Genomic DNA, 288,358 nt, shown 5'->3' with positions numbered 1-288,358 from the left:
CATTTTGAAGGATAACCCCACAGCACTGTTCAAGAAAGAGTTGCTGGGCATTCTGAGTGATGCAAAGAGCAGATCTCTGATCAGTGCTAGCGAGTTTGGGTTCCTGTTTCCACAATTTCCCATCATGGCATGTTTTTATAGCCTGCCCAAAATCCACAAAGGGTATCCCCCCTTACGTGGCAGACCTATTGTTTCAGGCATTAATAATCGAACTCAAAATGTGAGTACATATGTTGATCAGGTGTTGCGCCCTTTTGTTTTGAGTCTCACATCATATGTACGTGACACTATGGATGTTCTGAAACAGATTGATGGTATTTCTTTGGAGAGAGGCACACTGTTGGCTAGCCTGGATGTTGAGGCGTTGTATTCATCCATACCTCACAAATTGGGTTACAAGGCGATCGAGTACTTCCTTGGATCAAGGGGCACTCAGTTTGCAGCCCATAACCAATTTGTTTTGCAGTTATTACAATTCGTTCTTGAAAAAAATATATTTATTTTTGAAGACAAGATCTTTCATCAGCAATGTGGCACTGCAATGGGGAGTCCTGCCGCTCCCACCTATGCAAATTTATTTCTTGGCTGGTGGGAGGAGACGATTGTCTTTGGGGACAATTTTACAAAATGGACTTCGTCCATTGGACTATGGATTAGATATATTGATGACGTGCTGCTTCTTTGGAACTCTACAGCAGAGGAGTTCCATAGCTTTGTAGCAGCCCTCAACACAAATGATATAGGGCTTAGGTTCACGTGTGAGATCAGTGAAAAAGAATTGTCTTTTCTGGATTTGAAAATTATAAAAACAGGAGAAGGTACAATTCGTACAAAGGTACACCGGAAAGAAACAGCAACCAATAGTTTCTTGCAATGGAGCAGCTGTCATCCCTATCCCCTCAAACGTGGCATTCCAAAAGGCCAATTTATGAGAGTACGCAGGAATTGTAGCTCCATGGGTGATTTTGAGTTCCAGGCTCAGGAACTCAAGATAAGATTGAAGGATAGAGGTTTCCCCAAGGGTGTAATCAGAAAGGCCTATGAGGGAGCAAGGGACGCAGATAGGCAATGTCTTCTAGTTCCTAAAAAACGTAAACAAGAACAAGTTACGAGACTCATAGGCACATATGATTCTAAACAAAATGATATCATGCAAATCCTGAAAAGGTATTGGCGTATTCTCAGCTCTGACACAGATTTGGTTGATCAGATCACACAGTGGCCCTCTGTTACGTATCGGAGAGGGAAAAACATCAGGGACAGAGTCATGCATAGCTGTTTTGACCCCATTTTATCTAGGGGTACGTGGCTGGATAGACAAATACCAGGCACTTTCAGATGTGGTAGCTGTAAAGCTTGTGACTTCATTCTCAAAGGGAATAGCTTTACCAGTGTTGCAACACAGGAGAAATACAACATTCGGGATTTTGTCAATTGCAAAACAGCGGGGGTGGTTTACCTCATTACATGCCCATGCCCCCTTAATTATGTGGGAAAAACGGCGCGACAATTTCGGCGCCGGATAAGGGAGCATGTTGGAGATATTATCCATGCTAGGGACACCCCAATATCTAAGCATGTGCATGCCAAACACCAAGGCCTAGCAGCATGTTTAAAGTTTCAAGCAATTGAACTTATTAGACCCCCCAAAAGAGGAGGTGACTGGGACAACCTTATTCTACGCAAAGAAGCCCAATGGATCCATAGATTGGCATGCATACAACCAGCGGGTTTAAACGAGCAGACTAATTATACTTGTTTTATTTAATATGTTATACCATTCCTCCACCTTAGACGGCCAATATTCACCTTGGGTGGCCTTTTGGTTGGGTGGTATTTTGCATAGTTCACTATGTTTGATATGGCCATACTGGCCCCCTAACATATTCAGAGATCTTGTGTTTAAATATTTCAAATGGGAGGGATTCCGCTATCTCGTCCACCCAATATGTGTTTTTAAACTAAAGAGTTGCTTATTTGAGGCAGTCCACTTGCGGTGGGTAACTGTCCCGCAAGACATACTCACAAACAAATTATCGGCTTGCTCTTACCTTCCTCTTACTTGGCAGTCCGGGCGATACGTCCCTGGCTCCCACTGCGCCTGCGCGTTCGGATTGATGCGGCCGATGATGACCCCTGGCTGTCAGCTGACGGCGGGGGGTCACATGGGCAGGTGTCACGAATCGAGGGGGTGTTGTGATTGGTCAGTTTATGTATCGCCGCCAAAATGAGGGGTGGAGTTTGGGGCTTATAGTAACCTAGCGCCTGTAATGAAGTATGCCGTTGACATCGATACGAGCATCTTCCCGTGACGCACAGCAGAATATCTGCTGTTGAATACCATTATCGCTGGTGATGAGGCCAGAGTGACCAAGATACGGACCCCTGAGGATGAGTATCTGAAACGCGTAGGGTCTTTCATTGTATACTGAATATCTGCATAGGGGACAGTAGCATTGTTTACACCCAGCGCTAGGAGTTCCGGTGTTTTGTTCACGGACACTGGTGCACTTTGGGGATTGTACTACTGTTGTGCCCAGGTTAAATGCTGTTGTCAGTGAAACATTGTTACAAACACTGAGATATATCTATCATAATGACTCAGTGTTTTTTGTTTAATACGTTTTTAAACTATCACGGTGGGGCTTATTTCACAGTGGTGTGTTACCCTTGTTTTTTTAAAATGAGTTACTAATAAAAGGTATATTTTACTCAATTGTCATTTCAGTGAACCTTCTAATTTTCTCATATTGTGGGAGCACAATTATATTTATATCAATTTATCCAGTGAATTTATACCCCTAGATAAATTCATTGACTGGTCTAGTTTCCAAAATGGGGTCACCTTTGGGGGGTTTTCACTGTTTTGGCACCACAAGACCTCTTCAAACCCGACATGGTGCCTAAAATATAATCTAAAAATAAGCAGGCCCCAAAATCCTGTAGGTGCTCTTTTGCTTATGAGGCCGGTGTTTCGGTCCATGGGATATTCCTAAAAACTGCAGGACCTGGGCAACAAATATTGAGTTGCGTTTCTCTAGTAAAACCTTCTGAGTTACAGAATTATTTTTATTACAAATTAATTTCGGCAAAAAAAAATGAAATTTGTAAATTTCCCCTCTACATTGCTTTATTTCCTGTGAATCACCTAAAGGGTTAAGAAACTTTCTGAATGCTGTTTTGAATACTTTGAGGGGTGCAGTTTTTAAAATGGGATGATTTATTGGGGGATTCTACTGTATAAGGCCCTCAAAACCACTTCACAACTAAATTGGTACCTGTAAAAATAACCTTTTGAAATTTTCTTGAAAATGTGAGAAATTGCTGCTAAAGTTCTAAGCCTTGTAATGTCCTAGAAAAATAAAAGGACGTTCAAAAAACAATGCAAACATAAAGTAGACATATGGGAAATGTTAACTACTGACTATTTTGTGTGGTATTAATATCTGTTTTACAAGCACATACATTTAAATTTAGAAAAATGCTAATTTCTGCAAATTTTCTCTAAATTTTGGTGTTTTTCATGAATAAATATTACATTTATCGACCAAATTTTTCCACTATCATAAAGTACAATATGTCACGAGAAAACAGTCTCAGAATCGCTTGGATAGGTAAAAGTATTCCCAAGTTATTACCACATATAGTGACACATGTCAGATTAGAAAAAATCGACTGTGCCACAAGGCCAAAACAGGCTGCGTCCTAAAGGGGTTAATTTCAAAGTGTAATCTAGGAGCATTATGTTTTTCCACCAATATAGTTGAATGCTCCTCAAGATCTGCGACACGGTTCCCCAGAATAGATAGGTCTTTTTTTTATGTCTGAGGCCATCTTTCTGCGGTCCTGCTGGAATGAAGTGTGGAAACGTTCAAACATTTTCTCCATTATTGATTCTTTGACTGCTGTTCCTAGTGGTTGGATAGTTTGCTCTGCTTGTGAATCTCCTAATTCACTGCTATGTGAACTTCCTTCCTAGACAAAATAGTCTGTCATTTTTGCAGTTTTTGTTGTTCTCTTTTTTACTCGTTTCTTATTATTTCTTGGCATTTAGTATATAATAGAATCAACCTTTCAGCAAGGTTTTTATATTTAAAAGCTAAGTTTAATGGCAAATAGTTACTCAACCTGATTGAGATTTCCAACAGTCTGTGAGCCTAATTGGTACAGATGCCCTGCAAATAAATCTTCCAGCACTATAATAAGTTATACTTATAACTTAGTATAACGCTGTACTCGCCTATCTCTAGCGCTCCCATAGAGAATGAATGGAGCGACCTGCCACTCGGTTCAAACGAGATGTACCAATGCATAATTGGTATTGCTGCAACCATAACGGCCTGAACTATAAAAATATAATGTCATTTATCCCACACGGTGACCACTATAAAAAAAATAATAAAAAAAACAATACCAGAATTTCTATTTTTAGTCACTTCAGCTCCCAAAAAATTGAATAAATAAGGATCAAAAAGTCGCATGTACCCAAAAATGGTACCAATAGTTCCGCAAAAAAAAAAGCCCTCACACAACTTTCTTGATGGAAAAATAAAAAAGTTCTGGCTCTTAGAATATGGCGACACAAAAACTATTTTTTTTTTTTTTTTTAAAACAGTGATTTTATCGTGCAAACACCGTAAAACATAAAAACCTATATACATATGGTATCGCCATAATCGTCGAAAAAACTAAATATGTCATTTATAATGCATGGTGAACGCCGTAAAAAAAGAATAAAAAACAATAGAAGTTTTCAAGGCCTAATTACATTAAATTGAGCAAAAAACCTATGGGATCAAAATGCTCACTATACCCCTAGATAAATTATTTTTAGGGCTGTAGTTTCCCAAATGTGATCACTTCTGGGGGGTGTCCACTGATTTGGTCCCGCAGGGGCTTTGTAAATGCGGCATGACACCTGAAAACCAATCCAGCAAACTTGAGCTTCAAAAGCCAAATAGCGCTCTTTCGCTTCTGAGCCCTCCTGTGTGTCCAAACAGTCGTTTATTACCACATATGGGGTGTTTCCGTAATCAGGAGAAATTGCTTTACAAATCTTGGGGTCCTTTTTCTTCTTTATTCCTTGTAAAAATTCATAATTTCTACGTTTTATTGAAAAAAATTTGATTTTCATTTTTACAGACGTATTCCACTAAATTCAGCAAAAAAACTGTGGGGTTAAAATGCTCTTGATAAATTCCTTGAGGGTGTATTTTGTATTTTTGGTGGTGTTTCCACTGTTTTGGCCCCACAAGACCTCTTCAAATCTGACATGTTGCCTAAAATCTATTCTAATAAAAAGGAGGCCCCAAAATCCTCTAGGTGCTCCTTTGCTTCTGAGGCCTGTGCTTGAGTCCATTAGAACACTAGGGCCACATGTGGGATATTTCTAAAAACGGCAGTATCTGGGCAATAAATATTGAGTGCATTTCTCTGGTAAAACCCTTTGTGTTACAGAAAAATATGGATTGAAATAGATTTTCTGAGTTAATTCCTGTGAAACACCTAAAGGGTTAAGAAACTTTCTAAATGCTGTTTTGAAAACTTTGAGGGGTGCAGTTTTTAAAATTGGGTGACTTATGGGGGTTTCTAATATATATAAGGCCCTCAAAGCCACTTCAGAACTGAACTGGTACATATAAAAATAGGGTTTTGAAATTTTCTTGAAAATATGAGAAATTGCTCCTAAAGTTCTAAGCCCTGTAACGTCCTAGAAAAAAAAAAGATGTTCGAAAAATGATGCTTACATAAAGTAGACACATGAGAAATGTTAATTAGTAACTATTGTGTGTGGTATTGCTATCTGTTTTACAAGCAGATACATTTAAATTTAGAAAAATGCAAATTTTTGCAACTTTTCTCTAAAGTTTGGTGTTTTTCATTAACAAATACTGAGTTTATTGATCACATTTTTCCACTAACATACAGTACAATATGTCACGAGAAAACAATCTCAGAATCGCTTGGATAGGTAAAAGCATTCCCAAGTTATTACCACATAAAGTGACACATGTCAGATTTGAAAAAATCGGCTGCGTCCACATGGCCAAAACAGGCTCAGTCCTGAAGGGGTTAATAGTAATTAACCCCATCATGTACCTCACACATTTACCCAATGTTGTCCATTATGACCGAGAAACACGACGGGGTTAATTACTATTAATGTGAGGTTCAAAATTACAGTTTTGAAATCGGCGTCTTTTAAACCATTTACGGATTTCTGTAGTTTAGGGGAGTTTTCAGACGTGACAGAGTCTCCTTAACTGGTTGCCGACACAGGACGATAATGCTCGTCCTAAGCGGCGAGTACTTGGCGCATTCGGACGAGCATTCTTGTCCTGTGGGACAGCCGTCTGTGCGCGCGATCGAGAGCGGGGAAATGGCTGTAATACACAGCCACGGCCCCGCTCTGACAGCGGCGAAGAGAGAAACATCCTCTTTCCGCCGTTAACCCTTTGAATGCCGCGATGAAAGCTGATCACGGCGTTCAAGGAGAAGGGACTGCACTTTGATCGCGTCACAGAAGTTAACTGTGATGCGATCAAAGCCCATAACTTTTATGGCCAGACAGCCTAGGGTCCATTGAAGGACCCCAGGGCTGTCTGAACATATTTCCTGTTGTTAGGGCATACTGAGGTATGCCCTAACAACTGCCTGTGTACAATCAGTACACAGGCTAACGTACTAGCATATAGATCTATGCCAGTACATTGCAGTTACAAAATAAAATTCAAAATGATAAATCCCTTTATGGGATTAAGAAAAAAGGTAAATGAATGTAAAAAAAATTAATGATAAGTAAATAAATAAAAAGGAAAAAATACACAGAAACACACATTTTTTTATTATAAATAAACTGTTTAAAATATAAGTCCCAAAACATGAAATAATATAGACATATTTTGTATCGCCACGACCATAACAACCTGTACAACAAATGTATAACATTATTTATGATTATCGGTGTATGGTGTAAAAAAAATTAAAACTGCTGCGGAACTGCTTTTTTTCTGCTTTTTTGCCAAAATAAAAATTTATATAAATGAAACGATAATGTATTTGTACCAAAAATTGGTACCTACATAAATTACAACTCGTCCCGCAAAAAACAAAGTCTCATACAACTACGTCGTACAAAAAATAAAAGAGTTATGAGTGTCGGGATGCAAAGAGGGAAATATAAAAAAAAATGTCTGTCCTCAAGGCCAAAATTGGCCATGTCCTTAAGGGGTTAAACTACAAAACAAAAACCGACTGCAGTAATCATTGTAATTAATAAAAAGGAATATACTGTATCGGGGGAAGTGGATAGTTACAGTACACAAGGTGACAAAATGCTAGGAGTAAAGGTTTGCAGCACTGGCGTAGCTATAGGGGTCGCAGCGGTCGCAATTGCGACCGGGCCCCGAAGCCAGGGGGCCCACGGCCCCCCGCACCACATCAATAAAAAGTTACTATAGTAACTCGGGCCGCGGGCCCCTGTTACTATAGTAACATACTTTACTTACCTTCCTGGTTCCGGATTGCAGCGGAGGTGTCGGCGATTCACAGTGTGGGCGAGTAGTGAAATGAAGGGGAAGCAGCTCTCGTACGAGTGCTGCGGCCCCTTCAAAACAGCTGATTTGCGGGTCCCGAGAGACACATCAGCTATTGATGGCCTATCCTGAGGATAGGCCATCAATGTTTAGGGACTGCACAACCCCTAAGCCTACGATGTAGCAGGCTTAGGGGGCCCATGAGACAGGATCACAGATTGTGTGATCCTGTCTGTTGGGCCCTGTATCTAAGCCAATCACATGGTAGGCTTAGATACATGGCCCATGCGTGATCCTGTCTGCTGGGCCCTGTATCTAAGCCAATCACATGGTAGGCTTAGATACATGGCCCATGCGTGATCCTGTCTGCTGGGCCCTGTATCTAAGCCAATCACATGGTAGGCTTAGATACATGGCCCATGTGTGATCCTGTCTGATGGGCCCTGTATATAAGCCTACCACACTGTAGGTTTAGATACAGGGCCCCAGCACACAGTAATCTTATATTGTATAAGATTACTGTCTGCTGGACCCTGTATCTACGCCTACCTTGTGGTAGGCTTAGATACAGGGTCCCACAGACAGTATCACACATGGGCCCTGTATCTAAGCCTAACACATGTGTTACTAATCATTTTTTGTGTGTTTTCTTACAGGTTCGGTCGTTGGACTACGTCGGATTCCAGGACTACTTCGATGACAGCTTTTTTCATTATCAATAAAATGGTTAATGAGGGTTGTGTGTTTTTTTTTTTTATTTCAATAAAATATTTTTTCTATGTCTTTGTGTTTTTTTTTAAACTATATTACTACCGCCTTAGTAATGGCCGCCGGCTGATTGACAGCATCCATTGCTAAGGCGGGGCTTAGTGTTAGCCGATGCAGAGGCTAACACTAACCCCCTTTATTACCCCGGTACCCACCGCCACCAGGGGTGCTGGGAAGAGCCAGGTACCATCCAGTACTTGACCATCTGTAGTGATGGTCGGCCACTGGGGTGGCCGCAGGCTGGTATTATCAGGAGGGGAAAGGCCAAAAACAGTGGCCCTTCCTACCCTGGTGATGCTAGGCTGCTGCTGCTTTATTGTATCTGGCTGGTTATGAAAAATGGGGGGACCCCACGTAATTTAAAAAAAAAAAAAAAAAAAAAAAATAATTGGAAAGAACGATGTGGGGTCCCCCCAATTTTCATAACCAGCAAGATACAACACAGCAGCAGCAGGCAGCATTACAAGGGTGGGAAGGACCACTGTTTTTCCCCAGCCTAATACTACCAGCCTGTGGCCACCCCGGTGCCTGCCCGTCACTACAGATGGTCGGGTACTGGTTCGTACCCGGCTCTTCCCAATACTCCTGGTGGCGGTGGGTACCGGGGTAATAATGGGGGTTAGTGTTAGCCTCTGCACCGGCTAACATTAAGCCTCGCCTTAGTAATCGAGGTTGTCAATCAGCCAGCGGCCATTACTAAGGCGGTGATGATAAAGTTTAAAAAGATACAAGCACATAGAAAAAATATTTTATTGAAATAAAAAAACACAACCCTCATTAACCATTTTATTGAGAATAAAAAAAACGCCGTCATTGAAGTCCTCGAATCTGAAGTCCAACAACCGAACCTGTAAAAAAAAAACACAAACACACAAAAATAATCAGTAACACATAAAGAAGCAAAAAGACGCAATGTCAGCGAGCTGAGTTCTGTATCTAATCCAATCATGTGTGATACTGTCTGCTGAGCTGTGTATCTAATCCAATCCTGTGTGATACTGTCTGCTGAGCCACTTTATCTAATCCTATCCATAGTTTATAGGGTCGTAGTGCTATAGATATGCTATGCTGTCTCATATACACACTTTTTTTTTGGGCGGACACATATGTATTGGGGCTATTTCCCTGACATTTTAAGCCCTGAGGGTCTGTTCACACGGCAGCGTCTGTTACGGCTGAAATTACGGTGCTGGTTTCAGGAGAAAACAGCACCGTAATTTCAGCCGTAATGGCATGCGCAGGCGTCTTTCGCTGCGTCCATTACGGACGTAATTGGAGATGTTATGCTATGGAGTCCATGGAAAACGGCTCCATTTACGTCTGAAGAAGTGACAGGCACTTCTTTGACGCGGGCGTCTTTTTTACGCGCTGCCTTTTGACAGCGGCGCGTAAAAAAATGACCGCCGGCACAGAACATCGTAAGACCCATTCAAATGAATGGGCAGATGTTTGCCAACGCTTTTGAGACGCATTTTCGGACGTAATTCAATTCTAATACGCCCGAATTACGTCCGTAAATAGGGTGTGTGAACCCAGCCTTAGTGACGCCCCGGCCGCTAGTGCTGCATTGTTGGGTCACTTAGGAGACCCAGCGATGCAGCTGAAAGCTGCGGACCGTCGGCCATGAGAAGTTTGCGGGGAGGGGGGGGGGCCCAGTAAGAATTTTTGCATCGGGGCCCATGAGCCTTTAGCTACGCCCCTGGTTTGCAGCATTAGCTTCTACAATAGTAATCTGTGACGATGTATGCAATCCTCCTAAATCAGTTGCAGGGAATTTGGAATAGAGATTTGATTTAAAAATCTAGTAAGTTTTCCTTAAAAAAAAATACAAATAAATACAAATAAATAGAAATATTATAGATATAGATTTTAGTTACATTTTCAGAGTTTCAATCCCCTCTTTCTTATCTCTTAGCAACACGAAATCCTTTAACAAGAAATAATAAAATTAGCTTTTACAGGTTCTTGGAAAATTGTTTTTTCAAGACTATTATAACTAATATTCAAGCAATATTTTATACTTGCAGTATATCCTTCATTTTAAGCAGCATGCTGCACATCACACGATAGGATTGTCTGTGTTGGTAATATAAAAAGTAGGTGAAAAATGATTTTTAGAACTCTCTAAAGAAGGGGCAAAAACACAGGTGAATGAAACGCAGCAAGTTTCTAATTCACATAAGAAATACACAGAAATAATACATAAGTCATGTACAACCGAAATGCCTAACCCAGAAAATACAGGAATGCTTTTGAAATAGAACTTACATGGAATTACCAAATATTATTAAAATTTGTAGCACACATTCAAACAAACACAGCTTTTCCAAAAAAGCCAAAGTTATTGATAAATGTAATTTGCTTGACGGTTGCTACAACAGGACGGTGCCTGCTTACCTGATCTTCATACCTGACATCCTGCTCTCCTCTCTGCTGTTGGGCTTCAGTTGCTGCACGGCAAAGAGGCGTCCCTTACTATTTAAGCCTGCTTGTGACTTTTCCCTGCGCTTGAGCGCCTTTTTGTCCCAGTATTCTGAAAAGGTGTTTTTCTGCAACCTCTCTCTGGTTTTGTTTGCATTGATTTCTGACCTCGCTTATTTACACTGCCTGCACTACACTTACGGTGTCTGGTTGCTCCTTTATGTACTCAGTCCATGCTGATCTCGTCTAATGCAATACAATTTTGTTTCTCATTTTGGAACTCTGCTAGAAGTCTCCAGCCTTTCTACACATTAATTGTTGCTAACGGTGACTATTTTGTGTTATGAACCTGGGGGTTACATCCAAGAAAGTCTCTACCTCCGTATGGCCAAATCTGTTATAGTAGCCTAGTGGCCGTTTGTTGGCCTTGTGACAGTTCTCTTAACAAGATTGGGACTATACTATGTTTACAAGTCCCGTGTGGGTATTGTGCTAACTATAATCACAATGTGATATCTATTTTTCCATATGGGGAAACATTTCTGTGACCTTTTGTGCATCACAAAATTTCAAAATGCCTTATAGTTGTGATAGAGTAATTTTTCTTAATTCATCTGTTTGGGTTGATAGGCAACGGCTATCGGGCCTGTCCTCGTACAAAGTCCTAATTATCAAGAGCTCTTGAGAGAATCAGAGAACACACATACACAAGTGTATGTATGTAAATGAAGCTGGTTCTGCTTTATTGTCACTGCATTCAGGGTTTGTAAAGCCTTAGAACAAGGAAGTAAATGGCATATACCTTATATCATTACATCTGCTCTCTCATCCAATAACAGGAGTACAACTCATCTTTAATAGAGATGAGCGAACTTATCAAAAGTTCGGTTCGGCTAGTTCGCCGAATTTCACAAAAAAGTTCGGTTCGGACCGAACTAGTTCTGACCGAACCTGTCACTTACGTGCACCGAGCATAGTACTGTCCAGGGTGCTGATAGAGTTAATGGGCTGCACTAACTCTTTCAGCAACCTTCACAGTACATGCTCGGCGCGCGGAAAATACCATTTAAATGTAATAAAAAAATAAAAATTATACGTTCGTACTTACTTTCCTCCTGTCCGGCCTCCAGCGATGACGTTTCATCCCTTTCGCCGCTGCAGCCAATCACAGGCTGTAGTGGCGGTCACGCACGTCAGGATGACGCTTCATCCCACGTGACCGCCTCTGCAGCCAATCACAGGCTGCAGCGGCGACATGAATGAAACGTCATCGCTGGAGGCCGGACAGGAGGAAAGTAAGTATGAACGTATTATTATTATTTTTTGGCATGTATGTATGTTGGCATGTATGTATGTATGTATATCTGTGCATGTATGTTTGCATGTATGTTGGCATGTATGTATATATGTGCATGTTTGTATGTATATTTGCATGTATGTTTGCATGTATGTATTTTTGCATGTATGTTGTCATGTATGTATGTATGTTGTCATGTATGTATATATGTGCATGTGTGTATGTATATTTGTATGTATGTATGTTTGCATGTATGTTTGCATGTTTGTATGTATATTTGCATGTGTGTATATATATATATATGTATGTATGTTGTCATGTATGTATGTATGTATGTTGTCATGTATGTATATATGTGCATGTATGTTGGCATGTATGTATATATGTGCATGTGTGTATGTATGTATATTTGCATGTATGTATGTTGTCATGTATGTATGTATATATGTGCATGTATGTTTGCATGTATGTTGGCATGTATGTATACATGTGCATGTTTGTATGTATATTTGCATGTATATATGTTTGCATGTGTGTATGTATGTTTGCATGTATGTATGTTTGCATGTATGTATGTTGTCATGTATGTTTGTATGTATGTTGTCATGTATGTATGTATGTTTGCATGTTTTTATTTTTGCATGTATGTTTGCATGTATGTTTATATATATATGTGCATGTTTGTAATTATGTTTGCATGTATTTATGTTTGCATTTATATTTGTGCATGCTTGTATATATGTATGTATGTATCTTTGCATGTTTGTTTGTATGTATGTATGTTTTCATGTGTGTGTGTATGCATGTATGTATGATAGTTTGCACGTATATATGTGTGTATGTTTGCATGTATGTATATTTGCATGTATATATGTGCATGCTTGTATATATGTATGTATGTTTGTATATATGTATGTATATTTGTATATATGTATGTATGGCCATGTATGATACTGTCTGCTGGCGCCCTGTATCTAAGTCAACTTCACGGCAGGCTTCTATACATGGTATAACAGTCAGTATCACACATTAAACTGAATCTAAGCCTACGACATGTTTTATTTCATTATTTTTTTTTTTTACAGGTTTGGTGTTTGGACTACGTCGGTTTCGAGGACTACTTAGATGACGTTTTTTTTCTACAATAAAATGGTTAATGAGGGTTGTGTTGGGGGTGCTTTATTTCAATAAAATATTTTATCTATATCTTTGTCTTTTTCTTTTCAAATTTTATTACTACCACTTTAGTAATGGCCGCTGTCTGAGTGACAACATCCATTACTAATGCGGGGCTTAGTGTTAGCCGGTGCAGAGGCTAACACTAACCACCATTATTACCCCGGTACCCAAAACCACCAGGGGTGCCGGGAAGAGCCAGGTACGATCCAGTACCCGACCATCTGTTGTGATGGTCGGGCCCTGGGGCGGCCGCAGGCTGGTATTATGAGGCTGGGAAGGGCCAAAAACAGTGGACCTTCCCACCCTTGTAATGCTAGGCTGCTGCTGCTGTGTTGTATCTGGCTGGTTATAAAAGTGGGGGGGACCCCACGTCATTTTTTTAAATTATTTATTTATTTACATTTTTTTTTTTAAAAAGACATGGGGTTCCACCCAATTTATCATAACCAGCCACATACAACACAGTGTTATTAGCCTGGGAATGGACAAAACCAGTGGCCCTTCCCACCCATGTAATGCCAGACTGCTGCGGCCTTGTATATGGCTGGTTATTAAAAATGTGGGGGACCCGTCTATTGCTAAATTTGTTAAATTCCAAAAAAAAAACGACGTGGGGGTCCCCCCCATTTTTATAACCAGCCCGATACAACACAGCAGCAGCAGCCTAGCATTACAAGGGTGGGAAGGTCCACTGATTTTGGCCCTTCCCAGCCTCATAATACCAGCCTACGGCCGCCCCAGTACCCGACCATCACAACAGATGGTCGGGTACTGGATCGTACCAAGCTCTTCCCGGCACCCCTGGTGGTGGTGGGTACCGGGGTAATAATGGGTGGTTAGTGCTAGCCTCTGCACCGGCTAACACTAAGTACCGCCTTAATAATGGACGCTGTCAATCAGCCAACTACCATTATCTAGGCACTAATAAAGTTTGAAAAAAAAACACAAAGACAATTCTTTTTTATTGAAATAAGAAATCCCCAACAAAACCCTCGTTAACCATTTTATTAAAATTTGAAAAAACGCAGATCTACGCAGTAGTCCAACGAATCGTAGATGTAGTCCAATCGGTACATCAAAATCTGCAACAACATAAAAAAACAGTTATCAATGTGAACAATACCAATACTTCTACTCACCTACACACATATATACACGCACACACAAACAAACAACCATACACAGACACACACATATATACACAAACACAACAAGATATACACACACACATAAACAGACAAACACACACATATACACGAACTCACACATATACAAACAAAAACACACATATCCAAACACACACACACACAGTTATACACACATACACGAACACATATACACAAACACATATACAAACAAAAACACACATACCCAAACACACATATACACAAACACATATACACAAACACACCCATATATACACACAAACACACACCCATATACACACATATACACATATACAAAAACACACACAAACATCTACACACAAACATATACACAAATACACCCATATATACACAAACATATACACAAAACACATATACACAAACACACCCATATATACACACACATATAAAAACAAAAACAGACAAAGTCACATACCCAAACACACATATATACACAAACACACACATACACAAACACGGTTTCTTTTAAATGCTGCTGGGGAACCCGCTCGATCCACTATATAAGGCTGCGCTACAGTGCAGCATTTAAAAGAAACAGGATCCTGACCTGTCCATAGAGTTTAAGGCAGCACAGAGTATTTCAGGAGATGAGCGTGCAGATTCAGTGCTGCTGCGAACTCTGCTCTTACCATTACGTAGCTCTCAGTCTGTTACCTCTCCTCCACTCCTGTCCTCCAGAACACCTTCACATGATTGGCAAGTCACCACGTAATGGTAAGAGCAGAGTTCACAGCAGCACAGAGTATTTCAGGAGATGAGCGTGCGGATCTTGTGCGGGGTGGTGACTTGCCAATCATGTGAAGGTGTTATTGAGGACAGGAGTGGAGGAGAGGTAACAGACTGAGCTACGTAATGGTAAGAGCAGAGTTCACAGCAGCACTGAATCTGCACGCTCCTCTCCTGAAATACTCTGTGCTGCTGTGAACTCTGTTCTTACCATTACGTAGCTCAGTCTGTTACATCTCCTCCACTCCTGTCCTCTATAACACGTTCACATGATTGGCAAGTCACCACCACGCACAAGATCCGCACGCTCATCTCCTGAAATACTCTGTGCTGCTGTGAACTCTGCTCTTACCATTACGTGGTGACTTGCCAATCATGTGAAGGTGTTCTTGAGGACAGGAGTGGAGGAGAGATAACAGACTGAGAGCTACGTAATGGTAAGAGCAGAGTTCACAACAGCACTGAATCTGCACGCTCATCTCCTGAAATACTCTGTGCTGCCTTAAACTCTGTGGACAGGTCAGGATTCTGTTTCTTTTAAATGCTGCACTGTAGCGTAGCCTTATATAGTGGATCGAGCAGGTTCCCTAGCAGCATTTAAAAGAAACAGGATCCTGACCTGTCCACAGAGTTTAAGGCAGCACAGATTATTTCAGGAGATGAGCACGGGCAGCCGTTCGTTTTTCCGAGCCGTGCTCCCATCATGCACACGACCGTAAAAACACCCGTTATTGCGGGTCGTAATTACGACCCGCAATAACGGGCTCATAGACTTCTGTTACCCACGGGTACCTTTCCGTTTTCTCACGGGAAGGTGCCCGTGCCGTTAAAAAAATAGAACATGTTCTATTTTTCTATTTTACGGGCCGTGCTGCTATAATTATAATGACAGCACGGTTCGCAAAAGCGGCCGGCTGCCCGTGGCCGGCCGGCCGTGCTCGTAGTTACGAGTCGTAATTACGAGCACGGCCCGTAAAATAAAAAAATAGAACATGTTCTATCTTTTTAACGGCACGGGCACCTTCCCGTGAGAAAACGGGAAGGTACCCGTGGCTAACAGAAGTCTATGGGCCCGCTATTTCGGGTCGTAATTACGACCCGTGATAACGGGTGTTTTTATGGTCGTGTGCATGAGGCCCCGTAATGACGGGTGGCTACATGTGTGCACCCGTCATTACGGCAGCGTTGCTAGGCGACGTCAGTAAGGGTATGTGCACACACACTAATTACGTCCGTAATTGACGGACGTATTTCGGCCGCAAGTACCGGACCGAACACCCTGCAGGGAGCCGGGCTCCTAGCATCATATTTATATACGATGCTAGGAGTCCCTGCCTCTCCGTGGAACTACTGTCCCGTACTGAAAACATGATTACAGTACGGGACAGTTGTCCTGCAGAGAGGCAGGGACTCCTAGCATCGTACATAAGTATGATGCTAGGAGCCCGGCTCCCTGCACTGTGTTCGGTCCGGTACTTGCGGCCGAAATACGTCCGTCATTTACGGACGTAATTAGTGTGTGTGCACATACACTAAATAGTCACTGTTCAGGGTGCTGAAAGAGTTAACTGATCGGCAGTAACTGTTTCAGTACCCTGGACAGTGACTACCGATCACAGTACCTGTAAAAAAAAAGACGTTCATACTTACTGAGAACTTTCTGCTTCCTCCAGTCCGGTCTCCTGGCCGTTGCCTTGGTGACGCGTCCCTCTCGACATCCGGCCCGACATTCCTTGATGACGATGCAGCCTTGTGAGCGCTGCAGCCAATCACAGGCTGCCGCGGCCTCTGCAGCCAATCACAGGCTGCAGAGGCCTCTGCAGCCAATCACAGGCTGCCGCGTCAGAAAAGGTCGGACTGGAGGAAGAAGAGGGACTCGTCAACAAGACAACGACCGGGTACGTATGAAATGCTTTTTATTTTATTTTTAATCAGCAGCCTCTTTTCTCTATCAGTGATTGATAGAGATAAGTGGCTGCCGATTTGTATAATGTTTTTGACCGGGTTCGGTCAAAACGGGTTCGGCCGAACCCGGTGAAGTTCGGATTCGCTGCGAACCGAACTTTACCGGAAGTTCGGACCGAAACCGGGTTCGGTTGTCCCGGTTCGCTCATCTCTAATCTTTAACAAATAGACAAAGGCTGGCTCTCTGCTAAGGGTGTGGGTACTTGTTTACTGATTAATCTAGGCCACATAAACAGGATTTTATATTCACCTACATGGGTGTGACAATTGGTAAAGAGAAATGTAACCATTTACAAGAAACAGAAATATTCTTCTTTGTTCGTTTGTCCTGATCTTTCAATTCCCTCCTTTTATTAATCAAAATACACCTCCAAGGTACTTCCACCGAAGTGGGGAGACTTCTACCTAGAAAAAGAGGCTAGCCCTCTCTTCATCTTCACTCCATTCCCTGGTTTGGTGGGCTCTGATAACTCATTGGGTAATTTGAGTCAAACTTTACTTTTTGTTTTAGTTTAACCACCCGGAAAACAGCTTCTGTCTGTTTCTGGTTTTTTTTCTGTTTTTTTTCCCAAAATTGTCCTCTTGTTCATACAACAATACAACAATATGTCTGCCATCTGTCTAACTTTCCTATCAGACATACTAGTCATAAATCTAATTCTAAGAGATTCTAACATTAGGAATCTCATACAAATCTCCAGCTTCATTCTTATCTTCAATCAACTTCCGAAACCTATAGTGGTATTCTCTAACTGTTTAATTTGCCTCTTGATGGTGTGTATAGTACTCTACTCTACATGTTACTATCTCCTGCCGCTATGTGTAACACAGAGAATTAAAACTAGATAGGGGACCTTTTATGGGATTCAGAGACTTTTACCATCCCTCATTGCATGCCGACAGTTCAGGAGTAACCCTTCACTTGCCTCATACACCTTTCAAAGGTCCTTGGTCTATTGGATATAGCGGGGGAGGTGCTGAAGATACAGCGTCTTTGTCTTTATTTATGTCGTCAGTAATTTATCCATCTAGTTTCACACCACTATACATGAACATACCCTTTCTTTCTATTTCCATAAATCCTTTGTCGCTAACTTATTGTGAGACCACACACCACGTGGTTCTAGTCTATTATCTCTTATCCACCCTGCACACTCTGTCTTAAACTTACACCACTTTTCACAATTCAGGCACCCTGTCTTTGGCATACCTGCCTTTTTAAACACTTTCTGTATGTCTTTTTTCCTTTACCGCATAGTTCTGTTCTATTTCTACAGCAGTCCTCTCAGGATCATCAGACACATGACTGTTTACTCCCCATTATGACCAATAATAGGAATACCCGTATAACTCCACAAACCTGCGGACTCCACTTATATTCTAATCCCAAATACAAGAACGTCTCTCACAGTTGGCTATCCTGCGGACTCCACTTATATTCTAATCCTGAACACAAGAACGTCACTCACGGTTAGCTAATGCTCTGCTCTATAATGGTACCAACCATTCTCAGGGACTTTGAATAATGGTCTAAACTCTTGAAATGGTCACAGCTTAGCATTAACAAATATTTTTTTGTGATTTTTTATTTCTGCCAGAAAAAAAGACATCAGGCAGTTTCATGAGTTCCTCTAACATGGGATTATTCCATAGTAATGTGTTTTCAATAGATGTGTCAATACCATTTATCTCTCTAAGAGCAAACTAAATCCTTTGCATTATTTTATATATACAATTGTTCTTATCCAAGTGTAAACCAAATTAGACTTCAATATTTCATATATGTCCTTCCATTTATTATTACCCTCTATTGTAAGGAAACATTTATTTACTACCCTGTGCTCCCAACTCTTGAAGTATTGTGACTGTGCATATATATATATATATATATATATATATATATATATATATATATAAAAATAGGTAGGGCAAATCCTCCGTCGTCCAGTGACCTGGACATTATTTATTGTTTGACCCATACCCTCACCCCCTGTCATATGAGGTTGTTAATAATTGAGTCGAAGGTTTTAAAGTTTTTTTTTTAGGTAACCCATTTGAGAGGAAATGGAGTATCTTAACTAGAGCTATCCTAGATGCTCTCGATAATAGCAGTGAACTCCACAAATTCACCTTTTTTTTAGTTATTATAGTAATTGGATTATGTTTAGATTTCTATAATTCTTTAATGTTTTCAAAATGTTTATACCCAGATAGTCAAATTCCTGAACGAGTTTTAGTTGTAAATACATAGGGGGAGCGGAGGTCAGGTCAAATGTTATCAGGCTGGATTTGCTCCAGTTCATCCTGCCTCCAGCATGGGCTCCAATATCCTCATATATTCGGATGACATGCTCCACAGAGTCCATGTGTCCAAGGAACAGGAGCATGTCATTAGCATACATCGTTATCTTGTCCACATAGGATCCAAAATTGAATCCCCTAACCTAAATCTGATCTGAGTTTGATTGCTAGCACGTTGATTACGATTTTAAATAATAGTGGGGATATCCTTATCTCATACATCTTTCCAGGGTAAAAAAAGGAGACGTCATCCCATTAATACCCACTCTTATACGTGGTTCAAAATATTGTATTTTACACCATGTTATAAAACCATCTCCAAGGCCGAACCTGCTCAAAGTCTCCCAAAGGAAAGGCCACTCCACCGTATCAAATGCCTTCATGACAGCAGATGTTCAGATGCAAATTGCAAACTTTCAAAGGTTCTTCTGAGGTTACTTATGATAGATCTCCCTTTTATAAACCCTGATTGGTCCGGATGTATAATTACCGGCATAATTTCAGTAAATGGTTTGCGAGCACTTTTGCAAGAATTTTAACATCTGTATGTATAAGGGAAATTAGTCTATAAGACTCAACAATGAGGGAATCTTTCACTTTTTCAATATGATGATGATCTCCGCTTCATTCAATGAGGGCGGTAACTTCCCTTTCTCATAAGCATAGCTATAGGTATTGAGCATCTGTTGGAGGAAAATCTTAGAATATTTCTTATACACCTCAAAAGATATGCCATCAAGGCCTGTGTTTTATGATTGGCCATTTCGCTTAGGGCCTTCACTGTTTCCTGCAATGTAATAAGACCTCCAAGTTTGACACTCTGCACGGAGTTCAGATTGGAGAAAATTGACTGGTCTACATTTTGTTTAATCTTATTACTGTCATTTTCCATATTAGAATTATATAATTTTTTTCAAATACCTGTGCTATTGTCTCTAGCTCTGTAACCAGGAGTCCATCTTCCCCTTTAACTACTATTATACAGTTAGGTGGATCCTGGTTTCTTGTGATTCTCGCCAGTAGTTTACTTTATATATTTGCCTCCAAAAAATATGATTTGGAGCTGTCAAACATTTGTTGGCTTGCTTGATCTTTTGTATGGGATTCATATCCCAATAGCACATCCTTCCAGCTTTTCCCAGATTCAGGAGAGGGGTCCTCTATGTACCTTTTTTTCTGTGATGCTGAGTTGCTCTTTCAGATATTCTATTTATTTTGTCTCTGCACTTTTAAAATGTATCTTTATTTTTAAGTCCCCTTAAATATGCCTTAGTGGACTCCCAGATTACCTCTGGAGATGCCATATTTAAATTTACTTTCATAAATGTTCTCCACCTTATCCTTCCTGGCTATGAGCGAATGGTTTATCCTATACTGTTTACAATCTCCTGGTCTGGATTGATTGATCTCAACTAGTAACGGTGAGTGGTCAGAAATTTCATGCAACTTATAAGAGGCTTTCCGTATAAAGGCAACTATTCAGTCATTATTGAATGCAACGTCTATACATGACATGGTGCAACTGGTTTTGGAATAAAAGGAAAAGCAACTCTTATTTGGATTCAATTTTCTCCAAATAACAATGCATCCTAATTTCAGTATTAGATTTTTCATAATGTAGTTTAATTTTAATAGAAGGGTAGGGGTTTTCCTAAATCTTTCAGTGTCCTAGTAATAAAATCTCCTACTAGTAATACTGGACACTCTGGTTTAGTATAGATGTATACACTTAATTCTTTCAGAACCCAAGCTAAAAAGGGCTTAGGTATCCCCTCAATGGACCAATACAAAAAGATATAGCACTTTAACCCCTTTGCATACCACGACATGCCATTACGTTCTGATGCAGGGCGTGATGTTTGGAGCACACTCACGCGATAAGCACGCTCCATATGCAGCGGGTGTCAGCTGTGTTTTACAGCGATCGCACTGTTCCCGGTCATTTAACCCCTCAAACGCTGCGGTAAATCAGGACTGAAGCATCTGAGACTCTAAAAAGAGGTGGGGCGGCCCACTCTGACAGTTCATCAGCGCTCCCACAATGCGATCAGGGGGTTACGATGGTTGACATGTCAGCCCAGGGGCGTGATTAAGGCCCCCAGGTCTGCCTTCACTCTGCATCTGTTAAGCAGAAGCCTGTACAAATTACTATACACTGCAGTACATTAGTGTACATAGTTTAAAATGTGCGCTAAGAACCTCACTATTGTAATATTTTTCAGCCATGCAAATTTATTTGTCTATAGTGCTTAGATGGCATTAGTGTTCACAGAGTGCTGTCGCCAATTTTGTATATTGTATTCCCTTGCAGTCTTAGGCTTTCTTTCACCTGTATACATGTTTAGTTTCATTTTGGTGGAATGTGCTGATCAAACTTTTAGGATTTTTTGTATATATGTGAAGTTGGTGACTTCCCTCATTTTTGATCTCCTCCCATTCTGCCCTGGGTGATTTTAATCAGTTTAATTCTGGTTCCTACCATCCCCAGGTATATGTAGGCTTAGCTCCAGTTCTGGGGGTATGAGCAGCGTAGTGACCCACCTTTAGAGGACGTCTTGTTTTGGCAGGTGGCCTCACACATTTTGATTGAAATGTGTGCTAAGAACCTCACTATTGTAAGAAGATTTAGCAGTCATTCATATTTATTTATCTATAGTGCTTAGGTGGCATTCGTATTTGCAGAGTGCTGTCACCATTTTTGTATATTGTATTGCCTTGCAGTCTTAGGCTTCTTTGCACCTGTATACATGTTTTGTTTCATTTTGCTAGAATGTGCTGATCACACTTTTTGGATTCTTTGTATATGGGTGGAGTTGGTGACTTCCTCCATTTTTGATCCTGCACCCCTTCAATTCTACCCTGGGTATTTTTTTTATTAGTTTAATGCTGGTTCCTACCATCCCCAGGTATATGTAGGCTTAGCTCCAGTTCTGGGGTATGAACAGTGTAGGGACCCACCTATAGAGGACTCCTTGTTGTGGCAGGTGGGCTCACACAATTTGATCAAAATCTGCGCTAAGAACCTCACTATTGTGTATAAGTAGATTTATCAGTCATGCATATTTATTTATCTATAGTGCTTAGGTGGCATTAGTGATCGCAGAGTGCTATCACCATCTTTGTATAATATATACACATCTGATAATTCCTATTTTCTTTCATATCATGTGGAAGGCTGGGTGCATGTGCATCGCTTACCTGGGGAAGAGATGACACCAGGAAGCATTATGGGAAGAAGATAAGCTGGTGGAGACAGTGTGTTGCACTGGACAATGTTTTCCTGGGAAACCCTGGGTCCTGGAATTCATGTGGATTTTACTTTGACACGTACCACCTACCTAAACATTATTGCAAACCAAGTATTCCCTTTATGGCAACAGTATTCCTTAATCTCCATGGCCTCTTTCAACTCTAAAGTCCGCCCTGCCACACTGCTAAAGCTGTACAGAAATAGTTTGTGGAATATGGCAAAGAATTCAAAATGTAGATTTCCCATTTCCCAATCTTATCAACCATGAGTGGGATGTTCTGGAAAGACAAGTCTGATCCATGGAGGTCCCACCTTACAACTTACAGGACTTAAAGGATCTGCTGCTAACAGCTTTGTGGTAGATACCGCAGGACACCTTCAGAGGTTTATATATATAAATATATATTTATTTAATTAGTTTACGTTTTATAGGGAGGGGAGACTAATTTAGTTAAAGGGGTAAAACCATCTCGGACATTTATGGCATATCCACAGGACATTTATGGCATATCCAGTTATCCACCCCCGCCTTACATTCTGAGCTTCGACCACTGATTTATGAGGTGGCCATGTTTTTGTTCACAAAACTCCCATAGAAGAGAATAGGAGTTACGGAGACAGCATAGCACAGTGGCCGAAGCACAGTGACAATGGAAGAAAGTAGGACGGGGGTAAGGGGGCCTCTGTCTTACTTTGTATAATAATATGGTTGTGTACATGAGCCCTAAGGCCTCAATAAGACACCTTGAATATGGCTACATATGGCTAATGCCTTTAGCAGGATTTTTTAAAATTACAATAACGTAATTAGTGTAAGACAAAGATAAGGAAAAAGCAGAATTTTAAATGGGCGCTAAGACCGCACTAGTAAAAAAGTATACAAATATTTTCAGTCTCTACAGAAGGTACATCACTGTCTAACATTGTTTGGTGATCTTGTGGCCAGAGATCTGTAGGCTGGTGCAGCTTAAGCTTCACTGGATGACTATTTACCTTGCAAGCCCTTACAGAGTTGTGCCTGGAGGTTGCACAACCTCTTCTAGTAATCCTTGCATTATCAATTTCATCTACGGTATCACCTTGGATGTACGACACTATGGAGTGCTTTTCTGTTTTTGTTAATAACGTAATCAGGGAAAAGAGAAAGGGAGGAGAAAGCAAATAAATATTTTCCAATGTTTTTTTAATTGTTTTTTATGACTTTTCTGGCTTTGTCTTGATGAAATTCAAATCTTGATCTTGGCACTAAATACTGTATAAAGCCATACTACAGACATCTAAAAGCAACCAAACTTTGTTATTGCATTGTTTGATATCAAGTAACACGTCACACAAACCCACTATTATATAGACGTCCAGGCGCCATTAACTTTTTTGTCTTATTTTGGCCTAGATGCTATTTATGACATGAAATACAATTATGGCATTAAAATATTTTTGCTTTTTTAATATCACAACAAATCAGTTGACACAACTGACATTAAAAAGAAGGTGATGGATATTTAGTGCTAGCGCATCGTTCATTTTAGCAAATATATTTTAAAGGAACACTAATCATAATAAGTTCAGAAAAAAACAACATATCCCAGCAATTCTTCCCTTATCTTCTGCTCTTCTTTGATCCTATTTTGACTCAAATTGCAATTAAAACGGTAAATATAGAGAAATATATTGATAATTATTCTAAATGTGTCTCATGAGATCAGTAATGTCCCCTTTCTCGTCCTTCTCACTGACCTGTATCTGATTGTAAGACAACTGGCTGCTGCACAAGCTCTGCCCTGTCTGCAGTAGGACACAAGGATTACTAACACCCTGATTAGCCTAGCCCCCTCAGCCATTTACCAGACAAAACTGAAAGAGATCAGCAGGAAATTAACCAGTGTGGCCTTTGTAGGATTTCTACAAGACTGTTTGTTTCAGGAACATGCAAAAGTCTCTGTAGACTTGCAAACAGTGTGAGCAAGTTTTTCTCCTATTTACTTTTATTATTCATTTCTAGGTTTAGTGTACCTTTAATTCTATGCTAGATGAGAGAGATAAATAAAAATCTAGAAATTTGCCCTGTGACTTAAACAACAAATCAAATCCAAAAAAGTTGTCATGCCAAACACAATCATGACAAACACAAATCACTCACAGTGCTCCACTCAGCTCCCCAACTTCAGCAGCGTGCACTATAAAGTCATTCCCGCTGTATTCTCACTTTGCAATTATGTTGATTCTCTCATTCATAATAGATAGATTGTTTACTTTAACATTACATCTTAGTATAGACCTTTTTAAAACAATATAAGGTACCAGTAGCAGTCCAAATGTTCTCACTTTTGCTAATATTTAGGCTAACCTTTTATCATGTAGTTATAAATTACCCTTGGTTGTAAAGATATTGCACATTCTGTTAATTCTTTATAAATGAAATACATTCCCTGTATCATAATACCGACATGAAACATGTTTTTATTATCTGATAAACATCAGGAGAGGTATTATTTCTTGGATGTGTTGCTAGCGGTAAAACCTTCATAAATAAATTGTCAGCATAAATTCTTGTAAAATTCCATAATAATGTGACAGATAGTAACTGTCTAAAATGAGTTCTATAATTGTTTTACTAAATAGCTATAGGGAAGTGTTTTAAAATGCTGAAGTTTACAGTAATTGGATAAATACATACTCAGCACTCTGTTAGTGTCTGTGATCTGTGCCCACTGAGGAAAAAAAAGAAAGTAAGGAAAAAATATACAACAATATTATCTCCTATGTTTATGCTAATGACTGCAGAAATAGAGAAGAAAAAAACATTCTAAACAAAATTGCACTGAATGGTACTATATTTTCAATGTTCCCTACTGTTTTAAAAGTCTTGAGTTTAGCTCACCACGACTAGCTCAGCAAATGACTGTGTTAACTTTATGTTAAATCTTTCTCAGGTTTAATTTGAATCTTTTGTAAGAAAGTCATAACATTTTAGTTTTCCAAAAACTTTAGCATAGTTTTAAGTGTATCCTTTTATTTGTGAATTCTCTATACTGTTATTTGTGAATTTTGAAATGTGTTGAATTTGTTTTTAGAAAATTAATTATAGATGTTACATTACAAAAGTACAATATTTTACAATGTATAAATTATGAGTTTGAGACAACGACTACATATTTTAATGTTCTGCTATAATATAAATAGTGGAAAGTATTTGGGTGCATTTCCTATCACACAATTTTAGAGAAGAACAAACCAATATACAGAGTTTGACAGCAAATTTCAGCAAATCAGAATTCTCCAGCTTGGTTTTCATCATGGTAAGTTGTGTGATAAGACTGAAAACGTTAAAAAACAGTACACATATTTGGTATTGCCACTTTCATAACGACCCAAACTATAAAACTATAATGTTATTTTTCCCACACGGTGAACACCACAAAAACAATAAACAAAAAACAATGCCAGAAACACTATTTTTTGGTCACCAGTCCTCCCAAAATATAGACTAAAATGTGATCAAAAAGTTGCATGTACCACAAAATAGTACCAATGAAAACTACAACCCGTCCCGCAAAAAACAAGCCCTTACACAACTTTTTTGACTGAAAAATAAAAAAGTTATGGTTCTCAGAATATGGTGACACAAAAAAATTATTATTTTATAATCAATTGATTTTATTGTGCACCCTTATTCTGTGGGTCAGTACGATTACGAAGATACCGCATATAAAGAGATAATTTTTTATGTTTTACCGCTTTTGCACAATAAAAACACTTTTGGACTAAAATTATTTATTTTTGCATCGTAGCATTCCAAGAGCTGTAATATTTTTATTTTTCCATTAATGTAGTGATATGAGGGCTTGTTTTTTGTGGGACGAGAGGTATTTGGTGATTGGTACTGTTTTGGGGTACGTGTGACTTATTAATTAACTTTTATTATGACGTTTTGGGGGGCAATGGAAAAAAAAATTCAATTTTGCCATTGTTTTTTGCATTTTCTTTTTACAGGGTTTACCTTGCAGTTTAAATTACATATTAGCTATATTGTTTAGGTCATTACGGTCGCGGTGATACCATATATGTGTAGTTTTATTTATTTTTTACACTTTTACTAAATAAAACCACTTTTTATGGGAAAAAATTGTTTTATTGATTTTTTTACTTTAATTTTTGTTAATACATTTTATTTCACATTTATTACTTATTTTTTTAGTCCCACTAGGGGACTTTACTATGCGATCTTCAGATCGCTGCTATAATGCTTTGGTATACTTAGTATACCAGAGCATTATTGCCTGTCAGTGTAAACCTGACAGGCAATCTATTAGGACCTGCCTCTGGCGTGTCCAAATAGGCATATACCCAGGGTAGACCTGGGGGCTTTTATCAGGCCCCCGGCTGCCATTACACCCCATCGGCGGCCCAAAATTGCATTTGGAGGCTGCCGATGGATGGGAGAGGGAGCTCACTCCCTCTGCAAATGATTAAACGGGTGAAATGGCCACGATCTAAGTAAACTTCAATCTTCGCCTTTGGAGCAGGAGCCCGGCTGTCAGCGGACAGCCGAGCCCCGGCTCCAGCCTGCATGGGACACCCGTGCAGGACTTAGACTGGGCCACAGTGAAAAGGTGGCGGCCTAGCCTAAGGCCCCTTAGTGACCACCGTGAAAAGGCGTATTGGTGGTCACTAAGGGGTTAAAAGGGGTTTCAATATCTTTCATAAAAGGGCTGACCCAAAAAAATAATATATACATATATATATATATATATATATATATATATATATACATACACACAGTATATATATATATATATATATATATATATATATATATACTGTATATATATATATATATCTATACTTGGAAAACTTTAGGTATTAAACTTAATTTTTAAGATGTATATTTGGCTATGCACTGCTGCACCCATTCCAGTTTTTTTTTGTTTTGTTTTTTTAATGTACAGCATCTAAATTTAAAAATATTAACTGCTAATAAATTTTCACCTGGCAAAGAACCAGCCTGAATGAAAGCACAGTATAAAATATTTGCTAAATAATTGAAAAGCACTCTTAAATCCTCTAAATAAATCTTGTTTACTTGCTGGAGGGTTAAAGGGGTTTGCAACTAAATTGTGCATATTGAAAGTAAAATTGACATATCAGTCATTTTGACAAAAAACATCAAAGTGTAAATAGTACAGGAATAAAAATAAGTACAGGAAAGCAGAGCAGATATCATGAGGGAAATAACCAGCAGGATGCTTATGACAAATATGGGACAGTCTGGAAAATGTAATGCAATTTCTTGTAGCAGATATTATTACAACTGGGCTGCTGTAAAGTATTTCCTTTATCTTAAAATAAAGATCAGGACATTCCTATCATTAGGGTATTCTTAGAAATACAGATTTTTGCCTAAAGTTAGTGGATACCTAAACATAACATTCATATAAGTATTAGTTTTAGGCAGCATAGTAGCTCAGTGGTTTGTACTGTTTTTTTTCAGCACTGGGCTTCAATTTTTCTGAGGACATTAGAATAAAGTTTGTATAAACTCCATGCATTTGTATGGATGCCTTCTGGGTACTCTGGTTTACTCCCATGTTCCAAAAGCTTCCTATTATGTTATAATAAAAATCTTCCTATTATTTTAGGCCTTAATGACCAAGCTATTTTTTACGTTTTTCCATCGTCTCATTCAGAGCTTTAATTTTTTTATTTTTGCATCGACATCGCTGTATAAGGTCTTGTTTTTTGCGGGACAAGTATTTTTCAATAGCACCATTTTGGGGTACATATAATTTATTTATCAACTGTTATGAACTTTTTTTGGGGGGGGATAGAAAAAAACAGAATTTTGCCACTTTTTTTCCGTCCTAAATTTACGCCGTTTACAGTGTGGTATAAATAACACAATAACTTAATTCAGTGGGTTGTTACGATTGCAACGGTACCAAATTAATATTGTTTTCTTATGTTTTACTACTTTTACACAGCAAAAACACGTCTTTTTCAAAATTCTTTGTTTTTGTGTCTCCATATTTGAAGAGCCATAACTTGTTTATTTTTCCGCCAATGCAGCGGTATGAGGGCTTGTTTGTTGCTGGAAGACTTGTCGTTTTTACTGGTACCATTTACATGGGAATTTGTGATAACTTTGTATCAATTCTTGCATTGTTTTTTATTTTATTTTTTATGCCATTCGCCGAGCAGGTTAAATATTGTAATAGCTTTATAGTTGGGGTCATTACAGATTCGGCGATACCAAATATGTGTAACTTTTTTACATTTTTTTTTTCATAACAAAGCATTTTGTAAGAGGAAAAAGTGGATTTTTATTTTTTTTTTACTTTGGATTTTTATTTATTTATTATAAACTTTTATTAAACTTTTTTTTTACTTTTTTATTAGTCCCACTAGGACTTCATTATGCGATAATCCAATTACTTTTATAGTACACCGCAATACTTCTGTATTGCAGTGTATTACTGCCTGTCTGTGTAAAATGGACAGGCATCTGCTAGGCTATTCCTCTGGCATGGCCTAGCAAGCATTAATTAGAGGCAGACCTGGGGGCCTTTATTAGGCCCCTGGATGCCATAGAAGACACCGGCAGCCTACGATCGTATAGCAGGGTGCTGGTGGGGTAAGAGAGGGAGCCGCCTCCCTTCAAAACCACTAAGATGTGGCGCTCGCTATTGAGTTAGTATTTGTTTATATTGAATAGTGTTTGTTTATATTTTCTAGCTGTGTTTTACTGTTATGATATCACAAAATAAGGCTGGGTTCACACAGAGCTTTTTGCAGGAGGAAAATCTGCCTCAAAATTCCAATTGGAATTTTGAGGCAGATTTTCTTCTGCCTGAACGCCGATTTTTGCAGCATTTTTCGCCCGCGGCCATTGAGCGCTGCAGGCATAATACACCGCGAAATACGCTTTCTCTGCATATAACAAATAGGAGGTCAGAGGAGTAAACGCCCAAAGGTAGGGCATGTCCCTTCTCTTTCCTGTACGTGATGGAGATGAAGATGGCTCAGGAGCTGAGCCAGCGACATCACCGCCGGGTGACAGCTGTATGTTACAGCTATCACCCTGAGGTATCGGCCAGGACCGGAACTAGCATCCGATCCAGCTGATTAACCCCTCACATGCTGCGTTCAATAGAGATCGCAGCATGTGAGGAGTTTATAGCCCCGGCACCCCAGCAACGTGATCGCTGGCTTGCCGGTGGCTGCAAAAGCGATCGCAGGGCTTATACTTACCTCCCGGTCCGCCAGTAACGGAATCCTCCTATGCCCCGTCGTCGGCGGGGCCCAGGAGGCTTCCGGTACCATCGGCAAGATGGTGCCGGCTCAGCTTCCGGCTCAGAAGCTGAGCCGGCGTCATCAGCAGTGGGTGTCCGCTGTATGTTACAGCGGACACCCCGATCTATCGCCAGGAACCGGAGATAGCTCCGATTCCTGGCATTAACCCCTTCGATGCAGTGATCCATTGTGATTGCTGCATCCTAGAGGTTTGTAGCAAATCGGCAGCCTTGGCACGCGCTGGCAAGGCTGGCAACTGCTACTATGGCAACAGGAGCACTAACAATGGACTCCTGTCTGCCATTACGTAAGCTGATTAGGCCCCGCCCAGAGGCGGAGCCTGATCGGCTTGCTGTCAGTGAACAACTGACAGTTCCAATACATTGCACTACATAGGTAGTGCAATGTATTAGAACATCAAACAAACAGTTGGACCTTCAAGTCCCCTAGTGGGACTAAAAAAAAGTATAAAAAAAGTAAAAATAAAAGTTGTAAAACATACAATAAAAGTTTCAAGTAATAAAATAAAACACAATCGCCCTTTTTCCCTTATCAAGTCATTTATTATTGAAAAAAATAATAAAGCTATACATATTTGGTATCGCTGCGACCGTAACGACCTAAACTATAAAAATATAATGTTATTTATCCAGCGCAGTGAACGCCGTAAAACAAAAACACTGCCATAATTATTGTTTTTTTGGTCACCGTCTTCCAAAAATTTAAATAAAAAGTGATCAAAAAGTTGCATGTATCCAAAAATGGTACCTATAAAATCTATACCTCGTCTCGCAAAAAACAAACCCTCACACAACTCCATCGACAAAAAAATTTAAAAGTTATGGCTCTCACAACATCGCGACAGAAGAAATACATTCTCTTTCCAAAAGTAATTTTATTGTGCAAAAAGTTATAAAAAAGTTCTATAAATTTGGTATTGACGGAATCGTACTGACCCGCAGAATAAAGGTAACATGTAGTTTATAACGCATGGTGAACGCTGTATATATATAAAAAAAAAAACTATGGCAGAATTGATGTTTTTTTTGTCACCTTGCCTCCCAAAAAAAGGATAACAAGTGAACAAAAAGTCGCATGTACCCCAATATTGTACCAATAAAAGCTACAGCTCGTCCCGTAAAAAAGGAGCTCTCATACCACTACGTCTATGAAAAAATAAAATAAGTTAAGGCTCCAATAAGTCAGGAAAGAAAAATATCCGGTTGTGCCGGCCCGAGGGAAACATTTCTTCTGTTTCAAAAGGCGATGTATCAAGGCACTAAAATTAGGGAACCAGGAAGGGGAGGGCCCAAACATATGCGCTGGAAGCGAGGGCGTCCGTATTATACCAGGACAACACTTTCCCGGCAAAATTCCCCAAACTGCAAAGGTGCGGAGTGTGGACCAAAAGGGGGATAAGGAAGAAAGCCAGTTATCAGTGCGACACCAGCCTGTGCAGAAAGAATCGATCACAGCGTAACACACATCTATGGATCATTTTATTATTTTTTTTACCCCATTATTATACCACCTGACTATGCCCCTGATGTACTCTGCCGAGCTTACATATGCCCCACATTATAAACGGAAACAACAGTGATACTCCAAACAAAACTATTACCAAGCAAATTCCACTCTCCAAAAGCCAAATGGCGCTCCCACCCACCTGAGCCCTACAACATGCCCAAACAGCTGTTTACGTCCACATATATGGCATCGCCATACCCGGGAGAACCCTTTTAACAATTTTTGAGGTGTGTGTCCCCAGTGGCACAAGCTGGGCACGACATATTTGACAATGAATTGGCATATCTAGGGCAAAATTTTAATTTGTACCTTCGGCAGCGCAATCATTTATGGAAAAGACACGTGGGGTGAAAATGCTCACTACACCCCTTAGTAAATGCCTTGAGGGGTGTAGTTTCCAAAATGGGGTCACTTCTCAGGGGTTTCTTTTATTTCACATCATAGCCTCTGTAATTGTGAACCAATACTTTATATGTCGCCAAATTAGGTCTCAATTTTACATGGTACTCTTTCACTTCTGAGCCCTGTCGAATGTCCAGGCAAAAGATTAGGGCCACACGTAGGGTGCTTCTAAAACCGGGAAACACCGCATAAAAATTGAGAGCTGTCTTGTTATGGTGGCACAAGCCGGGCACCACATATTGGCGTATCTAAGGAAAAATCCCCATTTTCACTCTCCCACATCGTGTGCACACGAATTTCTGCAAAACACCTGTGGGGTTAACATGCTCACTACACCCATAGATGAATACCTTGAGGGTGTTGTTTCCAAAATGGGGTCACTTCTGGGGGGATCCACTGTTTTGGTTCCACAGGGACTTTGCAAATGCAACATAGCGACCAGAAACCAAATGCAGCAAAATCTGTACACCAAAAGCAAATGACGCTCCTTCCCTTCTGAGCCCTGCCGTGTGTCTAAACAGCAGTTTATGACCACGTGTGGGGTATTGCCGTACTCCAGAGAAGTTGCTTTACAAATGTTGGGGTTCTTTTTTTCCTTTATTTGTTGAGATAATTAAAAATTTTGAGCTAAAGCTACGTCTTATTGAAGAAAAAGGATTTTTTTTTTATTTTCACTGCCCAATTCTAATAAAATCTATGAAACACCTGTGGGGTCAAAATGCTCACTGCACCCCTAGATGTATTCCTCAAGGGGTGTAGTTTTCTCAATGGAGTCACTTTTTTGCCGTTTTCACTATTTTGGTCCCTTAGGGGCTTTGCAAATCGACAGGGGCTCCGCAAACCATTCCTGCTAAATTTGAGCTCCAAAAGCCAAATGGCGCTCTTTTCCTTTTAAGCCCTGCCGTGGGTCCAAACAGCTGTTTATTACCATATGTGGGGTATTGTTTTACTCGGGAGAAATTGCTTTACAAATGTTGCTTTTTCTCCTTTAGTCCTTGTGGAAATTAGAAAAAATTAGCTAAACCTACATTTTCTTTGAAAGAATGTAGATTTTAATTTTCACGGCCTACTTCCAATAATTTCTGCAAAAAACCTGCGGGGTCAAAATGCTCACTATACCCCTAGATAATTTCCTCAAGGGGTGTAGTTTCCCAAATGGTCAATAGGAGGAATGCCTGCAGGCAAACAAAACCCTTTTTCCTGACCACCCAATAATAGCAAAGAGCAAATTCAAATTTTTATTAAGCTACGTGTAGCAAAAGACAGACCACATATATATCGATTTAAAACTGTCACTGCCTAAAGCTAAAGTGGAGGTAATTCACTGGATAAACCAGCAGAGCATTGAACCATACGGAAGTAAGTGCTGGCCGACATACAAGGAGTCAGTTGCAGCCAGTAATCACCATGTGGCTTGTGGAAAAGTAAATTCAGCTAAGGCAGGAGATTAAAACAAACAGAGCCCCGTGTACCCCTGAGGACGCTACTAGCTAGCGAAACATGTCGGGGTGGCTCTGTTTGTTTTAATCTCCTGCTTAGCTGAATTTACTTTTCCACAAGCCACATGGTGATTACTGGCTGCAACTGACTCCTTGTATGTCGGCCAGCACTTACTTCCGTATGGTTCAATGCTCTGCTGGTTTCTCCAGTGAATTACCTCCACTTTAGCTTTAGGCAGTGACAGTTTTAAATCGATATATATGTGGTCTGTCTTTTGCTACACGTAGCTTAATAAAAATTTGAATTTGTTCTTTGCTATTATTGGGTGGTCAGGAAAAAGGGTTTTGTTTGCCTGCAGGCATTCCTCCTATTGACCATATATATTGTACCTGCTGACTACCCAGGGTCACAATTGTTTTCTATCTAGTTTCCCAAATGGGGTCACTTTTGGTGGATTTCCACTGTTTTGGCACCGAAAGAGCCCTTCAAACCTGACATGGTGCCTAAAATATTTTCTAATAAAAAGGAGGCCCAAAATCCACTGGGTGCTCCTTTGCTTCTGAGGCCTGTGCTTCAGTCCATTACCACAGTAGGGCCACATGTGGGATATTTCTAAAAACTGCAGAATCTGGACAACAGATATTGAGTTGCGTTTCTCTGGTAAAAACTTCTGTGTTACAGAAAAAAATAGATTAAAAATGAATTTCTGCAAAAAAAAAATGAAATTTGAAAATGTTATCTCTACATTGATTTAATTTCTGTGAAACATTTAAAGCGTTAAGAAACTTTCTAAATGCTGTTTTGAATACTTTGAGGGGTGAAGATTTTAAAATGGGGTGACTTTTTGGCGGTTTCTAATATATAAGGCCCTAAAAGCCGCTTCACAACTGAACTGGCCCCTGTAAAAATAGCCTTTTGAAATTTTCTTGAAAATGTGAGAAATTGCTGCTAAAGTTCTAAGCCTTGTGATGTCATAGAAAAATAAAAGGACGTTCAAAAAACGATGCCAATCTAAAGTAGACATATGGGGGATGTTAATTAGCAAAAATTTTGTGTGGTATAACTGCCTGTCTTACAAGCAGATACATTTACATTTAGAAAAATGCTAACTTTTGCAATTTTTCACAAAATTTTGGTATTTTTCACTGATAAATATTGAATTTATCGACCAAATTTTTCCACTATCATAATGTCCAATGTCTCATGAGAAAACAATCTCAGAATCGCTTTGATAGGTAAAAGCATACCGGAGTTATTACCACATAAAGTGAAATATGTCAGATTTGAAAAAATTGGTCTGGTCCTGAAGGCCAAAATGAGCTTGGTCCTGAAGGGGTTAAGAAAGAAAAAACACAAAGACTTTTTTAACATCATAACAATAGTAAACAGCCAAAGGGAAAACAAGGCAAACACTATAGTAACATCATCACAATTGAACACAGCCAAGTAATAAAGACGAGCACTATTGTGTTTGCAATACAGACTATCGCTATGTGATATCACCAAAATTGAATTAACTGTCAGAGAATAAACACTACTAGAATTTTGAGATCATCATAATGGAATAGGGCAATGGATTTAAAAATGATGATGATGATGATGATGATGATAATAATAATAATAACAGCAGCAGCAATTGAACAATGCCAAGGAATAAGGACACTATTGTGACCTCATCACAATGGTCTACAGCCAAGGATTAAAGACAAATATTATTGTGACATCATCACATTTGAACTCTTCCAGGAAATAAAGACTACCACTATTATGACATCATCAAGATGGAAATCTTCATAGAAATAAGGACAAACACTACTGTGACGCCATCAAAGTAGTACTCTGTCCAATGTAGACAGACACAATTACAAACGAACAAAGCCAAGAAATAAGGACATTAAACAACTGGGTATGTGTTCACTCGGTGTGGCATATATTTAACCCCCTCCCCATTTTCAGATTTTCATTTTCGTTTTTTCCTCTCTACCTTCCAAAAGCCATAACTTCTTTATTTTCCGTCAATATAGTCCTATGAGGGCTTGATTTTTGTGGGACAAGTTTTAGTTTTTCATAGCACCATTTATTTTGCCATATAATAAAATTATTTGTGGGATAGAAAATGAAAAAAACAGCGATTCCTCCATGGTTTTTTGCACGCCGTTTTTACGGAGTTCACTGTGAAATTAAAACAACATGTTAACTTTATTCTGTAGGTCAATACAATTACGGTGATACCAAATATATATAGTTTTTTCTATATTTTACTACTTTTACAGTGTAAAAAAGAACATTTATTTTGTGTCACCAAATTCCGAGAGCCATAACTTTTTTATTTTTCCGTCGATTAAGTGGTATGAGGGCTTATTTTTTTAATAATAGCATTTTATTGTACATGCGACGGTTTGATCACTTTTTATTTCATTTTTTGTGGGAGATTAGGTGACCAAAAAATAGACATTCTGGCGTTTACAATTTTTTTTTTTTACGGCGTTCACCGTACAGGTTAAATAATGATATATTGTAATAGTTCAGACTTTTACGGACGTAGTGATACCAATTATGTTTATTTATTTATTTATTTTTTTACTATGCTCTAGGGGGAAAATGGTAAAAGTTTTTTTTTTAACTTTTAATTTTAAATTATTTTTTTTTTACATAAAAAAAACCCTTTATTTAACTCATTTTAACTTTTTTTTATTAATCCCCCTAGGGGACTTCAACCAGCGATCGTTAGATCGCTTGCACGATAAACTGCAATAGTAATGTATTGCAGTATATTTTGATTCTGATAAGTATCTATTTACCCCTTAACAGGTTCCCGACGGCTGGCCGTATTTATACGGCCAGCGGTCAGGGTCTCTGAAGTCCGCCGTATAGACTATTTACGGCGGCACTTCAGAGACTGTGCACGCGCGATCGCGTGCACACAGCTCTATGCCCTGGCTGTTGCTAACAGCCATGGGCACTGGGCAGAATGTCAGGGGCCAATCTTTTGGCCCCTGAACATGTGATCGCTGTGACAACCAATCACAGCGATCACATGCATTTCTGCATATAAAACAGTGTGCACGCGATCGCGTGCACACAGCCCTGTGCCCACGCTGTTACCAACAGCTCTGGGCACTGGGTAGTGTATCAGGGACCAATCTGATGGTCCCTGAACATGTGGTCGCTGTGAAAACCTATCACAGCGACCACATTTGTTTTATTTTGACTTTTCTGGCAGTAAATCTCCTGCCTCTTTTCTTCTCCTCAAACATTGTTTCAGTTTGAGGAGAAGAGACTCGGGAGAATTGCTGCCAGAAGATTACAGTTACAGTTACAAAAAAATACAGTTACACTCTAAAACATTCTCTGTATAGATAGATTTCTATCTATCTATACAATCTATCTATCCATCTATCTTTTTTTCTATCTATCTACCTTTCTTTCTTTTATTCTATTAGAATAGGCAGGTAGGGAGTATATAATTATATATATATCCACATATATATAATATATATAGCAATAGCGGTTTATTTTTTTGTTAGCGGTAGTGTAAATCTATATACCAGTTAGTTTGTGTGTTTTATAAAAAAAAAAAAAAAAAAAAATTTGTTTAGTTAGTGTTAGTGTTAGTGACGTTATGGCGAGGAAGTTGTTTAGCGCCGAGGAGGCATACGCCATGCTGTGGTCTGAGTCGGAGACCGCATCAGAGATGGCGTCCGAGATGGTACCTGTTTTAGGTAGTGACGATGATAGCGTCACTTCAGGTTCATCTTCAGGGGACGTTATCCCTGACGCAGTTGAAACTGCAGAACATGAAAGCGCAGGGCCAAGTAGCGCTGTAGCACGGGAAAGCCTGGTCCCTCCAGTCCAGGCTCTTGTATGGGCACCTGCCCCATCTTTTGGGCCTAGAATGCATGGATTTACTGCCACTCCTGTCATAACCGTGGACAATACAAATTTTGTCCAAATGGATTACTTCCATTTATTTATAACGGACAACATCCTAAATCAGATTGTCCACGAAACAAATTTATATGCCACTCAATATATAAGGCAGAAACCTTCATCCACCCATGCCAGAGATTGGACGCCCACCAATTTGCAGGAATTAAAAAAAAATTTGGGGCTCACCCTAAATATGGGTATTGTCAAAAAACCCTCCATTAGGTCTTACTGGTCAACAAGACCCGCCCAAGCCACCCCAGTATAATCTGCAGTAATGCCCAGGTCTCGTTATGAGACAATAATGAGGTTCCTCCACTTCAATAACAACGCACAGGCCCCTCCAAGTACCGATGCAAACCGGGATCGGTTGTTCAAAATAAGACCGCTAATAAATTCCCTGAATAATTTATTTCTGCAACTTTACACCCCTGAGCAGAATGTAAGTGTGGACGAATCCCTCCTCAACTTTCATGGCAGACTTAGCTTTCGCCAATATCTACCTTCCAAAAGGGCAAGATATGGCGTTAAGCTCTACAAATTGTGTGAAAGCGGGTCAGGATATACCACCGCCTTCAGGATTTATGAAGGGCGGGACTGCACAATAAATGTTCCTGGATGCCCCCCTGATCTTTCCACCAGCAGTAAGATCGTGTGGGAGATAATGCAGCCTCTGCTTCACAAGGGGTGCCACCTGTACTGTGATAATTTTTATTCCAGTGTGCCCCTGTTTAGGCATTTGCATGCTGCAAGGACTGGGGCATGTGGTACCATGCGCAAAAATAGAATTGGTTTTCCACAGCAATTAGTGGGGAAGCGCATGGTAAAGGGGGACTCCTGTGCTTATGCATCTGAAGAATTGCTGGCGGTCAAGTTCAGGGATCGCAAATATGTGTATGTGCTAAGCACGATTCATACCGCAGGAACAGTGGCAGTGAGGGAAAGAGGGGCAACATCGGACAAGCACAAACCAGTGAGCGTGTCCGAATATAACAAGTACATGGGGGGGTGGATTTAAGCGACCAGGTTTTACAGCCCTATTTAGTAAAACGCAAAACTAAAACCTGGTACAAAAAAGTGGCCATTTATCTGTTACAGGTGGCCATCCACAACTCATTTGTGCTCTACAAAAAAAACAGAGGCAGAGACACATACCTGGATTTCCAGGAGAAAATTATTGAAGGCCTCATTTTTGATGTTCAGGACACCCGAGAATGCCCCCAGTCTGAGGATGTCACGCGACTGACTGAAAGACACTTCATCAGTCGGATTCCCCCAACACCAACCAGAAGCAACCCCCAGAAAAAGTGCCGCGTCTGCAGAAAAGACGGGCACCGCAAAGATTCCCGATATTTCTGTCCCTCATGTCCCTCGCAACCAGGCCTGTGCATTGAGCCATGTTTTAAAAAATACCACACTGTTCTGAATTATTAGATTTTAGTTAATTCGTTTACTCCAAGGGTTAGGGAGGGAATGGGTGGGGGGTGGATGTCATGTTTGCATATTCTCTAAAGTTCATCTGCTGGAGAGCTCCATTTGCATAAACCTGCAATTTCTTATTTTAGAAAACCCAAAAAAATAAATTCCCATTATACCCCTAGATGAATATTTTGGGATCTCGGCTTCAAGAGCAGATATTTTGGAAGTGTTATAGAAACTCTGTTGAGTTTTGTAAAACCAACTTTGAAAAAAAGCGATTTGTGAAATAAGCTTCTTCTATCGTCCACCCTCCTACTTCTCTATGTGATAAATAAGGCACACATATTTGGTATCCCCATGCACCGGAGAAGTGGCAGAATGTGAAAGGAGATTAATTTTGGCCGTGGTCTATGCCGTGTGTGAAAAATGCTGGTATAAACTGACGCATTTGCTAAAAAATTGCTAATTTTATTTTGATCCATCTTATTCAAGAAACTTTCAGAAGAAAATTGGACTGTCTAAAAATATGATAAACCCCTTGAAGAAAACCTTGTGGGGTCTACTTGCGTGAATGAAGTATTTTATGGGGTGATTCTAATCTTTCAGCAGCATTAGGCCCCCCAGAAAACAGTATGCGGCTATAAAGTCAAGTGCAGAATTCCTGGACCGAAAAGGCCAAAAAGCCTCCTTTTATGCCAAGCCCTGGCACATGCCCGTTAATAAAGCACACATATTTGGTATCCCCATGCACAGGAGAAGTGGAAGAATGTGAAATGCGATGAATTTTGTCCGTGGTCCATTTTGTGTGTGAAAAAACTAGCATAAACTGACGCATTTGTTAAAAAAAAAAGCTAATTTTATTTTGTTCCATCTTATTCAAGAAACTTTCAGAAGAAAACTGGACTGTCTAAAAATATGATAAACCCCTTGAAGGAAACCTTGTGGGGTCTACTTGTGTGAATGAAGTCATTTATGGGGTGATTCTAATGTTTCAGCAGCATTACGCCCACCAGAAAACAGTATGCTGCTATAAAATCAAATGCAAAATTCCTGGACCGAAAAGGCCAAAAAGCCTCCCTTTATGCCAAGCCCTGGCACATGCCCGCACAGTGAATAAGGCACATATTTGGTATCCCCATGCACGGGAGAAGTGGAAGAATGTAAAAGGAGATTAATTTTGTCCGTGGTCTATGCCGTGTGTGAAAAATGCTATCATAAACTGACGCATTTGCTTAAAAAGCGCTGATTTTATTTTGTTCCATCTTATTCAAGAAACATTCAGAAGAAAACTGGACTTGCTAAAAATATGATAAACCCCTTGAAGGAAACCTTGTGGGGTCTACTTGTGTGAATGAAGTCATTTATGGGGTGTTTCTAATGTTTCAGCTGCATTACGCCCCCCAGAAAACAGTATGCGGCTATAAAATCAAATGCAAAATTCCTGGACCGAAAAGGCCAAAAAGCCTCCCTTTATGCCAAGCCCTGGCACATGCCCGCACAGTGAATAAGGCACACATATTTGGTATCCCCATGCACGGGAGAAGTGGAAGAATGTGAAAGGAGATGAATTTTGTCCGTGGTCTATACCGTGTGTGAAAAATACTAGCCTAAACTGACGCATTTGCTAAAATAGCGCTGATTTTATTTTGTTCCATCTTATTCAAGAAACTTTCAGAAGAAAACTGGACTTGCTAAAAATATGATAAACCCTCTTGAAGGAAACCTTGTGGGGTCTACTTGTGTGAATGAAGTCATTTATGGGGTGTTTCTAATGTTTCAGCAGCATTACGCCCCCCAGAAAACAGTATGCTGCTATAAAATCAAATGCAAAATTCCTGGACCGAAAATGCCAAAAAACCTCCTTTTATGCCAAGCCCTGGCACATGCCCGCACAGTGAATAAGGCACACATATTTGGTATCCCCATGAATGGGAGAAGTGGAAGAATGTGAAAGGAGATTAATTTTGTCCGTGGTCCATACCGTGTGTGAAAAATGCTATCATAAACTGACGCAATTGCTAAATTCTTGCATTTTTTTCCAATTTTGCCCACTTTAGAGAAAAAAATAAAAATGATATATACTGACAAATGCCACTAAAACAAAGCCCTATCTGTCCTTTAAAAATAGTGTAAAATTCAAAGATTAACTTTATTCACCTGCAGAGTTATAGTCATCTAAAGAAGCGCATAGCAAAATTGTCAAATTTGCTCTGGTCATTTAGCTGTAAAACAGCCTAGTCCTTAACCGGTTAATGACCAGCCTATTTTAGACCTTAATGACCAAGCAATTTTTTAAGTTTTTCCATCGTCTCATTCAAAGAGCTATAACCTTTTTATTTTTGTGTCGACATACAGTGAAGGAAATAAGTATTTGATCCCTTGCTGATTTTGTAAGTTTACCCACTGTCAAAGACTTGAACAGTCTAGAATTTTTAGGCTAGGTTAATTTTACCAGTGAGAGATAAATTATATTTAAAAAAAACTGAAAATCACATAGTCAAAATTATATATATTTATTTGCATTGTGCACAGAGAAATAAGTATTTGATCCCCTACCAACCAATAAGAGTTCAGACTCCCCCAGACCAGTTACACGCTCCAAATCAACTTGGTGCCTGCATTAAAGACAGCTGTCTTAAATGGTCACCTGTATAAAAGACTCCTGTCCACAGACTCAATTAATCAGTCTGACTCTACCTCTACAACATGAGCAAGACCAAAGAGCTTTCTAAGGATGTCAGGGACAAGATCATAGACCTGCACAAGGCTGGAATGGGCTACAAAACCATAAGTAAGACGCTGGGTGAGAAGGAGACAACTGTTGGTGCAATAGTAAGAAAATGGAAGACATACAAAATGACTGTCAATCGACATCGATCTGGGGCTCCATGCAAAATCTCACCTCGTGGGGTATCCTTGATCCTGAGGAAGGTGAGAGCTCAGCCGAAAACTACACGGGGGGAACTTGTTAATGATCTCAAGGCAGCTGGGACCACAGTCACCAAGAAAACCATTCGTAACACATTACGCCGTAATGGATTAAAATCCTGCAGTGCCCGCAAGGTCCCCCTGCTCAAGAAGGCACATGTACAGGCCCGTCTGAAGTTTGCAAATGAACATCTGGATGATTCTGAGAGTGATTGGGAGAAGGTGCTGTGGTCAGATGAGACTAAAATTGAGCTCTTTGGCATTAACTCAACTCGCCGTGTTTGGAGGAAGAGAAATGCTGCCTATGACCCAAAGAACACCGTCCCCACTGTCAAGCATGAAGGTGGAAACATTATGTTTTGGGGGTGTTTCTCTGCTAAGGGCACAGGACTACTTCACTGCATCAATGGGAGAATGGATGGAGCCATGTACCGTCAAATCCTGAGTGACAACCTCCTTCCCTCCACCAGGACATTAAAAATGGCTCGTGGCTGGGTCTTCCAGCATGACAATGACCCGAAATATACAGCCAAGGCAACAAAGGAGTGGCTCAAAAAGAAGCACATTAAGGTCATGGAGTGGCCTAGCCAGTCTCCGGACCTTAATCCCATCGAAAACTTATGGAAGGAGCTGAAGATCCGAGTTGCCAAGCGACAGCATCGAAATCTTAATGATTTACAGATGATCCGCAAAGAGGAGTGGGCCAAAATTCCATCTAACATGTGTGCAAACTTCATCATCAACTACAAAAAACATCTGACTGCTGTGCTTACCAACAAGGGCTTTGCCACCAAGTATTAAGTCTTGTTTGCCAAAGGGATCAAATACTTATTTCTCTGTGCACAATGCAAATAAATATATATAATTTTGACAATGTGATTTATTTATTTTTTTTTATATATAATCTATCTCTCACTGGTAAAATTAACCTAGCCTAAAAATTCTAGACTGTTCATGTCTTTGACAGTGGGCAAACTTACAAAATCAGCAAGGGATCAAATACTTATTTCCCTCACTGTAGCTGTATAAGGTCTTTTTTTTTTGCGGGACAAGTTATAATTTTTAACAGTACCATTTTGGGGTACATATAATTTATTTATTAACCTTTATTAACTTTTTTTTTCGGGGGGAATAGAAAAAAAACCAGCAATATCGCCACACTTTTTTGCGTCCTAAATTTACGCCGTTTACCGTGTGGTGTAAATAACACAATCACTTTATTCAGTGATTTGTTGTGATTTTAACGATACCAAATTTGTATTGTTTTTTGTATTTTTTACTAGTTTTACACAGTGAAAACGCTTTTTTTTCAAAATTATTTGTTTTTGTGTCTCCATATTTGAAGAGCCGTAACGTTTTTATTTTTTCGCCGATGCAACTGTAGGAGGGCTTTTTTTTTATTGCGGGACGACTTGTAGTTTTTATCGGTACCATTTTGGAGTAGATGTGACTTTTTGATCACTTTTTAGCAAATTTTTTTTAAGGCAGGATTCAAAGAAAACAGCAATTTTTGCATGATTTTTTATTTTATTTTTTACGACATTCACCGTGCGGGTTAAATGATGTAATAAGTTTATAGTTGGGGTCGTTATGGACACGGCAATACCAAATATGTGTAACTTTTTTACTTAAGCAGTTTGTAAGGGGGAAAAGTGGGTTTTTCATTTATTTTTTTTCACTTTTTTTTTTCACTTTTTATTAAACTTTTTTTTCACTTTTTTACTAGTCCCACTAGGGGACTTCACTATGAGATTATCCAATCACATTTATAATACACTGCAATACTTCTGTCAGAGGCATGATCTAGCAGGCATTCATTACAGGCAGACCTGGGGGCCTTTATTAGGCCCCCTGCTCCCATTGGAGACACAGACACTCTGCGATTTTATCGCCGGGTGTCAGTGGGATGAGAGAGAGCTCCCTCCGTCTCTCCAAAACCACTTAGATACGGTGCATGCTATTGAGCACCGCATCTGAAGGGTTAAACGGGTGAGATCGATACTAATATCGATCTTACCCGTTCGAGCAGGGACGCCCCCAGCTCTCAGCTACCTCTGGCAGCTGAGAGCAGGGAGATTTGACAGCTCCATGCTCTGTTTATTTATTCTGAGGCAGCAACGTAAAAAGTCTATTGCATTGGAATAAGGGCATGACCAGACGTGGCATATTTTTTCCGCCTCTGTCCGCATCAATGCCGTACATAATCTGCCTAAAATGGGCATTAAATTGATGCGGACTAGCCGTTGCATATTGAGGTGAAAGTACTTTCCCTTCTCTCTATCAGTGCAGGATAGAGAGAAGGGACAGCCCTTTCCCTAGTAAAAGTACAATAAATTCATACTTACCCAGCCGTTGCCTTGGTGACGCGTCCCTCTCTTGACATCCAGCCTGACCTCCCTGGATGACGCGGCAGTCCATGTGACCGCTGCAGCCTGTGATTGGCTGCAGCCGTCACTTGGACCGAAACGTCATCCCGGGAGGCCGGACTGGAGGAAGAAGCATGGAGTTCTCGGTAAGTATGAACTTCTATTTTTTTTACAGGTTGATGTATATTGTGATCGGAAGTCACTGTCCAAGGTGCTGAAACAGTTACTGCCGATCGTTTAACTCTTTCAGCACCCTGGAAAGTGACTATTTACTGACGTCGCCTAGCAACGCTCCCGTAATTACGGGTGCACACACGTAGTCACCCGTAATTACGGGAGCCCCATTGACTTCTATGGGCCTGCCCAATGCCGTAATAACGGCCCGTGATTACGGGCGTTTTTACCTTAGTGTGCATGGGGCTTCAGTCTGGCTGTAGACCTAGAAATACATAGGTCCAGCCAGAATGAAGAAAGATCATGTTTGTAAAACAAATACGCTATGCAGCACACATAACATCTGCGGACTTCATTGTGGAATTTTGACTCTCCAATGAAGTCAATGGAGAAATTCCGCAATGAGTCTGCAACAAGTCCGCTACACGTCCGCAATAACCAGTGTATGCTGCGGACACCAAATTCCGCACCGCAGCCTATGCTCCGCAGCGGAATTGTTCGCAACGTGTAAACGAACCTCACTAAAAAAGTGTGGTAAGCTATGGAGAAACGTGTACGCTGCGGACAGTCCGCAGCGGAATTCCAGAGCATTTCCACCACGTCTGGTCATGCCCTAAAGCCCGTTAGTGACCGACGTAAAAACACTATGGGGCGGTCACTGATGGGTTAAGTCCTGCCGCAGGCAGGGCTTAATAGGCACACAATAGGCCCCCAGGCAGCCATAGCAACCATCACCCCCCCATTATTGCATTGCGGGGGGCGCGATGAGCTGTTAGAGGGGGTCGCCCCCTCTTTCTAATGATTTAAATGCTGCGGTCGCTATTGACCACAGCATTTAACGAGTTAAACGAGCGGGATCGCGTTCGAACGTGATGCCTCTCGTTACTCTGAAGTGTCGGCTGTAACAAAAGAGCCGACACCGGCATCGTATGGAGCGGTTTCACGCCGTGAGCCCTTTCCATACTTACCCTACCCGACTTTGGCGTATGGATAAGTCAAATGTCGGGAAGCGGTTAAATTAAATGGCATCTAAAAATGCATCACTTAGAGATGTCGATGAAATGTCATTAAATATTTATCCTTAGATACAGTAATATGATTCAAGCGCAAAAAGAAAAATAATAATGCAAAAATAAAAAAAGTTACAAACATAGATACAATATTACTCATTAATTGCCTACGGTGCAACTTAAATCAAGCAAACATAATTTTACATAACGCATATAAAACACAAAATATGTTAAAAAAAAGAAATGCTGTTACGTAATAAATGCTTTTCTTGAATGAGTAGCCACTAAGGGTACAAATGCTAATTTGCATGTCATTTCTATGGATAGTGCTAGTCATATGGCGGTGATCTTTTTGATCATGTTAGATATATTTGAAAAAATTATTTGGTCAGACCTTTGGATAATCCACAATACAATCAAATAAAGTGGTCATGGCCTCTTTCAATATTCCTCCTTTATTGGATGACACCAAGGAGAATAGTACTACATAAAAGACTGGTTTGCGGAAGATCTCAACCCATTTGGGAGTGTAAAATTATTTAATGGCATGCATTTCTACAATTTTATATTAAAACTACACGATATAGTGCTTATCTTTTTAGCCGTGAGAGTAAAGCTTTTCATTTTTATTCGAAACACATTTTGAAGCAAACTGGCTTATTGGCTTATTCCTAAGTGGTTTATTTACCTTAATGTTTGAGCTCTTTATTAAAGTCTAAAAGGTTAAGTCCCAAGTACAGTACATACCAAACTAGAGGAAGTAAATGGCATACTGTAATATAAACTTGTCCATGGATCAAAATAAACTATCATACTTAAAGAGAACATGTCTGTTCTCCTGACATGTCTGGTTTTTTTTTTTGTTTTTTTTTGTGTCCCTGGCTAAATTATACAACATATAGCTTTATGTAGGTGGGTTTTTGATAAAGAATGGGTGTGAGAGTGAGGTGGTAGTCGTTTTCTAGGAAAGGAGTTTGAGAAAAATATAATATTTTTTATAAATCAATATATTTTGTTTAAAAAATGTTTTCAAATGTCTACCATTTGTCATGGTCCGTGGGTATGTGGACCCACTAGGGAGCACCATCGTAGCAGGGAGGCTGATGGCCAAACAACAGAGCACCCAATCAATACAAAGTCCAGCACAAGGGTACCTGAATAGTCCTGACAGTGGCAGAGGCTTTAGCACAGATGGGGCTGGATGTGGCAGGTTGCACCAGACGTAGCGGATGACAGCAAGTGCAGCAGGTTGCGCCAGAAGAGGCAGACGACAGTAGGTGCGGCAGGTTGCGCTAGACGTGGTGGATGGCAGTAGGTGCAGCAGGACCCAACTCCAACACTAGACAGGCTCAGGAGCAACGCATGGCATGGGATACAGGATACAGGTAGCAGGGCACGGGAACACTGGGAACAGGATAACACTGAGGGACCATTTGCAAAGACTAACATGGGAATTGCTAACAATGTTCAGGCAGGGAGTGAAGGGGGCAGGGCCCCTTAAATAGTCCAGAGTGATTGGAACTAATGTAAAATATAATTCATGTGAGTGCAGGCCCTTTAAGGCCTGGAACAAGCGTGTGCGCGCACCCTATGGGACAGTGCCGAGCGGAGCGGAAGTGAGTGCTGGCGTCTCCTGGGAAGGAGATGCCGGCCAGCACTCACAGATCCATGGGCGCGGACACCGAGGGGTGAGTATGGACGCTACACCATTGAAGTGGTTTTCAAGGAATTGATGTCCTATGTAATAATGATCATCAAAATAAAACTTGCCCAGGAATAAAGACAAACAATATTTTCACATCAGCACAATAGAACACAGCTATAAAATATAAATGAACACTATTGTGACGTAAAAAGAGTAATGAACATCTAAAGAAAAAAGACAAACACTCTTGCGCCGTAATCCAAATTGCAGTCTGCCCAGTAATAAAGACATACAATTTTGTGAAATCATATAGAACACATCTATGGAAGAAAAAAAACACACTACTTTGACAACAATATAATATAACCCTAGGAATAAAGACAAATACATTATGACATAAACACAATGGAACACAGTCAAGGAATATGTACAAATACTACTTTGACATTATGACAATGGAATACAGGCAAGAAATAATAACAAACACTCTTGTGACATCATTAGAAATGATCTCTGCAAGTGTATTAAGAGTAGGGCATGGCCACACGTAGCGGAATTGCTCTGGAATTCCGCTGCGGACACTCCGCAGCGGAAATCCGCAGCGGACCCGTTTCTCCATTGCCTTCCACAGCTTTGTGGTTGGGTTCGTTTGCACGTTGCGGACAATTCCGCTGCGGATCATAGGCTGCGGTGCGGAATTTGGTGTCCGCAGCATACAATGGTTGTTGCGGAGGTGTGGCGGACTGTTTGCGGACTCATTGCGGAATCTCTCCATTGACTTCAATGGAGATTCTAAGTTCCGCAATGAAGTCCGCAGATGTAATGTAGATGTTATGTGTGCTGCGGAGCGTATTGGTTTTTTAACTTAACATTTCTTCATTCTGGCTGGACCTATGTATTTCTAGGTCTACAGCCAGATTGAGGAAGTCAATGGGGCTCCTGTAATTACGGGTGACTACGTGTGTGCACCCATAATTACGGGTGACTACATGTGTGCACCCATAATTACGGGTGACTACGTGTGTGCACCCGTAATTACGGGAGCGTTGCTAGGCGACGTCAGTAAATAGTCACTGTCCAGCGTGCTGAAAGAGTTAAGCGATCGGCAGTAACTGTTTCAGCACCCTGGACAGTGACTACCGATCACAATATACATCAACCTGTAAAAAAAATAGAAGTTCATACTTACCGAGAACTCCCTGCTTCTTCCTCCAGTCCGGCTTCCCAGGATGACGTTTCAGTCTAAGTGACGGCTGCAGCCAATCACAGGCTGCAGCGGTCACATGGACTGCCGCGTCATCCAGGGAGGTCGGGCTGGATGCTGAAAGAGGGACGCGTCACCAAGACAACGGCCGGTAAGTATGAAATTATTTTACTTTCACTAGGGAAAGGGCTGTCCCTTCTCTCTATCTTGCACTGATAGAGAGAAGGGAAGTACTTTTACCTCAATACACAGCGGCTAGTCCGCATCAATTTATTGCCCATTTTGGGCAGATCCGCAACAAAATCTGCAACGCAGATTCTGTGCGGCATTGATGCGGACAGTTGCGGAAGAATTCCGCCACGTGTGGCCATTCCCTTAGGGCTCATTTACACAGGCAGATTTCTGCCGATAAACGAGTGCGAGTAACAATATAGCACGTTGATTGGAATTTCCCATTTTATCGGCTTGTAGAAAAGGGCCTTGCAGGCCCACTTCTTTCCTGTTGATACTTTCCTAATAATCCAATTTTTAAAATTAGATTCCTAGCACAAAACAATGGCTTAGTTATTGACATTTTAACTGTCTTTAAAATATTAATTCTAGAAGTATCTCCCACAAATACACAAGCTAGTTTCGTTATCTGACTTTATCTTAACCCCTTTAGGACGCAGCCTGTTTTGGCCTTGTGGAAATCTGACATGTGTCGCTTTATGCGGTAATAACTTTGGAATACTTTAATCTATCCAAGCGATTCTGAGATTGTTTACTCGTGACATATTGTACTTTATGTTAGTGAAAAAACTTGGTCGATAAATTCAATATTTTTTTGTGAAAAACTTCAAATTTTAAAGAAAATTTGCAAAAATGTGCATTTTTCTAAATTTGAATGTATCTACTTGTAAAACAGATAGTAATAGCACACAAAATATTTAATAGTTAACATTTCTTATATGTCAACTTTATGTTCGCATCGTTTTTTGAAAATTCTTTTATTTTTCTAGGACGTTACAAGGGTTAGAACTTTAGCAGCAATTTCTCACATTTTCAAGAATATTTTAAAAGGCAACTCTTTCAGGGACCAGTTCAGTTCTGAAGTGGCTTTGAGGGCCTTATGTATTAGAAAGTCCCCATAAATCACCCCATTTTGCAAACTGCACCCGTCAAAGTATTCAAAACAGCATTCAGAAATTATTTTAACCCTTCAGGCGTTTCACTGGAATTAAAGCTAAGTAGAGGTGAAATTTACAAATGACATTTTTTTTGCTGAAATTCATTTGTAATACATTTTTTTCTGTAACACAGAAGGATTTACCAGAGAAACACAACTCCATATTTATTGCCCAGATTCCGCAGTTTTTAGAAATTTCCCACATGTGGCCCTAGTGTGGTAATGGACTGAAGCACAGGCCTCATAAGCAAAGGAGCCCTTGGTGGATTTTGGGTCCTCCCTTTTTTAGGAATATGTTTTAGGCACCATGTCAGGTTTGAAGAGGTCTTGTTGTGCTTAAACAATTGAAACCCCCCAAAGGAGACCCAATTTTGGAAACTACACCCCTCAAAACGTTTTTCTAGGGGTATAGTTAGCATTTTGACCGCACATTTTGTTTTGCAGAATTTAGTGGGATTAGTCTGTGAAGATGAAAATCTACTTTTTTTCTGTTAAAACATAGATTTTTTTCATTTTTACAAGGAATAAAGGAGTAAAAGCACCCTAACGTTTGTAAAGCAATTTCTCCCGATAACGGCAATACCCCATATGTGGTAATAAACTGCTGTTTGACCCACAGCAGGGCTCAAAAGGGAAGGATCGCCATTTGCATTTTGGAGCACAGATTTTGCTGGAATGGTTTTCAATGCCATGTAGCATTTGCAATGCCCTGGAGGGACCAGAACAGTGGAAATACCCCAAAAGTGACCCCATTTTGGAAACTACACCCCTCAAGGAATTTTTCTAGGGGTATAGTTAGTATTTTGACCTCACAGGTTTTTTGTAGAATTTTGTGGAATTAGGCCGTGAAAATTAATATCAACATTTTTGTCCACTAAAATGTTGAATTTTATTATTTTCACAATTGATAAAAGAGAAAAACCACACTAACATTTGGAAAGCAATTTCTGCCGAGTACGGCAATGCCCCATATGTGGTCATAAAAGTTTTTTTTATTATAAATTAACCCCTTAACCCCTTAAGGACGCAGCCTTGTTTTGGCCTTAAGGCTCAGAGCCCATTTTTCAAATCTGACATATTTCACTTTATGTGGTAATAACGTCGGAATGCTTAAACCTATCCAAGCGATTCTGAGATTGTTTTCTCGTGAGACATTGGGCTTCATGTTAGTGATAAAATTTGGTCTATATATTCAGTGTATATTTGTGAAAAATTGCAAAATGTAGAGACATTTTTGAAAAAATAGAATTTTTCTGAATTTAAATGCATCTGCTTCTAAAACAGACAGTTATACCCCCCAAAATAGTTACTAGTTCACATTTCCCATATGTCTAATTTAGATTCGCATCGTTTTTTTGAACATTTTTCTATTTTTCTTGGACATTACAAGGCTTAGAACATAAACAGCAATTTCTCATATTTTTAAGAAAATTTCAAAAGCCTTTTTTTTAAGGTACCTGTTCAGTTCCGAAGTGGCTTTGAGGGGCCTATGTATTAGAAATCCCCATAAAACACCCCATTTTAAAAACTAGACCCCTCCAAGTATTCAAAACAGCATTTGGAAAGTTTTTTAACCCTTTAGGAATTTCACAGGAATTAAAGCAAAGTGGAGGTGAAATTTGCAAATTTCATTTTTCTTGCTGAATTTCAATTTTATTCCATTTTTTATGTAACACAGAAGGTTTTACCAGAGAAACACTACTAAATATGTATTGTCCAGATTCTGCAGTTTTTAGAAATGTCCCACATGTGACTCTAGTGCACTCATGGACTAAAACACAAGCCCTAGAAGCAAAGAAGCACCTAGTGCATTTTGCGGCCTCTTTTTTATTAGAATATATTTTAGGCAGCATGCCAGGTTTGAAGAGGTGTTGAGGTGCCAAAACAGTAGGAATCCCCCAAAAGTGACCCCATTTTGGAAACTACACCCCTCAAGGAATTAATTTATGGTTGTTGTTACCATTTTGACCACACAGTTTTTTCACAGCACGTATTTGGATTGGGATGTGAAATTAAAAAAATTACATTTTTTCCAATAAGATGTCATTTTTGATCAAAATTTCTTACTTTCACAGGGAACAAAATACCCCATTTTGTTGCCCAATTTGTCCTGAGTGCGGCAATACCCCATTTGTGGTGATAAACTCCTTCTGAGCCCTCCCATAGGCCCAAACGGCAAAGTAGCGCCATGTGTTTGTTGGAGTCCAGATTTTGCTGGATTGGTTTTCGAGTGCCATGTCGCATTTGCAGACCCCCAAAGGTATCAAAGCAATGGAAACCCTCCAGAAGTGACCCCATTTTGGAAACTACACCCCTGAAGGAATTAATTTATTGTTGTGGTTACCATTTTGACCGCACAGTTTTTTCACAGCACGTATTTGGATTGGGCTGTGAAAAAAAAATAAAAAAATTCCAATAAGATGTAGTTTTTGATCAAAATTTCTTATTTTTACAGGGAACAAAATACCCCATTTTGTTGCCCAATTTGTCCTGAGTGCGGCAATACCCTATTTATGGTGATAAACTGACGTTTGGGCCCATGGGAGGGCTCAGAAGGAAAGGAGCGCTATGTGTTTGTTGGAGTCCAGATTTTGCTGGATTGTTTTTCAGGTGCCATGTCGCATTTGCAGAGCCCCAGAGGTATCAAAGCAATGGAAACCCACCAGAAGTGACCCCATTTTGGAAACTACACCCCTCAAGGAATTAATTTATGGTTGCTGTGACCATTTTGACGGCACAGTTTTTTCACAGCACGTATTTGAATTGGGCTGTGAAATTAAAAAAAAATATTTTTTTTCCAGTAAGATTTCATTTTTGATCAAAATCACTTATTTTCACAGGGAACAAAATACCCCATTTTATTGCCCAATTTCTCCTGAGTGCAGCAATACCCCATTTGTGGTGATAAACTGCAGTTTGGGCCCATGGGAGGGCTCAGAAGGAAAACACCACCATTTGGCCTACTGGAGCTTTTCTGGTGCTATGTCATGTATGCAGAAACCCCTGAGGTACCAGTGCAGTTGAAACCCCCGAGAAGTGACCCCATTTTGAAAACTACACCCCTTAAGACATTCATCTAGAGGTGTAGTGTGCATTTTGACCCCACAGGTATTGTGTAAAAGATAATGCGCAGCAGATGGTGCAGTGTGAGATTTCCAATTTTCTATATATATATATATGCCATTTCAGTGTCCGATATAGTGTGCCCAGCATGTGCCACCGGAGATATACACCCCATAAACTGTAATGTGGGTTCTCCCAGGTACGGCAATACCCTTCATGTGGCTGTTATCAGCTGCCTGGGCACACAGCAGGGCTCAGAAGGGAAAGATGAGGGGGATAAGCTGTGCGGAGTGCATCAGGGTAGATGAAAAATCTAAGGGATCTATGATAAATTTTAAAACACTTTCATACAGAACCCTGGTTTTTCGGGACACATGTCACATTGATATATTGTGTCCTCCCTTATCCCCCTCTTATAGCAGACTTTGCACCTCTTTTGACTTTTTCCCTTCTTGCCAGTTTGGGGAACTTCTTCTGGAAAGTGTTGCCCTGGTACGATGCCTATGGCCTCGCTTCCAGAAGTACTGGGTGCCCCATTCTTGTTCCCTAAAGATTAGGTTCTTGATAATGATGTGCACGGCCAGCTTCTTATACCACACCACATGGCTCTGTAGGGCTTCAGGGCTTGATCTGACAAGTCCACCCCTCCCATGTACCTATTGTAGTCCAGGATGCAGTCTGGTTTCAGGGTCTCTCTACTGGTACCTCGTACAGTTACATGGGTACTGGTGTGGCCATGTATTGTTGTCAATACAAGAACATGTCTCTTGTCCTTGTACTTGACACACAATATGTTGCTGCTAGATTGTGCCCTGCTCTCACCCCTTCTTGTTTGCCCAAGCAGAGTCTTAGGGAGGCCTCTCAGATTTCTTCTAGCAGTGCCGCATGCCGCAGGACTTCTGGAAGCGAGGCAGTTGAAGAGTGGGACGTTGGTATAAAAATTATCCAGGTAGAGGTGGTAACCCTGGTCCAGCAGTGGGTGCACCAAATCCCACACAATATTTGCATTAACTCCCAGTAAGGGGGGGGGGGTCATTCTGGGAGCTGAATACTAGTGTCCTTCCCTTCATATATCCTAAATTTGTAGGCATACCCTGATGCACTCTCACACAGCTTATACATCTTCACGCCATACCTTGCCCTCTTACCGGTCAGGTACTCGCGGAATTGAACCCTCCCTTTAAAATCTACCAAGGACTCATCAATAGAAATACACTTCTCAGGGTGTATGATTGGGAAAACCGGGTACTGAAACGGTCTAATAGGGGTCTCCGTTTATACAAACGGTCAAAACTGGGATCATCTCGGGGTGGGCACTGCTCATTATCAGTATAATGTAGGAAGCAAAGTATTGCCTCATTTATTTATTTTTAGGTTCCAGTTCAGTTCTGAAGTTGCTTTGAGGGGCCTATATATTAGAAATCCCTATGAAACACCCCATTTTAGAAACTAGACCCCTCAAAGTATTTACAACAGCATTTAGAAAGTTTATGAACCCTTTAGGTGTTTCACAGGAATTTAGAGCAAAGTAGAGGTGAAATTTACATATTTATTTATTTTTGTCAGAAAATCCTGTTTATACCATTTTTTTTTATAACACAAAAGGATTTATCAGAGAAACGCAACTCAATACTTATTTCCCAGACTCTGCAGTTTTGAGAAATATCCCACATGTGGACCTAGTGCGGTAATGGACTGAAACACCGGCCTCAGAAGCAAAGGAGCACCTAGGGGATTATGAGACCTCTTTTTTATTAGGCACCATGTCCGGTTTGAAGAGGTCTTGTGGTGCCAAAACAGTGGAAAACCACCAACAGTGACCCCATTTTGGAAACTAGACCCCTTGAGGAATTAATTGTACATTTCATGGGGTGCATGCTGCTTTTTGATCTGGTTTTTATTCTATTTTTAAGTGGCGTGGTGACTAAAAAAACAGCAATTCTACTATTGTTTTTTTATTCTATTTTTTTTACAGCGTTCACCGTGCGCTATAAATGACACATTCATTTTATTCTGCGGGGCGATACGATTACGGCGATACCAGATGTTTATAGTTTTTTTTATGTCTTATTGCGTTTGCACAATAAAATACATTTAGTAAAAAATCATTTACTTTTTGTTACCTTATTCTAAGTGCCATAACTTTTTTATTTTTCCATCAATAAAGCCGTGCGAGTACTTATTTTTTGCGTAACGAACTGTAGTTTCGATCAGTATTTTTATGTACATGCGACTTTTTGATCTCTTTTTATTCCATTTTTTGGGAGGTGAAGTGACCAAACAATTGTGATTCTGGTACGGTTTATTATTATTTTCTTTTACGGCGTTCACCGCGCGGGATAAATAACAAAATAATTTTGTCGATCAGGCCGTTACGGACGTGGCGATACCAATTATGTATAGCTTATTTGTTTGTTTATATAATTTTATTAATAATAAAGGACTGATAAGGGAAAAGGGGGGATTTTTACTTTTAATACTTTCAAAACTTTTATTTTCTTATTTTTACACAACTTTTTTTAACATTTTTTTTACTTTATTACTTTGTCCCACTAGGGGACATGAGGGCAGGAGGCCCTGATCGCTATTCTAATACACTGCACTACATGGGTAGTGCAGTGTATTAGAGCTGTCAGCTACTCACTGACAGCAAGTATAGTGGGTCCTGACTTCGTCAGGACCCACTAGGCTTCCGTCGATGGCATAGCCGGACGCCATTGTTTGGTGTCTGGTTGCCATAGTTACAATCGCCGGCCGCTATCTTGTAGACCTGTGGACCGGAAGTCGCGGCCGGACAGTAATATTACTACTTCCGGTCGCGGCTTCCGGATTTGTGCACTTGGACCAGCGGCAGCAAACGGAGCGGACGGGCCGGAGGGAGCCGCGGCGGCAGGAGCAGGTAAGAGATTTCAATGTATGTTAGTGTTTGTGTGTGTTTACTACTGTATGTAAACCTACTACACTGTGGGTTACCTCAAAAAATGGCGACACACAGTGTAGGAGGTTAAACCTTTCAAACCCCTCGTTTATCCCGGCACTAGCCAGGATAAAGGAGGGGGGGATGCTGAGAGCTCACTAGAGCGAGGGCTTTTAACCCAATGTTGCAATGCTGCAATTTTGGGAACTAGCTCCATCTAGTGACCAAAAATGGGTAGTATTATAAATTAGAATTAATTTATAATATTTCCTGACTATTTCCTGACTCGTGAAAAAAATAAAAAAAATTTGAACCATGTTTAATCACCCACACACTAAATGTTTAATTTTTAAAAAAAAAACATGTTTTTCTGGCAACACATTCCCTTTAACCCCTAAAAAGCCGTGATCGCTATTGAACACGGCTTTTCAGGGGTTAATCAGCGGGGACACAGCGATTGGTCCCCGCTGTAGGAGCTGTGACAGCTGCTGTACGAGACAGCAGCTGTCACAGCTCCTGCATGTGTCGGGAGGACGGCCGAAATGGCCGTTACTCCCGTGACGTACTACTCCGTCATGGAGCGTGAACAGGGCGCTTTCCATGACGGAATAGTACGTCACTGAGCGTTAAGGGGTTAAGGACACAGCCTGTTTTGGCCTTCAGGACACAGACGATTTTTTCAAATCTGACATGTGTTACTTTATGTGGTAATAACTTGGGAATGCTTTCACCTATCCAAGCGATTCTGAGATTGTTTTTTCGTGACAGTTTTCTAAATTTAAACGTATCTGCTTGTAAAACAGATAGTAATAACACACAAAATAGTTACTAGTTAACATTTCCCATATGTCTACTTTATGTTTGCATCGTTTTTTGAACATCCTTTTATTTTTCTAGGATGTTACAAGGCTTAGAACTATAGCAGCAATTTCTCACATTTGCAAGAAAATTTCAAAAGGCGATTTTTACATGGGCCAGTTCAGTTTTGAAGTGGCTTTGAGGGCCTTATATATTAGAAAGTCCCCATAAATTACCCCATTTTAAAAAATGCCCCCTCAAAGTATTCAAAACAGCATTCAAAAAGTTTCTTAACACTTTAGGCGTTTCACAGGAATTAAAGCAAAATAGATGTGAAATTTACTAATTTCATTTTTTTTTGCCTAAATTAATTTGTAATAAAAAAATTTTGTACCACAGAAGGTTTTAGCCAAGAATTACAACTCCATATTTATTACCCTGATTCTACAGTTTTTAGAAATATCCCACATGTGGCCCACGTGTCCTCTTGGACTGAAACACGGACCTCAGAAGCAAAGGAGCACCCAGTTGATTTTGGGGCCTCCTTTTTTAAGAATATGTTTTAGGCACCATGTCAGGTTTTAAGAGGTCTTGTGGCGCCTAAAATTACACCCCTCAGGGAAATTATCGAGGGGTATAGTTAGCATTTTAACCCCACAGGTTTTTTGCTACATTTATTGGAAATAGTCTGTAAAATTGAAAATCCCCATTTTTTTCTGAAAAAAATGTGAATTTTTTAATTTTTACAAGGAATAAAGGAGAAAAAGAACCACAACATTTGTAAAGCAATTTCTCCCGATTACGGCAATACTCCATATGTGGTAATAAACTGCTATTTGGACCCACGGCAGGGCTCAGAAGGGAAACAGCGCCATTTGGATTTGGGAGACCAGAGTTTGCTGGAATGATTTTTGGTGCCAAGTCGCGTTTACAACGTCCTGGAGGGACCAAAACAGTGGAAACCCCAAAAAAGTTACCCCATTTTGGAAACTACACCCCTCAAGGAATTTTCCTAGGGGTATAGTTAGCATTTTGACCACACAGTTTTTTTGCAGAATTTAGTGGAATTCGGCCATGAATATGAAAATCCACCTTTTTTCTGAAAAAACATAGAAATTTTTACTAGGAATAAATGAAAAAAAGAACCCCAAAATTTGTAAAGCAACTTATGGGAATACCTCATATGTGGTAATAAACTGCTGTATGGACCCACGGCAGAGCTCAGAAGGGAAACAACGCCATTTGGATTTTGGAGCACAGATTTTGCTGGAATGATTTTCGGTGCCATGTTGCGTTTGCAACGTCCTGGAGGTACCAAAATAGTGGAAACCACTGAAAAATTACCCCATTTTTGAAACTACACCCCTTAAGAAATATATCGAGGGGTATAGTGAGCAATTTGACCCCACAGGTTTTTTTCTGACTTTAGTGGAATTAGGTCATGAAAATTAAAATCTACATTTTGCATAAAGGAGAAAAAGCACCCCAACAATTTTTCCCGATTACGGCAATACCCCATATGTGGTCATAAACTGCTGCTTGGACACACGGCAGGGGTCAAAAGGGAAGGAGAACCATTTGGAGCTCAAATTTAGCTGGAATGGTTTTCGGGTGCCAATGCAAAGTGCCTGCGGGACCAAAACAGTAGGAACCCCCCAAAAGTGACCCAATTTTGGAAACTACACCCCTTAAGTAATCTATCTAGGGGTATAGTAAGCATTTATACCCCACTGGTCTTTTGCTAAATTTATTGTAATTAGGCCGTAAAAATGAATATCAGCGTTTTTTTCCACTAAAAAGTTGAATTTTTTCATTTTCACAAGGGATAAAGAGGAAAAAGCACCCCAACATTTATAAAGCAATTTCTCCAGAGTACGGAAATACCCTGTATGTGGTAATAAACTGCTGTTTGGACACACGGCAGGGCTCAGAAAGGCAGGAGCGCTATTTGGCATGCAGATTTTGCTGGCTTGATTTTTGGGTGCCATGTCGCATTTGCAAAAACCTAAAGTACCAGAGTACAGTAGAAGCCCGTAATAGATAGAGGATCACCTATCGCACAAATATTGTGTGACAGATAGACCACAATGGTGTGCACCACCTAAATAAGTAGAAAATTGAGGATAGGAAAGGGGGATGGGAACAGGTATGTGGTCTATTAATAAATAACTTTTATTAGTTTATTAAAATAAAACAAATTAGATTAAGATGCCTGAAGTGCAAAAGGGTATGTGTGAGTGACCCCCAACCTCACATAGCCTAGGGCCAGTTGGATGGTGTGCCAATTTATGTTGAACTGCCAAATAGGTTGAGCTCCTATCTGTATGAATAAGCTGCCTGTCATATGTGGGAACCTGAATGGTTGTTCCTATATTCTAATACACTGCGATGGGTTATAACAAAATATAAATAATCATACAGGGCTGATGTGTTTGATGCCTAGAGCCTGGTGTCTACTATAGCAATGCCCCATTCAATTGACTGGGACAGTGCTGTGGAGCAATCGTGCAGTGTAAACTGTATAGTGAACAATGTAGTTATGACTACAGGCTCTGACTGAGTCAGCAAAGTGTGAGCGCGGCTGGCTCTACCTAGCTCGTGGTAGAGAGCGAAGCAACCCTGCGGGAAATCCCAGAGGGTTGTCTCCTAACCAGGTGAGCCACTGCAGAAATGTCCCTGATTGTGAGCAGAAAGACGAGACAGAGAAGGAACGTCCCGTCAGGGAAACAGGTAGCCGTGCGCTTGGTGAGCGCTGAATCTCTAGAAGAAGCCAGAATGCTGGCGAAACGCGCGTCGGGTGCATAGTCTCCTTTTAAATTACCTGTGGCCTCTATAGTATATCTATATTTTGCAGCGTATGCTTACCCGTTGTTGAATCTGCCCTCTGATCGGAGCTGTCAGCCGCTCTGTTAGCACACTAGCGAGTTCCCACAAGAACTGTATGACAACTCGCGGTGCTCTGCTCTGACAGCTGAGCGAGATTCAGCGCTCACCAAGCGCACGGCTGCCTGTTTCCCTGTTTTCCCTGCCTCCAGTTGCCATAGCAGCGATCGGATTCATCACGATAACATTGTGTCGATGTGGATCACTACAAACCACTAAGATGACGCGATCGCTAGCTCTGTTGCCTGCCGTTACAGCACTGTGTCAGCTGTTACATACAGCTGACACCAACGGCTGATGTCGCAGACTCAGCTTCTGAGCCTGCGCCATGTTGAAGCTGCGGCTGGACGCCTTTTAGTCCCCGCCTCTGGGCGGGACCTAGCAGGCTTCCGTACTTGGTAGACGGGAGGCCATTGTTAGGCTTCCGATCTGCCGGAGCAGTCATTGGAACCCCGCGATTTCCTTGCAGGGTTCCGAGCCGGCTGTAAACACCATAGATGCAGCTCTCGGTTTTGAGGGCTGCATCTAAGGGGTTAATCGGCCGGATCGGAGGCTAGCTCCGGTGCTGGCCTTGAAGCAGTGATAGCGTTAAGCTAGCATTGCTTTAAAACTGTGCCTGCAGACGCGTCTGCCGACACAGTGCCCTGTTAATGCTGTGACGTAATAGTACGTCAGTTTGCGTTAACAGGACATGTCCTGTGACGGACTATCACATAACATAGCGGGAAGGGGTTAATTAACCCTTACAGGACTGATCCTTTTTTGCTTTTTCATTTTCGTTTTTCACTTCCCGCCTTCCAAGAGCCATATGTTTTTAATTTTTCTGTCAATAGAGTGGTGTGAGGGCTTATATTTTGCAGGAGGAGTTGTAGTTTCTATTGACACCATTTGAAGTACCATATAATGTACTGGGAAACTGAATAAAAATTATTTGCGTTATTTTGTTTTTACGTTATTCACCATGCGGTAAAATTGATTACTTAATTTTATTCTGTGCCTCAACACGATTACGGCGATACCAAATTTATATAGGTTTTTTTTAAATTTTACTACTTTTGCAAAGAAAAGACTATTTGTTAAAAAAAATATTTGTTTTCTATCATCACATTCTGAGAGGCATAACTTTTGTATTTTTTGGTCGATTGAGTGGTGTGAGGGCTTATTTTTGGTGGGACAAGCTGTAGCTTTTATTGGTACTATTTTATGGTACATATAACTTCTTGAACACATTTTATTACATTTTATTTAGAGCTAAGGTGACCAAAAAAGAGCAATTTAAATTCTTTATTTCTTATGGGGTTCTTCGTGCGCAATAAATTACGTTGTACTTTATTCTGCAAGTCGATCCGATTACAGTGATACCATATGTATATAGTTTTTTTAATTATTTATTTTTTCTGTTGCCATATTCTGAGAGCCATAACTTTTTTATTTTTCAGTCAAAAAAGCTGTGTAAGGGCTTGATTTTTGTGGGACGGGTTGTAGTTTTTATTTGTACTATTTTGTGCTACAAGCGACTTTTGATCACTTTTTATTCTATATCTCGGGAGGGGTGGTGACCAAAAAATAGTGATGCTGGCATAGATTTCCATTTGTTTTTTTGCGGTGTTCACCGTGCGGGAAAAATAACATTATAGTTTTATAGTTTGGGTCGTGACGACGAAATGTTAAAAAATACTTTTTTTTTTACTTTTTCATTTTTTTCTATAATAAAAGTGTTATTATAGAAAAAAAACCTTTTATTTTTACACTTTTATAAAACATTTTTATTAACTTATTTTTACTTTTTCTTTTACTTTTTGCACTTTCTTTTTTGACCTGCAGCACTGATCGCTGCTATTATACATTACACTACCTAGGTAGTGTAATATATTCCAACTGTCACTGTGACGTCACAGCCACTTTGACATTAAGCCTATGAGGACCAGATCCAGAGGCCGTATGGCCTCCAGTTGTCTGGCCTGCGGTTGCCATGGCAACCCCACATTTGCATGGGCTGCCGATGTGCTACAAACCCCCTAAATGCGGCGATCGCAATCGATGACCGCATTTAAGGGGTTAATTGCCTTAATCAGCGGAGATGAGCCGCTGATCGGCAACACTGGTGTGTTCCCGGTTCCAGATGCACACTGTCGCCGACAGTTTGCATCGGGAATGACACAGTTACTTCTTGTCACTCTGACAGGTAGCCTATCAGGACCAGCCAGAGGCTAGTCTTGATAGGCTACCATTCATGGCAGACACGAAGACCATTGTTTGTCCTCCGTTTGGTATGCTAACTATCAGAAAACCCTGAGATTTCAGACTGGGGTCTGCCGATGTGCTAGAAACCTCTAAAATGCAGTGATCACAACTGATCGCCGCATTTAAGGGGTTTATTGCCAAAATCAGCGGCAAAGGACCGCTGGCCAGCAAGAGTGGAGTGTCAGCTGTCATAGATAGTTGACCTCCCGGTTCCTGGCGCACACTGTCGCCGACAGTGTGCACCAGGATTGACTCAGTAACTATACGTCCTCGTACGGGAAGTCACCTCCCGCGACGACATATCGTTACTGATTCGTGCGGGTAGGGGTTAATAAAAATTTCCAATGTTGTTAGAACTTTCTCCTAATACCTAAATAGAGAAAACGCAGGGGGAGAGGAAGGAAAATCCCTGGAAAACAAGGCACTTTTTGACTCTTAGGTTATAAAACTATCTATAATTAGTGGTCAATAATAAAAAGATAAATATATCAGAAACAGCATCAAAGGTGATCGTAAGTCACAGTGAACACATCACAAAACCCGGCCGAGTGGAAACCAATTAATCCGAAATTACAAAGATTGCATGTAAATGCAATGTCAATATGGCAATGTACTGACAGAGTAAGTAAACCTCATCAGATATTTCATACAAATATAGTATAGGCATGAATATTAATATACTATTAAAAGTTCTGAAACATGCACTATTTTAAATATAATGCCATATGAATGAGTAAATTATAAACATGCAAAAAAGATTATATTGCCGAGCTTATTGATCATGGACAATTTATACACGACATATACTTCAAGCTTAAAACAATATGCCCAAGACGTATATTAATGAAAGCCTGCAAGTGAATAAAAATAATAAATCGAGGAGGGGATACTCACCAGCGAGTAATGCACCTTAGCCAAGGTAAGTATGCTGGACAGACCATATGGTGCAGGCTTGTCAGACTTGGCAGAGTCGATTAGATTGTAGAGTAGATCACAGTCCCTCCAATATGCAGGTATCCTCAATTGTTTTACCACTGTGGCAGGCAGTGTAGCGGGGTAACCGTCCAGTTATATAGGGCAATGCAGAGGCAGAGAGGTAGATGAGACGAGGTGCGCAAAATGCTGCCTTCGTTGTCACCACTAAATTCTCCATAGTGATGTGAATTGAGAGCTTTTAATTAATTTGATCTTTTTATTTGTATTTCTCACAGACCCTAAGGATCCTTACACATGTAAATAAATACCTGTTAGGAAGGACTACTCTTTCTATTACACCTTCTAAAATTGTCAGCAAACCTCCCTTAAAAACAACCATGCCTGCTTCCTTTACCGGCCTTCTGAAATATCTTTGTTTGAATCATGGGTTTTTATATTATCAAATTATTATATATTGCTTGCAACAGTTGGAATATTTTATTTTCTATCCATACTGGACTACTCAATAAAAAAAATACAACACCTGCGGTAAAATCACCATCTTTATCAGACTTGTTCTAGCTACAATAGACAGAAAGGACAATTTACACCTTGTTTTTTACCTTATTTCTTTTACCTCTAATTATTTTACTAACAAAGGAATGTTTAGTGATGCATTTTGTTTCACGTTCACAAATTAATTCCCAAATACTTAAGACTCTCTTCCGGTTTTAATACTATTAAACCTTCTAAACTATACTCCTCGGATGTGTTTGAGGGCAATAGTGAGGATTAAGTCCAATTAACCCCTTCCCTCTTTGGTCACTTTTGACCTTCCTGACAGGGCCTCATTTTTCAAATCTGACATGTTTCACTTTATGTGGTAATAACTTCGGAATGCTTTTACCTATCCAAGCGATTCTGAGAATATTTTCTTGTGACACATTGTACTTTATGATACTGGAAAAATGTACTCTATACATTAGGTATTTAATTGTGAAAAACACCAAAATTTTTCAAAATTTAAATGTATCTCCTTGTAAGACAGGCAGTTATACCACACAAAATTGTTGCTAATTAACATCCCCCATATGTCTACTTTAGATCAGCATCATTTTTTGAACATCCTTTTATTTTTCTAGGACGTTGCAAGGCTTAGAAGTTTAGCAGCAATTTCTCACATTTTCAAGAAAATTTCAAAAGGCTATTTTTACAGGGGCCAGTTGAGTTGTGAAGTGGCTTTGAGGGCATTATATATTAGAAACTCAGAATAAGTCACCCAATTTTAAAAACTTTACCCCTCAAAGTATTCAAAACAGCATTTAGAAAGTTTCTTAACACTTTAGACGTTTCACAGCAATTAAAGCAAAGTAGAGGTGAAATTGACAAATTGTATTTTTTTTTGTAGAAATTCAGATTTAATCCATTTTTTTTTGTAACACAGAAAGTTTTACCAGAGAAATGCAACTCAATATTTATTACCCAGATTCTGAAGTTTTTAGAAATATCCCACATGTGGCCCTAGTGGGGTAATGGACTTAAGCACAGGCCTCAGAAGGAAAGCAGCACCTAGAGGATTTTGGGGCCTTCTTTTTATTAGAATATATTTTAGGCACCATGTCAGGTTTGAAGGGCTCTTGCGGTGCCATAACAGTGGAAATCCCCCAAAAGTGACCCCATTTAGGAAACTACACACTTCAAGAAAATTATCTAGGGGTATAGTAGGCATTTTGACCCCACATGTTTATTGCAGAAATTATTGGATGTAGGCCATAAAAATTAAAATCAACATTTTTTTTAAAGAAAATGTAGGTTTAGCTAATTTTCTAATTTCCACAAGGACTAAAGAAGAAAGACCACAACAAAATTTGTAAAAAAATTTCTTCAGAGTAAAAGAATACCGCACATGTGGTCATAAATGGCTTAGAAGGGAAAGAGCGCCATTTGGCTTTTGGAGATCACATTTAGCAGGAATGGTTTGCTGAGGCCATGTCGCAATTGCAAAGCCCCTGAGGTGACAAAACAATGAAAACGCTTAAAAAGTGTCTCCATTTATGAAACTACAACCCTTGAAGAATTAATCTACGGGTGCAGTGAGCATTTTGACCCCACAGGTGTTTCATAGAATTTATTAGAATTGTGCAGTGAAAATAAAAACTATTTCATTTTCATTTTCTCAACAAATAAAGGAAAAAAAGAACCCCGGCATTTGTAAAGCAATATCTCCCGAGTATGGCATTGCCCCATATGTGGTAATAAACTGCTGTTTGGGCACACGGCAAGGATCAGAAGAGAAGGAGCGGCATTTGGCTTTTGGAGTGCAGATTTTGCTGGATTGGTTTCTGGTCGCTATGTAGTATTTGCAAAGCCCCTGTGGGAACAAAACAGTTGAAACCCCCCAGAAGTGACCACATTTTGGAAACTACACCCCTCAAGGTATTCACCTTGGGGTGTAGTGGGCATGTTAACCCTGCAGGTGTTTTGCAGAAATCAGTGTGCACTCGATGTTGCAGAGTGAAAATGGGATTTTTTTTTCCATAGATATGCCAATATGTGGTACCAAGCTTGTGCCACCATAACAATACAGCTCTCTAATTGTTATGCGGTGTTTCCCAGTTTTAGAAACACCCTTGCATGTGGCCCCAGTCTTTTGCCTGGATATTTGACTCAGGAGTGAAAGAGTACCATGTAATATTGAGGGCTAATTTGGGGAATTACAAGTATTGGTTCACAATTGCAGGACTCTGATGTGAAATAATAAAATAAACCCCTGAGACGTGACCCCATTTTGGAAACTACACCCCTCAAGGCATTTATTAAGGGGTGTAGTGAGCATTTTCACCCTACAGGACTTTCCATAAATGATTGCGCTGTGGATGGTGCAAAGTAAAAATTTTAATTTTTCCCTAGATATGCTATTTCAGTGGCATATATGTAGTGCCCAGCTTGTGCCACTTGAGGCACACACCTCAAAAATTGTTAAAATGGTTCTCCCAGGTATGTCGATGCCATACATGTGGAAGTAAACTGCTGTTTGGGCACGCTGTGGGGTTCAGATTGGAGGGAGCAACATTTGGCTTTTGGAGCATGGATCTGTTTGGTAGTAGTTTTGTTTGAGTATTGCTGGTGTTTCCGTTTATAATGTGGGGGTACAGTATAACTGGGCAGAGTACATCAGGGGCAAAGTCAGGTGGTTTAATAATTTGGTTAAAAAAACAGTAAAATATTCCATATATGTGTGTTATGCTGTGAAGCAATCCTTTCTGCACAGGCCAGTGTCGCACTGATAAATGTCCTTCCTTATCCTTATCCCATTGCTGGGATTCCGGTGAGCTGCAAACTACTTAAATACAGCGATCACTTTTGAGCGCTTCATTTAAGGGGTTAATGGCGGGGATCAAAGCTAATTTTGGTCCCCGCCATTAAAGTCGGAAATTAGCTGTAAAAAAACGGTGACATCAGGCGATGATGGCACTGGCTCAGAAGCTGAGCCAGTGTCACATTTGTCGTATGGTTACGGCAAAATGCGGGAAGCACTAGCTTTCCTTGACATGTCCATACGGCAAATGTCGGGAAGGGGTTAATACTAAATCCAGAATATATTTCAAAGTCTTCTATGATCTTTATACTCTTACTTCTAAATTGTTGTGTGTCTTAAAGAAATAATAAAATATTATCCACATATAGCAATTTTTTTTTTACCTTCAAATTACTTTAATTCTTATCCTTTCTAATCCATTCTGATAACTGTTCTGGTGAGATGGCAAACATAAGGGGAGAAAGCAGACAACCCTGCCTTCTCCTGCTGGTCTGATAAAAAGTTTCTGATAATTTTCCATTTATATTTATGCGAGCCACTGCGTTTTTATGCAGCAGCTAAGTCCACTGAATATTATTCTCCCCAAACCCCATCCTCCTCATTACCGCCCACATGTATCTCCATTCTTTTCTATCGAACGCCTTTATGGCATTCAATTAAAGGATATACTTACCATCTGGTTGTTTTCATCCCTCCTGGATGATTCGGAAAGCTCTTCTTGCAGTATCTTATGCTTAGTTTCTCTTACAGGTATAAATTCTGATTGATCACTTTTAATCAGTGGGTGAATAATAACATGTCAGTCAAAACTTTGGCAACCAGCTTGGTGTCTGAATTCAACAATAAAATTGGCCTGTAAGACTCCGAGCTCTGAAGGTCCTTCCCATCTTTGGGTATAATTATAACTGCCTCCATCATAGATTTAGGGAGTTGGTCCATTTGAATTGAATCATTTGACATTTGTAAGGACTCCCTCTTATTTTATATATATTTCTATAGGAAACCCATTACAGCGCGGGGTCCTTGCTATTACTCTCGCTAGTGGTTTGCCCGGTCTCTCCCCCTCAGTTTTGCATCTATTTCCTTCAAATAGTGCCCAGTTTTCTGCCTTGATTAAAAAAAGATCTTCATATCTCTATTTTCCTGAACTCACTCATCCCACTTTTTAATAGATGGCACCTATCAATACCTAGCCTCCTTTTATTTAATCTTTACATTATATTGTTACTCTATTTTTCTATGCTCCCTTTTTTGTCCTGTAATTGTCTTTGAAATTGTCCAGGTTGTCCAGATTACTTGTTTTCAGGCATAACTATTAATTGAAGAAAAATCCTTGATATCCTGTGTTAAATCATCTTTTACCAATTTAAAGAGGTTCTATCACCACATTATAAGTGGCCTATCTTCTACATGATGTGATGGTCGCTGTAATGTAGATTGTTTTTTTATTTAGAAAAACTATCAATTTTGACGGAGTTATGACCTATATTAGTTTTTTGCTAATAACTTTCTTAATGGACAACTGGGCGTATTTAAATTTTTGACCAAGTGGGCATCGTGGAGAGAAGTGTATGACGCTGACCAATCAGCGTCATACACTTCTCTCCATTCGTTTACACAGCACATAGTAATCTTACTAGATCACTATGTGCAGCCACGTACACACACATTAATGTTACTCAAGTGTCCTGACAATGAATAGGCATCACTACCACCAGGACGTGATGTCTATTCAGAATCCTGCATTTCGGTAATGTTTGTGTGAGATTTACAGCAAGGCAAACCTCTCCTCCAGTCATTTTTTAACAAAGTCCAAGCAGTTGTTTCCCTCAGACCCCTCAGGAATTCCCACAGCCTAAATAAGCCCACCAGGATCAATCCTCCAGGTCAAACTATTTATTTGTATTATCTTTTTTTAGCTGTAATTTAACAATAGGATTTAAGGGAGTATAAGAAGAGAGATAAAAACCTGTGATTCAAATGTAATATTATATAAATCCCTTTTAAGGCTACATCTTGAATATGGAATTCAGTTTTCGGCTTAAAATTGCACAAAGGAAACAGCGGAGCTGGTGGGGATTCAAAGGTGTGCGACTACATTATTAAAAAGTATGGGAGTTGTCGCTTACAATGAAAGGCTAGAAAAAGTGTGCTTGTTTAGCTTGAATAAAAGACGACTTAAAGGTGATCTAAGATCTTATACATCTTATTAACATGTATAAGTATTTGTGTGGTCAATACAAAGAGTTGGCACATAATATGTTCTTTCGAAGGTCTTTACAAGGGACCAGGGGACATTCATTGCGTGTGAAAGAAAGACGTTTAAAACAGCTATATAGGAAAGGGTTCTTTACAGTTACGGTAGTCAAAATATGAGATACTATAATATAACAATACTATAAGAGGTAATAATGGCAGACACTAAGTCAGCATTAAAAAGGCTAGAAGTTTATTTACTAACGAAAGGGTTACAACTAATCTAGCAATGAATGATGTGTAATTAAGTGAGAAAGGTTGAACTTGATGAGACTGTGTCTTCTTTCAAGCTATGTAATTATGTAACCTCCTGCTTTAAGTTTGCTACTGCATCTTTTAATTTAGAGATTCCTTCTTCCACCTCCTCCAGCCTTTCTCTGATCTTACTTTATTAGACGAGTAACTGATTTAATACCTTTCCTTGCATAGTGAGATTCTATTGATCTATCCAGCTTTTTTTTTTACCAATCTTAAGATTTTTATCAGTGCAGGCAAGCTTTCCTCCTTATTTGCTTCATTTCCCCCTCCCCTTCTATGCCTCTTTTTCCATATCTGCTAGTTTGTTACTACAATCCTCTTGTGGACTATTACTTATTTTTGCTGGCAGTTTAGGGGAGTTTAGATATTTATCAATCTTGGTTAAAATATTTGTGGTTTTTACCCTATCTAGCCCATCTATTTTGTGGTGCCGTTTCTTCCCTCTTTTATAGGGGGACCATTGTAGATTTTTTTATAACGACTGCAGAGATGTTACCAGTGTTTAATGGTGATCAATATATGAGCACAGTCTGTTTATTTTCTCAGTATCAAAATTTCAATACCTCTCAAGAGATTAATATACTAGTCAATTCTAGGCAATATAACAGCAAACTTCCATTAACCATAAAACAAGTAGTGTAGAATTAGATTGGTCTCACCCAATATGCCTAAAGCTTACGTTACTTTTTAGGTGACTTTTAGTTGGGGTTTTACACGGACAGGCACTAATACACTGCAATACAAAAGTATTGCAGTGTATTATAAAAGTGATCGGAGGATCGCATAGTGAAGTCCTCTAGTGGGACAAGTAAAAAAGTAAAAAAAAAGTTTAATAAAGTTACATTTTTCCCCTTACAAAATGCATTATTATTATTTTTAAAAAAAAGTTAAATAGTTACATATATTTGGTATTGCCACATCCGTAACGACCCAAACTATAAAGTTATTATTTAACCTGCATAGTGTACGCCGTAAAAATGTTTAAAAAAATAACAATGATAAAATTACTGTTTTCTGTGAATCTTGCCATAAAACTTGCATCTACTCCAAAATGGTACCAATAAAAACTACAAGTCGTCCCGCAAAAAAACCAAAGACAAACACTATCATGACATTATCTAAATATATTTCTGCTCTGGAATAAACAAAATCACTGTTGTGGCATAATTACTGTCATGCCTTTGTGGTATGTGGACTCACTAGGCCGCCCCGCCATAGCGGAGTAGCAGCTGGCCAAACAACAGTCAATAACAGTCTTTGGGGTAAGAGTACCTGGAAAGATGATCTGGCAGATACAGATGTAGCCATCTTTAACTTGATTCTGATAACTTGCTGCAGCGTGATTTCATAACAAAAGGCATTGAAGAGTCATTGAAAAAATCAAGATAGGAGATCTAGCCATTGTTTATTTAATGTGTTAAAAGTCAAGGTAAAGACGGCTACATCTGTACTCGGAGAAGCAGGCGCATGGTGTAGCAGACACTTGGCACGGATGATGCTTGGCATGGTAAATGACACTGGACGTGGCAGATGACACTAAACGTGGCAGATGACACTGAATGTGGCAGGTGACACGGGACGTGGCAGATGGAACAACACTACTTCAACACTAGATACAGCTTAGGAACAAAAACAGTTACGGGATACAGGAAGCAGGATAAGGGAACACTGGGAGCAGGATACAACTAAGGGACCATTTGATTAGACTAACATGGAAATACAACAACAATGCTCAGGCAAGGAGTGGAAGGGCAGAGCCCTTTATATAGTCCAGTATGTAAAGGGATAGGTTAGGGAACACTTTTCTGGCACGTGCACTGGCCCTTTCAGGTTGGGAACGCGCACCCTAGAGGCAGGAGAGTGCAGCCGAGTGACAAGCCTTCAGTGTCCAGTAGTCGCGCCTGCCGGTGAGTACACTGTGCCGGCGGTCAGCGACTGCGGACACAACAATTACAATGGAAATCTCTCTACAAATAAAGACAAACCCTATTCTTACATCATTACAATGGAACTAAGCAAAGAAAAAGTCAAATAATTTTGTAAAGTAATCCAAATAGAGCTCTTCTTAGGGATAAATGCAAACATAATAAAATACAACCATTAAATGAAGACAAACATTATTGTGACATCATCACAATGAAATACATCCAAGGCAAAAAGACAACAACTTTTGTGTCATTATTGCAAAAGAGCACTATTATGACATCATTAAAATGGAACATGGAAGACAAACATAATTGCTATATACTGTGTTCTATTGTGATAGATTCACAATAGTGAAGGTTGAAACATTCCTTGACTTAATGAGCTGAATATATTTAAGGTGAAATACTCTTAAGAATAAATACTTAGTTTTAAATGAATTGCCATTTGGCAAGCTAATAGAAAATCTGTTTTAAATTAGGACATTTAGTTAACTAAGCAAAATTTTGGACAGCTATTTAAAAGTAAATGTATATAAGATTTAAGGCTTAAAAGGTTAAATTAAAATGAACATACAGTTACTTGACCCCATACATAGAAGATATTTTAGATGTTCAGAACATTTACTTTTTTAAGAGATCAATTCAATTAACCCCATACACTATGGCTCAATATGAATACAAATTATACCACTAAACCAAAATCACACACAGTAGGAAACATGCAAATGTAAAATTGAGTTAAATGCTTTAGTAAAGATCAAGAAATATAATGGCACTATTATTGGTTTACAAGAAAGGTTGGGATGTAGAGGATTAAATGGAAAGGCTACGGTTTAAATTTTTAGCGAAGTACTTTGCAGAAATACAAAAGTGGATGAGAAATGTAAATACTTTCTCCATTTCCATACAGGGGCAAATGTCCTATGTAATATATAAAAATATGAAATCCTAGGAAATAGTAATTGGGCTTTCTGATATTTTTAAAAATCAGGAATGAAGAATGCTTTAATTTAGCCAAGAGATACTATATTTGTTAAGTTTATAAAGTACTAAAACAATAAATCTGAAAATATAAAAAAACATATAGCCACATACACCTATATACATTAGTCACTGGTACAAATCAACTGTAAGGGGTTGTCATGTGAGACATGATAGTGTAGGAATTGCATACATTGCACAAATAAGCTATAAAAATAAAATGGGAGCTCACTCTATGTAGTGCAAATACATTAAGAATCTAATATTAATTAATGCAAGAAAGATCTGATTAGTAATATGGTAATAAATTTAGTTTTTGTCCTGATATGCCTGGTTATTGCACTTGGCAAATTCTGTTGGAAAATATTCCAGCAATGTTTTCAACTGTGATAGATATTCACAGTAAATTGTATATTAACTTGGTCTATTCGCTGTAGAATTAAAGTTGAGAAATTCACAATAAAATTCCACAACGAAGTACAATGTTAGTATAGCAGCACAATTTAAGTGAATCGGGTTTGGACCTAATTTAAAACAGCATAAAAAAATCACAGTAAGGCCGGATTCACACGAGCGCGTGCAAAAGGTCCATAAAAGCTGCGTGTGTCATCACCATATGATTCGTGGCTGCGTGATTTTCGCGCAGCCGCAATCATTATGACACTCTGTTGGTATGTTTGTAAACAGAAAAGCACATGGTGCTTTTCTGTTTTCATTCATAGTTTTGACTACTGTAGCGCGCATCACGCGCAGCACACGGAAGTGCGTCCTTGTGTCGTGCGCGGTTTTCACGCACCCATTGACTTCAATGGGTGCGTGATGCGCGAAAAACGGGCAAATATAGGACATGTCGTGAGTTTTACGCAGCGGACATACGCTGTGTGAAAATCACGGAGAGTCTGAACAGGCCCATTGACTAACATTGGTGAAAATCACGCGCGTAGCACGGACGTATTATACGTTCGTCTGAATAAGCCCTAAATTAAAGGCATGCTTCAGATTTCTAATTCACAGCATTCCCTCCCTGTTGCAGATGTTTGCCTCAGATCTCACACATGACAACACATGCACATTTTAATGAGAATTTTCAGGCTTATTCTGCAACATATTTTTTTGCAGACATAAAAACAAAATAAAGTTAATATTTTGTTATTAATGAAACACTATGGGATATTTTTTTAAATAATTCAAAATTACATGTTAATTATATCTCATTAATGAATGCCATATTAATAGAGATTAAATTAAAAAAAAAATCAGCTCTACTCTTGTTCATTGTCTGTGTCTGTTGGATTGCATGTGTTCTTGGTTTCAAGTGTTGGTAAGGAAAGATTATCCAATTTGGGGTTATTGAATTTGGAAAAAAAGACAGTTTAGGGTGATCTTTTTACTATGGACAAAGATCAATGGAAGGTGCAGAAATCTGTATAATGATCTATTTATAACAGGTTCTGCAACCATGACAAGGTGGTATCCTCTACGTCTAGAGGAAAGAAGGTTTCTACATCACAATAGATAGGTTTTTTTTGTTTTTCTTTTACTATTAGAGCAGTTAGATTGTGGAACTCTCCGCCACAGGATGTTATAATTGTTAATTCATTGAAAGAGTTCAGGATGGGTCTGGATGCCTTTCTTGAAAGATATCACTTGGTAAGGTATAGGTACTAGATTGCTGGAGATCGGTTTTTAATCCAGGGATTAATTCTGAGTGCCATATTTGGAGTGAATAAGGTTTTTTTTCCCCCTATAAGAGGCACTTGGAAACTGCCTTATAAGCGTTTTTTGCTATCCTCTTAATCCATTCTGTAGGATTATAGGTTGGTCTCAGGGGCGTAAGACGCCATGCACACAAACATATTTTTGCGGCCGCAATTCCACCGCAAATCTGTGGGTGAATTGTGGCCCCATTCATTTCAATGGGCCCATGCACACGACCGTGGTTTCCACGGTCCGTGCATTGCCCAGGAGCCTGGACCGCAAAAAGAACGGACATGTCTTATTATGGCCGTGTTTTGCGGTCCAGGCTCATAGAAATTAATGACACTCTGCGGCCGTCTTAGCCGCAAGTCACGGCCCGTTCACACCACTACGGTCGCGTGCATGAGGTCTAACTAGGAAAGACTGGGCTTCATAGCAAACTTTTGACTGGGTCCCTCCTCCCCCACAACCAACACCCCCCCCCCACACACCGACACAACCCCCATCCTCTTGACAATGAACATTTATCAGTTTTGTGTGCAATGTAAAAATACAGCTTGGCCGCCAAGTATACTCTTAAAAATTGTAACAAACAGTTAAGCACTGATATTTTAATTTTTTCATCACTTAATTATGTTATTTCATAGTCATTATAGTTAATTTAGAAAAAAACTGACCTAAAACTCAAAGTATCAGGACAGGAAGGACTTGCTTCATCTGCTCTTGCTAACTTTTAAAGTGTAAAGGGTACGTGTACCCTCTTTTATTATGTTAAAACTATCCCTGCATGCATCCCCTACCCTCTCTTCCTCCCTATTTTATAAAATTCCAATAACCGATTCCCGACCACCGGCTGTGTATATACGTCCGGCGGTCGGTGTCCTTATAACCCGCGCCATAGACTATTTACAGCACGAGTTTTAGCTTGCTGCCTGAGGGATCGGGCAGCTGACTCCCAGGGGACACTAGGCAGAAGATAGAAGCTGATTCTATCTTCTCTGATGTCTTCTGCACAGAACTCAATGAACGCTGTGTATATGAATAGAGGCATCGGCAGCCCAGCACAGCCCTAATAGACCCAGCACAGCCCTATTAGTGACAATAGTCACTATAAGAGGGATGATTTCTCCTGTAACTGGGGCTGCTGTGCAGCCCCAGTTACAATGTAAAAACATGGTGTAAAAGAAGAAAAAAAAAAAAACAAAGTCCCACAAAGGTATTTTCTAACCTTTGAGGGAGAGACGATAATAATAAAAAAGTAAGACTAATATAATGTGATATTTATTTTTTACCTAGATTTTCAGGGTTATTTGGAATCCAGCCATCAATCGGTTGATGAATTTGCTTTCCATTGATCATTGATAAATTGTGATTATCTCAACGATTTACACAATTTTATGAGCAAAAATTTTCAACTTGAATGTTTCATTCACTAAGAGTTGATATGGGATTTAAGTGTTCCCATCATTTATTTGAGCAGTGTATATATATCGATATATTTATAGGAGACAAAAAAAGAGACAGCACTCCAAAGTAGTGGATGAAAACGGTGATGTGTTTTAATCACCCCACAGGCAGGCAACATTTTGATCCTGCTTTGGATCTTTGTCAAAGTGCTGTCACTTTTTTTGAGTGTTGTATTACCAAGGGCTCGTAGCCTGAGCCTAGGAGAATTTGCACCCACCACTGGAGCTGTGCTGCTTTTCTATTTTCTCTCTCTCTATCTGTATATATATATATATATATATATATATATATATATATATATATATATATATATATGTATATATATACAGTGAAGGAAATAAGTACTTGATCCCTTGCTGATTTTGTAAGTTTGCCCACTGACAAAGACATGAACAGTCTAGAATTTTTAGGCTAGGTTAATTTTACCAGTGAGAGATAGATTATATTTAAAAAAAAAACAGAAAATCACATTGTCAAAATTATATATATTTATTTGCATTGTGCACAGAGAAATAAGTATTTGATCCCCTTCCAACCATTAAGAGTTCAGCCTCTTCCAGACCAGTTACACGCTCCAAATCAACTTGGGGCCTGCATTAAAGACAGCTGTCTTAAATGGTCACCTGTATAAAAGACTCCTGTCCACAGACTCAATTAATCAGTCTGACTCTAACCTCTACAACATGGGCAAGACCAAAGAGCTTTCTAAGGATGTCAGGGACAAGATCATAGACCTGCACAAGGCTGGAATGGGCTACAAAACCATAAGTAAGACGCTGGGTGAGAAGGAGACAACTGTTGGTGCAATAGTAAGAAAATGGAAGACATACAAAATGACTGTCAATCGACATCGATCTGGGGCTCCATGCAAAATCTTACCTCGAGTGGTATCCTTTATCCTGAGGAAGGTGAGAGCTCAGCCGAAAACTACACGGGGAGAACTTGTTAATGAGCTCAAGGCAGCTGGGACCACAGTCACCAAGAAAACCATTGGTAACACATTACGTCATAATGGATTAAAATCCTGCAGTGCCCGTAAGGTCCCCCTGATCAAGAAAGCACATGTACAGGCCCATCTGAAGTTTGCAAATGAACATCTGGATGATTCTGAGAGTGATTGGGAGAAGGTGCTGTGGTCAGATGAGACTAAAATTGAGCTCTGTGGCATTAACTCAACTCGCCGTGTTTGGAGGAAGAGAAATGCTGCCTATGACCCAAAGAACACCATCCCCACTGTCAAGCATGGAGATGGACACATTATGTTTTGGGGGTGTTTCTCTGCTAACGGCATAGGACTACTTCACCGCATCAATGGGAGAACGGATGGAGCCATGTACCGTCAAATCCTGAGTGACAACCTCCTTCCCTCCACCAGGACATTAAAATGGCTCGTGGCTGGGTCTTCCAGCACGACAATGACCCAAAACATACAGCCAAGGCAACAAAGGAGTGGCTCAAAAAGAAGCACATTAAGGTCATGGAGTGGCCTAGCCAGTCTCCAGACCTTAATCCCATCGAAAACTTATGGAGGGAGCTGAAGATCCGAGTTGTCAAGCAACAGCCTTGATATCTTAATGATTTACAGATGATTTGCAAAGAGTAGTGGGCCAAAATTCCATCTAACATGTGTGCAAACCTCATCATCAACTACAAAAAACATCTGACTGCTGTGCTTGCCAACAAGGGTTTTGCCACCAAGTATTAAGTCTTGTTTGCCAAAGGGATCAAATACTTATTTCTCTGTGCACAATGCAAATACATATATATAATTTTGACAATGTGATTTTCTGTTTTTTTTTTATATAATCTATCTCTCACTGGTAAAATTAACCTATCCTAAAAATTCTAGACTGTTCATGTCTTTGACAGTGGGCAAACTTACAAAATCAGCAAGGGATCAAGTACTTATTTCCTTCACTGTATACATACAAAAAAGAAAGCAGCACTCACAATGAAAGAATGTGCGGGTGCCAAGCAAATAGTTACGACCCTGGACTAAATCATGTATACAAACAAAGATCTTGCAGCACTCCAGTAGAAGGTAAAAAACAGTAGTTTATTCAGACAACATCAGTGCAACGTTTCCATACTGCAATAGGACCTTTCTCAAGAATAGTGATACACAAGTTCATAGTGATTAAATAATCAATATCTTATTAACATAATCCATCTCATTTAAATGTATATAAAAGTGTAAAGTGCAAAACAATAGTGATAAAATCCAGATGTAAGGTATCAAAAACATATCAACTTGATACAAATAGTGAATGTGGATACATAGTACATAATGAATAAAATTTCATATATAAAACTGTTGTATAAAGTGCATAATTAGTACATCATCAAAAATTCTACAGCTGTGTCAGAGGTTGGAGCTGCAGGACCACTCACCAATCAAAAACTGCAAGTCTTCTTACATACTTAAATTCAGTTTGATGTACAGGGTGGCCCATTTATATGGATACACCTAAATAAAATGGGAATGGTTGGTGATATTAACTTCCTGTTTGTGGCACATTTGTATATGGGAGGGGGGAAACTTTTCAAGCTGGGTGTTGACCATGGCGGCCATTTTGAAGTCGGACATTTTGTATCCAACTTTAGTTTTTTCAATGGGAAGAGGGTCATGTGACACATCAAACTTATCGAGAATTTCACAAGAAAAACAATGGTGTGCTTGGTTTTAACGTTACTTTATTCTTTCATGAGTTATTTACAAGTTTCTGACCACTTATAAAATGTGTTCAAAGTGCTGCCCATTGTGTTGGATTGTCAATGCAACCCTCTTCTCCCACTCTTCACACACTGATAGCAACACCGCAGAAGAAATGCTAGCACAGGCTTCCAGTATCCGTAGTTTCAGTTGCTGCACATCTTGTATCTTCACAGCATAGACAATTGCCTTCAGATGACCCCAAAGATAAAAGTCTAAGGGGGTCAAATCGGGAGACCTAGGGGGCCATTCAACTGGCCCACGATGACCAATCCACTTTCCAGGAAACTGTTCATCTAGGAATGCTCGGACCTGACACCCATAATGTGGTGGTGCACCATCTTGCTGGAAAAACTCAGGGAACGTGCCAGCTTCAGTGCATAAAAAGGGAAACACATCATCATGTAGCAATTTCAGATATCCCGTGGCCTTGAGGTTTCCATTGATGAAGAATGGCCCCACTATCTTTGTACCCCATATACCACACCATTCCATCAATTTTTGTGTTCCAACAGTCTTGGAGGGATCTATCCAATGTGGGTTAGTGTCAGACCAATAGCGGTGGTTTTGTTTGCTAACTTCACCATTCACATAAAAGTTTGCCTCATCATTGAACAAAATGTTCTGTGTAAACTGAGGGTCCTGTTCCAATTTTTGTTTTGCCCATTCTGCAAATTCAGTGCGCCGATCTGGGTCATCCTCGTTGAGATGCTGCAGCAGCTGGAGTTTGTAAGGGTGCCATTTGTGAGTAGCTAATATCCGCCAAAGGGATGTTCGACTGATGCCACTCTCCAGTGACATGCGGCGAGTGCTACGCTGTGGGCTCTTGCTGAATGAAGCTAGGACAGCCACTGATGTTTCTTCATTAGTGACAGTTTTCATGCGTCCACATTTGGGCAAATCCAACACTGAACCAGTTTCACGAAACTTGACAAGCAGTTTGCAAACTGTAGCATGGGAGATGGGTGGTCTCGTAGGGTGTCTTGCATTGAAATCTGCTGCAATGACCCGGGTACTGCATTCACCAGACATCAACACAATTTCTATCCGCTCCTCACGCGTTAACCTCTGTGACATGTCAATGGCTGTAAACAAAGAGAAGCTTGTAAATAACTCATGAAAGAATAAAGTAACTTTAAAACCAAGCACACCATTGTTTTTCTTGTAAAATTCTTGATAAGTTTGATGTGTCACATGACCCTCTTCCCATTGAAAAAACTAAAGTTGGATACAAAATGTCCGACTTCAAAATGGCCGCCATGGTCAACACCCAGCTTGAAAAGTTTCCCCCCTCCCATATACTAATGTGCCACAAACAGGAAGTTAATATCACCAACCATTCCCATTTTATTTAGGTGTATCCATATAAATGGCCCACCCTGTAGATTTGTTGGAGTGATCATCACATGCTCCATTCGGTGTTTACTCTTTTCTATTGCGCATGCGTAAGACATTGAGACCGGAAGTATTGTGCTGCTAAGCAACAGGAGGACCCAGAAGCATGATGTCGCCGCCACAATCTCGAATACCCATGTCAAAGTCTAAAAAGCATCTAGTAAGCAAGCATATAGTAAGTAAGCATCTAGCAACCAGTCCAGATAACAAACGGTCCTGTCTTTATGTCCCATATGAACCACGCAAGACATCACATGATGGAATGATGTGTTTAAAACATTGTAACCAGGTCCGTTTGCTTGGGAAAGGTCCTATTGCAGGATGGAAACGTTGCACTGATGCTTTTTAAATAAACCCCAGTTTTTACCTTGTATATATATATATATATATATATATATATATATATATATATATACATATATATATATATAATCCAAAAATCAGGCAGCACTCCAAGGTATATGCAAAGTAGAAAAAGGTGCTTTATTGGTCCATATACACACGACGTTTCAGCTCAACACAGGAGCCTTTTTCACTTGAAAAAGGCTCCTGTGTTGAGCTGAAACGTCGTGTGTATATGGACCAATAAAGCACCTTTTTCTACTTTGCTTATACCTTGGAGTGCTGCCTGAGTTTTGGATTCTACTACAGCAGGTCTGTTAGCACCACCTACGATTTATAAGGCTGTGCGGCTGACATTGTATTTGGACTTTTTATATATATATATATATATATATATATATATATATATATATATATAGACATATGTACGTATATATATATTGTTAATTGATCTATTTATGTTTTTAATATCTATTTTTATTTATGAGGAACTTGCAAATTGCATATTACACTATATTTATTTGTAGTAAGAGCAGCATTAGCTGTAATTGTAGCCTGAATTAATTCATATAATGACAGCAGCACATAGCTACATATGATGGAATCAAGTGGATCAAGGTTTACAACATCCAACAAAGTCAAATAATTTTGTACCAATTTAGCCATCTTTAACTTGACTCTGATCTGATAACTGGCTGCAGCGTGATATGTGGTAAATTAATTTGTACAGCTTTCAATGGCCTCAATGTCGCTTGAGAAAGGTGGCAGGTCCCCCAAAATGTTGTTACTGTTATCTGATGCTGTTTGAATTTTATACTTGTGGAAATTATCCCTTACGAAGATAAGTTTAAAAAAGATTTTTCAAGTCATTGAAAGGTGTCTTTATTCCTTTCCTTCTGTGCTGAAAATAGTTGAAAAACGAATGCATGCAGGAATTCAGGGCCACAACCATGGAATGTATAAGGCATCCCTTAGTCCTACTCATTCTTTCAGTCAACAAAAATATAGATAAATGGATTCCATTAGCTAAAAGAGTGAGAACGGCTGAGGTCACTCTTTTGCTGCTTACAATTTGAGATTTATCTTTAAGAAACTACTTTGCTCAGTTCATTTTTCATAGTGGATGAGAAGTATTTGTTGCAAAACCTCAAATTGAGAAAATAAATTTATTCATCTCTACTTAAGACTAATAACCCAGACTTTTTTTTGTCAGTGGAATTGCACTTCCAATGCACAAAGTGATAACTTCTTTATTATCTGGATGCCATCATTATCTTAGAGTAATATAAAATTCCTAAACAGAAAACTAAATCAGAAATGTCATGGAAACTATAGAAACATAGTAGTAACCAAGTTGATAGCGTTGACATAGGTCCATCAAGACCACCCAGTGACGTAGCTATATGGGTCACAACTGCGATTGGCCCCATTAGAGGGCCAACAGGCCCACTGCCACATCAATTTAATACTTTCTGTGTCCTCCTTCACATCTCGTGCTGTGCACCTGTCGGCACGCAAGGCAGCGGAGATAAGACTGCACATTTGGACACTGCCTCACAAGTTAACGTTTAAGTGCAAAGACTGTACTTTAACTATTGATGACATATGTAGGTGATAGTGGAGTGGATTGTGATTCACCCCATGGTCTTTACCAAGCGGCAGACTTTCTCCATGTGTCGGCCATGCAGTGACTGACCTCACTGCAGAGAGCAATTATAAACTGTAGCGTTCGGCCACGGCAGATTGTCAGTACATGTCCCACCATGGCGAAACTGCTACTATAGCAGTCATAGCAACTGCTATGGGACCCACAACATGAGGGGCCCATGCCGCCCGGCACATAAAATGTAAGTGCCCGGCAGGACAACACAGGCCCCCTCATGCCGGTGGCGTCGCTAGATGCAATTGAATACTATGGCGGAGCAGGGAGCTAGCTTCCTGCAAGTTAGTTTGTTGCAAGTTAGTTAGTGAAATTTCTTCTCTCCTAGATATTCCACGATCAACTGTGGAATATCTAGGAGGGATATATAGGAGGGTTAAGCCATACATCACCAAGCACAATGCCAAGCGTTGGATGGAGTGGTGTAAAGCACGTGGCCACTGGAGAAGTGGAAATGTGTTCTGGGAGCTATGATTCTCCCTTCCCTATCTGGAAGACTGATAGACGAGTCTGGGTTTGGCCAATGCCAGGAGAACGTTAGCTGCCTGACTGCATTGTGCCAATGGTAAAGTTTGGTAGAGGAGGGATAATGCTATGGAGTTGTTTTTCAGGGTTTGACCTAGGCCCCTTAGTTCCAATGAAGTAAAATCTTAATGCTTTAGCATACCAAGACATTTTGGACAATTGTATGCATCCAATTTTGTGGGAACAGTTTGGGGAAGGCCCTTTTCTGTTCCAGCATGACTGTGCCTCAAAGTGCACAAAGCAAGGTCCAAAAAGGCATGGTTGGTTAAGTTTGGTGTAGAAGAACTTGACTGGCCCGCTGACCTCAACCCCATCGAACACCTTTGCGATTAACTAGAACAGATATCGCGATCCAGGCCCTCTCGTCCAATGTTGGTGTATGACTTCACAAATGCTCTTCTGGATGAATGTGCAAAAATTCACACACACACAGTTCAAAATCTTGTATAAAGCCTTGCCAGAAGAGTTTTAGCTGTAAAGAAGATCCAACTCCATAATAATGTCTATTGATTTATAATGAAATGTCATGAAAACTCCTGTTGGTGTATTGTGTATGTGTCCCAATACATTTGTCCATATAGTGTATGTGGAGAGGTGTTAATTCCATTATAAACTACACATATGTCTTGTTCATTATGTCTAGCAAGCACAGGAAAATTAGTAGGTATCCGCTTATATGGAATATATGTTCATTCAACTGTAAACCACACATATTTTCCATTCATTCCTTTGCTAAGAAACACAGGAAGTATAATACATACTTGTTTATATGGAATATTGTTACCTCCAGAATAAACTACACATATAGCTTGTTTATTGCATGTTTAGAAAGCACAGGGAAATTCTTATGTATCTACTTATATGAAATTCTTTTTATTTCCACTATAAACTGCAAATATATCCTGTTAATTCCCTCTCTAGCGATCAGAGGAAATTGTATAGACATCTACTTATAGGGAATGTTTTTAGTACAATATCAACTACACATATAACCTGTGCATTCCATATATAACAAGCACATGGAATTGTATAAGTATCTGTTTATATGGAATATATGCTCATTCAACTATAAACTACACATAAACTACACATAAAACTAGACATGTATGTTCATTCCACTATAAACTACACATAAACTACACATAAAACTACACATTCCATGTCTAGCAAACACAGAAAACTCATTATACCTTTCTATATTTTCAACAACTGGTAATTAGAGATGAGCGAACTTTTCAAAAGTTCGGTTCGGCTAGTTCGCCGAATTTCACAAAAAAGTTCAATTCGGACCGAACTAGTTCGGACCGAACCTGTCACTTCCGTGCGCCGAGCATGCTACTGTCCAGGGTGCTGATAGAGTTAATGTGCTGCACTAACTCTTTCAGCAACCTTGACAGTACATGCTCGGCGCGCGGAAAATACAATTTAAATGTAATAAAAAAATAAAAATTATACGTTCGTACTTACATTCCTCCTGTCCGGCCTCCAGCGATGACGTTTCATCCCTTTCGCCGCTGCAGCCAATCACAGGCTGTAGTGGCGGTCACGCACGTCAGGATGACGCTTCATCCCACGTGACCGCCTCTGCAGCCAATCACAGGCTGCAGCGGCGACATGGATGAAACGTCATCGCTGGAGGCCGGACAGGAGGAAAGTAAGTATGAACGTATTATTATTTTTTTTTGGCATGTATGTATGTTGTCATGTATGTATGTATGTATATATGTGCATGTATGTATGTTGTCATGTATGTATGTATGTATGTATATATGTGCATGTATGTTTGCATGTATGTTGGCATGTATGTATATATGTGCATGTGTGTATGTATATTTGCATGTATATATTTGCATGTATGTATGTATGTTTGCATGAATGTATGTATGTATGTTTGCATGTATGTATGTTTGCATGAATGTATGTTTGCATGTATGTATGTATGTATGTATGTTGGCATGTATGTATGTATGTATATATGTGCATGTTTGTATGTATATTTGCATGTATATATTTGCATGTATGTATGTATGTATGTTTGCATGTGTGTATGTATGTATGTATGTATGTTGGCATGTATGTATATATGTGCATGTATATTTGCATGTATATATTTGCATGTATGTTTGCATGAATGTTTGTATGTATGTATGTATGTTTGCATTTTATGTATGTTTGCATGTATGTATGTATGTATGTTTTCATGTATGTATGTATGTTGTCATGTATGTATGTATGTATGTATGTATGTTGTCATGTGCATGTATGTTTGCATGTATGTATATATGTGCATGTTTGTATGTATATTTGCATGTATATATTTGCATGTATGTATGTTTGCATTTATGTATGTTTGCATGAATGTATATTTGCATGTATGTATGGTGTCATGTATGTATGTTGTCATGTACGTATGTATATATGTGCATGCATGTTTGCATGTATGTTGGCATGTATGTATATATGTGCATGTTTGTATGTATATTTGCATGTATATATTTGCATGTATGTATGTATGTTTGAATGTTTTTATTTTTGCATGTATGTTTGCATGTATGTTTATATATATGTGCATGTATGTAATTATGTTTGCATGTATTTATGTTTGCATGTATATTTGTGCATGCTTGTATATATGTATGTATGTATCTTTGCATGTTTGTATGTATGTATGTTTTCATGTGTGTGTGTGTGTGTGTATGCATGTATGTATGATAGTTTGCATGTATGTATGTATATATGTGTGTATGTTTGCATGTATATATGTGCATGCTTGTATATATGTATGTATGTTTGTATATATGTATGTATGTATGTTTGCATGTATGTATGTTTGCATGTATGTTTGTTTGTATATATGTCTGTATGGCCATGTATGATACTGTCGCCCTGTATCTAAGTCAACTTCACGGCATGCTTCTATACATGGTATAACAGTCAGTATCACACATTAAACTGAATCTAAGCCTACGACATGTTTTATTTCATTTTTATTTTTTTACAGGTTTGGTGCTTGGACTACGTCGGTTTCGAGGACTACTTCGATGACAGTTTTTTTTTCTACAATAAAATGGTTAATGAGGGTTGTGTTGGGGGTGCTTTATTTCAATAAAATATTTTATCTATATGTTTTTTTCTTTTCAAATTTTATTACTACCACTTTAGTAATGGCCGCTGTCTGAGTGACAACATCCATTACTAAGGCGAGGCTTAGTGTTAGCCGGTGCAGAGGATAACACTAACCACCATTATTACCCCGGTACCCACCACCACCAGGGGTGCCGGGAAGAGCCAGGTACGATCCAGTACCCGACCATCTGTTGTGATGGTCGGGCTCTGGGGCGGCCGCAGGCTGGTATTATGAGGCTGGGAAGGGCCAAAAACAGTGGACCTTCCCACCCTTGTAATGCTAGGCTGCTGCTGCTGTCTTGTATCTGGCTGGTTATAAAAGTGGGGGGGACCCCACGTCATTTTTTTAAATTATTTATTTATTTTTCTTTTTTTTTTAAAAAGACATGGGGTTCCACCCAATTTATCATAACCAGCCACATACAACACAGTGTTATTAGCCTGGGAATGGACAAAACCAGTGGCCCTTCCCACCCATGTAATGCCAGACTGCTGCGGCCTTGAATATGGCTGGTTATTAAAAATGTGGGGGACCCAACGTCTATTGTTAAATTAAAAAAAAAAAAAGAACACCTTCACATGATTGGCAAGTCACCACGTAATGGTAAGAGCAGAGTTCACAGCAGCACAGATTATTTCAGGAGATGAGCGTGCGGATCTTGTGCGGGGTGGTGACTTGCCAATCATGTGAAGGTGTTATTGAGGACAGGAGTGGAGGAGAGGTAACAGACTGAGCTACGTAATGGTAAGAGCAGAGTTCACAACAGCACAGAATCTGCACGCTCCTCTCCTGAAATATTCTGTGCTGCTGTGAACTCTGCTCTTACCATTACATAGCTCTCAGTCTGTTACCTCTCCTCCACTCCAGTCCTCAAGAACACCTTCACATGATTGGCAAGTCACCACCGCGCACAAGATCCGCACGCTCATCTCCTGAAATACTCTGTACTGCTGTGAACTCTGCTCTTACCGTTACGTGGTGACTTGCCAATCATGAAGGTGTTATTGAGGACAGTAGTGGAGGAGAGGTAACAGACTGAGAGCTACGTAATGGTAAGAGCAGAGTTCACAGCAGCACTGAATCTGCATGCTCATCTCCTGAAATACTCTGTGCTGCCTTAAACTCTGTGGACAGGTCAGGATCCTGTTTCTTTTAAATGCTGCACTGTAGCGCAGCCTTAGGGGGGATTCACACGAGCGTGATTTGGCAGCGTGTAGGGCGCGTGGTTTTCGCGCGGCACGCAATGCCCTATAGAAGTCTATGGGGCAGTACACACAGTCCATGTATTTTGCGCAGCGTTTGTTCGTATTTCACGTATTTCACGCATCACGCACCCATTGAAGTCAATGGGTGCGTGAAAACCACGCATGTCGCACGGAAGCACTTCCGTGCGAACTGCGTGTTTGCGCAACAGCTGTCAAAAGGATGAATGGAAACAGAAAAGCACCACGTGCTTTTCTGTTTCCAAGCATCCAAACGGAGTGTCTTTGCGAGGAGCGAACCCCGACAACCGAAGCTAACTTCACCGGGTTCGGCCAAACTCGTTTTGGCCGAACCCGGCCAAAAAATTTCCGGTCCGCGACGTCGGGAGACATTCACTGTGCATGGTGCTGAAAGAGTTAAAGTGTTTCAGCACCATGGACAGTGACTTGTGATCCCAAAATACATGAACCTGTAAAAAAAAGTTCTAACTTACCGATTACTCCTGTCTCCTTCCTGCAGTTCGACCTCCCGGGATGACACTTCAGTTCAAGTGACAGCTCCAGCCAATCACAGGCCAAGCACAGGCTGCAGCCAATCACAGGCTGCAGCGGTCACTTGGACTGCCGCGTCATCCAGGGAGGTGGGGCCCGATGTCAAGAGAGGCGCGTCACCATGGACGCGTCACCAAGGACGCGTCACCAAGGCAACGGCCGGGAAGTTCTCGGTAAGTAGGAACTTTATCTTTTTTTTTTACATGTTTTTCGCTGTTGTGTTCGGCATTCACTGTCGAGGGTGCTGAAAGATTTAGCTCTTTCAGCACCTTGGACAGTGACGGGCATCGACAAGCCTCATCTCTATGATGCCGGCTGCGCGAAAATCACGCAGCCGCGCATCAGACACGCATGACACACGCAGCTGTCAAATTGTTTTTGCGCTCGCAAAACGCTGCGTTGTTTGCGTGCGCAAAAACGCAACGTTCGTGTGAATCTGCCCTTATATAGTGGATCGAGCGGGTTCCCTAGCAGCATTTAAAAGAAACAGGATCCTGACCTGTCCACAGAGTTTAAGGCAGCACAGAGTATTTCAGGAGATGAGCCACAGGCAGCCGGTCGTTTTTCCAAGCCGTGCTCCCATTATGCACACGACCGTAAAAACACCCGTTATTGCGGGTCGTAATTACGACCCGCAATAATGGGCTCATAGACTTCTGTTACCCACGGGTACCTTCCCGTTTTCTCACGGGAAGGTGCCCGTGCCATTAAAAAAATAGAACATGTTCTATTTTTCTATTTTACGGGCCGTGCTGCTATAATTAGAGTATGTTCACACGACAGCGTCCGTAACTGCTGAAATTACGGGGATGTTTCCGCCTGAAAACATCCCCGTAATTTCAGCCGTAACGGCATGTACAGGCGCTTGAACGCCGCGTCCATTACGGACGTAATTGGCGCTGCTATTCATTGGAGTCAATGAATAACGGCTCCAATTACGGCCAAAGAAGTGACCGGTCACTTCTTTGACGCGGGCGTCTATTTACGCGCCGTCATTTGACAGCGGCACGTAAATACACGCCTCGTGTGAACAGACAAACGTCTGCCCATTGCTTTCAACGGGCAGATGTTTGTCAGCGCTATCGAGGCGCTATTTTCGGGCGTAATTCGGGGCAAAAATAACGTCCGAAAATAGCGCTGTAATTACGAGCACGGCCCGTAAAATAAAAATATAGAACATGTTCTATCTTTTTAACGGCACGGGCACCTTCCCGTGAGAAAACGGGAAGGTACCCGTGGCTAACAGAAGTCTATGGGCCCACTATTTCGGGTCGTAATTACAACCCGTAATAACGGGTGTTTTTACGGTCGTGTGCATGAGGCCCCGTAATGACGGGTGGCTACATGTGTGCACTCGTCATTACGGCAGCGTTGCTAGGCGACGTCAGTAAATAGTCACTCTCCAGGGTGCTGAAAGAGTTAACTGATCGGCAGTAACTGTTTCAGCACCCTGGACAGTGACTACCGATCACAATATAGAGTACCTGTAAAAAAAAAAAAGACGTTCATACTTACCGGGAACTCCCTGCTTCCTCCAGTCCGGTCTCCTGGCCGTTGCCTTGGTGACGCGTCCCTCGCGACATCCGGCCCGACATTCCTTGATGACGATGCAGCCCATGTGAGCGCTGCAGCCAATCACGGGCTGCAGAGGCCTCTGCAGCCAATCACAGGCTGCAGAGGCCTCTGCAGCCAATCACAGGCTGCCGCGTCAGAAAAGAAGGTCGGACTGAAGGAAGAAGAGGGACTCGTCCGCAAGACAACGACCAGGTACGTATAAAATGCTTTTTATTTTATTTTTAATCAGCAGCCTCTTTTCTCTATCAGTGATTGATAGAGATAAGTGGCTGCCGATTTGTATAATATTTTTGACCGAGTTCGGTCAAAACGGGTTCGGCCGAACCCGGTGAAGTTCGGATTCGCTGCGAACTGAACTTTTCCGGAAGTTCGGACCGAAACCGGGTTCGGTTGTCCCGGTTCGCTCATCTCTACTGGTAATAATTTTAATTCCTTTTGTTCATTCTTTTTAGTATGTCCCAACAAATCTTTTTAACCACAACTTAGGCAATTCTAGAACAATAAAATAAAGAAATATATATCTAATCAGTGGAAATAAGAAAAATATGTCTGTAGTTTTACAGTAAATAAAAAGGTAGATGGGGAGAAAGGGTTGCAGCTGCAGGAAACATTTGAACACTCGGAAAGCATGCAATGAAAGGTAAGTTATTTACAAGAGCCACGCCAAAGAATGGAAAAATACCCAAAATGCGAAGGTTAACACAACTTTTCTGGCTACACTACTTCTAATATATATTTTCTGTTTTTAAAAAGGTGTGTGCCATAATTTGTGTCTGTTTTATGCCACAATACTGGCATATAGCAATTGATAAATCCCCCTATAGTTTTTGCTGATAAAATAACAACTTGCTGCATAATCTGTGCTTTCGTGCAGTTGCAGATCTGTAGTAATTTGATGATGGACTTTTAAGTAATTTTAATAAAAAAATTCTATATGTGGCAAAGTTGCATAAAGGTGATCATGATTATTAACCACAAGGTATGACTTTTATACTCCTCAAATTTTCTGCTTTCAGTAAAATGTATCGGATGTGTGGGGCACACCAACTTTCTAATTTGTTTAATGCCTGTGCTTTTCTAAGGTGTTTCCTCCAAATTTCCAACTTCGAGTTTCCAATTTAATATACAATTTTCTTGTATCTTCAGTTATAGTGATTTTATAAAGATATTTACAGTTATAAAAGATATGGTGGTATGTATGCATTTAGCAAATCTTGAATTTTTAGTCACACACATGAACTTTCATGCATTTTCTTATAGAAATTATTGTTTGATGACTTAGGTTTAATATGATTTTTTTCTATAATTCAGGCTTATAATTCTGGTTTTCTTTTACACATCACAAGTGTGAAACTTATCCAGGCTAATGGAGGTGCAAAATGTCCATGTACCTCTGGCAACCTAAGGTTAAAAAGCTTCCGCTGATGGAGTACATGTAGTCGATTTTAACAAAAAATAATGAATGAGTTATTAATGTTGGATTTCTGTGAATATTATATTTTATTGCCATATTCTGCATAAGGAAAAGTCTCCACTAGCTTGGAGCAATGGATATGATTATAATTAGGGTCACCTTGGATATAATGTCTGTTTATACCAAATGGGAGGAGTAAGTGAGCTAGCTGTAAATTATATTGGAAATTATTCCGTTATTTTCTGGCATGAGGGATATTGTATTGTGGATGCTGTATAGAAATATATGATAATATGACGTACTTTCTAAATGTCATAGTCACCAAAAGAAAGGCTTATTTTCACAGTGTATCAACAGTAAAAAACTATAAGGGGACCTAATAAATAATTTTTATAAGGTATTTCTTATTTAACTATCACAATGTTTATAGCATTTTACTATTTAAAACTAAAACTGTAACTGTGGAACATATTATTATTTTCTATTGCTGAAAGTGCATTATATTATCCTCATGTGCATAATATGGTTAATGGTGTACAGTATCAAACCACAAGCTGAATTGCTGTTGTTATATATGTTATAAGGAAAGAACTTCACATTGATTTTAAATTAATGAGATACATTTACTGTAAGAACAAAGTTAATTTGTTAATCTCTTAGTGAACAAAATCCATCAGCTATGAAGAATATGTCATTCACCCACCAGTATATTGCAATACATTTGAATTATAAATCATGTACTTGTTGAAAATCTCAATGGCAGAGCAAGTAATTATTGTACTGTAATTAACATTTTCCCAATAGATTTTATGGAACAAATATACACTTTCTTGACAGGAAAACTCTGCATTGTTATATATCTTCTTTGTAGGAACTGAGAAGAGAAGTATAGCTGTTATATAGATATTAAAAGTCAGAAAACACTGTTTTAATAAGATAAATTATTTAGAAATGGGATATATTGATACAGAGAAGAACAAAGCAACATTCTAAAAGTGCTATCTGTTAATTTGAGAGTATTTCAACTGCGCACATTAATCTTCTAACCTGTGTTAGATTAGTAGGAGTTAATATCTCCCATAGAGTTGTATAAAGTACAGTACAGTAAGAAAAACATATGATAGTCCAGCACTCCATACGACTGCTCCACTCCGCTTGCATGCTTGTGGGGAGGGACTGGGTCCCCTATTCTACTGATCATTGAGGATCCCAATGGTGGCTGAGCAATTAGCACTGTTGCCTTGAAGCATTAAGGATGTGGGTTTGTATTCATTGATGGACAACATCTGAATGGAGTTGTTGTTTTTTTATATTTTATTTAGCATTCATATGGAGTTTGAATGCTCCCATTGTGCTTCTATGCATTTCCTTCAGACACTTCAGTTTGTTTTCATAATTCATAACCACAGTTAGGTTAATTGGCATCCTATGAAATTGGCCCTAGTATGTCTGTGTGTGTTTTTGAGATAGGGAAATTAGATTGCGGTCCCCATTTTGGACAATGACTAAAGTGAGTGTTGATGACCACTATATAAAGCTGCAAAATATGTTGGCTCTGCAAAAACCAATGCAAAATAAATAAATAACTCACCAAGAATTATATTCTAAGTATATATATATATATATATATATATATATATATATATATATATATATTGCTGTGAAAAGGTATTAGGTAATTGTAGAGAAATGCTACGAAGTAAGAATGCTTTGAAATATAGAAATGTCAATATTTTTTTTATCAATTAGCAAAATACAAAGTGAATGAACAGTAGACAAATCTAAAATAAATCAATATTTGGTGAGAACACCCGTTGTCCTTCGAAACAGCATCAAATCTTCTAGGTACACTTGCACAAAGTCATGGATTTTGTAGGATTATAGTCATGTGTATGATTAACCAGATATACCAAACAGGTGATGATGATCATCATTTTCATATGTAGGTTGAAACATAGTCATTAACTGTAACAGAAACAGCTGTGTAGGAGGCTTAAAACTGGATGAGGAACAGCCAAACTCTGCTACAAAGGTGAGGTTGTGGACGACAGTTTCATGTCACAGGTCCACCATTGCAAGACTGAGCACAGCAATAAGGCTCAAAGTAATTATACTGCACCATCAAAGTCTCTCCCAGGCAAAGATTTCAAAGCAGACTGGGGTTTCAAGATGTGCTATTCAAGCTCTTTTGAAGAAGCACAAAGAAACAGGCAATAAATAAGGACCATAGATGCCATGGTTGACCAAGGAAACTTAGTGCAACAGATCAAAGCTACATTATGCTTACTTCCCTTTGAAATTGGAAGATGTCTAGCAATGACATCAGCTCAGAACTGGCTGAAACAAGAGGGACACAGGTACACCCATCTACTGTTGAGAAAAGTCTGACCAGAAGTGGTCTACAGAGAAAAATTGTGTCCAAAAATCCATACCTTCAACATGTAAACAAGGCCAAGCGACTCAACTATGCACAAAAACATAGGAACACAGGTGCAGTAAAATGGCAGCAGGTGCTCTGGACTGATGAGTTAAAATTTTAAATATTTAACTGTAACAGAAGGCAGTTGTTTCCCCAAAGGGCTGGAGATCGGTACAATAATGAGTGTCCGTAGGCAACAGTGAAGCATGGTGGAGGTTCCTTGCAAGTATGAGGCTGCATTTTATCAAATGAACTCAAGGATTGGTCAGGATTAATGGTGTTCTCAGTGCTGAGAAATGCAGCCATACACTTATCCATCATGCAATACCATCAGGGAGGTAAGAACTATCTGCAGCGTACAAAATAACAAAGAGACCTGGAAGTGATGATATGGCCCCCACATAGCCCTGATCTTAACATCATCGAGTCGGTCTGGGATTACATAAAGAGACAGAAATATATGAGGAAGCCTACATCCACAGATGATCTGTGGTTAGTTCTCCAAGATATTTGAAACAACCTCCCTGCTGAGTTCCATCAAAAACTGTGTGCAAGTGTACCTAGAAGAATTTATGCTGTTTTGAAGGCAAATGGTGGTAATGCAAAATATTGATTTGATTTAGATTTCTCTTCTGTTCATTCACTTGTGCATTTTGTGAATTGATTAAAAAAAAACTATTAACACTTCGATTTTTGAAAGCATTCTCTTTGCAGCATTTTTTCACAACTGCCTAAAACATTTACACAGTACTACATATATAGATATATAGATAGATAGATAGATAGATAGATAGATAGATAGATAGATAGATAGATAGATAGATAGAATCCAGCAGCACAGGCTTAAATGAAAGGGGGTGCAAGCCTTAGGGAACTGACCACTGTCCCTCTAGACAAAAAGCAGTAAATAGGCAGCACTCACAAAGGCTTATGGTAAAAAAAAAGTGGGTGCTTTATTGACCCCGAAAGTGCAACGTTTCGGCTCTCACAACCTGAGCCCTTCTCAAGCCTTTACTTTTTTTTTTAGATAGATAGATAGATAGATATAGATAGATAGATAGATAGATAGATAGATAGATAGATAGATAGATAGATAGATAGATAGATAGATAGATAGATAGACATATATTTTTTTTTATCAAATATCACACAGTTTTATATTTGTCCATTTCACTTTGTATTTTTTGTTGCGTGCACCATGTATTTTCGTGGGGTCTTCCTACTTTTATGTTTTATTACTTCCCCACATGTGTTTTATTTAGGTTTTATTCAGCTCCCTCCCTCTCTCCAAAACAACTCAGATTCGGCGCTCGCTATTCAGCACCCCATCTGAGGGGTTAAACGGGTGAAATTGATACTTATATTGATCTCACACATTCGAGCAGGGATGCCTCCAGGCCTCATCTATCTCTGGCAGCTGAGAGCAGGGAGATTTAATGGCTCCCTGCTCTGTTTATTTATTCTTATGCAGTGCCGTAAAAAGGCTTATGCATCAGAATAAAGCCCAATAGTGTCCGCCGTGAAAAGGCGTATTGGCGGTCACTAGTGGGTTAAGAACCTAGCTGGGCAATGTTTCTTGTGGAAAATGAGGGGGGCATGTAAGACAATGGATAGGTCAGACTCCTTTATCAATTCTGATGTATTAGGTGTCACAATCACAGGGTATGTTGACCCACTAGGCCTCTACGTCGTAGCGGAGAGGCAGCTGACCAGGTCTCAGACTTTATAAAAGTCTACAGCAGTTCATAACACTCGGGTACCTGAACTAGTCCAGACAGTGGCTGTGGCTTCAGCACGGATGGAGGTCGGTGCAGCAGGTTGCGCCAGACGTGGCGGGCAGTACAAGATGTGGCAGAAGACACTGGACGTGGCAGAAGACACTAGATGTGGCAAAAGACACTGGACGTGGCAGAAGACACTGAACGTGGCAAACGACAGCAGGTGCAGTAGGACACGACTCCAACACTAGTAGGCACAGGAACAAGAACACAGCATGGGATACAGGAACAGGTAACAGGGCACTGGTAACAACTGGAACGGGAAACACTAAGGCACCATTTGCAAGACAGACTTGGGATAAGCTAACAATGCACAGGCAAGGATCAGAAAGGCGGGGGCCTTCTTATAGACCAGGAAGTCATGTGGGTCAATGATGATGATTATTTTCATGTGCGCACACTGGCCCTTTAAGAGCGGGCAGGAGGGTGCGCGCGCAAACTATGGGACACAGCGGACCGGAGCGGAAGTGAGTGCTGGCGTCTCCTAGGAAGGCCATTTGGACCAGCACTCACAGATCCATGGCTGTGGGCATCGGGAGGTGAGTGAACCCGACGGCCCACGGCCATTTACGCTACATTAGGGAATACAAAATAGTGCACTTCATCAACAGCAACATTAGGAATGTGGTCTACTATGCATACTGCCTGTGTGGAAAAATCTAAATTGGTATAGCCTCAAGGGAGTTGAAAGTGTGCATAATGGAACATATTCATGACATTAAAGGGACATTAAAGTGCATTGAAGAAAAGTTCAGGTATCATGATAGGAGAATTGTGCATCACATAAAGCATCTTTGGCAGCACCAGTATTTCAAAATTACACTTCTTGCAGCTAGAGATATTTTCATATACCTCCATATCTTTATCTTGTTATTTATATTTTGTATCATTGGCCATACAATTAAATTTGGATATTGGTTTACATCTCTCAATACGTTTACCCTTAAATATTTGAATGACGTAACCATCATTAGCTGATCTGAGAGCTCGCCTAGAAGTTCTTCATGGTCCAGTAGTAGACAGGAAAATTTGCGCAAATTCATTTTAATGTCTTTTCACGAATGTTCAGCCTCTCCTAGTAAAAGGTTCATGTCATTCTCAAACAGCTGAATCCTGTACTTTCCTTTACCAAATCTGAAACCATAAATTTCTCTACTTTCATGAATAACCCAAACCAAAGGTTTATTAGCAATAGCGAACAATAATTGAAATAGTGGACATCCTTGTCTTGTTCCTCTACATAAGTCAATTATTGAGGAGGCCCTACCATTGACGATTACCCTTGCTCTCGCTCCCCTATATGGCAGTTTAACTAGTCAATAAAGGCACTTCCAAAGCCCATTTTCTCCAATAAAGCCTTTATGTAGTCATACTTGACCATGTCAAATAAGACCACCACCCTTGTGCTCTCATCTTCTGCGGGGTTTTATATGTTTCAGAATAGGTGCTGTATATTGCAGGCAGTTGTTTTGCCAGACATGAATCCCCATTGTTTTCATGTATTATGTGTGGCATAACCTTGGAAGCTTACCGGCCAATACCTTTGCCAAAACCTCTCTCGGAATTCAGCAGAGATATTGGCTAGCAGGATAAAGTCTCCAAGGAATCACTTCCTTCCTTCAAGAGTACCACAATTATTGCTTCCTTCATCGAATCTGGGAGTTTTCTTTTAGCATATGCTATGTTAAGGCCCTTTAAAAAAAAAGTGGAAACAGCGTCTCACTACATAGACTGTATATTATATGTATTCCCAGGTAATCCATTCATTCCCAGGGCTTTAGTCCCAGGGAGGGACCTGGCTGGGGTCATTGGTGCATCTAACTTCTTGGTTTATCCAGTCCTGCCGTCTGTTCTTTTGTTAGTCTGGGTAGAGCTATTGTTCCCCATATTTTCAATATTTCCTCTTTACTGCTTAAAAACTCTGAGTTATGAAGGGAGCTATAGTATTGCCTACACTCCACACTGATTTCTAAATTATTAGTTAGCATCTTCCCATTTTTCCCTCTTACTGAAATGATGCCTTCATTAATTTTGCCCAATCATATTGTTGAGGCATCAACCCCCCCCCCCCCCATGATTGACCTATAGCTGTTAAACTGCATTAACCCTTATTTCCAAATTCTTTAATTTTGCTCTAAGGGATTCTTTAAATATACTTATTTTACCACGAACATTCTCCCCTTGGTGTCTACAAAATAACATTTAGATTCCATCCTAAAGATATCTGCTTACAAAAAGCCTCTGAGATAAGCTTTTAATGTATCCAACACTTCTCTTATATCAGTATGAAGTATATTGACTTTCAGGAAGGCATCAAACTTGCTCTTAATATCTACATGCCTTTTAATCAATTTAAGCCAAAGGGGGTTAATCTTATAGGACCAAATTCCCTCTACTTCTCATTTTTTATATCAATAATTGATGGGGAGTGATCTGATAAACTTCTAGGACCATATTGTATCCCTGTAATCAGTATGCAGGAAAGGTTGTTTCCTAGCACAATTTCTATGTGGGACATTGTGCTAGGAAACACAATGCACACCTGTTCGATCTCCAGTGGCTCCAGCACCAAAGGCCCCGTTGTTTCTGCCTTTATTTATATGGAAGCAATAATACCAGTAAGTATGGCACCATCTCACTGCAACAATGTAAGCAGAACATTGTCAGTGGGGCGGCGAGGTTGTAACAGGTAAGAATTGTGTTGTTTTGTTTTTTTTACATGCTGCTGTCATGATCTATCCACTAATGAAAGGTGGTAGGCATTTGATGTAGAGAGAATTCTGGGTTATGGAATAGGTTTTATAATGAGGAAGGTTTAGACATTAATTTAAAATGATGTCTGTGAGTATGCTAGAGATGTAGGGAGTGTGCGACCACTTTATTATAAACCAAGTTCAGATTTATGCCAAGCTGAGGGGACCACATCAGGGCTCGAGGGAACACATAAGTCATTGAGAGGAATTCAAACAAGGCCCACCTCGTTTGATATGGATTATCATTCCATACTGAAATTTGTGAGATTTGCGCAGCTACAAAGTATAACCTTAGGTTTAGCCATCCCAATCCCCCAGATTGCTATAAGGTCTGCCTGCTGACCCTTTGAAAAAGTGAACCTATTGTTAGGGATCTGCCAGGTACTACGTCTAGTTATACTCCTGGGATTAATCAATCTACACCTGAGGCCAGACCTGTTCGACTGACACCATCTCCCACCAACGAGGGTGGCAGGCTCAGGAGTGGGAGTGCCTATCGCGGCCTGGTCAGTCGGAGTTAGCTCCGCCCCCTGTCCTTTATTACCTGCCGTGTTCTCTTCCTCAGTGCTTGGAATTCTTCTGGATTCCTGGCCTCACTGCTGCTTGCTCCAGCCTGCTTCTGCCGTGCTTTTGCCTTGCTGCAGTTCCGCTTAACCTGCTTTGCTTTGCCCCTGGCTTGCTTCCTTCTCCGTGCTCACTTTGGTATACTCCACTTCATCCTGGTCCTGACTACGCATTCACCGCTCCGTTTCCTCGCGGCGTTCCGTGGCTACTGCCCCTTCCCTTGCGTGTTCCCTGTTTGTTCTCCCGTGCACTTAGACAGCGTAGGGACCGCCGCCCAGTTGTACCCCGTCGCCTAGGGCAGGTCGTTGCAAGTAGGCAGGGACAGGGCGGTGGGTAGATTAGGGCTCACTTTCCCTTCACCTCCTTCCTGCCATTACATAATTACAAGCCCCTACCTAGTCTACCATTTCTCCTACGCTGACGCTATCATGGACCCCCTTGAGACCCTGACCCAGCAGATGCAGGGCCTCTCCCTACAGGTCCAGGCCCTGGCCCAGAGGGTCAACCAGGGTGACGCTGCCTTAGTAGTACCCCTCACCTCACCTCTAGAACCCGACCTCAAGTTACCTGACCGGTTCTCAGGGGACCGTAAGACGTTTCTCTCCTTCCGGGAGAGTTGCAGACTGTATTTCCGCCTAAAACCCCACTCCTCAGGTTCCGAGAACCAGCGGGTGGGTATCATCATATCCCGACTCCAGGAAGGGCCCCAAGAGTGGGCCTTCTCCTTGGCTCCTGACGCCCCTGAACTTTCCTCTGTTGATCGTTTTTTCTCTGCCCTCGGACTCATTTACGACGAGACTGACAGGACTGCTTTAGCCGAGAGTCAGCTGGTGACCTTACGTCAGGGTAGGAGACCGGTTGAGGAATACTGTTCTGATTTTAGAAAGTGGTGCGTAGCTTCTCGGTGGAACGATCCGGCCCTAAGGTGCCAGTTTAGGTTAGGATTATCTGACGCCCTGAAGGATCTGCTGGTTAGCTATCCCTCTTCTGACTCCCTTGACCAGGTTATGGCCCTAGCAGTACGACTTGACCGACGTCTCAGGGAACGTCAGCTTGAACGCTTCAATGTGCTCCCCTCTGACTTTTCTGCAATCCCCCCCGAGGTCCCGTCTCCTCGCCCCTCCACGGAGGACTCGGAGGTACCTATGCAACTCGGGGCCTCCATGTCCCCTCGACAACGTAGGGAGATTCGCAGAATGAATGGTCTCTTCTTCTACTGTGGGGACGACAAGCATCTACTGAACACCTGTCCCAGGCGCAAGAATAAGAAGCCGGAAAACTTCCGCGCCTAAGTGATCATCGGGGAGGTCACTTGGGCACACAGGTATTTCCCGTTAATGTGAAACGCAATAAAATTTTGCTTCCCTTTCAGGTCTCGTTTGCTGGCCGGTCTGCCACGGGCAGTGCTTTCGTGGATACTGGCTCATCTGCTAATATCATGTCTGTGGAATTTGCTATGTCTCTAAAGATGCCTTTTATTGATTTACCTTATCCTATCCCTGTAGTAGGTATCGACTCAACTCCCCTTGCTAATGGTTATTTTACTCAGCATACTCCTGTTTTTGAACTCCTGGTTGGCTCCATGAATTTGGAGCAGTGCTCTGTACTGGTGATGCAGGGATTATCGTCTGATCTGGTATTAGGTCTTCCCTGGTTGCAGTTGCATAATCCCACGTTTGATTGGAATACTGGGGATCTCACCAAATGGGGTAGTGAATGTCTTATGTCATGTCTTTCTGTTAACTCTATTTCTCCTCGGGAGGAGGTAAACACGCTTCCTGAGTTTGTTCAGGACTTCGCCGATGTGTTTTCTAAGGAGGCCTCCAAGGTGTTGCCCCCCATAGAGATTACGATTGCGCCATCAATTTGGTGCCTGGTGCCAAGCTTCCTAAGGGTAGGATATTTAATCTTTCATGTCCTGAACGTGAAGCTATCAGGGTGTATATCCAAGAATGCCTGGCCAAGGGTTTCATTCGACCCTCGACTTCTCCTGTAGGTGCTGGCTTCTTCTTCGAGGGGAAGAAGGATGGTGGTCTTAGGCCGTGCATTGATTATCGTAACCTGAATAAGGTCACCGTAAGGAACCAGTACCCACTTCCTTTGATTCCGGATCTTTTTAATCAGGTTCAGGGAGCCCAATGGTTTTCTAAGTTCGATCTACGGGGGGCATATAACCTTATCCGCATCAAAGAGGGGGATGAGTGGAAAACTGCGTTCAACACACCCAAGGGTCATTTTGAATACCTGGTCATGCCCTTTGGGTTGTGTAATGCCCCTGCTGTCTTCCAGAATTTTATTAATGAAATCCTGAGAGATTACCTGGGTAATTTTCTTGTTGTGTACCTTGATGACATACTGGTGTTTTCCAAGGACTGGTCCTCCCACGTGGAGCATGTCAGGAAGGTGCTCCAGGTCCTTCGGGAGAATAATCTGTTTGCTAAGACTGAAAAATGTGTATTTGGGGTACAGGAGATACCATTTTTAGGGCAAATCCTCACTCCTCATGAATTCCGCATGGACCCTGCCAAGGTTCAGGCTGTGGCGGAATGGGTCCAACCTGCCTCCCTTAAGGCGTTACAGTGTTTTTTAGGGTTCGCCAACTATTACAGGAGATTTATTGCCAACTTCTCGGTCGTCGCTAAGCCTCTTACGGACCTTACTCGCAAGGGTGCTGATGTCCTCCATTGGCCCCCTGAGGCCGTCCAGGCCTTTGAGACCCTCAAGAAGTGCTTTATCTCGGCCCCCGTGCTGATTCAGCCCAACCAAGAGGAGCCATTTATTGTGGAGGTTGACGCATCCGAGGTGGGAGTGGGGGCCGTCTTGTCCCAGGGTACCAGCTCCCTCACCCATCTCCGCCCCTGTGCTTACTTCTCTAGGAAGTTTTCGCCCACGGAGAGTAACTATGATATTGGCAACCGCGAACTTCTAGCCATTAAATGGGCTTTTGAAGAGTGGCGACACTTCCTGGAGGGGGCCAGACACCAGGTAACGGTCCTTACGGATCACAAGAATCTGGTTTTCCTAGAATCGGCACGGAGGCTTAATCCTAGACAAGCTCGGTGGGCACTATTCTTTACCAGATTTAATTTCTTGGTTACCTATAGGGCTGGGTCCAAGAATATTAAGGCTGATGCTCTGTCACGTAGTTTCATGGCCAATCCTCCTTCCGAGAAGGATCCTGCTTGTATTTTACCCCCTGGTATAATCGTTTCTGCCACGGATTCTGATTTAGTTTCTGATATCGCGGCTGATCAGGGTGCAGCTACCGGGAACGTCCCTGGGGACAAACTGTTTGTTCCCCTGCAATACCGGCTAAGGGTACTCAGGGAAAACCATGACTCCGCTCTATCTGGTCATCCTGGCATCTTGGGCACCAAACACCTCATTACCAGAAACTATTGGTGGCCTGGGTTGCCTAAAGACGTTAGGGCTTACATCGCCGCTTGTGAGGTTTGCGCTAGGTCCAAAACCCCTAGTTCCCGACCTGCGGGCCTACTACGTTCCTTGCCCATTCCCCAGAGACCTTGGACCCATATCTCCATGGATTTTATCACCGATTTGCCTCCATCTCAGGGCAAGTCGGTGGTGTGGGTGGTAGCAGACCGCTTCAGCAAGATGTGCCACTTTGTGCCCCTTAAGAAGCTACCTAACGCCAAGACGTTAGCTTCTTTGTTTGTGAAACACATCCTGCGTCTCCATGGAGCCCCAGTCAATATCGTTTCTGACAGGGGGGTACAATTTGTTTCCTTATTTTGGAGAGCTTTTTGTAAAAAGTTGGAGATTGATCTGTCCTTCTCCTCCGCCTTCCATCCCGAAACTAATGGCCAAACGGAAAGGACTAACCAATCCCTGGAACAATATTTAAGGTGTTTCATCTCTGACTGTCAATTCGATTGGGTCTCATTCCTTCCCCTTGCTGAATTTTCCCTGAATAACCGGGTCAGTAACTCGGCAGGGGGCTCCCCGTTTTTCTGTAATTTCGGGTTTAACCCAAGGTTCTCCTCCATTTCCCCTGGTTGTTCCAATAATCCTGAGGTAGAGGATGTTCTTCGGGAACTGTGCACTGTCTGGGCCCAGGTTCAGAAGAACCTAGAGGCGTCCCAGAGCGCACAAAAGATTCAGGCGGATAGTAGACGTTCTGCTAACCCCCGGTTTGTCGTCGGGGATTTGGTCTGGTTGTCGTCCAGGAACTTGCGCCTTAAGGTCCCGTCCAGGAAGTTTGCTCCCCGATTTATTGGACCTTATAAGATCATTGAAGTACTCAACCCTGTATCCTTCCGTCTGGAGCTGCCCCCATCCTTTCGCATACATGACGTCTTCCATGCCTCCCTCCTTAAACGCTGCTCCCCGTCCTGGTCCCCCTCGAGGAAACCTCCTGTTCCCGTTCTCACCCCTGAGGGGGTGGAATTCGAGGTGGCCAAGATTATGGACAGTAGGATGGTCCAGGGCTCCCTCCAGTACCTGGTCCATTGGAGAGGATACGGGCCGGAGGAGAGGACTTGGGTACCTGCCCGTGATGTTCACGCTGGGGTATTGATCAGGAGGTTCCACCTTCTCTTCCCTACTAAACCGGGTCCTCTTAGTAAGGGTCCGTTGGCCCCTCATAAAAGGGGGAGTACTGTTAGGGATCTGCCAGGTACTACGTCTAGTTATACTCCTGGGATTAATCAATCCACACCTGAGGCCAGACCTGTTCGACTGACACCATCTCCCACCAACCAGGGTGGCAGGCTCAGGAGTGGGAGAGCCTATCGCGGCCTGGTCAGTCGGAGTTAGCTCCGCCCCCTGTCCTTTATTACCTGCCGTGTTCTCTTCCTCAGTGCTTGGAATTCTTCTGGATTCCTGGCCTCACTGCTGCTTGCTCCAGCCTGCTTCTGCCGTGCTTCTGCCTTGCTGCAGTTCCGCTTAACCTGCTTTGCTTTGCCCCTGGCTTGCTTCCTTCTCCGTGCTCACTTTGGTATACTCCACTTCATCCTGGTCCTGACTACGCATTCACCGCTCCGTTTCCTCGTGGCGTTCCGTGGCTACTGCCCCTTCCCTTGCGTGTTCCCTGTTTGTTCTCCCGTGCACTTAGACAGCGTAGAGACCGCCGCCCAGTTGTACCCCGTCGCCTAGGGCAGGTCGTTGCAAGTAGGCAGGGACAGGGCGGTGGGTAGATTAGGGCTCACTTTCCCTTCACCTCCTTCCTGCCATTACACCTATTTAATATCATATACCGTATATTAGATTTTTGCACACTTAAAATATATGATGGCCCAGACTGTTTTGAGGCATGTAGGTCAACAATTTAAGACTTCTTACGTCCTTTATCAGTTTTCAGGGGATAGGAGGAATGGTCTAAGATCTTTTAAGGTATAATAAATCTGGAGTGCTGTTCTCTTGCTTGTTATACATGTGAAGACTTTTTTAGACAGTAGGAACCTGAGCATAACTGCACAAAGGGTCCTATGACATCCAATCTTCACGTATCAAAAACGGCATTAAAACTGCATTAAAAACTGAACTATATAAACCCAATGAGAGGAGAAGGGAGAGTGGAGAGAGGAGAGAGAGGGAGAGATTTTCTTTATAAATCCCATCTGGGAAATTAAGAAGTTACAGCAACATCCATAGAGACAATAAATAAAACAACAATAAGAAGACAATAAAATGAAAAAATACCCATGATTGCCAATACACAATAAATACATCACAAGTTAAAAGTATACTTACCAATTTCTTCCTTTGACTCTTATTACTTTTCCATGTCTACTGCATTGTGTTCTATAGCATACACTTTTGGACACATCAGGACCCATCAATATTTAGCCTTCTTTAAAATTGCTGCCAGGTAGACAAGATACATTACAAAGATGCAAGACTTTGAAAATGAAGACTACATAGAGAATGTGAACAAGTGTGGAGCTTTGCTGCAAGCCAAGTTCACTCTGTTCCTGTTAATTTGGCTATTATACCTAAAAAATTACAAATTTTCTACTCTCTTTGCCTCTTACGGCTTTGGGCGTACATGATTTTGCAATATAATATTAAAACTGCATAAATTATATGATTAGTGGTGTTTACTTTTTGTTTATTTCTTTAGATAAATATTGTATACCACTATAATACTGCATAGCTATCTATTAAATTTTTTATAACTATTTTCTTTTGAAATAATTTCTTTCATATTTTCTTGAACTTGATGGTGAAGTAATAATGTCAAGGTTAATGAGAAATAAAATTGCATATATGAGATAACCTAAACAGACTAGCCTTACAGTCTTGTATATTAGTAAGTAATTACCAGTCTCATTATGATGTATCATTTTCATTAGCATGTTAAAATGTGAATTAATAACACTGGGTAAATTAACTTTCATTTGTAGTAAATTGTAAAAGCAACAGTTTTCTAAAAAAGAGTCTAAAAAATGGTCAAAGGGCATAATGTTCATAAAGAAAATATTTCAAGTGAAGTAGCATGATTACTCTCTTTAGGGGTTCTCTTTACTCAAAAGCAATGTTTATTTCTTTGTTTGTATTTACATGTAACCTTGACAGATCTCGAAATGTTTAGAGATCTTTACATTCATGTTATTTTTTTGGAAAACTCAAATAAAAATGTATTGAAATAAAAAAAGAGAAATTATTCCCAATAATCAAATTGCTAATGTTTCTGCTGACTACAGTAAACTTATCTCCTACTTTATTTTTCTCACCACTTAACAGACCATTGCACAGGCAAATCTTCTTTTGACTTCTCAGGTCTAATGACACCTCTCCTTACATGATAAATGAAAGTGTTAAGTTAATTTTCATCCCCATGGTATCCATATTTCTTGCCTTCTTTCCCAATAACCCACCTCTTCTCAATAAAGTACGAAGAACTTCACAATGAGTACCTACCTGGAAATCCCACCTGTGGACCCCACCCCTAATCATACCACTTTTCTTTTCTTTTTGTTGTAATGTGCAAATATATATATATATATATATATATATATATATATATATATATATATATATATATATATATACATATATACAGTGAAGGAAATAAGTATTTCATCCCTTGCTGATTTTGTAAGTTTGCCCACTGTCAAAGACATGAACAGTCTAGAATTTTTAGGCTAGGTTAATTTTACCAGTGAGAGATAGATTATACAAAAAAAACAAACTGAAAATCACATAGTCAAAATTATATATATTTATTTGCATTGTGCACAGAGAAATAAGTATTTGATCCCTTTGGCAAACAAGACTTAATACTTGGTGGCAAAACCCTTGTTGGCAAGCACAGCAGTCAGACATTTTTTGTCAACATACTAAACAAGCATGGAGTTAACTACAGTGATAGCTGCTGCTATAGGTCCCAAAACCACATTTATGCCTTATTCTCAAGTTTTTCATTAGTCCTACACTTTTCTCTTTTCTTTGTTATACACATTGGGGCATATTTACTATAGACAGTAAACTCGATAATCTCTCGTTTGGATCATCCTAATGCATCTTCTCTGGCTGCTTCCGCTGTTCCACTACCTGTTACCCCTCCTGCCCGCCCTTGGGTCTACATTTTCACTGCCTCTTTCTCCCCGCTACGATGGGGATTCTAAGGCCTGCATAGGTTTTATCAACCAATGCCAGATTCACTTCAGATTGCACGCACATCTGTTCCTCTCTGATGTAACCAAGGTCGCTTTCATCGTCTCCCTCTTTTCTGAACGTGAGGTTCCAGAATCCTTAAATTACAGTTGTTCCTAGAGACGTTCCGCACTGTTTTTGAGGACTCAGGTCGGACATCTTCCGCAGCCTCCTCTCTTCTGACCCTCCGTCAAGGGGAGGTGAGAGTTTGAGAATAGGCTATCCAGTTCCGTACCCTGGCAGAGGAACTTGCCTATAACAATGAGGCCTTAGCAGCTACTTTCTGGCAAGGAGTGTCTCCACACATCAAGGATGAGCTTGCAGCTCGTGACCTCCCATCCACCCTGGATGCCCTTATCCTGTTGGCAACCCGGATTGACATTAGAATCCAGGAATGTGCTCAGGAGGTTCGCCGGGAGAGAAGTTCCAGAGAGCCCTTCTACCTTCTTCAGTTGTTCCACCTGAAGAGCCCATGAAGGTGGACAGACTCAATGTGTCCGATCAGGAGAAACAGCGCAAACTCTCTTCGGGACAATGTCTGTATTGTGGCCACAAAGGCCATTTTGTGTGTCTATGTCCACAAAAGCCAGGAAACCCAAGCACCTAGGGTTGGTAGGAGAGACAACCCTAGGTGGAACAACGCCAAATGCCAAATCCTCTCCCAAATTATCCATTTCAGTAATTATTGTCTCTGGTGAGAGATCACACACCATCTCTGCTTATCTGGACTCCAGAGTGGCTGCAAATTTTATTCATCAGGAGTAGATCTTCTCCATCTGGCCACGGTTTCTCTGGAGAGACCCCTGGCAGTCGCTTCTGTGAATGGGCAACCACTGCCTGATCCTATTCTGTCCATTTCTAAACCACTGACACTACAGAATCCCCCACTCGGAACAGATTGCCTTCTTCGTCTTGCCAAAAGCTATCAACTCTGTTCTGCTGGGCCTGCCTTGGCTTTATCTACAGGCTCCGGTTCACAACTGGAGTACCGGAAAGGTCCTCCAATGGTAATCCTAGTGTATTCACCGCTGCCTGCCACAGGTTCGTCCTGTTCTGCCTCTACTGCCTCAGTCACTCTCCGGACATCCCACACATTATGCCAGCTTTGCAGACGTCTTTAGCAAAAAGGAGGCAGATGTTCTTCCTCCCCACCGTTCCTATGATAGTCCTATTGAGCTGCTCCCTGACATCTCACCCCCTCGTGGATGGGTCTATCCTCTCTCCTTGCCAGAGACCCAAGCCATGTCGGCTTACGCCAAGGAGAACCTTGAGATAGGTTCATCGGGAGATCTTCTTCTCCGGCCGGAGCCGGATTCTTCTTCGTTAAGAAAAAAGATAGATCACTTCGACCATATATCAATTACTGTGGTTTAAACCAAATCACGGTCAAAAACAAGTACCCCTTGCCGCTAATCTCAGAGCTCTTCCATCAAATTCGTGGAGCCAAGATTTTTACAAAGCTGGATCTACGTGGGGCTTATAACCTGATCTGGATCTGTCAAGGTGACGAATGGAAGACCACATTCTTCAACTGAGACAGTCACTAGGAGTATCTTGTGATGCCCTTTGGTTTGTGTAACGCTCCAGCTATATTTCAGGAATTTGTGAATGACATCTTCTGTATGCCTGCATGGTGGTATATTTGGATGGCATCCTAATCTGCTCACAAGATCTGATGATGCATCGGAAGCATGTCAGCCAAGGCTTGTCGTGATTAAGGGGGAATCGCCTATATGCAAAACTAGAAAAGTGCATGTTCAAGAGGCACTCTCTGCACTTCTTGGGTTAGATTGTCTCCGATCGTGGACTCAAGATGGATCCAGAGAAGGTGAAAGCCGTCTTAGTGTGGCCAAGTCCACAGGGCCTTCGGGCTATTCAGCGTTTTCTGGGGTTCGCTATTTTTTACCGGCAGTTTATCCCAAATTTCTCGTGTCTGACTGCTCCAATCTCTGCTCTTAGTAAGAAGAGGGTGAACAGCAAGGCTTGGACTACGGAGTCAGAGTCACCATGTGCCAGTGTCAAGAACATCTTCACTTGTTCACCAACCTGACGTGTCTCGACAGTTCTCATTAGAGGTTTATGCTTCTTCCGTTGATGCTGAAGCACTCTCCTGCAGAGTGCAACTACTCCCTTGGGAATCGGGAGTTAATGGCTGTCAAGTTGGCCTTGGAGGAATGGAGAAATCTGCTGGAAGGCGCCATTCACCCCATCATCATCTTTATGGATGACTAGAATCTCACGTACCTTTCAGTCTGCGCAACAATTAAATCCTTGCCAAGCCAGATGGTCGCTGTTTTTCGCCCGATTCCAGTTTCTGCCCCACTTCCGCCCTTCAGACAAAAATGTGAGGGCCGATGCTCTATCTTGGTCATTTGATATGGATGACTCTGAGGAGGTTCCCCAATATGTCATAGATCCTTCCAGGATTATTGCCGTGGAACCTCTGCAAATTAGAGACATTCCCCCTGGAAAGAGTTTTGTTCGTCGTGCAGACAGAAAGAGGATTCTCCTCTGGGGACACAATTCCAAACTGGCTGGGTACTGTGGTGTCCATAAGACATGGGATTTCATATCTCGTCATTACTGGTGGCCCACGCTGCCTCGAGATGTTGTGTCTACCCATGTTCATTTAGATAATGGTCGCTTAGTTGTATCCTGTTCCCAGTGTTCCCGTATCCTGCTTCCTGTATCCCGTATCTAGTAATTGTGTTTGTTCCTGAGCGAAGTCTAATGTTAGACTTGAGTTCATACTCTGTGCCATGTGTCATCTGCCACAGCAAGTGTCATCTGCCACCCCAAGAAGTCTGCTATGCCAAAGTGTCTGCTACGCCAAAGTGCCTGTCAGAACTTCTATACAAGTACTCTAGTTCTAAAGACTTTCATTGACTCTAGTTTTAACCAGCTGCTACTCCACTAAGGCAGAGCGGCCTAGTGGGTCCACATACCCCAGAATCAGGATAAATTAGAACAGGAGGTTGGAACATGTGACAAATTGATCACAGTGTCGCACTCTGTATGGGAAATTTGGCGCATCTTGTTAGACACTTTTCTTTTCCTCATACCACCTCTCAGTTGGTATGGTTTATAACAATAGTCTAGTGTCTAGTGAGGCACAAACATCTGTTCTTTTTGGCACATTTGCTTTATAAATATGTCTAAATTTTGATGAAACATTATTAGTAAGAAATGCACCACATTTTGGTGCAGTTTATGAGAAGGTCCAAGCACAATCACATTAGTAAATCGGTCACAATGTTCTTGTAGCATTTAATGACATCCATTTTATATACTAAAAAAGATAGATAGATAGATAGATAGATAGATAGATAGATAGATAGATAGATAGATAGATAGATAGATAGATAGATAGATAGATAGATAGACTGCATCCACCCCAGTGCCTGACCATCACTTCAGATGCTCTGGAAACAGGATCATTCCTGGCTCTTCCCGATACCCCTGGTAATGGTGGATACAGGTAAAAATGGGATTTAGCGCTTGCCTTTTCACCGGCTAACACTAATCCACACCTTAGTAATGAACACTATCTATCAGAGAGCAGCCATTACTAAGGCAGTAGTAATAAAGTTAAAAAAACAGACACACGGAAAAACTATTTTATTGAAATAAAAAAACACACAACCCTCGTTAACCATTTTATTGAAAATAAAAAATGACGTCATTGAAGTAGTCCTCAAATCCGAAGTAGTCCAATAACCGAACCTGTAAAACAACAAAAACCAACACAAAAAAAAACATTCGTAACACATATAAAAGAAAAACACTGATTATACTTACCTTTCCTGGGTGCAGCGCTGGAGCCACAATGTCAGTGTGCTGTGTTGTTTCCGTAACTTCAGCAGCTATGAGGGCGTCAGCACTAAAAGTGCCTAGGGCAGCATCAACTCTAAATACGGCCCTGGATATTACTATGTCATGCGGATTGAATTATAAGATCAGACTACTTGCTTTAAAAGGGGAATTGTGCCTGAAATCATTGTCTTCTTCTGTTAGCCATGGTTACCTCCAATGAAACACGTGCAATTAGCTATGGGATCAGTTCAACACCAGTGCAAAGCTAACTCAGGATTGGCATCAGACTGGTGTAAGTGCATCTGCACGAACAGTGAGACAGAGGCTTTTGGAGACTGGTCTGGTGTCAAGAAGGTCAACAAAGAAGCCACTTCTCTCCACGTAAAACCTGAAGGACTGACATTCTTCAGGGATTGGAGGTCTGGGGTAAAGTTATTTTCTCTGATAAAGCCCCCTTCAGACTGTTTGGGACATCTGGAAGAATGATTGCCTGAAGTCCTGTGTCATGTCAACAGTAAAGCATCCTGGGACTATTCATGTGTGGGGTTGCTTTTCATCCAAGGGAGTGGGCACACTCACAATTTAGCCTATGAACACTTCCATGAATAAAAAATGGTATCTAAAAATCATCCAAGAGCAACTTCTTCCAATGATCCAGGAGCAATTTGGTGATGAACAATGCTTTTCCAGGATAATGAAGCACCATGTCACAAGGCAAAAGTGATAACTTAGGGGCTCAGTGAATAGAACTGAAATTTTGGGTCCATGGCCAGGAAACTACCCAGATCTCAATCCCATTGAGAACCTGTGGTCAATCGTCAAAAAGCGACTGGACAAACAAAAACACAGAAATTGTGATTTACTCCAAGCACTGATTAGCCATCAGTCAGGTTTTGGCCCAGAAGCTGATATTCAGCATGCCAGGGCAAATTGCAGAAGTCCTTAAAAAGACGGGTTAACACTGTAAATATTGAGTCTTTGCATAAATTTGATGTATGAGTCAATAAAAGTTTTAAAAAGTATGAGATGCTTAGAATTGTACTTCAGTATACCATAGAAACATCTGTGTAAGGGCTTATTCACACCAACGTTGTATACGTCAGTGTGATGGCCGTTAAAACATGTATCTCAATGGGGCCGTTCACACGGCGGTTGCTTTAACGGACCGTGTGAAGGGTCCGTTGAATAATAGAACATGTCTTATTTTCTTCCGTCTTCCCCTATAGACTCAAGTTTATGAGGGATCCGTGAAAACGGGTCCCGCACGGGTGCAACTCGGATGTAAAAAATGGCCGTTATTCACGTCTGAGTGTGCACTCGTTTGTGTGAATCTAGTCTAAAAGATCTAAAAACACTGAAGCAGCAAACTTTTTAAAAAACAAAATTTGTGTCCGTCTCAAAACTTTTGGCCAGGACTGTACATATCATGCTGTTGATGCTGTGCTCATGTCAACAGGAATTTATTGTATACATTTTGTGACTAAACTCTCCAGTTTCTTCTGCAGATAAATACTTTAGTTATGAGTTTTTGTTGAAGGATAATCACAGACGAACAATCAAAGTAAGTAATAATATTGAATATATAACCTGTCTTCAACAATATGGGTTGCAGAAAAAATTCTATTAAACAGATGTTTAGGAAAAATTAGATTTTCAAATGAGCACAGCTGCTTTAGAAATGCTATATCTAGTGGAAGCAGGACAAAAAGTGTCCATATATGGGAAATAATTACAGACACTTATCCATGTTTGATTATTGCCAGAATGTCATTCCTGAACAAAGAAGTGAACAGCCTACAATTTTATAGGATTGTGTTTTTCAGTTACACACACCTGCTTTTTACCTAATTTTATTGCTCATAAAAAAGAAATTCAACCTAGTTCAATAAAGTACTTAGTTATATACTTAAAGTACTTATGTTATTTCGCTTTTTTACCAGAAAAGTCTTTGCCGAGTAACTGGGAATTGCTTGGTGCGTGGAAATGTAGTTTTATATATGATGTTGCAATGAAAAATGCTTATATCTATTCTTTCTGTTTCTGTTTGACCCTTTTACAACCGAGGGTATTTTGAGCATTCTTGCCCAGAGCAAAATATAACATTTTGGAATGCTGCATTCTAAGGCTATGTTCACACAGGGCAAAAAGCACACAACATATCCGCTCTGTGTGCCGCCGGGAATTCCGGCCGAAAAACCGCACCAAATTGTGGAGCAGTTTTACGGCTGGAATGTCCGTTGCGGAAAACTGCCCAGAAAAAAAAAAACAATGAATACTTACCATGGCGACATGTCCCTCTGATGTCATGACGCTCTGCAGCCCTGGTATGACGTTTCAGCCCATGTGATCGCTGCAGCCTGTGATTGGCACATGGAATGAAACATCATCTTTGGAGGCCGGACTGGAGGAAGAAACACTGATTTCTGGATAAGTTTAATATATTCTGCATAAAAAAAGCACAACATCTGCTATTTGTTTTTGGATTTACCTCCCCATTGAATTCAATGGGGAAATCCCACAACAAATAATCAGCTTTTCCGCAAATATAATTGGCATGCATAAATGAAAGAAGGAAGGGGCTGGCACTGTTGAACCAGTAATTGTTTGAATGGAGTATTTCAATGGCCTTTAGTAATGGATCACGGCAGTCAAAATTGCCCCGGAGGTGCTCATCGACAAGTACAGCACAAAACAACTTGATATCAACAGATTGAAAGTATCGAGGCACTCACCGACTTTGCAACAAATTACTTTATTCAGGATATTGGTCAGGATGTGGATTTGGGGCTTATGTGTCGGAGCGAACACTGACTTTTACTACCATCATTATGGGTAAGCTGCTGTCATCTGTTTCTGACTACTAACCGCACTTTGCACCTTACTATGAATTTTCTCCTGATTACCTAATGTTCACTTATAACATGGAGTGCTTGAGCTATATAGCATCTCTATTTTTGGCTCACTTAATTATAATCTAAAAGGGGTATTTTCTGTACTGATCGGAACTAGTGGACAGCATCTCTATTTTCCCATGTTCTCACTAGATATACCAGTAATCGCTCCCAATCCTTTTTACTAGGGTCTTGTCCTTCTGTTATACTTTTTAACCTTGTATTAATATGTGTTAATAAAAATATTCATTATTTATACATATGTTTGGCTATAAACTCTTTTTTGTGTTGTTGGTATATATCTTGGAGTTGCCTATTTAGTAAATTTATGGGGGGACCTTTCTCTTCGTGTGAAACGTACCTAGCCCACAGCACTAATGCTACTGGAGCATATATATTGATTACTATATTATGCTGTGAATTTTCAACAAAATCCATTGTGGATGAAACAGAGTATGAATAAGAAAATAAATATGAATTTTAAAAAAAAATGTCCATTTCCAAATCACAATCAGGAAGCATTGTGTGTTAATAGGGCATCCTTAAGATCAGCAAATCTATGTGGAGTAAATAAGGTAAGCGCAAATCGCACCAGGGAACCCAGACCTTAGTAAATTTCTCTAAGCATCCACTATTCCTATGTACCAATCTAGCATACAGTAACATGGAGTTGACCAGATATCTCTATTGAGAAAGCGTGGGAGGAGTCGGGCCCATCCATCGGATAACCACAAACTTACGAGCCATTAATAGCACTGCCCTCAGAAATATTCTAGTGTGGTTAGACCATAGGTCCTCTGAAATAATCCCGAATAAGCATAGTAAAGGTGTGGTAGGTATTGGAAACTGAAGAATATCATTATGCAGCGCTACTACATCAGTCCAGAACGATTGATTCCATGGACACATCCAAATCTTATGCCAAAAGTCTGACCCAGGAGCTCTACATCTGTGGCACTCAGTGGTAGGGTACCTACCCATTTTACTGGAGTGTATCATCCTATTATTGGCGGCTGGGGATACTAATAAATGAGAGTGTAACACATTCTTCCAAGTCTCAGAGTCTATTTCGGGTATGAGATTTTTCCATTTATCCTCCACAACCAACGGAGCTTCCACCAGTTTCAATTGAATAAGGAGGGAGTATATAGCAGAGATCAGTCCCCTAGGCCATTGGTATTTGAAAATCCAAATAAAAGGAAAATTAGTAAAAAAAAAAGGATTAAGTCCAGTTGATATGTAGACCAGAAAAGCTTCTAAATCTATCTATTAGGGCTATCGCAGCTGGCAAGGAGTACCCTAGGTCTTGATATGAAAAGAATCATATCATCAGCATAGAGGTCAATTCTGTCTTCCCTACCACCAAATTGTATCCTATGATATGTCGTATGTTGTCTAATGAATAAAGCTAGTGGTTCAATGGCTACTGCAAATTATAACGGAGACAAAGGACACCCCTGTCTTGTGCCTCTTGCCAACTGAAACTATGGGGAAAGTAGTCCATTAACCAAAAATGTGGGTCTTTGTGGACTTATATAACGTAGAGATCCAGCAAATAAACTGGGGACCAAAGCCAAATCGGTTCAAGACTGCTGCTAGATAAGGCCATACGATGGAATCGAACACATTAGCTGCATCTAGCTAGGCCATAGCCAAATAAGTTTGTAAGGCTAATCCAACTTGCATTACTATTTGGGCCTTACGTTTATTGTCTGATGTAGACTTCCCAGGCATAAATTCCGATTGATCATGGTGTATAAGCTTTAGTAAAACAGCGTTCAATCTATTCGCCACAATTTTAGTAAGTATTTTATAGTCACTGTTTAAAGTGAAATTTGCCTATATGAGCCGCAGTCTAATAGATTTTTATCTGCCTTCAGCAAAATTGCAATAGTGGCATCATTCAGTGATTCAGGTAAAGATCCCTGAGTGTGTGTCTAAAGAAACATTGTATGTAAAATGGGAGTCAGTAGTTCTGCATATTTACAATAAACCTCAGCTGGTATCCCATTTGGGCCAGGCAATTTGCCCTTTGCTAAATCTTTTAGTGCTTGCGCAACTTCATCTGGTGCAATGTCGGCCTCCAGATATACTCTATCAAACTCAGACAGAGTGGGAAAAGTAACCTCATCCAGGTAGGAATGAAGTTCTGATGCGTCATATTGCACCCTTGAAGTGTATAGATCTCTATAGTACTGGGCAAATCGTTCAGCAATTCCCACATTATCCATGATAAAACCCCCATCAACTTCCCCAATTTTGAGAATGGAAGGAGACAGAGTTTTGATGGACAATATAAGCTAATAGTTTACTTGATTGATTACCCAATTCAAACTGAGTTTGTTTAACAAAGAAAAGTTTACGGTTAGCCCTTTCCTGCAAGAGTAGCAAATATTGTTTCCCAGACTCCAACCATTTTTGCGTATTAGAATCAGAAGTATCTGAAACAAACACCGCCACCAATTCTGTACATTTTTCTGCTAAATCTTCCTCCATTCTAGAAGCAGGGCATATTAAATATTAAACAGGGGATTTAAGGCAGCCCCTCAAATATGCTTTAGTAGTGTCCAAAATAACACCTGTATTATCAAAGGCATGTGTCTAAATATGCTGTAAGACATAAGATATCTTCATGGTTTATATCTTGCTCTAAGGTATAAACCATGAACCTCAAACCTTTCTGAGGCAAAAAAACAAAACAAATGTACCAAAAAACATAATAGTATAATTGTCAGCTAAGTGAAGATTCCACTTACCATAGTGGCCAAACATGTACGGAGGAAGAACCCATGTGTCTAAATATGAAAATATCACCTATTATCTAGTAACAGCAGAGAGGAAAGTAACAATAAATGTATAATGGTCAAATTATTATCAGAACCAAGACAGACAGGCAGATTATAAAAGGTGTACAGTATGTGCAAAGCAGCATAGCGTCCATCTTGTGAAGGAACAATACGATCTCTGGGACATAGAAAGTGAACGGGTTTTTGGAGCAAACATCCCATCAGTAACATGACAGCCCAGGTAAGAGCGGCATAAAATCTACAGTAAATGACTCAGTTCCGAGGCTCTAGGCGCTGGCTGCTTACCCAATCGTCGGCGTCCTTCAGGGTTACAAAGAATAATGAGCGATTTCCGTCCACAATACGAAGCCTTGCAGGATAGGCCATAGAGTACGGAATTTGTAGATCTCTAAGCCGTCTCTTCACCGACATAAAAGTAGCCCGTCTTTTCTGTAATTCATCGCTAAAGTCAGGAAATATAGCTTCACCATTAAATTTTATGTCCTGTAATTTGCGGGCCAAGCGTAGAATAAAATCCCAGTCATTGCATATCTAGTAGGCGTGCCAGCATAGGCCTGGGAGGTGCGCCTGGTGGCAAAGGACGGGCATGTACTCTAAGAGCCCTTTCTACTGCGAATGCAGCCGAGGAACCGCTTCTGGAAACAGCTCATGCAGCCATTTAACCATGAAGTCTACAGGATTCTGGCCTTTAGCCTTTTCAGGCAGCCCCAGAATCCTGATGTTATTTCGGCGCACCCAATTATCTAAGTTGTCAGAATTCTGCTTACATAGTTCAGCAGCGGATTCTAAAGCAGTCAGGGCCCCAAGCATTGGGTCAATCCGATCTTTCAGTCCCGATATGCTTTCTTAAGCATGGGACAAGTGTTCTCTCATTGTGTGCATATCCTATATCTTATTAGACCTATGGCAATTTTAACCTCCTCCAGCTTACCTGTGAGCGAGGTTTTACAGGATGATGCAAAAGGTAAGAAAATAAATGGTTGGCACTACCTTCACTTGTGGCTCACAGGTTCATATGCTTGCTGGGACTTGTGGTTCGATAGCCTTTAGTCAATGGTGCTCAGTGCACGTAAAAGGAAGGCATAAGCATATACAAAGCATACAGAAGAATAGACTGCATGGCACTCACCGCTTTCAAAGGTGCTTTTATTCTATGCAGAGGCAGGCATAACACGGGAAATTAGACAGTTGACCTACGACCGTTTCACATCCTCCAGACGCTTTTTCAAGGCATACTGGGATCAGGTGCCCCCACACACTTAAATACCCTCACCTTGCCTCAATAGCTACTTACGTTCCTTGTAACAATGTAACAGAGTACAAGTATGAACAATATATCATGCATATTGATAACATCAAGTATATAAACTTATAACCAACTTGGAGACAAACATAATTTGAAATATATTTTAAGAAAGCCGATAGATCATTCCTATCGTTCAAGCCCAGGGGTCCTAGCGCCTCCGTTTTAATTGTCCAATTGGCTTCACAACAAAGCAATTTTACATGTCGATCACTACCATCCAGTGGAGCAAACACGCACTGTACCCCCGCAAAAGACATGCACTTGGGGTCACCCACATGTACTTCTCGTATATGGTTTATCAATTTTTGGAGATCCCTTTCCTGTACCAATGTAATATATGTGTTCACGAAACCGTTTGAATACTGGTCGTTTTGTTTTGCCTATGTAAAAAAAATTTACATGGGCAAAAAATCACGTAGACCAGAAAATTAGATTTACACATAATGAGATATCTGACATTGTGTTTTATTGCACCCATTCTAACTATTTTGCCTGTACTCATGTGTCCACAAAATTAAAATTTGCCATATGTATGATTACCTACTGGGGCTATATCTTGCAGCCAATTGATTTTTTTATTATTAGCCGAAACACATCTATGATATTTTTTTGGAACAATCTATGGAATTAATGGAGAGATTGAAAGCCAGAGGGTACCATGATGTTATATTATCAGAATCCATTCCTAGAGCACTTCAATGTGATCGAAATACACTTCTCTTTAAAAAGAGGCAAAAATATAGAAGTATAGGATATGTGTTTTCTTTTCAATATAGTCCAGTAGCAGATTGTATTAATAGTGCCATTAGGAAACATTGGCACATTATAGAGGCGGATGTGGATTTGGCGGAGAAAGCATGCTACCCCCCCCCCCCCCCCCCTGTGGTCTTGTTCAGACGATGCAAACATTTGCGGGACAAATTAGTTAAAGGCCGTTTTTCGGCTAATAATAAAAAAAATACAGTAGGTAATCATAAATATGGCAACTGGTGACTTGGTGACGAATGTAGCAGCCTCTACATAGTTTACCATCCATAGCAGTTGTGTCTGGGATTGCAGCTTAGTCTCATTCACTTTAATGCCTAGTCGGATCCCCCCACTGATCTGATATTGATGACCCATCCTAAGAATACGTTATCAATATGAAAGTACCAGAAAAAGCCCTTTAGGAAGTAAAAGATAAGCTCTGATTGGTTGCTGAAGGCAACAAGGCCTGTTTTAATGTTGAACAGTTTTGATAAATGTGGCCCATTATCTGTGTGTTCCCTGCTTCCACTATGTACGGATCACTCATAACAGTGCTCTAATACAAAAATGATCTAATGGTAACAACCTATTAGATCACTGTTACCAGTGATCTGTAAGCACAGACAACTCTGCAGATTACATCTTCTCTGCATGCCTCCAAGACCCCTCTGCTCAGGGAAACCTTGTGACATCACTATTCATGTTCCAGGTCCTGTAATCTGGAACTCAGCACTCAATGTCAAGGGTTGTTTGTGACAAAGAACTGCTTATATCAGTTTCCTGCCACATTACGGGATCGAACATTCAGTGTGACAGTCCGATCCTGCTAATGGCACTGCCTGTAAAAGTGTGCAATGCCATGGAAGACAACATTTAAATTAACAGACTTCTGCCATAGGTACCATGCCATTAGCCTGTTCATTTACGTGGGGCGGGCAGAAAGAATTTAATCTTGTTTAAATAATGTTGTAAAAAAAATTATTATATCTAAAGACATATTTATTTTTATTGTTTGTGCTTGCTATTAAAATAAATATAAGCTTTGCTCAGGTAGTTATTTTTTTATGTTATTACTAGAATATTTTCTTAATCCACTAAAAATCTAATTTAGTTAAAAGGTTTGTATGAAATTAGAAAAAAATATACTTTGTTAGCCCCCAGAAATAGAGCCACCTTTGTCCATGGGCTTTGTTGGATTTTGCATCTCAGCGCAGGTGCCTTGAATGGAGCTGAGCTGCAATGCCAGAAACAATCCATGCGCAACAATGGCACTATATCTGGGACTAAAAGAAAAAACGGAACTTTGATTCTAATCTCAGGCTGCCTCTTCAAGATAAAACAACCTCCATCCAATTTCAGTCACACTATTTTTTTGCCCTAGTTTATTTCTGTTTTCATACAAAGTGATATTTTCTTACTCAATGATCACATAAAAGTTGCATGGTTATATATGGGATTTCCATGCTACAAATCTCAGGATAATTCTGTCTAACGTTATGTTGACATTTTCACACCATTTTGTGATTCTTTTGAAAATGATTTTCCTGTCTTTTGATAACAAAAAACAAACAAAACTTGTGGCTCAATTTTTCAATTTAGATTGCTAGGGTTAGGAAATAAAACCTGTACTCCATAGGATCTGGGCTTATGGAATGTCAGCAGAGATCCTACTGTATATTATATCTGTATTGCTGACCCGTAGGCACTCCATGTGCTGCCATATGAAAGATCCTCACAAGACTGTAAAATTATATAGTCCATTACTAAACCTCTTAAATGTATTCGCAACTCACATGGTTACAAGTTGCGCATATTTGTTAGTAGTCAGGAAAATGTTGCATTTTTTTTTCGATACAAATAATAAAAGCACCAATGTGTGTTTAGTTAACAACCAAGGGATAATCCATTTTTTAAAGTCTGCATGCAGTGTTTCCTATTAGTATATATAAATGTAGCAGAGCTGAGATTCTGAGATATAGAAAAGCTAAATTATTGTATGATACCCCAAGGAACCCAATGCCAAAAATTCAAAGCACATAAAAATGCTGCCCCAAGGAATTCAATGTCACATTCAGCTCTGCCACACTTTTACTTGAACCTCATTCTGTAATGCTGTATGTAATAATGTAATAATGTATTGATATTAAGAAAAGAAAAATAAGTTATGTAACTAGTCTTATGATTTTTGCACACAAGTGTCGAGCTGTAATTAAGAAAAAACAAGGTATTTGTCAATTCTTTCTTCATGGATGATTCCAAATTTGTTTATACCAAATGCTATTTACACTTCATTTTTCATATACAATGCTGTGTTATGATCTCTGCAAATAAATGTACAAATGTTACTTGTAGATAAATTCATTTTGTTTCAGAATAAGCAATATTTTTTTTGTACTTTGCCTTCTGTGTTAATAATTCAATCCTTATTTCATTTTCATATATTATAAAATAAATGTAAATAAAATAGATTTACTGTACATTATGTTCAGGATTAGACTTTTTTGTTTTACCAGGACTGTGTTGTTGTCATTCTCACTGTCACTTTATTCAATTATTGTACATAATTCCTTAGATTGAATTATATATCAACATCCTTTATACGCGAATGTCTCAGAGAAATGATAGATTGTATTTTTAATAAGTTGTTAAATGATTTCTTAGTAGTTACAATAAACATATCAAGTTGTCAACATATTGTAACTAAATATAACTGAAGAAACATTAGCTTCTGACATCCATTACATTTTGAGAGAGAAAAGCGACTTCTGGAAATGTACTAACTCAGAAATTGGTTACCGTGGATGTTTAACCTCTTAATGGCCAAGGCTGAAAAGTCCATAATGACCAGCTATATTTTTTTGTTTTTGCTTTCAGCAACCATAACTTTTTTCTTATTTTATTGACGTGTCTATAAGAGACCTTGTTTTATGTGGAAGAATTTGTATGTTTTCCTATGCAGTTTGAGAAAATGACTGTGTAAGTTATGCAATTTATTTTTGCAACTTTAATATAGAAAAAAGGTTATTTTCAACATTGTTTTTTTTTTTATCTTCTTCATGATTCACACTACATAACCTGTTAAATTAATTCTTTAGGTTTTTACAGTCGGGGGAATACCTAATGTGTAGGTTTTTTTTTGTTTTTATAAAATCTATGGGCAATAAAATCTATTTTATGCTAAATAATGACTATTTTATGGCCATTTCTTTATTATTTGTTTATTTTTATTTTTAGTCCCTTGAAGGGATAACATTTTAACAACTTTATTTTTTACTTATAATACATAAGCATACTTCTGTATGCAAATACATTATACTGTGTCACTATGACACAGTCGGCTGTTAGGGCAACGCAAAGTGTGCAAAAAAAAGCAGGAATACTGAACAGACATCCCTGGGGTCCTTTCTAGGTCCCCACGGCTGACTGCAGACTGTTCCCTCAGTCTCAGATCGCTTTTCTCGGTTTCTGGTGGTGTGAACAAGGAGGGGAGTCCCCTATGATCGTGCCACCATCACGGACCCCTGAGATCAAGGGGTTAAACAGTAGGGGTCAGAGTTTCCTCCGATCCCAGCTGTATTCAGAAGATTTCTCTAAGTACAGAAGCTGTTAGTAACAGCTCTTGTTTAAAGAACGATCACTCACTGTAAGGCTGGGTTCACACGACCTATTTTCAGGTGTAATGGAGGCGTTTTACGCCTCAAATTACGCCTGAAAACACGGCTCCAATACGTCGGCAAACATCTGCCCATTCATTTCAATGAGTTTGCCAATGTACTGTGCCGACGACCTGTCATTTTACGCATCGCTGTCAAAAGACACTTCTTGGTACGTAATTGGAGCCGTTTTTCATTGAATCCAATGAAGAACAGCTCCAAATTACGTCCGTAATGGACGCCCCGCAAAACGCGTGTACGAGCAATTACGTCTGAAATTCAGGAGCTGTTTTCTCCTGAAAACAGCTCCGTAATTTCACACGTAAATGCAGTTATCATGTGCACATACCCAAACACTCATAAACCTTTTCTACAGCGACACCAAGAGATGTCGCTGTAGATTCTGGATCTTCACCACCTGCCGTCAAAGACTGTGGGAGGTTGGGAAGGGGTTAAAAATATTAAAGAATAGAAATATAACAAAAAATATTGCAGCTCTCTAACATCATTTTATTTTCACAGTCACATCCTCTATTTTTGCATCTATTCAGGATTACAAAAAATGTCCAATATTTCCAATGTTGACCTGCAAGAGTTTCAAAGTAAAGGTGCTGTTTATGAAATTTTGTAATGAACATTATTGGTTTTAGAACTGAAAAGAAATAGCTACATATGTCTTTATTTCTGATGCTTATTATGTATAATTGTCAGACATAAACTATTATCTATTATATGCCTTAACTGGTGTCAAGCTCAGTTGTTGGATCAGGGCTGTGGGCCACTATATCACTATTCTAACCTGCTAGGCTAAACTGGACACATTATAATGCCTCTCATAAGGGTATGGACTTTGTGCAAGGAATCCCGAGGTCGTTCGCTCAGAGTAGTCTCCAAAAGTAACTGCTGATAGCTTGCAGATAGTATTGCCAAGGTGAGGTATTAGAAACAATAAACAGAATGGTGGGAAGAACATAGTCCATGACGAACAACACGATAAGACAGGTTTAGGGTAAGGCGCAAACCAAATGCAGAATGAGGAATCAGTTCAGGTCAAATCTAAAATAGCAAAAACTTGCCTTCACAAATGAACAGGAACCAAGGAACCTTGTTGCTCAGACAAGGTGTGGCAGTTCTGAGCAGGTTTATCAATGGTGATCAACCAACGCCCGAGCACTGACCAGCTGTCATAGACCTGTTCCTCAAAGGCTGGGTTCACACAACCTATTTTCAGGTGTAATGGAGGCGTTTTACGCCTCAAATTATGCCTGAAAACACGGCTCCACCTGTCATTTTACGTGTTGCTGTCAAAAGACGGCACGTAAAATAACAGCCTCATCAAATAAGTGCAGGACACTTCTTCGGACGTAATTGGAGCTGTTTTTCATTGAATCCAATGAAGAACAGCTCCAAATTACGTCCGTAATGGACGACCCCGCAAAACGCGAATACGAGCAATTACGTCTGAAATTCAGGAACTGTTTTCTCCTGAAAACAGCTCCGTAATTTCAGACATAAATCCAGTTATCGTGTGCACATATCCTACGGGTATGTGCACACAACCTCCTTTCAGACGCAATGGAGGCATTTTACGCCTCAAATTACGCCTGAAAAAACGCCCCTAATACGCCTACAAACATCTGCCCGTTGCTTTCAATGGAAATTACTATGTTCTGTTCCCACGAGCCTTTATTTTATGCTTTGCTGTAAAAAAACGGAGCTGAAAAAGACGCTCCGTAAAAAGAAGTAGCATGTCACTTCTTGAGGCTTTTTTTGAAGCTGATTTTGCATTGAACACTATGAAAAACGCCTCAAAAAACGCCTCAAAAAACATCTGAAAAGAAGCCTCAAAAGAAGCTCCAAATTTCATTCTCAGCTTCAAAAACGCCTGAAAATCAAAGGCTGTTTTCTCTGAAATCAGCTCCGTATTGTTCAGACGTTTTTTGTTAAGCGTGTGAACATACCCTGAGGGTATGTGCACACGATGAGAGGCTTTTACGGCTGAAATGACAGACTGTTTTCAGGAGAAAACAGCTGCCTCGTTTCAGCCGTAATTCCTCCTCCTCGCATTTTGCGAGGCTTCTCTGACAGCTGTAAATTTTGAGCTGTGCTTTATTGAGTTCAATGAAGTACGGCTCAAATTACGTCTGAAAGAAGTGCCCTGCACTTCTTTTGACGAGGCTGTATTTTTTCCGCGTCGTCGTTTGACAACTGTCTGCACAGTACGTCGGCAAACCCATTCAAATGAATGGGCAGATGTTTGCCGACGTATTGTAGCCCTATTTTCAGACGTAAAACGAGACATAATACGCCTCGTTTTGGTCTGAAAATAGGTCGTGTGAACCCAGCCTTAGGGCTTGTCCACACATAACGAATTTGCTGCAAAAAAATTCTGCAGCAATTGCGCAGAAACTAGCAGGATTTATACTGTGGAAAACCCGCACCATTTCGTGCGTTTTTTACTGCTGAAAAAGGTGCGGATTTGGCTGCATTTTTCTCAGTGTTGGGAGATGTTGACATCTCCTTTAAAAAACGTAGCAATTCAATCCACTTTCCGTAGCAAGAATTGACATGCTGCAGTACGAAAAATATGCACCACAGGTCAATTTCTGGTCGGAGATTTTACGCAGCGTGTAAAGGAGATTTGTTAAGGGTATGTTCACACGGCCAAATTTCAGACGTATACGAGGCGTATTATGCCTCGTTTTACGTCTGAAAATAGGGCTGCAATACGTCGGCAAACATCTGCCCATTCATTTGAATGGGTTTGCCGACGTACTGTGCAGACGACCTGTTATTTACGAGTCGTCGTTTGACAGCTGTCAAACGACGACCCGTAAATTTACTGCCTCGGCAAAGAAGTGCAGGGCACTTCTTTGCCACGTAATTTGAGCCGTTCTTCATTGAAATCAATGAAGCACGGCTCAAGGTTTACGAGCGTCTCAGACGCCTCGTAAATTACGAGGAGGAGCATTTACGTGTGAAACGAGGCAGCTGTTAACAGTCTGTCTTTTCACACGTAACTGCCTCTCAGCGTGTGAACATACCCTAAATCTCACCCACTTTGCTTTTACTGTATTCTGCTGCGTATTTTCTGTCCGCAATCCTAAGGGGAAAATATGCCGCAATTCCGTTACGTGTGGACAAGCCCTAAGATGTAGCAGAATACACTATAGAAAGTCTTGTAAAGGTATAACATTACAGTGGAGAGTAAGATGATTAAGGCCACGTTCAGATGTGGCAGAATTTTTCCGCTGCAAATATTGGTGCAGTTTCGTGGCAATTACGCATCGTATCTGCACCAACATTTGCATATTTGACAGGTAATTCAGACCTTGCGGATATCAAAGCGGACTTGCCACAGATTTCAGTTTTTGCATTGCAGTGAAATTCCACTTCTTCTCCGCAACGTAATGAGCATGCTGCGGAGGGAAAATTCTGCCCTGCAGCCTAATTTCCGCACAGTTATTTTCCACAACGTCTGAACTAAGTTTCCTAAAAATGTATAGAAATAAATGTAAAAAACAGCTGCTGCAGAATTCCACTGCGGACTGTCCACAGCGGAATTCAACAGCAATTCTGCCACGTCTGAATGTGCCCTTATTAACCACTAACATGTATCAATACATAAAAAAATCTAGGTGGATGAAAAAAGCAACCCACCAAGCAATTAACATTAAAGTAACTGATCTAAGTCAAGAGAGAATTAGTCTACCATATGTTTTTTTTTTATTGCTGGCAATCATTGTTTTAATTTGCAAGCAGTAAATCAATATAATAGCCTGCATTTTAAATGTGTTAGTTCTAAAAGCCATTTCAGCATCAGAAAAGCATAATCAATAGAATGGAGTAGGCAAACACATATAATTTTTTTTTATAAAGCACTTACAAGTTTTATATATATATATATATATATATATATATATATATATATATATATATATACCTGAATTCAAGTAACATGTCTGTTTCCTAATAATATTCCCAGTGGATCCAGAGGGATCCCATTGACTTGCAGATATTCTATTCCTGATGTCATAAACACTAGAACCCAAGGGAATGAGAAAAAGTGCCATGCAAACAGAGCCTTAGAAAAACTATGTATTCTATTTTCAGAACTGAAAAAATTAGTAACCGAAAGGTATGCTTTATCACAGATAAATGAATGATGGCATAGGTTTCAGAAGATATTGAAAACCAATTTATTAATGAGTCTAAGGGTATGTTCACACACTAGACTAAAAATGTCTGAAAATACTAATTTACAGACTTTTTTAAGCCACTTGCGATTTTCGCTGCGTTTTTCGCTGCATTTTTTCTATAGAGTCTATGAAAAACAGCTCCAAAAATGTCCCAAGAAGTGGCCTGCACTTCTTTATAGCTGCTCTTTTGGTTACGCGGCCGTTTTTCAAAATGGCTGCGTAAAAAAACGGCCCATCGGAGCAGAACGCAGTTTTTCCCATTGAAATCAATGGGCAGATGTTTGGAGGTGTGCTGCTTCAGATTTTTCGGCTCTTTTTCGGGCGTTTACGGCCCGAAAAATGGCCGAAAATAGGCCGTGTGAACATACCCTTAGCATGAAGGGAGTTAGGTATTTGTTATGACACATAACATCTGTTCAATAATTCTATGTAGACTCATCTTCAAGAATGTGAAGATGTCTAGTAACAGAGGCAATAGCTGTACTAAAAGATAGAGGAGTTGGAACTACTTTCAAATAATTCCACAACCATAAGAATGCTTTACCCAGGCACACTTTTATGTTTTTGTTTTTTTTACTAATGCCACCGAGGGATGGTGGGGCCTGGCAACACATTCTAGTTTGCCACAGGCTTGAAGGCTTGCCTCTTTTATAGTATCTATGTAGTAGTTATCGTTTTATATACTCTAGGCTTGAATCGAGTGCCATAGCTATGCAAACTAAATTGGGGATAAGTTAGGAACTCACTTATCAAAGTATTATAAACTCCACCTATCAATCAGAAACATTACTGGCAAAAATTAGTTGTAATATAAAACATAACCCTTATTAATTAATCTAAAATTTTACAAAAAATGTACCCCCTTTTAAAGGCTATGTACATCTTCGGAAGTGATTAAACAAAAAAAAAAAAATATCAGTCAGTATGTTTGGTGCAACTTTTAAATTACTTTAAATTAAAAATATTTGTTACTTTTTCATATACAGCTGCACTGTATCCTGTATACACAGCAGCTGTGTCACGGCTCTGGGGGTATGTGGACCCACGAGGCCGCTCTGCCGTAGCGGAGTAGCAGCTGGCCGAACTACAGTCAATAAAGGTCTTTAGAACCAGAGCACCTGTATAACATTTCTGACAGACACATGGCATAGCCTTCTCCTTGGCACAGATGACTCTTGGCGTGGCAGATGACACTTGGAGTGGCAGATGACACTTGGCACAGAGGATGAAATTGACTCCAACACTAGACTTCGCTAAGGAACAAACACAATTACTGGATAAGGATACAGGAAGCAGGATACGGGAAAAGGATACAGCTGAGAGACCATTTGCTAAACGAACATGGTTACACAGAACAACGCACAGGCAAGGAGTGGAAGGGCAGAGCCTTTTTTATAGTCCAGGGTGTAAGGGATTGGCTGGTGAACTAAACACAGGTGCTGGACACAGAGGGGAGCTGCAGCCATGTATATTGTGAGGAAAGTGTCCTGTGGTCGTGGCTGGCGGTAAGTAGGACATGCTGGTGGTCAGTGACTGCGGGCACAACAGTACCCCCCTATTACGCCCCCTCTTCATGGGTCCAGAGCGTAAGAGAAACTTCTTGATGAGAGCTGGGGCATTGATGTTCTCTTCTGGCTCCCAAGACCTCTCCTCAGGACCAAACTCTTTCCAGTCCACAAGATAAAAAGTTTTTCCTACTACCCTTTTGTAGTCCAGGATTTCCTTCATCTCAAAGACATCAGAAGATGTCACTGGGAGCCATTATAGAACCGAGGAACTTGCTGTAGCGGTTCAGGACCACAGGTTTAACAGGGACACATGGAACGAGTTTGGGATTTGGAGAGTAGGAGGCAGCCTAAGCTTATAGGACACAGGGTTTATTTGTTGTAACACTTCGAAGGGTCCGAGGAACCTGAGAGCAAATATGTGGGAAGGGATCTTCAGAGGAATGTTCCTCGAAGAGAGACAGACCTTTACTCCGAGGAGAAAATGAGGAGGAACCCTTCTCTACTTATCGGCTTTCATGCTATCAACTACCTGAAGTATCGTGGACTTGGTTTGCTGCCAGATGTGAAGAAAAGTCCCAAATGAAGAATTGGCTGCAGGCACTTGATGCATAGTTGGCACTGGAAGAGGAACACGTGGGTGCTGACTGTATACAATATAGAACGGAGAGGAAGCAGTAGACTCACTTGTATGGTTATTGTAAAATAACTCCACCCAAGGCAGAAGTACCCAATTGTCATGTTGGACAGAGACATAATAACGGAAATAATTTTCTAGTATTTGGTTGATCCGTTCCAGTTGACTGTTAGACTGTGAGCAGAAGAAAAGTTCAGCTTCACATTCAAAAGATTACACAGGACTCTCCAGAATTTGGACCTAAACTGTACACCCTGGTCAAAAACAATATGAAGTGGTAGTCCATGTAGACGAAAGATGTGTTGGATGTACAGATCTGCCAGATGAGGAGCTGAGGGAAGGAATAAAATGTTCCATTTTGGAGAAATGATCCACTGCTACCCAGATCGTTAGGGAGAAGGGGGAAGGTCAGTGATAAAATCTATAACAATGTGTTGCCAGGGGGCATCAGGCACCGGCAGAGGTGGCAGAGGTTGGAGCAGACCAGCAGGTTTAGAATGAGAGGACTTGTTTAGGGCACAATTAGCACAGGATGAAACAAAGTCCAAGACATTTCTAGGTAGTGAGGGCCACCAATAGTGACGAGCAATAAAGTCCCGAGTCTTGCGGGCACCAGAATGCCCGGCCAGTTTGGAATTATGCCCCCGCGGAGAATTATTTTCCTGTCAACAGGGCAGACAAAAATATTTCCAGGAGGAATGTCAGCAATAATCCTAGAAGGATCAATAACACCATATAAATACTACGATAACATATGAGTACACCATAGGTACCATGCAAAAAGATTTTTATTATATTTAATCACAAATAGTAAAAACAATGGCCAGCACTATAGATGAGCGAACCGGGACAACCGAACCCGGTTTCGGTCCGAACATCGGGAAAAGTTCGGTTCGCAGTGAATCCGAACTTCACCGGGTTTGGCCGAACCCGTTTTGACCGAACCCGGCTACATTTTGGCGCCTGCCACATGTTAGATGTAAAATGGAGGATTTCACAATATCACCTGACATCAGGCTACCCCATAATGCCTTGCAAACGGCTCTCCCAGCCAATCGGGAGGCAGCATAGGGGCGGGCTCAAGCCTGGAATAAATGTCTATGCACGGAGCTCAGCGGACATTTTAGAGACAGGAGCTGTAGGGATAGCATCTCTGTGCAGTAAGGGAAAGCTTTAGGAATCTAAAAGCCAGGAATCCAGCAATCGAAGGGGCTCATCCACTACTCACTACTCAGCCAGTGTGTGAATACGCTTTTATAAGGGGCTCATCCCCGTTGCAACCAACTTGCAATACAGGCAGCCTTTGTAGTACTACAACGCCCAGCATTCCCTGAGTCAGTGCACAGTGGCTGATAGAAATTCTCATTCATTGCCATTTGCCAAGCCAGTGTGTGAATACACTTTTATAAGGGGCTCATCCCCGGGCCGTTGCATCCAACTTACAATACAGGCAGCCTTTGTAGTACTACAACGCCCAGCATTCCCTGAGTCAGTGCACAGTGGCTGATAGAAATTCTCATTCATTGCCATTTGCCAAGCCAGTGTGTGAATACGCTTTTAGAAGGGGCTCATCCCCGTTGCATCCAACTTACAATACAGGCAGCCTTTGTAGTACTACAACGCCCAGCATTCCCTGAGTCAGTGCACAGTGGCTGATAGAAATTCTCATTCATTGCCATTTGCCAAGCCAGTGTGTGAATACGCTCTTAGAAGGGGCTCATCCCCGTTGCATCCAACTTGCAATACAGGCGGCCTTTGTAGTACTACAACGCCCAGCATTCCCTGAGTCAGTGCACAGTGGCTGATAGAAATTCTCATTCATTGCCATTTGCCAAGCCAGTGTGTGAATACGCTTTTATAAGGGGCTCATCCCCGTTGCATCCAACTTGCAATACAGGCAGCCTTTGTAGTACTACAACGCCCAGGGCCAGCATTCCCTGAGTCAGTGCACAGTGGCTGATAGAAATTCTCATTCATTGCCATTTGCCAAGCCAGTGTGTGAATACACTTTTAGAAGGGGCTCATTCCCGGGCCGTTGCATCCAACTTGCAATACAGGCAGCCTTTGTAGTACTACAACACCCAGCATTCCCTGAGTCAGTGCACAGTGGCTGATAGAAATTCTCATTCATTGCCATTTGCCAAGCCAGTGTGTGAATACACTTTTATAAGGGGCTCATCCCCGGGCCGTTGCATCCAACTTACAATACAGGCAGCCTTTGTAGTAATACAACGCCCAGCATTCCCTGAGTCAGTGCACAGTGGCTGATAGAAATTCTCATTCATTGCCATTTGCCAAGCCAGTGTGTGAATACGCTTTTAGAAGGGGCTCATCCCCGTTGCATCCAACTTGCAATACAGGCGGCCTTTGTAGTACTACAACGCCCAGCATTCCCTGAGTCAGTGCACAGTGGCTGATAGAAATTCTCATTCATTGCCATTTGCCAAGCCAGTGTGTGAATACGCTTTTATAAGGGGCTCATCCCCGTTGCATCCAACTTGCAATACAGGCAGCCTTTGTAGTACTACAACGCCCAGGGCCAGCATTCCCTGAGTCAGTGCACAGTGGCTGATAGAAATTCTCATTCATTGCCATTTGCCAAGCCAGTGTGTGAATACACTTTTAGAAGGGGCTCATTCCCGGGCCGTTGCATCCAACTTGCAATACAGGCAGCCTTTGTAGTACTACAACACCCAGCATTCCCTGAGTCAGTGCACAGTGGCTGATAGAAATTCTCATTCATTGCCATTTGCCAAGCCAGTGTGTGAATACACTTTTATAAGGGGCTCATCCCCGGGCCGTTGCATCCAACTTACAATACAGGCAGCCTTTGTAGTAATACAACGCCCAGCATTCCCTGAGTCAGTGCACAGTGGCTGATAGAAATTCTCATTCATTGCCATTTGCCAAGCCAGTGTGTGAATACACTTTTATAAGGGGCTCATCCCCGTTGCATCCAACTTGCAATACAGGCGGCCTTTGTAGTACTACAACGCCCAGCATTCCCTGAGTCAGTGCACAGTGGCTGATAGAAATTCTCATTCATTGCCATTTGCCAAGCCAGTGTGTGAATACGCTTTTAGAAGGGGCTCATCCCCGGGCCGTTGCATCCAACTTGCAATACAGGCAGCCTTTGTAGTACTACAACACCCAGGGCCAGCATTCCCTGAGTCAGTGCACAGTGGCTGATACAAAATTCTCATTCATTGCCATTTGCCAAGCTAGTGTGTGAATACGCTTTTAGAAGGGGCTCATCCCCGGGCCGTTGCATCCAACTTGCAATACAGGCAGCCTTTGTAGTACTACAACGCCCAGCTTTCCCTGAGTCAGTGCACAGTGGCTGATAGAAATTCTCATTCATTGCAATTTGCCAAGCCAGTGTGTGAATACGCTTTTATAAGGGGCTCATCCCCGTTGCATCCAACTTGCAATACAGGCAGCCTTTGTAGTACTACAACGCCCAGGGCCAGCATTCCCTGAGTCAGTGCACAGTGGCTGATAGAAATTCTCATTCATTGCCATTTGCCAAGCCAGTGTGTGAATACGCTTTTAGAAGGGGCTCATCCCCGGGCCGTTGCATCCAACTTGCAATACAGGCAGCCTTTGTAGTACTACAACGCCCAGCATTCCCTGAGTCAGTGCACAGTGGCTGATAGAAATTCTCATTCATTGCCATTTGCCAAGCCAGTGTGTGAATACACTTTTATAAGGAGATCATCCCCGTTGCATCCAACTTGCAATACAGGCAGCCTTTGTAGTACTACAACGCCCTGGGCCAGCATTCCCTGAGTCAGTGCACAGTGGCTGATAGAAATTCTCATTCATTGCCATTTGCCAAGCCAGTGTGTGAATACGCTTTTAGAAGGGGCTCATCCCCGGGCCGTTGCATCCAACTTGCAATACAGGCAGCCTTTGTAGTACTACAACGCCCAGCATTCCCTGAGTCAGTGCACAGTGGCTGATAGAAATTCTCATTCATTGCAATTTGCCAAGCCAGTGTGTGAATACGCTTTTATAAGGGGCTCATCCCCGTTGCATCCAACTTGCAATACAGGCAGCCTTTGTAGTACTACAACGCCCAGCATTCCCTGAGTCAGTGCACAGTGGCTGATAGAAATTCTCATTCATTGCCATTTGCCAAGCCAGTGTGTGAATACGCTTTTAGAAGGGGCTCATCCCCGTTGCATCCAACTTGCAATACAGGCAGCTGAGGCAGCCTTTGTAGTACTACAACGCCCAGGGCCAGCATTCCCTGAGTCAGTGCACAGTGGCTGATAGAAATTCTCATTCATTGCCATTTGCCAAGCCAGTGTGTGAATACGCTTTTAGAAGAGGCTCATCCCCGGGGTTTTGATTCAACTTGCTGCACTCCAGCAGTGAAATGTCTGGTAAAAAAAAGGTTGTGAATGGACGGGGTAGAGGAAAAAACACCCATGCCATGTCCTCTTCCAGTCCAAATGCTGGATCTGTTGGTGCCAGACCCAGTACCAGCATTTGTGGCACAAGACATGTGCCCAGTTCCACTAGTAGCAGCAGCCATGTGCCTGCTGGTAGTAGTAGCAGTATCAGCAAGCCAGACTTGTCCATCTCCTCCGGTGGGCGGGTTACTTTAGACAATACGGCCATTGTGGACGGGTTGGCTGGCTCGCGATCATCTCAGCAGGAAGACTCTCACGATCTGGCTTCAAGCCAGGTTTCGTTGGATTCCAAATCCTCTACAGTTCCTTGGCACAGTGACAGTAGTAATATGGGTATATCTAACGTTTCCATTCAATCATCTATGTCTTCACTTCCCCTTCCTAGCGGGAAGCCATCTTTCCTGAGAGTCCTAAGAGACATCTCCTCGGGTGCGAAGGAAGATATTACTGAACAACATAGTGATGATGATTTGTTTTCCACGAGTCAGCCAACGGAGTGTGTTGCGGCGGTGGTGGAGGTTGAAGCGGTGTCCGAGACGCATAGCTGTGGTAGTGGGGGTGTTGGTGATAGCCATGGTGGCAGACGCAGTAATGAGGGGGGGCATGGAGTCTGCCATGATGTCACATCACATTCACAACACAGTGACAGAAGTGGCGGGGATGATGAGGAGGGCTATGATGATATTGTTTTAGACAGGACGTGGGAACCAGGTGACGAGGTGATGACGGCGTCAGAGGAGGAGGGTAGTAGTGGCGGCACTGGCAGTGATAAACAGCCAAGCCGAGGTAGGGGCAGAAGTCAATCTGCAAAACGTTGCAGCGGTAGGGTCAGCTCAGGAGCCGGTGGCGGCGACACTGCTGCTACTGGTGTAGGCTCCCGAAAAAAGCCTGCCAGTCAAGGGGCAAGCTCGGGTGGTGGTGGTGGTGGTGGTGGATGAGGTACTACCTCTTTACGGTACTCTGCCGTGTGGCAATTTTTCTGTACCTTCCCGGAGGACGAAGACATGGCACAGTGCCGTATCTGCAAGCAGAAAGTAAGGCGTGGGCAGGGCAGCAATGTAGGAACTACCGCTCTACGTAAACACATGGAGCGGCATCACAAGGCCATGTGGGACAATCGACATGCCCCACCATCATGTACATCTAATGAAGACCCCTCTGCCGCTGCTGCTGCTGCTCCGAGTCCCTGTCATCTAAGTAGTAGCCAGGCCTTTTCCACCATCTTGTTGTCATCATCATCACTGTCATCTAGTGCTCCTTCTACGTCCCATCAGTTAACCATTACGGAATCGTTGTCCAATAAGCAACAATATATACCCAGTCATCCACTTGTCGTGCGGCTTAATTCACACCTGGCTAAGTTGTTGGTGGTGCAGTCGCTGCCGTACCACCTGGTCGACTCCGCCGGCTTCAAGCAATTGATGGCGTGCGCTCAGCCTAGGTGGCGAATACCTAGCCACCATTACTTCTCCAAAACAGCTGTCCCTGCCTTGCACAAGCACGTGGAAGAAAAGGTGGGCCAGTCCTTGCAATTATTCGTGTGCAGCAGGGTACATGCCACCGTCGACACGTGGAGCAGCAACTATGGTCAGGGACAGTACATGTCTTTCACGGCCCACTGGGTCAATATTTTGCAGTCCGATGCACCACCGCAGCAATGCCAGGCATTACCACCTCCACGCTTGTATCTTTCTGGTTCAACTCCGGACACCAGGCGCCTACCATCCTCCTCCTCCTCCTCCTTGCCCTCCTCAATGGAGGTCTTCCCGTCCCCGACAGGACACAGCGTATCTTCCACTCCTCCTCCCTCCTCTTTTCATAGGTGCAAGGTGAAGCGCCACAACGCTGTCTTACACCTGCTGAGCCTGGGCAAGAAAAGCCACACAGGGCAGGAGCTGCTGCTGTGCATCAGGGAGGAAATCACACGCTGGCTGTCTCCTCTGAAACTCACACTGGGCAATGCTGTCTCTGATAACGGCAAGAACGTTGTGGCTGCACTGCGTCTAGGTCACCTGACACATGCTCCTTGCATGGCACATGTGATCAATCTGGTCATAACACGCTTCTTAAAGTCATATGTTCGTTTGAAGAGTGTGCTGGCCATGTCCAGGAGGGTTTGCGTTCGTTTTATACGTTCGTATGCATTTAAGCACGCCCTCCTGGACTTGCAGCGTCAAAACAATCTCCCAGAACACAGCCTGATTTGCGACGTTCCAACACACTGGAATTCCACCCTGCACATGTTAGACCGTCTGTACGAACAGCGGAAAGCCGTGAATGATTTCCTGATGCAGCAGACGGGCAGCGTTTGGAGCCAGTGTAATTTCGAGCTCAGGCACTGGCAGCTGGTTAGAGACGCATGTCACGTTTTGAGGCCCTTTGAAGAGGCCACACGATTTGTGAGCCGTGACGCTAGCGGAATGAATGATGTTATGCCGCTGATATTCATTATGGAGCAAACGCTTACAGCGATGATTCAGCAAAGGATGGAGGAAGGATCACATCTGGCTATGAATGTTGGGAGGAGGAGGAGGATGAGGATGAGGAAACAGGACCTGAAGAGGAGCTGGATTTGGAGATGGAATCACAGGAAGGGATAGGGGACGAGGCAGCTGCACAACATGACAGTGATGATGATGATGATGACGAGTCTGACGACGACCTTGATGATGGACAACCATGGCAGTATGGGGCGGAGATGGAACCAACCGGGCCCTCTGAAACGCTGGCCATGATGGCGAGCTGTATGCTTCGTTACTTGCGCGCTGACTGTCGTATTGTTAGCATGAAGCAAAGAGATGAGTACTGGATAGCCACACTTTTAGATCCTCGGTATAAAGCCAAAATGGGGGAGTTTTTTTGCGCCTTCCGAGAGGGAGGCAAAATTGGCTTATTATCGAGAGAAGCTATGCAGCCAGCTTGTAACGGCTTTCAAACGGCAAACACCTGCTGCAAGCATGTCTGACCAGGGGGCCACTCTCCGCTCCCCACTGTCTCATCGTTCCACCACCTATGGCAGAGCTACCTCTGCAATAGGCGGCAGCAGCGGCAGCAGCAGCAGCAGCAGCCAATTCAGTTTGGAAAATATGATGTCAACATTTTTACATCCAATACCACGACCTGACACACATCGTAGTCACCAAAGGGATGTTCACCATCACCAGGTGCAGCACCTAAACAACCAGGTTCACTCGTACCTGGACTGTGCCCTTTCTCCGTCAGAAATCCTGATCCCAGACCCCATGGACTTCTGGGTCAGCAGATTGGATCATTGGCAAGAACTGGCCCAGTTTGCCATGGGTGTACTGTCTTGTCCACCCTCCAGTGTAGCGTCAGAGAGGGTATTCAGCGCGGCAGGGGGCTTCGTCACCCCTAAGCAAACAAGATTGTCCGCCAACAGCTTGGAAAATCTCACGTTTCTGAAAATGAATCAAGCGTGGATCGGTGAGGATTTTAAAACCCCTGTGCCTGATGCCACTGATTAGATCTGACATTGCTGCTGCTGCCGCCTGCTACTTCCGCCTGCTACTACGGGATTCTGTCCTGTCCACTCTTTTTTTAATGTGCCGCTGTTGGTGCTACTACTACTTCTACCACCAATCCACCCCCAGTGCTGTCTGCTACAAGCAGGCCTGCCCCACCACAGGGCTTTGTCCTGTGACTGTCCAGTCTGTTTTAATGTGCTGCTACTACTACTACCACCACCACCCTTGCTGTCCGTTGGCTACCTCGACTACCACCAATACACCTCCACTGCCGTCTGCTACAAGCAGGCCGGCCCCACCACAGGGCTTTGTCCTGTGACTGTCCAGTCTGTTAATGTGCTGCTACTACTACTACCACCACTCTTGCTGTCCGTTGGCTACCTCTACTACCACCAATACACATCCACTGCCGTCTGCTACAAGCAGGCCTGCCCCACCACCGGGCTTTGTCCTGTGACTGTCCAGTCTGTTAATGTGCTGCTACTACTACTACCACCACTCTTGCTGTCCGTTGGCTACCTCTACTACCACCAATACACCTCCACTGCCGTCTGCTACAAGCAGGCCTGCCCCACCACAGGGCTTTGTCCTGTGACTGTACAGTCTGTTAATGTGCTGCTACTACTACCACCACCACTCTTGCTGTCTGTTGGCTACCTATACTACCACCAATACACCTCCACTGCCGTCTGCTACAAGCAGGCCTTCCCCACCACAGGGCTTTGTGCTGTGACTGTCCAGTCTGTTAATGTGCTGCTACTACTACTACCGCCACCCTTGCTGTCCGTTGGCTACCTCTACTACCACCAATACACCTCCACTGCCGTCTGCTACAAGCTGGCCTGAGGCCTGCCCCACCACAGGACTTTGTCCTGTGACTGTCCAGTATGTTAATGTGCTGCTACTACTACTACCACCACCCTTGCTGTCCGTTGGCTACCTCTACTACCACCAATACACCTCCACTGCCGTCTGCTACAAGCAGGCCTGCCCCACCACAGGGCTTTGTCCTGTGACTGTCCAGTCTGTTATTGTGCTGCTACTACTACCACCACCACTCTTGCTGTCCGTTGGCTACCTTTACTACCACCAATACACCTCCACTGCCGTCTGCTACAAGCAGGCCTGAGGCCAGCCCCACCACAGGGCTTTGTCCTGTGACTGTCCAGTCTGTTTTAATGTGCTGCTACTACTACTACCAGCACCCTTGCTGTCCGTTGGCTACCTCTACTACCACCAATACACCTCCTGTAATGACCGGGGGGTAGGGAAACGGACAAGTGAGCCCTAATCTACCCGCCACTCTGTCCCTGCCTACTTGCAACGACCCGCCCTAGGCGACGGGGTACAACTGGGCGGCGGTCCCTGCACTCAGTAAGTGCACGACAAACACGACAAACATACAAGGGAATACAAGCAAGGGAAAGGGGCAGTTGCCCACGGCAACACCGTGAGCAACCAGAGTGGTGAACGAGCCGAGTCAAGCCAGGAGTGTGCGAGGTACCAAACGAAGAGCAGAAGAGTAGTCAGTAAGCCAGGGACTGTATGGAGCAGGAACAAAATAGAAGGAGCTGTAGCTGGGCCAGGAAACCACACGAAAAAGAATAACAAGCAAGGAGGAACAGGAAATGCAGGTATAAATAGACAGAGGGCGGGAGCTAGCTGAGTCTGGCCAGGCTGCGATAGGCTCTCCCACTCCTAAGCTTGCCAGCCTGAGTGGTGGAAGCTGGAGTCAGTCTCAGGGATGTAGATTCAGGTGCTGACTGATTAATTAAGGGAGTTAACCCCGAAGCTGTGCCTGGCAGATCCTTTACAGTACCCCCCTTTTATAAGGGGCCACCGGACCCTTTCTAAGTGGACCTGGCTTACTGGGGAAACGCAGGTGGAACCTCCTGACCAATACCCCAGCGTGAACATCCCGGGCGGGTACCCAAGTCCTCTCCTCGGGCCCGTAACCTCTCCAATGGACCAGGTACTGGAGGGAGCCTTGGACCATCTTGCTGTCCACAATCCTGGCCACCTCGAATTCCACCCCCTCAGGGGTGAGGACGGGAACAGGAGGTCTCCTCGAGGGAGCCAAGGATGGGGAGCAGCGTTTAAGGAGGGAGGCATGAAACACGTCGTGTATACGAAAAGACAGGGGTAACTCCAGCCGGAAGGAGACAGGATTGAGGACCTCAATGACCTTATACGGCCCAATAAACCGGGGAGCAAACTTCTTGGACGGAACCTTGAGACGCAAGTTCCTAGACGACAACCACACCAGATCCCCGACCATAAACAGGTAGTTAGCAGAACGTTTTCTATCAGCTTGAGTTTTTTGTACGCTCTGGGACGCCTCTAGGTTCTTCTGAACCTGGGCCCAGACTGTGCACTGTTCCCGATGAACGACCTCTACCTCGGGATTGTTGGAACTACCAGGTGAAACGGAGGAGAACCGTGGATTAAACCCAAAATTACAGAAAAAGGGAGAGACCCCTGACGAGTTACTGACCCGGTTATTAAGGGAAAATTCGGCGAGGGGAATGAATGAGACCCAATCATATTGACAGTCAGAGACAAAACACCTTAAGTATTGTTCTAGAGATTGATTAGTCCTCTCCGTTTGACCATTGGTTTCAGGATGGAAGGCAGAGGAGAAGGACAGATCAATCCCCAACTTCATACAGAAGGCTCTCCAAAACAATGAAACAAATTGTACCCCTCTGTCCGAAACAATATTGACAGGGACCCCATGGAGACGCAGGATGTGTTTGACAAACAAGGTAGCCAACGTCTTGGCGTTGGGTAGTTTCTTGAGGGGCACAAAGTGGCACATCTTACTGAAGCGGTCTACCACCACCCACACCACCGACTTGCCTTGGGATGGAGGCAAATCGGTGATAAAATCCATGGAGATATGTGTCCAAGGTCTCTGGGGAATGGGCAACGAACGCAGTAAGCCCGCTGGTCGGGACCTGGGAGTCTTGGACCTAGCACAAACCTCACAAGCGGCGACGTAGGCCTTAACGTCTTTAGGCAACCCAGGCCACCAATAATTTCTGGTAATGAGGTGTTTGGTACCCAGGATGCCTGGATGACCAGATAGTGCGGAGTCATGATTTTCCCTAAGTACCCTTAGCCGGAATTGCAGGGGAACAAACAGCTTGTTCTCAGGAAGGTTCCCGGGAGCTGAACCTTGATCAGCAGCAATTTCAGAGACTAAATCAGAATCGATCGAGGAAATGATTATACCTGGAGGCAAAATACAATAAGGATCTTCCTCCGAAGGAGGGCTGGCCATGAAGCTACGCGACAGTGCATCAACCTTAATATTTTTAGACCCAGCCCTATAGGTAACCAAAAAATTGAATCTGGTAAAAAATAACGCCCATCGAGCTTGTCTCGGGTTTAGCCTCCGGGCAGATTCTAGGAAAACCAGATTCTTGTGGTCGGTAAGGACCGTTACCTGGTGTCTAGCCCCCTCCAGGAAGTGGCGCCACTCTTCAAATGCCTTTTTAATGGCTAAGAGTTCGCGGTTGCCAATATCATAGTTACTCTCAGTTGGCGAAAACTTCCTGGAGAAGTAGGCACAGGGGCGGAGATGGGTGAGGGACCTGGTACCCTGGGACAAGACAGCCCCCACTCCCACCTCAGATGCGTCAACTTCCATGATAAATGGCTCCATTTGGTTGGGCTGAACCAGCACCGGGGCCGAGATAAAGCACTTCTTAAGGACCTCAAAAGCCTGGACAGCCTCAGGAGGCCAGTGGAGGAGATCAGCACCTTTGCGAGTGAGGTCCGTAAGAGGCTTAGCGATGACCGAGAAGCTAGCAATAAATCTCCTGTAAAAATTAGCGAACCCCAAAAAACACTGTAACGCCTTCAGGGAGGCAGGTTGGACCCATTCCGCCACAACCTGAACCTTGGCGGGGTCCATGCGGAATTCATGAGGAGTGAGGATTTGACCCAAAAATGGTATCTCCTGTACCCCAAACACACATTTTTCGGTTTTGGCAAACAGTTTGTTTTCCCGAAGGACCTGGAGCACCTTCCTGACATGCTCAATGTGGGAGGACCAGTCCTTGGAAAACACCAGTATGTCATCAAGGTACACTACAAGAAATATCCCCAGGTAATTTCTCAAAATCTCATTTATGAAATTCTGGAAGACCGCAGGGGCATTACACAACCCAAAGGGCATGACGAGGTATTCGAAATGGCCTTCGGGCGTGTTAAACGCAGTCTTCCACTCATCCCCCTCTTTGATGCGAATAAGGTTATACGCCCCCCGTAGATCCAATTTAGAGAACCATTGGGCCCCCTGAACCTGATTAAAGAGATCAGGAATCAAAGGAAGGGGATACTGATTCCTTACCGTGACCTTATTCAGGCTATGGTAGTCAATGCATGGCCTAAGACCACCATCCTTCTTCCCCACGAAGAAGAAGCCAGCACCTACCGGAGAAGAAGAGGGACGAATGTAACCCTTGGCCAGGGATTCCTGGATATACTCTCTCATGGCTTCACGTTCGGGACAAGAAAGATTAAATATCCTACCCTTAGGAAGCTTAGCTCCTGGTACCAATTCGATAGCGTAATCGTATTCTCTATGAGGAGGTAACACTTCGGAGGCCTCCCTAGAGAAAACATCAGCGAAGTCCTGAACAAACTCGGGTAGCGTATTCGCCTCCTCAGGGGGAGAAATAGAATTAACAGAAAAACATGACGTACAACATTCATTACCCCATTTGGTTAGCTCCCCAGTATTCCAGTCAAACGTGGGATTATGCAACTGCAACCAGGGAAGGCCTAGAACCAAATCGTACGATAATCCCTGCATCAACAGTACAGAGCATTGCTCCAAATGCATGGAGCCAACAAGGAGTTCAAAAACAGGGGTATGCTGTGTAAAATAACCATTAGCAAGAGGAGTGGAGTCGATACCCACTACCGGGATAAGTTTAGGCAAATCAATCAGAGGCATAGCAAGAGACATAGCAAATTCCACAGACATAATATTAGTAGAGGACCCTGAATCCACGAAGGCACTGCCGGTAGCAGACCTACCACCAAAAGAGACCTGAAAGGGAAGCAAAATCTTAGTACGTTTCCTATTTACTGGAAATACCTGTGCGCCCAAGTGACCTCCCCGATGATCACTTAGGCGCGGAAGTTCTCTGGCTGCATTCTTACGCTTAGGACAGTTGTTCACTTGATGCTTGTCATCCCCACAGTAGAAGCAGAGACCATTCTTCCTGCGGAATTCTCTACGTTGTTGGGGGGACACGGAGGCCCCGAGTCTTTCGGGGAGGAACTAAGCAACGGAACTTCGGGAGGCATCATGGGGGAGTCGGAGGAGAAAACACATAAACGTTCATGTTGTCGTTCCCTGAGACGTCGGTCAAGTCGTACCGCTAAAGCAAAGCCATAGCCTGGTCTAGGGAGTCAGAAGAGGGATAGCTAACTAGCTGGTCTTTCAGGGCATTCGACAGACCCAACCTAAACTGGCACCTTAAGGCAGGGTCATTCCACCGAGAAGCTACGCACCACTTCCTAAAGTCAGAGCAATACTCCTCAACAGGTCTCTTACCCTGACGTAAGGTCACCAGCTGACTCTCGGCAAAGGCAGTCCTGTCAGTCTCGTCATAAATAAGTCCGAGAGTAGAAAAGAAACAATCAACGGAGGAAAGTTCAGGGGCGTCAGGAGCCAAGGAGAAGGCCCACTCTTGGGACCCTTCCTGGAGCCGGGACATAATTATACCCACCCGCTGGCTCTCAGAACCTGAGGAATGAGGCTTTAAACGAAAGTAAAGCCTACAACTCTCCCGAAAAGAGAGAAAAGCCCTCCGGTCCCCTGAGAACTGGTCGGGCAACTTGAGGTGGGGTTCAAGAGGTGCGGTGAGGGGAACTACAAAGGTAGCATCAGGCTGGTTGACCCTCTGAGCCAGGGCCTGGACCTGTAGGGAGAGACCCTGCATTTGCTGAGCCAGGGTCTCACGGCGGTCCATAGTGGTGTCAGGGACCAGGGTAGACTAGGTATGGGCTTGTTATTATGTAATGACCGGGGGGTAGGGAAACGGACAAGTGAGCCCTAATCTACCCGCCACTCTGTCCCTGCCTACTTGCAACGACCCGCCCTAGGCGACGGGGTACAACTGGGCGGCGGTCCCTGCACTCAGTAAGTGCACGACAAACACGACAAACATACAAGGGAATACAAGCAAGGGAAAGGGGCAGTTGCCCACGGCAACACCGTGAGCAACCAGAGTGGTGAACGAGCCGAGTCAAGCCAGGAGTGTGCGAGGTACCAAACGAAGAGCAGAAGAGTAGTCAGTAAGCCAGGGACTGTATGGAGCAGGAACAAAATAGAAGGAGCTGTAGCTGGGCCAGGAAACCACACGAAAAAGAATAACAAGCAAGGAGGAACAGGAAATGCAGGTATAAATAGACAGAGGGCGGGAGCTAGCTGAGTCTGGCCAGGCTGCGATAGGCTCTCCCACTCCTAAGCTTGCCAGCCTGAGTGGTGGAAGCTGGAGTCAGTCTCAGGGATGTAGATTCAGGTGCTGACTGATTAATTAAGGGAGTTAACCCCGAAAGTGTGCCTGGCAGATCCTTTACACCTCCACTGCCGTCTGCTACAAGCAGGCCTGCCCCACCACAGGGCTTTGTCCTGTGACTGTCCAGCCAGTTAATGTGCTGCTACTACTACCACCACCACTCTTGCTGTCCGTTGGCTACCTCTACTACCACCAATACACCTCCACTGCCATCTGCTACAAGCAGGCCTGGAGGGCTTGTGAAAAGCCATTGCTTGTTGCTTTTACATCCATGTATGGATGAACCCCGGCAGGCATCTGCCACCATAAAGGGTACATTTTTTGAGGGCTTGTCAAAAGCCATTGCTTCTTCTTTTACCACCTTATATGTATGAACCCTGGCAGGCATCTGCCGCCAAAAATGGTTAATTTTTGTACCTTTTTTAACAATGCATTAAGCATACAACATGCACAAGTGCAGTGGTTTCTGTTAGTTATCACCGTGTTCCATCCGTTTTCCTATAGCCATACATGTTGGCGTAACTTTGACACTAACTTTGCCTTAAAGACAGCTCAAAAGTACTTGGATACACTCATTGGTGACCTAAGAGTGTTATACAGGGCTTCTAGGGCTTTTAAACAGTGTTATACACGATTATTAGGGGCTTTCTTGAATTACAGGTTCGGTCAGAACTAGTTCGGTCCGAATCGAACTTTTTCATGAAATTCGGCGAACCAGCCGAACCGAACTTTTCATAAGTTCGCTCATCTCTAGCCAGCACAACCTAAAAAATGACAAACAAGTTTAAAACAACATGGTGGTGGTGGTGGGGGCTACAACATACAGAGCAGCTTATCACACCAGTACAGTACAGAAAATAGCAACAAATAGCACAGATCATCACATGAATTGGCAATGTGGGGAGGCTGGGGCGGCTGTGTCCGCCATTGACAGGCGCCATGTAGATAGTGGCGTCTTGAATATACTAGACTCAGGTGGGTGAATAATTTACCTCTAGCTAGTATTCAAGTCAGAGGTCATTATATTACATGTGTGTTCTGACCAATAACAGCTCCTTCCTATATTAGTGTTTTGACCAATAACAGCTACTCCCTTTATCAGATACTTCCTATAAAATATTTATCTACACAACACCCCTTGAAAAAGTTGACGGCGAAACGCGCTGCGGGGTTCTGTGGTGGTGGTTTGGTGATATTGGGACTCACAATGCAGCTCAGTGGTTGATATCTTAACCTAGCGATATCCATGTTTTAGATATCTTTTATTTTTTGAGACAGCACTGACAAACAGTAATTTACTGAGTGTATATACTTCTTGTCTCTTTGTGCAATATGTATTGCCATTTCATGTGATACTCTGTGCTATTTTTTGCTATTTTCTGTACTGTACTGGTGTGATAAGCTGCTCTGTATGTTGTAGTCCCCCCGCCACCACCATGTTGTTTTAAACTTGTTTGTCATTTTTTAGGTCATGCTGGCTATTGTTTTTACTATTTGTGATTAAATATAATAAAAAATATTTTTGCATGGTACCTATGGTGTACTCATATGTTATTGTAGTATTTATATGGTAGTATCTATTTATATATATATATTTATAGGGATTTTGTTTATATATTGATATATGTAGATCATTATATGGAATATTTGGCCTGGTTTTGGTATAGGTATTCAAAGGATCAATAACATGTTGATGTTTCTCTCCTGAGTCATCAGTTTCAAATGACAGGGCATCGGTCTTAATGTTTTTATCCATAGGGATTAAGTGGAGAAGAAATAAAAATCTGGCGAAGAACAGTGACCATCTAGCTTGACGAGGATTCAGTCACTGGGCAGACTGCAGATATGTAAGATTTTTGTGATCGGTGTAGGTAATGATGGTGTGAGCAGACCACTCTAGCAGGTGTCTCCATTGTTCCAAGGCCAACTTGAGAGCGAGTAATTCTGGATCCCCAATGGAGTGGTTGCGCTCAGCAGGATAGAAGAGTTTGGAGAAGCATCCGCAAGATACTGCCTTACCCTTAGAATTATTTTGGAATAGAAGTGCTTCACCACCAATGGAAGAGGCATCAACTTCCACAGAAAACTGTTGCGTAACATCAGGATGATGAAGAACAGAAGCAAACGTGAAAGTGCTCTTGATGTTGGAGAATGCTGACTCTGCCTCAGGGATCCAGTCTTTAGCGTTCACTTCCTTTCTAGTAAAAGCTAAGATTGGAGTGGTAAGGGAAGATAAATTTGGGATGAACTGACGATAAAAATTAGCAAATCCAAGAAATCTCTGTAAAGCTCGGAGACACTGAGGACCTGGCCACTCAAAGATGGATTTCACCTTTTCCGGATCCATTTGAAGACCACGATCAGAGACAATATAGCTGAGGAAGAGCAAGGACCTCTTTTCAACTTTGCACTTCTCCAGTTTCACGTATAATTTATTCCCCCTTAGCCGCAACAAGACTTGGAGTACATGCTTCCGATGCATCGTCAGATCAGGTGAGTAGATCAAGATGTCATCCAAATACACCACCACACAGACATTCAGAAGATCACAGAAGATGTCATTCAAAATTCTTGGAATACCTCTGGAGCATTACACAGTCTAAAGGGCATGACAAGATACTCGTTGTGACCGTCTCGGGTGTTAAATGCAGTTTTCCATTCGTCACTCATGCTTATACAAATCAGGTGATGGGCCCCGCGTAGATCCTGCTTAGTAAACACCTTGGCTTCATGAATCCTGTCTTAGGGGTAGGAGAATAACGGCAAGGGGTACTTGTTTTTTACAGTGACTTGATTTAACCCGCGATAATCAATGCACAGTCGGAGTGACCCATCCTTTTTCTCCACGAAGAAGAATCCGGCTTCGACTGGTGAAGAAGACCTCCAGATGATCCCTCTTGAAACGGCCGCTGTCGCAGACCACAGACCCCTCCCATCCTGCTGACGTCTTCCTCCCGGAGATTTCGACACATGCGGCCGTCCTTTCCTGCAGTGACCACTAGGGTGCATGCGCGTGCTCATTCCTGGCCTCATATGGCCAGTGCGCGCACATGTTCAGAATTAACTAATTACTCCCAGATCAGCCGGGACTATAAAAGGAGCTCTGTCTTTTCACTCCTTGCCTGAGCGTTGTTTGAATTCCTCTGTTAGTCTTGCAAATGGTTCCTTAGTCGTATCCTGTTCCCTGTGTTCTCGTGCCCTGCTACCTGTATCCTGTATCCCGTGCTGTATTTGTTCTTGTGCCATCTCTAGTGTTGGAGTAGTGTTGTGCCGTCTACTACGCTTGTTGACTTACACCACGTCTGGTGTCATCTGCCACATTTTGCATCACCTGCCGCCATGGTCCCATCTGTGTCTGAGCTGTTGCTACTGTCTGGACTATTACAGGTACCCTTGTGCTCGGATTTTATATTGACTTGGTACACTGTTGTTTGGCCAGCTGCTACCCCGCTACGGCTACATACCCACAGATCGTGACACCTCTCAACAGGTTCTCCTCGACATACTCCGACATAGCCTGGGTTTTAGGCAAGGAAATCGGGTAGACCCGTCCACGAGGAAGAGAGACTCCACGGAGCAACTTTATGGACAGTCATATGGACAATGAGGAGGAAGGACCTCTGCCTCCTTCTTGCTGAAGACATCAACGTAGCTGGCATTCTTTAGTGGCAATCCAGAGCATGACTCAGGTAGTGGAGAAAGGAAAGGACGAACCAGAGGCAGGCAGCAGTGCAGACATTGGGGTCCCCACTTGAGGTCCTCTCCAGAATTCCAATCAAGGACTGGGGCATGTTGACGAAGCCATGGCAATCCTAGCAGGAGAGGGTTAATAGCTTTAGTTAAGACGTAGAAGGCAATTAGCTCCGAATGAAGAACTCCTATCTATAGTCTTAATGGCTTAGTAATAGACAGAATAGGATCCGGCAGGGGAAGATCCATCAACTGAAACAACTGCCAGAGGTTTCTCCAGAGGGACAGTGGCCTAGTGAAGACTTTCCACCAGGTCCTACTGGATAAAATTTGCAGCCGCTGCAGAATCCAAGTAAGCAGGCACACTGTGCGAACCTTCACTGGTCACAATTGACACAGGAATAGACAGTTTGGGAGATATTTTAGTGGTTGAGGGAGATTCACCTAGGATTGTCTCTCTAATCAAACCTAGATGCGGGAGTTTCCTGGCTTTTGAGGGCATTGGCACACAAAATGTCCCTTGTGGCCACAGTATAGACATAATTCAGTCTGCGTTACCGTTCCTGGTCGGAAAATCTGAATCTATCCACCTGCATAGGTTTCTCCAGAGGTGCAGCAGGACAGGGCAATAGCGGCCTTTGAAGTTTTGGTGCCAGTTGACAATATCTCCTCTCCAGACGGACTTCCAGACTGTGCTCTTGGATTCACATATCGATCCAGGTTACCTGAAGTATTAGGGCTCAACCACATGTAGCGTAATTGCTGCGTTTTTTTCTGCCCGGAATTGCGGACGTAAAAAACACAGCAGAATACAGTAGCAGCAAAGTGGACGAGATTTAACAAATCTCATCCACATGCTGCGTAAATATTCTGAGCAGAAATTAACCTGCGGTGCATATTTTTGAGACTGCAGCATGTCAAATCCTACTGCGGAATGTGAACTGAATTGCTTCGTTTTTCAGAGGAGATATCACTATCTCACAAAATTAAGAAAAACGCAGCAAAATCCACACATTTTCTGCAGCAATTCCTTTATGTGTAGACAAGCCCTTAGAGAATCCAAGGTAGCAGGAAGTTCTCGAGCTGCCAGTTCATCCTTAATATGAGGAGCAAGACCAGCGTACAGCTGCCAGCGTACAGAAGTAGATGGCATACTCCCCTACAGTTGACTCCCCTTGATTGAGGGTCAGCATTGAGGCAGCTGCAGAGGATGTTCGACCTGGTTCCTCGAACACTGCACGGAAAGTCTCTAGAAACAGTGATAGATCAGAGAATTCCGGACCCTCTCCTTCCAAAAAGGGGTTCACCCATGCCCGGGCTTTGTCAGTGAGGAGAGAAATAACAAATGCTACCTTGGCCTCATCAGAGGGGAAACGAGGGGCATGTAAATTAAAGTGGATTGTACAATGGTTGATAAAGCCTCTACAGCCCTTAGGATCGCCGTTATAGCAAGGCGGTAGAGGCAGCGAAAGGGTAACAGGTAGTGGAACAGTGGAAGCGGCCAGAGGAGATGCAGTAGGATGATCCAAACTGGAGATTATCGAATTTACTGCCTGTAGGAGCTGATCCTGGCATGCCCGGAGGTCAAGAATGTCTGTTTGCATCACCTGGACTGCCGTCTTGGGTTGACCAGCGGGATCGATCGCCTGAGCGTACTGTCACAACTCTGGGGGTATATGGACCCACTTAGCCGCTCCACCATAGTGAAGTAGCAGCAGGCAAAACTACAGTCAATAAAAGTCTTTAGAACTGGAGTGCCTGTATAGAGTTTCTGAAAGACACGTGGCGTAGTAGAATCCTTCGCACAGATTACACTTGGCATGGCAGATGACACTTGGCGTGGCAGATGACACTTGACGTGGCAGTTGACACTTGGCGTGGCACTGAGGATCAAGTCAACACCAACACTAGACTTTGCTCAGGAACAAGTACAATTACTAGATACGAACACAGGAAGCAGGATACGGGAACACTGGGAACAAGATACAACTAAGGGACCAATTGGTAAATGAACATGGGTAGACACAACAAATCTCAGGCAAAGAGTGGAATGGCCGAGCCCTTTTTATAGTCCAGGGTGTATGTGATCGGCTGGGAACTAAACAAAGGTGCACGCGCTGTCCCTTTGAGGCTGGGAGTGGGAGCGTGCGCGCACCCTACAGGATACAGAGGGGAGTTGCAGCTGCGTGTGCAGGCGTCTCTGGGGAGGGAGTTGCCGGCATGAAGAAAGTGTCCTGCGGTCGCGGATGCCGGTAAGTAGGACATGCCGGCGGTTAGCGACCGCGGGCACAACAAGCTGTATCGTTCGCTAAGACCTGAATCCCTCAGGTCCGCGAGACTGACGGGTTCAGTGTCAGCGGGTCCTGCGTGTCTGCAAAGCGTATGATGCTAATGGTTAAATTAAGGTCTATAGGTTTAGAATGTATAGTTTCTAATTGGATTGCAAATTGGCTAAAGGACAATATTCAGAGAATTGTAGTCAATGATTCCTAATCTGAATGGTCCTAGGTTATGAGTGGTGTACCCCAGGGTTCAATGTTGGGACCACTATTATTCAACTAAGTTATTAATTATATAGAAGATGGGATTAATAACACTCTCTATGGAAGATGTTTATAAATCCCAAGCCAACATGGACACACTGACTGTTTTGGCATCCACTTGGCAAGTGAGATTCAACATGAATAAATGTGAAGTTATGCATCTGGGTACTAATAATCTGCATGCATTATATGTCCTAGTGGGGGCTATACTGGGAGAGTCACTTGTTGAGAAGGATCTGGGTGTACTTGTAAATCATAGACTAAATAACAGCATGGAGTATCAATCAGCTGCTCAAAGGCCGGCAAAATATTGTTGTGTACTAAAAGAGGCATGGACTCGCAGGACAGGGATATAATATTACCAATTTACAAAGCATTAGTGTGGCCTTATCTAGAATATGCAGTTTAGTCCTGGGCAACAGTTTATATGCTCTGGAATTAGAAAAAGTACAATGATGAGCATGTTATGAGGAAAGATTATAATAATTCAATTTATTTAGCCTTGAAAAAGGACTAAGGATATGTTCACACGGCCTATTTACGGACGTAATTCGGGCGTTTTACGCCTGGAATTACATCCGAAAATACGGCTTGAAAGCGTTGACAAACATCTGCCCATTGAAAGCAATGGGCTGACGTTTGTCTGTTCAAACGAGGCGTATATTTACGCATCGCTGTAAAAAGACGGCGCGTAAATAGACGCCCGCGCCAAAGAAGTGTCATGTCACTTCTTCAGACGTAAATGGAGCAGTTTTCCATGGACTCCATGGAAAACCAGCTCCAGTTACGTCCGTAATGGACGCGGTGTTCAAGCGCCTGCACATGCCGCTACGGCTGAAATGACGGTGCTGCTTTCTCCTGGAAACAGCCCCGTAATTTCGGCCGTTACGGACGCTGCCGTGTGAACATACCCTAAGGAGGACATGATTAACTTATGTGTAAATGGTCCTACCAAAAATATGGAGAAAAACTATTTAATGTAAAATTCCCTCAAAAAGACATGAAGGGCACTTTGTCTGTCTGAAGAAAAAAAGGTTCACTCTCCAGAGGAGATTCATCTTAAGAAGTGTGAATCTGTGGAATGGCCTACCTCAAATGCTGATCACAACAGCAAAAGTAAATGGCCTCAAAAGAGGCTTAGATAATTTGTTAGAACAAAAGAACTCCACTGCATACTGTATGTAAATGTATAGAATTCTTGTTTTGAATGTTGATCGACAGTCTGTTCGACACTTGGGAGCAGGAGGGAAATATTTTCTTTTTAGCGCAGAGTGGTTCATGCCTTATGGATTTCTTACCTTCCTCTGGATCAATAGGGGTAAATTAAAGTTCTGCATTTACCTATACACCTTCCCTTCATCCACATTTTCTACCATCTCTTGGTTGAACTTGATGGACATATGTTTTTTTCAATATATGAAAAGAGGATTGCAATTTTTTTACTCTAAAAATAAAAAGGGTTGTTTGCCAATACTTTAAAGGGGTATTCTGGTTACAACAAGTTACCCCCTATCCGTAGGGTTAGGGGTAACTTGCTGATCGGTGGGTGTCTGACAGCTCGGACTTCCACCATTTACGAGAACGGGGAGCCCGAATTTACCCGAACCCCAAGTTTGAACCGAGCGGCAGGTCGCTCATGCACACTGGCACTCCATTCATTCTCTATGGGAGCGTCAGAGATAGCCGAGTGCAGTGCTCAGCATTTTGCGGCACCGTTCTCGTAAACGGTGGGAGTCCGAGCTGTCTGACACCCACCAATCAGTAAGTTAACCCATACCCTACGGATAGGCGGTAATTTGTTGTAACCGGAATACCACTTTTATTTCGGAAATTACTTATGTAATGAATCACCAACTGGCAAGTCTCCTATTATACAGCTATGTTGCTAATATATGACCCTCCATTATGTTAAAATGGTAAAATATGGATCCATACTGTATTTCAGAATTCACTATATTAAATGTGGGTACTACAGTATGGCTCCAAAATTTACCATTTGCTACCTTGAAAATGAAGTTTTCTGAAGAAATACAGCATAGTGTAAATGTCAATGCTGCTATGGATTCCAGGATATTTGATAGGAGGATCACATTTTATTTTCTAACAAGAAAGGGGTGATTGACCCAATAAAAATAATTGAATGATGTGGTGAATCTGATCCCCAGATATATACCACTAGTAATTGAGGGTGAATTAGTTTAGCGTCTATAGGGGGAAAATGAATAAACAAACCCTCAGACATTTAGGATGGAATCCCACATGTAGTTTTTGCACCAGTTTTTTTGAGTCAAAGTCAGGAGTGGATTTAAAAGAGAGGAGTCATATCAGCTTTTCCTCAATACTTTTTCTCCTTTTGGATCCACACCTGTGTTTTGCTTAAAAAAAATGCCACAAAAACTGCATGATTTCAACCCACGGGTCGAATGCACTGCTTAAAAGTACACAGTGTATTTGACCTAAAACCCAGAGCGAATTCTGCTCGGAAAAAGCACCAAATTAAGGTGTATTTTTTTTGCGCAAAATCTCTGCAGCGGAAAGCAGCTCTTGAAAAAAAAGTTCATACTTACCCCCAGCCATAGTCATGAAGACCCGTCCCTCCATCATCCCAGGAGGCCGGGCTGCACTGAGTAAAGTGTAACACGTCACTGTGACACTAACTGGAAGTAAGTAGAAGCTTTTTTATTCATTTGAAATTTAAAAAAACTTCTTTTTTTTCTCATTTGAGATTTGTTTCGAGTTTTTCATCCCCATTGAATATAATAGGCAAAACCTGCTACAGAATAGCAATGAATACGTAACAATTTAAAATCCGCACTGCAGCTCAATTCATGAACATTTTTGCTGCAGATTTTTTTCTGCAGCGTTTATGTGAGATTTGCTGAAGTCTCATTAACATTGCTGTTAGGGTATGTGCGATAACGACAATTACGGCTGAAATTACGGAGCTGTTTTCAGGAGAAAACAGCTCCTGCATTTCAGACGTAATTGCTCGTACTCGCGTTTTGCGAGGCGTCAATTACGACCGTAATTTGGAGCTGTTCTTCATTGAAGTCAATGAAAAACGGCTCAAATTACATCCCAAGAAGTGTCCTGCACGCGTAAAATTACAGGTCGTCGGCACAGTACGTCGGCAAACCCATTGAAATTAATGGGCAGATGTTTGCCGACGTATTTGAGCCATGTTTTCAGGCGTAATTCGAGGCATAAAACGCCTCGTTTACGCCTGAAAATAGGTCGTATGAACCCAGCCTTACTGTAAAAGCTACAGCCTGGTCATCGGAAAGGCCCCAGGTGTGACAGGACAAGAGACAGCTGTCTACCTGCCGGCTGCAATGTCCTGCTTCACAACCTGGGAGGAGCAGAGGATCTCCTTTGAAACTCTTGTCTCCTACCCACTGGGGATTGGGGGGGGGGCATAAAGAAGGGATACATCCTGTGATGTATTCCTGCATCACAGGACGCTTCGCACGTCCTTCTCTTCTCCTAAATGTGCAGCAGAAGCTGCTGAACCCTTCCCCTGGACAATGAGCCCTTCTCTTCCCCATGACAATTGGGATTAACCCCTACTTACCCTGGACAAACCCTTACCTTGCCTGCAAATTAATCCTCTCCTACCCCAGAGGCGTAGCTAGGTTCTCCAGCACCCAGGGCAAAGATTCAGTTTGGCGCCCCCCCCAACCTTTTTCCCGACATCTCCTTCCCCCTGCCGTGTTTGTTTTCTCTACCAATCGACGTGTCATTTCTTTTTATGTAACCCGAGCATAAAAAAATTTGTACATTTCACAAGCAATATGGTTCTATACACAACACCAGAACCAAGCTCAGTACATATATACAGCCCCAGAAGCAAGCTCACTACATATATACAACACCAGCACAAATACAGCTCAATTTACTGCAACCCCTGCCGTATAGGTGTGTACGGCGTAAAACTACAGCACCCAGCATGGCCCGAACAATGGTAAGGATATGCTGGGAGATGCCGTTTCACAAAAAATAAATCCTATCATAATCATACCACCCATCATCTCGCTGCAGATCATACAGTGACTACAGTGCTGATTAGAGGCAGAATAAACATTTACATTAAGTGACTCACCGGTGACGTCTCAGATTCTAGTTCTTTCTCTCCATCCGGTCCAAACCTCTATGATGACTTCTCCCGGTCACAGCCCATTTCTGCAGTTTGCCGCTCAGATGTCTTCAGCTTCTCACTTTACCAACATTTCTGCACCTATAAATAAATATAAAGTTATCATTATACCACACAATATGCCCCTAGATATAATAGTGCTATACACTGCACCTCTAATTATAATAGCACCATTAACCATGTCCCACACACACACACACTGTGCCCCCTCTAGATAGTGCCTGCCATAGAGCCCCCTGTAGATAGTGCCTGCCATAGAGCCCCTGTAGATAGTGCCCCCATATAGACCACCCCTGTATATAGTGTCCCACAAATAACTCCCCCTATAGTGCTCTACAGATAGCCCACCCCTGTATATAGCCCCCTGTAGATATAGCCCACCCCTGTATATAGAGCTCTACAGATAGCCCAACCATGTATGTAGCCCCCCTGTAGATATAGCCCACCCCTGTATATAGTGCTCCACATATAGTTCACCCCTGTATATAGTGTTTCACAGATAGCCCACCCCTGTATATAGCCCCCCCTTGTACATATAGTCCACCCCTGTATATAGTGCTCCACTAGATAGTCCACCCCTGTATATAGTGCTCCACAGATAGCCCACCCCTGTATATAGTGGTCCACAGATAGCCCACCCCTGTATATACTACATACAAGGGTGGGCTATCTGTGGAGCACTATATACAGGGGTGGACTATATGTACAAGGGGGCTATATACAGGGGTGGGCTTTCTGTGGAACACTATAGGGGGAGCTATTTGTGGGATACTATATACAGGGGTGGGCTATATCTATAGGGGGACTAAATACAGGGGTGGGCTATATCTACAGGGGGACTATATCTACAGGGGGACTATATCTACAGGTGGGCTATCTACAGGGGGACCATATCTACAGGGGGACCATATCTACAGGGGGACCATATCTACAGGGCTGGGCTATACACAGGGCTGGGCTATACACAGGACTGGGCTATAAACAGGGTTGGGCTATACACAGGGCTGGGCTATACACAGGGGGGCTATATCTACAGGGGTGGGCTATACACAGGGGGGCTATATCTACAGAGGTGGGCAATATATCTACAGAGGGGGGCTATATACAGGGGTGGGCTATATACAGGGGTGGGCTATATCTACAGGGGGGCTATATCTACAGGGGTGGGCTATATCTATAGGGCTGGGCTATATACAGGGTGACTATATCTACAGGGGGGGCTATATACTGGGGTGGGCTATCTATGGAGCACCATATACAGGGGTGGGTTATATCTACAGGGGGCTATATACTATATAGCCCCCCCTGTAGCTATAGCCCACCCCTGTATATGGTGCTCTATAGACAGCCCACTCCAGTATATAGCCCCCTGTAGATATAGTCCCCCTGTATATAGCCCACCCCCTGTAGATATAGTCCCCCTGTAGATAGACACCCCCCGTAGATAAAGCCCCCCCCCCCCGTAGATAAAGTCGTCATCCCCCGCAGATAATGTCCCCCTTGTAGATAAAGTCGTCCCCCCCCCGCAGATAAAGTCCCCCTTGTAGATAAAGTCGTCCCCCCCATGCAGATACAGCCACACACTTCTATTACAATTAAAAAAAATAAAAATAATTCAAACTCACCTTATTCCCGCTCCAACGCCGTCCGGCAGCCATGGAGACCTGCTCTCTTCTGCACAGGTCTCCAGGGGGTTGAACACAGCGTCTATGAAAGGCGCTGATTGGCTGGGCAGGATGACTTTCCCTGTCAGTCAGTCAGCGCCTTTCATCGACGGAAGCTTCACTGGTACAAAAGGTACCAGTTGCTTAGTTCATGGAAAGGCGCTGAATGGCCGGGCACGGAACGTGCCCGGTCATTCATTGCTTCTAATTGTACCTGTGTCCTTGTGACACACGTACAATTATAATGCAGGAGGAGGTGGCGCTGGCGCCCCCCTCTGAAGTGCGCCCGGGGCACATGCCCAGCCTGCCCCCCCCCTAGCTACGCCCCTGCCTACCCTAACCATTCACTAAACAGAACCTCAACCTCCCTACTCTAACCCCTTCACTGCCATCAGCAGCCAAGCAAATGAACCCTTTGGGTATGTTCATACAGAGGGGATATGCTGCGTAAAAGCACATAGCGTATACGCCAAGGGCACCGCAGGGAATTTTGGTTGAAATTGTGGTGCAGGTTTTCAGCCGGAATGTCCGCTACAGAAAACTGTACATAAAAGAAAAGTATGAAACTTACGTAGCCATTGCAACCTGGACGAAGAAACACAGAATTCTGGGTAAGTATAAATTTTTTTTCCTGATTTGCGTTTTTTGCGGCGGAATCTCTGCTTCTCCGCTGCAAGAAATGCAACATCTGCTATTTGTTGCAGGTTTTACCTCCTCATTGAAAACTTGCAATAAATAAGCAGCGATTATGCAAATACAAGTAACATTCTGTGGACTAAAAACCCGCATCACAGGTCAATTTCTGAGCATTTTTTTTACCACTTAGCATTTACGCAGCGTGTGGATGAGACTTGTTCAAATCTCATCCACTCTGCTGCTCCTGTATTACGCTGCAGATTTTCCACACCAAAATCAGATGTGGAAAATCCCAAGTATTTACGCTACCTGTAAACTTACCCATTCACTGCTCTAGGCAGCAAAGTCAATTTAACCCCTTTACTGTTATACAGCTGCAACTAGAACCACCCCTTTGCCATTGTATCACTCTCTTTCCCTATAGCCCCTTATTGTATTAACCCCTTAGTTACAGGGACAGTTAGAGCCAGGTGGGGGACGGTTACAGAAGTAAACGTGATTGAGTGTATTGTATTTTATATGTGTATTTAGGTACATGGGTGGGTACTAGTATAGGAGTTGATGTCTTCTTTATTGTACCACGTATAATGTTAGTATACTTGATACATATTTATAGTTATATATATTGAAGTATACTGATACTATATTGTGATTATATATATTTTGTGCATACTGTGTGTTATAGTTAGTGTAGTTATTGTTAGCAATAAACCTTGTTCTATATACTATACACTTGTGTCGTGAATCACCACGCACACACACTTTGGTAATAAGGAAAGTAGAAAGCATAATACAAGGGAAAAGGTAAGGGAGCTAGGCCTAACCCTAGTGACCCTAATAAAACGAGGAAGTAATAATTGGGAACACCAGCCCTGTGAACCCCACTAAATACTAACCCTCTTACATTTACACTACGTGGAAACCCAGCCTCAGGCCTCCTTCAAACACACTGATTTTCAGCATTTAAAAATTAATGTACCATTGAGCCTCAAAAATGCTACAATGACAAGCAAAGTCAGTGTATATAGACTTTCTAATATTTTGTTATAAACTTTAAAGCAAAATTTGTCCGCGGCAAAAAACACGAGAGAAAAATGCTACCTAAAACCACAGTTAATGCTTTGTGTTAAAACAGCCTAATGTTCTTATTAAACAATTTTTTTTGCATACTTTTTATGTGTACTATTTGTTTTTTGTTATTTCAAGATTAGAAATTCCTCATCAAGGAACTCAAGGAAACTCTGACCAGGAGCTGCAACTTTAAGGGCACATTTAGACTTGGCAGAATTTTTCCGCTGCAAATGTTGCTGCAGATTCGCAGCAATTACGCAACGAATCTACAGCAACATTTGCATATTTGGCAGGTAATTCAAACGTTGCAGATATCACAGCAGACTTGCCGCTGATTTCAGTTTTTGCATTGCAAAGGCTGAAATCCACAGTGAAATTCTGCTGCTTATCCGCAACAAAATGTGCGTGCTGCGGAAGGGAAAATTCTGCACCGCAGCCGAATTTCCACACAGTTATTTTCCGCAACGTGTGAACTAAGTTTCCTAAAAACGTATAGAAAGAAATGTAAAAAATGGCTGCTGCAGATTTCCACTGCGGACTGTCCGCAGCGGAATTAAACAGCAATTCCCCTACGTCTGCGCCCCAAGGGTACAAACACACACAGCATAAACACTGCAGATTTTCCGCAACTGATTAATTGCGGAATATCCACAGCATATTACATTACCAGCAGTGGGGGTGAGTTTTCAACAAATCTCGTCCCCACCCTTCCGAAAAATGCTGCCGAAGAAAACACACATAAATTGACCTGCGGTGCGGTTTCTCCAACCACAGCATGTCCATTAATGCTGCGGAATCACAGCTCTTCTGTTGCGGGTTACCCCATTGTGTTGCCCAATTTGTCCTTAGTGTGGCAATACCCCATTTGTGGTGATAAACTGCCGTTTGGGCCCATGGGAGGGCTCAGAAGGAAAGTAGCGCTGTGTGTTCTTTGGAGTCCAGATTTTGCTGGATTGGTTTTCGGGTGCCATGTCGCATTTTCAGAGCCCCAGAGGTATCAAAGCAATAGAAACCAACCACAAATGACCCCATTTTGGAAACTACACCCTTCAAGGAATTAATTTATGGGTGTTGTGACCATTTTGACCTCATAGTTTTTTCACAGAACTTATTTGAATTGGGCTGGGAATGAAAACAAAATTATTTTTTTCAAATAATATGTAGTTTTGGCTGAAAATTTCTTATTTTCACAAGAAACAAAATACCCCAGTCTGTTGCGCAATTTGTTCTGAGTGCCGCAATACCCCATTTGTTGTGATAAACTGCCGTTTGGGCCCATGGGAGGGCTCAGAAGGAAAGGACCACCATTTGGCCTACTGGGGATTTTCTAGTGCGAAGTCATGTATGCAGAAGCACCTGAGGTACCAGTACAGTTGAAACCCGAAAAAGGTGACCCCGTTTTAATAACTACACCCTTAAGGCATTCATCTAGAGGTGTAGTGAGCATTTTGCATTTTGTCCAGAGACCTACACCCCATAAACTGTAATGTGGGTTCTCCCGGGTATGGCAATACCCTACATGTGGCTGTTATCAGCTGCCTGGACACACAGCAGGGCTCAGAGGGGAAAGACGAGGGGGGATAAGCTGTGCGGAGTGCATCAGGGTAAGTAAAATTGGGGTAAATTATAAACCAAGGGATGTATGATAAATTTTAAAACTGACTTTCATACAGAGTTCTGGTTATTCGGGACACGTGTCACATTGATATATTGTGTCATCCCTTATCGCCCTCTTATAGCAGACTTTGCACCTCTTTTGACTTTTTCCCTTCTTGCCAGTTTGGGGAACTTCTCCTGGAAAGTGTTGCCGCCTTGGTACGATGCGTGTGGCCCCGCTTCCAGAAGTACTGGGTGCCCCCCTTCTTGGTCCCTAAAGATTAGGTTCTTGATAATCACCTCTTGAAATTCCAGGAAAGTTCCCGTCTGGCCTGCACATCGACGCAGCACGTACGCATTGTACAATGCCAACTGTATGATGTGCCCGGCCAGCTTCTTATACCACACCGCATGGCGCTGTAGGGCTTCAGGATTTGATCTTACAAGTCCATCCCTCCCATGTACCTATTGTAGTCCAGGATGCAGTCTGGTTTGGGGGTAGCCTTCCCTTCACATAGCCTAAACCTGTAGGTATACCCGGATGCACTCTCGCAGCTTATACATCTTCACACCATACCTTGCCCTCTTACCCGGCAGGTACTCGCGGAATTGAACCCTCCCTTTAAAATGTTCCAGGGACTCATCAATAGAAATACACTTCTCGGGGGTGAATGCTTGGGAAAACCCGGCACTGGAACGGTCTAATAGGGGTCTCCGTTTATACAAACGGTCAAAACTGGGGTCATCTCGGGGTGGGCACGGCTCATTATCAGTATAATGTAAGAAGCGAAGTATTGCCTCATTTATTTATTTTTTTAGGTTCCAGTTCAGTTCTGAAGTTGCTTTGAGGGGCCCATATATTAGAAACCCCCATCAAATACCCCATTTTAGAAACTAGACCCCTCAAAGTATTCACAACAGCATGTAAAAAGTTTATGAACCCTTTAGGTGTTTCACAGAAATTTGGAGCAAAGTAGAGGTGAAATTTACATTTTTTTTTTGTCAGAAAATCCTGTTTATACCATTTTTTTATAACACAAAAGGATTTATCAGAGAAACGCAACTCAATACGTATTGCCCAGATTCTGCAGTTTTGAGAAATATCCCACATGTGGCCCTAGTGCGGTAATGGACTGAAGCACCGGCCTCCGAAGCAAAGGCGCACCTAGTGGATTTTGAGGCCTCTTTTTTATTAGGCACCATGTCCGGTTTGAAGAGGTCTTGTGGTGCCAAAACATTGGGAACCCCCCAAAAGTGACCCCAATTTGGAAACTAGACCCCTTGAGGAATCCATTGTAGTTTTCTTGGGGTGCATGCGGCTTTTTGATCAGTTTTTATTCTATTTTTAGGTGGCGTGGTGACTAATAAACAGCAATTCTACTATTGTTTTTTTATTCTTTTTTTTTTACTGCGTGCACCGTGCACTATAAATGACATATTCACTTTATTCTGCGGGGCGATACGATTACGTCGATACCAGATGTTTATAGTTTTTTTTTATGTCTTATGGCGTTTGCACAATAAAATACGTTTTGTAAACAATCATTCACTTTTGGTGTTACCTTATTCTTAGAGCCAGAACGTTTTTATTTTTCAATCAATAAAGCCGTGCGAGGACTTATTTTTTGCGTAACGAACTGTAGTTTCGATCAGTACCATTTTTCGGTACATGCGACTTTTTGATCTCTTTTTATTCCATTTTTTGGGAGGTGAAGTGACCAAACAATTGTGATTGTGGTTCGGTTTATTATTATTTTCTTTTACGGCGTTCACCGTGCGGGATAAATAACTAAATAATTTTGTAGTTCAGGTCGTTACGGACGCGGCGATACCAATTATGTATAGTTTATTTGTTTGTTTATATATTTTTATTAATAATAAATGACTGATAAGGGAAAAAGGGGGATTTTTACTTTTAAAACTTTTATTTTCTTATTTTTACACAACTTTTTTAAACTTTTTTTTACTGTATTACTTTGTCCCACTAGGGGACTTGAGGGCAGGAGGCCCTGATCACAATTCTAATACACTGCACTTCATGCGTAGTGCAGTGTATTAGAGCTGTCAGCTACTCACTGACAGCAAGCATAGTGGGTCCTGACGTTGTCTATGGCATAGCCGGACGCCATTGTTCGGTGTCCGGTTGCCATAGTCACCATCGCCGGCCGCTATCGTGTAGCAGGCCGGCGATGGCAGCTTAACCCCTAAAAAGCCGCGATCTCTATAGAACACGGCTTTTAAGGGGTTAATCAGCGGGGACACAGCGATTGGGCCCCGCTGTAGGAGCTGTGACAGCTGCTGAACAAGACAGCAGCTGTCACAGCTCCTGTATGTGTCGGGAGAACGGCCGAAACTGCCGTTACTCCCGAGACGTACTATTAGGTCATGGAGCGCGAACGATACAGCTGCCATGACCTAATAGTACGTCCAGGAGCGGGAAGGGGTTAATGACCGGGCCATTTTGCACGTTAATGACCAAGGATTATTTTTTGCTTTTTCATGGTTGCATTCCAAGAGTCGTAACTGTTTTTGTATTCCATCTATATAGCCGTATAAGGGCTTGTTTTTTGCGGGACGAGTTGTATTTTGTAACTGTACCATTTTTTGATGCTTATAATATATTGATTAACTTTTATTAACTTTATTTTAGGAGAGTATTGAAAATAAGCAGCTATTCCAGCATTGATTTTCACGTTATAAATTTACGCCGTTTACTATGCAGCGTAAATAACATGTTCACTTTATTCTATGGGTCGGCACGATTACGGGGATACCAAATATGTAAGGGTTTTATATGTTTTCCTACGTTTGCACAATAAAAAGCCTTTCAGAAAAAATTACTTGTTTTTCATCGCCGCATTCCAAGAGCCGTAACGTTTTTATTTTTCCGTCAATGTGGCCATATGGGGGCTTGATTTTTGCGGGCCAATGTGTATTTTTCATTAGTATTATTTTGGGGTACATAGGACTTATAGATTAATTTTTATTAATTTTTTTATGGGGGGGAAATGGGAGAAAAGAGCGAATTTTGCCGTTGTTTTTTGCGTTTTTTTTTGGACGCCGTTCATCCGGCAGTTTAATTAATGTGTTCATTTTATTGGTCAAGTTGTTACGATCGCGGGGATACCATATATGTGTATGTGTGATTTGTTTTGACACTTTTACTAAATAAAACCAGTTTTATTTGATTTTCACTGTAATAAGTTTTTTTTTTTCACCAACTTTATTTAACTGATTGACATTTTTTTTTTTTTGTCCCACCAGGGGACTTCACTATGCGATCTGCTGATCGCATATATAATACTTCGGTATACTTAGTATACCAAAGCATTATTGCCTGTCAGTGTAAAATTGACAGGCAACCTGTTAGGCCATGCCTCCGACATCACCTAACAGGCAGATGCTGAAGGCAGACCTGGGGGTCTTTGTTAGACCCCCGCTGCCATGGAAACCCGACGGTGATCCGCGATTTCTTTGCGGGGGCGGCGATGGGGTGACAGAGGGAGCTCCCTCCCTCTGTCAAACACATTAGATGCCGCTGTCACTATTGACAGCATCATTTAATGGGTTAAACTGCCGGAATCAGAGCGCACTTCGATTCCGGCAGTTGCAGCAGGAGCCAGGCTGTGTATAACAGCCGTGCTCCTGCCGCTGATCGCGTGGGTACAGTCTCAGTACCACAGGACGGATATATCCGTCCTCCTTCGGCGTTAAGAGGTTAAAGAGAACCTTTCACCTGCCCATACATGTGCAGATGAGTGCAGAATGTAATGAGCAGGGCTTCACAAACACTGTCTCACTTTACATTTTTTTCAAATCTTCTTCCGTTATTTACATATTGGTGCCGTTATATTTGGCGCCCGATATTTAAATAATCCCCTGAACTGTCAATGGGGTGTTTCTATCTAACTAAATGGCAAGGGGGCGTGATCTCTTGGCTCTGACAATGTCCAATCAGCTACAGACAGTGTCAGGGCGGCTTGCACTGTGTTCCCTCCCGTGAAAACACACACAGACTGGTGGTTGTGCAGAGAGCGCTCTCTCAGTCTGTGTGTGTTCTCGCGGGAGGGAACATAGCGCAATCCGCCCTGACACTGTCCGTAGCTGATTAGACAGTGTCAGAGCGAAGAGATCATGCCCCCTAGCCATTTAGTGAGATAGAAACGCCTTATTGACAGTTCAGGGGCATATTTACATATCGGGCGCCAAATATAACGGCACCGATATGTAAATAACTTTAAGTGTTGTATGGCTCTATCTATCTATCTATCTATCCATCCATCTATCTATCTATCTATCTATCTATCTATCTATCTATCTATCTATCTATCTATCTATCTATCTATCTATCTATCTATCTATCTATCTATCTATCTATCCATCTAAACACACCCTTTTGGCAGTGTGGCAATGACTTTTATTGGATAAGCTGCACCAACTTCTGGGTTCTGAGTTATTATATTAATGCAACATATGCATTGAAAACAATGGCCCTAAAGCTGAACTTCATACTTATCAAGCCCAAACCCTTTTTTTCAAAAAGGGGCTTAGCTTTATAGTTGCATTTAGTGCAACTTATTTTCAAGAAATTAGCACGGTTCTGCTGAGACAAGTGGCAACGAGCTACAAAGGTTAAGACCCTAATGTAGGACAGGGAAACGTGTTGCTGCCCAGTAGCTGCCCAGGATCCTTTAGATCCTTTAGATCCACTTTTGGCTTTGGTTAAAAAAACTGCACCAAAAAACTGCATCAAAACTGTGTGTGATTTTACCCTAAAACATTGTCAAAAAGGGGCACATAACCCTGCCGCAGAACAGATGAAGAGTTAAACTATAAAGAACTACTTTGTTCAGTTTCCATAGCACTCATCTTAAGTTTCTTTAACTTACTACTTAATGCTGAGTAGTTTGAACTCACCTTTTAAAGAGGAGAATTTCAGTTCAGCCATTAATTCCGTAAACTCTACAATGATAAACAGCAAAGAAGATCATCAGTGATAAATGTCTCTTCATAGCAAAAACAAATCTTAGTTCCCATTGAGATTCTGGTGATACTATATTTAGAGTTTTAAAATTTGCATTGTTTCAACTTCCAAGTTTGTTCAACAAATCATTTAAAAACCTTTCAAAATAGCAATTTATCTATGTGTTGACTGATTTATAAGAACTGTGTTCAGACTTGGGGCCAAAAATCATTATTCAGCAAAGGCCTTTAGGCCATGGCTAAAGCATAAATTTAGATACTCATAATTCCATGAATATTGCAAATCAATAGCAACCATAATTATACACTGAGGAACACTGTGTATGCAATTCAGTTAGGCCTTATTTACACAGTGCAGATTTGATGCAGATTTTTCATGCATTTTTTAAGTTAAAATCTGAATTGGATCCAGTAGAGGAGACGCTTTATATATTTAGGTTTTGTTTCCGGTTTTGTCTTAAAAACGACATTCTAAATCCACATCAAATCTGCGTGAGTGAACAAGGTCTGACTGTGGCATGAATGCGCATGAGTTTTGGTTGACTGGAATTTTTGTGTGACTTGGTGCTCAATATATAAATGTTTTGTGACAGCAACAGCGCATAAGATTGAAGGGAGATTTAGCATTTACAATTATTGCTGTTTGCGTGCAATTCAAGGGGAAAATAAGATCTAAATATAATGGTGATTTCTCTTCGCACAAATACCCACAATATATCTCTCAGACCGGAGCAGGCAAAACTAAATTGGGTATGATCCAACAAATAACCTAAATGACATATATAAAGTACAGTTAAGTTTACCGCTCAGACGGCACTGATAACAGTCCAATATCATTCAGTATCATGCCCCAGAGGAAGCCGGAAGGGCGAAACCCAGGGTCGGGCGAGAGTGTTTGGCGTGCCGCCTAGAAATTTGAAAGATTTTTACTTACCTTGATGCTTTTATTTCTTGTTACTTCTGAGTTCTTTGAATGTGGAGAGAGACGATAAGGAGCTCAGTGGAACTACAAGGATAAGAATTACCATCCACACCCTCATTGGATTACGGATTGTCCACTGCAGGAAAATAAGATCTATCACAAAAAAGTTTCACAATATTCTTGAAGTAATTTGTCCTTTCTATAAATGGAATTGAAGCATAACTTAGAACAATCAAGCGAGAAAGGTAATACAATCTTTTTCTTTAAAGGGTAACTAAACTTTCAAAGAACTTTTGACATGTCAAAGTGACATCAGAAGTTTTGATCGGTAGGGGTCCGAGCACTGAGACCCCCACCAATCGCTAAAACGAATCGGCAGAAGTGCTCGGGTGAGCGCTGTGCTGCTTCATTTCTAAACTTTTTTCCTCTGGAAGCCGAGCAAGTGGTTTGAGGGCCCAATATAAAGTTATTGAGTCTGTACACCACACAGCCGATCACAAACTAAGCATCACATCGCTCACCCGAATACTTCTGCCATTTAATTTTAGCGATCGGTGGGGTCTCAGTGCTCAGACCCCCAAAGATCAAAACTTCTCACATGTCACTATGACATGTCAGAAGTTTTTTGAAAGCTTAGTTACCCTTTATAGGCTATGTACACCTTTGAGGAGAATTTTTGTTTAATAAGCAGTTCAGTGAGTGTGTTTGGTGTAACTTTTTAATTAGTCTTTATTAAAAAATAGTTTTACTGGGGAGGGGCGTCTGTGGTCGCCAGCGCTTGTAGTTCAACATGTACTTTCACTGCTCTGCAGCTCCCGGGCTAATTACAGGCTCACACCGGCTCTAATCACAGCTGTTATACCTCCTGTCTTCTCCGGAAGCTACACTCACCCACTGGAGGTATGGGCAGGATCAGAAAGAAACTCACCGAGTTTTTTCCAGTGACGCGGCCTCAAAAGAGCGCCAGAACATCAGCAGAACTCAGGGGCCTCTCATACTCCCGGCCATCTGTTACTACGGCTTCACCAGCTTACCTTTGATCCTCTGAAGTTGCTTCAATCCTGCAGTCTCTCTCACCTCCCTCTGGAACCTCTCAGTTCCCTTCAATGCCTCCATCTTCTCCATCTGTGAGTAATGTTAGTTTGCTTGCAGAGCATGCTGTACAGGTAACCCCTGCTATGCTGAATACTAATTGTAACGTCTATGGCCGCGGACCGTCGTTCAGACTTACCCTCTGACGGCCCCGGCCATAGACGTCTGTGTTCTCGGCGGCATCTCCCTCCAGGGAGACGCCGGCACTCACTTCCGGGTTATGAGACTGTTTTTCGATCTTAAAGGGCTAGTACGCGTCCAGTTGTTAATAATCAGTAATTAGCGCAGAATGCTGCTGGACTATAAATTGATCCTTGCCTGAGTGTTGCATACCTAAAGTTTGTCTTGCAAATGGTCTCCTAATGTTTTCCAGTTCCCAGTGCCTATACACTGTATCCCGTGCTACCGTGCCTCTGTGCCATCTACAGTGAAAGTCAATTCGTGCCTTCTGCTGCATTTACTATGCCATCTACAGTGAAAGTCAAGTTGTGTCTTCTGCTGCATCTACTGTGCCATCTTCAGTGAAAGTCAAGTTGTGTCACCGCTACGGTCTACATTGCCTCAGGTATCCTTTCTGGACTTTAGACGTTGTATTGTACCTAGTTGGCCAGCTGATATCCTGCTACGCGGTACGGCCCAGTGGTTCCACACCCCGCGCCGTGACACTAATCAATCTCCTCAGCATTCATCTTTATCTACTTATACTGCTGGTTTAGAAAAACCTGTATCAGAAGCTGCACTCCAACTTATGTAGTATGGGCTTAATACATCTATTCAGCAATCGATTCATCCTGCATTTCATGATCTTCAAAAAGACTTTAATGCTTTGTGTGACAGAACCTCACACATTAAAGAAAAAATTTAGTTTTTTGAGGCACATAACCCTCTTGTCAACTTGTGTACAAACTTAGAGGAGAAGGTGGAGGTGCTTAAAAATAAGATTGCAGATATCGAGGACAGATCACACCATAATAATATATACGGTTTTGTGGAATCCCTGAGGCGGTGAGAACTGACCAATTGGTGGAATTTCTAACAGTTCTCTGTGTGGCTATGTTACCAGATACACCGCAAATGGAATTGATGATTGATAGGGCTCATCGTATCCCTAAACCCAAATCTCTAACTCCATCCCCACGTGATGTGATTGCCCGTATACATTTTTATCAATTTAAAGACAAACTGTTACTTGCAGCAAGAAATGTGGCTACTCTTCCAGAGAGATTACGGGAAATTAAGTTGTTGACTGACCTTTCTGCTAATACATTACTCTGACGTTGCTGGGAACCCTAGAAGAAGCTGGCTGACGTCAGTCAAACGCGCGTGAGGACAAATCCGGTTTTAGAGTAGGGACAATCAATAGGAGGGAAAGTTTACACTCACCCGTGTGTACCCAGTCGGGCTTAATAGCCTCCCAATAGCATTGCTTGATGCCGCTCTCACTCATTACTGATCGGTGCCAATTCTACAGCTGAATATCAGCATAACTATTCACAGCGCTTGAACAGCGCGTGACTAACAGTCAGAACAGCGGAATTGCTGTTTAGTTTTCTGCTGTACACATTCGGTGGGAGCGATTGCCAGGCTAGAAAGTAGCCTTCAGTGGAGTTTCTGGATGCTGCTCTAATCGAAGTATCGAACAGTGTTAATTTACAGCTGAATATTAGCACAGCGCTTTAATAGCGCATGAGGAGTGCTGCTTTTACCAACATGTGTTTTTTGCTGCCAGATTTTCGATAATAATAAGGCTACTGGCAACATAATAAAGCGCAATCAAAAGTATCCTTTTCTGGTGACAGACTGGAAGTGAGAGTGATGTTTCTCTAGCTGTTTTCACTACTTAATGCTTTATGTTGCCAATTTTCTACAATAAATAAAGCCACTGGCAACAAAAGGAAGTGCACTGAAAAGTATATATCACCAGTAACTGACCAACAGACCTGTTGCTCATGCATAAGATAAACTTCACAAAACTGGGTAATGTAGCTATTTGCCTAAAGGCATGTTAGTGAAGCTCATACAGGACACAACCCAGTGAAGGTCTCAATTTCACAAATTAATTTGTGCATCTGTCCCTCTCTACTCCCATTTGACCATTAACATCGTGACATATGTTAAATGGGATCTGTAAACACAATAGGGTTTTCTCAATGAGGGATTGTTCACCCCATCCCTGCTAGGTAAACCGTACCTTTCTAATCCGGTCCACACAACCTACCCAGAGATCCTTTGATCCCACACTTCTTGCCCTTCTTTCCTCATATTTCCCCCCTTTCCCACTCCCTTTTTTTTTTGAACATTCTATATTGGTGGTGTACAGCAGGGCAATAAAATGGACAAAAAAACCCAGCAATTACGCTATATTTTGGTAGGTTTTGTTTTTTCGGCATTGTTCACCTTATTCTACAGGTTGATACAATTACGGCAAAACCAAATTTATACGTTTTTTTTTTTGTTTTACCACTTTTAGAAAAAAAACAATTTGCTAAAAATAAAATTGTTTTGTGTCACCATATTCTGAGAACCATAACTTTTTTATTTTTCCTTAAATTTTGCGATATGAGGGCTGACATTTTGTGGGGTAAGCTGTAATTTTTACCAATACCATTTTGGGGTACATGCGACTTTCTGGTCACTTTTTATTCCATTTTTTTGGAGAGTTAAGGTGACCAAAAAACAGCAATTTGCATGTTTTATATATTTTTTTTTATGACGTACACCGAGCGTGTTAAACAATGCTATATTGTGATAGATCTGACTTTTACAGATGCGGCAATGCCAGTTATGTTACCTTTTATTATTTTTTTAACATTGCTTTAGGTAAAAAAAAAATGTTTGGAAACTTTTAATATATATTTTTTGGAACATTAAAAAAAACTTTATTCAACAGGTTTTTTTTTCTTTTTTTATCAGTCCCCCTAGGCGACTTGAACCAGCGAACGTTGGATCATTTTCATGATATACTGAAATACTAATGTATTTCAGATATCACTATACTGACAGTCTCCTTGCAGGGCTCTAAAGGAATACAAAGGTGGCAGACCTGGGGGCCTTCATTAAGCCCCTAGGCTGCTATGACGACCATCAGCACCCCTGATCACGTCGTGGGGGGGGGGTGCTGTCATATTGGAGGGGGCAACCCCCTGATTATAACAATTAAAATGCTGCGGTCACGATTGACCGCAGCATTTAAGTTGTTAAATGGGCGGAGTGAACTTTGATTCTGCCCATTGCAGTGAGGTGTCGGCTGTATTACACAGCCGATACCACCTGAGTATGGAGCCTGTGAGCCTGCTCCATAATTTCCCTTAACGGCTACCTCATACATGTACGTGGTATGTCGTTATGGGTTAAATATTAAAGCTCTCTATAGCCCATTTAAGCGTTCAATGTTATGGGCTGAAGCTAAGAGACCATAGGCCTCTGTTTTTTGCCTACAGGAGACACACTTAAACCAAACCGATACCTTTAGACTTAAGCATAAAAATTTCCTAAAAAAGTGTGGTGCGGCTTTAGCCATTAATCATTCAGTAACCTTTAAACAAGACTTTTTTCATATTGATCCAGATGGGCGTTATAATATGCAAACTCCTAAATCATATCTATTTAGGGCTAGGCAATGTTCAAACAAACACCTTCCCATCTCTAATTAACAGACAACTCCATATACAACTCCATATATACTTATGACATACAATAAGAAAGTTGTATATAGCACATACTTATAAAAATATAACACATTTTATTAATAATACCTATACAACAAACACTATTAAAATATAATACAACAAGGCAAAAAAAACTATAGTATTTATATATGCTATAATAAAATATTATATCGCTATAGTAGAATTATCTACATACACATAATATATGGATGGCTGTATTTAAATAGTAAGTTTCTAATCTAAGCCCAGGTGATTCTATAAACACTATTCCTATTCAGGAGTTTCTATCATTGGGTTTTTTAATATACTATTGATAATGACTATGCGCCAAAGATTCATCATACCAGATTTGTTAATAAACTGCTAAAATTGGTGCAAAAACATAAACAGGGGTACCTTTTGTTAGTGGGAGATTATAATAAATCAATGTGGCCCTCTCTCGATTCTACTGCCTTAGGAGCAGCACATTACTCCTTGGATTTGTTTCTGTCTATGTCCAAAGAAGGTTTGATGGGTGTGTGGTGTTTTCAACATTTAACAGAAAGGGGTTATACTTTTTTTTTCACACCCTCATGGCACTTACTCAAGGATTGATATGTTCTTTACTGATAAACCCCTATCTGATTGTGTTATTTCCTCCAAAATCTATGTGATTAGTTGGTAAGACCACACTCCTATTGCTCTATCAGTATCTGAGCATTTTAATAAACCCCCTACTTTCCCATAGAGGATTAATTATTTTATTTTTCATTCCCCCAAGTATCAACAATCTCATGTTAAGGTGTTGAAGATTTTTTTAATTCAATGTTACTTCTGAAGTTACCCCTACAACAGTGGGGTGAGCCCATAAGGCCTTTGTGAGAGGCCACTACATTAGCATGGCTGTGAAAGATAAGAAAGATAGAGAACATAAACACCTACAATTATCACACAATATTATACACCTTACCCAACTAAACAAAATGATAATTAGCCACCTTCAAAACCAAATACATCAACTTGACATATATAAATATGACTTGGTGTTACGTAAAATAAAGGCTAAATATTAAAAGGCATAGTAAGAAAGTGGGAGCATTAAAAGGCATAGTAAGAAAGTGGGAGCTCTTTTGGAATCACAATAAAAACATCAATCTTATAAGGCTGGAATTCCCTGCCTTTACATTTAAAATAATTATGTATTATTTAACTCTCAAGAGATTGCAAATTCTATTTCACAATATTATTCCACCCTTTATAATTTCAATTTAGATTTTTCCATTGCGCAGCCCTCTCGCCCCATTATTGCAGTTGTTTGGCCTCACTCTCTTCCAACTGTCACACCATCACAGCTATAGCAACTTTAAAATCCCAGAAATTTCTTGGCCCTGATGGCATTACCAACGATTAGTTTAAAAAGTTTAAATCCATTCACGTACAGCAACTTCTCCAGTTATATAACCATATACACTACCGTTCAAAAGTTTGGGGTCACCCAGACAATTTTGTGTTTTCCATGAAAACTCACACTTATATTTATCAAATGAGTTGCAAAATGACTAGAAAATATAGTCAAGACATTGACAAGGTTAGAAATAATGATTTTTATTTGAAATAATAATTTTCTCCTTCAAACTTTGCTTTCGTCAAAGAATGCTTGATTTGCAGCAATTACAGCATTTCAGACCTTTGGCATTCTAGCTTTTAATTTGCTTAGGTAATCGGGAGAAATTTCACCCCATGCTTCCAGAAGGCCCTCCCACAAGTTGGATTGGCTTGATGGGCACTTCTTGCGTACCATACGGTCAAGCTGCTCCCACAACAGCTCTATGGGGTTGAGATCTGGTGACTGCGCTGGCCACTCCATTACAGATAGAATACCAGCTGCCTGCTTCTTCCCTAAATAGTTCTTGCATAATTTGGAGGTGTGCTTTGGGTCATTGTCTTGTTGTAGGATGAAATTGGCTCCAATCAAGCGCTGTCCACAGGGTATGGCATGGCGTTGCAAAATTGAGTGATAGCCTTCCTTATTCAAAATCCCTTTTACCTTGTACAAATCTCCCACTTTACCAGCACCAAAGCAACCCCAGACCATCACATTACCACCACCATGCTTGACAGATGGCGTCAGGCACTCTTCCAGCATCTTTTCAGTTGTTCTGCGTCTCACAAATATTTTTCTGTGTGATCCAAACACCTCAAACTTCGATTCGTCTGTCCATAACACTTTTTTCCAATCTTCCTCTGTCCAATGTCTGTGTGCTTTTGCCCATATTAATCTTTTCCTTTTATTAGCCAGTCTCAGATATGGCTTTTTCTTTGCCACTCTGCCCTGAAGGCCAGCATCCCGGAGTCGCCTCTTCACTGTAGACGTTGACACTGGCGTTTTACGGGTACTATTTAATGAAGCTGCCAGTTGAGGACCTGTGAGGCGTCTATTTCTCAAACTAGAGACTCTAATGTACTTGTCTTGCTGCTCAGTTGTGCAGCGGGGCCTCCCACTTCTCTTTCTACTCTGGTTAGAGCATGTGTGTGCTGTCCTCTGAAAGGAGTAGTACACACCGTTGTAGGAAATCTTTAGTTTCCTGGCAATTTCTCGCATGGAATAGCCTTCATTTCTAAGAACAAGAATAGACTGTCGAGTTTCACATGAAAGCTTTCTTTTTCTAGCCATTTTGAGAGTTTAATCGAACCCACAAATGTAATGCTCCAGATTCTCAACTAACTCAAAGGAAGGTCAGTTTTATAGCTCCTCTAATCAGCAAAACTGTTTACAGCGGTGCTAACATAATTGCACAAGGGTTTTCAAGTGTTTGCTAATCATCCATTAGCCTTCTAACACAGTTAGCAAACACAATGTACCATTAGAACACTGGAGTGATGGTTGCTGGAAATGGGCCTCTATACACCTATGTAGATATTGCATTAAAAACCAGACATTTGCAGCTAGAATAGTCATTTAGCACATTAACAATGTATAGAGTGTATTTCTGATTAATTTAATGTTATCTTCATTGAAAAAAACTGTGCTTTTCTTTCAAAAATAAGGAAATTTCTAAGTGACCCTAAACTTTTGAATGGTAGTGTACATTTTACAGGACAGATTACCCCAGAAATGCTCCAAACCATGGTTGTCACCTGACCGCAGAACTTTAAGCCCATTAGTCTGCTTAACACAGATTTAAAATTATAATCTAAGATATTCCATTTAACTTCTATATTACCACATTTGATTCATCAGGACCAGGTTGGGTTTATTAAAAATAGGTTCTCAGTTAATGGGACGCAACGTTTTATTGATATCATTGACTGGGTTGAGCGCCGTCGAATGGCTTCCCTGCTCCTATCCTTGATTGCGGAGAAGGCATTGGACTGCGTACATTGGGGTTATTTGGATGCAGTGCTTGCTAAATTTGGTATTGTATGGAAAACCCAGGACATTATTATGGTGTTATATACTAAACCATCGGCTACCGTTTTGGCTTCGGGGTATCAATCCTCTCCCTTTACAATATCTAATGGTACCCGCCAAGGATGTCCACTTTCCCCATTCATTTTCACTCTCATTATGGAACCCTTTGCGGAAGATCATTCGATCCTCAAATATGGGGAATTAGTATTGGTAACAACGAGCATAAGATAGGGTTATTTCACGATGATGTACTCATCGCTTTATCTGACCCAAATAATTGCCTTTACCCAAGTCCTATAAGTGCTAGAACGTTTCAGTTCTATAGCCTATTATAAAGGGAATGTAAGCAAGTCTCAGATTATGAATATGGGTTTATCACCTTAAGTCGCACAATTTTTATGGAATAAATACTCCTTTACATGGACTTCTCAAGGTCTTCCCTATTTAGGAATTAATCTGGTATATCCCTAATCACTTTTACATGCTCTTATCTATCTCCCACTATTTACTCTATTGGAACAAGAACTTGATGACTACCTTAAATTTGAAACATCTTTGATAGGCCGTATTGCAGCCATTAAAAGGACAATTTTGTCAAAAATCCTCTATGCCCTTTGGAAACTTCCTATTCTGATCCCTGACTCTTATTTGCATAAACTTCAAAATACACTTGTGAAATATGTCTGGAAAAGGCGGATTAGGATTTGCACATATTGTGGAATATTACTACACTTCTATTTTAGACTAACTCAGACAATGGATGAACCCCATGCATCTTAAATAGAGATGAGCGAACCGGGACAACAGAACCCGATTTCGGTCCGAACATCGTGAAAAGTTCGGTTCGCAGCGAATCCGAACTTCACCGGGTTCGGCCGAACATGTTTTGACCGAACCCGGCTTATGAGTCACTGATTTTCCGGTACGCGACGCCAGGAGATAGTTACTGTCCAGGGTGCTGAAAGAGTTAAGCGATCGGCAGTAACTGTTTCAGCACCCTGGACAGTGACTTCTAATCACAATATACATCAACGTGTAAAAAAAAATAGAAGTTCCTACTTACCGATAACTCCGTGCTTCTTCCTCCAGTCCGACCTCCCGGGATGACGATTCAGTCCAAGTGACCGCTGCAGCCAATCACAGGCCAATCACAGGCTGCAGCCAATCACAGGCTGCAGCGGTCACATGGACTGCGGCGTCATCCAGGGAGGTCGGGCTGGATGCCAAAAGAGGGACGCGTCACCAAGGCAATGGTGACGCGTCGCTCTCTTGACATCCAGCCCGACATCCCTGGATGACACGACAGTCCATGTGACCGCTGCAGCATGTGATTGGCCTGTGATTGGCTGCAGCAGTCACATTGGCTGAAACGTCATCCAGGGATGTCGGGCCGGATGTCGAGAGGGACGCGTCACCAAGGCAACGGCCAAGAAGAGGCCGGGCTGGAGGAAGAAGAAGGAAGTTCTCGGTACGAACGTCTTTTTTTTTTTTTTTACAGGTTGCTCTATATTGTGATCGGAATTCACTGTCCAGGGTGCTGAAAGAGTTACTGCCGATCAGTTAACTCTTTCAGCACCCTGGACAGTGACTATTTACTGACGTGGCCTAGCAACGCTGCCGTAATGCCGGGTGCACACATGTAGCCACCCATCATTACGGGAGCTCTATACACGATTTTTATGGGCTTTCTTGAATTACAGGTTCGGTCCGAATGAAACTTTTTCAAGAAATTCGGCGAACCAGCCGATCTGAACTTATCATAAGTTCGCTCATCTCTAACCTTAAACATTTGGTGTCTATTGAAAATGATTGTGAACATTATAGTTCACTTGATATCTACTTATGGTTCCTTGCCCTTAAATTACAGATCCCTTCTACTCCACTCTTGACAAAAATAGCTGGTTTGCTTTCTTGGAAGCTAATGGTGGTTAAAAAGGGTCTCTTTCCAATGAGAGTATTTTTTGCCAGCTTTTGCAGAGATCTCAAGTAAATATTCTATACCAAAAGTAGATTTTTATAAATATTTGAGAATCTGGCATTTTATGCTTAACTTTACTATTAGTTTGAATCCCCCTAATCCGCCTTATATTTTTACCATCTTTAGAAAACTGTGAAAGGAGTTTCTAAGGCATATTTGGCTATCTCAGATATTTTACACGATAAAACTCTATCATGTTTGTCACATTGGGAAACTGATCTACATCTGACACAAGATTGGCATTCAACTTTCCTTCTGGCAACTAAGTTCTCTAAATCTACCCAGTACATGGAAGCTACGAGGAAGATTTTATATTGATGGTATTTCTTTGATATGCCCAAATGCTTCCAATTTATGCTGGAGATGTCGTGCATTTACGAGCACCCATAGACATGTGTTTTGGGACTGTTCAATTTTTTGGTGTAAAATAGACAGGTTGTTAACAACTGTTTTGCAACACTCAATCAAATGTACTCCAGAATTGGCTTTACTTAATACTGTATTGGTGTAGCATATTTTCATTCTCATGACAAAACAATCCTTTTTCATATATTGATCTAAAAAAAATTCTAATAGCTAAATATTGGAAAAAAAACTTCCACTCCTGCTTTATCTGAAGTAATTCAATATGTTAACAATAATGGTATTATAGAAAGGACAATTTCTTCCATACAGGGACTTCGGCTTTCACAGAGCTCAACTTTGAATAAGTGGATCTCCTCTCGTTACTATGTGGACTTGCTTAATACATTATTTCATTTGAATTTATTTCACATTATCCTATCTACTGAGTGAACTTATGTTTTGCTCTGTTTATGTTTCTGTTTGATTTTATTCTTATAATGTACGCTATAATATCCTTATACATTGTACACATTTTTATATGCTTACAGCCGTAAGCTGTGCCATTACTTCTATATGCTTTAAGGTATGTCATAACAAAGAATTATGATTGTGTATTCTCTGCCTGATATCATACATACCGTAAGTTTGTTTTGTATAAAAAAAACTGATTTACATTGTGTTTTACCATGCAAAAATGTGTAATATAAACCTGTTTAACAAATTTATATGTTTAAAAAATGTATTTTACTTTTTGAGATACAGCTGCTCTGTATTCGCTATACAGAGCAGCTGTATTGTTCGCTGATGGGTTCAGTGTTAGCGGATTCTGCATGTCTCTGACATGCAGGATCCACCTATAATCTATTACATCTAAGTTATGAACTTAGATGTGATAGATTACAGGTGGATCGACATGCAGGACCCGCTGTCACTGAACCTGTCAGTCCTGCGGACCTGATGGGAACAGGATTTAGCACTACATACAGCTGCTCTGTATGCAGAATACAGAGCAGTTGTGTCTAAAAAAAACTCAATAAAGACTAATTATAAAGTTACACCAAACGCACCGACTGACCTGCTTTTATATATATATGTATATATATATATATATATATATATATATATATATATAAACAAAGGTTTACATAGCCTTTAAGCCTAAATTGATGGTTGTACTGTAGGTATGTGAGTCTTTTTAGTTGTTGTTTTTTTTGTTTTTTTAGCCCTCATCGTTCTATTTCTTGACGGTTTATCTATTCCATCACCTTCAATCATCTGTTGTAAAATTAAATATGTGTTCTATAAGAAAACAAGTAATAATGTTCACATGAAAATACAATGCCACAACTATAACACAAGTGCCCTATTCTTCATAAACTGAAAAACAAAACATGTAATTCACTTCCTACAACATGATTAATTATTATGCAGAAGAGGGTAAAACACAACACTTAAATAACTAAGCATCGGTAAGATTAGAGAAATGATAGCATGGCGGTCTTATACTAATTAGATTATATATCTTGGCTAGAAAATAACTATAAAAATGAAGCACATGACCTGCATTTACCTGGGGTATTAAAGAAGTAGCTACTTCAGCTGTTGTTAATTACTCTCTAAAATGCAGAGTGTCTAATTACTGGCCTTTTAAATTACTTAATAGAAACTCCAACACAGTGAAGGTTGTTAAGTGAGAGCTGGAAATTATGAGCTTCACAGGAAGATAGAATGTGTTTAATATTCCCTAATTGTTTGTCTGGTATTACAGCAGCTGAGCCAAAAACACGTAAAATGCTGACAATGTTCTAAACCTCAACTAAAAATGGTAAAGTAATTTAATTTTTACAAGTAGTGTTAGAAAAACTGTATTTTAAATGTATTAGAATTTCTATGGGTAATATTGCACTCCTATATACAGTATAACAATTCTGTACATGGAATGCATACACATAAGTCATAAGTGATGTTTGCAGTTTGGTTGACTCCCCGATCTGTGCATTTTGCTTATTTCTGTCAATTTATTCTGTTATATGAAATAAGAAATTCAGTTCTGTAGAATTAATTTTGCTGATTGCCGAATATGCACATTTTTGGCTTATTCTTATTGACCTTTCTAAGAATCACACACATATAGACTGTACACATTTGCCAGGTTTGCAAGAAGTAAGGACTCTATTACATGGCCCGATATGGGCCGTGAAAATGAGCGATGATCACCCAGACATGTCGTTGATCGGCGCTCGTTTGCTCTTTTTACAAGCAGCAATTCTTGGTTATGTATGGGGACGAACGATCGTTACTACAATCGTTCGTCCGCATACATTTCCATCATGTCGGCAGCACATCTCCCTGTTTACACAGGGAGATGTGCTGCCAACAAGAATAATATTTAATACTGCATAAACAAGCAGATCATCCAATGAACGAGCTTTTGCCCGATAATTGGCAGGTGTCAAAGGGCCTTTAATTGACACAAGCATGTTTTTGGATCGAAGAAAAAAAATGAAGTAAGATAAGTATACTGAGGATCACAAAGAAGATGTTAGTGTCAGATAATTCCATTCTAAGGGCTCATACACACTGCAGTATTAGTGCTCAGTATAACTCTGAGGTAATAAGATCCACAAATATAGCAATCAGAGAATTTTATGAAGCTAAATGATACCTCCTATTGAATGCTATATTACAGAGGTATTCTGCTCTACAAGTATTGTTTTTTTAGGGCAGAAAATCTACCTAATACGGTGTGGTATTGTGACACCATATGGTGGTACATGTAGTGCCAACAGCTCTATAGTACAGAGCCATATCTGTGTGCCTCCATACAGACTTCATGCACACAACACTGCCGTGTGCATGAGGCATTGCACTGCTGTGTCATTTTCACATAGAATTGTGCAGTAATGGGAATTCTTGGTTACTCGCAAGTTACTTCCTGTTAGAACAGGGTAGAGGGAAATCCAACTCATAGCAGTTATGTGGTAGCACTGATGCTCAGTTATGTTACTTCATTGAAGATGTACAATATGGTATCTCTACATAGGAAAATTGTTGGTGGATTGCAGCTTTAGGGTATATTTACTCAAGATTTCTATGCAGTTGCAGAAAAAAACTTTACGTTTATGGGTAAGGAAAAATGCGTCCAAACTTCGAAAAAGAGTACATAATACCTAAAAGACAAGGATATATTATTTTTAGGGGATATTACCATATAATGCAGCACAATATATTTAGCTACTTTTTGATACAATCTAATTATTTTTGGAAAGGTTTGAAGAATTTTCTTACTATAAACTATATGGTTGGGCCCATGGCTGGGCCATTCCCAGTTTGAACTATATCTGCAGCCTCAGGACATAGATACATTTGAATCCACATCCACATCCTGCATGTAGGGGGTGCCACTGAGCCTGTTGTTTAATGAGCTCTCTATCATCTGTTCCTGGTTACACACACGGAGGAGACAGGAGCAGAGGCAGCAAGGAGAGATAAGGAATCTCCGCCCACAGCCTGCCCCTGCAAGTAGCCTGTGAGCCTGTCAGCAAGGGAGGAGGTAAGTGCCTAACGGAGAAGCTGTCTGTTGTTAGTGCCTGCATATGTGCCTCTGTGTATATATATATATATATATATATATATATATATATATACATATATATATATATATATATATATATATATATACACACATATATATATATATATATATATATATATATATATATATATATATATATATATATATATACATATATATTTGAAGAAATCCTGCAGCACTCCAGTATAGCAAATAGTGTGGTTTATTTAATCAACAAGTATGCAACGTTTCTGTCCTACCTTAGGACCTTTCCCAAGCTAAGGTAGGACAGAAATGTTGCATCCTTGTTGATTGAATAAACCACACTTTTGTTACACTGGAGTGCTGTAGGATTTCTTCAAATATGTTTTACAGTCCTTGAATCGGGATTAACTGCTGGGCACCCACGTCCATATCAGAATTTGCTTTTGAGTGCTACTACTCTCTACTTGTGTATATGTGTATGTATGTGTATGTATGTGTGTGTGTGTGTGTGTGTGTGTGTGTGTGCGTGTGTGTGTGTATATATAAATATATATATATACATACATTGAGAAAGTCTTCAGACCCATTACATTTTTTCACATTTATTCACATTATGTTGAGGCCTTGTGCTAAAATTTTTAAAAAAAATTGCGTTTTTCTCCATCATTCTGCACTCAATACAACTTAATGACAAAGTAAAAACAGAGTGTTAATAATGGAAAGGAAAAACTTAAATATTACATTGACATAAGTATTCACACGATTTACTCAGTCCTTAGTTCAAGCAACTAAGCTATAACAGCCTCCAGTCTTCTTGGGTATGATGGCACAAGGTTTTCACACCTGGATTTGGGGATTTTCTGCCTCTTTTCTTCTCTGCAGATTCTCTCAAGCTCTGTCAGTTTGGATGGGAACAGTCGGTGGCCATTTTCAGGTCTCTCCAGAGATATTCGATTGGGTTCAAGTCAGGCTCTGGCTGGGCCACTCAAGGACATTTACAGAGTTGTCCCTAAGCCACTCCTGCGTTGTCTTGGCTGTGTGCTTAGGGTCATCGTCTTATTGCATGGTGAACCTTCAGTCCAGTCTGAGGTCCAGAGCACTCTGGATCAGGTTTTCATTAAGAAGATCTCAGTACTTTGCTCCATTCATCTTTCCCTCAACCCTGAGCAGTCAACCTGTCCCAGCTGCTGAAAAACACTCCACAGCATGATGCTGCCACCACCATGATTCACTGTAGGGATGGTATTGGGAAGGTGATGAGCATTGCCTGGATTCCACCAGACATGACACTTAGAATTGAGGCCAAAAAGTAAAATCTTGGTTTCATCAGACCACAGAATCTTGTTTCTTACAGAATTAGAGTCCTTTAATTGCTTTTTTTGAAAACTCCAGGCAGGCTTTCATGTGTCTTTTACTGAGGAGATGCTTCTTTCTGGCCACTTTGCCATAAAGGTCAGATTGGTAGAGTGTTGCAGTGATGGTAGACCTTCGGGAAGCTTCTCTCATCTGCACACAGGATGTTTGGAGCTCAGCCAGAGTGACCATAGGGTTCTTGGTCACCTCTCTTATCAGAATGTTTTTTTCTTGTGCCTGGGAAATTGAATTCACAAAGATTAAACTTTAACATAGACATATCAGAATGTCAAGATGAAAAATCTAAATACTGTTTCTGAAGGCTAAGAGTGAATTGGTCTTAAATTGGTTAATGTACAGTACAGTAGCTCCACTTGTAAATAAAAAATATACATAATTTACAGATTGTTATGACCTGTAGTAATCACTGCAGCCTCAAGCATTTATGTTGCTTCACAATTCTCAGTTGATAAGTAGATACATTTATTAACCTCTTAGTGACCACCAATACGCCTTTTCACGACAGTCACTCAGTGGCCTTAGGCTAGGCGGTCGCTTTTTCATGGCGGCCTAGTCTAAGTCTAGCACGGGAATCCCGTGCAGGCTGGAGTGGAAGCTCAGCTGTCTGATGACAGCCAGGCTCCTGCTCCAACGGCCGCAATCAAAGTTTACAATCGTTGGCAATTGCGGGACTCCGATGGGGTGCCATGGCAGCCAGGGGCCTGATAAAGGCTCCCATGTCTGCCCTGGGTATATGACTATTAGGATGTGCCGAAGGCAATGTGAACACTTGGTTGAACTTGATGGACATGTGTCTTTTTTCAACCGTACTAAATATGTAACTATGTAACTATGTAACCGGAAAAAAAAAACCACAAAAAACAATGGCGAAATTGCAAATATTGCAAATTGAAAATATTTTTTCCCATTGCCCCCCAAAAAAGTCATAATAAAAGTTAATCAATAAGTCCCATGTACCTCAGAACAGTACTAATCAAAACTATGTCTCATCCCGCAAAAAACAACCTACATTGGTTATACTACACTGACGGAAAAATAAAAAAGTTACGGCTCTTGGAAAGCGACGATGCAAAAACAAATAATTTTAGTTCACAAAAGTTTTTATTGTGGAAAAATAGTAAAACATAAAGATCCTCTACGTATGTGGTATCACCGTAATCGTACCGACCCATAGAATAAAGGTAATGTGTTGTTTATGCTGCACAGTGAACAGCATGAATTTAAACCGCAGAGAACAATGGCGGAATTTCTGGTTTTTTTTCTATTACACCCAAAAGTACGTTTATAAAAGTTAATCAAAGAATAATATGTACCCGCAAAAAACAAGTCCTCATACAGCTATGTCGACGAAAAACTAAAAAAGTAATAGCTCTTTGAAAAACGAAAAAAAAAAAATAGCTTGGACATTAGGGCCTAAAATAGGCTGGTCACTAAGGAGTTAAAAAATGGATTAAAGGTGAAATGCTATGTTCGTCTCATTCTCTATAGATGTCACACCACTAAAAAAAATCAGCCAGTGATAAGTAATGACACTTGGGAATTAATAAAAGAGCACCTTGTGTTGTACAATATAATGCAGTGCTGTAGAGATAGCATCTCACTACATATATAAAGATGTGTGATTTATCTTTATACTTCATTGCAATTAATTATAAAAATAATCCCCAATTTTTTTTTTTACATTTTTTTCCTATTATCTAACACATAACTGAATATTTATCAAAACAGCATTTCTCCATCTAAGATGACATGCAGACGCCTGTTCTTCTTTCTGGCAGTGAGTCAGGAATATGATGCATTTCCAAAATACAAAGCATACTGTATGCTGTACAACATCTTTGAATAATTTTTAGACTGCTACTCTATATTCAGTCTGAAAAATAATTCATTTTATTTCGATCTGAAGTAATGCATGATTTGTTAACACTGTTCATAGCCTTCAGTTCTATCAAAGAGATGGAATATTATTGTAAATCTTACATTGGCATAATTAAGTTGAATATCTATGTATTAGTGAGTTTTGACAGGATTTAAAAAAAAAACAAAAAAAAAACTCTATTTCGCAAAATATATATTTATTGGATACAGTATATGTTTGCTTCAAAGACAATATTTTAGTATATTTTTAATATTAACCATGCAGGCATAACCACTACAATACACACACAGGCAGCAGATGGTCCCCGAGTCTGAACGGCATATGGGCCCTTAGCTTTTAAATAGCTCAGCATACAGTACCCATTTAAGTCTATTTAACAATACACCAGTAATTGTGAGCCATAAAATCCATTGGCTTACTCGTCTAATTGTAATCTAATAGACAGTAGATGGCAGTGGCCCCCTCACCTACTGGGCCCCTGTCCTACTGCTTAGGTGCACATGTGGTATGTTTGCCTTGCACATACACACACACACACACACACACACACACACACGCACACGCACACGCACACGCACGTACGCATGCACACACACTTACTGCTTTTATATATTTACATAACCTCTGAAACAAGAACATTACAGCTGTTGAGAGTGTGGCTTATCGCTCATGCACAATATCACAGAGCAAGTACAGTTGTGCACAGAGCCTGTACAACGTCATATACAGTGAAGGAAATAAGTATTTGATCCCTTGTTGATTTTGTAAGTTTGCCCACTGTCAAAGACATGAACAGTCTAGAATTTTTAGGCTAGGTTAATTTTACCAGTGAGAGATAGATTATATTAAAAAAAACACAGAACATCACATAGTCAAAATTATATATATTTATTAGCATTGTGCACAGAGAAATAAGTATTTGATCCCCTACCAACCATTAAGAGTTCAGCCTCCTCCAGACCAGTTACACGCTCCAACTTGGTGCCTGCATTAAAGACAGCTGTCTTAAATGGTCACCTGTATAAAAGACTCCTGTCCACAGACTCAATTAATCAGTCTGACTCTAACCTCTACAACATGGGCAAGACCAAAGAGCTTTCTAAGGATGTCAGGGACAAGATCATAGACCTGCACAAGGCTGAAATGGGCTACAAAACCATAAGTAAGACGCTGGGTGAGAAGAAGACAACTGTTGGTGCAATAGTAAGAAAATGGAAGACATACAAAATGACTGTCAATCGACATCGATCTGGGGCTCCATGCAAAATCTCACCTCGTGGGGTATCCTTGATCCTGAGGAAGGTGAGAGCTCAGCCGAAAACTACACGGGAGGAACTTGTTAAGGATCTCAAGACAGCTGGGACCACAGTCACCAAGAAAACCATTGGTAACACATTACGCCGGCTCAAAAAGAAGCACATTAAGGTCATGGAGTGGCCTAGCCAGTCTCCAGACCTTAATCCCATCGAAAACTTATGGAGGGAGCTGAAGATCCGAGTTGCCAAGCGACAGCCTTGAAATCTTAATGATTTACAGATGATCTGCAAAGAGGAGTGGGCTAAAATTCCATCTAACATGTGTGCAAACCTCATCATCAACTACAAAAAACGTCTGACTGCTGTGCTTGCCAAAAGGGTTTTGCCACCAAGTATTAAGTCTTGTTTGCCAAAGGGATCAAATACTTATTTCTCTGTGCACAATGCATATAAATATATATAATTTTGACAATGTGATTTTCTTTTTTTTTTTTATATAATCTATCTCTCACTGGTAAAATTAACCTAGCCTAAAAATTCAAGACTGTTCATGTCTTTGACAGTGGGCAAACTTACAAAATCAGCAAGGGATCAAATACTTATTTCCTTCACTGTATGCTCCATCGGACACTATGTGTAGTGAGATATTCTCTCCTGGTAGGAATGCTTTTAAGGGAGAATACCTCCATATATATACGCCATCTGATGGAGCATGCCACATTTTTTTTTTCTGTTGAAATGGGATGCATATGAAAGTACAGTAGAGGGCTCATACATCTCTATGAAAGTCATATTATGGTTCCTTACAAATTGGAAACCATAATAAAGTCATGTACATGAGCTCTAAGGGTATGTTCACACAGATTTTTTCCGGTGCTGTTAGTGATGCGGAAACCGCGTCGGAAACAGTGCCAAAAAACTTCCCATTTTAATTGGAGGCGGAGGTGTTTTTTCCCGCGAGCGGAAAAAAAACGCTCACGGGAAAAGGAGGCGTCATGCCCTTCAGGCGTTTCCGTTTCTGACCTGGGAGGCAGAGAATGCATTTTTTGCGGCGCTCAATGGCCGCGGCCGAAAAATACCAGAAAAAAACTCTGCAAAAACTGCCGCAAACAGAGTGCAGGCAGGTCAAAATCTGCCTCAAAATTCCTTCAGGAATATTGAGCGAGCTTTTTATGCCTGTGAAAAACTCAGTGTGAACTAGGCCTTAGGCTAATTTCACATGTGTATTCTCTTATAGGCAGGATATGGATACACAATTCACCCCTAATTACGGAGTATAGATAATCTATACTGCATCTGTATTGGTGTAAAAAGGCATATTTATGTAAAATAAGTGTTAGGAAAGTCCGTCCCTTTAAGATTGCCATGACTACTAGTCTAGCTTCTGGGCGGCTCTGGTTTTAGTTGCAAAGCCTATCCCTCTTCTCTATATTTCTTCCTATCAGAGTGAAGGGTGGAGTATTTAAATCTGGTTTGATTCTGTCTTCTTTGATTGTGATTCTCCTTGTTTGCATGTGTTTGATCAAGCTCCTGGTTATACCCTGTACATTTGACTATTTGAACTTTTGGAACTGGACCATGGCTTGTCTCTGTATTTACCCATTGCTTACTGATTTGGACATTCTGCTCCCGGCTGGTTTTGACCTCTGCACTTCCTGATATCCTCTAGCTTTGTGGTTTGGACTTTCTGTTTACCCTCTGGCTGTCTTGTTATCTGTTCTGGTATTGTCTGCATTGCACCTCTTGTCCAGCACCGAATTCTGTTAAAGCAACCTGGGTTCTATGCAGCCAAATACAACCTGCCTTGCGGTGAGCTCTGGTGGAGTCCATGGAGTAGCCCCAGACTCTGCTGATCAGAGTTGGGACGGATCTGAGGTAGCAGATTTACGTGCACGCTTGTTCAAGCCAGTCTCCAGCTGCCTTGGGGAATCGCTCACATAGCATTTCCATCAAATGTCACTCTGAGAATTGCTCAACTAGTGATTCCATAAAAATAAGTTATTCGAAATGTGCTTTTTTTCTTCTAAATACCATGCTAGGACATATGGTCATCATAGAATGTGTTTACATATGGGTGGGGTAGAGTTTCCAGGTTGACCCACCCTCTGTGAGCCAGAATGGAGAGTTGCATTGGGGAACTCCAGCTGTTCATGTACATGGACTTCCATTCATCTGAATGACCACTATGTATTACTGCATTTCACCTGCAGCGACCATTACTGTTTAGTACATTCTTACGTGTGTACAGTAATTATATATGCATACATTAGTTATATTTAGAGTATAGGCATAAGGCAGTATCCTTTAGGTAAACTTTGGTGGTACTGGATATGTGATATTTCTTTCATGTAACTCACTCTGACTTATTACCTATGTATATTTAATTCACTGTCAATTGAATCCTGGTGTGATAGATCCCAATATACAGCGCCTATACAGCACTGATATCACATGGGCAAAGAAACCTTGCCCATGCAATCAGGAGTGGGAGTGCAGCTGCTAATTATAGCCTTACTAGGCTCTAACAGCGGAGTTCAGATAAACCTCTGAGCTCTGCCATTTAATCCCTTTTCTGCCGTTGTTAAAGCTGATTTCAGCAAAGACAATGCTGGCAGTTATAAGGGGGACTGTGGCTGGCAGTCATAGGGGGCTGTCACATGCAGGTATAGGGAGACTGTGGCTGGCAGTTATAGGGGAGGGCTGTGGCTTGCAGTTATAAGGAGATTATCGCTGGCAGTTATATGAGGGCTGTGGCTTGCAGTTATTAGGGGTTCTGTGTCTGGCAGTCATACTGGGGCTGTGGCTTGCAGTTATAGGGAGGACTGTGACTGGCACAGCACAAGCACAAGTGAAAAATTAGCTAAATAATGTCACAGTCTGCGGGTATGTGGACCCACTAGGCCTCACCACTGTAGCGGGGAGGCAGCCGGCCAAACCACAGAGCACCCCAGAAATACAAAGTCCCACAAAAGGGTACCTGAATAGTCCAGACAGTGGCCGAGGCTTTTTCATGGATGTAGGTGGGTGCAGCAGGTTACGCCAGACGTGGTGGATCCGACTGGACGTGGAAGATGGCACTGGACGTGGCAGATGACAGCTTGTGCAGCACGTTTCGCGAGATGTGGTGGTTCACACTGGACGTGGAAGATGGCACTGGACGTGGCAGATGACATAGGATGTGGCAAACGACAACAGATGCAGTAGACACAACTCCAACACTAGTAGGCACAGGAACAAGAACACAGTACGGGATACAGGAACAGGTAACAGAACACGGGTAACAACTGTAATGGGAAAACACTAGGGGACCATTTGCATGACAGACTTGGGATACACTAACAGCACTCAGCCAAGGATCAGGAGGGCAGGGCCCTTCTTATAGTCCAGGAAATCATGTGTAGTTGATGATTGTTCACATGTGCGCGCTGGCCCTTTAAGACCGGGCACGAGTGTGCGCACACACCCTACGGGACGCAGCGGACTGGAGTGGAAGTGAGCGCTGGCGTCTCCTAGGAAGGAGATGTGAGCCGTCGCTCACTGATCCATGGCCCGCGGCCATGAACGCTACAGTATCCCCCCTCTTATGCCCCCCTTTCTTGGGGCCAGAGCGAGAGAGGAATTTCTTAATAAGAGCAGGGGCACTGAGGTTCTCTTCCAGCTCCCAGGAACGCTCTTCAGGACAAGACCCTCTACAGTCCACCAAATAGAAAGTGCTTCCTCCAACCCTCCAACCAGTCCAGGATCTCGCTCACCTCAAACACATCAGAAGAACCGCTGAGAGCAACTGTGGAACTGGAAGTCTTGCTGTAGCAGTTCAGGACCACTGGTTTCAGGAAGGACACATGAAAGGAGTTGGGGATTCTGAGGGTAGGAGGCAGCCGCAGCTTAAAGGAGACAGGGTTTATCTGTTGCAAAATCTCAAAAGGACCGAGGAACCTGGAAGCAAACTTGTATGAAGCCACCTTTCAAAGGATTTTCTGTGAGGACAGCCAGACATTGGTACCTGGAAGATACTAAGGTGGCTCTCTACTTTCTGTATCCGCTGTTAGCTTCATGCGATCGACTGGCGGCAAAATATAGGATCGGGTCTGTTGCAAGATTTGCAGAAAGTCCCCAAATGCAGAGTCAGCAGCGGGTGTCACAATGCGGAGTGTGGACCCACTGGGCCGTACCGCGTAGCAGAAAGGCAGCTGGCTAACCAGGTACAATACAATGTCTATAGTCCAGAAATTGTAGTTGTGGCAATGTAGACAGTAGCGGTGATTCAGGCTTAAGATGAGGCTCCGGCAGTAGGAAGACACCCGTTGGGTGTAACACAGTAGATGCAGCGGAAGACTCGACTCAACTTCAACTCTAGACAGTAGAGAGGAACCGTAGCACAGGATACAGGCAGCAGGAACAGGTAACACTGGGAACTGGAAAACACTAGGAGACCATTTGCAAGAAAAACTAAGGTAACACAACAACGCTCAGGCAATGATCAAGAGGGCAGAGCCCTTTTTATAGTCCAGCAGCATTCAGGGTTGATTGCAGATTCACTGCAACTGCACGCGTACTCGCCCTTTAAGGCCGTGCATGCGCGGGCGCGCACACCCTGCGGGAGACAGTCACTGAACCAGGAAGTGAGTGTCGGCATCTCTCTCGAGCGAGATGCCGCCGACAACTCACATGTCCATGACCGCAGCCATCAGAGGGTAAGTCAGAACGACGGTCTGCGGCCGTAGACTTTACAGTATCCCCGCACTTACGCCCCCTCCTTTTAAAACCAGAGTGGGAGAGAAACTTCTTCACGGGGACAGGGGCATCAATGTTCTCCTCTGGCTCCAAAGACCTCTCTTCTGGACCAAATCCTCTCCAATCCACCAAATAAAACGTCCTTCCTCTCACTTTCTTGGTAGCCAGGATTTCCCTTACTTCGAAAGTCCCTGACGAGCCGCCAGGAGCCACTGCGGAACTAAGAGTCCTGGAGTAGCGGTTCAGGACCACAGGCTTCAGCAGGGAGACATGGAAGGAGTTAGGGATCTTCAGGGTAGGAGGCAGCCGAAGCTTGTAAGATACAGGATTCATTTGCAGCAGAATCTCGAAGGGTCCGAGGAACCTGGGAGCAAATTTGCAAGACGGAACCCTCAGCCGGATATTCCTGGAAGACAGCCAGACCTTTGTACCTGGAAGAAATTGGGGTGGTTCTCATCTTCTAGTGTCTGCCTTTCTCTTCATGCGGTCCACCACCAGCAGAATAGAAGATCGGGTCTGTTGCCATATCTGCAGAAAGTCCCTGAAGGTAGAGTCAGCTGCAGGCACCTGGGACATAGTAGGGACAGAAAGAGGTATTCGAGGATGTTGGCCGTAGACAATGAAGAACGGACTGGAGGTGGTGGACTCACTAGTATGGTTATTATAGGAGAACTCAGCCCACGGGAGTAGCTGCACCCAGTCATCATGCCGCCTGGAGACAAAGTGCCGCAGATAGTTCTCCATAATTTAGCCCCTTAATGACCAGCCTATTTTAAACCTTAATGACCAAGGTATTTTTTACGTTTTTCCATCGTCGCATTCCAAGAGCTATAACTTTTTTATTTTTGCGTCGACATAGCTGTATAAGCTCTTGTTTTTTGCGGGACAAGTTGTATTTTTTATTAGCACCATTTTGAGGTACATATTATTTATTGATTAACTTTTATTAACTTTTTCTCGTCCCAAATCTACGCCGTTTACCGTGTGGTATAAATAACACAATAACTTTATTCAGCGGGTTGTTACGATTACAACAATACAAAATTTGTATAGTTTTAGCATGTTTCACTACTTTTACACAGTAAAAACGCTTTTTTTTTCAAAATTATTTGTTTTTGTGTCTCCATATATGAAGAGCCATACCTTTTTCATTGTTCCGCCGATGCAGTTGTATGAAGGCTTTTTTTTTTGCGGGAATACTTGTAGTTTTTATTTGGAGTAGATGCGACTTTTTGATCACTTTTTATCACATTTTTTTTAAGTCAGGATTCACAGAAAACTGCAATTTTTCCATAGCTTTTTATTACATTTTTTACGGCGTTCACCGTGCGGGTTAAATAATGTAATAGATTTATAGTCGGGGTCGTTATGGACGCAGCGATACCAAATATGCATAACTTTTTTACTTTATTTTGGTTTTTTAACAGTAAAGCATTTTGTAAGGGGAAAATGTGGGTTTTTCATTTTTTTTCACATTTTTTTTTATTAACTTTATTAAACTTTTTTCTTACTTTTTTACTAGTCTCACTAGTGGACTTTAATATGCGTTTCTCCAATCACAATTATAATACACTGCAATACTTTTGTATTGCAGTGTATTACTGCCTGTCCGTCCCTCCGGCATGACCTAGCAGGCATTCACTACAGGCAGACATGGGGGCCTTTATTAGGCGCCCCGGCTGCCATCGGAGACACAGACACTCGACGATCTTATCGCCGGGTGTCAGTGGGATGAGAGGGAGCTCCCTTCCTCTCTCCAAAACCACTCAGATGCGGTGCACGCTATTGAGCACCGCATCTGAGGGGTTAAACGGGTGAGATTGATACTTATATAGATCTCACACGTTCGAGCAGGGATGCCCCCAGCCCTCAGCTACCTCTGGCAGCTGAGAGCAGGGAGATTTGACAGCTCCCTGCTCTGTTTAAATATTCTGATGCAGCGACGTAAAAAGTCTATTGCATCGAAATAAGGCCCATTAGTGACCAACGTAGTAACACTATGGGGCGGTCACTAACGGGTTAGTTAACCCTTTTGACTTGACCAGTGTACTGAGGATGATAGGCCGAGGAGAAGTCCAACTTTACACTGTGGAGACCGCAGAGTGTTCTCCAGAACTTTGAGGTGAACTGGACCCCTCGATCCGAGACAACATGCAGAGGCAAGCCGTGCAGACGGAAGATGTGATCAGCCAGTCGAGCAGCAGAAGGCAGGCCAGTCAGAGGAACAAAATGAGCCATTTTAGAAAATCGATCCACCACCACCCAGACCACACTGCATCCAGCAGAGAGGGGCAGATCTGTGACAAAGTCCATTGCAATATGTTGCCAGGGGGCATCAGGCACAGGCAGTGGCTAGAGCAGACCAGCTGATCTGGAGTCGGCAACTTTATTTGCTGTGCATACCGCACAGGAGGAGACAAAGTCTGTGATGTCTTTGGGCAGCGTGGGCCACCAGAACTGATGGGCAATTAGGTCTTACAGGCACCCACGTGACCTAACAGCTTTGAACTGTGACCCCAGCGAAGGATTCTTCCTCTGACTGCCAGACGCACAAAAGTCCTTCCCGGAGGAATATCTCTAACAAGCAGAGGGTTGACAGAGAAGATTCACAGTGTCCTCCATCTCAAATGACCTAGATAAGGCATTGTCCGTCACATTCTTGTCGGCAGGTCGGTAGTAGAGCTCAAACTGGAACCGAGCAAAGAACAGCGACCACCTGGCTTGACGAGGATTCAGCCGTTGAGCCGTCTGAAGATAGATCAGGTTCTTGTGGTCCGTTAAGACCAGGATTGGGTGAGCTGTGCCTTCCAGTAGGTGTCTCCATTCTTGCAGAGCCAGCTTGATGGTCAGTAACTCCCAATCCCCAATCGAGTAGTTGTGCTCTTCGGGAGAAAAAAGCTGAGAGTAGTAGCCACGTACCACAGTCTTGCCTTTTGAACCTCTCTGGAACAAAAGTGCGCCAGCACCAACAGCGGAGGGGTCCACCTCCAACGAAAACTGTAGGGATACATCAGGATGATGAAGGATAGAGGCTGACATGAAGGCCTTTTTTAAGGTTTTGAGCGCGGCTTCCGCTTCTGGAGTCCACTCCTTGGCATTCATGCCCTTTTTAGTGAGAGTAGAGATGGGAGCTGTCAAAGAAGAGAAGTTGGGAATGAACAGTCGGTAGAAGTTGGCAAATCCCAGTAAGCATTCTATGGCCCTTAAGCGTTGAGCGTGTGGCCATTCCAGGACAGCCTTTACATTCTCAGGGTCCATCTTGAGGCCCTGATTGGAGATGATATAGCCCAAGAAGGGTAGAGACTTTCTTTCAAACACGCATTTCTCCAGCTTGGCATAAAGATGATTCTCCCTTAAACTAAGCAAAACCTGGCGGACATGTCTCTGATGAGTTACTGGATCTGGGGAAAAAATCTAAATGTCATCAAGATACACCACAACACAGACATAGAGGAGATCACAAAAAATGTCATTGACAAATTCTTGAAACACCGCAGGGGCGTTACATAGGCCAAAGGGCATAACCAGGTATTCATAGTGCCCATCACGTGTATTAAATGCAGTTTTCCACTCATCACCCTGACGAATCCGGATTAGATTTTAGGCCCCCTCGCATGTTCAGTTTAGAAAAAATATTTGCCTCTCGTATGCGATCAAACAGTTCCAAGATCAAAGGTAATGGGAATCTGTTCTTTACCGTGATCTGGTTGAGGCAATGCAGGGTCGGAGGGATCATCTTTTTTCTTGACAAAGATAAAACCCGCCTCCGGCCGGGGATAAGGATTTAGATATGAAGCCCCTCTCAAGATTCTCCTTAATGTAGGTCAACATAGACTGGATCTCCGGTAAGGAGATAGGGTATACTCTACCGTGAGGAGGGGACAAATCGGAAATCAAGTCGATAGGACAATCATACAATCGATGTGGAGGCAATGTCACTGTTTCCTTCTTGTCGAAGACATCTGCAAACTGAGAGTAACAAGGAGGCAACCCTGTCAATGACTGATGCAGAGGAGGCTGAAGCGGATGGATATACCCCATACAGCAGTTGAGACACTTGGGACCCCACTGGAGAACCTCTCCGGAATTCCAATCCAGGACTGGGGCGTGTAGACGGAGCTAAGGCAAACCCAGCAGCACGGGGTTGGCGGCCTTGGGCAGGACAAACAGAGAGATGAGCTTGGAGTGAAGAGCTCCCACTTGAAGCCTCAACAGCTTGGTCATGGACAAAATTGGATCAGGCAGCGGTAGTCCATTTACCGAGGCAACAGTCAACGGCCTTTCCAGCAGAACAGTGGGCAAATGAAGCAGGTCCACTAGGTCTTGCAGATGAAATTGGCTGCAGAGCCAGAGTCCAGGTAGGCAGAGACCGGATGGGGCCTCTCGCCTGCGATGATGGTCACAGGAATGAACAGTTTGGAGGAGAGTTCTCTATTAAATGCTGTATCGCCGAGGTTTGTCTCCCCAACCAATCCTAGGCGTTGTTTTTTTTTGGCTTCTGGGGACACAGACGGACGACATGGCCAGTGAGACCGCAATATAGGCAGAGTCCAGAGGTGCTCCTGCGCTGCTTCTCCTGGACTGACAGTTTAAGTCGGTCCACCTGCATAGGGACCTCGGTTGGAGCAGTAGAAGAAGGCAAGAGGGGTTGCTGGAAGTTGAGCGCCAGCCTAGGAAGCCGTCTTTCTTGTCGAACTTCTTGAGATCTTTCCTTGAACCTTATGTCCACTCGAGTGGCAAGTAGAATCAGGTTGTCCGAGGTAGATGGTAGATCCCGGGCAGCAAGCTCGTCCTTGATCTTGGGTTATAGGCCATGCCAGAAGGAAGCTACCAACGCCTCGTTGTTCCAGAGCAGTTCTCCAGCCAGGGTCCAGAACTGGATGGTGTACTCGCCCATGGAGGTGTTCCCCTGGCGAAGGTTCAGCATAGCAGTGGCTGCCTATGAGACTCGTCCAGGCTTCTCGAACACCGTACAGAATAACTGCACGAACCCCTGGAAGTCTTGGGTCTCGGGTCCCTGTCTTTCCCAGATTGGGTTCACCCACGCCAGGGCCTTGCCGGCAAATAAGGATATAATGAAGGCAATCCTGGCTCCGTCTGAAGCAAATGCTCCGGTGTGCAGGGTGAAGTGGATATGACACTGGTTAAGAAATCCCCTGCATGCGCTTGCATCTCCATGGAAACGAGGTGGCAGCGAGAACTGAAGTTCAGAACCGGAGCTGTAGCAGGAGGTTCAATTGCAGGAACTTGAACAGGAGCAGAGAAGGAAGCAGCTAGCGCCCCAAGCTGCTGTGCCATGGAATCTACTGCCATAAGAAGTTGATCCTGTCGTGCTCGCAGATCCTTCAGCTCTGCCTGCATGGCATGGGAGGGTGACAGACCTTTGAATTGACCAGCGGGGTCCATGGCCTCAGCGTACTGTCATGATGCGGGGTGTGGACCCACTGGGCCGTACCGCGTAGCGGAATGGCAGCTGACCAACCATGTACAATACAATGTCTATAGTTCAGAAAGGGTACTTGTGGCAATGTAGACAGTAGCGGTGATTCCAGCATAAGATGAGGCTCCGGCAGCAGGCAGACACCCGGTGGGTGTAACACAGTAGATAAAGTGGAAGACACAACTCAACTTCAACTCTAGACGGCACAGAGACACGGTAGCACAGGATACAGGGTACAGGTAGCAGGAACAAGTAACACTGGGAACTGGAAAACACTAGGAGACCATTTGCAAGACAAACTAAGGTAACACAACAACGCTCAGGCAATGATCAAGAGGGCAGAGCCCTTTTTATAGTCCAGCAGCATTCTGGGTTGATTTCAGATTCACTGCAAATGGATGCGTACTGGCCCTTTAAGACAGTGCATGCGTGGACACGCGCACCCTGCGCGAGATAGTCACTGAACCAGGAATATGGTGCCGGCGTCTCTCCGGAGGGAGATGCCACCGAGAACTCACACGTCCACGGTCCCAGCCATCAGAGGGTAAGTCAGAACGACGACCCACGGACATAGACGTTACTGCGGGTACCTGAGTTGTAGTCGACACAGGAAGAGGGACTCTAGGATGTTGACTGTACACAATGTAAAACGGTGTGGAAGTGGTGGACTCACTTGTGCGGTTGTTATACGAGAACTCGGCCCATGGAAGAAGCTGTACCCAGTTATCATGCTGCATGGAGATGAAGTGGCAGAGATAATTCTCCATGATCTGGTTGATCCTCTCAACTTGCCCATTGGACTGGGGGTGATAGGCTGAGGAAAAGTCCAATCTCACATTCAGGAGTCTACAGTGGGCTCTCCAGAATTTTGAAGTAAATTGAACCCCCCCTGATCGGACACAATGTGGAGGGCAAGCCATGCAAGCGGAAGATGTGCTGAATGAAGAGACTCGCCTGTCGGGGAGCAGAATGTAGGCCGGTCAGCAAGATAAAATGTGCCATCTTCGAGAACCGGTCGACCACCACCCAAACAGCATTGCATCCTGCTGAGGGAGGAAGGTCTGTGACAAAGTCCATTGCAATGTGCTGCCAGGGGGCATTGGGTACAGGCAGAGCTTTAAGCAGGCCGGCAGGCTTGGAGTGAGTAACCTTGTTAGAAGCACACACCGTGCAGGAAGAGACAAAGTCTACAACATCTTTGGGTAGCGTGGGCCACCAGAAGTGATGAGCAATCAGGTCTCGGGTCTTAGGAACACCAGTGTTCCCAGCCAGTTTAGAGCTGTGTCCCCAGTGGAGAATTCTTCTCCTGTCTGCCAACCGAACAAAAGTCCTTCCTTTAGGGATGTCTCTAACCTGCAAAGGATTGGCAGTGACAATGCAGGACGAGTCTATGACACTCTGAAGGGACTCCAATGTGTCATCTGTCTCAAATGACCTGGACAGGGCATCAGCCCTCACATTCTTGTCAGCGGGACGGTAGTGGGGTACAAATTGGAAACGGGTGAAGAACAGCGACAACCTGCCTTGATGGTGATTTAGCCGTTGAGTGGATTGAAGATAAGTGAGGTTCTTGTGGTTTGTGTAGATCAGGATGGGGTGAGCTGCGCCCTCTAGAAGATGTCTCCATTCCTCCAGAGCCAATTTGATGGCCAGTAGCTCCCGATCCCCAATAGAGTAATTTCGCTCTGCAGAAGAAAAAAGTCTCCTCTGGAACAGAAGTGCACCTGCACCAACAGAAGAAGCGTCCACCTCCAATGAAAACTGCAGAGATACGTCAGGATTATGGAGGATCGAGGTTGAAGTGAAGGCTTTCTCGAGGCTAATAAATGTGGATTCTGCCTCTGGAGTCCAGTGATGAGAGATGTCAGTGATGAGAAGTTTGGGATAAACTGCGGGCAGAAATTGGCAAATCCCAGGAAACACTGGTAGGACCTTAGGCCTAGAGGACGTGGCCATTCCAGGACAGCTCTTACTTTCTCAGGATCCATTTTGAGACCTTGATCCGAGATGATATAGCCCAGGAAGAGCAAAGAATAATTTTCAAAGACGCACTTCTCCAGCTTGGCATATAAACGATTCTCCCTTAATCGTAGTAGAACTTGACGAACATGCCTCCGATGAGTCGACGGATTTGGGGAGAAAATCAAAATATCATCAAGATAAACTACAACACAGACATAGAGGAGATCTCGAATGATATCATTGACAAATTCCTGGAAGACAGCAGGAGCGTTACACAGTCCGAATGGCATCACCAGGTATTCATAGTGCCCATCTCGAGTGTTGAAAGTCGTCTTCTACTCGTCCTCTTGACAGATTCGGATCAAATTATAAACGCAAATCTAGTTTCAAAAAAATTCTGGCTCCTCGTATACGGTCAAACAGTTCAGATATAAGTGGCAACGGGTATTTGTTCTTGACCGTGATCTCGTTGAGACCACGGTAGTCAATGCAGGGTCAAAGGGATCCTGCTTTTTTTAAACGAAGAAGAACCCAGTCTAGGCTGAGGAGGAAGACTTTCGTATGAAACCCCTCTCCAAATTCTCCTTGATGTAGGCCGACATGGGTAGAGACTCTGGCAAAGAGAGAGGATATTCCTGTCCACAGGGGAAAGAGGCATTAGGACCTGCAGGTCCTCGTGTCTTTGTCATAACGAGGAGGTAGCGGCAAGAAGCAAAGGGGATCAGCACTGGCACTGACAGGATGTGTAGCAGGAGGGACAGCAGAAATGGGTGCGGTGAAATTGGAGCAACCAGACGATGAGCAATGGCGTACACCGACAGGAGGAGTTGGTCTTGCCATCACTGGAGGTCTTGCATCTCGGCCAGCATGGCTTGTGTCATCAAGGTCTCAGGTTGACCAGCAGGGTCCATGGCTTGAGCGTACTGTAGGGGGAGGCAGCTGGCCAAACCACAAAGCACCCCAGCAATACATAGTCGCGCACAGTGGAACCTAAATAGTCCAGAGAGTGACCAAGGTTTTGGCACAGATGGTGGTGGGTGCAGCAGGTTACGCCAGACGTGGCAGATGACAGCAGGTGCAGCATGTTGCGCCAGACATGGCGGATCGCACTGGAAGAGGAAGATGGCAATGGACGTGGCAGATGAATGCAGGTGCAGCACATTGCGCCAGACGTGGCGGATCACTCTGGACGTGGAAGATGGCACTGGACGTGGCAGATGACAAAGGACGTGGCAGATCACACAGGATGTGGCAAATGACAGCAGGTGCAGTAAACACGACTCAAACACTAGTAGGCACAGGAACAAGAAAACAGCAGGGGATACAGGAACAGGTAATAGGGAATGGGTAAAAACTGGAACAGGAAAACACTAAGGGACAATTTGCAAGACAGACTTGGGATACACTAACAATGCTCAGGGAAGGATCAGAAGGACAGGAAATCATGTGTAGTTGATGATGATGATTGTTCACATGTACGCGCGCTGCCCCTTTAAGATCGGGCAAGAGCATGCGCGTGCACCCTACGTGACACAGCGGATTGGAGCGAAAGTGAGTGCTAGCGTCTCCTAGGAAGGGGATGCGAGCCAGCGCTCACTGATCCATGGCTGCGGGCGTCGGGAGTTGAGTAAACCTGATGGCCTGCAACTATCGACTCTACACCTAACAGGTAGTTTAACCCCTTCCCGACATTTGACGTAGCCATACGTCAAAGTTGGGCAGGGGAAGTATGGAACGGGCTCACGGAGTGAACCCGCTCCATATGATACGGATGTTGGCTGTATGTTACAGCCGACACTTCAGAGTAACGAGCGGGATCGCGCTCAAGTGCGATCCCACTCGTTTAACTCGTTAACTGCAGCGGTCAATATCGATCTCAGCATTTAAATCGTTAGAAAGACGGGAGCGACCCCCTCTAACAGCTCATCGCACGCCCCACAATCGCGGGGTGGCAATGGTTGCTATGGCTGCCTGGGGGCCTAATAAAGGCCCCCAAGTTCACAATCTTTGTGCTCCCGGCAGGGCTTAATAGGAGCATGTCAGAATCACGATATACTGCAATACATTAGTATTGCAGTATATAGTGCAAGCAATCTAACGATCGCTGGTTGAAGTCCCTTAGAGGGATTAATAAAAAATTTAAAAATTTGTCAAATAAAGATTTTTTTTTATGTAAAAAAAATAAAAAATATTAAAAGCTTAAAAAAACGACTTTGGCACAGCACAGTGCTCGACCAGGGTGGTATGGAATGCTAGGGACAGTAACAGGAACTGGAACAGGTACAGGTACAGGAACAGGAACTGGAACAGGTACAAGAACAGGTAACACACTAGGAGGCCATCACATAGACAAACTAGGGAACAACAACAACAACGCTCAGGCATCGAAGCAGGGGGCTTGACCCCTCTTATAGTCCAGGGTACTCACGGGTCAAAGTTCGTCACAAGGTCCGGTGCACGCGCTGCCCCTTTAAGAGCGGGCACGAGCGCGCGCACCCTACGTGATCCGACTGAGGTGAGTGGACGTGAGCGCTGGTGTCTCCTCAGGAGGAGGCTGGGGTCAGCGCTTGCCGACTCGTGGATGCGACTGTCAGGAGGGGACTGAAGCTGACAGCCCGCAGCCACGGACATTACAGTATCCCCCCTCTCACGCCCCCTCTTCTTGGGACCAGAGCACGAGAGAAACTACTTTAGAAGAGCTGGAGCATTGAGGTTCTCCTCAGGCTCCCAGGACCACTCTTCAGGACCAAACCCCCTCCACCAAATAAAAGGTCTTTCCTCTCACTTTTTTGGTGTCCAGGATCTCTTGAACCTCAAAGGTGTCTGAAGGGCCGCTGGAGGCAACCACAGGGCTTGGAGTCTTGGTGTAGCGGGTCAGGACCACTGGCTTCAGGAGGGAGATATGGAAGGAGTTGGGGATCTTGAGGGTAGGAGACTGTCGAAACTTATAGGCGACAGGGTTGATCTGCTGCAGGATCTCGAAGGGTCAGAGGAACCTGGGAGCAAATTTTCATGATGGCACCCTTAGTCGGATATTCCTGGAAGACAGCCTGACCCTCGTGCCAGGAAGAAACTGAGAAGGAGAAGTTTGGAATAAACTGCCTGTAAAAATTAGCGAATCCCAGAAAGCGCTGTATGGCCCTCAAGCCTTGAGGACATGGCCATTCCAGAACAGACTTTACCTTGTCAGGATCCATCTCGAGACCTCGATTCGAGACGATGTAGCCCAGGAAGGGTAGAGCATCTTTGTCAAACATGCACTTCTCCAGATTGGCGTACAGATGATTCTCCCTTAACTGTGGCAGAACTTGACGGACATGTCTCTGGTGCGTTACAGGATCTGTGAGAAAAAATCAAGATGTCATCAAGGTAGACTACTACACAAACATAGAGGAGGTCACGTAAAATGTCATTGGAGCATTACACAGGCCGAAGGGCATTACTAGATACTCATAGCATCCATCACGGGTGTTAAATGCAGTCTTCCATTCATCACCCTGGCGAATCCGGACTAGGTTGTAAGCTCCACGAAGGTCTAGTTTAGAAAAAGTCTTGCCACCACGTATACAATCAAACAGTTCAGAGATCAGTGGAAACGGATATTTATTCTTCACCGTGATCGGCTTGAGACCTCTGTAGTCGATACAAGGACGAAGAGAGCCATCTTTCTTTTTGACAAAGAAGAACCCGGCTCCTGCCGGGGAGGAAGACTTTCGTATGAAGCCCCTCTCCAAGTTCTCTTTCACATAGGCGGACATGGACATAAGTCTCTGGCAAGGAGAGAGGATATACCCTACCACGGGGAAGGGATGCACCAGGAATCAGCTTGATAGGACAGTCATATGCCTAATGTGGAGGCAATGTCTCCGCTTCCCTCTTGCTGAAGACGTCCGAAAATGTTGCAAAATGACTCGGCAATCCTGCCAATGACTGAGGCAGCGAAGGCTGAGCCGACCGAATCTGCACCAGGCAACAACCTTGACACTCAGGCCCCCACTGGAGAACCTCTCCAGAATTCCAGTCCAGAACTGGGGCATGCAGTCGGAGCAAAGGCAGGCCCAGCAACACAGGGTTAACAGCTTTGGGTAGCACATAGAAAGGCAGAAGTTCGGAGTGAAGGGCTCCCACTTGGAGCCTCAGCGGCTTGGTCACAGCTATAACTGGGTCTGGCAGAGGTAGTCCATTCACTGAAGCAACTGTCAACGGGTTCTTTCAGAGAGGTGGTGGGTGATTGCAGAAGATCCACCAGGTCTCTACGAATGAAATTAGCAGCGGATCCAGAGATTAGATACGCAGAAACCTGATGCGTTATCTCGTCGGACACTATGGTCACAGGTATGGACAAACTAGATGGAAGTCCATTCTTACCCAAGGTAAGCAACCCTAGGTTTTGGGATCTTTGAGGACACAGGCGCACAAGATGGCCACCGAGGCCGCAATAAAGATAGAGTCCAGATGTACGTCTGCGTTGCCTCTCCTGGGTGGATATTTTACTGATCCATTATCACACACTCCTTAGGAGGATCGACATCTGAGGACAGCAGGGGTTGCTGCAAAGTAGGAGCCAAACTGGGAAGGGATCCCTCCCGTCGAACCTCTTGGAGGCGTTCTCGGATCCGTATATCAATCCGGGCAGACAGAAGGATGAGGTCATCCAGGGTAGACGGCAGATCTCAGGCGGCAAGTTCATCCTTAATTTTAGGAGACAGTCCATGCCAGAATGCAGCCACCATGGCCTCATTATTCCATAACAGCTCTCCCGCCAGGGTGTGTAAGTGGATGGCGTACTCAATCACGGAGGTGTCTCCTTGGGGTAGGTTAATCAAAGATGCCGCTGCAGATGAGACTCGTCCAGGCTCCTCAAACACCATGTGAAAAGTCCGGAGGAAGGCTTGGAAGTCACAGGTCTCTGGACCTTGTCTCTCCCAGATAGGGTTCACCCATGCAAGAGCCTTGCCGGTGAGGAGAGAAATGATGAAAGAGACCCTTGCGCCATCAGATGAAAATGTCCTACTATACAGGCTGAAGTGGATCTGGCATTGATTAAGAAATCCACGACAGGTACCTGCTTCTCCATCATAGCGGTCAGGAAGTGGCAAAGAAACACGTGGGTCAACACTGCCAAGAGGTGTAGTCTGAGTATCAACACTGCCAGGATGTGTAGTAGGAGGAACAGCAGCTTGTGCCTCCTGCAGACGTGCAAGGATGTTTAACGCCTGGAGGAGTTGGTCCTGTCGGGATCGGAGGTCCATCATATCCGCTCGCATCTCCTGTGACGTCGTCATAGACGGGGTCCATGGCCTGAGCGTACTGTCACGAAGGGTCTGTGGACCCACTGGCCCGTACCGCCTTGGCGGTAAGGCAGCTGGCCAACAGGGCGCAGGTGAATGTCTATAGTTTATATAGGTACGTGTGGCAGCTCAGACAGCAGCAGGGCAGGCTCAGCTAGGACAAGGCAGCAGGTAGACATCAGGCGAGGTGAAGCAGGTCAGACGTGGAAACAGCACGACACCACTTTGGCACAGCACAGTGCTTGACCAGGGTGGTGTGGAATGATAGGGACAGTAACAGGAACTGGAACAGGTACAGGGACAGGAACTGGAACAGGTACAGGAACAGGTAACACACTAGACAAACTAGGGAACGACAAGAACGCTCAGGCATTGAAGCAGGGGGCTGGACCCATATTATAGTCCAGGGTACTCACGGGTCAAAGTTCGTCACAAGGTCCGGTGCTTGCGTTGCCCCTTTAAGAGTGTGCACGCACACCCTACGGGATCCGGCTGGGGTGAGTGGACGCGAGCGCTGGCGTCTCCTGAGGAGGAGGCTGGGGCCAGCGCTTGCCGACTTGTGACTGCGGCTGTCAGGAGGGGTCTGGAGCTAACAGCCCGCAGCCACGGACATTACACCAAGCTACACCTGTGGGGAAGGGGTTAATACTCCTATAACAAAATACAGGCAGGGTAACCAGTATAATGCAAAATATAACATCTTTATTAGATGCAAGATAAAATACAGAATATAAAATGGAAAGACAAATCCATGATACAAGGATTCCCACACATAAATACTAAAAACCTCATATAGAAAATAATACAAGGGTAAATACAGCAAAGTGCAAGTGCCTGAAAAATAAATGCAGCAGCCCTATAATTATATACCTAAGACCCCCAGACGAAGCAGGTGGTGAAACACATATTGGGGATCATGGTCTCCCTCTTTTTGTCTGTATTCTGTCTTCCTTTTGTGCCTGTCTAGTTTAATTGTTTTCCCTAACTTGGCACTTGTCACTATAGGGCTGCTGCATTTATTGTTCAGGCACTTGCACTATGCTGTATTCATACGTGTATTTTTTTTATATAGGAGGTTTTTAGTAATTATGTTTGGGGATTCTTGTATCATGGGTTTGTCGTTCCATCACATATTCTGTATTTTATCTTGTATCTAATAAAGATGTTATATTGTGCATTATACTGGTTATCCTGCCTGTATTTTGTTATAGGAGTATTTGATTTACTATTCAGGTGGGATCATTTATTGGTGATTTATGAGTACTCTTTTGGAGGAATTGCTAACAGGAAGTTTGTCTATTTTTTTTTTCAACATTGAATTTTTATTAATGTTTTCAGGTAACACAAAAATATTAAATATGGCAATATATCTCCAATCAGGTTATCAGTGACAAAATGTATATATAACACATATGTTATTCACAATGAACAATTCTTGTCACGTTATTTACATTGAGACATAAAACCCGAGCAGTTGCAGTGCATATCAGTGAATTACTCATAGAAAAGAAAAATATAATAAAGCAAATAAAACAAGAAAAAACAAGAAGAACAACAAACATCGTCCATCCAGATCTAAGCATGTGTTAGCCTCGTTACATGCCTGGGGGTGAGGTAGAAGCATGGTGCCGGCCAGTATTACTCGTGCCCAGATATCTGAGCGTCAGGACTTGGCCAGTCATTTCCCTGCCACGGAGTCCCTGAATCCCAGATGAAATCCCAAGTGTCTGCTTTTAACGGGATCAAGCTATGGGACATATAGAAGCTCCCGAGTTGGAGCTCGGGATTGAGGAGGCCAGATAAGTCTGCCATGGCTCCCAGAGCTTTAAAATTTTAGGCAACCGGTGTGTTCGCAGCGCATACATACGTTCCATCGTGAAGGAAACATTCACTAGATTGACAAGTTCAGGAATGGGAAGGCTGTCGCTACATTTCCATGATCTAGCAATCAACAAACGGGCCGCTACAATAATGTGACTAGACACTGTCCCATACACCGCTGGGATCTCTGACATTTCAAGAAAACACAAGGCCATAGCCGGATTTGGTTTAACAATGCAGGAAGACACTTGGGAAATCATTTCAAATACCTTAACCCAAAATGAGTGGACCTCAGGGCATTGCCACCACATGTGGAAATATGAACCCCTGCACCCACATCCCCTCCAGCATGCCTCCGAGTAGGTAGGATCCGATCTCGCAATCTGTGAAGGAGTCATATACCATCGTAGTAGTAGTTTTTGAGACGATTCCCAATGTTTTACCCCCTTAGAGATTTTCCTAGTCCAAATGAAGGCCGAACCCCATTCCTTCAATGTGAAGGATGAGCGTAATTCTCCCTCCCATTTTTCACAATAAGGAGGCTTGCTGGAGAGAAGGCGAGCACACAGGTCCTCATAAAACATAGAAATACCCTTCTTTTGATTTACAGGACCGAAATAATAAGTTTGGGCCACAGAAGGGAATAGGGGCACACAGGGGCGTAGCTAGAGGCTCATGGGCCCCGATGCAAAAATTCTTACTGGGCCCCCCCCCCCCCGCAAACTTCTCATGGCCGACGGTCCGCTTTCAGCTGCATCGCTGGGTCTCCTAAGTGACCCAACAATGCAGCACTAGCAGCCGGGGCGTCACTAAGGCTGGGTTCACACACACTATTTACGGACGTAATTCGGGCGTTTTAGCATTGAACTACGTCCGAAAATGCGGCTCAAAAGCGTCGGCAAACATCTGCCCATTCATTTGAATGGGTCTTACGATGTTCTGTGCCGACGGTCATTTTTTTTTTACGCGTCGCTGTCAAAAGGCGGCGCGTAAAAAAGTGCCACTCACTTCTTCAGACGTAAATGGAGCCGTTTTCCATGGACTCCATGGAAAACCAGCTTCAGTTACTTCCGTAATGGACGCAGCAAAAGACGCCTGCACATGCCATTACGGCTGAAATTACGGTGCTGTTTTCTCCTGAAAACAGCACAGTAATTTCAGCCGTAACGGACGCTGCCGTGTGAACATACCCTCAGGGCTTAAAATGTCCGGGAAATAGCCCCAATACATATGTGTCCGCCCCAAAAAAAAGTGTGTATATGAGACAGCATAGCATATCTATAGCACTACGACCCTATAAACTATGGATAGGATTAGATACAGTGGCTGAGCAGACAGTATCACACATGATAGGATTAGATACAGTGGCTCAGAAGGCAGTATCACACATGATAGGATTAGATACACAGCTCAGCAGACAGTATCACACATGATAGGATTAGATACAGTGGCCCAGCAGACAGTATCACACATGATAGGATTAGATACAGTGGCTCAGCAGACAGTACCACACATGATAGGATTAGATACAGTGGCTCAGCAGACAGTACCACACGATAGGATTAGATACAGTGGCTCAGCAGACAGTATCACACATGATAGGATTAGATACAGTGGCTCAGCAGACAGTATCACACATGATCAGATTAGATATAGGGCCCAGCAGACAGTATCACACAAGATACGATTAGATATAGGGCCCAGCAGACAGTATCATACATGATTGGATTAGATACACAGCTCAGCAAACTGTATCACACATGATAGGATTAGATACAGGGCCCAGCTCGCTGACATTGCGGCTCCAGCGCTGGACCCAGGATAGGTAAGAATAATAATTTTGCTTCTTTATGTGTTACTGATTATTTTTGTGTTTGCGTTTTTTTTACAGGTTCGGTTGTTGGACTTCGGATACGAGGACTTCAATGACGGCGTTTTTTTTATTCTCAATAAAATGGTTAATGAGGGCTGTTTTTTTATTTCAATAAAATATTTTTTCTATGTGCTTGTATCTTTTTAAACTTTATTATCACCGCCTTAGTAATGGCCGCTGGCTGATTGACAACCTCCATTACTAATGTGAGCCGGTGCAGAGGCTACACTAACCCCCATTATTACCCCGGTACCCACCGCCACCAGGTGTACTGGGAAGAGCCGGGTACAAACCAGTACCCGACCATCTGTAGTGACGGGCAGGCACCGGGGCGGCCGCAGGCTGGTAGTATTAGGCTGGGGAAGGCCAAAAACAGTGGCCCTTCCCACCCTTGTAATGCTGCCTGCTGCTGCTGTGTTGTATCTGGCTGGTTATGAAAATTGGGGGGGACCCGACATCGTTCTTTCCAATTATTTATTTATTTATTTTTTTTTTAAATGACGTGGGGTCCCCCCCATTTTCATAACCAGCCAGATACAATAAAGCAGCAGCAGGCAGCATTACCAGGATGGGAAGGGCCACTGTTTTTGGCCTTTCCCCTCCTGATAATACCAGCCTGCGGCCACCCCAGTGGCCGACCATCACTACAGATGGTCAGGTACTGGATCGTACCCGGCTCTTCCCAGCACCCCTGGTGGCGGTGGGTACCGGGGTAATAAAGGGGGTTAGTGTTAGCCTCTGCATCCGCTAACACTAAGCCCCGCCTTAGCAATGGATGCTGTCAATCAGCCGGCGGCCATTACTAAGGCGGTAGTAATATAGTTTAAAAAAAAAAACACAAAGACATAGAAAAAATATTTTATTGAAATAAAGAAAAACCCACACAACCCTCATTAACCTTTTTATTAATAAAAAAAAAAGCTGTCATCGAAGTAGTCCTGGAATCCGACGTAGTCCAACGACCGAACCTGTAAGAAAACACACAAAAAATGCTTAGTAACACATGTTAGGGTATGTGCACACACACTAATTACGTCCGTAATTGACGGACGTATTTCGGCCGCAAGTACCGGACCGAACACACTGCAGGGAGCCGGGCTCCTAGCATCATATTTATGTACGACGCTAGGAGTCCCTGCCTCGCTGCAGGACAACTGTCCCATACTGAAAACATGTTTACAGTATGGGACAGTTGTCCTGCAGCGAGCCAGGGACTCCTAGCATCGTACATAAGTATAATGCTAGGAGCCCGGCTCCCTGCACTGTGTTCGGTTCGGTACTTGCGGCCGAAATACGTCCGTCAATTACGGACGTAATTAGTGTCTGTGCACATACCCTAAGGCTTAGATACAGGGCCCATGTGTGATACTGTCTGTGGGACCCTGTATCTAAGCCTACCACAAGGTAGGCTTAGATACAGGGTCCAGCAGACAGTAATCTTATACAGTATAAGATTACTGTGTGCTGGGGCCCTGTATCTAAACCTACAGTGTGGTAGGCTTAGATACAGGGCCCAGCAGACAGGATCACGCATGGGCCATGTATCTAAGCCTACCATGTGATTGGCTTAGATACAGGGCCCAGCAGACAGGATCACGCATGGGCCATGTATCTAAGCCTACCATGTGATTGGCTTAGATACAGGGCCCAGCAGACAGGATCACACAATCTGTGATCCTGTCTCATGGGCCCCCTAAGCCTGATACATCGTAGGCTTAGGGGTTGTGCAGTCCCTAAACATTGATGGCCTATCCACAGGATAGGCCATCAATAGCTTATGTGTCGCCCGGGACCCGCAAATCAGCTGTTTTGAAGGGGCCGCAGCACTCGTACGAGAGCTGCTTCCCCTTCATTTTACTACTCGCCCACACTGTGAATCGCCGACACCGATTCACAGTGTGACCGGAATGAAGTGACAGGAATGAAGGGGAGCAGCTCTCGTACGAGTGCTGCGGCCCCTTCAAAACAGCTGATTGGAGGGTCCCGGGAGTCAGACCCCGCCAGTCAGGGCTAACCTTACCTTCCTCTTCGGCCGCGGCGGGAGTTCTGTTGTCTCGATGCTGTGCGCGGCGGCATAGCGCTGTGACGTCATGCGCTGCGCACAGCGCTTGACGTCAGGACCTCCGCTGCGATCCGGAACCAGGAAGGTAAGTAAAGTATGTTACTATAGTAACAGGGGCCCGCGGCCCGAGTTACTATAGTAACTTTTTATTGATGTGGTGCGGGGGGCCGTGGGCCCCCCTGGCTTCGGGGCCCGGTCGCAATTGCGACCGCTGCGACCCCTATAGCTACGCCAGTGGGGGCACATTAACATTCAGAGAGGTGAAGAGATGGCTAATGCATAAATACTTATAGAAATCCCTATTCGGGATAGAGTACTCCGACACCAGATCAGAAAACGTCAGCAGAGTGCTGCCCATGAACAGCTTGTGTATATGAGAGATTCCAGAGGATATCCAATTGTCCAGAGACACCCCCGGCAGCTCAGAGGTCAGAAATTTCAAAGGTAATTTTTTTATAGGTGTAAGAGCCGATGAGGGGAGATATGTTGAGTAGTGCTTCCAAGCTTTAAGTGAAGCTGTGATAGGTGGGGACAGTACCCCAGAAGGCTTAATGTTTACCTTGGGGTTTACCCTCAGGAGTGATAGAAGAGGTTGGTCTACTATGGTCTGCTCTATATGGGCCCAGTGTTTTGAGGGCGTAGACGTGCACCAGAACTTTAGCTGATCAAGAATAGCCGCCCGGTAGTATCTCTGGACATCCGGTAATCCCATCCCACCCCTCCTCCAGTGTCTGTACATCGTGTGCATCCTGATTCTTGTTTTTTTTGTGCGCCCATATGAAATTGTTCAGCAATCTCTGGAGGTCTCTCAAATACGAGTTAGGAAGGGGTATTATCACCGTACGAAATTGGTACAAAATTATGGGTATAATCATCATTTTAATGACCGCGATTCTGCCCGCCCAGGACGTACTGACATGGGAGTATGATGCCAACAGTTGAGGAATGGTTTGCAATAGTGGGCTAAAGTTATGTTTAAAAAGGAGATTAGTGGACGTGGTAAGAGAAATGCCTAGATACGAAATTTTAAGGGGATTCCATTGAAAGGGAAAAGCGCTCTGTATAGAGGCTTGGACATGTAGAGGAAGACCTACGTTCAGCAAGTGGGATTTGTTGCAGTTGACCTTGTAATATGACACCTCCCCAAATTTGTCTAGCGTCTTTTGAGCTTCTGTCAGAGGGGTTTGTTAAGGAAAGAATCACATCGTCCGCGTATAGCCCTATTTTATGAAGGGTATGACCAACTTGAATTCCCTGTATATCAGTATTCTGCCGAATTGCCTCCGCTAATGGCTCCATTACTAAAGCAAATATCAGAGGGGAGAGTGGGCATCCCTGTCGAGTACCATTAGTAATGGGAAATGGTGTGGAAAGGAAGCCAGAGGCTAAGACTCGGGCGGAAGGGTTAGAGTATAACGCTAGAATCGCAGATTTAATCCATCCTGTGAACCCGAATTTGGTAAGGATCGCGCCCAGGTATCCCCAGTGAACCCTGTTGAATGCCTTCTCCGCATCCAGAGCAAGGAGCACAGAAGGCACTCGCCGTTTTTCAGCCCAGTCTATCAGATTAACATATCGCCTTGTGCCATCAGGCGCCTGCCTGCCTGCAACAAATCCCACCTGGTCCTCGTGTATAATGGTAGGGAGTAGATTAATCAATCTATTGGATATTACCTTGGCGTAAAGTTTAATGTCCACATTCAAAAGTGAAATGGGACGGAAGTTTGCCGGGGAGTCCGGGGTTCTTCCCAGGTTTTGGGAGTGTGACTATAGTAGCGGGCAGCATCTCCTCTGGGAAGGAGCCGGCTGCCGCCGCTTTGTTGAACACCTCCACCAGGTGTGGGGACAACACCTTCGAAAAAAATTTATAATAATAATTAGTGAACCCATCGGGGCCCGGTGCTTTGTGCTCCGGCAAGCTTTTAATGGCTCGAGAGAGTTCCATTTCTGTAAAGGGTGCTTTTATGGCAGCACCATCGGTTTCTGAGAGGGAAGGGTGATTCAGGCCACCCAAGAAATTGTTTATATCTACCGGGGAAGGCTGGTGAGTCGATTGATCCTCTTTCAGATTATATAGACTATAATAATAGTTCCTGAATTGTTCACTTATCTCCTGAGGGTGAGTAATGTGACCCCCCTTGCGAGCTAATAGATACGCAGTTCTCTGTTTAGCATTGCGCTTTTTGATCATTTTGGCTAGTAAGGCTCCCGGTCTATTGCCTTGAGTATAAAACCCCAACTGCATAGATTTTGACATTGTCAAATATCTTGACATAAGCACACTTTGGAGTTGCCCTCTAAGAGCTTTGATGCGGAGGGAAGTGTCCGGAGTTACCTGTTTTTTATTGAGGGACTCTAAACTGTGTAGTTGGGAGAGAATGTCGGCAGTCATTTTTTCCCGATGTTTTTTTAGTCTGGACGCGGCCTGAATCCCCATTCCCCGCATGTACGCCTTGTGTGCGTTCCATAGAGAGAAACTATTCTCGGAAGAGGGAGAGTTCACCTCAAAATATAAATTGAGGTGGTTATTCATAAGATCCTCAGTCATTGGATGATCTAGAACCAGATCGTTTAGTTTCCAGGAAGAAAAGGGAGGGGAGGGGGATGTATCCGAAACTACCAAAGTAATCGGAGCATGGTCAGACCACGATATATCTCCAATCAACGATGTAGACATATATCGCAGGCTGTGTTTACATACCAGGAACATGTCAATTCTAGAATAAACCCTGTGGGGTGCAGAAAAATATGTAAAGTCACGTTCGTTCCCGTGCTGACAGCACCAAATATCATACAGCTCCTCCCCATGTATTGTGTGGTGCAATTGGGAGCGTGGCCTAAGTGCGTTCGAGGAGTCAATTATAGGGTGCATTACCTCATTAAAATCGCTGCCGATAATTAGTAATCCCTTCTCTACTTTCCGAACTTTACGGAGAATTTTATGGAAGGCCCTGAGTTGATGAGAGTTTGCAAAAAAAACCTCGCATTTCAAATCTAATGCCTCTTTCCACATCATTTGGCGCTTGAAAGGGCTGTTAAGCCCTTTAACATTCAGGGAGGATATTGTAACAGGCATAACACTTTATCTGAAGGTGCGTTAATGAGGGCTAAATACCTGGTTGTCGCCCGCTGGCTGCGGGTGATCCAAGAAAGACATCTGGATGGACAAAACCTGGCAACTTTAAACATAAAAACCAAGAGCATTAAAACATAAATGAAAAACACATGGCGCCTACACTGCGCCGAAAGAACCTCCATAGGGGGAGAGAAAAAGGCATCAAGGTAGCATGTATCGCGTATTTATGGTCAGACAGTCACCTTTGAGAGTCAATCCGTTGGGTGTCTTTAACCCGTTTCCCATTTGGGGGAAATACGACGTGGAGATGTTCTTGAGGGAACGGCCGCCGTGTTGGTGATTGGGATATTCCATTGTCACAGCAACGATACTCCGTCAGAAGGGGAAGATATCACATGAGTGGATCCATTCTTATTGACGATTAACTTGACCGGGAATCCCCATTTATACTTGAAATTGTGCTCCCTGAGAGTGACTGTGATTAGTTGGAATTGCTTGTGAAGCATCAGCGTAGAAGCAGATAAATCCGGAAAAATCGAGACTTGGGTGTAGGGTCCAGGAAGTTTCCCCAGTCTTCTGGACTCTTGAAGGATACGATCTTTAGTTTGATAAAAATGTACTCTCGTTAATACATCCCTTGGAGAATCGGTAGGAGCTGAGCGAGATTTAGGGATCCTGTGCGTTCTATCTAGAGTCAGGTCTAGAGGAGCGAGCGTAGGTGACAAAGCTTTAAACATGTCCTGTAGATAATTCTGCAAGTCCCCAGGGGAGACGGTCTCTGGGACCCCTCGTACCTTCAGGTTGTTTCGTCTGGATCTGTCTTCCTGATCCATTAGTTTGGACTTCAGCCATACCACTTCATCTTTAAGGGCAGAGTGAGCATCTATAAGCGTATTATGGGCTGCAGCGTAATCTCCCATTTTGCGTTCAATGTGGTCAGTGCGGCACCCTAGCTCATCCACCGACGTTTGAATCTGTGACATCATTTTATGTAATGTCTCCGATATTGAGCTCTGTAACGACTGTATTAACCCCTTCATAATAGCAGTGGTAAGGGGAGCATCATCTGGGATATCCGTCACTTCAGGGACAGTAGTAGCTGTAAGGAGAGGGGGAATATGCTTTCTCATGCACCGGGCTCATGCTGTTAGGTGGGGAGGGTGCTGCGCGAGTCGCCCCCCGTTTGGCAGGGTTACCCACATCGTCTGACCTCCCTTCGGGAATTATGTCCCTTTCTGCAGACTGACCTGAGCTGGCCGTTGATGAGGCACAGGGATGCGCTTCCTCCTTCTCAGGAGGCGAGCCGGCGCCATCTTGGGTGCGGTCCGTCGCTGGGAAGTAGTCCGGGAGCTTTTTCAGCTCTACCTTCGCTCCCCTTCTCTTAGTCATGATGCTCCCTGGTGCTAGGAAGGTTAAGGAGTGGAACCCTCATGATTCCGCTTCTTTACAAGGCGATCTGTCGCTGTGAGCCGCTTGTTAGCTACAAGTTGTGCAGGAGGACTTGTCTCACACCGCCATCTCAGTCAGCGGCAAGCTCCGCCCCCAGGAAGTTTGTCTATTTTTATTGCTCTAGTGGCCACAGTGAAAACTACCATAGTTCTAATAGTTTGTGTATAGATACTGACATGGAAAATTAAAAAAAAATGCAGAAAATCAGCAAAACATGTTTTAAAAGGTTTCACCTAAAACATGGTTGAAATGACATGTCATTTTCTGATAATAAATTCCCTTTCAGGCCATTCTTAAACACAATTTTAATTTTCAATTATTCATTATTATTTAGTTGATTTATCACCCAACGTCTCTTGAACTTAACGTCATGGATTTCTGCCCTTACATTGTGTGGAGTATGTGAACCCACTAAGCCGCTCCGCCGTAGCGGAGTAGCAGCTGGCTAAACAATAGTCAAAACAGTCTCTAGGATAAGAGTACCTGGATAGATGATTTGACTGCTACATGGTGTAGCAGACACAGCAGATACAGGTGGCGTAACAGACATGTGGCACAGATGACACTTGACTTCGCACTGGAACAAACACAATTACTGGACACGGGATACAGGTTATGGATACAGGATACAACTAAGGGACCATTTGCAATAACGAACATGGACAGACACAACAATGCTAAGGCAAGGAGGTAGAGGGCAGAGTCCTTTTTATAATGCAGGAGACGTAGGGATTGGATACTTTTAATAGGTGTGTGCTGGCCTTTTAAGCCTGGGAACGAGTGTGTGCGCACCCTACGGGACCCAGTGAAGCAAGGCAAAGGAGGTGCCGGCCAGCACTTAGAGTCATGGCTGCGGCCGTCGAGGGGTGAGTAGGAACGAAGGTCTGCGGCCATGGCCGTTATAAAATGTTATTTTTTTATTTTTTAGAAGTGGTGCTAAAAAGTGTTATTCCTACCTTAGACATATATGGCATATCCACAGGATAAGTCATAAATGTCTGATAGATAGCTCTGGGACCCGCAAATATATTGAAAATGGGGGCCAATTGACACCTGTTTCATTTGGGTGCAGCGGCCACAAGCTACCGAATCAGGCATGGACTAGTGCTCCATTGCTCAGTATTGATGCTGGCACGCTATGGCCATGTCACTCTCATGCTCACTGAGGGGACAGAGTTGAGCAGGCTAAAATGGCGAGAACAGGAGCAATAGCGTGGAAAGAACCGCCCAAGTGGGGCTAACAGAAATCCATGCACATGCTGCAAATACAACTCCATTCAAATGTATGGATTATGTTTTTCAGTGGCAGAAATGTCTGCAATAAATCTGTCGTGTGGGAACATATACTTCAAAAAAGAGCTTTAAAAAAGGAGCAGGATGAAACATGTTATATTTTTTCTTCATTTTCTTGCCTTTGGAGAACACTTAAAAATGTATTAGCAGTTTGGTGCAGGGTTGTTTTTTTTTATACTTTTTTGCCATTTGTAAGCCCGGACAGTATCGTGCACGGGTTTAATACAAATTAATTGGACCTATGCACGATACTCTTCGTGCATCGTACGGTTGCCATGCCAACAGTGCCGTGCAGGAGCATCTCTCCATATTCAATGTTGCTTTGGGCGGGAGTGTATAACTGGAAGGACACTTAAATTATATCTTGAAAAGTTATTAGTATAACTAGTGTATGCCATTTATTTTTATTTTAGGAAATCTCTCTATCAAAGTTATTAGCCCATGTCCATTTTCAAGGGTAAAATCCAATGGCGGATATTTGCAATCGGTGGTCACGCATGCGCAAAATTTGGGATTTCTACCTGTCTAGTCTCTGCATAATGCTGTGTGGAGTATCTGTTCTGCTCGAGTGTAGAACAGGTACTTCATAGTTTCGGTACCATGTACTGTTTGTGAGGAGAATGCACACAGTGACATGTGAATATTGCCGCTTGGGGGGGGATAGGAGGAGCAGACAATAGAACCTGAGTTCAGCCTCTCTGTGGACACCTAAACCCAGGGCCGATTCCCTTTTTGTTCTGCTGCCTGAAGCGAAAATTTAAATTGCGCCCCCCCAAATCTTGATTGACATTCCCCTGACTGTTCAACATCACTACCAGCCTCCTCCAACTCTCGCGGATGCGCTGTAGCCTTGTACACCCCTGGCATGTGAAGTGCACCGATGAAGCCAATACAATTAGCATATAGCTACAGCAGGTTGCGGTAGCATTTGCTATTCATATAATTTTAAAACATGTTGATCCTGGTTGTAACTATGCAAGAGTTATGTTCTTGGATTTAAGCTATGCTTTTAACATCGTTGTGCCCTTGCTTCTTGTGCCTAAACTGGGGTAGCTGTGGTTGCCAAAGGAATTATGTCAGTTTCTTGATTGATAAGGTATCTTCCCCAGGGAAGTTGAAATAAGGGGTACCACAGGATTGCTATCTGAGCCCTGCATTGTTCTACTTTTATACTTCTCTCTTTCATTAAAACTCTATTTGCATATAAGGACAACAGGTCTACAGTGGATGTGGTGGCATTGACTATGCATGCAGTTTTAAAATATGTTCCTGGTTGTAACTACGTGGGAGTTTTGTTCGTGGATTTAAACTCTGCATTGAATATCGTGGTGCCCTCACTTCTTGTGACTAAACTGGGGAAGTTGGGGTTGCCACAGGAATTATGCCAGTTAAGTTTAGGGGTACCACATGGTTGCTTTCTGAGCCCTGCATTGTTCTTCTTTTATACTTCTCGTTGGGGATGGAATATCTTATTGGTCTGATATTCAGCAGTTAGAGTAATGGTCTTAAAAGAATAATTAATTTCTTAATGTGGATAAGAAAAAGGAAATGATCATCAATTTTAGGCCTCGTTTACATGAGAGTGATATACGTCCGTGCGATGCGCGTGCATTTCAAGCGTGTCGTACGGACCTATGTAAGTCTATGGGGGCATGCAGACAGTCCGTGAGTTTTGCTCAGCGTGAGTCCGCTGAAAAAAAACTCACGACATGTCCTATATTTGTGCGCTGTTCGCGCATCAATCACCCATTGAAGTCAATGGGTGCGTGAAAATCACGCAGGTCACACGGAAGCACTTCCGTGCGAACAGCGTGATTCGCGCAACAGCTGTCAAACTCTTAATGTAAACAGAAAACCACCACGTGCTTTTCTGTTTACAAACATCCAAACGGAGTGTCATAATGATGGCGGCTGCGCGAAAATCTCGCAGCCGCGCATCATACGCTGATGACACACGGATCTGTTAAGTGCCTTTTGCGCATGCAAAAGGCTGCGTTTTTTGCATGCGCAAAACAAACACGCTCGTGTAAACCAGGCCTTAGGAAATGGGGGCAGGAACATTTGTGTATTAGCATGGGCAGTAATCAAGTGGAGGCGGTAAAGGATTTTGAGCTTCTCAGGTTAACTATCTCGCAGGATCTGACATAGTCTGCAACAATATACTGTATTCTACATTGAAAAAGGCCCAACAGAATATTTATTTTCTAAGAGTTTTAAAAATAAACAATTTGGTATAACAGTAGTGAAGGAACAGCATTTGCTTTGAAGGTTAGATTTAACTGCTTGAGCCATTATTGGCTGTAATATTTTTTTTGTAATTGTCAGGTATTTATGAGGAGCCAAGTGTGAGTAGTTTAGCAAAAATCCTAGAGCATAGTTCACACCCGTATAATAGCCTGATTGAACTGCTACTATCCAGAAGGCAGCATCGTTTTTATTAGAGCATGAACGAGCAGGTTTCTATCCTACTGCAGTACAGTTTCTAAAGAATGTGATTGTATGATGCGCTGGCCTAATGTGTTCCTTTTCCCGATATGTTCCGACCGTTTTTGCGCTTTTGGATTTTCCAATGTGTAAATGCAGCTTTTTTATTCTATGATTGTCATAGGTGGCACAACATTTTTCTATTCTATTCTATTCTAACGATTCTGCCTTAGCAATCCTTTTTTCAGATTAGCAAATTATTTCTGTCCATGTTATTTAATCACTTGTATGTGTGTATTTTATTAAGCGCATTATAAAATATTAATTTAGTGGAAGGCAATACACCTATTTTTGCAAAATATATATTTTTTAAATTATTCATGAAAATATTTCTCCTTCTTTCCGAATCAAATAATACATTTTCAGATATTCAGATATCAAATGCTCAATGCCCTGAAATGTATTAAGTGTCTTCAAATATTATTGTATTTTGAAAATGAAGACAGGATATGTCTGAGGATATTACATCAAAAAGATGTTTCTGTCCTTTAAGAATTTGTCATCGCTTTCTGAAAACACAATTAAATCAGCCATAGTCCTGTATTTTCTTTTAATCTAGGGATTTTAATTAATTTTCTTGATCATGCTTCTGCGGTATGTTACTGTGCAATGAAACATACTATATCATTTTAGCATATGATTAAAGATTCTGTTTCAATTTCTTGCAGATAACATAACAATTACACTGGCATCAAAGGTATTTTCTGCATTTTTCTCTTGTTTATCAGGCTTAGTTGCATCTGTGTTTAGGGTATACTCTTTCAAAAAGCTTTGAAATAAATTTACATTAATAAAGACAATATGCATATTATTACTTGCTTGGAAAATAGACAATAGAGCATACTAATAATAATAGTACTTGATTTAATGCAGATACTATTGTGGATGGAAAAAATGTTCACTACACAATGGCATTCCTAGAGTTTTAGATTTTTAACAGCTTATATACATTTAAAAGGAAATCTGTTGACAGAAATGCAAGATTCTGAATAAACATCTTTTTTTAAAATACGTTTGTTTAATATATATATAGATATGCATAAAGATATAGATAACCACAGATCTTCTGTGAATAAAGACTTTCTCAAATCCTTCTGTCTCTTCATGTAATCCCAGACAGACTCGATGATGTTGAGATCACGGCTCTGTGGGGGCCATATCATCACTACCAGGGCTCCTTGTTCTTCTTTACGCTGAAGATAGTTCTAAATGACATTGACTGTATGTTTGGGGTTGTTATCACGCTGCAGAATAAATTTGGAGAAAATCAGATATCTCCCTGATGGTATTGAATGATGGATAAGTATCTGCCTGTATTTCTCAGCATTGAGGACACTATTAATCCTGTCTAAATCCCTAACTTAATTTGCTGAAATGCAACCCCAAACTTGCAATGAACCCTTGCAAGGAACCCTCACTATGCTTCACTGTTGCCTGCAGACACTCATTATTTTACTGCTCTCTAGCCCTTTGCCAAACAAACTACCTTCTGTCACAGCCAAATATTTCAAATTTTGACTCACCAGTCCAGAGCACCTGCTGAAACTTTTTTGCACCCCAGTTCCTATATTTTTCTTCCATAATTGAGTCGCTTGACTTTGTTTCCATGTCGAAGGCATGGCTTTTTGGCCGCAATTCTTTTGAACAGACTTCACCGAACAATAGACTGGTGTACCTGGGTCCCACTGGTGTCTGCCAGTTCTGAGCTGATGGCACTGCTGGACATCTGATTTTAAAGAGAAGTAAGCATGATGTGTCTTTGATCTGCTGCAATAACTTTCCCTGGCCAACCACGGCGTCTATGGTCCTCAACATTGCACGTTTCTTTCTGTTTCTTCAAAAGAGCTTGAGCAGCACAACTTGAAACTACTTTGAAACTTTGCCTGGGAGAAACTTTGCTGATGCAGTATAACTACCTTGTGTCTTGTTGCTGAGTTTTTCCATGGTGGACCTGTGACATGAAACTGTCTTTCACAACCTCACCTTTGTAGCAGAGTTTAACTTTTTCCTTGCCCAGTTTTGAACCTCTTACACAGCTGTTTCTGTTACAGTTAATGACTGTGTTTCAACCTACATATGAAAATGATGATCATTATCACCTGTTTGGTATAATTGGTAAATCATACACCTGACTATAATCCAACAAAATACATGCAAGTTTACTTTGAAGAATTGATGCTGTTTTGCAGGCAAAGTGTGGTCACACCAAATATTGATTTAATTCAGAATTTCTCTTCTGCTCATTCACTTTGTAATTTTTTAATTGATAAAAAAAACGATTACACTTCTATTTTTGAAAGTATTCTTACTTTGCAGAACTTTTCCACAACTGCCTAAAAAGTTTGCAAAGTACTGCATATATATATATATATATATATATATATATATACATATAGAGATGAGCGAACTTATGAAAAGTTCGGTTCGGCTAGTTCGCCGAATTTCACGAAAAAGTTCGATTCGGACCGAACTAGTTCTGACCGAACCTGTAATTTCCGTGCGCCGAGCATGGTACTGTCCAGGGTGCTGAAAGAGTTAATGGGCTGCACTAACTCTTTCAGCAACCTTGACCGTACCATGCTCGGCGCACGGAAAATACAATTTGAATGTAATAAAAAAACTAAAAAAAAACGTTCATACTTACATTCCTCCTGTCCGGCCTCCAGCGATGACGTTTCATCCATGTCGCCGCTGTAGCCAATCACAGGCTGTAGTGGCGGTCACGCACGTCAGGATGACGTCAGAAGGCCGGCCTCCAGGGATGACGCTTCATCCCACATGACCGCCTCTGCAGACAATCACACGCTCCTCTCCTGAAATACTCTGTGCTGCCTTAAACTCTGTGGACAGGTCAGGATCCTGTTTCTTTTAAATGCTACTGGGGAACCCGCTCGATCCACTATATAAGGCTGCGCTACTGTGCAGCATTTAAAAGAAACAGGATCCTGACCTGTCCACAGAGTTTAAGGCAGCACAGAGTATTTCAGGAGATGAACGTGCCGATTCAGTGCTGCTGTGAACCCTGCTCTTACCATTACGTAGCTCTCAGTCTGTTACCTCTCCTCCACTCCTGTCCTCAATAACACCTTCACATGATTGGCAGGTCACCACGTAATGGTAAGAGCAGAGTTCACAGCAGCACAGAGTATTTCAGGAGATGAGCGTGCGGATCTTGTGCGGGATGGTGACTTGCCAATCATGTGAAGGTTTTATTAAGGACAGGAGTGGAGGAGAGGTAACAGACTGAGAGCTACGTAATGGTAAGAGCAGAGTTCACAGCAGCACAGAATCTGCACGCTCCTCTCCTGAAATGTGAACTCTGCTCTTACCATTACGTGGTGACTTGCCAATCATGTGAAGGTGTTATTGAGGACAGGAGTGGAGGAGAGGTAACAGACTGAGAGCTACGTAATGGTAAGAGCAGAGTTCACAGCAGCACTGAATCGGCTAACAGAAGTCTATGGGCCCGCTATTTCGGGTCGTAAGTACGACCCATAATAACGGGTGTTTTTACGGTCGTGTGCATGAGGCCCCATAATGACGGGTGGCTACGTGTGTGCACACGTCATTACGGCAGCGTTGCTAGGCGACGTCCGTAAATAGTCACTGTCCAGGGTGCTGAAAGAGTTAACTGATCGGCAGTAACTGTTTCAGCACCCTGGACAGTGAATTCCGATCAGAATATAGAGTAACCTGTAAAAAAAAAAAGACATTCATACTTACCGAGAACTTTCTGCTTCCTCCAGTCCGATCTCCTGGCCGTTGCCTTGGTGATGCGTCCCTCTCGACATCCGGCCCGACATTCCTGGATGACGTTACAGCCCATGTGACCGCTGCAGCCAATCACAGGCTGCCGCGGCCTCTGCAGCCAATCACAGGCTGCAGAGCCCTCTGCAGCCAATCACAGGCTGCCGCATCAGAAAAGAAGGTCGGACTGGAGGAAGAAGAGGGACTCATCACCAAGATAACGACCGGGTACGTATGAAATGCTTTTTATTTTATTTTTAATCAGCAGCCTCTTTTCTCTATCAGTGATTGATAGAGACAAGTGGCTGCCGATTTGTATAATATTTTTGACCGGGTTCGGTCAAAACGGGTTCGGCCGAACCCGGTGAAGTTCGGATTCGCTGCGAACTGAACTTTTCCCGATGTTCGGTTGTCCCGGTTCGCTCATCTCTCTCTCTCTCTCTCTCTCTCTCTCTCTCTCTCTCTCTCTCTATATATATATATATATATATATATATATATATATATATATATATATATATATATACATAAATATGTATATTTATTTATTTATTATTTATCTTATCATGAAATAGTTTTCGCAGTGGCTACTTAGCGCTTACATTAAACTACCTCTTTTTGTTTTGTAGTGATCACTTTTCAGCAGTCATCTATCAACATAGAGCAGTATTAGAACATAAGGTAACACCCAATTATATATCTGCAGGCACATAACGAGGGACCACACCATTGACAATAGGTGATGTCACAGCTCACCTCCTCACCCTCGCAGCACAGCGACCTCTGCACACTTCAAAGAGAACAAAAATCTCTGCAGCTGTTGTTGCAGCATCTCAGCTCCTCAGCAGCCCGGCCATATTACTGAATCTGGATCAAGTTGAAGACTTAGTAAGGGGGTGGACACCATCCTCTTAACATGAATAGTTTTTCTGTCCTCTAATACAGCAGAAGCACAGTAAGATGAACCAAAAACACAATTTAAATCACGGGGAGCTATCGGGTAGAATAGAGCAACAAGTCAATAACTGCTTTAAACAACCAAAAAATAGGAAAAGATGCAGCACTTCAAAAAATAGTTTCAAAAGGATACGTTTATTCACCCATAAGTGCAGTAGCATGCAACGTTTCAGCTGCTCAATGCAGCCTTTGTCAAGCCACTGTTAGGACATTGCTTTACGCAACAATGTGGCAGAACTCCACTGGACCACAGTATGGGTGTAGTTTTTATAACCTATGAGAGGAATTACTTGTTTTTAGTATATCATTCAGTAGAAAAATCCATAGTATAAAGAGTTAATAAGTTTGTGAAGACATGTGTTAGGCCTTGAATGTCTCATTGAATAATGGTTTTGAACAATTATAATAGATTGAAGTGTTTACAACTTCAAGATAAGGTAGTCTTGTTTTAATGAGACTAAGAGTCTTATCTAATGCCAGTTTACCAAAACAATTATTTCAGGTGCAAAATTAATGAAGCTGGAACTTTAATTCCAATGGAGAGGGCTCAAGAGCATCTCCCGAGGCCATATATAGATAGGCTTAGTTTCTTTATGCAAATAATGTATTTATATATGATGAAGTTACCTTTAATGTGATTGGTTAAGCTATTTCTATAACTGGGCTGGAGCTAAATCATATATGAATGCTTTTGGTTTTTAAACTTTTATTGGCTTTTTAAGTATAAATAAACATCATGGTCTAAATCTTTAGAGATAATGCCACATGTGTGATACTGATGAGCTTCCGTGTCTGTGTAATCTCTCCGATGCATCGTTATCATAACAACCCCTAGACAGGCAGACTTCATGACTACTTTTAACTTAAAACCAACCAATAACATTATTTGTCACCAGGGGCATAACTAAAGGCCCATGGGCCCAGATGCAAAAGTCCTTCTTGTCCCCCCCAACTTCTTCTCATGGCCGAGGGCCCTCAGCCTTCAGCTGCATCGCTGGGTCTCCTAAGTGACCCAACGATGCAGCACTAACAGCCAGGGGCGTCACTAAGGACTTAAAATGTCAGGGGCAATAGCCCCAATACATATCCCCCTTCCCAAAAAAAAGGTGTGTATGTATATGTGTACAAATAAATATATATGAGACAGCGTGTCTGTAGCACTACGACCCTATAGCTATGGATAGGATTGGATACAGTGGCTCAGCATACAGTAACACACATGATAGGATTAGATACAGTGGCTCAGCAGACAGTATCACACATGATAGGCTTAGCTATAGGGCCCAGCTTGCTGACATTGCGGCTCCAGTGCTGGACCCAGGAAATGTAAGTATAATAATTGCTTTGCTTTTTATATGTGTTACTAATATTTTTTTGTGTGTTTGTGTTTTTTTACAGGTCCGGTCTTTCGGATTCGAGGACTACTTTGATGACGGCATTTTTTTTATTCTCAACAAAATGGTTAATGAGGGTTGTGTGGGGGTTTTTAATTCTATAAAATATTTTTTCTATGTCCTTGCATTTTTTTAAAACTTTATTACTAATGCCTACGTAATGGCCGCTGGCTGATTGACAAAATCAATTACTAAGGCAGGGCTTAATGTTCGACAGTGAAAAGGCTAACACTATCCCCCATTATTACCTCGCTACCCACCGTCACCAGGGGTTCCGGGAAGAGCCGGGTATGATCAAGTACCAGACCATCTGTAGTGACTGTCGGGGACTGGGGCGGCTGCAGGCTGGTACTATTAGGCCGGGAAAATCCCAAAACAGTGACCCTTCACACCCTGGTAATGCTAGCCTGCTGCTGCTATGTCGTATCTGGCTGGTTATGAAAAATGGGGGTGACTCCATATGGTTTTTTGTAATTATTATTATTTTTTTTTTGAAATGACGTGGGGTCCCCCCCATTTTTCATAACCAGCCAGATACGACATAGCAGCAGCAGGCTAGCATTAACAGGGTGGGTAGGCGTAGATACATGGCCCATGTGTGATTCTGCCTAATGGGCCTTGTATCTAAGCCTACCACATCCTAGGCTTAGATACAGGGCCCATGTGTGATACTGTCTGTTTCACCTTGTATCTAAGCCTTCAACAAGGTATGCTTAGATACAGAATCCTGCCTGATGGGTCCTGTGTCTAAGCCTACCACATGACAGACAGTAATGCTTTACTTACCCTCCTCTTCAGTTTTTGGCGCAGTAGAGGTCTTGACGCCATCCAGCGATGCAACGTTGTGCGAAGTATACAGCGTTGTAACGCTATGTGCGGTGCACAGCGTGGTGACGCCCTAAGCCGCCAGGACCTCCGCTGCGCTGAGGATTTAGGAGGGTAAGTATATTGTTATTACTGTAGTAACAGTGGCCCTTTGGCCACAGTGGATTTTATTACATAGGCCCCAGTTACTATAGTAACATTCTATAGACGTGGTACGGGGGGCCGATAGCCCCCCTAGCTTCGGTGCCAGTTGCAATTGCAACCGCTGTGACCCCTATAGCTACACTACTGCACGTCACATACCTAAGTTACTAATTCTTCTGCCAGAAAAATCCTCTGTGTAAAACAAACATCCTGTTTTCTGTCTTAAACTAACAAAGGAGGAAGTAGCAAAATAATATAGTGTGCAAAGTAGGGAAACTGCCTGTGTGTACACAGGGGTGTAGCTATAAGGGGTGCAGAGGTAGCAGTCACACTCAAATCCTTGGTCCTGATCTGGCCCAAAAGTGCCCCTGTGTCAAAGGAAGACACTAGTATGTTGAATGCTGCATGGTAGGTGAAGGGCCCTGTTGCAGATTTTGCCTTGAGGCTCAGGAGATTCAAGTTGTGCGATATCACCGCCGCATGACAGCTATATGTTACAACTGGCACCCTGGGGTATCGGCCAGGACCGGAGCTAGCCTCCGATCCGACCGATTAACAGCTCACATGCTGCGTTCAATAGAGATTGCAGCATGTGAGGAGTTTATAGCCACCGGCACCCCAGCAACTTGATCACTGGGTTGCCGGTGGCTGCAAAGGCGATCGGAGGGCTAATACTTACCTCCCGGTCCGCCAGTAACGGAATCCTCCTATGCCCCGTCGTCGGCGGGGCCCCGGAGGCTTCCGGTACCATCGGCAAGATGGCGCCGGCTCAGCTTCCGGTTCAGAAGCTGAGCCGGCGTCATCAGCAGTGGGTGTCCGCTGTATGTTACAGCGGACACCCCGATCTATCGCCAAGAACCGGAGCTAGCTCCAATTCCTGGCATTAACCCCTTCGATCCAGCGATCCATTGTGATCGCTGCATCCTAGAGGTTTGTAGCAAATCGGCAGCCTTGCAAGGCTGGTGACTGTTACTATGGCAACAGGAGCCCTAACAATGGCTTCCTATCTGCCATTAAGTAAGTGAACAACTGACAGTTCTAATACATTGCACTACATAGGTAGTGCAATGTATTAGAACATCAAACAAACAGTTGGACCTTCAAGTCCCCTAGTGGGACTAAAGAAAAGTGTAAAAAAAAAGTGTAAAAAAAGTCAAAATAAAAGTTGTAAAAAATACAATAAAAGTTTCAAATATTAACACAAAACACAATCGCCCTTTTTCCCTTATCAAGTCATTTATTATTGAAAAAAATAATAAAGCCATACATATTTGGTATCGCTGCGACCGTAACGACCTTAACTAGAAAAATATTATGTTATTTATTCCGCACAGTGAACGCCGTAAAAAAAATAACTAAAAAATACTGACATAATCGCTATTTTTTGGTCACTTTGTCTTCCAAAAATTGAAATAAAAAGTGATCAAAAAGTCACATGTACCTAAAAATGGTACCTATAAAAACTATAATTCGTCTCGCTAAAAACAAGCCCTCATACAGCTCCGTCGACGAAAAATGTAAAACCATTATGGCTCTCACAACTTGGCGACAGAAAAAATCCATTCTCTTTACAAAGGTTATTTTATTGTGCAAAAAGTTGTAAAACATAAAAAAGAGCTATAAATTAGGTATTACCGGAATCTTAGTGACCCGCAGAATAAAGCTAACATGTAATTTATAATGCGTGGTGAACGCTGTATAAAAAGAACTAAAAAAATATGCCAGAATTGCTGTTTTTTGGTCACCTTGCCTCCCAAAAAAAAAAGGATAACAAGTGATCAAAAAGTCGCATGTACCCCAAAATGGTACCAATAAAAACTACAGCTATACCAGGACAACACTTTACCAACAAAATTCCCCAAACTTCAAAGGTGCCGAGTGTGGACCAAAAGGGTATAAGTAAAGACCATTTATTAGTGCGACACTGGCCTGTGCAGAAAGGATTGTGTCACAGCATAACACACATCTATGAATTATTTTATTGTTTTTTTTTACCCCACTATACCACCTGACTATGCTCCTTATATACTCCGCCCGCCTTACATGTACCCCCACATTATAAACGGAAACACCAGTAAGACTCAAAACAAAACTACTACAAGCAAAATCCACGCTCCAAAAGCCAAATGGCGCTACCTCCCTTCTGAACCCTACAGTGTGCCCAAACAGCAGTTTACTTCCACATATATGGCATCGCCATACCCGGGAGAACCCTTTTAACAATTTTTGGGGTGTGTGTCTCCAGTGGCACAAGCTGGGCACCACATATAGGCATATCTATTGAAAAACCATTTTCACTCTGCAACATCGAGTGCACACCAATTTCTGCCAATCACCTGTGGGGTTAATAGGCTCACTACACCTTGAGGGGTGTAGTTTCCAAAATGGGGTCACTTCTGTGGGGTTTCCACTGTTTTGGTCCCACAGGGACTTTGCAAATGCGACATAGCGCCCAGAAACCAATCCAGCAAAATCTGTACTCCAAAAGCCAAATGGCGCTCCTTCCCTTCTGAGCCCTACTCTGTGCCCAAACAGCAGTTTATGACCACATATGTGGTATTACCATACACAGGAGAAGTTGCTTTACAAGTGTTGGGGTGACTTTTTTCATTTATTTGTTGAGAATATGAAACATTTTCAGCTAAAACTACGTCTTATTGAAGAAAAAGGATTTTTTTTATTTTCACTGCCCAATTCTAATAAAATCTATGAAACACCTGTGGGGTCAAAATGCTCACTACACCCCTAGATTAATTCCTCAAGGGGTTTAGTTTCGTGAATCGAGTCAATTTTGGGGAGTTTCCACTGTACTGGTACCTAAGGGGCTTTGCAAAAGTGACATGGTGTCAAGAAACCAATCCAGCAAAATCTGTGCTCCAAAAGCCAAATGGTGCTCCTTCTCTTCTGATCCTTGTCGTATGCCCAAACAGCAGTTTATGACCACAAATGGGGTATTGCCGTACTCCAGAGAAGTTGCTTTACAAACTTTGGGGTTCTTTTATTCCTTTATTTGTTGAGAAAATGAAAAATTTTGAGCTAAAGCTACGTCTTATTGGAAAAAAAGGATTTTTTTTTATCTTCACTGTCCAATTCTAATAAAATCTATGAAACCCCTGTGGGTTCAATATGCTTGCTACACCCCTAGAAGGGGTGTAGTTTCCTAAATGGAGTAACTTTTTTGGTGTTTTCACTGTTTTGTCCCTTAGGGGCTTTGAAAATGTGACGTGGTCTCCGCAAACCATTCCTGCAAAATTTGAGCTCCAAAAGCCAAATGGCGCTCTTTCCCTTCTAAGCTCCGCCGTGTGTCCAAACAGCCGTTTATGACCACATGCGTGGTATTGTTTTACTCAGGAGAAATTGCTTTACAAAAGTAGTGGTGCATTTTCTCCGTTTAGTCCTTGTGGAAATGAGAAAAAATTAGCTAAACCTACAATTTCTTTGAAAGTATGTAGATTTTCATTTTCACGGCGTACTTCCAATAATTTCTGCAAAAAACCTGCTTGGTCAAAATGCTCACTATACCCCTAGATAATTTCCTCAAGGGGTATAGTTTCCAAAATGGGGTAACTTTTGGGGGATTTCCACTGTTTTGGTTCTACAAGAGCCTTTCAGACCCGACATGGAGCCTAAAATATTTTCTAATAAAAAGGAGGCCCCAAAATCCTCTAGGTGCTCCTTTGCTTCTGAGGCTGGTGCTTCAGTCAATAAGTGCACTAAGGCCACATGTGGGGTATTTCTAAAAAGTGCAGAATCTGGGCAATAGATATTGAGTTGCATTTCTCTGGTAAAACTTTCTGTTACAAAAAAAATAGATGAAAAATGAATTTTTGCAAAAAAAAAAAGAAATGTGAAAATTTCACATCTACTTTGCCTTAATTCCTGTGAAACATCTAAAGGGTTAAGAAACTTTCTAAATGCTGTTTTGAATACTTTGAGGGGTGAAGTTTTTAAAATGGGGTGACTTATTAAGGGTTTCTAATATATAAGGCTCTAAAATCCACTTCACAACTGAACTGGCCCCTGTAAAAATAGCCTTTTGAAATTTTCTTGAAAATGTGATAAATTGCTGCTAAAGTTCTAAGCCTTGTGATGTCATAGAAAAATAAAAGGATGTTCAAAAAACGATGCCAATCTAAAGTAGACATATGGGTGATGTTAATTAGCAACAATTTTGTGTGGTATTACTATCTGTCTTACAAGCAGATACATATAAATTTAAAAAAATGCAAATGTTTGCAATTTTTCGCTACATTTTGGTGTTTTTCACAATTAAATACTTAATGTATCGAGCAAATTTTGCCAGTAACATAAAGTCCAATGTGTCACGAGAAAACAATCTCAGAATCGCTTGGATAGGTAAAAGCATTCTGAAGTTATTACCACATAAAGTGAAACATGTCAGATTTGAAAAAATTGTCTGTGTCCTGAAGGCCAAAACAGGCTGTGTCTTGAAGGGGTTAAAGGGGTTTTCCAGACACTAAAAATGTATGGCGTATCCTCAGGATAGGCCATCAATAGCTGAAGGGAAGGAGTCTGAACTTCAGGACCCCCGCCGATCTGCTGCTTTGAAGGGGTCATATCAATAAGGCCATCAATTTTTAGTGGCTGCAAAACCCCTGTAATGACCAGCAGCATTTTTTTCATTTTTGCCTCTCTGCATTTCAGCACTCATAATTTTTTTTATTTTTTCATTGACGTGGCGATATATGAGGCCTTGTTTTATGTGGGAGAATTTTTTATTTTTTTTCTGCGTGGTTTGGGGGTAGAACAATTTACTGTGTAAGTTATATCATTTATTTTTGCGGCGTGAATATAGGAAAAAGTTATTTTTTTTGTTTATTTTTTATCCAGTTCATGTTTTTCACTAAATAAATTAGTTTTTATGTAATGTACGGACGCAGCGTGATATCACACAACAAATGTGATTGAAAAGCCATTGAAAAAGTTGTTCAAATTGCTTGACACTGTGTATGTAATGTGTTAAAAGTCAAGATAAAACTGGCTATGTTTGTATGAGCAATTAAATATATTTTATGCAAAACAATGAGCTTTTTTGGGACTTTTTAAAATTATTTTTCTTGTAACATTTTATTTTAATCCCATTAAGTGATAACTTTATTTATAACTTTATTTTTTTACTTATAATGTATTAGTATACATAGTGTGCACTAACAGCAGGCAAACTGAACAGACAGCCCTGGGGTCCTTTCTAGGACCCCAAGGCTGACTGCAGAAGGATTCCCCAGTATCCGATCGCATCACCGGTTTTCTGGTGACGTGATCGAAGAGGGGAGTCCCCTTTGATCATGCCGTAGTAACGGACTGCAGCGATCAAAGGATTAAACAGCAGGGGTTAGATTTTTTTCAAATCCCAGCTGTGTTCAGAAGGCTGATCTAAGTTCAGGTTACAGCTCCTGCTTAGAGGATGAGCGCTCCCAGGAGCACTTATCGGCTTCTTCTGCAGCGATGCAAAAAGACATCACTGTAGATTGGGGACCCGCAACGCCTGCAATCAAAAGACAGTGGGCGGTTGGGAAGGGGTTAAGCTGCTTTTATGTTATATTCACTGTATAAAACGATGTATATAATTGTGCTCCCACAACATAGGAAAATTAGTAGATTCACTGAAGTGATATATGAGTAAAATATAACATTTATTTTGTAACTCTCTAAAAACAGGGGTACACTCACCACTGTGAAAACGACCCACTGTGTGTATTAAAAACGTATTAAACAATGAATACCGAGTTCTGATTCAATTTGTGAACCCTCTATAACTCAGTATTTGATAAAGATATCAATCCGGAATCAGCATTTAAAGATGGGCATAACAATAGTTTTGACCCTAAAACACACTAGAGTCCGTGATAACCCCACCGGAACCTCCTAATGCTAAGGTATACAAACAATGCTAGTGTTCCCTATGCTAAGATTCCTCCTAACACCCGACCCTACACGTTTCAATACTTATCATCAGGGGTCTGTAGCTTGGTCACTCTGGCCAGGATGCCAGCGATATTATTTCAGCAGCAGATATTCTGCTGTACACCACGGAAGCATGCTCGCATAGATGTCAGCGGCATGCTTCATTCCGGGACTATGAGTTACTATAAGCACGTAACTCCTCCCCCTGTTCTCGGCAGCGCTAACCGAACCAGCCAATCAAACTCACCACCCGAATTCGTGACGCCTATCCATGTGACTCCCGGCCGTCAGCTGACAACCCGGAACCAACATCGACCGCATCAAAACCGAACGCGCAGGCGCAGTAGAGGCCACAGACGCATCGCCCATGCTGCCAGGAACTAAACACTACAAAGAAGGAGTTCAACGATATTAAGGATTTGGATAAATATTGCGGATCAGCTCAAAACCGCAACTGGAATGCCATTGATAAAGCAACTTCCCTGTGAGTAACTATTGTATAGATGAATGAATGTCTACCATACTACGAAGTATTGTTGAAACACCTGCTGAAAGAGACCTTGCATATTGGCCCAAATAATGAATGCAATTAGCTGACAAAACACCTGTCATAACAGTCATATGTATCTCTGGCTGCCTTGAAAGGATACCAGACAATAAAGGTGCATGTTTAAATAAAACACGTATAATTTGTCTGCTCGTTTAAACCCTCTGGTTGTACGCACGCCAATCTATATATCCACTGGGCTTCTTTACGCAGAATGAGGTTATCCCAGTCACCTCCCCGTTTGGGAGGCCTTATGAGTTCAATTGCCTGAAATTTTAAGCATTCTGCACGACCCTGATGTTTAGCGTGTACGTGTTTGGATATAGGAGTATCTCTAGAATGAATAATATCTCCAACAAGCTCTCTGATCCGGCGCCGAAACTGACGCACCGTTTTGCCCACATAATTCAGTGGACATGGACATGTAATCAGGTAAACCACCCCTGCTGTTTTGCAATTAACAAAGTCACGAATGTCATATTCCACTTTCGTAGCGACTCTCTTGAACTTGTTACCTCTTTGGATGAACTCACAGGCCTTACACCTGCCACATCTATGTGTACCTGGTATCTGTCTGTCCAGCCATGTTCCTTTTTGTGTAATGGGGTCAAAACAGCTATGCATGACCCTATCCCTAATGTTTTTCCCTCTCCGGAATGTGACTGAAGGCCATTGTGTAATCTGGTCTACCAAGTCTGCATCAGTACTAAGAATACGCCAGTACCTTTTCAGGATTTGCATAATTTCACCTTGTTTGGAATCATAAGTGCCTATGAGTCTCGTGACTCTCTCTTCTCTTCGTTTTCTAGGAACTAGAAGACTCTGCCTGTCTGCATCTCTCGCTCCCTCATAGGCCCTCCTGATTACTCCCATGGGAAAGCCTCTATCCTTCAATCTAGTTGTGAGCTCCTGCGCCTGTCTCTCAAAATCGTCCATCGAGCTGCAGTTCCGGCGTACTCTCATGAACTGGCCTTTGGGGATACCGCATTTGAGGGGATAAGGATGACAACTGTTCCATTGCAGGAAACTATTGGTTGCTGTTTCCTTACGGTGTACTTGAGTATGGATTGTACCTTCCGCTGTTTTTGTAATTTTAAGATCTAGAAAGGACAGTTCCTGATTACTGATTTCACATGTGAACCTTAGCCCTAGATCGTTTTTGTTAAGGGCGGCTACAAAACTGTTGAATTCCTCCACTGTTGAATTCCAAAACAGCAGCACGTCATCAATATATCTGATCCAGATCCCTATTGATGAAGTCCACTTAGAAAACTTATCCCCAAAAACAATTGTCTCTTCCCACCAGCCAAGAAATAAATTTGCATAGGTGGGAGCAGTTGGACTCCCCATTGCTGTACCACATTGCTGGTTAAAAATCCTGTCTTCAAAGATAAATACATTTTTTTCCAGCACAAAATGTAATAACTGCAGAACAAGCTGGTTATGGGCCACAAATTGAGTACCTCTAGATTTAAGGAAGTACTCTACGAGACTCATAGGCACTTATGATTCCAAACAAGGTGAAATTATGCAAATCCTGAAAAGGTACTTGCGTATTCTTAGTACTGATGCAGACTTGGTAGACCAGATTACACAATGGCCTTCAGTCACGTTCCGGAGAGGGAAAAACATTAGGGATAAGGTCATGCATAGCTGTTTTGACCCCAAAACACAAAAAGGAACATGGCTGGACAGACAGATACCAGGTACACATAGATGTGGCAGGTGTAAGGCCTGTGAGTTCATCCAAAGAGGTAACAAGTTCAAGAGTGTCGCTACGAAAGTGGAATACGACATTCGTGACTTTGTTAATTGCAAAACAGCAGGGGTGGTTTACCTGATTACATGTCCATGTCCACTGAATTATGTGGGCAAAACGGTGCGGCAGTTTCGGCGCCGGATCAGAGAGCATGTTGGAGATATTATTCATTCTAGAGATACTCCTATATCCAAACACGTACACGCTAAACATCAGGGTCGTGCAGAATGCTTAAAATTTCAGGCAATTGAACTCATAAGGCGTCCCAAACGGGGAGGTGACTGGGATAACCTCATTCTGCGTAAAGAAGCCCAGTGGATATATAGATTGGCGTGCGTACAACCAGAGGGTTTAAACGTGCAGACAAATTATACGTGTTTTATTTAAACATGCACTTTTATTGTCTGGTATCCTTTCAAGGCAGCCAGAGATACATATGGCTGTTATAACAGGTGTTTTGTCAGCTAATTGCATTCATTATTTGGGCCAATATGCAAGGTCTCTTTCAGCAGGTGTTTCAACAATACTTCGTAGTATGGTAGACATTCATTCATCTATACAATAGTTACTCACAGGGAAGTTGCTTTATCAATGGCATTCCAGTTGCGGTTTTGAGCTGATCCGCAATATTTATCCAAATCCTTAATATCGTTGAACTCCTTCTTTGTAGTGGTTAGTTCCTGGCAGCATGGGCGATGCGTCTGTGGCCTCTACTGAGCCTGCACGTTCGGTTTTGATGTGGTCGATGTAGGTTCCGGGTTGTCAGCTGACGGCCGGGAGTCACATGGACAGGCGTCACGAATTCGGGTGGTGAGTTTGATTGGCTGGTTCGGTTAGCGCTGCCGAGAACAGGGGGAGGAGTTACGTGCTTATAGTAACTCATAGTCCCGGAATGAAACATGCCGCTGACATCTATGCGAGCATGCTTCCGTGGTGTACAGCAGAATATCTGCTGCTGAAATAATATCGCTGGCATCCTGGCCAGAGTGACCAAGCTACAGACCCCTGATGATAAGTATTGAAACGCGTAGGGTCGGGTGTTAGGAGGAATCTTAGCATAGGGAACACTAGCATTGTTTGTATACCTTAGCATTAGGAGGTTCCGGTGCGGTTATCACGGACTCTAGTGTGTTTTAGGGTCAAAACTATTGTTATGCCCATGTTTAAATGCTGATTCCGGATTGATATCTTTATCAAATACTGAGTTATAGAGGGTTCACAAATTGAATCAGAACTCGGTATTCATTGTTTAATACGTTTTTAATACACACGGTGGGGCGTTTTCACAGTGGTGAGTGTACCCCTGTTTTTAGAGAGTTACTAAGCTGCTTTTATGCTAGCATTTTTGTTTAATTTGTAAACCTATATGTTTTTATGTGTGCAAGAGATAGGACAATTGGTACAGTTTAGAAAACACGAGAGTTTAATCAGCACGTTCCAGCAAAGTGAAACAAAACGTGTACACATGTGCAAGTACGCCTGTGACTGCAAAACAACACAGAACAAAAGAAAATGGAGACAGCACTCAGCAAACACCAATGGCACCTAAGCACTATCAATAAATAAATATGCATTACTGCTGAATCTACTTACAATAGTAAGGTTCTTAGCGCACATGCTGATCAAATGTCTCCTATGTATCGTATATATGTGGGGTGATTTTAATTAGTTTAATGCTGGTTTCTACCATCCCCAAGTATATGTAGGCTTAGTCCTAGTTCTAAGTGTATGTGCAGCATAGGGACCCACCTATAAAGTACACCTTGTCGTGGCAGGTGGGCTCACACAATTTGATCAAAATGTGCGCTATGAACCTCACTATTGTAAGTAGATTCAGCAGTAATGCATATTTATTTATTGATAGTGCTTAGGTGATATTGGTGTTCACAGAGTGCTGTCGCCATTTTCTTGTGTACTAATTTGTACAGTTTGTCTGCCATTGATGATGGTGCATTTGGCCTCAAATGTTATATACATGCTTCCCGATGTGGGAGGTACAGCCCATAGTTACAACTGTATATAGGTGGAGCAGGTTTTCAAGATAGCTGGCCTGTTGTTCTGTCTGACCGACTGTCACATTGGGTATGTGGACCCACTCTGCCGTACCGCCTTGACGGTATGGCAGCTGGCCAACAGGACACAGGTCACAGTCTATAGTTCATATAGTGTACCTGTGGTAGCTCAGACAGTAGCAAGACAAGTTTGGCTGGGACTAGGTAGCAGGCAGGCGCCAGGCGTGGTGTAGCAGGACATGCATGGAACGCAGCATAGCATGACTTTAGCTCAACACGACACTTGACCAGGATAGCACGGCATACAGGTTACAGGTATTAGGAACGGGGAACACTCGGAACTGGAAAACACTTAGTAGACCATTTGCATAGATCTACTAGGATAACGACAACAAGGCTTAGGCAAGCCAGGAAGGGGCAGAGCCCTTCTTATAGACCAGTGTGCTCTGGGAGCAATCAGCTCAATCTCACACCTGTGTGCGCTCTGGCTCCAAGGCTGGACTGAGCTCGCGAGTGCACCCTGGTGGTTACTGTGGAACAGGATGACCGCATGTGCAGACATCTCTGGAGAGAAGGGCGTCGACCAGATGGAAGGAGTTCGTGGTCAGCGACCACAGACGTTACACCGACTGAGTTAGGGCCAACAGCACCCCTCCCTTGATGCAAGGGGAAGCTTGCTGAGGGCTAGTAGGTCACAAGATGGAGGCTGCATCTTAATGGTTTGGGCCTGTCGCCCCTTTTGTAAATGGTGGTGGCTGGCTAATTTATAAGGAGGCCCCTATAGACCTATTGTATGAGAACTGGCGATTCTTATACAATAGGTCTATTTAGTTTGGCTAGACACTGCAGGAAAACTCTTCTTCTTCTATTAGCTTAGCTAGCTCTCATCACAGAATGGCCTGCCTCCCGAACCACTGCTTGCTCTCCGGGATCCTGCTGCAGCTACAGGCCCTAGCACAGATGCATCACAGCCCAGTTCCCACCAGTCCTCATATGATGTCTCACTTTTAGCACTGTTACTTCAGACTCAGTGCTATTCTAGTACGGTCCACCGCAGCAATAGGAGTTACAAGAAGTGCACTCCCTCAATGCCACCAAACTTTCCTCTATTCTCATCACAGTACTCAGTTCAGGTCACTCCTAGCTCTCTCCCAACCCTAAACAAACCTACAGTAGTTTGGAAGGCTCACTGCTGTTTCATAGACACAGTGCCGCCCCTAGTCCTGATGACGTATGCACGCTGTTCCGGGCCATTTAACCCCTCAAATGCTGAGGTCAATCAAGACCACAGCATCTGAAGCATTATAAAGAGGGGGGCGGCCCCCTCCGACAGCTCATTGGCCCCCTTTACAGCGGTATTATGGGGTGCCCATGGTGGTCGTGGCAGCCCCGGGGCCTAATGAAGGACCCCAGGACTGCCTTCACTCTGCCTTTGTTAAGCAGAAGCCTGTGAAATTTACTATCGCTGCAATACATTATTAATTCAGTGTATTGTAGCAGCAATCTAATGATCACTGGTTCAATTCCTCTTAGGGGACTAATGTAATGTATAAAAAAAAGTGAACGTTTTAAAAAAAAGTTCAACAAAACCCCCTTTTTCCATTTTTCCTCTGACGTAATGTAAAACATTAAAAAATAAACAAAATTGGTATCACTGCATCTGTAAAAGTCAGAAATATTACAATATAACATTATTTAATAAACACGGTGAACGCTGTGAAAAGAAAAACATATGAAACGCCAGCCAGAATCGCTGTTTTTTGGTCAACTAAGTGGTGAAAAAAAAGGAATAAAAAGTTATCAAGTCATATGTACAAAAAAATGTTACTAATAAAAACGACAGCTCGTGCCGCAAAAAATAATCCCTCACACTGCTCAATAGACGAAAAAATAAAACAGTTATGGCTTTCAGAAGGTGGAAAAAAAAAATTTTTCTCCTAATACTTTTTTCTTTGTAAAACATTAAAAAAAAACTATATAAATTTGGTATTGACCAGCAGAATAAACCACTGTAAGTGGTAAGTGTGCAAGAAGAACTTCTGCAGGCAAGGATAAGTAATTACAACACTTAATACCTAAATGGAATTTTTAAATCTTCCAGGCAAAACGTTCTTAGATGGACACAAACTTCTCAAACAACTTATGCTGATCTAATAGTATATCTGTAATGACCGGGATAGGGAAACAGACAAGTGAGCACTAATCTATCCGCCACTCAGTCCCTGCCTACTTGCAACGACCCGCCCTAGGCGACGGGGTACAACTGGGCGACGGTCCCTACACTCAGTAAGTGCACGACAGACAACCAGACAAGGAAACACAGAACAAGGGAAACGGGCCAGTTGTCCACGGCAACACCGTGAGCAACAAGAGTAGTAAACGAGCCGAGTCAAACCAGGAGAGTACGAGGTGCCAAACGCAGAGCAGGAGAGTAGTGAACAAGCCGAGTCAAACCAGGAGTGTACGAGGTACCAAACACAGAGCAGAAGAGTAGTCAGTAAGCCAGGGTCAATACGTAGCAGGGACAAGTAGTTCAAGAAGCTGCAGAAGGGCCAGGAAACCAACAGAGAAGAATCACAAGCAAGGAGGAACAGGAAAGGCAGGTATAAATAGACAGAGGGCGGGAGCTTGCTCCGTCTGGCCAGGCTGTGATACGCTCTCCCACTCCTAAGCCTGCCATCCTGAGTGGTGGAAGATGGAGTCAGTCTCACAGACATAGAAGCAGGTGCAGACTGATTACCTATGGGCGTGGATACAGAAGCTGTGCCTGGCAGATCCTTAACAATATCTGATACAGAACAACTTTGTAATTTACTTACTGTTAAAATGTAGTTGTTTTGTCCATGCAAATTCTGTGTAAAATTACTTACACTAGGTGTCTCCCTTCCTGTAATCTGCAATCCATCCCGTGTCGCCAAGCAAAATCCGTCTCTAGTTCCAGAGGAAACGGACCAGGAAGTGCGGGTGTGTGGCTTCACAGCCTGCCTATAGAAGTCTATGGAGAGTGTGGGGGAGCAGGAGGAGGGAGCAGGAAGAGAAATATACAGATGCGCTGCCTACATAAGTATATGGAGAGAAGAGGGGAAGCAGGAGGAGGGAGCAGTCTGAGAGACACTGACACACAGAGCTGGATTCACAGCTACCCTTCTCACTACTGCTGTACAATCTCCTTCATGCTGCTGCAGCGTCTATATATATATATACACAATCGAGTCATATTATTATGACCACCTCCTACTTTCGACATCGGCAGAGCATAGCCCATGAAGGAAGTTATGTGTCGTGGGCTGGCTTGGTGGGTATATAAGGTGTGCAATAGGCTATCTGTTAAATACAGAGTTGCCAACGACAAAAAAAAACTTCTTTCCCAACTATCAAATATTGTAAAAAGAAATAACTTTATTGTGCTTTATCAAGCAAAAGGACTAATCACATAAATGTTGTTTAAAATTTATATAAAGCACAATAAAGTTATTTATTTTTACAATATTTGACAGTTGGGAAAGAAGGTTTTTTTTGCCGTTGGCAACTCTGTATATAATATGTTTCAATTCCCGCCAACGTTTTTTTTTTTTCTAGCTATTTCAATAGGCTATCTGAACACATATCACTCGTTCTTGCCATGGGTAAAAGGGGCAATTTATCAGAGTTGCAAAAACGGATGATTATTGGCGTTCGGGTCCAAGGATGGCAGTATTTCTCAAACAGCGCAGTTTGTGAACTGTTCGCATGCTGCAGTGGTGAAATTGTATCGTGAGTGGACAAATGGCACCATTGGGAATAACCAATGTGGAAACTGCGGAGCACCATGTGCCATTGATTTGAGAGGTGAACGTTAGCTACAGAGGTGCGCGAGGGCCGAACAACAAGCTATAGTGGAGCAGCTCACCGTGAAAATCAACCAGGGGACTACCAGATGTGTGTCTAAAACAATAGTTCAGGGAACCTATTGCATGTGGGGTGGTTACTGCTCCTATGCTAAGAAAGGTGCATTGGAAAAAAAGGCTTCAATTTGCATGGCAGAATCGGAATTGGACCACCGATGAATGGCAAAGGGTTGCCTACTCCCATGAGTCACGTTTTTTGCATCATCGAACGGATGGATGTTGGCGTGTCTGGCGACAAACATCAGAGAACACACACCCTGCAACCATTGCTGGAAGTACACAAGCTGGTAGCGGAATTGTTATGGTTTGGGGATTTTTTTCATGGTATTCTCTGGGCCCACTCATCCATGTGGAAGGCACTCTGAACTGATTTGGGTATGATTCCATCATTGCAGATCACGTCCACCCATTCAAGCTGTTTGTCTTCCCTAGGGCAGATAGAATCTTCCAGCAAGACAATGCAACATGTCATATGGCAAGAAATGTCCGACAATGGTTGGAAGAGCACAACCAAGACTTCCAAGTACTTCCCTGGCACCTTAGTTCACCAGACTTGAACCCAATTGAGTATATGTGGGACTACCTCGATTGTCTTGTTCGCTCTATAGAACCTCCCCCTCACACCCTCCAGTAAATGTGGCATGCACTGCGTTCAGCATGGCTCCAGATACCTGAGACAACCTGCCAGCACCTCATTCAGTCACTCCGAGCCCATCTAGCTGCTGTCCGTTCTGCCAATGGCGGTTACTCTGGATATTAGCTAGTGGTCATAATAATGTGACTCGACTGTGTATATACACACACACACACACACACACATACATACATACATACATATATTAGTGCTTGTTATCACTCACCACTCGATCAGTACACCATATCTTGCTATTGAGAGCAGAATGAATTGGCTCCCCTTGCCGGCTTTCTCTTTTTCTATGCAAGCGCAGCACACATCAAACATATTTTAAAAGTGTGGCGGGCCCTGAAGACTCCCACGTAGCTTTTTAATAAACTTGTATTACATAGTGACGCAACGTTGGCATTACATTACATCTCTATGTCACCGTGGAGATGTAGGCAGCGGTTGGAGCCTGGGTGCAGGGGCATAGCTAATGGCTCATGGGCCCAGGTGAACAAGTCCTTCTTGGGCTCCCCCCAACTTCTTCTCATGGTCGACGGCCCACAGCTTTCAGATGTATCGCTGGGTCTCCTAAGTGACCCAACGATGCAGCACTAGCAGCCAGGGGCATCACTAAGGTCTTAAAACATCAGGGGAGAAAGCATATCTGTAGCACTAAGACCCTATAGCTATGGATAGGATTAGATACATTGGCTCAGAAAACGTTATCACATATGATAGGCTTAGATATAGGGTCCAGCTCGCTGACATTGCGACTCCAGCGCAGGACTTAGGAAAGGTAAGTGTTATCATTTTTTTTTTACATGTTCGATTGTTGGACTACTTCGGTGTCGAGGACTTCGATTACGGCTTTTTTTATTTTCAATAAAATGGTTAGCGAGGATTGTTGTTTTTTTTTATTTCAATAAAATATTTTTCCTATGTGCTTGTATTTTTTTACATTTTATTACTACCGCCTTAGTAATGGCCGCTGGCTAATTGACAGCGTCCATTACTAATGTGGTGCTTAATGTTAGCCGGTGAAAAGGCCAGCACTCACTCCCATTATTACCCAGTGGTACCAGGAAGAGTTGGGTGCGATCCAGTACTGTAGTGATGGTCGGGTACTGGGGCGGCCACAGGCTGGTATTATTACCCTGGGAAAGGCAAGACACCTTGACCAGAGAGGAGCACACATGGGCCATGTATCTAAGCTGACCATGTGGTACGCTTAGATACAAGGCCCAGCAGACAGTAATCATACAGTATAAGATTATTATCTGCTGGGGCCCTGTATTTAAGCCTACGATGTGGTAAGCTTAGTTACAGGGCTCATCAGACAGGATCACCATGTGTGATCCTGTCTGATTGGCCCTGTATCTAAGCCTACCACATGGTAGGCTTAGATAAAGGGCCCCAGCAGACAGTAATCTTATACTGTATGATTACGCGGCGATGGATGGCGTCAGGACCTCCACTGGGCCTAGAGCCGAAGAGGAGGGTAAGTATAACGTTACTGTCTACTGGGGCATGGTGTAATCCTTCCGACAGTATCACACATAGGCCCTGTATCTAAGCCTACCACATGGTAGGCTTACATACAGGACCCCAGCAGAAAGGATAACACATGGGCCCTGTAGGCTTACTGTCTGCTGGGGCCCTGTATGTAAGTGGAAAGAAACAAGTTGGTGGCTTTATGCTATCTAGCACTACTATGTTGGCTCTGTGATATATGGCGCTATTATCCATTCCTTTTAATTATTGCTGCTTATGCTGTTGTTTCAGTTTCCTGTCTCTATGTGGGGGAACCCATCTCATTTTGCTATGAATTCTAGTTATGCCCCTATTGCTACTATTCAATTGTGCAGGTAGCAGGAACAATAATTGGATGGTTCATGGATACTGCTGTTTAGGAGACTTTGTTGTAAGAGCCACAGCCAACAGTTGGAATGGATATTTGTCTATATATGCCCTACACTAATACCAATTATATTGCTGTGTAAGTCTGTATCCCATATATATTGTGCTTAGCTCAAATAATAATAATAATAATCATCATCATCATCATCAAAACAGCTATCTATATATGATGCAAGTGAAGAAGAATAATAACAGACAAAATCAAACCTGCGTACATTAAAAATATTTATCTTGCAAGGTAATGCATAGTACATATAGCAATTAACGGTAATAGCCATCAATTCAATTCTGAATATGACTTTATTTCCCTTAACAATAATATATAAAATAGCAATGTGATTTTAAATCAACAAATATGTGCATATTATATTTGTGTGTTTAAATCTATAAAGAAAAAGAAAACATTATTACTAAGCTTAGAAAACTTGAACAGATGCAATAGGTCACTTTGAAGTACACTTTTTAAAATTATTTTTCAAAAAATAAACACCATCTGTGTGCTGAGTTCAAAATTCTATTAGAGTGAAGGTTCTTTTCCTAAAGGTACAAATATTTGTATGCAAAAGGTAAGAATAGCAGAAAAGTATGTTTATATGCTTACATTGCAGTGCCTACTTGCAGGAAAAATATTGTGACTAATGCAGCATAAAAGATCTGAAAAATCACATCACCATATAATATTGAATAAAGCTCTAACTTTCAAAATGTTTTCACTAATGCAACTATATTGTTTTCCTAAGACAAAGGTCACACAACGATGTGTGACACTCAATGAGATGAAATCTTGCTATATAGTTTCATAGAATATATATATATATATATATATATATATATATATATATATATATATATATATATATATGTTGTAGCAGTCCAGCTACTAAGGGGCAGGATTTGGGCCCAGAGTTATATATTTAAAAGGTCTGGGTTGCTGGAGTGGAGGAGAATAGTAAAGTTCCACTTCGTCTTCTGGACAGTCCAGGGTTTGGGCTGCCTTAGGAGTCTCATTAGCTGCCATCTGTTAAGGCTCCTTTAACTCCTTAACGCCGAAGAACGGATATATCCGTCCTCAGCAGCTGCTAGTTCGCACAGGAGGACGGATATATCCGTCCTGTGATGGCGCTGGTACTGACAGTGTACCCACGCGATCAGCGGAAGGAGTACGGCTGTTATACACAGCCTGGCTCCTGCTGCAACTGCCGGAATCGAAGCGCGCTCCGATTCCAGCAGTTTAACCCATTAAATGCCGCTGTCAATAGTGACAGCGGCATCTAATGTGTTTGACAGAGGGAGGGAGCTCCCTCTGTCACCCGATCGGCGCCCCCGCAAACAAATCGCGGGTCGCCGTTGGGTTTCCCCTGACAGCCGGGGGTCTAACAAAGACCCCCAGGTCTGTCTTCAGCATCTGCCTGTTAGGCGATGCTGGAGGCATGACCTAACAGGTTGCCTGTCAGTTTTACACTGACAGGCAATAATGCTTTGGTATACGAAGTATACCAAAGCATTATATATGCGATCAGCAGATCGCATAGTGAAGTCCCCTGGTGGGACTTAAAAAAAAAAATGTCAATCAGTTAAATAAAGTTTGTGGGAAAAAAATAATAATAATTACAGTCAAAATCAAATAAAACTACTTTTTTTTGCCCAAAAAGTGGTTTTATTCAGTAAAAGTGTCAAAACAAATAACACATACACATATATGGTATCCCCGCGATCGTAACAACTTGACCAATAAAATGAACACATTAATTAAACCGCCGGATGAACGGCGTCCAAAAAAAACGCAAAGAACAACGGCAAAATTCTCTCTTTTCTACCATTCCCCCATATGAAATAAAATAAAAGTTAATCTATAAGTCCTATGTACCCCAAAATAGTACTAATGAAAACTACACATTGGCCCGCAAAAATCAAGCCCACATACGGCCACATTGATGGACAAATAAAAAAATGACGGCTCTTGGAATGCGGCGATGGAGAAACAAGTAATTTTTTTCTAAAAGGCTTTTTATTGTGCAAGCGTAGGAAAACATATAAAACCTTTACATATTTGGTATCCCCGTAATCGTGCCGACCCATAGAATAAAGTTAACATGTTATTTACGCTGCATAGTAAACCGTGTAAATTTATAACGTGAAAATTAATGCTGGAATAGCTGCTTATTTTCAATTCTCTCCTAAAATAAAGTTAATAAAAGTTAATCAATATATTGTAAGCATCTAAAAATGGTACAATTACAAAATACAACTCGTCCCGCAAAAAACAAGCCCTTATACGGCTATGGCGACGAAATAAAAAAAAAGTTACGACTCTTGGAATGCGAACGTGAAAAAACAAAAACATTAACGTGCAAAATGGTCATTAAGGGGTTAAGGAAGGTGTGAACTGTGTATATATATTTGTAAAGTGTAAATCTTAATCAATGGGTCGTACAAAATTTTCAAGGTGTACATATAGACATTCTAGGTGTTGATATGTGTCCGCAACATAGGCATACTCAGTGAGGTCTTCCCCCGTCCCACAGCGAGTGAGTATGTACATGGAGGCGGGCATATATTTACAGCCTGTAGTCACCTCATTTACATGTGTACCTTGCACGTGTTTATGGAGGAGTAGTGTGAGATGCTGTTTGAGCATGAATCTCTATATGTACATATACCTATGGTTGGTGGGGGAATATTTTTGTATGTTTGGTTATTTTTCACTTTGTTTGTATGATTGGGTAGTGTGTAAGAACCCTTAGGGACAGGTAAGGTATTCACACACCCTTGTAGGTATTTGCCACCTCAACCTGAGAACTGGTATGGTCAATATGATGATGGATTGAATGTCAGAGGGGAAATGGAAGGTGATGCTCCACCCCACAGTAGATTCCTGGGTACCAAGACCTCACCTCCTCCTCGGGGATGATAACCTGCCATGATAAAGACCTGGATATCGGCCCACAAAGATTGTTTCGTCTTCAATCAAATGCTGGGAAAAGTTGGAAAAGTAATGGATCACGTACAAAAGGTTGTTGAAAGGCGGGCTAAGCCATTCCAAGGCTGACCAAGTGAGGGCACAAGTAGCCTTACACGGGTCGGCATGCTAAAATTGGATCGGCCACTGAAAAGACCTGCTGACGCCACTTAAGAGGAAGAAACTCCCAGCAAGAAAGAACAAGAAATCTGCGGTTCATGGACTTTGAGGTTTTCAAAAGAGCTTTGTTCGTTTGATGAGCTTTGAGGCTTCGTTCTATGGACTGTGAGTTTATTTCAACCCCGTTCTATGGACTATGAAGGTTTCTTCATTCTATGGACTATGAAGGTTTCTTCATTCTATGGACTATGAAGGTTTCATTTCAACTTCGTCTGATGAGCTTCGAGGCTTCATTCTATGGACTGTGAGTTTTATCTCAACTTCGTTCTATGGACTAGGAGATTTAATTTCATCTTCATTCTGTGAACTTTGAGGTTTTGTTTCTTTGGACACTAGACTCCAGAGTCAGAGGACTGGCGGGAAGGTGTCCTTGAGGAGCTAGCTGATGTCAAATATCTAGGTCTAATAGTATACTTCCTTCCATCTCAGACCATTACCAGTAACCGGGGAGGTTGAGGGGGTAAATAGAACCCCACAAACACTTCCCCAAATTGCATTGTCGAGTCCCCGACAACAGGGGGATTGTAAAGGGAAGTGTCCATATATGTGTGTGTGTGTGTATATATATATATATATATATATATATATATATATTATGTATGTATACAGTGTATGTGTATATATATATATATATATATATATATATATATATACACATGTATATAATATATATGTGTGTGTATAGTACATATAATGTATCATGAGCCAGGGTCGTAACAACAACAGCCCTGGTTATGAATACGGTTGGAAGCAGAGCAGGACAATTAGCATGTCCCTGCTTTGTTAGGAAACCATGGAGACAAGGGATAGTTATCCCCTGTCTCCATTTCAAGTCTCCCGCGCGCACGGACTGTCTCGTGCGGGCTCTCATGAGTCGGCTGGTGCAACATTATCACCATGCCGACCCATGCTAGCCTGGGGCAAGCGCCAATTTCCCCGCTGCGAGCGTACCGACAGGGTTAAATAGCCCTGCGTCGGTACGCTCAGGAGCCGAAGCTAGCTGAAGACGATCAGCTGAGAGCTGCCTGCCTGCCTCACACACCACCGACGGCTCACCTCTCTCTCTCCTCCAAAGACCTGGGCTCCTGCTCCTGCCTCTGCTGCTCCACAAAGTCACGCTAAGTATCAAGTGTAGCAGCAGCTACACTTAACCCTGTCTCTCCCTGTCTCCTCCTGCTGTAACCCTTGCTTCCCAGAGTTAACCCCTTGATCTCCCTGAGTACTGTCCCAGAGTTCCCTGAGTTAACCCCTTGCTCTCCCTGAGTCCCTACTGTCCCAGAGTTAACCCTTGCTTCCCTGAGTTAACCCCTTGCTCTCCCTGAGTAAGTTAACCCCTTGCTCTCCCTAAGTTAACCCTTGCTTCCCTGAGTTAACCCTTGCTGTCCCAGAGTCCCTGAGTTAACCCTTGCTGTCCCAGAGTCCCTGAGTTAACCCTTGCTGTCCCAGAGTCCCTGAGTTAACCCTTGCTGTCCCAGAGTCCCTGAGTTAACCCTTGCTGTCCCAGAGTCCCTGAGTTAACCCTTGCGGTCCCAGAGTTAACCCCTTTCTCTCCATAAGTTAACCCTTGCTTCCCTGAGTTAACCCCTTGATCTCCATGAGTCCCTGAGTTACACAGTAACCCATTCCCCTTGTTCCTCCTTATCCCGTATTAAAACTTCGTGTATAGGGAAAGTTATATTAGGAGGGAGTGGGATAGAGATAGAGAGCGTGTGAGAATCACAAGTAACTTATGTGTATTGTGTTGTAACGTAACTGTATTCTGTGTATGTTTAGGTAAGTGGGTGGCGGTATAATATTGTGATACCGTGTTTATACTGTACTGTGATTAGTTACTGTATTATATATATGAGAGTGATTACTGTATGTTAATAAATATTACCTTTATTTACTATACGGTCTTATTCCCTTGAGTAGCCGCTAAAGCAATTAGATCGACGTTCGTATAAGGAAAAGGTAGGGGAACTAGGCATAACCCTAGTGACCCTGATTATAAAGGCGGTAGTAATAGTGGGTGTCACTAACCAGTGAATCCCGCTATTACCCCACCCCCTTTAACACACTCTATACATTGTTAATGTGCTAAATGACTATTCTAGCTGCAAACATCTTGTTTTTAATGCAATATCTACATAGGTGTATAGAGGCCCATTTCCAGCAACCATCACTCCAGTGTTCTAATGGTACATTGTGTTTGCTAACTGTGTTAGAAGGTTAATGGATGATTAGAAAACACTTGAAAACCCTTGTTCAATTATGTTAGCACCGCTGTAAACAGTTTTGCTGTTTAGAGGAGCTATAAAACGGACCTTCCTTTGAGCTAGTTGAGAATCTGGAGCATTACATTTGTGGGTTCGATTAAACTCTCAAAATGGCTAGAAAAAGAGAGCTTTCATGTGAAACTCGACAGTCTATTCTTGTTCTTAGAAATGAAGGCTATTCCATGCGAGAAATTGCCAAGAAGATTTCCTACAACGGTGTGTACTACTCCCTTCAGAGCACAGCACAAACCGGCTCTAACCAGAGTAGAAAGAGAAGTGGGAGGCCCCGCTGGCACAACTGAGCAACAAGACAAGTACATTAGAGTCTCTAGTTTGAGAAATAGATGCCTCACAGGTCCTCAACTGGCAGCTTCATTAAATAGTACCCACAAAACGCCAGTGTCAACGTCTAGCGTGAAGAGTCGACTACGGGATGCTGGCCATCAGGGCAGAGTGGCAAAGAAAAAGCCATATCTGAGACTGGCTAATAAAAGGAAAAGATTAATATGGGCAAAAGCACACAGACATTGGACAAAGGAAGATTGGAAAAAAGTGTTAAGGACAGACGAATCGACGTTTGAGGTGTTTGGATCACACAGAAGAACATTTGTGAGACGCAGAACAACTGAAAAGATGCTGGAAGAGTGCCTGACGCCATCTGTCAAGCATGGTGGAGGTAATGTGATGGTCTGGGGTTGCTTTGGTGCTGGTAAAGTGGGAGATTTGTACAAGGTAAAAGGGATTTTGAATAAGGAAGGTTATCACTCCATTTTGCAACGCCATGCCATAGCCTGTGGACAGCGCTTAATTGGAGCCAATTTCATCCTACAACAGGACAATGACCCAAAGCAAACCTCCAAATTATTCAAGAACTATTTAGGGAAGAAGCAGGCAGCTGGCATTCTATCTGTAATGGAGTGGCCAGCGCAGTCACCAGATCTCAACCCCATAGAGCTGTTGTGGGAGCAGCTTGACCGTATGGTACGCAATAAGTGCCCATCAAGCCAATCCAACTTGTGGGAGGGGCTTCTGCAAGCATGGGGTGAAATTCCTCCCGATTACCTCAGCAAATTAACAGCTAGACTGTCAAAGGTCTGCAGTGCTTTAATTGCTGCAAATGGAGCATTCTTTGACGAAAGCAAAGTTTGAAGGAGAAAATTATTATTTCAAATAAAAATCATTATTTCTAACCTTGTCAATGTCTTGACTATATTTTCTAGTCATTTTGCAACTCATTTGATAAATATAAGTGTGAGTTTTCATGGAAAACACAAAATTGTCTGGGTGACCCCAAACTTTTGAACGGTAGTGTATATAAAAGATCATGTGAACAGCATATGTTCACGTATATAAAGTCATGAGAGTTACATCACTCAGGTTACATCATTCCTGTGATCCATCTCAATTGAAGGTGAGGGGGATTGACCACATCATATCGGGTATGAGGGGAGGTGCTGTTAAACAAAAGCTGGCATAATGTGAAACCCGTTGGATATGGACCCTTGGGACAATGCATCCATATGGCTTGAATGAATCTTTGAGCTTCGCTCCGTTTCTGTAACCATTCACTCCTAGCGGGTCCAGGTTTTTTATCCGTTCTATGTATTGTATTTTTTATGTTGCTGACTACCCTCTCCTTTTTCCTTTCCTTGCTATTGGATTGTTATATATATAGCTTTAAGAAGGATTGACCGAGTGTATATATCAGAAAGGGCGTGGGTAGAGATTGGACTACATCTACGCAAATTATCTACTATGGACGTGTCCTCCTCCCCAATTCCTTTTTCCCTTCTTATTTTGCTATACATCTTTGTGTGATATATTTATTTACATCGTATTGTATTAGTGCTTCGACTTGCCATTTATTGTTCCCTTCTTTCCCCTTCCTGTTCCCTCCCATTTCCCCCCCTTCCCTTCCCTGTCCCAACTTCTTTCCCCACCCTTTCTCTTCTAATGGTACTTACTCTCACGGCTTTATATACGTGAACATATGCTGTTCACATGATCTTTTATATATACAATATACACATTGTTTTTGTCACCTTCATTTAATATTTTTAACATGCAGATTTGTTCATATTGAACAGACGAACGCACTATCCATTTTTTCATGCGGTTCTTCATGTGTGCACATTTTGCACACATGGATTACTGCATCATTTATAGCAGGGGTCTCAAACTCGACCGGGTAAGTGGGCCACATATAGAAAAAATGGGAAGTTGACGGGCCGCATTACTTTCAAATTTGATACAGTACAAAATTATTGTTAATCAATTAGTTATTTGAACTACTATAACACTATATTACTATAATAATAATAATAATAATAATAATAATACTACATTTCTATAATAATACCGCTAGGTTTAAATTTGAGATATTTCTCCACATGCTTATTTCAAGAATCCAGTTTTCAAGTTTAAGTGTCGCTAAATGCAGTCCGGCGGCTCAGTTAGCAGAGTTTGGCAGATACACATGTCAAGATTGGGCAGCCCCTTTTTAGATAGTGCCGCAGTGCCCTCTTTGGATGCGGCCGCAGTGCCCTCTGTGGATGCTGCCGCAGTGCCCTCTGTGGATGCTGCCGCTGTGCCCTCTGTTAATGCTGCCGCAGTGCCCTCTGTGGATGCTGCCCCAGAGTCCTCTGTAGATGCTGCCACAGTGCCCTCTGTAGATAATGCCACAGTGCCCTCTGTAGATAATGCAACACACCCCTAGTTAATGCTACTGTGCCCTCTGTAGATAATGCAACACACCCCTAGATAATGCCACAGTGTCCTCTGTACATACTGCCACAGTGCACTCTGTAGATGCTGCCACAGTGCCCTCTGTAGATGCTGCCACAGTGTCCTCTGTAGATGCTGCCACAGTTCCCTCTGTAGATGCTGCCACAGTGCCCTCTGTAGATGCCACCACAGTGCCCTCTGCAGATGCTGCCACAGTGCCCTCCGCAGATGCTGCCACAGTGCCCTCCGCAGATGCTGCCACAGTGAGATCAGGGGCTTGCCCATAGCTGGAGTCCCGGAGAAGAGCCGCTTCTAGCAATCTGCCTGGGATTCCGGCTCTGCTCCTGACATCACTGTCCATATATGGACAGAGATGTCAGGGGCAACCCCAGAGCTGGAGTCCCAGGCAGAGCGCTAGTAGGCTCTTCCTGGGACACCAGCTGTGCTCCTGACCTCACTGGGACTCCTGCTCTGGGGAAGCCCCTGACATCATTGTCGATGTATGGACAGCGATGTCAGAGGCTTCCCCAGAGTCCCAGAGCAGAGCCTATACTAGCGCTCTGCCCGGGACTCCGGCTCTGGGGAAGCCCCAGACATCATGTGTGAAAACATGGACACCGATGTCAGAGAATTCCACAGAGTCCCGGAGCAGAGACGATACTATCGCTCTGCCCGGGACTCCGCTCTGGTGAAGACCCTGACACACTGTCCACATATGGACAGTGATGTCAGGGAATTCCACAGAGTCCCGGAGCAGAGCCTATACAAGCGTTCTGCCCGGGACTCCACTCTGTGGAAGACCCTGACACACTGTCCATATATGGACAGCGATGTCAGGGAATTCCACAGAGTCTCGGAGCAGAGCATATACTAGCGCTCTGCCCTGGACTCCGCTCTGGGGAATACCCTGACACACTGTCCATATATGGACAGTGATATCAGGGAATTCCACAGTGTCTCGGAGCAGAGCCGATACTAGCGCTCTGCTCGGGACTCCGGCTCTGGGGAAGCCCCAGACATCGCTGTTCATATGTGGACAGCGATGTCAGGGAATTCCAGAGTCTCGGAGCAGAGCCTGTACTAGCGGCTCTGTGTCCCGTGGGCCGCTTGTTTGAGACCCCTGATTTATAGGTTATTTTTTAGTACGCCGCTCTTTTCTTGTTTGTGCCTGGCTGCATAACACCATTTATGACAGGTGTTTCTTTATATTTTTTATTTCTCATTTTGGTTTGTTTCATTATATTGTCAGATATCGGTCCCTTATTTATTTACTTACTTTTACCTTGGACCGTCCTCTTATACATGTTTTTTCACATTGATATTTGTCTCATACATGCACATCTTTCACTATCTTCTGTTTCTCATAGGGTTTTATACACCTTCATTTGCTATCTTTTTACATTTATCATATACCCACATATATAAATGCCATCTTTATACCCCCTGTCTGACGCCGTCTTTCTCCTTCCTCTGTAAACTGGTGATTCCTGACCTGGAACACATGGGCCAGGTAGTATATAGGAGGGGGTCCCACCAGGATGATGCCACCCCCAGACAAAGGCATTCGCCGAAACGCGCGTCGGGTGTTGGCGTCCTTTCTGTACAAGACCATGACCTCGGGTATGTATGTTACCTTCAACAGGTGTTTGTGTTATATGCTTTTGGTCTGATGTAATTTTGCCCTTCAGTTAATGGACTACACAGTCCTCATTTTTACATTTGATTTACACACAGTCTGTTAGTATGTGGCTATAGGCTGTGCTACCTGCATCTCCCAGCACTTTATATCTGACTACTATTGCTATTCACCTTAATCACCTTGCTATACATCTTATGCGGTTTGGTTGTCCCTCGTGGACTCCAATTCACATATGTGCCTGTATATTGATATTATGCATGAGCATGCTCGTTATGCGTGCTTTCTTTGGTTTTGCATAGTTTCACGCCTTCTCATTGTGTGACTCATCTGTTTATTCTGTTGTGTCCATCGGTAATAAAATTTATATTCTTTTACTCAACCATTTTGTGCCAGAGTTGATAATTTTTCTAGTCTGTAGGTCTCTCCAAATTGTTTTTTGTTTAACGCACCAAGTTACACTTGGTCATTGTTGTGGATTTCTCATAGTGATATAGATGACGGACTGATAAACCCATTCACTTTTTGATGTTACACACTGTATCACCATTGTTTGAGCAAATTCCTCTCAGACCTCTTTGGGTATAGTTGGTTTTCTATACATATTAAAAAGCTGTAATTCCTAAACCTTTCCTCAAATTAGGATGTGAATACCCTCAAATTACAGCTGAGAGTCTGCACTTTAAGCCCATATTGATTATATAACTGTATATTCAATATGTTTTGGTAAACCGCTAAAATGGCAAAACTTGTTTCACTGTCCAAATAATTCTGGACCTAACTGTATATATACATATATGTATGTGTGTGTATGTGTGCACCCGTAAGCCTGCTCCATACTTCCCCTACCCTGCAATGACGTAGATATACTTCAAATGCCTGGAAGCGGTTAAGGAAGAAGAAGGTGTACGTGCTATAGTGGCCATGTCCCCCGATTCCAACCCTATTAAGAACCTGTGGGAAATTTCTATGAAAAATGTTAAATATCACTCCCAATTAAGTTTATCAAGGGGGTCATCCTTCTGGAGTGGAACAGTATAGACGTGACAATATGTTATGAACTTGTACATTCCATGTCAATTTAAACAAATTGTAAATGTGGGAAATACACGAGAGAACAAAAAAACAGCGATTCTCCTCTCCTTTAATCCTATCTGGTCTCCATTTAAAATCAAAACTGTAAGGAAAATTTAAAGTGTCACTAAAACATCTCTCTCCTGCCCGATCTTACATCAGGCTTGAAAAGAGTATCAGGGTCGCATCTGCCATAAAACGAGATGAGCATCTCGCCTCAGACGGGGGCCTACGGTGTCTGTGAGGGCCCGGCCTCACATTAGCCAACAGTCCCTCCTACAAAATTATTGTATCTGCAGGTGTCACGATAATGTCATTGCATTGCCTGTGTCTGTAACGTCTATGGCCGCGGCCCGTCGTTTTGACTTGCCCTCTGACGGCCGCGGCCATGGACTTGTGAGTTCTCGGCGGCATCTCCCTCCTGGGAGACGCCGGCACTCCCTGCTTCTGAGACTGTCTCCCGCAGGGCGCGCGCACGGCCTTAAAGGGCCAGTGCGCGCACTATTGCAGGTAATCTGCAATCAGTCCAGAATGCTGCAGGACTATAAAAAGGGCTCTGCCCTTTTGATCTTTGCCTGAGCGTTGTTGTATACCTAAAGTATGTCTTGCAAATGGTCTCCCAGTTTTTTCCAGTTCCCAGTGTTACCCGTTCCTGCTGCTTGTACCCTGTATCCTGTGCTACCGTGCCACCGTTCCTCTGTGCCATCTAGAGCTGAAGTCGAGCTGTGTCTTCCGCTGCATCTTCTGTGTTACACCTACCAGGTGTCGGTCTGCTGCCGGAGCCTTACCTTTAGCCTGAATCACCGCTACTGTCTACATTGCCACAGGTACCCTTTCTGGACTATAGACATTCTATTGTACCTGGTTGGCCAGCTGCCTATCCGCTACGCGGTACAGCCCAGCGGGTTCACACTCTGCACCGTGACAGTGTCGTTCCTCAGGAAAAAGCCTCGCTAAAAGAGGCCAGGTCTGCATCGCCGGACAGCATAGGAACGAGGACCAGTTAGTGTGTTTATTTTTTTTGGTGGCACTATGTTGCAGAGGGCACTGTTTGTGACACTATCTACAGTGGGCACTGTTGGACACTATATTCAGGGGGCACTGTGTGCATAGCACTATCTACAGGAGGCACTGTCTGTGGCAGAATCTACAGGGGGCACTGTGTGTGACACTACAAGTAGCACTAGCTACAGAAGGCACTGTGTGTGACACTATCTACACGGGGCATTGTGAGTGACACTATTTACAGGGAATTCTACCTACAGAGGGTACAGTGTGTGACACTATCTACAGGACTGTATTTGTGGCTTTCTACAGGGGGGCAGTGCATGATACATCTATAGAGGGCACTGTGTGGGACACTTTCTGCAGGGGCCACTATGTCCAACACTCTCTACAGAGGGCACAGTGTATGATGCTATTTTCAGGGGTGTCGCTCTCTAAGGTGGGCATCGTAAGATACTATAAACTGGGGGCACTATCTACATGAGGCATTGTATGTTGCTCTCTATACGGGCATTGCGTGTTTGCCACTATCTACAGGATAGTGTGTGGCTCTATCTGTAGTAGGCATTGTGTGTGACACTACAGGGGGCACTATGTAAAGGAGGCACTATATGTGACTCTATCTACAGGGGGCACTACCTAAACTGTGTGTGGCACTCTACAGTAGGCACTGTGGGTAAGACTCTAGTAGTACATTATTTATTACACACAGTAAACACCATAAAAAAAGAAGCAAAAAATAAATAAATAGCTGTTTTCTGTTTATCTAGTCCCCAAAAAAAGTAAAAAGTAAAAAGTAAAAGTAAAAGTAAAAAGTAAAAAGTATTCAAAAAATCATATGTACCCCAAATTAGTGGCAATAAAAACTAGCAGTCAACCCACAAAATCAAGCCCTCACACATCTATATCAGTCGAAAAATAAAAATACTATGGGCCTTGAAATGCAGCGACATAAAAATAAATATTTAGTAAAAAAAAGTGTCTTTATTGTGTATAAGTAATAAAACATAAAAATTACTATATTTAAATTGGTATTGTCATAAGCCTAACGACCCGTAGAATTAAGTTAACATATTATTTATATCGCAAGGTGAGCACCATAAAAATGAATTAAAAAAAATAACAACTGCGAAATAGCAGTTTTTTTTTCCTTTTCCCAGCTTTTTTTTTTATAAACGCTATTTATTATATGTGCCCCAAAGTGGTTCCTCTAAAAAACTACAACTTCTATTGAAGAAAAAATAAAAACATCATAACTGTTGGAACACAGAGGGTGAAAATGTTTAATGGTCCTTAAGGCTAAAAATAGTTATGTCCGTAAGGGCGTTGAAATGCACATAAGGTACATAAGTTATGAGACATAAATTCAAAATCTACAATAAAAAAGTGACAATTTTGTGTCAGTTTTTCCAATCAATGTAACTAATGTAACTATTGGGAAGTTAAATAAGAGTTTTTTTTGTAATACATATGGGAAGACTCATGAAAACTGTCTAATGGAAAAACTCTTTGATGCCCATTGCAACCAGTCACAATGCTGCTTTGATTTTTATCTGCGCTGACAGTTTTCATAAATATCGCCCATAATGCCCAAATTTGAAATAAAGACGTATACCAATAAATTATCTGGATTGTATTTTAATTTCTGAACTTTAATATACATAAGCAGGAGCAATTATAGGTGTTAATGCATTTGACACATGTAATGTTGAATAACGTTCTCTTTATTTTATTAGCTTAAATCAATTTGCATGTTAAAATCCAGCTAACAATATTTCTAAACTAATAGTAGAAATGTGAGATGCAGTAAAATGCATTAAAGTGAGGGGAGATATTTCCTGAATCCTTTCTATTAAATCTAGTGATATTAATAAGTCAACAGTTATAGAAGATGAATGGGACAAACCTCTACAATCGTGGTCGAAAATCAAATATTTTTTTTTTCAAAGACAATTTTATTTTGAATTAAATCAGCTCAAAGGGTTGCAAGAAAATATTAAATTGATCAAATATTAAAACAGGCTATCTAGCCTAGACATTTTATATTGATTGTCAAATGAGAATATAAAACTACACTAAAAGTAGGGTGTTATTAAATCTACCATATCAAGGAAAAGTCACCTTTAACTATTTCTAATCCATGTATTTCCATTTAATTGTAATGTGCTGTACATATAAAACAATATTGATGAGGCAATTATTTTTTGTTTTTAAATTAAATAAAACCTACATAATAAAACAGTTCATTATATTTGAAAAAACAAGAAAAAGATTTGCTGCACACTAATTGGGTGTACGTACTTTCAAACAAGTGTGTGCAGGTCACATTGACAGATTCTCATAAAATGATATGCACACTGTATTACATATGATATAGTGTACCTAGCATTTAGCATTTTTTTTAGGCTATGCTCACATGTAGCATAATTGTTGCAGATTTTCCGTCTGGATTTGTGGGCCGAATATCCGAAACATATTACAGTAACAAATCTCATTCCCAAGCTGTTAAATATGTACCATGCTCTCCACAACTGGGGCTCCCTTAGAGACGAGTCCATGCTTCCCCAGCTGTTATCTGTTAAGCCGGCCTCCTGAGATGAAATTTTGTTCAATTTGACTGCTGCAGCATCACATGACATAAGACATCGTCCCAGAAGGCTAGATCAACAGAGACCAGCCAACGGGACTAGGAACGCGTCGCCACAAAAGCACCAGGGGAGGCGAGTATGGATTCATAATTTTTAATCCCCCTCTTTTCTCCTTTTCCCACGGCAAATCGGGTCAAATATCTGCACTAAATCAAACAGTATTTGGTCCAGATTTTTGGCTAGAATTTCCCGCAGAATCTGGGCTTAAATTTGTTGAGGGCAGAGTATAAGGAATTGTTTGATCCTTACTTTGAACTCCCCACAGGGCTATGTATTTTGTAAAGGTAATCCCCAGGTTGTGTTCCCACAGTAGTCTCCAATTGCAACAGCTGACAGCTTGCAGATGGTATTCCAAAGCATGGTAATGTAATCATAAGGAGAGATGCGTGGTCGTATAAATCAAAGGTCAGGCTAGAGTTACTATAACACGGCCCAGGGAGATATTGGCCAGGGCCATCAGCAATCAAAAAGCATAGTCAGAAAACAGTCAGGGTCAATCCAAAAATTACAAACAAGATAGTTTAACGTCTGTGATACGCGTGTGAAAATCATGCGCGTCGCACGGACCTATGTTAGTCAATGGGGCCGTTCAGACAGTCCGTGATTTTCACGCAGCGTATGTCTGCTGCGTAAAACTCACGACATGTCCTATACTTGGCCATTTTTTGTGCATCACGCACCCATTGAAGTCAATGGGTGCGTGAAAATCGCGCACGGCACACGGAAGCACTTCCGTGTGTCGCGCGTGATTCGCGCAACAGTAGATGAAAAAATGAAGGAAAAAATAAAAGCACCTCCTTCATTTATTTTTCTAAACATCAAAACCGTGTGTCCTAAGGATGTTATATGTGTGAAAATCAAACAAACATAAGCTTTTATATTGAGCTTTTCATACTTTGCTTTTGTACTGTTCTTACCCATACCCACTGAGGGTATGTGCACACGTAGTGACCAAAAACGTCTGAAAATACGGAGTTTTTTTCAAGGGAAAACAGCCCCTGATTTTCAGACGCTTTTTGAGCAACTCGCATTTTTCGCGCCGTTTTCGCAGCATTTTTTACGTCCGTTTTTGGAGCTGTTTTCATTGGAGTCTATGAGAAAACGGCTCCAAAAACATCCAAAGAAGTGTCCTGCACTTCTTTTGACGAGGCTGTATTTTTACGCGTCGTCGTTTGACAGCTGTCAAACGACGACGCGTAAATGACAGGTTGTCTGCACAGTACGTCGGCAAACCCATTCTAATGAATGGGCAGATGTTTGCCAACGTATTGCAGCCCTATTTTCAAACGTAAAACGAGGCATAATACGCCTCGTTTACGTCTGAAAATAGGTCGTGTGAACCCAGCCTAATATTGATGCATCCTGTGTTGGAGTTACATTGATCTAATAAACCTTTCATACTATATACAAAATGTATGTAATTTACCTTGATCAATGTATGTATTGGTGATCCAGACAAGGACTTATTTTAGATTCTCTGTTTTTGTTTTTTGTCTTTGATGCTATTAATAAAGATGGTCAATTTTTTCATACTTTGATATGTATGGACTCTTTTTGCTCTCTAGTTTATATTATCTATAGTTAGAGTCCTTATCTCTAATCAATTTGAATGGGTGGTTGAGATTTGTCTCCCACCTTGATGCTTATATGCCCTGTGAGACTTCTTGTCTAATCATATTGTACTGAATTATGATGTGGATTTTCCGCATGCAAATATGCGCAGAAAAAAACCGCACATAATACGCATAGTGTGCATTCGGCCTAAGAGAAGCTAAAGAACCTTGTTGCTCAAGCAATGTGCAGTATGGACCTTGTGTACAGGTTTAAATACTTACCTGTATTCAGCCTATAACTCATCAACAACCATCTGAAATGCACCTAGCCCTTTGGCGTGTGTGCACACTGCTATGGAAAATCTCTTGAGTGCAGAGATATGGATGGTGACAGCACAGGTGCATGAGTGCAGCAGCCATCTTCTCTGTATATTATCACCCTATGCTGCCACATTTTGATTTGTTTAGAAAGTGTAGATAAAATGTTTAAACCCTTAACGACCGCCGCTTCGCCTTTTCATGTCCGTCATTCAGGGGCTTTATTCTAGGCTGCGGCCTTTTAACGGCGGCCTAATAAACGACCTGCACGAGTGTCCTGTGCAGGCGGGAGCCAGGGCTCGGCTGTCTGATGAAACCGGGCTCCTGGTCCAATGGTAGCGATGAAAGTTTACTTCGATCGCAGCCGTTTAACCCCTCAAATGCCACGGTCATTAGCGACCGAGGCATTTGAGTTGTTTACAGAGGGAGGGAGCTCCCTCTGTCACCCATCGGCGGCCCGCAAATGCAATTGCGGGCATCTGATATGGTGCCATGGCAGCCGGGGTCCTAACAAAGGCCCCCAGCCCTGGAGTTTTAACAGCTCCCTGCTCTGTTTACTTATTCTGATGCAGTGCTGTAAAAAGGCTATTGCATCAGAATAAAGCCCGTTAGTGGCCGCCGTAAAAACACTTTGGGGCGGTCACTAACGGGTTAAACCGCAATGTGAACGCCATAAAAAAAACACAAAAAACAACGGCAAAATTGCTATTTTTTCCCAATTCCCCAAAAAATAATAATAATAAAAGGATAATCAATAAGTTCCTTGTACCCTAAAATGGTAGCAATGAAGTCCCGCAAAAAACAAGCCCTCATATGGTGACATGGCTCTTGGAAAGTGGCGATGCAAAATAAAATTATTTTAGTTCAAAAGTCTTTTTATTGTGGAAAAGTCATAAAACATAAAAAACCTATACACATGTGGTATCGCCGTAATTATACTGACCCATGGAATAAGGGTAGAATGTTATTTACACCGCATGGTAAACAACGTAAATGTAAAATGCATAGAACAATGGCTAAATTGCTGAGTTTTTTTTATATCCCCCCCCCCAAAAAAAAAAAATAATAGAACTTAATAAAAAAATTCTATATACCCCAAAACGGGGCCATTCAAAAATACAACTTAACCCACAAAAAACAATTCTTCATACTGCCATGTCCACGTGAAAATAAAAAAAAGTTATAGCTCTTTGAATGTGATGATGGAATAACTAAAAAAATTGCTTGGACATTAGGGCCCAGAATCCAAGCAGGGGGAAAGGGTCAAATGAGTGCAGGAGCATAAATATTCTGTACAGGTTCAGAAGTTCCCTCTTTTGGGACAAAACCTTTCCAATCCACTACGCACAATAATTTATCTCAGTATTTATTTTACCTCGTATTGTAGGTCTTGGAAGAAGATTAAAGGCTTTGTCTTCTTGATGCTGCGAGAGTAGCAATTAAGCACCAGAGTTTTTAACAGAGATATATGGAATGAGTTAGGGATGCACAGCGAGGCAGGAAGTCACAATTTATGAGTCACTGAATTATTATGTCGCAGGACAAATAAGGGACCTAGAGCTAAAGGAAACAAAGAGTAAATTTCTATGGAGGTACCTTCGAACAAATATGTCTGCACAACAGTCACACAGTGTCTCCATGCTGGTAGTGAAGAGGGAATGTTTCTTATGAGAAAATTTCTTGAAATAATTGGAGGCTTTAACAAGCTATTACTTTGTCTTTTTCCAGATCTCCAAGAACTCGGTATATAAGGTGTTGGGTGCAGGAACTTAAGAAGCAGGATGAAGAGGGACCTTAGGATGCATAGCGTGTATGATGAAGAAAGGAAAACTTCCGGATGACTCACTTACGTGATTGTTGTATGAACATTTGGTCCAGGAAAACAAAACTACCTTTGCCTTGTTGAGTAGACACCAGATTTAAAACATTCAAGTACCTGATTTATTGGTTCTGTCTGTCTATTTGCTTGTGGGTGACACATAAGGCACACCAAAATTGGAAGTAAACTGTGCACCTCTATCAGATACAATAATGTCAGGTAGTCCGTATTCACTAAATATTTGTTGTGAGGCCAATTTGGTAACAGAAGCAAAGTCTCTGAGTGGTATGAAAGTGCCATCTTGGAAAATCTATCCACCACTACTCAGATTACTAAATAAATAAATTATCCAGGCAAGTCTGGAATAAAGTCCATGGAAACATGGACCCAAGGAGGATCAGGATCTGGAAGTGGAAGAGGAAGACCCGCAAAACTCTGACAGGTTTCATTTTGTACACTGACAGTGCATGTTTCAACATAGTCTTTTACATCCATTGACAAGGTGAACAATAAATACACCCTTATAGGAGTTCTAGGGACTTGCGGATTCTGGAGTAACTGGCCACTTTAGAGCTAATGTCTACATTTAATATTTTTTCTCTGTTGCTGCTTGGGCACAAATGTTTTAGGTAGAGGTGTGTCTAGAAGATGAGTGTCAGAAGTTTTACAGCATCCTCCATAAAGAAAACCAGCTGCATGAAATTCAATAGGAAATGCTGATCTGCCAAAGTATGCTGCTTCATCAGATGAACTTTCCAGATATGCCTTATTCACATTGCATTTTAGCCCTATGTTCAGCGTGTACGTCGGGAAAACTCTCGATGTACACACTAAAGGTGTCCATAGGGCTCCATTAGCTCAATGTAGGTTAACAGAGTGTTCTCCTTGCCTCCGTCAGGGTGGAACACATCGGTGTACCTTTTATTTCCAAGTTGGGTAGAAAATTAAAGGAGCTGTCTGGTTTCAGTAAAGTAATATTATGTTTTGTATAAATAAAAGTTGTACAATTTAACAAAATACCTTCTTTATAAATTTATCATGGTTTTCAAGATCTCTGCTTGTTGTTATCCAGTGGGAACATTCATTGCTTACTTCAAGTTGATAAAATTATGTACATTATTACACAGCTCAAAACAGTTACAGTATGTGTATCATAGATGTGGCTTCTAACGATCCCAGCACTTCTGTTTCTATCACATGGCCATGGACAGAATTGTATCCACTGGAAGCATACAATGAATGTGTCTACTGAATAACAATAAGCAAAGATCTTGCAAACTATCATAAATTCATACAGAAAGCATTTAGTAAAATTGTACAACTTTTAATTATACAAAACATAATATTAATTTACTGAAACCGGATAGCTCCTTTAATGTTCTGCCCTACTTGGCCCCAAAAAGTGACAATTTTTGGGCAGGAGAATTATATATGAGACTTGATTCCAGGGGCTGAATTACATCTCCACCAGGCATCTGATGATATAAAATTGTTTATTTTTATACTGCCAGGTTAATATTGTTAAAGAGTTTTCTTGTAATTTAACACAATTGGAAAAAAAATGTGGGATTGGGTAGTATATATCAAACATCAAACTCAAAATAACCTACCTAACTTATGCTCTTAGACTTTGAGGTAGGTAGATTTGGCTGGGGACTAAGCAGAGGCGTAGCTAGGATCTCCAGCACTCGGGCAAAGTTTCAGTTTGGCCCGCCCCTGGACCTTTTTTCCTGAGATCTCCTTCCTCCTCACCATGTTTGTTTCCTCTACCCATCAATGAGGTGTCATTTTTTTTCCACATTTTTTTTGTGTACCTCGAGCATAAAACCCTTTGCACCTTTTACAAGCAATATAGTTCTATATACAACACCAGAACCAAGCTCATTACATATATACAGCACCAGAATCAAGCTCAGTACATATATATACAGAACCAGAAACAAGCTCAGTACATAAATACAGCACCAGAACAATGCTCAGTACATAAATACAACACTAGAATAAAGCTCAGTATGTAATTACAACTGCAGCACAAATACAGATCAATTCAGTGCACCCCTGCCATATAGTTTTGCTTTAAATTGTATACGGCTCCCCGAGCAATGGTAAGAATATGCTGGAAGATGTTGTTTTACAAAAAAAAATCATACCACCCGTCATCTCACTGCAGATCATACAGCGACTACAGTACAGATTAGAGGCAGAATAAACATTTACATTAAGTGACTCACAGATGACATCAGATTCTAGTTGTTCTTTTTATATTTCTTCTCTATCTGGTCCAGACCTCTATGACGACTTCTACCGGACACAGCCCATTTCTGCAAACTTTGCCGCTAAGATGTCTTCCGCTTCTCACTTTTCAAACATTTCTGCACCTATAAATGAAGATTAAAGTTCTCATGGTGCCAGACACTGTGCCCCTAAATATAATAAAGCCATACACTGTGTCACACACACACCGTGCCCCATGTAGAAAGTGCCCTACATAGATCCCCCTGTAGATAGTGACCCCCATAGAGCTCCTGTAGATAGTGCCCCATGTATGGCACCCTGTATATAGTGCCCCACATATAGCCACCCCTGTAGATAGTGCCCACATATAGCCCCCCATAGATAGTGCCCACATATAGCCGACCTGTAGATAGTGCCCTATATATAGCTCCACACATACACCATAGATATTCAGGGGATATACAGTTCCCGACATATAGCCCCCTCTGAAAACAGTACCCCACATATAGCCCCCCTGTATATAGTGTCCAACATATAGCCCACCTCTGTAAATAGTGCAATACATATATCTCCCTTTATAAATAGTGATCCACATATAGCCCACATATAGCCCACATATAGCCCACATATAGCCCACCCCTGTATATAGTGCCTCACATATTGCTCCCCTATAGTGCTCCACATATAGCACACACCTGTATATAGCCCCCCTGTATATAGAGCTGACCCCTGTAGATAGAGCCAACCTCTGTAAATAGAGCCAACCTTTGTAGATAGAGCCCCTCCCCCCTGTAGATAATGCCACTCTACATGCCACTTTACATACTAAACTGAATCCCGTTCCCTCTCCATCTGGTAAATGCAGACCTGCTCTCTTCTGAGCAGGTCTGCTGGGGTTAAACGACGCAAGCGGATTGCGCTGCTTCCCCCCCACCTTCCCTCTTAGTTGTGCCTGCCCCCCCACCCCTAACTACGCCCCTGGGACTAAGTTCCTAACAGGTTATTATAGATTCTTGAAATAAATTGCTTGGGAGCTTAGGTAGAAAGAAGAGTGACAGTTCACTGCAAAAATACATGCAGTAAAGCCTGTTAGGTAATCTCGGCAGGAAAGTAAGACTCTATATCTTATTTTTAGGTTGTAGCTCACTAATATGCTTTATTTCAGCACATACATGATATTAATGGGTTACCCCCCAAAATAGACCAAGGGTGTACCAGCTCATCTGGATTTCTTTGCAGAAATGAAGGAACTATACTAAGGAGCATTTAAGGTGAGGACAATGTCACTTTAAGCTACATGCACACATTGCGTATTTTGCTGCGGAAAATACACAGCAAATCCAAAGGAAAATGCAAGAAATTTGTAGGAAAAAAACCGCACCCGAAGGTGCGTTTTTGATGCGGTTTTTACATTTTTCTGTGTAAATTGCAGCATTTTCATGCTGCAGGTTTTACTACGTATTTCTCCAGAACTAGGGAGATAGAATTCGCAAGCGGAATCTCGAGATAAAGTGACACGATGTTGTTCTGAATATATGCACCGCATGTCAATTTACATGTGGGAAAATATTGCAGCGTGGCCATGAGGTTCCCTGGAATCTCATTGCCTATATTCTGGTACTGTATTGCGCTGCGGATTTGCCACATGCAAATACGCACAACAAAACCGCATGTAATGTGCATCGTTTGCATTGACCCTTAAGGTGCCCTTCGTGATATCGCGTTATTTGAGGCCCAGTGGAGGAGGGATCCAGGGACCATAAATAGACTTTTCTCAAGAAAAACTGTGAAACCAATTGCAGCTATCGCGATAGATGGTTTTCTTTGTAATACACGTATGCATTAGGCATTGAAAAGTCAAAAAATAAATAAATCATAAACTAAGCATGGGCCACTCTGGGACATCTGACATTCCAGAGAAATTTTGACATTTATGCTACGAGTAAACAAAGGATATGTACACTTTTTACACTTGTGAAATTATTTTTATGTTTTTCCTGTTTTACTGCATTACAAACTTGAATTAAATAAGATTGTTGGGGGGTTTGTACCTTTTGATTTACAAAACATGCCTACCACTTTGAAGGTGCAAAATATTTTTTGAAGAAAATTAGTAATACAAAAAACACTTTAATGTGCATATGTATTCACCTCCTGAAAGTAAATATATTGTGGAGCCACATTTTGCTGAAATTACAGATACAAGTCTCTTGGGATATGTTTCTATTAGCTTAGCACATCTAGACACTGGGAGTTTTGCCCATTCTTCCAGGCAAAACTGCTTCAACTCCATTAAGTTATATGGATGCTTTGTTGAACAGCAGTCTTCAAGTCATGCCACAGATTCTCAATTAAATTGATGTCTGGACTTTGACTAAGCCCTTCCAAGATATATAAATAGTAGATATACAAATATAAAAGTTCTCAACAATTATAAATGTGTACAATTGTGTTATGCACACTTGTTTTCAAAAACGGGTCAAAGCAGGCTAAGTTAGTCCTAAAAAACTATTTTACAAACATACAAAAATAAAAGAATACTTAGCCACTCAGATGACCCGAATAAGTCCACAAATTCAGTCCAATGATCCTGGTGGCATCCTCCTCTAACCTGGCATGCTTTGATTTTTATATACTGCTTTTAAAAGCTCTGTTTGTGAGTAACAATAAACCTGTTTTTTTACCACAATTTACTGGTAAAGTTACTCAATCATCTCTCCCGCAGGAGGCTCATTTTAACATCAGATCGAGCCCGGGACGGCCGTGGAACTACTGAGCCCAGCCAGCACGCAGATCTGCTGCACTCATTTTATTGTGCTGGGGTGATAGGAAATGTTGAGTTTGCGCCACACATAGCGTATTCAACGATGGCCACAAAGTAAAACTTTTGTGTCATCTGAACAGGGATCCTTCTTCCGTGTGTTTGGATGAGTATGCCACATGTTATTTGGCTAACCAAAACGTGTTTTCTTATGTTTTTCGTTATACAATGGCTTTTTTAAGGCCTCCCTTCCATAAAGCCGCACTCCGTGGTGTGTACAATTTATAATGGACCTATGGACAGATACTTCCATTTCCACTGTCGGTATTTGAAGCTCCTTCAGTGTTATTGTTTGTGTCTTTGTAGAATCATGTTGTACTTTATGATACTGAAAAAAATTTGTCGTTAAATTCAATATTTAATTGTCAAAAACACCAAAATTTAGAGAAAATTTGCAAAAATATGCATTTTTCTAAATTGTAATGTATCTGCTTGTAAAAGAGATAGTAATACCACACAAAATATTTACTAGTTAACATTTCCTATATGTCTACTTTATGTTTGCATCGTTTTTTGAACGTGCTTTTATTTTTCTAGGACGTTACAAGCTTTAGAACTTTAGCTGCAATTTCTCGCATTTTGAATAAAATTTCAAAAGGCTATTTTTTCAAGGACCAGTTCAGTTCTGAAGTGGCTTTGAGGGTCCTATATATTAGAAAGTCCCCAGAAGTCACCTCATTTTGAAAACTGCACCCATCAAAGTATTCAAAACAGCATTCAGAAAGTGTTTTAACCCTTTAGGCGTTTCACAGGAATTAAAGCAAAGTAGAGGTGAAATTTACAAATTTCATTTTTGTTCTTCGAAAATTCATTTGTAATACATTTTTTCTGTACCACTGAAGGTTTTACCCAAGAAATGCAACTCAATATTTATTGCCCAGATTCTGCAGTTTTTAGAAATATCCCACATGTGGTCCTAGTGCGGTAATGGACTGAAACACAGGCCTCAGAAGAAAACGAGCACCTAGTGGATTTTGGGCCCTCTTTTTTTTAGAATATATTTTAGGCACCATGTCAGGTTTGAATAGGTCTTGTGGTACCAAAACAGTAAAAAACGTAGAAATTTTAAATTTTTACAAGGAATAAAGTAGAAAAAACACCCCAACATATGTAAAGCAATTTCTTCCGATTATAGCAATACCATATATGTGGTAATAAAATGCTGTTTGGACCCACAGCAGGCCTCAGAAGAGAAGGAGCACCATTTGGATTCTGGATTTCTGATTTTGCTGGAATAGTTTTCAGTGCCATGTCGCGTTTGCAATGCACTGGAGGGATGAAAACCTCTAGGGGACACTTAGACTTGCAGCTCTGATCGCTGCTGGAATACATTACACTACACACGTAGTGTAATGCATTCCAACTGTCATTGTGACGTCACAGTCACACTGACAGGAAGCCTACGACGACCACCCTCCGGCTGGTCCTCATAGGCTTCTGTACATGGCAGCCCGGAAGCCATTGTCTGACATCCGGTTGCCATGGGTACCATCGCCAGCCCCCGTGATTTCACGTGGGGGCTGCCGATCGGCGCTAAACACCTTAATTGTGGCGTTCAAAATCGAACGCTGCAATTAAGGGGTTAACTGCCGAAATCAGCGGCGATGGGCCGCTGATCGGCAACGGGAAATGCAGGGCAGACACCCTGCACAGTTAACCGCCGCTGCGGTGTAGCGCCGCGCGGCGGTTAACTGTCAAAGCACAGAAGTAACTGCACGCCAAGGTGCGCGAACTTACTGCTCACCTCGACGTACAATTACGTCAAGGTGCGCGAAGGGGTTAATGCCCTCCTTGTCTGTTCTATAAGTCTTGGTGGGCAGCCTTCTATTGATAGGTTTGTAGTTGTGCTACATTCTTTCCATTTTGTTATAATGGATTTAATAAGGCTTAGTGGGATGTTAAAAGTTTGGGGTATTTTGTTTATAACCCAATTCTGATCTATACTCCTCCACAACTTTGTCTCTGACTTGTTTAAAGAGCACCTCGGTCTTCATGTTGCTTGCTTAGTGGTGTTGTAGATTCAGGGGCCTTCAGAACAGGTGTATTTATACTGATATCATGTGACAGATTATGTGACAGATCATGTGACACTTTTCAAGACAGGGACCTTATTCAACTCGTTTTGTGACCTTATTTAGGGATTTTATAGCAGAGTGGGTGAATAGATATGCACTCACAACTTTTCAGTTTTAGTTGTGTTTGTAAAGGATCTGCCAGGCACAACTTCTGTGTATACGCCCATAGGTAATCAGTCTGCACCTCAGTCTATGTCTCTGAGACTGACTCCAGCTTCCACCACTCAGGATGGCAGGCTTAGGAGTGGGAGAGCCTATCGCAGCCTGGCCAGACGGAGCTAGCTCCCGCCTCTGTCTATTTATACCTGCCTTTCCTGTTCCTCCTTTGCTTGTGATTCTTCTCGTGTGGTTTCCTGGCCCAGCTACAGCTTCTGACTATTTGATCCTGCTCCATACTGACCCTGGCTTTCTGACTACTCTCCTGCTCTGCGTTTGGTACCTCGTGCACTCCTGGTTTGACTCGTCTCGTTCACCACTCTTGTTGCTCACGGTGTTGCCTTGGGCAACTGCCCCATTTCCCTTTGCTTTGTGTTCCCTTGTCTGTTTGTCTCTTGCACTTACTGAGTGTAGGGACCGCCGCCCAGTTGTACCCCGTCGCCTAGGGTGGGTCGTTGCAAGTAGGCAGGGACAGAGTGGCGGGTAGATTAGGGCTCACTTGTCCGTTTCCCTACCCCCATAATTAAATAATCACAAGCCCATATACCTAGTCTACCCTGGTCCCTGACACTACTATGGACCCCCTTGAGAGCCTGGCCCAGCAAATGCAGGGTCTTTCCCTACAGGTCCAGGCCCTGGCTCAGAGGGTCAACCAGCCTGACGCTACCATGGTAGTGCCCCTCACCTCACCTCTTGAACCCAACCTCAAGTTGCCTGACCGGTTCTCAGGGGACCGGAGGACTTTTCTCTCCTTTCGGGACAGTTGTAGGCTCTACTTTCATTTAAAGACTCACTCTTCAGGTTCTGAGAGCCAGCGGGTGGGTATTATTATGTCCCGGCTCCAGGAAGGGCCCCAAGAGTGGGCCTTCTCCTTGGCTCCTGACGCCCCTGAACTTTCCTCCGTTGATCGTTTCTTTTCTGCTCTCGGACTCATTTATGACGAGACTGACAGGACTGCCTTTGCCGAGAGTCAGCTGGTGACCTTACGTCAGGGTAAGAGACCTGTTGAGGAGTATTGTTCTGACTTTAGGAAGTGGTGCGTAGCTTCTCGGTGGTATGACCCTGCCTTAAGGTGCCAGTTTAGGTTGGGTCTGTCGAACGCCCTGAAAGACCTGCTAGTTAGCTATCCCTCTTCTGACTCCCTTGACCAGGTTATGGCTTCAGCGGTACGACTTGACCGACGTCTCAGGGAACGACAACTTGAACGTTTTTGTGTTTTCCCCTCTGACTCCCCCATGATGCCTCCCGAGGTCCCGTTGCTTAGCTCTTCCACGGAACACTCGGAGGTACCTATGCAACTCGGGGCCTCCGTGTCCCCCCGACAATGTAGAGAGTTACGCAGGAAGAATGGTCTCTGCTTCTATTGTGGGGATGACAAGCATCAAGTGAACACCTGCCCTAGGCGTAAGAATAAGCAGCCGGAAAACTTCCGCGCCTAAGTGATAATCGGGGAGGTCACTTGGGCGCACAGGTATTTCCCGTAAATATGAAACGTAATAAAATCTTGCTTCCCTTTCAGGTCTCTTTTGGGGGTAGGTCTGCTACCGGCAGTGCCTTCGTGGATTCAGGGTCTTCTACTAATATCATGTCTGTGGAATTTGCCATGTCTCTAGCTATGCCTTTAATTGATTTGCCTAAACCTGTCCCGGTAGTGGGTATCGACTCCACTCCTCTTGCTAATGGTTATTTTACACAGCATACCCCTGTTTTTGAACTCCTTGTTGGCTCCATGCATTTGGAGCAGTGCTCTGTACTGTTGATGCAGGGATTATCGTTCGATTTGGTTTTAGGCCTTCCCTGGTTGCAGTTGCATAATCCCACGTTTGACTGGAATACTGGGGAGCTTACCAAATGGGGTAATGAATGCTTGATGTCATGTTTTTCTGTTAATTCTATTTCTCCCCCTGAGGAGGTGAACACGCTTCCTGAGTTTGTTCAGGACTTCGCTGATGTTTTCTCTAAGGAGGCCACCGAAGTGTTACCTCCTCATAGAGATTACGATTGCGCTATCGAATTGGTACCAGGAGCTAAGCTCCCTAAGGGTAGGATATTTAATCTTTCTTGTCCCGAACATGAAGCCATGAGAGAGTATATCCAGGGATGCCTGGCCAAGGGTTACATTCGCCCCTCTACTTCTCCGGTAGGTGCTGGCTTCTTCTTCGTAGGGAAGAAGGATGGTGGTCTTAGGCCATGCATTGACTACTGTAACTTGAATAAGGTCACTGTAAGGAACCAGTATCCCCTTCCTTTGATTCCTGATCTCTTTAATCAGGTTCAGGGGGCCCAATGGTTCTCTAAGTTTGATCTACGGGGGGCGTATAACCTTATCCGCATCAAAGAGGGGGATGAGTGGAAGACTGCGTTTAACACACCCGAAGGTCATTTCGAATACCTCGTCATGCCCTTTGGGTTGTGTAATGCTCCTGCGGTCTTCCAGAATTTCATAAATGAGATTTTAAGAGATTACCTGGGGGTATTTCTTGTAGTGTACCTTGATGACATACTGGTGTTTACCAAGGACTGGTCCTCCCACATTGAGCATGTCAGGTAGGTGCTCCAGGTCCTTCGGGAAAACAAACTGTTTGCGAAAACCGAAAAATGTGTGTTTGGGGTACAGGAGATACCATTTTTGGGTCAAATCCTCACTCCTCATGAATTCCGCATGGACCCCGCCAAGGTCCAGGCTGTGGCGGAATGGGTCCAACCTGCCTCCCTGAAGGTGTTACAGTGTTTCTTGGGGTTCGCTAATTATTACAGGAGATTTATTGCTAACTTCTCGGTCATCGCTAAGCCTCTTACGGACCTCACTCGCAAAGGTGCTGATCTCCTCCACTGGCCCCTTGAGGCTGTCCAGGCTTTTGAGGTCCTTAAGAAGTGCTTTATCTCGGCCCCGGTGCTGGTTCAGCCCAACCAAATGGAGCCATTTATCGTGGAAGTTGATGCATCCGAGGTGGGAGTGGGGGCTGTCTTGTCCCAGGGTACCAGGTCCCTCACCCATCTCCGTCTCTGTGCCTACTTCTCCAGGAAGTTTTCGCCCACTGAGAGTAACTATGATATTGGCAACCGCAAACTCTTAGCCATTAAATGGGCATTTGAAGAGTGGCGCCACTTCCTGGAGGGGGCTAGGCACCAGGTAACGGTCCTTACCGACAACAAGAATCTGGTTTTCCTAGAATCTGCCCGGAGGCTAAACCCGAGACAAGCTCGATGGGCGCTATTTTTTACCAGATTCAACTTTTTGGTTACATATAGGGCTGGGTCTAAAAATATTAAGGCCGATGCACTGTCGCGTAGCTTCATGGCCAGCCCTCCTTCGGAGGAAGATCCTGCTTGTATTTTGCCTCCTGGTATAATCATTTCTTCTATTGATTCTGATTTAGTCTCTGAAATTGCGGCTGATCAAGGTTCAGCTCCCGGGAACTTTCCTGAGGACAAGCTGTTTGTTCCCCTGCAATACCGGGTAAGGGTACTTAGGGAAAATCATGACTCCGCACTATCTGGTCATCCAGGCGTCCTGGGTACCAAACAACTCATTGCCAGAAACTATTGGTGGCCTGGGTTGCCTAAAGACGTTAAGGCCTACGTCGCTGCTTGTGAGGTTTGTGCTAGGTCCAAGACTCCCAGGTCCCGACCAGCGGGCTTACTACGTTGTTTGCCCATTCCCCAGAGACCTTGGACCCATATCTAAATGGATTTTATCACCGATTTGCCTCCATCTCAAGGCAAGTCGGTGGTGTGGGTGGTAGTAGACCGCTTCAGTAAGATGTGCCACTTTGTGCCCCTCAAGAAACTACCTAATGCCAAGACGTTAGCTACCTTGTTTGTCAAACACATCCTGCGTCTCCATGGGGTCCCTGTCAATATTGTTCCGGACAGAGGGGTACAATTTGTTTCATTGTTTTGGAGAGCCTTCTGTAAAAAGTTGGAGATTGATCTGTCCTTCTCCTCTGCCTTCCATCCTGAAACTAATGGTCAAACTGAGAGGACTAATCAATCTCTAGAACAATATTTAAGGTGTTTTATCTCTGACTGTCAATATGATTGGGTCTCATTCATTCCCCTCGCCAAATTTTCCCTTAATAACCGGGTCAGTAACTCGTCAGGGGTCTCCCCCTTTTTCTGTAGTTTTGGGTTTAATCCACGGTTCTCCTCCGTCTCACCTGGTAGTTCAAACAATCCCGAGGTAGAGGTCGTTCATCGGGAACTGTGCACAGTCTGGGCCCAGGTTCAGAAGAACCTAGAGGCGTCCCAGAGTGTAATGGCCGGAAGGAGGTGAAGGGAAAGTGAGCCCTAATCTACCCACCGCCCTGTCCCTGCCTACTTGCAACGACTCGCCCTAGGCGACGAGGTACAACTGGGCGGCGGTCCCTACGCTGTCTAAGTGCACAGGAAAACAAACAGGGAACATGCAAGGGAAGGGGCAGTAGCCACGGAACGCCACGAGGAAACGGAGCGGCGAACGGACAGTCAGGACCAGGACGAAGTGAGTACACCCAAGCGGGCAAGGAGACAGAAGCAAGCCAGGGGCAAAGCAAAGCAGGTCAAGCAGAACTGCAGCAAGGCAGAAGCACGGCAGAAGCAGGCTGGAGCAAGCAGCAGTGGGGCCAGGAATCCAAAAGAATTACAAGCACTGAGGGAGAGAACAGGGCAGGTAATAAAGGACAGGGGGCGGAGCTAACTCCGACAGACCAGGCCGCGATAGGCTCTCCCACTCCTGAGCCTGCCACCCTGGTTGGTGGGAGATGGTGTCAGTCGAACAGGTCTGGCCTCAGGTGTGGATTGATTAATCCCAGGAGTATACCTAGATGAAGTACCTGGCAGATCCCTAACACAGAGCATACAAAAAACGCAGGCAGATAGAAGACATTCTGCTAACCCCTTGTTTATGGTCGGGGATCTGGTGTGGTTATCGTCTAGGAACTTGCGCCTTAAGGTCCCGTCCAAGAAGTTTGCTCCCCGGTTTATTGGGCCGTATAAGGTAATTTAAGTCCTCAATCCTGTCTCCTTCCGACTGGAGTTGCCCCCATCTTTTCGAATACACGACGTGTTTCATGCCTCCCTCCTTAAACGCTGCTCCCCGTCCTTGGCTCCCTCGAGGAAACCTCCTGTTCCCGTTCTCACCCCTGAGGGGGTGAAATTCGAGGTGGCTAAGATTGTGGACAGCAAGATGGTCCAAGGCTCCCTCCAGTACCTGGTCTATTGGAGAGGATACGGGCCTGAGGAGAGGACTTGGGTACCCGCCTGGGATGTTCACGCTGGGGTATTGGTCAGGAGGTTCCACCTTGTATTCCCCAATAAACCAGGTCCACTTAGAAAGGGTCCGGTGGCCCCTCATAAAAGGGGGGGTACTGAAAAGGATCTGCAAGGCACAACTTCTGTGTATACGCCCATAGGTAATCAGTCTGCACCTGAGTCTATGTCTCTGAGACTGACTCCTGCTTCCACCACTCAGGATGGCAGGCTTAGGAGTGGGAGAGCCTATCGCAGCCTGGCCAGACGGAGCTAGCTCCCGCCTCTGTCTATTTATACCTGCCTTTCCTGTTCCTCCTTTACTTGTGATTCTTCTTGTGTGGTTTCCTGGCCCAGCTACAGCTTCTGACTATTTGATCCTGCTCCATACTGACCCTGGCTTTCTGACTACTCTCCTGCTCTGCGTTTGGTACCTCGTGCACTCCTGGTTTTACTCGGCTTGTTCACCACTCTTGTTGCTCACGGTGTTGCCTTGGGCAACTGCCCCATTTCCCTTTGCTTTGTGTTCCCTTGTCTGTTTGTCTCTTGCACTTACTGAGCGTAGGGACCGCCGCCCAGTTGTACCCCGTCGCCTAGGGCGGGTCGTTGCAAGTAGGCAGGGACAGAGTGGCGGGTAGATTAGGGCTCACTTGTCCGTTTCCCTACCCCCGTCATTACAGTGTTAGTTTGTTTTCACCACTGTAACGATTTGGAATATTTTGTCAAGTCCATTGCATTAAATGAAATGTAAAATCCATTTCAATTTCAGGTTGTAATGCAACAAAACACCAAGGGGGGGGGGGGTGAATTCTTTCATATACTAATGATTACTTTGATTTTAAAAAGTTGCCCTGTTTTAAGCTAAAATCTCCATTACTTCAGTCAGTTTCGAACACCCTGAATACGTAGTTTTAAACTTTATCCTAGTTACATAATTGGTTTATGTGGACATGTCCCTCTCAATAATACATACTAAACAAGTATTCTATAAATCCACAAATGTTCTGCCTTCACTAGCTCTCATGAACTAGCACAGCTTCATTCCTACACTGCTTTCTCCTTCTGCAGCAAAAAGGTAAGGGGATGGCGGCGCTCCTCCGAGACAGCCCCTAAGTGAGTTTTACTCCCCTGTGCAGACACTGATACTGCTGTTGCGTGTATGACCCCCGCAAAGACTCTGCTATGTGTGTTCTCCTTCTCTCCAACCTCTGAAACACCCTGGGTGATCACCTCTATCTCCCTCTAAGTAGACTTTGCTTTGTGGGATCTTCTCCACTATGTTACCTTCACTACTAAATGACATTTATAATGTCTAGACAAATTATTGCAGGATTGTAGTTTTATTTGGACAAAATCCTAAAATATACTTGTGAAACTAATTAACTACACTACCAACTAACACCATAATAGACTCATTCATACAATTTAAAGTTACGTGTTCCAAGTGCTTACTTGGGCTAATGCCTCAAAGATGGGACCTCATTCATAAACTACAATGATCACGTGTTACGGACCATCTAATAGGAATCCTCCAAGATCGAAACAAGACAATGAAAAGGATAGCACCTGCATTTTGCACTTGTAAGTAGAAAAAGGTGTCAGGATGCAGAACTTTAAAATTCTAAGAAGATGAGAAGTCTACTCAGCTATACTACCATGCTACTGCAGAGCTTCTGGTCCTTCCCTGACAAGCAGGGAAGAAAGCTATTTATATTAAATGCTCTGCAGTGAAACATGCATCACTATGCAGAGAACTGGATGTGTCGAGATTGACACTTTACTATTAAATTAAATGTCATAACTTTTTACTGGTTTTTTTTAATAGCATGTAAATGGCAAACATTGTTTTTTTTTTTTTTATAATCTATGCAATAAATATGATTTTTAATGGTCGGAAAACCCCTTCAATGCATTTACAGGAATATAAAGTATAGAGTGAGCTATTGTTTGGCTGGATATTTTTATATGGCATGTTTATAGAGATGTGTAAATTTCTCTAGATTCATTCCGGTCCGCATAAATGCGTTGAAAATTGAAAGTGACTAGATTTCCTGGAAAGTCGTGTAAGACACTCTTAAATCTTAGATCTTCTTATTGAAGATTTGTGAATGATGTGATGAAGATTTGATTCACAAATTAATGTAAGAATTGTTTAGCTCCAGCTGCACTCACTCACAGCAATGGGTGCATGTGCCTGCCTAAGTAACACACTAAAACTGATTGATTATTAGCTCTCTCTAAAATCTATCTCTCTATTAAACTATTGTAAATCTATTCTCTTCTTCTCACTATGAAACACACTCACTGTTACTAATCCCCTATCTATCTGTAATATGTTTTTACTATCTCTCACTTTCTGTCAGACGTCCTTTCTCTCCTATCTGTATCCCCACAAAGATGCAGCATTTCTTGGTTGGGCTTTTTATAGCGGCTATGATTTATAGGACTGTCATCCACTGTCATCAGTAACTCACACTTATACTCCTCCTTCTACTGCAACTCCCAGTCCAGACTTCGAATATGAGGTTAACAAAATTTTAGATGTCAAGAGGGTGAAAGGAAAAATGTTATACCTAGTAGAAAGGAAGACCTTTGGTCCTGAGGGGAAAGCCTGGGATCCTGTGGAGAACATTCCTGCTTCATCTCTCCTCAGAGACTTTTATCATAGGTTTCCCCACAAGCCTAAAAAAAGGGTCTGTAAGTGAGGGGGCCACTGTAATGCCTGCTGCTCACCATGTAATACATGCTCCCGGTATCCTGGATGGCTCTGATTCTCTTCTGGCGGTTTCACACAGCCAACGCTCGTTTCTGGATTCTCGTGTGCATGCACAGACCCTCGCTTTTCTTAAAGGGCCTTCAAACAAAAATCTATTCCCAGCTATCCCTGGCTATAAAGCTTGCTTCCTTCCTTCCCAATTTGGTTCATATTAGTGTTCCCTGTATTCGTATTGTTCTTCAGTCTCGTCTCCTGAATTCCTCCTTTTTTTTTTTCACAGAAGGTTTTACCCAAGTAACACAACTGAATACTTATTGCTCAGATTGTGCAGTTTTTAGAAATATCCCACATGTGGCCCTAGCGTGCTAATGGACTGAAACACCGGCCTCAGAAGCTAAGGAGCACCTAGAGGATTTTGGGGCCATATTTTAAAAAAATATATTTTAGGCACCATGTCAGGTTTGAATAGGTCTTGTGGTGCCAAAACAGTAAAGACCCCCCAAAAGTGACCCCATTTTGGAAACTACACCCCTCAACGAATTTATCTAGGGGTATAGTTAGCATTTTGAACCCACAGTTTTTTTTTATACATTTATTTGAATTAGTATGTGAAGAAGAAAATCTACTTTTTTAGTGAAATAAACATAGAAATTGTAAATTTTACAAGAAATAAAGTAGAAAAAACACCGCAACATATGTAAAGCAATTTCTTCCGATTATAGCAATACCCCATATGTGGTGATAAACTGCTGTTTGGACCCACAGCAGGGCTCAGAAGGGAAGGAGCGCCATTTTGATTTTGGATTTCTGATTTTGCTGGTATAGTTTTCAGTGCCGTATCACATTTGCAATGCACTGGAGGGATGAAAACAGTGGAAACCCCCCCAAAAGTGACCCCATTTTGGAAACTACACCCCTCAAGGATTTTTTTTTAGGAGTAAAGATAGCATTTTGACCCCACAGTTGTTTTAATGAATTCATTGGAATTAGTCTGTAAAGGTAAAAATCTCCTTTTTGCTGAAAAACTTAGACATTTTTAATTTTTACAAGGAATAAAGGAAAAAAAGCACCCCAACATTTGTAAAACAATTTCTCCCGATTACGTAAATATGCCATATGTGGTAATAAAGTGCTGTTTGGACCCATAGCGGGGTTTAGAAGGGAAGGAGCGCTATTTGGCTTTTGTTGCTCAAATTTAGCTGGAATAGTTTTTGGGTGTCATGTCGAATTTGCAAAGCCCCCGAGGGACCAAAACAGTGGAAGCCCCCCAAAAGTGACCCCATTTGGAAAACTACACTACTTAAGGAATCTATCTAGGGGTATAGTGAGCATTTAGACTCCACAGGTCTTTTGCAGAATTATTAGAATTGGGGCGTGAAAATTAATATCAACATTATTTCCACTAAAATGTTGCATTTTTTTCAATTTCACAAAGGATAAAGGAGAAAAAGCACCCCAACATTTGTAAAGCAATTTGATAAAGCAATTTGTAAAGCCATGCGCTGACACTCGCAGCGTATGGCGCGGGCTCAGTGCATGAGATGCTCCATACATCACCCCCCACACCACGACATGCTATTAAGTCATCGTGCGCGAAAGGTTTCATGTGCTGCGGATGGTGCAAAGTGAAAATTTAAATTTTCCACTGATGTGCCATTTTAGTGCACTATATGTTGTGCCCAGTTTGTGCCACAAATACCACAAATAAAATATTAACCGGGTTCTCCCGGGTATGGCGATGCCATATCTGTGGACGTAAATGGCTGTTTTTGCACGCTGTAGGGCTTAGAAGGGAGGGAGCGCCATTTGGCTTTTGGAGCACAGATTTAGCTTGGAAGTAGCTCTGGGATTTTGCTGGTATTTCAGTTTATAATGTGGGGGCAGACGTAGGCTGGGCAGAGTACATCAGGGGCATAATAAGAGGGTATAATAATGGGGTAAATAAATAATAATCCGCAGATATGTGGCCAGTGTCGCACTTATAAATGGCGCCCGATCTTATCCGCTTTTGGAACACTGCACATTTTGCATCGCTATATCCTGGGAGCCAGAACTTTTTTATTTTCTTCTCCACCGGAGCTGTGTGAGGGCTTATTTGTTGCGGGACAATCTGTAGTTTTCATTGGTACCATTTTGGGGTACATGCATTTTTTTAATCACTTTTTATTCCATTTTTCGGCAAGCAAGGTGACCAAAAACCATAAATTCTGACAATGTTTTTTATTTATGTATTACGGCGTTTACCCTGGGCTATAAATGACCATTGTATTTTATTCTGCGGGTCGATATGATTACGGCGATACCAAATATATATTGTTATTTTTACATTTTGCAGCGTTTGCGCAATAAAATAACTTATTTATAAAATAAACTATTTTTTGTGTCACCATATTCTGAGAGCCATAACTTTTTTATTTTTCAGTCAAAAAAGCTGTGTAAGGGCTTGTTTTTTTGCGGGACGGGATGTAGTATTGGTACCATTTTGGCGTACATGCAACATTTAGATCACTTCTTATTGTATATTTTGGATGCGGTGGTGACCAAAAAATAGTGATTCTGGCATAGTTTTTAGTTTATATTATTTGCGGTGTTCACCGTGCGGGAAAAATAATATTATAGTTTTATAGTTGGGGTCGTTACGAACACGGTGATAACAAATATGTGTACTGTTTTTTTACGTGTTCATTTTTTTCCTATAATAAAAGACTTATTATAGGAAAAAAAGCAGTTCTTGTTTATGTCACTTCTAACTTTTATTTTTACACTTTTTTTAAAATATTTTTATTATTTTTTTTACTTTTTTAACTTGTCCCACTAGGGGACATTTAGATTTGCAGCTCTGATCGCTGCTGGAGTACATTACACTACCTACGTAGTGTAATGTATTCTAACTGTCATTGTGACGTGACAGTCACTCTGACAGGACGCCTACGAGGACCGGCCTCTAGGAGCGGAATTCCCGGCCAGAGTCAGCAACGGGGATTCCGCTCAAGGAGTAGCCTTGACATCACTGTCACTATATGGACAGTGACACCAGGGCTTCCCTCTAGCAGCGGAATTTGCTCTGGTTGGGGATTCCGCTCCTAGAGGAAGTCCCAATTGTGCTTTCTACAGGGGAGAGAGGCTCTCTGGCACTACCAGGTAGGAGAGTTGTGTGGCCCTACAGAGGGTTGTATCTTCAAGGGGGGTGTGGCACTATCTACATGGACACTGTGGCACTATATAGGGGCACTATCTACAGGGGACACTGTGGTGCTATGTGCATGGGCACTATCTACATGGGCACTGTGTCACTATCTACAAGGGCACTGGCACAAGGGGCAGCTAATGGGGCATTATACTGGATGGGGGCAGCTATGGGGGCATTATGCTGTATGGGGGAATTTCTTTGGGCATTATGCTGCATGGGGGCATCTGTGTTGGCTTTATACTGTATGGGTATATCTATGGGGAAGTATACTGTATGGTGGCAGCTATGGGGGCATTAAACTTTATGGGGGCATTATACTGTATGGTGGCAGCTATGGGGGCATTATACCATTTATGGGCAGCTATTTTGTATTATACTCTGCGGGAGGCACTATGGGAGCATGATACTGTGTAGGCTGAACTGGGTGTGTATGGGCGGAGATTGGGTGGGATTAGAGGCGTGGCTTAAAAAAAAAAGCTGTGACGCTCTGCGTGTGCCGCATCGGTTGTCCCTCTTTGTAATACTTGAAAGTTGGGAGGTATGGGTGCTGTATATATGTACTGATCTTGTTTCTGGAGCTGTATTTATCTACTGAGCTTCTCTTTGGTGCTGTATATATGCATTGAGCTTGGTTCTGGATTTGTATATGTGTACTGAGCTTTGTTGTGGTGCTGTATATATGTACTGAGCTTTGTTGTGGTGCCATATATGTGTACTGAGCTTGGTTCTGGAGCTGTATTTATGTACTGAGCTTCTCTTTGGTGCTGTATATATGCATGGAGTGTTATGCCCTCGGTCGCTGACCGCCGGCACGTCCCACTTACCGGCAGCAGCGACCATAGGACTATATCTTCATGTCGGCATCTCCCTCCTCAGGGACATCGACACACACGGCTGCTGTGCTCTCCTGTGTCCTGTGGGGTACAACTTTAGACAGGTGCGCGCACTGGCCATTTAGGACAGGGAGTGATTGCCCGCGCACCTGTCTAAAGTTTTCCAATCAATGCAGTAACACCCTGAACTTTAAAAAGGGCTCTGCCCTTTCTCTTCTTGCCTGAGCGTTGTTTGTATTCCTGTGTTCATCTATGCAAATGGTCCCTTAATTGTATCCTGCTACCCGTGTTCCTGTATCCTGTTGCTGTGTTTGTTCCTGAGCCTAAGCCTATTGTGGGAGACATGTGTGCCTCATCTGCCATGTCTGTTGCCATCTGCCACGTCTGGTGTCATCTGCCACGTCCTGTGTCATCTGCTACTCCAAGCATCATCTGTGCCTGCTTCACCATGTGTCTGCTACTCCGAGTACCTTCCTGATCTTCTACCCAGGTACCCATATCTGAGAGACTGTTATTGACTGTTGTTTGGCCAGCTGCTTCTTTGCTATGGCAGAGCGGCCTAGTGTGTTCACATACCCCACAGCCGGGACATTGAGCTTGGTTCTGGAGTTGTATATTTGTACTGAGACTGGTTCTAGTATTGTATTTATGTACAGAGCTTGGTTCTGGTGTTGTATTTTTGTACTGAGCTTTGCTCTGATGCTGTATATATGTATTGAGCTTGGTTCTGGTATTGTGTTTATGTACTGAGTTTTGCTCTGGTGCTGTATTAATGTACTGAGCTTTGTTCTGGTGCTGTATATTTTTGTACTGAGCTTTGTTCTGGTGTTGTATATATGTACTGGGCTTGGTTCTGGTGTTGAATTTATGTACTGAGCTTGGTTCTAGTGCTGTATGGCGCGATACGCCGCAAAACACCATGACCCCAGCCCCCAGCGCCCACAGATGTAGCCGTTTTTACCTTGACTTTTAACGCATTAAATAAACAGTGTCTAGATCGCTTATCTTGACTTTTTCAATGACTTTTCAACGGATTTTGTTGTGTGATATCACGCTGCAGCAAGTTATCAGAGTCAAGTTAAAGATGGCTACATCCGTATATCTTTTTCCGCAAAAAGGGGAACCTGTTGATAAAAATTTAAAGAAATGCACACATATTGAGTATTGCTGATTTCGGAAGAAGTTGTGTTTACCCAGTGCCATGCACCAGATGTATATATAAACAAAGAAACACCTGAATTCACATGTATAGAAATATATCACTTTTTTTTATTACACAATATGGAAGCCCTATATGTTCTGAGAAATATAAGACCAAATACATGTAGGTTGACAGAGCAATAGAACAACAATTTGCTATTAAATTGCCACATGGCTAAAACTTGAAAATGTGCCTGGTCAGGAAGGGGGGTAAAGCTTCTGGTTAGAAAGTAGTTAATCTGTAATATATTGCATTAATATAAAAAAAAAAACACTATATATAACCTTTTTATAAATCTTTGGCAGAGAAACATATCATATTTATGCCTCTGCTGAGAGCTATTTTGTAGACATAACTCAAGGGTTTTTTCAGTCTAGCCAAGTTATGAATTTTCCAGTTTATGTGGATTTTGAACATATCTCACTGTACTAAGTGACAACTGTAACAGACTGTGGTAATTCACTGGAAACGAGAAACAAAACAAACAAAACTAGAAACAAAAACTACAGGCTTGAGTTCTGAAGAAAAAAAAAAGAAAAGAAAAGAAAAAATAGACTTTGCCAAACACATGTAAAGTCAATATACAAAACAAAACGTGAACATCCTTTGGGGAAGATATAATTCAGTCACCCATCTGTGTACAATGAAGCATATGGATCCATCAAAATAAGATCTCCAGATACATAAATGAATGCAACAAAGGAAAAATTAAAGAATGCAGTATTTGTGAAAGCTAGGATTTCTTTATATTTTTCTTAGTCCTGTGATAAATATAAAAGCAAATAGACAAAGTATCACAATTACCGCAGGAAAGGTCCATCTAATATAAATTTAATTGGTGTCTAAAGTTTAAGGGGCACAATATTATATACAGTATAATTTGAAAATAGCAGCCAGGTAAGATAATTTGTGCATTAGCAATTTTTTTATTTTTATGTTAACATAACATATGGCTTGAAATTAAGGAGCGTTTTCGCAAAAGAATTTAAAGTCTTTTATATGGTAATGAGAGAAAGAAAAAAAAATTGTAATTATTTTCACAAAGGCAGATCTTCACAAGAGCACATCTAAGAAAGTACCTGCTGTTATGTCTATCTACATAATGGCCATGTATGCTAACAATATATATATTTCCCATCTTTGAGGGCAGTGATTGTAGTGGGACAATGGTTCCTGCGGTAACAATTTTAGATTTGCCTTTGGTAAATCAAAAACATAAACTAAATGTGTTAGGGTATGTTCACACGAGGTCATTACGTCCGTAATTAACGGACGTATTTCGGCCGCAAGTACCGGACCAAACACAGTGCAGGGACGCTAGGAGTCCCTGCCTCGCTGCTGGACAACTGTCTCATACTGAAAACATGATTACAGTACGGGACAGTTGTCCGGCAGCGAGGCAGGGGCCCCTAGCGTCGTACATAACTATGATGCTAGGAGCCCGGCTCCCTGCACTGTGTTCGGTCCGGTACTTGCGGCTGAAATACGTCCGTCAATTACGGACGTAATGACATCGTGTGAACATACCCTTACAAGCAGCAGGACTGTTCCTGTAGGCTTGTCATCTCCTAGCTATTAATCATCAGCTGGGGCAGGTGCTAGTGCAACTACTGCAAAGCTGATTCATCAATGCAGGTCAGATGACCACACTGATTTGAGCCACTGCAGCTCGTTTGGAGGGAGCGACCTGATTTGTCTGCATTTTCATAAGAATCCCAGGCTTTGTCAGTATGGGGCATATGTTTTTTCTTTGTTCTTCTTTGTGCTCTTTGCAGAGTGTGTGTTTCCAGCCTAGTCTGGTGTTTTTCCAGCTTTGTCTTGTATTTTCTCTCTTCTTGTTTTCTTACGTATTTGGTCTTATTTAGTTGATAAGTTTTCTCCTGTCTCTTTTCTTCTCTGTCCCTCTTCGCCTGATTTCACTAAATCTGTTTAGTTTTGTTTTCATTGTCTTTGGTTCCTGGTGTTGTGTTAGGCCCAGTGTATGCAGATTAGGGAATTCATTAGGGACAGTGTTTGGAACACTGAGGGTTAGTGGTGTCTGGCATTAGGTCAGTGTTAAGGGCTAGATCCAAGGATAGATATAGGGTCAGTTATAGTTAGAGTCAGCTTGTTGTCATCAGCCATCAACCATTTGTCACCAACTGCTATCATCATCATCCCTCCCCAATTTGTCCATTATCCGTCTCACTTCTTCATCTTGTTAACGCCACTGTCTTCAATTGGTGAGTTCCAGTTTTCAGGTTTCCCTGTTGCCTGCTAAAAATGTAAAACATGCTCCATATTTCCCTTCTGCTGTGTGGTTGGCAAACAATTCGGACCTACTGTAAATTCTGGGGATAACTGAGTACTGGGAAACACTAGAGTATTTGTCAGTTTAACAGATGACCATGCTTTATGAATAAAATTAGATTGATGTGCATGTTTTTTGTACATTGGTTGATCCTTTTTAGGTTGAGATTGGTTATAATTGGTATTGCATCCTGGAATATAAAGATGAGCACATAAGTTTTAGATATCTTATATTCGGCTGCGGTAGTGTCAGTGAAGCAGCGTTAATATATTTTAAGATTTTTTATTTTTATTATTATACATATTTTCTCTTGATGATGTTTTTAGAGTAATCAAATTTGCTATGCAATTTATATATATTTGTATGTGATTTTTATGTGGATTTTTATATTTTATGTGTGTATTACAAATATTGGTTTGTGGCGGCTATTTAAATCTTTGTTAAAGTACACGCCTTACATGCCCCAGAGGAAGCCGGAAGGGCGAAACCCAAAGTTGGGCTATAGAGTTTGGTGTGCCAAATTCTATGGATTATGCTATATTTAAAATATTTTCCCTTTTTGTAAGTATGGAATAAAAAGCGTGAAATTAACTAGCCCAAAAAGTATTTCACTATTTGTTTCCTTGTTCCCTCTTTGGAGATATAGTGTGGTGTTCGACTTGGCTTATCTCGATAGTAGCATCTCTGCTTCCCTGTGTGGAACTACAAGTTGAAGAAAAATCCAAAAAGCACACGATTTGGACTAAGGAATTGCCTTCTTGCATATAGGCTGGGGGATGTTGCACCCTTTGAAGATACATATCAGACTGTGGAACTATCTTCTATACGACCGTCAGAGCGGTAAAATAACTGATATATTTTACTGGGAAACACTGTTAATCCCCGGGAAAGGGAATTGTTATACTTAAAGTCTAGTTCCACCCTCCTGTGGCTACACTGTATCATAAGAATATGGCAACAATTATGTGGACACCCCTCCTAATGTTTGAGTCCACCTATTGTAAACAGGTACATAAAAATAAGCACCCAGCTATGCAATCTCCATAGACAATTATTAGTGATTTAACCCTTCAGGACTGAGCCTGTTTTGGCCTTGTGGACGCAGTCGGTTTTTTCCAATCTGACATGTGTCACTTTATGTGGTAATAACTTGAGAATCGTTTTACCTATCCAAGCGATTCTGAGATTGTTTTCTCGTGACATATTGTACTTTATGTTAGTGGAAAAATGTGAAAAACACCAAACTTTAGAGAAAATTTGCAAAAATTAGCATTTTTCAAAATTTAAATGTATCTGCTTGTAAAACAGATAGCAATACCACACAAAATAGTTACAAATTAACATTTCCCATATGTCTACTTTATATTTGCATAGTTTTTTGAACATCCTTATTTTTCTAGGGTGTTACAAGGCTTAGAACTTTAGCAACAATTTCTCACATATTCAAGAAAATTTCCAAAACCTATTTTTATAGGTACCAGTTCACTTCTGAAGTGGCTTTGAGGGGCTTATATATTAGAAACCCCCATAAGTCACCCAATTTTAAAAACGGCTCCCCTCAAAGTTTTCAAAACAGCATTTAGAAAGTTTCTTAACCCTTTAGGTGTTTGAAAGGAATTAAAGCAAAGGAGGTGGGAAATGTACAAATTTATTTTTTTTGTCAGAATATCCATTTCAATCCATTTTTTCTCTGTAACACAAAGGGTTTACCAGAGAAACGCAACTCAATATTTATTGGCCAGATACTGCAGTTTTTATATCCCACATGTGGCCCTAGTGTGCTAATGGACTGAAGCACCGACCTCAGGAGCAAAGGAGCACCTAGCGGATATTGGGGCTTCCTTTTTATTAGAATATATTTTAGGCACCATGTCAGGTTTGAAGAGGTCTTGTGAGGCCAAAACAGTGGAAACACCCCCAAAAAGACACCATTTGGCAAACTACACCCCTAAAGGAATTTGTCAAGGGGTATAGTGAGCATTTTAACCCCACAGGTTTTTTTGCTGAATTTAGTGGAATTCGTCCGTAAAAATGAAAATCTAAATTTTTTCCAATAAAACGTAGAAATTATCCATTTTTACAAGGCATAAAGAAGAAAAAGCACCCCAAGGTTTGTAAAGCAATTTCTTCAGATTACGGAAATACCCCATCTGTGGTAATAATCGGCTGTTTGGACACACGGCAGGGCTCAGAAGGGAAGGAGCGCCATTTGGCTTTTGGAGCTCAAGTTTGCTGGATTGGTTTTCGGGTGTTATGTTGCATTTGCAAAGCCCTTGTGGGACCAAATCTGTGGACACCCCCCACAAGTGACCCCATTTGGTAAACTACAGCCCTAAAAATAATTTATCTAGGGGTAAAGTGAGCATTTTGATCCTATAGGTTTTTTGCTAAATTTAGTGTAATTAGGCCTTGAAAACTTCTATTGCTTAATATTCTTTTTTTTACAGTGTTCACCATGCATTATAAATAACATATTTAATTTATTCTGTGGGTCGATGCGATTACGGCGATACCATATGTATATAGGTTTATGTTGTACGGTGTTTGCACAATAAAATCACGGTTGTGTCGCCATACTCTGAGAGCCACAGCTTTTTTAGTTTTCCATCAAGAAAGTTGCGGCTTGTTTTTTGCTGAACAAACTAGTTTTTATTGATACCATTTTTGGGTACATGCGACTTTTTGATCCCTATTTATTCAATTTTTTGGGAGCTGAAGTGTCTAAAAATAGCGATTCTGGTATAGTTTTTTTATTCTTTTTTTTTATGGTGGTCACCGTGCGGGATAAATTACATTACATTTTTATAGTTCAGGCCGTTACAGATGTGGCGATACCAATTATACATAGTTTATTTTTTATAAGGAAAAAAGCGCGATTTTTAATTTTATTATTTTGAAATTTTGCTTTTTTACTTTTGTACATTTTTTGTAAACATTTTTTTACTTTTTTTTTTTATTCCCACTAGGTACTTGAAGATCCAATTGTTGGATCGTTGTTATAATACCCTGCAATACTTATGTATTGCAGGATATTATACCTGTCAGTTTGACACTGACAGGGGGCATATTCATAGGCTTCGGGTTGCCATAGCAACAATCGGCCCCCCGCAATCGCGTAGCGGGGTGCTGATATTGTTATAACTTAAATGCGGTGGTCGCTATTGACCGCCGCATTTAAGGGGTTAATCAACGGGGATCATGGCTGTAATCTGACCCAATGTTTTCCCCCAGTACTAAGGCTGCTAGTAGCAACCCATACTGGGAGATGCCGGGCATAGGGGAACCCCTGTGTGCGCTGTTAGGAGCACACATAGATTAATGGGCTGCAGGCACAAGGACCAGTGCTGCAGTCTGTTAATCTACGTGGGGTGGTCGGAAAGGGGTTAAACTTGGCACAGTCATAGGATGCTACCTTTGCCACCAGTCAGTTCATTCAAATATATGATCTGCTAGATCTGCCACAGTGAACTGTAAGTGCTATTACTGTGGAATGGAATAATATAGGAGTAAACACAGCACAGCCACAAAGTGGTAGACCATGCAAACTCAAAGAGCGGGGTCACCAAATACTGAAGCGAGCATCGTGTAAAGACCAACTAACCTCTGTTGCATCACACACTATAGAGTTCCAAACTGCCTCTAGAAGTGAGCTTAAGAACTGTGAATTGGGAGATTCATAAAATGGGTTTCCATAGTCAAGCAGCTGCACACAAGACTAACATCACCACGCAAAATGCCAAGTATCGGATGGAGTGGTGTAAAGCACACTATCTCTGGAGCAGTGAGAACTTATTCTCTGGAAGATGATCCACGTATCACTATCTGGCAGTCTTATGGTCAATCTGAGTTTGGAGAATTCCAGGAAAGTGCTACAAACCGGAATGCATAGAGCCTACTGTGAAATTTGGTGGTGGTGGTAAAATAGTTTAGGATGGTCTCTCAGGGTTTGGGCTAGTCCACTTGTTTCCATTAGACAATTATATGCCTATAACTTTGTGGTAACAGTTTGAGGAAGACCCTATTTCTGTTCAAGCATGACTGTGTCTCTGTCCATAAAGCAAGGTCCATTAACCCCTTCCCTCTTTAGCGACTTTTGACATTCCTGACAGAGCCTCATTTTTCAAATCTGACATGTTTTAATTTATGTGGTAATAACTTCAGAATGCTTTCACCTATCCAAGCGATTCTGAGTTTGTTTTCTCGTGACATATTAGACTTTATGTTACTGGCAAAATTTGCTCGATACATTCAGTATTTAAATGTGAAAAACACCAAAATTTTGCGAAAAATTGCAAAAATGAGCATTTTTCTAAATGTAAATGTATCTGCTTGTAAGACAGGCAGTTATACCACACAAAATAGTCACTAATTAACATCCCCCACATGCCTACTTTAGATTGGCATCGTTTTTTGAACATCCTTTTATTTTTATAGGATGTTACGAGGCTTAGGACTTTAGCAGCAATTTCTCACATTTTCAAGAAAATGTCAAAAGGCTATTTTTACAGGGGCCAGTTCAGTTGTGAAGTGGCTTTTAGGGCATTATAGAATAGAAACCTCCAAAAAATCACCCCATTTTAAAAACTCCATCCCTCAAAGTATTCAAAACAGAATTTAGAAAGTTTCTTAACCCTTTAGACGTTTCACAGGAATTAAACCAAACTATAGGGGAAATTTACAAATTTCATTTTTTGTTGTTGCAGAAATTCATTTTTAATCCATTTTTTTTTGTAACACAAAGTTTTACCAGAGAAACTGAACTCAATATTTATTGCCCAGGTTCTGCAGTTTTAGGAAATATCCCACATGTGGCACTAGTGTGCTTATGGACTAAAACACAGGCCTCAGAATTAAAGGAACATTAACATTAACATTAACATTAGGCGATGTCACATTTGCAGAGCCCCTGAGGGACCAAAACAGTGAAAATGCCCAAAATGTGACCCCATTTTGGAAACTACACCCCTTGAAGAATTAATCTATGGGTGTAGTGATCATTTTGACCCCACAGGTGTTCCATAGAATTTATTAGAATTGGGCAGTGAAAATAAAAACAATCCTTAATCTTCAATAACATTTTTCATTTTCTCAACAAATAAAGGAAAAAAGAACCACAACATTTGTAAAGCAACTTCTCCCGAGTACGGCAATACCTGATATGTGTCATAAACTGCAGTTTGGGCACACGGCAGGGCTCAGAAGAGAAGAAGCGGCATTTGGCTTTTGGAGCACAGATTTTGCTGGCTTGGTTTCTTGACACCATGTCGCTTTTGCAAAGCCCCTAAAGTACCAGTACAGTGGAAACTACCCAAAAGGGACTCCATTTGTGATCCTACACCCCTTGAGGAATTAATATAGGGGTGTAGTGAGCATTTTGACCACACAGGAGTTTCATAGATTGTATTTGAATTGGGCAGTGAAAAAATATACATATATTTTTTTCCAATACGACGTAGCTTTAGTGCAAAATGTTTCATTTTCCCAAAAAATAAAGCAGAAAAAGACCCCCAACATTTGTTAAGCAATTTCTCTCGAGTATGGCAATACCCCATATGTGGTTATAGACTAATTTTTGGGCACATGGCAGGGCTCAGAATGGAAGGAGCGCCATTTGGCTTTCGGACTATAGATTTTGCTGGATTGGTTTCTGGTCGCTATGTAACATTTGCAAAACCCCTGTGGGACCAAAACAGTGGAAACCCTCCAAAAGTGACCCCCATTTTGGAAACTACACCCCTCAAGGTATTCACCTAGGTGTGTAGTGAGCATGTTAACCCCGCAGGTGTTTTGCATAAATTAGTGTGCACTCGATATTGCAGAGTAAAAATTGGATTTTTCAATAGATATGCCAATATGTGGTGCCCAATTTGTGTCTTCATAACAAGACAGCTCTCTAATTATTATGCTGTTTTTCCCGGTTTTAGAATAACCCTACATGGGGCCCTAATCTTTTGCATGGACATTTGACAGGGCTCAGGAGTGAAAGAGTACCATGCGAAATTGAGGCCTAATTTAGCGATTTACACAGAATTGGTTCACAATTGCAGATGCTCAGATGGGATATAATAAAAGAAACCCCCCAGAAGTGACCCCATTTTAGAAACTACACCCCTCAAGGCATTTATTAAGGGGTGTAGTGAGCATTTTCACCCCACAAGTCTTTTCCATAAATAAATGCGCTGCATATGGTGCAAAGTAAAAATTAAAATTTTTCGCCAGAATTGCAAATTCAGTGGCAAGTATGTGGTGCCCAGCTTATGCCACTGGAGACACACACCCCAAAAATTGTTACAAGGGTTCTCCCAGGTATGGCGGTTCCATATATGTGGAAGTAAACGGCTGTTTGGGCACGCTGTAGGGATCAGATGGGTGGGAGCGCCATTTGGCTTTTGAAGCGTAGATTTTGCTTGGTAGTAGTTTGGAGTATTACTGGTGTTTCAGTTTATAATGTGGGTCATATGTAAGCTGGGCAGAGTACATTAGGGGCATTGTCAGGGGGTATAATAATGGGGTAAACAATAAAATAATCCATAGATGTGTGTTACGCTGTGAAGCAATCATTTCTGCACAGGCCGGTGTCGCACTGATAAACGGTGTCTTTACTTATCCCCCTTTTGGTCCACACTTCGCAACTTTTGCAGTTTGGGGAATTTTGCTAGGAAGTGTTGTCCTGGTATAATATGGACGCCCTCGCTTCCAGCAGGTATGTTTGCCCCCCCCCTTCCTGATTCCCTAATTTTAGGGCCCCGATAAATCGCCTCTTGAAACAGACGAAATGTTCCCCTCTGATCTGCACAACTGCATATTTTTTATTTCCTGACTTATTGGAGCCTTAACTAATTTTATTTTTTCATAGACGTAGTGGTATGAGGGCTGTTTTTTTGCGGGGCGAGCTGTAGTTATTATTTGTACCATTATGAGGTACATGCGACTTTTTGATCACTTTTTCTCCTATTTTTTGAGATTCAAGGCGACCAAAAAACTGCAATTCTGCCACAGTTTTTTTTTAGGTTTTTTTTATACAGTGTTCAACATGCGTTATAAATTACATGTTAACTTTATTCTGCGGGTCCGTACGATTCCGGCAATACCTAATTTTATAGCACTTTATGTTTTACAACTTTTTGCACAATAAAATTACTTTTGTATAAAGAATGTATTTTTTCTGTCGCCATGTTGTGAGAACCATAACTTTTTAATTTTTTCGTCGACGGAGCTGTATGAGGGCTTGTTTTTTGCAAGATGAGCTATAGTTTTTATAGGCACCATTTTTGGATACATGCAACTTTTTGATCACTTTTTATTTCAATTTTTGTAGAGCAAAGTGACCAAAAAACAAAAATTCGAGCAATGTTTTTTACAGTTTTTTTTACGCCATGCACCGCGTGGAATAAATAGCAATATTTTTATAGTTTAGGCCGTTACGGTCGCGGCGATACCAAATATGTATGGTTTATTATTATTTTTTCAATAATAAAGGACTTGATAAGGGAAAAAGGGCGATTGTGTTTTATTTTTTTACTTAAAATTTGTATTATATTTTTGACAACTTTTTTTCACATTTTGTTTCACTTTTTTTTGACACTTTACTTTAGTCCCACTAGGGGACTTGAAGGTCTAACTGTCAGATTTTTTTTCTAATACAGTGCACTACCTACGTAGTGCAATGTATTAGATCTGTCAGTCATTCACTGACAGCAAGCTGATTAGGCTTTGCCTCCGAGCGGGGCCTAATCTTCTTCCGTAATGGCAAACAGGAGGTCATTGTTAGGTCTCCTGGTGTCATAATAGCAGTCGGCAGTCGTGCGATTGCAGGGCACAGCTGCCGATCTGCTACCAACCACAAAGATGCAGTGATAGCATCCAATCGCTGCATCTGAGGGGTTAATGGCATGGTCAAATGTGATGGTCAGGTGTCCACATATTTTCGGTGTATATCTCTATTCATCTTATATCTATCTTTCTCATCTGATGGCCGAATAGAATTAGGAATTCTTTTTCTCTTTTCAGGAAACTTGACTCATGGGAGGATTTAGGATTTTTCTTTTACTCATTGGAGAGGGTTTTTTTTTGCTTTCCTCTGGATGAATAGAGAATAACTGTTGGAGAATAATAGTTGGGGGAGAATAACTGCACTAAGTTTACTCCCACTTAAGAATGACATAACTATGATATTTCCTGGCCAGCTATTTTATTCCTTTTTAGAAAGACAAAATTGGAAACTGTTGGTGAATAGTGAAGTCTAGAATTAACTAGCATTATTATGGTGAAAAATGTGGGCCATATTGCAACTCTGTGTGCCTCTGAATTAATATTTAAAAAAAAACAGAAAGAAGCCATACTTACTAATACAAGGGCAGGTTCAGACACCAGTTCCCAGCAGGATGCAGAAAAGCCACAAATGCTACATAGAGGAAGAGTACTCAGGTGCAAAATACTGATGATATTCACTATCATGCCTCAATTCATGTGGGGGGTAGCTGCTTATTATTATTACTATTGTGCACAGATAAAGCTTCCAAAAATGTGCCAGTCACACGATTATGTGTAGTGCACCATACCGTCTTACAGCCTATTAGTCATACTCATAGTATTAGATCAGGTGGGCTGCCCAGCACCTTCTTAGTGTATCTCACAAACTACTGACACACTATTCACCCCCAACATTTCAAGGCCTGGCTGCATCCTCAAAAAATATCCGTGATTAACATGAGGTATTAATTGATATTTTCTTGTTGCGTTTTTTACGGCCAGTGACCTGCACTTCTTTTTAGCGTCCGTTTTTTTTATGCAGCCGTTTTCCAAAACGGCCGCGGAAAAAACGGCCCGTCGGAACAGAACGCCATTTTTCCCATTGAAATCAATGGGCAGATGTTTGGAGGCGTTCTGCTTCCGATTTTTTTGGCCATTTTTCGGGTGTTTACGGCCGTGTGAATATACCCTAAGTGTCAATGAAATTTACACAAGTACAGTTCCTGGAACTGGTTTTGTCCAGCCCTCTGCTCCTGTGGACTCTGCCTCAAGCCGACATGTTCCAAGATGATTCTGGTACTGCTCTGCTGCTGACTCCTGACTACTCCTGACTTCTCTCCTGCCTCATCTTCTGGTTTGTCTGCCTGATACCTATTGTCCGTCTCCTGGTACTGACTCTACCTACTCCTGGACTCTATCTTTGCAATGCCTCATGATACTATGTCTTGGTCTTGTAGTCCTACGTTCCTGTTTACATATACGAGAGCTGCAACCTCTTTAGAACAGCTGATCGGTGGGGGTTACCACTGATCCAAAGGAATGACAGGTCCTTTTTAAAAGATTAAAACCCCTTGGCCTGTAGAAAACACCCCTTATTCATCATGCTTCAGTAAGCATTTGTGATTCAATACATAAAATATTTTTCTGACTGCTCACTGGATTTGACAACCGAGCAAGGACCTAGTAAAGATAGGATTTAATAGTTTTGCTGAGAAGAAAAAAGCTTCTATTGATTGGTCAAAAAAAGAAAAGGCCCCAAGTACAACACTCTTTCAAATTAAATGAAAGTTTTATTTTTATATCATGATAGATTGAGACTGACCAGGGAGTTGGCATTTTTAAAGGCCAAAACTATTAGACAAAAAAAAAATCTTGAAAGAAAAGCAGGATACAAGAAGAGGCTGATTGTAGTCATTATAATCTCTACATGTACAAATGGGTATTTGCAAAGATGTTAGATCATGTGTTTCATATTTTATTACATTGTTCTCATAGTTTTACATGCCCAGGCAGAATTTGGGAGATGTTTACAATTTTTTAATAAAACATAAGGGATCAGACAAAAGACATCTGTTATTTTTTATAATTTTAATGTGTTTACACCATAGAATAGCACAATCATTAATCAAACCATAGCAAATAAATAAAATAGCAAAATTGTAACCTTAGTTGTTAATATAATGTATAACCTTCTTTTTAGAGATAAGCAAATTTTCAGAAATTTACTACAGGTCTGATTTGATACAAATTGGCCATCCGAATAATACTGGGTCGGAATAAATTTGTCGCCAATTGCAATTTTGCTGAGGGTTTGGCCACTTTTTAATTATTTTCACTATCGTGTGGAAAATAGCATAGCTGCTAACTTGTTAGTATAGCCTATTCAACAGACTGTAAAGCGCTCCGGTTCTGAACATGGCCGCTCATGTAGGGGCATGCGATCAGGCACGTCCATCAGCAGCCTTTATTGAATGGAGCACGGCACTTCGCATGTGTAGTTTGCCTTGCCGTGTGCAGTGTTATTCAGTAGAGGTCATTGATGGACGTGCCTGCTCACATGCCGCTCCATCAGTGGCCATGTTCAGAATGGGAGCACCATACAGTCCTTGGAGAAGACTGTACTAACAAAGAGGTGGCGCTTCACAGAGAAAGACATGGACATCTGTTAATAACTATGTATTAGTAAGTGGCACATAATGCTGTTCCCACACATTAGTCAAAATAAACATAAAGTGGCCACCCCCTGTAACGCCAAGCCAGCATTAGTAATGTCATCCACCTATACCCCTCATAAATGGCTAAGCTAGAGGAAGGGCCGGCCAATTATTTGCGATTTGTGAGCCGCAAACTTGAAAAGTTTTGGATTTCGTCAAATACAAAGCTTATGGGAAAATTGGACTGAATTCAATTCATCAAGAATAGATTCACTTATCTCTACTCCTTCTGCATCAATGATGGCTTGCAGTTATTTATGATACATGTGAATGAGGTCCTTTATTTTTACAAGTGGTAAAGCTGCCCATTCTTCATGGCAAAAAGAGTCCCGATCCTGTAAAGTTTTCCTCTGAGGCATAGCTACAGACTCAAAGGTGCTATTAAAAAAAAAATCAGCTTGCGACTACCTCCAGCTGCACCACTTTTTTTAAAAAAAAATATAATAGTTTTCATTGATTATAGAACATAAAAAACAAATAATACAAATCAAAATGCCCAAAAACAGCTGCCATCCTATCATCCCCCTCCAATTCAAGTTTACAGGTGAGAACAGAATCAACATATGTCACTACATAAAGTAAAGCATTATATACCAATGCACATTGGATGACTGTTTATACAAACATCAAACCAAGTAAAGCATAGGCAGAAAAGATTGAGGGAGTCACCCATGCATAGGGCATTATCGGCAACCATTATGCATTGGTATGTAATATTGACATCATAAAAGGCAGAGTGAAAAAAAATTATTTCTCAGCAAGGTCCTGGTAGATAGTCCTGGAGTTTCTAGCCAAGGTGACTAAAGCTTTTTAAATTTGGTATCCATTTTTGTCTTTTGATATATTGCTTTTCCATATACCAATATGGTATTTTCTCTGGGCTCTACAACCTTTGACAAAACTGCCTGATCAGCAGATTATTGACAAATGATGTTTACGTGTTGTAAAAAGGGACAGGACCCTTCCCGAATTGTCACCAAGTCTTTTGCAAAGCAAAAACAACCAAAAATAAAATCAATTCAAATTTGGGGTGAGACGTGCTGTTTTGCAAAAAATAAGTTTTTTTATTGTCCAGCTGGCTTTATAGAAGGACTGTTGGGTGAGCTTTCTCTCCTGCACAGAGATGATGCTTTCATACCTCTTATGCACATATGCACATGAGTCACCTCATGCAGATGTGGTACAGTTTGGGAGCAGTTCCCAATAGCGACATCTGCGACCCCTGTACCTATGCCAATATTTGTTCTAAAAGTAGCTTAATTATGTTGAGGTCAGAACAATGGGATGGCCACTCCAGAACCTATACTTTCTTCTTCTGCAGCCACTGTAGGGTTATGGTTTGGATCATTCTCATGTTCAAATGTCCAAGTTCGCTTCAGGTTCATAAACATTGTATGCAAATTCTCCTCTAATATTTTCTGACAAGATGCTGCATTCATCCTGCTATCAATTTTGACTAATTTCCCTGTAGCACTCAAGATAGCAGAGATTCACCTATATGCTTCACATTATGGAATGCTGTGCTTTTCTTCAAAGGCCTTGTTGACTCCTCCAAATATAGCTGTTATGGTTATGAACTTATGACCATAAAGTAAAATTTTGGTTTCATCACTCAAAATTATTTCATTCCAGAATTTTGAGGCTTCTTTAGGGGCTGTTTGGTGGATTGCAATTGACCCGAGTTAGTGCAACAATGGCATTTGTCTGGCAACTTTACCATGCAGCCAATTTTTGTTCAAGTGTGTCCTTATTATTCATGCTGAAACTGTTACACCACTTTGTGTCAGAGAAGCTGGCAGTTGTGTCTGAAACCTCAATTGGTCTTCCTGACCATGGAACAGGGTTAACAGAACCCACCACTTCTTGAACATAGTTTGAACAGAACTGGTTAGAATTTTTAACTCTTTGGATATATTTTCATGTCATTTTCCTAATTTATGAAATGCACACAATTGTAAACAAGTTGGCAGATCATAATTGAGAAAATTAACAATAATATTTCAAAGAGGAAGCCCCCCCCAAACACACAGGCAAAAATAGTTTCTGATACTTTCACTGCTAACAGTATGTTGCTACAATTTGAGTCCACACAAGTCTGCTGTGTGCCCTCAAAAAGTGTTTTTTTGACATATATTTGACAAGTTTATCTGATTGTCTTCAGAAGCATAGTCTGTTACACTGCTAAATATGCTCTAAATATGCTATAACAACTGTATTTTACATATTATATTATGAATAGTTTGATACTTTGTTGCATAAAGCAGAGAATATGATTATTAAACGCTATGTACACCTCCAAAAGGTTTTTCTTTTATTTTAAAATAAAAATGTCAGTTTGGTGCAACTTTCAAGTTAGTTTTTATTAAAAATTATCTTTACTTTTTGAGACACAACTGCTCTGTTCTGTATAAAGAGCAGCTGTATCATTCACTATGAACTGAATACTGAATAAGTTCTGAAAT

The sequence above is a fragment of the Rhinoderma darwinii genome, chromosome 5, assembly GCF_050947455.1.
Source record: "Rhinoderma darwinii isolate aRhiDar2 chromosome 5, aRhiDar2.hap1, whole genome shotgun sequence".
NCBI classification, from domain to species: domain Eukaryota; kingdom Metazoa; phylum Chordata; class Amphibia; order Anura; family Rhinodermatidae; genus Rhinoderma; species Rhinoderma darwinii.
The sequence above is the reverse complement of the archived record's forward strand: the minus strand, read 5'-3'. Positions refer to the sequence as shown.